General features: G+C 36.4%; 2 protein-coding genes across 2 annotated transcripts; one reads left to right on the top strand and one right to left on the bottom strand.

Annotated features, from left to right (window-relative positions):
* Nucleotides 1-108,536: 108,536 nt before the first annotated feature.
* Nucleotides 108,537-250,812, bottom strand: NBAS (NBAS subunit of NRZ tethering complex). Its single transcript, XM_072332376.1, has 52 exons — nucleotides 250,644-250,812; nucleotides 246,615-246,669; nucleotides 245,982-246,018; nucleotides 244,494-244,571; nucleotides 243,415-243,462; nucleotides 242,189-242,232; nucleotides 240,910-241,043; nucleotides 240,115-240,248; nucleotides 239,877-239,975; nucleotides 233,513-233,651; nucleotides 232,439-232,504; nucleotides 229,258-229,386; nucleotides 228,386-228,449; nucleotides 226,713-226,906; nucleotides 225,356-225,613; nucleotides 224,465-224,590; nucleotides 222,557-222,708; nucleotides 221,661-221,795; nucleotides 221,327-221,405; nucleotides 220,223-220,327; nucleotides 219,830-219,966; nucleotides 212,775-212,858; nucleotides 212,091-212,244; nucleotides 210,988-211,173; nucleotides 209,985-210,158; nucleotides 209,131-209,264; nucleotides 208,378-208,440; nucleotides 207,833-207,955; nucleotides 206,276-206,378; nucleotides 205,539-205,762; nucleotides 203,381-203,493; nucleotides 201,025-201,138; nucleotides 196,645-196,758; nucleotides 194,771-194,928; nucleotides 193,082-193,180; nucleotides 191,525-191,692; nucleotides 190,943-191,056; nucleotides 190,207-190,330; nucleotides 186,546-186,622; nucleotides 185,895-186,032; nucleotides 175,217-175,446; nucleotides 171,072-171,182; nucleotides 167,416-167,666; nucleotides 166,637-166,971; nucleotides 158,914-159,132; nucleotides 158,469-158,671; nucleotides 151,534-151,620; nucleotides 148,979-149,174; nucleotides 132,374-132,513; nucleotides 125,222-125,366; nucleotides 118,369-118,497; nucleotides 108,537-109,312 (listed from the first exon to the last, which is right to left on the bottom strand). Exons 1-52 carry the CDS (start codon nucleotides 250,776-250,778, stop codon nucleotides 109,037-109,039), a joined length of 7,134 nt encoding a protein of 2,377 aa, XP_072188477.1. The 5' UTR covers nucleotides 250,779-250,812; the 3' UTR covers nucleotides 108,537-109,036.
* Nucleotides 250,813-251,655: 843 nt separating this feature from the next.
* Nucleotides 251,656-272,656, top strand: DDX1 (DEAD-box helicase 1). The gene is made up of 26 exons (XM_072331921.1): nucleotides 251,656-251,747; nucleotides 254,927-254,978; nucleotides 255,337-255,400; nucleotides 255,999-256,028; nucleotides 256,283-256,379; nucleotides 257,565-257,612; nucleotides 257,767-257,850; nucleotides 258,748-258,831; nucleotides 259,254-259,330; nucleotides 260,625-260,697; nucleotides 260,811-260,887; nucleotides 261,717-261,831; nucleotides 262,316-262,454; nucleotides 262,893-262,953; nucleotides 263,969-264,067; nucleotides 264,760-264,849; nucleotides 265,415-265,603; nucleotides 267,367-267,418; nucleotides 267,868-268,014; nucleotides 268,687-268,778; nucleotides 269,319-269,391; nucleotides 269,848-269,920; nucleotides 270,026-270,068; nucleotides 270,296-270,391; nucleotides 271,120-271,240; nucleotides 271,483-272,656. The coding sequence occupies exons 1-26, from the start codon at nucleotides 251,732-251,734 to the stop codon at nucleotides 271,611-271,613; spliced, it is 2,223 nt and encodes a 740-aa protein (XP_072188022.1). The 5' UTR covers nucleotides 251,656-251,731; the 3' UTR covers nucleotides 271,614-272,656.
* Nucleotides 272,657-288,358: the final 15,702 nt, after the last annotated feature.

Raw genomic sequence — 288,358 nt, 5'->3', positions numbered from 1 at the left:
GAAATAATTATACTGACCCCTTGAGGTTATTCCTAACTCTTATTTAAGGAGGATATAATGCTATAAATCATTACTGATAGCTGAACAGTTTTTTGAAAGGTTCAGGAAATGCAAACAGGTTCCTGCCAAGTAATTTCCATTCCAGCCCCTACCAAGTTCATCATGGATTAAATAAGTAAGCCTGAGATTCTGATTTTTGATTCTTTGAAGATCAGTTTCCCTTGCACTTTCTTATTTTCCACTCATATTTATTTTGTTTGCAATAGTTTATGGTATTGTTGTGTTTTGTTTTGTTTTGTTTTCATCAGTTTTTTTCTAGGACTATATTTTCCTTTTCAGAAGGATATTTTAGTGGAATTATTTATTGAAATCTGTCTGGTTTGTTATTGTTGTTGTTGTGTGTGTTTTTTAAAGGAAGGGGCTGATACAAATTTTTTAGCTTTTATGGGTGGGAAGAACTTATTCTAAGAAGTAATTGTTTTGAAGGATTAGGATACTACTTATTGCTTTACTGTGATACTTGTTCAGTCAGTGTGTTCATAGTTGAAATCATTCATTATTACTGCTCTATTAGTTTTAATTATTTTAAATGTCTCACAACATTCTGTTCTCCATTTGCTCTGATTATGGGGTCAACATTACAAATCTATCACATTTTTTATGCACTTAAGGTTTAGTTCTACATGCCCATCTTTATTACCCACATTCTTTCTCCTAGGAATAGTTTACAACCAGATCAAAATGTACCATTGATTCTTTTCTTTCAGTTGTTTTCGTGACATGCATTCCACATGGCCAAGACCTCTCATTTGGGCAGCCTTCCTTTTAAAAGTTTCCTTTCAACATTTGCGCATGAAACACATGCTGCACTAAATTTGGCTCCTATTACTCAAGATTACCCACTTGACAGTTTAACTCTTTCATTGCCATCACATCCACATTTTAACTATAGTTTATTATGTTTTTTTCTCTGTTTGGGGAGTAAAATCAGATAATATACATCCCAATTAATCACTTGCAGAATTGAATTAATCAGTGTTAGAAACTACTTTGAAGTTCATTCCAAGGTAGAATCCCTATGGAATTCATGAGAGTATGATTCTTTTCATAGCAGCATTTTTGCTCTTTTGTGACTGTTTCCAGGTGTAAAAGGAATTTTTCAGGATGTCACAAAATTCTAAAAGTTGAACTTGAATTTCTAATTATTTCTGTGCAATACTTTACTTAACACCACCCCAAAATAATAATAATAATAATAATAATAATAATAATAATAATAATAATAATAATAATAATAATAAATCATAATTGCACAGAGTCTGATTTCATTTTTTCCCCCTATGTGCTGCTTACACATTTATTTCTGTTCATTTTCTATTTATTTAAAACTACAACCTATTATGACTTCTTAGTGTTCTCATCTCACTTTATAATTATGGTTTTATTCTGGGATCTGGCTTATTTTCTTCATTCCATTTCACCTCCTGTGAATGAAGTTTGCATGGTTTTAACTGCTCTAACAGAGCTCACCATTCAGTTTCTTTTATTTATCTCGCTCAGCAACACCTGCTACTTTTTATGATTTTTTAGTTCTCAGAAAGATGGCACATTGATAGCCTTGGAAATGGAAGACCCATTTCTATGTTTACAATATCTGAGCAAGCTGGAGCAGTAAAAGATTTTATGAAGGTACCTCAGCTTTCCTGGAAAGGCCACTGGTATGGTATTTAGTTTAAGTACTCTTTTCTAAATCTTCTCAGGATCTTGCAAGTTGCAAAGGGATTTTGTTTTTTTAATGGATCGCTGCCTACCAGACTTAGATGAATTGGCAATTTCTGCCTTAGGAACACAGAAGTTCCCTCATAGACCAGAAAACATCTATCAATTGCTTGGTTACAACTCTTGCATTCCATTATCAATTCATGGTAAGTGCTCACCCTCCACAGATATAATCAAGAACATCACATTATGTTTTCTCCAATACAGCTCTTGTGAGGTGGGAAAATACTTTCATTCCCATTTAGGTGACAAGAAAATAGGGCAAATAGTTTCAAAATGAGATTTTGTGTAGTATTTAAACAGATGATTATATACAGCTAAATACATTTATTTGATAATCTGGGTATAAATTAGTTGCTCAAGTCCACATAACTGAAGCTATCAGAAGCACAGAGCATTTAAGCCAGTTGTACACATCATTACACCAAGCCTCAAATGACTCAAACTTTTTTTCCTTAAGGTCCAAGCCACTAAGTACAGATTTTATACCTTTAAGTGAAGATATGCATATTGCTAGAAACAATGCATCTCTGGAATCATTTTGTCAAAATATTCCTGTCTTTGAATTAAAAGAAGTTGAAATATTTGTTCAAGTGCACCAAAGTTGCCATAACATATCTTCAATTACCTTAAAAATAACTATTAATAGCATTTTCTATCTTGTATACTTTAAAGATGGAATAGTTATGCAAATCTTAACACTAGCTCCATGGTACTCCACGTCTAGTAGCTTGACAGAGGGACTACATTTAAATAAAAAAAGATGCAGAACTCTGAAGTCCATTCAAAAAGAGAAGCTAAAAACATCCACTTAGCATTATATTGTCAAAGTGCTGCTTACTCAGCAACAAAGAAACTGTCAACTGTGAGGATGAACAATATCCCAGACTCTTTCAAATGACAGAAGTGATAAAATCAAGTGAATCTAGGTGACCTTTGAGATCTTTTTCAACCCTGAACATTCTATGATTCTATGATTCTAGAGTGTGACTTTAGAGTGATTACATCTTAGTGATCACTAGCTTTTCATAACACAGATCCATAAAAGGAAATCAAACACCAAGCAAAAAGTCATTGACACGTTTCAATCTCGAAACTCATCACAGATGTGCCTGCCTAAGAACAGCCCTATAACGGATTTAAAACTTCATTTTGCAAGAGAGCACTGAGAAAAGGAGAAATTCAAGACCTTGGCCAAAATACAATATTTCTCATCAGCTTACATGCCTCCAAGGGTTTATAAGACAAAATTGAAAGCAATGCAAACAAAAGCTAGGAATAATGCTTCTTATATTCACTTTTTCTTTGTGCTCCTACTAAAATAAGAGAAACTACTGATTATTCCCACACATGAATCAAGTTTCAACAGCAATACTACTTCAAAACTGGAAAATGCAATTGGTACCACACCACATGCCACTATAACATCTCCTGTCACTGTAGAACAGTCTCATTTTTTTAGTGTTCCTAAAAAAAGAAAATTCCCACTCATTGGAAGACTCACATTTGCCTACTCATATTCACAAGGAACACAAGAAACCACATTCAAATTGAGATAACTAATCCCATATGGCAATAAAAAAAAGCAAAAGGTGAATCCAAAGAAAATAAAGACTGTACCAAAAATTGTAGTGTTTAGTTAACTTTCACCAGTTAGCAGGAAATACAATGGTTTTCCAACAGATTATACTCAATAATATGCATTTCTTGATTAAGAGTCATTCCCATTTATAAGAACTATGAAAATTTTTACACTGTTCTTGTTAAAACTTAACATTTTGCATCATAAAAATAATCCTGAAGAATAATAATAACAAAGAATGACTGCATAGGGCTGCCTCACAAAACCCCTTTTGGGTGTTAAAAGACACAAGCTTTAATAATCACAGTTACAACTGTGGAATAAAGTTTTACTCTTCTTGATTATCTTGGTCTGGAACATTACATATGTCCCACAGGTGAAATTCTTCATTTTAAAAATTTAAAAATACATACTTAAAATTTGTTAATCTATTATTTTTTTATTATTTTTTTTTTTCCCCTTCTTCCTAGAAAAGACAAGAAGTGAAGTTCCTTAAATTCATTCAGTAGGAGTTATTTGTCCAGCTTATTCCAACAAATTAACTCTTAGTAGCCAAAGCATTCATATGTTTAGGTCACTTAAAGAATACACAGCTTTACTGGCAACAAATGTTGATATAAAACATAACAACAAACTTTAATATTTATTCTAAATCTTTCCATCATAATATGTAATTTCAGTCTTCCTTATTGAGAAGGCTTGCAGCTCAGAAGGCCAACAGTATCCTGGGCTGCATCAAAAGAGGACTGGCCAGCAGTGAGATGGAGGGGATTGTCCCCCTCTACATCTGTGAGAACCTATTTGGAGTACTGTGTCTGGACCCGGGGCCATTGGAACAACATGGGTCCATGGGACATGGAGCTGTTGAAGTGGGTCAGGAGGAGACAACGAAGATGACCAAAAGGACAGAGCATCTCTCCATTGAAGAAAGGTGGAGGGAATTGGACTTGTCTAGTTGAAGAAGAGAAGGCTCAAGGAAGACTTCTCTGAAGTCTTTTTTGTACTTGAAGGGAGCTTGTGAACAGGATTGGGACCAATGTTTTACTAGGTCTGATAGTGATAGGGCAAGGGGGAAGATCTTTAAACTGGAAGAGAGAAAATTCCAGTTAGAAGTTAGGAAGAAATCCTTTGTTCAGGAGGTGGTGAGGACCAGGCACAGGCTACCAAGAGAAGTCATAGTTGCTTCATCCCTAGAGGCGTTCAAGACCAGGTTGGATGCTAAATGCTCACAGCATTTCTGCCTATGTAACTCCAGCTCTGAGCAATGTGGGTGCAAATTGCTCATGAAGATACAGGGAAATTATCTTGGGATAACTTCTGAGAGCCTTTTGCTGTGGAGACTTTACCACCGAGTGATGAGTGATGTGGAAAGGGGATTTTAGATAGACAAGGACTTTTGTTTATGTTACAAATCTTGTTTTTATCAAGATATTCAGTCTACAGAACTACAGTGATGAAAGCATTCAACAAAACCCTGAGTGGATTTGGTGTATGTTATTTTTTGAGTGTATTGACTCCCTTTCCCCTCTGGCTACTGTTCCTTCTCCTTCAAAAAAGCAAATACTTGTGGTTCTTTATTCCCAGTAACTTCTAAAGGCTTGCAAGTAGGTAAGAACCACTTTAAACTAAGGATCTCTTATGTAGATATGCTGAGCTGGAAGGAGGAGACAGGCTATGAATTAGAGGAAGAAGCAGAAGGGGAGTCAAGCTGCAGCTTTATTCACTTCAGAGTTAGACTCCTTTTCTCTACTTGCTGGTGTCAGTAAGAGGCAGGAGACTGATGTGATTCTGAAGCACTCCTGCAAAAATTTTTTGCTTATATATTTTTGGTTTTGCTCAATAACTGTTCTATGTAACTTCAATGCAAGGGAATCTTGACTGCAATGCTAGGATTCAGGCTCTCAGTGAAATGCCCTTTAGATGTAAGCTAATCATGTTTTTTTTATTGGTTCTTCTTCACATGCATGACTTGCATGTTTTGGTACAAGGTGATGCAGATTCATTAGGCTGTAGTATAAGGCCTTACAGTTCTAACACCGTCCAGAGGAAAAAAAAAACCTCTGGAATCCATCTGCCTGAAAAACCTGCAGCTAAGCACTTCTTTGACTATTTCTCCACCAACCACGCTAAGTCTGAAAAGGTAGATAACACCTGCTGTCATGAAAAAGGGCATCAAATTTATTTGGTACTTATTCCCAGAAAAGATCTTTACTCTTTGGCTCCTGAGAGAATGGCACCATTAATTTTGCAGTGTTATTCATAACAGAGCCAGATCTGTCACAGATTCCTGCAAAGGTGATTGTTGGCTCCAACAACTCATGTACAGCAAGCTCACTTTCTAAATCACCTTCAGAAAGTTCATCTCTCACTACCAGCAAAGAACTTAGCCACCTACCTCAGGAGGTACAGATTGCCCTGACAAAGTGACATTTGCCCATCTGAACATGCAGCCTGAATTTCATCATAGAAATAAAAACATAAAGATTGTCCACATTAATTAAAACACTGTTCGAATACCAGGAAGAATTAACAAAGATCTAGCTTGAATGTTCATTAGGAAACTTTGCCAATGTTGTTCTCTTTTCCAGGGATCCGAGTACCTACGTTTGCCCAGGCTTAGTGTCAGCTAAAGTAATGAAGTTGTGCTGTATTGAATGAGAGCCATGTAGAAAGAGCTGTGAGAGAAAACGTTCTGACAAATAAGATCCTGTCCCCCCTCAGCAAGAGCTGCACTGAAATACAAGCTCTTTGCTCCTGCTATCACATCCATGACTGGCTCTGTACTTCACTGAACTGAACCAGATCCTGACCCATTGCCCTGACTTCTTGGCTTGACATCAGGCTAACACTGTCAGTATGCATGTGACAGATAATCTAGACCCCTGGGTGGCCTCACTAAGCTCACTCTGATTTTCTTGTTTGGGTGCTGTAAGGCTGTGTCTTCACTGTGTCTGAAAGGCCCCTGCTCCATTTGCCTCACCTCAGTTCCTTTCTTCTAACTGTCCTTCCCCTACAGTGTAAAAGATCAGACACCTCATTCTCTATTCATAGCAGTACAAGATGGGTCATGCTGTTAAAACTGCTGTCACCCACACGACTTCAGGAAGCACACTGTGCTGAAAGCTAATAGTGGAACTCAAGAAAAGTCTTTAGCACATTACCACCCCTTCTCAGCACAATGAGCCATAACACCGCTGGCCTCCCTAATATCCTTTAACCACCCGAATACTTTAGACTGAATACTTCTCAGTTTGTGTTTGGAAAGCCCAGATATTTCAGCAACTACATTTTCATCATTCTATGACACAAAGAAAAATGTTTCTTTGATACATACCAGATGCCCAAACACTGAACCAAAGAAATCAGGGAAGGAATTCAAACACATATAATTGGAAGCACATCTTCTGTCTCCAAAAGGACAAAAAGGACATGGTTCAGTTATGCATAAAGCTTAAGAAGATTTTTAATCATAAATAAAATAGGAATGATTTGATGTTTATGGTGTTATACTCAGGTTTTATCAGCTGTGGAATAAGCTGACAGAAGAGATTTGACAATCTAAAATATGACAGCTCTTGGAGTGCTCTACTACCTTGTTTTTAAGGTTCTGTTTTTTGTATCACTCAAATGACAATGGAAGAAGGATAAACTGTCAGAATCAGCGAAAGCAGAAGGACAAAAATCTCTTCAGTGGGTCTCGCTTTTAAATAGCTGCTGTAACAGCAACTGTAAAACAGAATATAGATAAATAATAATAGGAAAGAAAAATCTCTATTTACTGATGATGCTTTGAACTGCCAACAGTTTGTAGATACAGTGCGATTCACCCTGCATTTCATGAGGTTCCTGTAGGATGAGCTGGTGATCAGAATCACACCAAGAGGTCAGTGTCAGGTAAGAAGACTGCAAGAATGAAGTGAATAAAAACATGCCATGGAGATTCTAATTTCAATTTTTTTTTTGGTAATTTAAATATTTTCTGTCAAATCAAGAAGTAAATATTTCTCTTTTATTTTATAAATTAGCTTGTAGAAAACCAAACAAAATTACACCATATCACTTAGTTGAATTTGTGTTTGTTACAGTCTGTTAGAAATTTCATTAGTGCTACAAACATGTCAATAAATGGGAACAATAAAAAAATTGGTTACAGGCCATTGGAATTAAAACACTTTAGCTGCTATGTCTGCTGGACACTAAGACTTGTAGACAGCAAGCACAATGCTGCACTCTCACAGACAACCCAGACACTGTCCTAGGAACCTGCAACAATTTGAAAATGAATAGCATTGTCCCTCACTCCTTTCAGTCACTGCTGTTTTCTTTCTGAAGCATTAGAGTACTGTTTGCACATCTACACAGACTTTTCAAGTCTTTCATAAACAGAGCAAGCCTCAGTCAGCCGCTGTATCATTTTTCCTCAACCTGTAGGCCTGTACTGCAGCACTGAGCTATGACATCTCTTCCTTTTGTGATCCTGGAAGATCAGAGAGTGAGATTTCCCACATTGTGAGCAAGAAATCTGAGAGGTTTGCCTGTGAATCTAAGAACTATTTAAAAAAAAAAAAAAGATGAAAAACTATCAGTGAACCAAACACAGACTTTGGAAGACAGTGACCTTTTTGAATCAGCAAAAATTCTGGAATTAAACTGTTTAAGAAAAAATACAAGAATTGTGCTCATGGCAGGGAATATGGAACTAAATGATGTCTAAGGACTCTTTCAGACAAAGCTCTTCTGTATCCCTTGGTAAAAAAGGAGGACTACATACTGGTTTCAGCCAGGATATAAGTAATTTTTTTTCAAAGTAGCTGATACATTACTGCATTTTGGATCTAGGAGAAAAACATGTTAATGTTTTAGTTGTGACTGAGCAGTGCTGCACAGATCCATGGATGTTTTGGCTTCTCAAACTCCCTCACCACTGAGGGAGCTGAGATGCATAAGAAGCTGGGGGGAGCAGAACCAGAACAGTTGACCCAAACTGGCCAAGGGTATCTCCTTCCATACTACATGATGATATTCTCAGACATAAAACTGCGGTTGGAGAGGCAGCTGATGTTCAAGGTCTGAACTGACACTGGTCAGTTGGCAGAGAACAATTGTACACTGATACAGAAAAATATGAAAGCAGTTTCAAAATGTAGTATACATGCCAAAAAGGACCACAAAACTGAGAAAATTACAATGACATAAACTTTTGTCTATTATAGTTACTGTTATAGTAACTGTATAGCTGTAAAAGTTACTGTTGCTACTAAAAATATATTTGTATATATCAGCAAAGATTGCTTTTTATTACATAATTATTAATCACTAAGATATACTGAATAAAATTGTACCATTGCCACATATGTAATCTTTTGGGTTTAATTTAGGTCCTCATTTCAGTTAAATCTACCCAATACAAGAAAAAATACCCAATACAAGAAAACTTCAACTTGAGTAGATTGATGTAAAATATTTCTAAGATAATAAAAAGACTACAAAGAAATTATATGGAATAGATTCAGACCATGTCAGAGAGCAGTGTTCTAAGATATATTATTACTACTTGAAAATTTGTACAAGTGAAAGTTGAAAAATAGGCCTCCATGGTTAAGCAAATCAGTAAATGGAATCAGGACCAATTTGATGTATATTAAAAATTGAAACAAAAATCAATCACCAAACAAAACAAATCACATAAACAAACAAGAACAACAACAACAAAACAGTACAATCACTACAAAGTAGTATATATCTTCTAGTAAAACATAACTGGATCCAGAAAAATGAAGCAGAAGCTGAGGCTTCCTCATAAATATTCATAGTAACATCAAAAGGGACAGAAACACAGTCCCTGTTCAGCTGTAATCAGTATAGTCACAAGAAGACTTAGTAAAAATTTCTATTTGTAAAACACAGGGAAATATAAAGATTAAGGATCAAGAGCAAAGCAAATCAAGATTGTAACGATGACAGCATGTCCAAACACAAGCTAGTTATATATATTCTTCTGATTTAGAGTGTTGCTTTAGTAAAAAGTCAGCTTTCCTACTCAGACTCTTGAGTAAAGATTCCTTTCATACAAGATTCAAATATTACCCTGATTACTCAGCAAACCACAACAAAAATATGGTGCCAAGACTCCAAACTGAGAAGAACTGGGAAGCTAACTATATAGCTTCTATAATGTGTGTACATTCTTGACTCAGTAGTTTATTATCATATCATATGTCTATATCGCGATGCACAGCATTATGTTAGAAAAACCTTACACACTAGAACAGCAGTAGTCTTCATGTAGAAAGAAGAGAGATATGAAGTCAGACTATAGAGTAATCCTAACTAAGGAATCAACAAAGATCTTCCAGCTGCATCATTTCAAAGCAGTTACCCCCATTAAGTCTGGATTTCTCAGTGCCTTTGGGTCATCTGGCTTTTTAGGTTCGTATAAACTCCTGGAAACTTTCACTGCTTTCCTAGGAATTCTCTGTATATGAGTGATTTCTATGCTTTACTCTAGCTCTGCTTCTTGATGCCAGCCCTTTACTCCAGGGAGGTATCTATGATCTTCTTGCATTGTTGACAGCTTGGTCTTTCCTGTCCCTCTACTATCTCCTGTCTATATTCCCAACCTTTCTCTGTCCAGTTACTTGTCAGGAAGGCACAGTTTCTTTCTCCCCCAATATGGCTCTGCCCAATCCTCATCACAGCAGGCATTACAGACATATCAGCAGCCTTCCTTCCTATCGGGTGCAAGATATAGTATTTACACAGTCTCCTGTGAAATCAAATCATATGGTTCCACCATTCACTACAGTTTGCCAAAGGCAGGAAGGCATCACAGACACAGCAGACTTGTAGAAAATCTCAACAGCAGTGACTGAAGAGGGCAAGCTCTGTTAAATATGTTGTTCAGCACTATGTGGTCATCCTACGGGAACAGTTGCAACACCATTACAGTGGAAAATAACTAAACAGAGTCTGAACACACGTGAAAGAATCTTAATTAAAACTAATATGATCAAAATTCTATGATAGGAGTTAGGGTAAGCTTCACCTACAGCACTATTATCATTCAGATTCCTGGAATAAGTGGATCAGATTATTACAGCCACTTGTTCTAATGCAACTATATTATCCTAGTTGTAATTTCTATGTTGTCTTCTCACAGAATAAATATATATATTTTTCTGACTACATCAAAATCCTCTTGATAAGTAATAAATTATATATATATTTTTTATATATATATATATATATATATATATATATATATATATATAGTTTATAATGAAATGGAGAAAATGGTGGTCAAACATGAAGGTTTATTCTACAGTAGCCCTTTAATACATTCATTATATCAAGTTTTCCATTAGCTTAATGAGCAGCGGCCTTGATCAAAAGTAGATAATTCATTTTGAAAACTGAGGATTTAAATAAAACATCATTTTTTTCCTTTCATTTTTTAAAATAAAGCAAACAAAAAATAATGATTATTATAACATTTGGTTTACTGAAACCTACTGTTTAGTTTTCTCACTGAGAAGACATATCGCTGCAGTAAAAACAATTAGTTACACATACTTAATTTATTTCTTCCATATAAGTCATTCTTCAGAACTCTGAACTCGTTGGCAGTGCTGGACCTTCAATAACTGATTCCTTTAAGTAATATTATTTACAAGAGAAAATTATTTTAATTAATGAATGAAATTATGCAAATAATTGATTTATTATTTCAAAAAAAATATATTGAAATTTAACAAAAGAGTAATTTGGAAAAATAATCTTTTTGTTGTTGTAGCAGTGAATGCAAGGCTCCAAGGAATAGTCATGTAGCTTATTCATCTCTTAGTAAGCTTCTTATCTTTTATGTCAAGAAGCCATTTTTATATCTTATAATTTGATGGCATTTTTTTGCTCTCAAAGATATTAATGTAGATTCAAGTTTATGGATACTTCCTGTATAAGATTAACTGGAAGATAGTGTTAGATTAACTTCTTTTCACTTCCAGAGTATTCGTTAGTAAGAAATTTCAAAATAAAAGACAAAAAGTCAAATGTATACTTTCAGGCCATAAATATTTTGAATTCAAATCTGATAGTATAAATGATATAAGAAGTTTTAGAAACACAATCAAGGCCCATCTTGCTATCTTTGCAATTTTGCACTACAGTTCTAGGTTACAAATACTACTACTAATAATAATTTTCTTAAGGTATTTCTCTCAATATAGATTGTCTGAAATGACCTAATAACAGCTTCCCTTTGAATTCTTAATGAGAGTCGTTTCAATCTCCACCCACATTTTACTTCAGTTAACAGAATATGTTAGTGTGGTGGACAGGCAGCTCAGCTCCATGAAGCTGCTTTATCACGTTCCCTCTTCAAAAGATCAGTGAAGACAACATGATAAAAAGAAGCTCATGGGTTGAGATAAGGACAAGGAGATCACTCACCAATTTTCGTCATGGACCAAAAAACCAATTTAGTGTAAGGGAGATTAATATATTTTCAACTACTAACAAATTTAAACAATGAGAAACTAAAAGCAAAACAAACAAACAAACAAAAAAAACAAAAAAAAACCACCATCATCCTCATTCACATTCTATTATCTCCTCCATCCAATTGGCACAGGTGAATGAGGTAAGAATTTAAGAAGTGTCTTATTCTTTCAGGAGCAGACTATCAAAATGCCTTAGTCAGTTTTTGTCTCACCAAAGACTCCTTACCTTCCCTCCTCCTTCCACACCATGAGAGTACTGACAGCTTTAGGGTATGTGTAAGTCTTCAGATACCAAATCAGTATAAGATCTGCAGTATGCAATTGTACTAGAAAACTTGTGGGTTAACCTAAAATCTACCTGCACCCATGACAGGGGAATAGATGGCCTGCAGCGCCACTATTCCAAAAAGAAAAGGGAAAAAGGAAAAAGGAAAATAAAGACAGCGACAACGATCTAAGGAGGCACACTTATTTACTAGATACTATATTGGAATACAGAATAACACAATATAATACAATATAATTGGAATTAAGGCTAACGAATCAAGTAAAATAGGAGAGAGTGAGTCCCGAAACCGAGAGGCCTACTGTAACTCTAGGCGAAACGGCTGGAACGCTCCCACTCAGCTCCCCCCCTGGCTGGCAGGATCCGAGAGAACGAGTCCAGCACTGAAGTGAGATTATATAGTCCTGGTCATATGACTGACTGTCGTGTTCTCTGGGACATTCAGTCTTCTTTCTGTGAGCAGCAGATTCGTCAAAATTATCTATGCTTAACATGGTGTTATGATGTGGAATACTGATAGCAAAATTGCAAAATTGCAAAACCATGACAAAAACCCTTCTCCACAAGTGAAATCTGAACAAAGTCTATTGTTAGCATTTTATCAGTACTCACTTTGCTCTTCAAGGATTCAATTTTTCTAGGTATCTTGGGATTTTCTTACTAAAGTGGAAACACTTTTTTTCATTTTACAAAAAGCATTCAATTACTGAAGGAATAGTTATTCTTAATTCATCAGCAAAACAACCTTAAGAGATTTCCACCACTCTTCACTTTCCTATCTTATAATCCCTGAGCTACACAAGTGATTTACCACCTTTTCAGTTGTACTAATACAGCAGTTTGTCTGGCTGCAGTAGTGAGCTAGAAGACTGAAACAATCTGGATTAAAAGCAGTTCTTTGAAACAAAGGACCATTTTTAATTCAGGCAGAGAACTGCAGGCCTAACTAACAGGCTCTATATCTTTAAAACCAAGTTTCTTGAATAAAGTGATGTAATGGTACAAGGAGCCACTCAGCAATTGGATGAGGAAGAGAAAGATGCATACACAGCAGAAATGTAAGCCATTATTGGACCAGAAAAAAAAAACACACCATTTTTCTGCATACTTACCAAATCAAACCAAAATAACAGAATATCCTGAGAACCTTTTAGTGAATCTTGGAACTCTTACTACTCTCTAAGCAGTTAAGCGTGGGGTTTGATGGCTCTTGCAGATATTCAGTAAGATGCTCAATGCGGTAATGCTCTCATGAATAAAGCTTGTGAGTATATCACAAATGAAAGCCTACCACTATAATTAGAATTCCTTTTTTTGGCCTTTGTTAGAGAATATGCTAAGTAATATTTTATTATTTGAGGATATACATGGAGAACATGGAGGAAATACAATGGAGAACAAAATGGTGAACTTTAAGATAATAAATGTGATTCACCAATAGAAGGGCATTGGAGAGTTTCTTTCAGATGCCAGGATTGATCAAGCTATTACTTATGGGAAATGTACTTATGGGAAATGTAAATTTAGTAGAGAGGGGAAAAAAAAAAAAAAAAAAAAAAAAAAAAAAAAAAAAAAACAGAAAAAATAAGTTAAAAAATGAAAGAAATAAAAAGCTTATTCAGTGCTTTTGTGCAGCTAGGAAGGTAGTTACAATCAACAGATCAACAGACTTGTTAAAACCTTTCTCCACACAGCACAGATGCATGACAGTGCACTGGCCCACATCCTGTGAGGCACCCCTTCTGTATGAGTTTTCTGCAGAATGTCTTCAGCACACTCAAGCCAGGCCAAATCCCCACAGGTGGATGGGCTATCAGTCTTCAGGACAGCTGAGTGTGAACAACCTGGACCTTATCTTATGACCTGTTGTCATGGGTTAACTGAAAATCTACCTGCACCTGTGACAGGGGGGCAGCTGGCCCACAGGGCCGCTGGCCCAAAAAGGGAAGGGAAAAAGGGAAAGGGAAAAGAAAACAGTGGCAACGATCTAAGGAGGCACACTTATTTACTAAATACTATCTCTGATATATATATATATAACTGAATGTGAATCTGGTGTTGGTGAAGAGCTCCTGCTCCACTTAGGCTACAGACCACACCTAGCACCTGATTTTTCAACACTTGAATTCTTTTCTACCTGCTATTTCTGTTTGCATAAGTCTGGAGATTCATGACAGGGGAGGAGAACTCAACATTTGTCATGTGGGACTTTGCTCATACAGTACAGTGACTGAAGTTGTGCTATATACAGGAATTCTTTAAGGGCATCCCAAAAACAACTCAGCTCCTTGATGGGCTCTGTCATCCCAAATTCTGCTCTTGTCCATGTAGTGCTTGTCACATGTTCATTGCATTTGGGATAAGCAGTAAGAAGACTCATTTGGATGAATGACAGCATAAATAACCAACATCTGGACTTGACACTTTAACATTCTCTTGACAGCCAGTGATGAATAATGGCCATTACCAGAACACAATCCATTGCATTGTAAAGTAGGTATTTCAGATGTCTACTACAATTCAGATAAATTGCATCTCAAAATTCTAAGAGTTAATGATATATTAGACTTGGCTTTGGTTACAATGAAAGAAATTTCAGAAGAACTAGTTAGAAAAAAAAAACCCTCAGAAGGAGTAATCACAATTTTAAATTAAACAGTCTGTAATTAAGGCATTCAGTTACAAGAGAGATGACTTTGTGCTATTTGGAAAGCCAGTTATTAAATTCAGTGTGACATAATAATAAAGGATTAGAACACAGCAAAATTTTGTAATTTCCATTATGTTCTGTGATACATCTAAAATTATAAGGGGAAACATTACATAAAAGGACTTCAATCTGTCCACCCAGTATTTCAGAAAGACTATGGGAAATAAACAGAAAACAAAGAAATTAAAGAACTAGGCATTCAGCTGGGAAATATATATATATATATATATATATATATATATATATATAAAGTCAAAAAAATAAAAAATGGGTGCCAGAACTCAAATTTATTCAGCTTTTAAAAACTCAATCAAAACAAACAGTGAAATGTTATCCACTGAAAATTGCAAAAGAGAATAAGGCAATTAAAAGCAGATATTAAGAAGCAAGAATGGAGTCATGATTTAAGGATTAATGTAGACGTGATTTACAAGTGACTGATATGTGTTCCTTTTCATATTGACTAATAATATTGGCTAAGGAGAAGATAGAATAACTTATGATGAAAAATGGTACCTTAAACTAGAGTAATGTGAAATTTGATATGAAAAATAAAAGCACTGTGGAATTTTTATCGGGACTGAATCATAGATGCTCAGATTTTCCTACTGTATAGGTGAGACAGGGATAAAAGTACAAAGGAAAAGTAAACTGTATACAAAGAGGGAAGATCTATTTTAAAAGAGAGCTTTCAAAGCACCATGGATCAATTAATATTTGTCGGGATAAAAATGAATGTGAGGGAGAAAACAATAACTGATCAGACTTCAGAAAGTCTAGATTTCTGTAATATAAATAAAAGATAAACCTTATCTTCAATTATAGCAAACCATACCTTTGAGGGAATTAGCAGGTAAATTGTGGAAGGAATATAACTGTAAGCAACAATCTCAACAAGCTATGCAATTTGGTGCCCAGATTTGGGCAATTTGCCAAGACTGAATACCCACTCCCATGTTTCATCTCTGCTTTTCCACCTTGTCTGTTTCCCTTAATCCTTCCCATTCACTCTTTCTCTCTTCAGCTACATCAAGAGATAAGCTTTTAAGTACTACTTATTTGCATGTGCTATTGGTCTGATGATAGCTAATAAATAAAACCAAACAAAAAATATGGTGAATTGGACTTTATCTTTTCATGCTTTGTCTGAAAAAGTTTCTATCCCTGTTTTCCATTGTGGAACATTATTGAAAACCATCTGCAGTACCGAGCTGTTCAGCCACCAAGTTCTGCCTAACTTGACCTTAACTGTTTATACCTGTCATGTGTACTTAGCTCAGCATTAAACATGTGCTTAAATCTTGTTAATATCAACACCTTTGCTACTGCAGGTGTTTAACCTTCAACTAAGTTGCTTCTCCGAAGTGTAGTGTTAATATAGAGCCTTGCAATCCTCTTGGTACAAAGTGCTGATTATCCTCTGTTCCTTTATTTTCCAAAGAAACTCTCATGAAATGAGTACTTGTTCCATTCCTGTTCCTATTAAAGTCAGTAACGAAGAAACTATTGTCTTGGTTTCAAAAAACTTTTGTCAAATCATCCCCAAATCTGCAATCAGCTATTATTTATAAATAGGTTTATTTAGTTGGAAGAAATTGCTTATGATCATGAAGGAGGCAGAACTGAGGACTACTCCCTCAAAACTGTTAAAAGTTACAATTATTTATCTGTCACATGCTTCTAAAAGTATTGTTTGCATATTAACCACTAAATTTATACAGGGGAGGTTTTTATTTTAATGTGAAATCAAGTAGTCAAAAGAAGTAAGTTAGTAGGTGCACAGTTGAAATCTGCCAGTTAATTTAAGAAATCTTTTAATACACCAAGTCATTCCTTTCAGGAGGAGTCAGGGCATTATTATTAGTCAGCTACAGATAGTAGCTGACTAATAGCATCATAGAGACAAAACAGTATAGAGACAAGAACTAGAAGTGTGTGCTCAAACTGGTAAGGTCATTTACAGTGACCAGTAAACATCTTAAGGTTATTTCAACCTAATCTCTCCATGAATGTTCTGGAAAATGACTTTATACTGGTCATGATATATTCGTTATTTTCTTAGATATTTCTCTGAGTCAGAAGAACAGATTAAACTTACCTTACCTGTGACATGAGATCATTAATTCCAGAAAGTAGCAAATGCTATCTTTCTTGAGCAGGACTCTTTAAAATGCTGTTCCTAACAATCTATTGGTCTCAGAAAGTTCACTACTTTTGTCATATCTACCACTTGTATCATATTAAAGTCATTTACCCAAGTCCTTACAGAGTCAGATGAATGGCTACATATGGTATTGTAAAGATAGGAGAAATCCATGCAGAGAGCATTGTAAACTGCATTTTTACTTGATGAACTAATATTTAATGAATGTCTTACTTCCACTTTACACTGATTTTTTGACACTATTGCAACTAGTGAGGCAACAGTGTCTGTAAAGAATGGATCACAACCTATATTTTTATCCACCAAGTACTCCACTGTGTTGAAAAAGGTGAACTTAAGGAATAGAGGAGTTAGTTATCCTTTCACAAGCAAGATATTTTCTTGAATACTGCATTCATTTAAAGCACAAAATAGCTAGACATTCAAAATAGTTTTATTGATTTTCCTGGGCAGGTATTAGATTTGTTCAGCTCTTAAGGAAGAATTTGAGCCATGGACCTACTGAGACTTTGTCAGACTGATAAATCAGACCAACAGGTGACTGATGTGCAATTGATAAAGTAAGGTATTGTTCCAGAAATAGTGTTCTTGGTGATAATCAGCACTTAATAAGTAAGTTCTGTGACCTATAGGGACTCTTATCAATTATTGCAGTGCAGTAAATATTGACTTGTCAAGTCAGTCAATGGGACTCGGCTCCTTCAGTTCTAGTAGCCTGAAAGTTCACCTCCAAACAAATTCACTGGGTTACATATGCAGTCAATTAAGAGAGCAAGAGAATGCTTATAAATGCTTTTTAAACAATGTACTTTAAACATATATTTTAAAATAGGACATGTTTCCTTGGAGTACCTGAGCGTCCCTCTTTCTTTTCTGACAGTAAAGCCTAAGCCTAGAAAGGAGATTCACCTTATTTAACTTCTGTGTAAAACACTGGGCTTATTTTTCTCTACTGACCATACACCTAGGGTGACTAGCTTTGTTTGAGACACCTGCAATGAAGTTGAGTTTAGCACAGATCCTTCCATCCTGGTCCTGAAAAATTTCACAACTTTGAAGTCATCTGCTGATATTCATCTTATTATAGTCAAGCAAGGGTCTACTTTACCTATAGGTGTTTTGTGACTCCACATTAAGCACATAACAAAACAAGGGTGTCATTTGTGGATGACTACAAAGATGATAAAGAGCCTAGGACATCTCCCTCCTAGGAGCTATGTTGAAGCATGTATAAAACAAAGAGGTGATTTGAAACAGCCAGCATGGCTTCACCAAGGGCAGATCATGTCTGACCAGTCTGGTGGACTTCAATGATGGAGTGACAGCACTGGTGAATAGAGGAAAGGCAACAAAAGTCATCTCCCTGGAATTCTGCAAGGACTTTGACATGGTCCTTCACCACATTCTTCTCTACAAATTGGCAAGGCGTGGGTAAGGTGGGGTAGAAATTGGTTGGTTGGACACAGCCAAAGGTTTGTGATCAATGGTTCTGTCAGGCTTGAGGTAGGTCACAAGCTGTGTCCCCCAGGGATAGATCTTGGGACCCATGCTTTTGAACATTTTTATCAGTGAAATAGACAATGGCATAAAGTGCATCCTCAGCAAGTTTGTAGACGACACCAAGCTGAGCAGTGCAGTAGATGCACTGGAGGGAAAGGAAGCCATCCAGAGTAACCTGGCCAGGCTGGAGAAGTGGGCCCACGTGAACCTAGTAAGGTTCAACAAGGCCAAGTGCAAGGTGTTGCACTTGGGACAAGGCAATCCCAGGCATTTATACAGAATGGGAGAAGAACCTCTTGAGAGAAGCCCTGTGGAGGAAGACTTGGGGATCTTGTTATACAAGATATGTTATACGTGAGCCAGCAGTGTGCACTTGCAGCCTGGAAGGCCAACTGTGTTCTGGACTGCATTAAAAATGGGGCAGCCAGCAGGGAGAATGACGTGATTGTCCCCCTCTACTTGGCTCTTGTGAGGCCCCATCTGGAGTACTGCACCTAGGCCTGGGACCCTCAGTACAAGAAAGATGCAGACCTCTTGGAACGAGTGCAGTGTGCCACTAAAATGATCAGAGAACTGAAGCATCTCTCCTATGAGGAAAGGTTGAGGGAACAGGACTTGTTTTGCTTAGAGAAATCTCTGTGAAGACCTGTGTGGCCTTCTAGTACTTGAAGGGAGTGTATAAACTGGAGGGAAAACAACTGCTTACATGGGTGGATAGTGATAGGACAAAGGGGAATGGTTTAAAACTGAGACAGGGGAGGCTTTGTTCAGATATTAGGAGGAAGTTTTTCACCCAGAGGGTGTGTGAAACCTGGAACAGGTTGCCCAAGGCACTTGTGGATGCTGAATCCCTAGAGGCTTTTTAGGGCAGTCTGGTCTGGTAGTTGGTAACCCCACATATAGCAGGGGGGTTGAAACTGGATGATATTTGAGGTCCTTTTCAAGCCAGGTTATTATCTGATTCCATGATATACTTCCATGATGTGAGCTAGATGACATGAAGAAGTTTTGAGCTACACTCAGTTTTTATTTCATGGATCAAGATAGTCATGCTCAGAAAATTCTACTTTAAAACATTTTATTTAAGGAAGGAAAAAATGATGAGAAAAGAGAATCATGGATTCATACAGCAAAATTATCCCAAGGAAATAACCTTGGTATATGATGTATTATATTGTTTGTTTGAATCTAACACTGTCAGAAGAATAGGATGAAAATTTACTTTACTGCCTTGAAGTCCTACTTTGCAAATAGCTCCTTTGCAATTTCCTTCACTATTTAAAAACAATAAGCATTTCCTTTTTGGAGGTCTCCAAGAAGGAGATTCCACAAATTCTTTGGGCAACCTTTTTTCAGAGGGGACCTCCTGTGTGCCACTTTGTGTGCACTTTGTCTTGCTCTGGCACTGCACACAACTGAAAACAGGCTGGGTCTGAGAGTGTTTTATATATTCCTTAAGCTAAGATAATACAAACGGTCTCCAGTACAAAAGCACAGCACAGACAAAGCAGAAACTTTCTAGCCGGAAGAGAGATTTTCACAGATGCTTTGTATTATGTGATGTATCATCTGAGAAGAAAAATGCATGTCGTTATAGCAGTGCTTCAGGCCATGTCAAAGTAGAATGGGGGTGGAACCATTCTTCTGTTAACTACAGAATAAAGTGGCTGTTATCAAGAGTCATGGAGGCTTTATCCTTTGTTAAATGAGCTTGAAATAAAGTACTAGAAATGAAAAAGAATACAGAAATAACAGTCTAATTACAACAGAACAAAATGCAACACCAGATCTATACCAATATAATTCTCCCCTTTGATTCACTAGGATGACTCATTGTGAAAATCGAGAGAATTATTTTAGGGCCTGAAATATCATTCCCATATACCTACATGTGCAGCTCAAGCTTAGATTATTCATTAGTCACTATTGTAATATTTGAGATCTTTCCTTTATATCTGCCTGAATGATTGTTAACTGCAAAGGCAATGAGATGCTGTGAACACCTGCACATACAACATGGACAAAACCCAGTTTATTTCTCAAAGATCATCATCAAGACAATCTATTAATAATACTTTACAGTCTCATAACAATGGCACAGTAAAACGAAGACATAAAAAAGTAGGATTAAAAAGTAATATTTGAAATGTTAACATTTCTCACCACACAGAAAAAAAGACAGCTGATATGCAATAGAACACTTACATTCTTTTCTTTATTTGTCATGGTTGGGTATGGTTTGAAGATAAAATTTGTGTTGTTTGTCATATTTACATCCCATATGCACTAATTTACATAGAATTTCAAAGAGCAAATATGACGTTGCAGATGAATATGATGAATATGATTTACTGTCTCTTAGCTTCTTTTTTTTTTTTTTTTTTTTTTCCTTTAGCAGCAGTAAAATATTTGAGTTTCAAATTTTACCATAGTTTGGACTATTTAGGAGTATTGGAGCATTGTCAGAGGAGGTAATGATGTGCAGTTCCCACCAAAGACTTATATTTTTTACATCTCAGCACTGTGAAGGAGAGCCATTGTATAACTATTATGAACACAGACATGATAGCACCAAAAAAGCTTATGAGCTTTCATTTGCTAATGATGGATAAAAACTACATCAATCTGCAAACTACAAAGAGTATCACAGTCACTCAGGATGAATTGAGTTTTCTTTCACAAGTATTTATTTTTCAGATCTATTGTGATATTAAAATGCATCCTTCATCTGAATGGTCTCATATAAAATAAAATGCATATGATCTATCATGGGAATAAACAAGTTAAATGTAAGTTGAAAGGCCAGGGAGATATAAATGCAAGTACTGGAAAATTATACTCTGATCAACTGACAGCTTATTGATAATCCTTTTCTCTTATTCTTACTGACAGCAAAAGGAGACTTAACGGAACTTCTTCGCTTTAGCACCCATTTTTGTTTAATAGGACTTAGTTCTACTAGAGAATTTTTTATTGAAGTCCAGCATGTGTCATCCTGAAAAAAATAATTTTGAAGTTTTTAAAGCAAGAGCAAATGTATCTTTAAATTTTCTGCTCAATGATAGTGTTGAAGCTGGGGTTTTCTACTGATAAAGTCATGAAAGTAATAGGCCCAGAAGCAGCAATAGACTTAATACCTAGCTTGCTTGTTAAATTCTATGACCCATGCAATTCAGGTCAGACTACATGTTTTCAAAAGTGTACCAAATCAAAGTTAGAAACTAAATCCAGGGCATTTGTTACTGTCTAGACAGCGCAGAAACTTTATGCTCTTAACAATAGCTTAGAAAAAAGGAAAACTAGGATATTTTCTTGACCGTTTGCCAGAAAAGAAATTAGAATTAAATATTTATAACCTAGGGACTGAAATAGCAACTGTCTTTTGAAGGTTTTTGGTTTAAACACACACAGATACAACAGGAAGAAGAGTTATATGTGTTGATTCAACACTGCATTACTTAAACTTGGAAGTAATTGGAATTCCACAAAACCTCACTTGCACCATGAATATTCCTATAGAAAAGTGCAAAACATATCCCATCAAATCTTAGAAAAGAAAAGGAAAGAAAAGGAAAGAAAAGGAAAGAAAAGAGAAGAGAGAGAAGAGAAGAGAAGAGAAGAGAAGAGAAGAGAAGAGAAGAGAAGAGAAGAGAAGAGAAGAGAAGAGAAGAGAAGAGAAGAGAAGAGAAGAGAAGAGAAGAGAAGAGAAGAGAAGAAAGAAAAGAAAAGAAAAGAAAAGAAAAGAAAAGAAAAGAAAAGAAAAGAAAAGAAAAGAAAAGAAAAGAAAAGAAAAGAAAAGAAAAGAAAAGAAAAGAAAAGAAAAGAAAAGAAAAGAAAAGAAAAGAAAAATGTGAGATAAAGTAATATCTGCTTTCTATATACCCTGTTTAATCAACTTTTTTTTTTTTTTTTTTTCCCCCTTGAATGCTTTTAGGATGATTGTTGCAGTGTTTTGGTTTAATTGGGTGATCTGTTTATAAGCTTGATGTCTGAAATTCTCTTATCCAGGAAAAAAATAAACAAAACTTAAAAGGATGAGCATTCCTCAAGGAAGCAGCAAAACCTATGCAGATTTTTCTGTTAAGAGACATTATGCAAGTCTTTTTTAAGACCTCCTTGCTGCATTGACAAGTTTATATAATTTTCTTTTGCCTAATATTCAATTAATATTACCTGAACTCAGGCAGGAAGGAGATCTCCAGTTAGATTTAATATAAAGTATTTTAAACTGATTAAATTTGGATTAAGTGAAATGAAACTTGCTAGCCTCGATATCTAATTTGCTTTACATCTCTGCATTTATAGGCACATTGGTAAAGTGAGAGCAATACGAATATGAAATACGATCAGATGGTACGGTGTTGAAGTCTGATTTGGAAGTGAAATCTACTGGTATTATAAATGATAATAGGAATTTGTGGAGGTGACATATTCAGCACAAGTCCACAAAGCACGCCATTAGAACATTGCCAATTTCTGATGTGCAGTGTAGCTACAAACCTCTCAATTGCAAACCAACATCCTTCTTTTTTGTCTCACCTCTTAAAAGGCCTCTTTTGATGCTACATAAAGGTATTTTTTTAATTTTTGGAATGTAATTTTACTTATCCTTACTTGACCTTCTGAGAAAGCATAATGCAGTTTCAAATTATTAGCTGAAGAATATCTGATTCCCAATTGAGAGTTTGAAGAAAAGAGTAAAAGACATTAATAGTTCTGTCTTTCTATCTGCCTAATAGACCTTCATTTTCATTTCTCCTTCATTTTAGAGAAGATGAAATTTGTCTGATCATGCAAGGCCTTAAAAAAAACTGTCTAATTTGAAGTCAGGGATAACATAAAGCAAATAACTTTTACAGTTTTGAGTAATTGGCTTTAAAACTTAGAGTGAATTCTTTGCCAGAAGTTTACACACAAAAGTCATTATAGGAAATGCATAAAAAAGACAAAAGACTTATAATGAACATATAGAACCATAAGCTATATATAAACAAATAAAACATATAAAACAATATTTAGCAACATGTCAGATTAAACTAAGATGAGAATGACTTCTCTCTCAAGTTACCATTTGTGACAGACATTTCCAAAGGTTGTTCCATCCAATATGTATTAAGTACTTATGTTACAAAGCTTATGAACCCAATTTATTTTTATCTGTTCAGGAAAGATTGATGAAGACTGCATTTCTGTCCTTCCAAGGAGTAGAAACACATGCTAAATGTGTCAAGTGTGTTAGACTAACTTTTACATTTTAGATACCAAGAATGGTGAAATAGGAAAACAAATTTAAGAAAGATTGGTGACTGATAGAAGGCCTTTTAAAATAATAATAACAATTCACAAGCCACTGATTATCTGATTTTCTTCCATACAAAAACCTATTTGTAATTTCTAAAATTATAAAAATTGTTGCAAATGAGTACAGATTTAATTAAAATTCACTCTTATCAACTATATTCAGTTACATTTTATTGTTCATACAGAACTATCAGAATTTTCCTATGGTTTAGCCATAGGAGTACACACAGGAAACTGCATCAAGTTCACATGCTATATAAAGTGAGTTGACTAGTAATGTCAACCTAAATCAGGCCAAATCTTAAGATGCGAGTCCACTTTCTTTTCAGCAAGGCAGTCATTCTTAACACCACTTCAGCACCTCTGCTTGCAGTTCCAGATTCTTGGGAAATGTTAATCATTAGATATTTCCCAAATCTCAATTTTGAATGTAACACAATACTAACAGAGCAGGGAACCAGCAGAGAAGGAAAAACTTGGAAAGATGTTTCCTATTGCTAGGGTGTTTTATTTTTCTTTCATCTCCAGTGAACTGGGGGAAGAAAAAAAAAAAAAAAAGAAAAATCTATTATTTTTCATTCTGCAACTATGGAAGAACAGTTTGAAAACTGTAATGTAAATTTTCTGATCATCAATTTTGTTCTGCTAACATTGCAATTAATCTGTCAAATTAAACAATAGAGCATCAAGAAAAGAGTAAATTCTGTACAACTAAAACTTTCCTAGGAAAAGAATGTCTCCCTTCACACACTATTTTTGAAATAAGATTAAAAAAAACTATGTTCTGAAGTTCAAAGGGAGTGAAGTGCAACAGTCATAGAGAATAAAGAATCAGACATAAGAGTATAAAAACGAAAAACTGGGAGGAGGTGCAGAAGATTATGCACCCAGTTTATCTGCTTTGAAGCAAGACTGCTTCTAGCTAGAGCATTTCTTCATTTAGACAGACTGTTGGTCACCTAGTAGTAAGAATTTCTAGTGATTGCAAGACCTACTCTTGTAGTGTTTCACTAACTGCTCAATTAGGAAGCTATTCATAGTACTCAGACACTCTTCTCTGAGGCAAATTAAACTATCTTAATTTCTGTGTTGCAAGAGAGAAGGCATACAATTCTCTATGTAAGATCTTATTTTTCTTTATCATAGGCTAGGCTCTTCATTGCTTTCTCATGATTTTCCATTATTTTTTACCCTTGAATATTTTTAAAAATACGTTGTGCAAAAACAGCTTCTGTTGATACTGCTGGAAAATAATTTTCAAGGATGTTAATTCTAACTAATTTTTGCAGAAACTGATTGAAAAGTGAATGAAGAATTGATAAGTCCTAGTTATGTTCCAGGACTAGTTGTGGTTATTTCCTGAATGAGGAAATAGAAAAAAAAAATAATTCTTTAACAGAACTATAATTGTGCAAAAAAGACTGTTATTTCATTAACAGTATAATGAGTTACAAACAAAAGCAAGTAACCTTTTACTATGAAGAATGAGTATTTATTGATAACATACTCTTATCAAATAAAGTGGTCCATTCAATTCAACTTTCAAGACACACTTGTTTACTTTTTAAAGATGTTGGGCATCAGTTTTGTTATAATCCCTTCTGCAGTATATAAATACCTAACATTCTTAGTAAAAATGGTATGATCATGAAAGCCTTCCTTTCAGAGTTCCTTTTTTTTCATGGGCACATTATTAGTACATTTTATGGCAATGAAATGGCTAATAGGGCACTTAGGAATTCTTATTGTTAATTCCCAAAACAAAACAAACTGCAATAAGCAGCAACAACAACAAGAAAACTATGAGTGTAACTATGATATTCATTCATCTTGAGGGGACAGTGAAGTTGTCATTAATCTTTTTAATTCAATGAAATTATACTGAATCACCTTGGTTATAACTCATTCCTCTTACTGGCTGTTGACAAGGACTGTCATGAGGCTGCCATGATCATCCACAAGCATGGTGGTCTGCTTACCAATCTGTCTTCTGCCATCATGCTTTTTCCCCAGACTCCAATTGTAATTGTTGAACCTATTAGACGCTTACAATCAAAACAGAATGACTTCTAAAGGCCTCAGAGTTAACAACTGTCTGGAAAAGGTCAAACAATCAGAAAAAAAAAAAAAAAAAAAAAAAAAAAAGTAGGGGGAAAAAAGAGAGAGAGAGAGAGAGAAATTTAAATAATTTAAATTATCATTCTCAGTCTTCCCTGTGGCTAATACTGAAAAGTGAAAGCACTCATCTGATTACGCACAGGAAAAATCAAATGGAAGCAAACTGCAGGAAACTAAACTGTAACTGGTGGGGCATGTGAAAACACAGCTCTCCGTCTGGTTAGAGGAATATTTTGAAATCACTAGGCTAAAAAAGCAAATTTCTGATACAGTCATTTTTGAGATAAGGCTCATAAAAAGGGCATGCTGAACTTCTATGACTGAATCCTCTAAGTATGCAAAAGCTTTTATGGCTCTGTTGCTTTTTTCCTTCTTTTTTCAGGTAACTGTCATTTCCAGCACTTGCCTCTTTACTGAAGCAAAGTCAAAGTGAAGGACTCACAAATCTGTATCAAAAAATGCTATTTGGCACAGTAGGACCATTGTGTTAATCTCATCATTGGCATTTAAGCACTGTTTAAACTGTACTTACTGGCTTGAAGAAAAATCATTACACTGAGTCGAGCCAAGACATCAAAAGCTGGAGAATGAAGTTCACATTGAGTTCATATTAGTAAGTGGCTCAAATGTTGCAAGCACCAAAGACAGGTAGTGCTAGCACAGTGTGAGGAGAGGGAGTGATGGTAAGACATTCATCTTTTTCTTTGAAATTTGGCCAGTTTCAGATATCCAGTAGCTACGGAAACATTCAGATTTCTCTGAACTCTGTCAAATTTCTTCTGAACCTGATTAGAAACGTCTCTTGATGTACACACAAAATTACACACATCTGAGGCCTACACATGGTCATTGAAGGGAGTCATCTGTCTCTGAAAACTCATGAAATTGTAACACTCCCTTACTGCAATATAGAGAACAAACAAGTTATCATGTCTGGCAACTTAGCAGGGAGCATTGCAAATTGATCCTGTATATGCCAAGTGATCACTCAGTGATTCACAGTAGTCACCTCCTACAACTTGCAATTTAAAATGTGTGCTCATTTTGGCTTTGCCACTCCATCACCTTTAATTGTAGCATCCACCTATGCTCAGACATCTTATCCCCATCATGAGCTTCCAGGGAACATCATCACTCTGCAGTAGGCTTTAGGTTTTGCTCAGTCATGAATAGAACATAAGATAAAAAATTATACATTAACTACTACTGTCCTTTGGGGTGCCTTCCAAAGTAAGATTTATGTACATGAGAATCTCAATTTAGGAGACCTGACTTTTCCCATAAAAGTCTCCTGTTGATCATTTCTGGGTCTGATAAGCCTTGAGAAAAGAAGACTTGGGAGGGGACTTGATCCAGGTCTATAAATACCTGAGGTGTGGGGAGCAAAGTGGCGAGGTCAGACTCTTTTCAGCAGTGTGTGGAGACAGGACAAGGGGAAACAGCCAGAAACTGGAGCATAGGAGGTTCCACATGAATGTGTAAAAGAACTTCTTTACGGTGAGTGTGATGGAGCACTGGAACAGGCTGCACAGAGGGGTTGTGGAGTCTCCTCTGGAGATATTCAAGACCTGCCTGGACGCTGAGATGTGTGACCTGGTATAGGGAACATGCTTTGGCAGGGGGGTTGAACTTGACAATCTCTGGAGGTTCCTTCCAACCCCTACCATTCTGTGATTCTGTGATTTCTAAGATCTTATTCAGAGTATGTGTTATAATAATACATCCATCCCTCTGTACTCAGCTCTGGTGAGACCGCATCTTGAGTACTATGTTAAGTTTTGGGCTCCTCACTACAAGAAAGACATTGAGGCCCTGGAACGTGTCCAGAGAATGGCAACAAAACTGCTGAGGGGTCTGGAGCACAAGTCTTATGAGGAATAGCTCAGGGAGCTGGGTTTGTTTAGCCTGGAGAAGAGGAGGCTCAGGGGAGACCTCATTGCACTTTACAACTTCCTGAAGGGAGGTTGTGATGAGGAGGAGCTTTGCCTCTTCTGCCAGGCAACAAACAGGACTGGAGGAAATCATCACAAGTTGTATCAGATGAGGTTTAGACTCAACATACAAAGGAACTTTTTTTTCTCAGAGAGTGGTCAGGCACTGGAATAGCTTGCCCAGGGAGGTGGTGGAATCGCCATCACTGGCAGTGTTCAGGAAGCGTCTGGATAGGGAGCAAGGAAATCTGGTTTAGGGGTTTTCTGTAGGTAAAGGGAGGACGGTTGGACTAGATTATCTTATAGGCCCTTTCCAACCATGTGATTCTATGATTCTATGATTCAGATTGAGAAATCCAAAATAAAAAAATCAGAATATTGAGCTTATTTATTTATTTATTTATTTATTTATTTATTATTTTCCCCCAGTTTTTTGAGGAGGAATGTTGTGCAAACCCACAGGAAATTGTACATAGTGTCTGATGACTAGAGATTTCTTCAGGAAATAAATCTGTGCAAAAGAGCATGCTTTTTGTTGTTGTTTTTGAGCCTGTTGAATATGACCACTGAAATAGACTTTAGAAGAACACTGAGTCTGAGAATAAAAAGAAATTGTTATAATCTATTCATTTAGCTTTGAGTTCTGTAATTATCTTTTCCCGAAGGTCTCATTTTATAACTTTCTCAACCATCCTGGTAGAACTGAAGGAAAAAAACACACTTAATTCACCTGTTGCAAACAGCAGAGTGCAGTGCAACATGTGCGTGTATGCACACATATTTGAATACATATGCTGATAGTAACTGGTATCACACCCTAGTTCTGTCATAACTTGCAATAATGTGATTCTCGGTTAAAGAGAGTTAGCTGTAAATACAATTATGAATAGGTATCCAAATATCTGCAAACCTCAAACCCTCAGGCTGCACAAACCCTCAGCTGGCACAAAAACTAAGGTGAATATTTTTAAAAGCCAAGAAGGATGATATGGGGGGATAAATAAATAAAAATAAAACCTCCTTCCAGGTGGATAAATAGCTCAGTGACTGAGGAAGCTGGAAGGCATACATTTTATTCCCTTATCTTTGTGATCCAGACTGGAAAAGTAAATCTCATACAAGAGTTGTCAAGTTTAAACTGACTTTTCTCTCTCTGTTTTTTCTCAAACTTAACACTGGAACTGAGAAGTGCAGTTCCCCAGAGAAAGTCTCAGTAGAACTAGTGTGTTTCCATGGAATGCTTTCATATTTTTTGAGAAATCAACACAAGTATTTAACAAAAAAGTGAGTTTTTAACGATGGAAATTACAAGAAGCTTCCTTTCATTTATGTCAACTAGCTTTAGAAAATTTGTTGCACCATTCCCTGCTGTTCACACTATTAAAAACCATTAAGCTACTTCATTTCTCTGTTCTGCAGCCAACATAACAAATCTTGGAGGAAACTGTAGGTTACTGTGCTTCCAACCTTTTGGTCTCTTTCTTTTCCTACTTGCCTTTTTATTTCATTATGTTGATTGATGGCTAAAAATATGCCTCTTATCCAACAAACATAAGCATTGCTGAAAAAGAAGTATCACAAGATGAATTCCCGAAGGAAGCAGCAGGATATCATCTATATCTTATGGCAAAGTATATATTATTATTTCTCTATCCAATAGAACTACTTCTGCTTTCCAGAAATACAATGTAAAAGAGAACCTTTAATTTATACCCACACAAGTCGGCATACAAACTCATTACCACCTATCACAGCTTATTACCACTTTTAGAACTGAAAATTTACCTGTATCAAGTTACAACAAAATGACTCCAAATATTATTCCCAATTTGCAGTTATGATCAAACATCTTTGCAAAGCTGGTGGTTAAAAAATCAACAGCCAATTAGTAGGTTGTCAGAGACAAGACAACATAAATTTTCTGTCACAAGTTATAAAAGATCATCCAGGTATGGTAAAAGATATATTGGGCTTAGGTAAATGAGACAGATGATTTCCAAGGTTTATTAGAAAGCTCATGAAGGAGAAGATATGAGGATCTACTGGATGTAAGCTGTATGATTTTAGCATATTAATGGAGAATAAGACTCCTTATTTAGAAATTAGTTCATTTCTAATAGTTTTTTTCAATGGGTTGTGCTCAGTGCCTAAACTTCATTTATATTTATGAATAAGGAATTCAAGCTACCCAAATTAAATGGATTACTTTTCAGTGTAAAAAGTCAACAAAGCTGAACTTCATCAGTTTAATACAAACATTCTCATGTGTTGCTTTTTTCATCCCTTTGCTAAAATCCTGTAGGAGCAATTTTTATACAAGGATTTTTTTCATTTAGTTCAGATAATGTTTTTTCTTAATTCTAAGAGGGAAGTGATAATCCAGTTATACAAGTCAACTGTAGAGGAAGGGATCAGGAACTATATCATTTTTGTATTACAGGCCCATAAAAGTTTAACTTCTTCAGCTTTTAACTGTTAGCGCAAACCACTGTCTTTAAATGGGTACACCACATAGAGATGTACTCTGAGCAAATCCTTGAGAATTTTAAGAATTTGAAAGTCTTTTTTACTCTTTTTCTATTCATAAAGAAAACATGCACAGGAGTAGATGGAAGGGTGAAGGACACTTCTACTGGTGTTTCTCTACAGCCAGCTTTGAAGTCCATTGCCATTATTCATCCACTCCTGCATTCTGAACCTGTAAGTATTTGTATTATTTTATGGTTTCTCTCAAAAATGTTTGCAGTACTCAAAATGGATATTCCTTAGCTTCAAGCAGTCTTCTAAATTTTATTCTGATCAGGCATTAAACAGTATCAGTCAGAACCCTGAACAGTTACTCCCACAACCTGATTAGTGTGGATGTGATTTATCTGTGGTAAAACACTGCTTTTACAACAAACAAAAAATAAATACTGGGGATATCAATAATCTAATCTGGACAGCAGTGTCTCAGTTATTTATTTTTTAAGCCTCTCAAGCTAATGCATATTGGAATTCTAGAACAAATACTTCCTGTTCCTAACAAAAGTGACATAGATGCACTGTCCACATGCTTGCAGACACAGAACTGTAGAAACAGAGAATCATAAAATTGTTGGAGTGAATCTCAAGGATCATCAAGTTCCAGCTCCCCTGCCACAAGCAGGATTACCAACTGCTAGATCAAGTACTAGATCAGACTGCCCAGGGCTCCACCCAACCTAGCTTTAAATAACTCCAGGGACCGGGCATCCACAGTCTCTCTGGGCTGCCTGTTCCAGCATCTCACCCATCTCTCAGTAAAAAAAACTTCCCCCTGACATCTAATCTAAATCTCCCTTCCTTTAGTTTAAAACCATTTCCCCTTGTCCTGTCACTATCTACCCTGTGTAAAAAGTTGATTTCCCTCTTGTTTATAAAGACCCTGAAAAAACTGGAATGCCACAATGAGGTCTTCCCCCAGCCTTCTGTTTTCCAGGCTAAGCAAGCCCGGGTCCTTCTTAGGAGAGGTGCTCCAGTCCTTGGATCACCTTAGTGGCTCTCCTGTATACCCTCTCCCAAAGCTCCACCACTTTCCTGAGCTGGGGGCCTCAGACTTGGATGCAGTACTCCAGCTGGGGCCTCACTAGTAGAGTGCCTCACAAGCAGCCTCTTGCTGCTGGCCACCCTTCTTATGATGGAGCACCTTTGGCCTTCTGAGGTGCAAGCTCATGCCAACTCATGTTTTTCATCAAACAGGACCCCTAAACTGCCTGGATGAAGATCTCCAGATTATTATTTTTTTCTGTGTTTATTTAAGCATTTACACTCTTTCTTATTTCCTGATTAATGTTTTTTAAAGACATTCTTCAGTACTCATTCTAGGAATTCTTCATGACATAAGGATTGTCAGTCAGTCACGTAGATAATAAGGGATATTTTTATGTTATCTCAATTAGCTGAAGTTCATTCTGCACCTAGAAAAATAAATTTTCACAAAATTATAATGATTTCAGTATTAAATAAAATCACAACTAAATTATTTTAGAAGTAATTTATGGGAATTTGCAGTTAGATTGGAAGCTGCAATAAATTGCTCAGTAATGGTTTAAAAAAAACCAAACACTATAAAACTGAACTTGTTTCAATATACTACATAGACACTATCATTCAATAATCAAACTACTTTTTGTTTAGAAAAATTAATCAATGTTTTGTATGCAAATAAAGGAAAATTTAGTTTCTTTTATGATTTAACAATAATTATATATGAAATAGATAATTATAATCTAATTTGTGGAAGTATCATTAAAATGTTGGACTCTGCAAATGCTAATCCACAAAAGTTCTATGAGTCTCTAAACTTATTATGAATCATTTATTAGAATAAAACTGCTTCAAACACATGATTGTAGCATTATGTAACAGGACATTTAAAGGCCAGAGGCAAGGTCAATATCACGGGCTTTTTTTCCATCCGCAATGAATACAAAGACCAAAGGTTTGGTATATGAAAAATATATCTACTAGCACCTTTTATAAGATTATTAACAGTTCTCCAGGAGTAATAAAAATGCATGCTTTTAAAAATAAACTGACCTAGTACTACTTTGTTCAGATTAAAGAAACTAATTGTGCTTCCATGGTGCTGAAATGTCTCGACAGCTATTCATTGGCTACTAGATTTCTTTATACAAGATTACCAATGGGAACTTACTATAGCCAGATAACTTGTTTTCATTTACAGAATTAATGCAGAATTATTTGAAAATATTTCTATGGAAGCCCTTCTTTAATAGAAGAATTATTGCTTTTTCTTTTTCAAGAAATAGAATAATTGAGGCTGATTAAATACCTACAGTCTTCTAATATCTTTCTTCCAAAAGTTGATGTAAAAGTTTATATGCTTGGCCTTTTTTTTTTTTTTCTTAGCCTGGTCTACATATGAAAAAATATGCTTTAATTAAGACAAGACTTCATGTTATGTTTTCATATATTAATATTAATTTTTGCAGGTACCAAAGATTCAGAAGTTTTTTTGCATTGTTAATTCAGTGCAAAACAACATTAAGTCTAAATGCAGTAGTTTTCATTAAGGTGGAGTTGTGTGAAAGATGGCTGAGAATGGATTATCTTGGATAAGTTACATTACTCTAGAGAGCAAAAGAATACTGAAATCTTCCTACCATTTGACTATGTATACTGTGATTTCTGGAGGATGACCTACCTCAGGGGAGATTTTCTAACACAATGGCTCTCTAAGTTTTCCTTATCCCTTTCCTTTCCCTTTTCTTCTCCCGTTTCCTTCTTCTTCCTCTTTTCCTTTATTTATTTTTTCCCCTTTTTCTTTTTCTTGTTCTTATAAAAATCTCTGTAAATGCAACTATAAGATAGCCAAAAGGGATTTTTATTAGAATCAAAACATTTAAAGAACTCTGCTGTGAGCACTGTTGTTGAAAAATGTGAAAAATGAGCAGTGAATTACAGAACTGGTGCTCTCTGTGTCTTGTTAACCTACATTCCAATTTCACCAGGACATTGAAGGATGGATTTGGGCAGCATCTGAAGAAGATACTTTCCCACTTCATCACTAGAGAATCCTGTTATAGGAGGTAGTCAGCAAAAGAGTCCTGAGCATCATAAAAATGCTACACAGAGCTTCAGTTGCTGATGTACACTGTGGATTTTTAGTGCACCTGTCACAAGACAATTATAATCATAGAATCATAAAATAATCTGAGTTGGAAGGGGCCATAGCAGGGACACCAGAGCCCCACCCAGCTTGACCTTGAATGTCTCCTAGGACCACCTCTCTGGACAACGTGCACAGTACCTCATCACCCCCACTGTAAAAAACTTATTCCTGATATCCAATTCCCTCTTTTAGTTTGAAACCATTTCCCCCTGTCCTATTACAATAGACCTTGCAGTCTGCCCCTTCTTTCTGACAGCCTCCTTCTAGATACTGAAAGATGGCTATCAGGTGTCTCCAGAGCCTTCTCTTCTCCAAGCTGAACAGCCCCAGTTCTCTCGTCCTGTACCTTATTTATTGGAAGTGGGTAAACTCATCCAGCCATGATAACACATATCTGCACCTGCTGATGCCTACTCTGTTGTCCCCTTTGGTAATATCCAAGAATGGATGGTAAGCCAATGGGTAACTAGCAAGCAAAAAGAAATATTTCCTCAGTATGTACTCACAGACACCAGAGAACTGAGGAGAAATCACTTCTTGAATTGAAGGTAGAGAGTTCATGTCTGATGGATATTTCTTTTTCTGTATTTCTTTGGGTGTTAAAAAGTGTTAAAAAGTCTAGGCACTTCAAAAAACATAAATAATTTAGGTCATTTGAAAGACTACTTTTTTAACACAGATAAGGCTTTGGCTTGCAGCTTCTTTTATGTCTCTTGGAGGAAATTTCTCTAATGTATTTTCTTAATTAATTTAAAAGTCTTTCAGTGTCTTTGATAAGTGTTTGTTACTTGTGCCTTTTCCCAGGAGACTTTATTCTGAAAGGGAAACCTTCTAGTTCAAGAACAGAGAGAGAAACAGTAAGAAAAAGAATGAAAAGGGTTTTTTAAATCTTTTGATCTTATTCATGAATAGCTGTCATTAAATGTCATAGGGAGTTATTCTCTATATCTGTGAACTTGCACTGTATGAATCATTTTTGTTGTCATCAAACACATCATGGTGCATAAAAAGAGAATCAAGTGATTATACCCAGGACAAACAAGTCAACCTAAGGCAGACTTCATTAGCATCATTTGTAAACTGCATCCACACAGCACTGACTTTAAAAAGGGAGGCTTTACTGAATGCTAAGCCTGAAAAGAGTATGAACACCATGTAGTCATGATGGGTCATGTGCTTTTTGGAGCACTGTTCTTGCATCACAGTACACAGCACATTTTTTCACTCTTCTTCCTAAGTAAATAGGGAATTAAAAAAGAATATCAAACTATCAACCCTACCCTACTACCTGTTGTAGTAGGAGCAGTGCTAGCTGCCAATCTTCTGTATTAATTGTTTTTCACTTGTCAGTATCTTTTCCAAAGGAAAAAATTTATATTTTAAAGGTGGACCTGTTATATAAACAGAAGGGCTGACTCCAGTGAAATTAACTACATCTCAGCTGTCTCTAATTTATCTAGCTCACATACTAATCACAGTGCAACAATACAATACAGAGGTGAGATTTCACAGCCCTTGAATCAATATTGAGACTGTTATTGACATGGGATTCTTAGTATAGATATGCCTGCATGAACTGAAGTGTTGCCGTGTGCAGTCATGGTTCAAACCCCCCCTTGCCCAGGTTCTAGTGAAACCCCCGCTAGGGCCAAGAAGACCACCGTGACTCAGCAAGGAAGGTGGCAAAATGGCATTTATTAGGAGTAATCAACACCTTATATACCTTAATTACTTCGTCTACGCCCCCTAGGGTGCACGTTTGAAATGCGTGCCCAAGGTACATCACAGGGCATGGGATGGAAGAGGGTGGCTACTACCACCGTAACATCCGCGAAAAGCCCCGCTACCGCCTACATGCCTACAACACTGAAGTAATTCAGATTACACTGTTGAGGACAAATGTGAGAGATCAATTAAGATTAATCAGTTTAATCTATATATATTTTATCAGCTGCAATTTTTCCTATGCATAATATTATGAGATGTGTTTTTTTAAGCTTCTTACATTCATTTTTACTCCTACATATCTTAATCACAGTTTCACAGAATTGTGGAGGTTTGAAAGGGACCTCTGGAGACCAGCTAGTTCAACCAACTGCTAAAGCAGATTCCCTACAGGGTGTTGCACAGGAAAGAGTCCCGATGGCTCTTAAGTATCCCCAGAGAAGGGGACTCCACAACCACTCTGGGCAACCTGTTCTAGTGCTCTTTTACCTCACAGTAAATCAGTTCTTCTGCATGCTTGCATGGAATATCCCATGTTTCAGTTTTTGGCTGCTGCCCTGCTTAATGCTGAAAAGAGCCTGGCTCCATTCACTTGACACCCATCCATTATATATTTATAAGCATTGATCAGATTTCCTCTGAGTCTTCTTCAGGGTGAACTGTCCCAGGTCTCACAGCCTTTCCTCATAAGGACGATGCTCCTGGTCCCTCATCAGCATTGTAGCCCTTGGAGTCATCTGTTTTTAAAACAAAGGTAGCCCCAAACCACAAGAGCATCACGAGATCTTACTCTCCTCTTTGAAGTGTAAGGAACAAGTGCTCTTGAGTTTTTTTGTCAGCTCAGAAAGCCCAATATGGATGCTAATGCTAAACAAGTGCATACAGATGGAGGTGGGCACTAAAAAAAAAAAAAAAATCACACAAAAAAGAAAAAGCAAACAAATGATGTCTGAACATCACGAAACACTTATTCACTGTGATACTGATGGATAGAACAGTGGCACAGGTTGTTCAGGGAAGCTGTGAACTCTCCTCCTCAGCAAAAAGCCACTTGAATGCATGCCACAAATATGTACAAACTCACAGTGATTTATTCAGGCACACTAGATTTAAGAGGAAATGGAGATATAAATATTCTGAGTCTAGATAAGCAAGCTATGTAGCTGTGAATTGGTATGTGCTATGTAGGATCTCCTTTCCTAAGCAAAATACATGGTATGAGCCCAGCATTCATAAACTTGAATATTTTTTTTTTCCATTGTCTAGGTACATGAGTGTAAATGGTGAGCAAATTAAATGACAATTTTAATACCATGAAAGTGGGGATGCATGCATTGATGTCAATGATATTCACAGTATTGGTTCATCCTATCTTCTTTTTGAAACACAGATGTGAGAACTCGACCAGTTTTGTGCTTCTCAGTGCAGCACTACATGTCTCATTCACTGCATACCAGAGGGATCCACTGGTTTGTTCTTGGGAAGTAAGTCATTTTAGCTAATCCAGATCTACGCCGTAACATGGAATGGAAGCTATCAAATTTTAGTTCATGTATATCCCGTAAATTCTCTTCAGAAATCTGATGTCAAGATAAACATTGCCAATTGCATGTGAATTTTCCTTAAGGATAATAATAACAAATTTCTCACTAAAAGAACTCTCTACATGCTTACTAACATTTATATGAGGTGAATATTTTTATCTCCAACTCACTACTTAAATGCAGCTGTCAGAAATTGTTCAAGTCAATAAGGATCTCTCTCCCACTTAAAAAATCCTCAGCAGAAATTCAAAAATTTCACCTGCAACATCTGGAAAGGTGCTCCAAGTAAGCACAGATATTCATTTCTGTTTCACTCTCTTCGGCTGCACTGGGAACAGAGAACTGTGGACTGCAAGATACAGAAACACTGACTCTCTGGGGCTTGTTAGCATGCCTGAAATGATATGGTTTTTCTGCAATAAAAAGCAGCAAAATCAGGATATCTTTCAAAAATAAAAGCTTAAATACCAAGCATTAGTGGAGGGAAATAGTAAAGGTCAACTTAAAAAGCTGAATGCAGTCACTGACAAGATATTAATCAGAGTACATGGCTGACTCTGCAGCAAGAGATTATCAGAACTCGGAGTGTTTTGTGCAAGCATTCTTGGGAAAAAAAAAAAAAAAAAAAAAAAGAAAAAGAAAAAAGAGTACAGAGTACAGAACCTCTAAAGTAGTATTTGCCTGTTTTATTATAATGATGACAGATTTATGCATCATTGTAATGTTCTTCCTTTCCTTTCATCTCAATTAAAGAAGCCACACAAAACACTTAAGAGACTCACTAACACTTTTAGAGCCCATAAGAAGCCAAGTGAGGTGCCCCAAGCCATACAGTCAGTGTGAGCTACTAAATCTGTTGTACATCCTTAGGAATGTAAATATAAATATCGGCAATCACTTTTACTCCTCACTCGTGCATAAATTTTATCTTGCTAAAATGAACATAATCATGTGATGCAATGTAGGATTAGCAGCATTTTTCCTTCTCTTTTGGTTTTAAATATCAACTTTTTCTTTTTATTCCAGTTTCTGTCTGAATTAATTGACTTGCAGAACAAAGCAGTCAGAACAAACCTGTCAGCTATGGGAAAGGTAGATTCATTATTAAATCTTATCTACCTAGAATACCAAGAAAGAAAGAAGATAAAACATTTCAGCATGATGTATCTGTCATGATCATGAATGTGTAATTATGGTGCTTTGGTACTGAAAAAAAACGAGTCATTTTGCTGTACACATCTTTGCCCTGTGACATTTCCCAAGTGCATAAAATTTATTGCTTTATATAATGTTCACATTGAGGCTTCTGTCTGAGAGACTTGTGTTGACATAATACATATGGGAAGGGTAGTTGAGCAATTACACTGCTCTAGCTTGGATTTCTGAAGACTAGTTTAATTTGCTGTCTAACATAGTTATTCTGTGTTCTTCAGTTCACCATAAACCTACTTTCTTCCACTGCTAGCTATCTCAGCATGCCAGTCTGGCTTTTACATACAGATGATATCAACTGAGATTCACCTAATCTGTGCTAAAAATCTAAAATTAAAGTGAGTGCTTAGATACAAAGTACTTGCAAAGCAGCATTCCAGCTGGGTTTTGAGTATGTATATATAGAGATATACTCTAAAGGGTGCCCTGTGTCAGGATTTGATCACATTAAATTAACAAAAAATGTATTTGTCTTGTTTTGTCTTACCTGCTCTTGAAATGAGCCACTTGAAATCAGTTTTCAGGTCCTTTAAACAGGAGGACCATAAATAAGCACATAGAAATTAGTTGCTTAAATTTAAAATCCATAAAGCTAAAGGTGAAACCTGAACAAAGTTGCCAGCTGCAGTCAGATGAATATTCTCCCAAGGGCCTAAACGATATAACACAGGACTTTACTCTGGATAAAGAATTTGATCTTGCATATTAACATTATTAGCAGGTTCACATTTAAAGAAAGAGAAAGTAGTAAGTGTTCTAGGTTAGGCCCCTCTCTCTATACCCCACCAAACTGTTCCCAGATTATTCCTTTCTGGATGGCTAGGTTAGCTCTCATCAAAGGTCTTACTGAAAGGACACATCTGTAGTGATTCCTTTTCCCTCTATGCATTGTAGGAGAATTGGGCATCTATTAAGGCTTCTGTAGCTTCATGGAGAAATATGGCTCATAAGAAGTGATTCTAAACCTGCAAGCATACTGAACACAGTGTTGTGACAGTAAATACACCAAATGTTAGTTGAAGCTGTGCTAGGAATGATAGGTAATCTATATTATCACATACATCCATGCCTGACACTTGCATTTTTAATTAAAAACGGAACAGCTTCAATATTGACTTGTCTACTACATTAAAACAATGTGTTTAATCTCTGATATGCATAACTCACTTCTCCTCATATCATCTTCCCAGTGGGCAATTGACTGCATTATGTGATCTTTTGGTTTCTTTAGCTTGCTATTTTTTATAGTGTATATGTGCATACTCCTTTATCACTGTATTAGAAATGAAAAAATGAAAGAACTGTGTGACATACTTGAAGAAGTAATGAGGTATGACATGTTCTCAATCCCAATGGGTACTCACAGCTTTGGAGTGGAATCCCCCCAACACAGTTCCCCACCTCCATTTCCCTTTTCTCTTGTTCAGTATCATCCTGCATAAAGGCAGTTGCATAGTTAAAGATTTTTCCAAATCTGCCCATATCCATGAGGCATGAGCCACTTACTGACACACAAAGCAAAGTCACTGTTTAATTAGCTAGAGATAAAGAGTTTTAGAGGACTACAAAGCTTTTTTTGTGTATCCAGTGGTGTAAACATAGAATCCCCTTTAGAGCTATTAGAATGGACATGTTGTTTCTGCTCTGGGAATTATTAGAGATGCTGAAAGTTGAAGTAATTAATGTGATCCATTTATAAAATGCAGGGAACCTTTTTCATTACTGTTGAGACCTCTATTGAATCCTCTCTTAATTACGCTATACAGTGGTCAGTATTAAGAAGCCAATATGGGCTAAAATTTGTTATGGATAAATATTTGAATATAATGATGTTATTTCCTCTGCTGAACAGTGGTCCGGTTTAAGAGGATGTTTATCCATTCACTTAACATGAAAGTACATGATTAAATCAACAGCTTCTGGCCATTATTGAAGTTACTGATGTAGCTTCTTTGCTAGACTGCTACGTTTTTCAAATAAGATTCTTTTTTAATGGAAGCACCTGTTTCAGTGAGGAAGTTTATAGGCATTTTTTATTTAATTAACACAATATGATACTCCAACTTGTTACTTGCTCATTGGCCAGCTAGCAAACCTTAAGTATAAACATGTCTTACTGTTCCCAGAATCGAGGGGGAAAAAAGACAATAGCTAAAAATTCAGGCTGAATTCAGGCTGAGTCCTCTCTAAATTCAAGGGCTCTACAGCAAAAAGACTGAACTCCATTATGGATTCTCATTAAATCAATAATAAGAGAAAGCAAAAGATGTTGCGGCTAAATTAAATGCAACAGACCATTTCAATAATTCTTAGTGTTTTAAGATTCTGTTCTTCATCATAGGGAAAGAAAATAAACCACTATTATAAGGCATTAAAAACTGCAGAAAGAACCCCACTGAAATAGAAATATAACAAGCATAAGCAGTAAGAAGTCCAGATACTTAGGAACTCTTTGATAGATCAACAGCTTGAGCTAGATGATTCATAGTCCTATATACAGAATCACTCTGGGTATCTTTCTCAGCTTTTTCAGGTAGTATTTCTTTTTCCTTTTTTTTTTTTTTTTTTTTTCCCTTCTTTCTTTTTTTATTCTTTTTTTTTTTTTTTTTCAGAAACATTCCCTGAAAGGAGACATTTTATGTATGTGTTCAAAGGCTGAAATAGAAGAGAGGGTTGGGGGCAAGGGAGAAACCAGCTAAAAGATTTTCTAAGCAATTCTCATCTACAAATTATTTGGTCTGGCCCAAGTTCTCAGCCATCTATTTTCATGCAGAAAGCAGCTCATCTTCAGTGCTAGTGGCAAAACTGTTACAAAGAGGAATTTGCTTAGTGTGCCTGATGTTGAGAACACCTAATGTTCTGAAAAATGAGTTTGGAAAACTTCCCAGATTACACATCTGCCCCTAAAACCTGTAAATAATGGACTGAATGAGAGAGGGGAGGCTTAAGAGAACACTTGCTCTACTCTGCCTTCCCTCACATAAAACTGTGTGATAGCTCTTTGGTGACCTTTATCTTGAACACTCTTTTATAGTAGCCTGGGCACCAGCTTACAAAAGTAAAACACCTATCTGACATGTAGACGTATGGATGTTTTATTGCAAATTAACTGGTTTTATAAGCACCATATGTCAGTGGTTGGAAAGAAGGTGCCATTGGAAGAAAAATCATATGATGATTAATTAGTAGCAGGAGAAGTTTTTTTCTTACTGCTGTTCATTTTTTCCCTTTGTGTTAGTGTCTGTCATCCTGCTTGGACAGTGCAGAAACTACTACATGAAGCACTACACACTATGTTAAATTAAAATGAATCACAAAATCGCAGCATTTATAGATTAACATGACCCTCAGATCACTTTCCCCAGTTCCTGCTTTACAGGGATGATTCACAGAATTTTCTTGACCTCCATCTGCTTACCATCATGACCAAGAAGTTAAGCCTCTGCTATTTGCCTTCTGGGACAATCCATCAGCGTAACACATTTTAATGTCAGAATACTTTCCTGATAATCAATTTAAACATTCCAGGTTCTATATTTCTCTCAGTACTTACAGCAGATGAAATTACTTATTTAATCTTTTGAGTTTGAATCTAGGCAATGAAAAATAAAATGAATTTAAAGCATATCTCTAGAGGACAAGTATATGCAATATCTGTCCTGGCTCTACCCAGCTGCCAAAGATATTGAAACTATAACCAGTTACCATCCACTTCCAAAGGTGAGGCAATGTTTCCATTTGCTGATCCCCTTTGCAAACCATGACACCAATGAAGGTGGAAGTTTGCATTCATGTCTGCCTCAAGCACTTACTCACTAATTCATCTTACATTTCAGCTAGAACTATTAGATAAGGGGATAAAGAAGAGTTTTTAAAGAAATGCTTGTACCTTGCTTGTACCTATGACTTATAAAGCTGAAAATTTCTGACTAAATTGAAGGATGTCTGAAACAATTCTTTTTAGCTACAGAGTAAATAAATAAATAAATACATTAAAAGCCCACATTTGGGCTCAAAAGAAATTTTATTGGCAACATTGTAAATTGCAGCATTCACTTTGCAAACCCTGTCCAATAAAGATGGTATCTTCCATCAGCCATTCATTAACTCCTTATTGGATTGATAGTTCGGTGATTTAAAGTACAGCATAATAATTTCATACACAACAAGCCAGGTGTGTGCATACAGACTGCATGGCAACTTTGGGGCAAACACTCCTTTCACCAGCCATTGGAAAGGACCCGTCTATAACCCAGGGCAGTAACATTAGCTATTTATTTAGATCTAGAATGGGACTTCTACATGTTTTGCAGATTTTTCCTGGAGCTTAGGGACTAGAGTTTCAGAGTTTCATGCTTTGAACTGAGTTTCCCCTATAGCTTTGGGAGCTCTACAGTATATAGAGATCTAAATATATATAGATAGATATAGATAGATATGTAGATATATCTAGATATAAATATAGGTATAGAGAGAGAGCTCCATATATCTATATATAATGCAAAGCAAAGTATTTGTGACCAAGATACATGTGGGCAAGCTAGTATGACAGCAAGTGACCTGAGAAGTTGGGACACAGGGTACATAACTAGTAGTAGTTGTAGTTATATAACTAGTTATAGTAGTACTAGTTAGTACTAGTAGTAGTGCATAGGCATGGGATGATAAGAAAATGGGGACAGGCTTATGAAAGAGAACCCACAGCTTTAAAATGAACTTCAGGTCAGCTTAAGAAATGCAGAGTTGGACAAAACAGTTTCATCAGTAAAAAGAGAAACAAAGAGCAAGTGTCAAAAGTATGTAAAAAGTATAATACACAGTAAATATGGAAGTGACGTGGACCTATATTTGAGCAGAGAGGCATTAGAATTGGTTGGTTGAGGCTTTTTGGAAACATTGGTCTACAGGCAAAAAGAGAGAGAATGGAGATGCGGACACACTGGAGGGACTGACTGTAATGGTAGACTGTACTTACTGGAAATATTTCCTACTGAAATATGCAAAGAAAATTGAGGTGGCAATTTTATGCAGTTTGGCAGAGCCTCATTCTGTTTGTATTACATTCTTTAATGTACTGGTTCAGTGGTAAATTGACAATGATAATACATATTTTCATGGAAGACATGAAGTAAATTGATGTTTTTCATTTCTACCCTGGACAAAGTTAAAAACAGCCTATAAAAAACAAGGCATACTGCAGTCTGATCAGAAAACCTAATTACTACATGAATGTTGATGTTATTTTTTTACATACCTGAAACCATGAGGATACGCAACAAAATTTTAAGACCTTCATCATTAATACAATAAAATAAATGTTCAAGTATTTGAGTAAAATAAAAAACTACTTGCAAAGGAAATGAGGATCTAACTGATGTGTGTATTTTATACAGATTCTACCTGAACAGTTAACATGTTGTCTACATTTTTCCACCTGCCTTCTCTATTCAGTATCATACAGGTGGATGGCCACATTTTTGTTTGTATATGCTAAAGTGGATGCCATAGTTTTACTGATATTCTTTCCCAGAAAAAAAAATGGTTGAAGTACTCTATCCAGCCATGAAGTACAGTTAATGGCATGAGTCATCTTCTGTTACATGGAAGTTAAATACAGCAGAAGTAAATAATGCACTGAAGGGAGAGGTAAAATGGATTTTAGATGCTAGTTTGAACTCCATTAAAGAGTCTGCAGTAGCTAAAGGTCTCCAGCCTCTGATAAGAAACTACAACTATTCTTTCTTTTTTTTCTATTTTTCTTTTTTTCTTTTTTTTTTTTTTTTTAAGTAAGAAAAATACTCATTATCTGATGTAAATGCAGTTTATGTTTTTAAAGGGAATCACTATTCATAGTCCTAGTACACTGGAAGTTAACAGACAAAAAATATTGGAAAGTACTAGTATACTTTTCCTCTTAGTAGAAAATATTAAGAAAATAAGCAGAATAAAATCTTTTTTGAGGTAAGCAGAACTGAATTCTGAAATATTATTTCACTTCAAGCAAACCTACTGGCAGAAAAAGTCATGGTAAGATGAATAAATAAAGATGTTTTTCTCCTGCCTTCTAATTTTCTCCCAGGCCAGTTTGCTCTTATGGGATTTTTGATGGTTCTGTTCTTAGAGATACATGTCATACCTGAAGGACAAAAACATAGCCAGATGTTTGCCTGTAGACTTTGCAAATACTTGGAATCAGTTGTTGTCTTAAACTTTTTCCACTAGTTCAGCTGTGTAATTTAATTCAGTGCCTGACATTGAATTCTTTCTCTTCATGCAGCAGCCTGCAGGTTGATGCTCTTTTCTCTGTTTATAAAAGAGGAGGTGTTGACTGTTCTCAGATAAGATACTAAAACAGAATTCAGTTTATATTTGCTAAACGCAGGGTTGTTAAAAGGGAATCGTATGCCCGATTGTTCTTATAAAACAAAGCATCTATTATAATAACTATAATAACTGCTGCTACTTTGAATTTAGAGATATACGTTGCTAATCTAAGACAGAAGCTGCTATGACTAAGTAGTTATTTTGCACAGAGTAATTTTCCCAAAGAGTAATCTCTAGTGTATTAAATATTTTTTTATTTATTTTTTTTTTGTGCAGCATTGAGAAATGAGAATGTAAAAAAAAGCAGAACTGAGAACTTTCTATTAAAATGAGATCTACCTATATAAATATAAATATCCACTGAAAAAGCTTAAGTAAATGAAATATTTCATAGATGTAACAGAATATGGAATATTTTGGATGCATTTCCTGGGAGTGAGGCACGTTCGTCTATAATATTAAGAAATGAGCAACAGGATTGCAGTCATACTTGGAGATTTGTGTACTGGGCTACCATGTCCAAATGCGTGAACGTCTATAGTTACATGTATATGTGCATATGTACAAATCATAGACATTTATACATTCAACACATTCACATTCATTATGTGTTTTCACATCAGCTGTTCTGTGAGCCATGCATTGTTTGTCAGATACAGTTTGACCTTCTCATGAATGTTTTTGGCAGGCCAAATTTGACTGGCTGATAGCTGCCCACCAATCCATTCTCTATCATCTCCCCACCCCTAGTATGACTGGAAACAAAATACAATGGAACAGCTCATGGGTCAAGATAAGGGCAGGGAGACTGCTCACCAGTTACTGCTGCAGTCAGATCAGACTCATTTGGAGAAGATCAGTAATTCATTGCTATTCAATAATGCTGTAGAATAATGAGAAGTAAAAGAAAACTACAAGCACATTCCTTCATCTGGCTTTGCCAAAACAGATCCTGCATTCTAAATAACTGTCACCATTATCCAGCCTTCTGACAAAGTTCTCTATCAAAACATTACTTGCATTTCTACTTTTGGTCCACTCCCTGCTTTTGTTTTCCTTCCCATCCATTGGTCATTTTGATTCATTTAATTACTTTCAAAAAAAATCCTACAATGTTCCATAAAAACTTTGAAATGAAGAATAAAAGACTTCCATTCAAATATAAGTTATTTTTTTTCTAGAATTTTGAAGAAGCTTGTCCAACTGGAACAATGTAATTTATAAACTTGCTCACCTTCTGGCACTCTTTATTCTCTGGACTTATGTTTCATGATGTATTGGCATGCTCAAATATATCTCTGCTACATGTAGTGTTATCCTTCTCACATGCTTCCAATCTCAGATTTGTTGATGAGACTTAACTGTTAGATAATAAGTTTGGCTCTTAAAACTAGCTTGTATTCAGTCCAACAGTGAAGCAAGGCCATCATTCTGTCCATCAGTAACAGCCTTTTAATCTAACAGACAAAGCATAGGGTTGGGTCACGCACTAACACCTATAATCAGCACTTTTCTGTGCCAAAGCCTTTTAGTTTGACAGGAGTTTCAAATACATTTTACAACTAATATCAGCAGGAATTCTCTTAAGAAAGAGCTCTTGTTTTCATTATTGAGTCAGTAACTGGCTCTAGCAGACTGTCTTATTTGTGTGTCTTCAAAATCGCTCTTCATTTTTCTGCTCATCTTGAAGTCTTCACTACTCTTATATCTTATAAGAAAAATACATTCAGTGTTAATATTCATAGTGCAGGTTCAGTGCTAACCTTACCTCTTCCCAAAGCCATTTCAAAGCCTTAAACATGTCTTCATGCCAATTATATGAGTGCAGAATACTGATTTCCTTTTAAAGGCATAGTATCCATTATATCCCTCAGGGTACAACTAGTTCAAGAGCAAAGGATGAGTCAGACATTCTGCCCTAAAACTTCCTGTCGTAAATAGAATCTAGAGATGATTAAAGCAAAATACAGTCCACTGATTAAAAACCAAATGCAAAAAAATAGATTAATATGTGTTATTAATAAGCAACATTAGATGTGTTTGTGTGCTGAAATATTTACCTGAAAAATACTGATACGTAATGTTCATATTGTTTCTTGTTCAGCAGCCAACATACCCAATGCATTTCATGTGCAATTACCATGAAATAATGCACAAAAATTGACCACCTGTTTGAAATATTCTCAGACACAGATTTACAACTGAAGATAATTCATTAAAGATCTTCATAGGTTGATTTCTAAACCATAGCTTCATGATTAGTTCATAATTATTGATAGTGAATTCATTAGAACAAAGTATGTTTCTTAATTATTATTTTTTTTTAATTTACATTTCCTCTCTCTGGACATATTTATGTCCAATTTCCACTTCTGGAACCAATCCTGCTGTGAAATTGCAGCCTTCTGAAGCATTTGGCAATTCAGAAATCTAGCTATGAAATTTTGCTCATCATTACATTTTCCTCTTTTCCAATTTTACACTTAATTATAGAGCATTAAATCAGCCCCCAGTAAACGCATAAGACTGTCAGTCTTGCACAGAGCAGTTCTTTATTTACCATCAGTGACAGAATGTTGGAACACTCAGAATGAATCTCTTTATACATTTATTTGTCATACCACTTACTGTAGAAAACGCAGAAATCCCTAAAATAGCTTTACAGTCACAATACTTGGCAGTAACACTTAATCCAAATTTGCCAAGTCATCCGTATTTGATGCAGGTTTTCTTCAGTCCTGCATAAAGCACATTTCTTCTCTCTTCTTCAATCCCTGTCACCCTTCCCCTGCTCCCCATCTTTTCAACATTAAAAGGTCTCTGGATTCATTTTAATATGTCATTCTTTTTCATTTTATTATTTACTTTTTTTTTCAGAAATCTCTCATATCATTGCTCTTGGGAGCTAGAACTACTACTCTTTCTGTGGTTTCAATTACGATGAAAAATAAATGGATGGAAAACTGAAACATAAGATCAAGACAGGAAAATAAGTCCCCTTTTCTCTCTTTATTAAAAGACAGGAGACTTTAAGACTGTTGTCTTATGTTCTAATAATTCCTAAGCAAATATTTTATACACTCCCCCTTCTTCTAAACTTCTTTGTCACCCACAGACAATACAGAGCTTAGCTTGGCAAGCATACTGGGAGCATATTAAATGGCACATGAAGCACTGAATCCGTCAGAAAGCACAGCACCTTGCCATTAGCATTCAGAAAGAATACAAAGAGGTACTTATTTTTGTGGGTAATCCATTCATCAGCATGAGGGAATTCAGCTTCCTATCTCCCAGGGGAAAATATGTCTAGACCAGTGAGCCAAGCAGTACTCTAAAAAGAAGCACCTTTCCTCATAGTATTTAAGCAATACCATGGCCCCAATAACACGTGAACTATGATATCAGCATAATTCTTTAAATTCAATGATTAGGCTATTCAAGAGCAGAGAAAGAACTAGATGTTTGAACTGCTACATCTTTTCTTTTATACTTTTGAAATAAATACTGATTGGATCCAGCACAGAAATAATAGCAAAATTTAAAAAAAAAAAAAAAAAAAAAAATCTAGGTCTGCAACAGCAAAAAGAATCCAGATTTTCTTATTTTCTTTGAAATGAGATAAACTCTCTCAGTATCTCAGTCAAAATAATTTTATTTCTGCAGGAATATATAGGCAAGACCAAAGATGTGAACCCATGTTCAAGACTGATTTTGAATATCGATTTTGAACAGTACTACTGGGAATTATAGCAGTTAACACATACAAAAGTGTTGTCATCACAACATTTTTTTTTTTTTTTTTTTTTTTTGCTTTGGGAATCAGGTTCCCTGATATTAAGAAAACATAATAGACCTGTCCATTGTAGTGCACAACAATGGCAGTAAAGTGTATTTTCTTTCACTTTGTTTATGACCAGAAGAACAGGTCACTACTCTATTTGTCATTACATGCAATACTACTAATAACGCAGAACATGTGGAGAGTCAGCTGAATATGAGCCAGCAGTGTGCCCAGGTGGCCAAGAAGGCCAATGGCATCCTGGCTTGTATCAGGAATGGTGTGGTGAGCAGGACTAGGGAAGTCATCCTGCCCCGTACGTGGCACTGGTGAGGCCTCACCTTGAGTACTGTGTCCAGTTTTGGGCACCTTAGTACAAAAAGGACATGGAGGCGCGAGAGCAGGTCCAGAGAATGAGACTTGAGAAGGGATTGGAAAATCAGCCCTATGAGGAGAGACTAAGGAAGCTGGGGTTTTTTAGCCTGGGGAAAAGGAGGCTGAGGGGAGACCTTATCACTCTCTTCCAGTATCTGAAGGGTGCTTACAGTAAGAGCAGGGCAAGTCTCTTCTCACTGGTAACAGGTGACAGGATGAGGGGAAATGGTCTGAAGTTGTGCCAAGGTAAGTTTAGGTGGGATGTTAGGAAACACTTCTTTATGGAAAGGGTAGTTAAACACTGGGATAGGCTCCCCAGGACAGTGGTTGAGACACCGTCCCTGGATGCATTTAAAAGCCATTTGGATGTGGCGATCAGAGATATGATTTAGTAGAGTGTTGTTAGAGTTAGAGTTAGAGTTAGGGTACTATGGACTTGATGATCTTTAATTTCTTTTCCAACCTGAGTAATTCTATGATTCTATGATTCTATGACATAGAAAATAGCGTATTACATAGAGGTGATGGGATTACGTATGATTCACCAGAAATATTGTAGTTACAGAGATTTGTTATTTACTAATGAGCAAAGACAAAAGACCATGTTTAATTCCAGCTGCAACTTCAAATTTTTTTAAATGGTCCAGGAGAGAGGGAAAAACAGATTTATTTATTGTTATAATTTTATTAATTGACCATAAAAGCCTCCAAAATAACTTCTTCCAAAGTCTTTTATAGATTAAGTAATTCAGTTAATTATGTAGAATTCATGAAGAAAATCATTATGCATTGTCGTGGAATTGTAATGGACTCACACCATAATGTGACAAAATCTTTGTGGATCAGGATGGGTTCAGTCAGCTCCCTGAGTCATACCATTCCTCCCTTCCACTGTGCTGAGAAAGCATAGTAATAGTAATGGATCAGGTATCTATGTGGTCGGATAACTAAAGGAAAAAAAAAAAAAAACAAACACAAAATAAATACAGAAAAAGAGACAGAAAATACGAAAATACAGTGGTTGAGATTTTTTTTTGTGTGTGTGTTTCACAGTTACCAAACTACTGAACTAGAAAGTAGATCCTACAGTACTGACAGTCACACTGCTGCTTAGGAGATGTGCTGCCCATAGTGACTCAAAGTCAAAATTCCCATAAAGCATATCCCAACCAGCTGAGAATGGTAGAGTTTCCATAACTCTCTTCTCTAAATGCTGAGTGGTGCTTCAAAAAACTGCTCGGGTAGCATACCTGGCTCTATTATTTTGTAATAATTAAGATTCTTTATAAAACAGATGGTGCCAAATGACAACATGTCTTTTTTTCCTTTTTTTTTTTTTCACAAATTTGTGCTTTTTAAAATTCATTTATTTTATTATTATTTTTTTTAATATATTGCTTTGTCATATAGGAAATATTTTGTCTGTATGTTAAATAACTTCACAAGAGGACATTCAAGAGGAGACTGCTTAATTGGTTACTGCTGCTGTTTTTTCCTTTCTTCTCTCTTGATTCTCACTTTCATAGTCTGCAGCAGAATTAACTGCTCAACATTTCTGATTAGTTACTCAAAAAAAAATCAATGTTCATAAAAATATCAGACCAAGCTGTTTAGCCTTCTTCAGTGCTGTTTTAATTCTTATTATATTTATAAGAAATGCAATCCTATTTTGCATGTTCTAAATGAAAAATAATGAAGTCATTAAATTAAAAAATATTTCTTCCATAACTATTCACTCTCTTAATGTTACACAATGTAACATAAATCAATACACTTCAAGGCACAGTATTGGACATTTGAAGAAAAATATGAATCTAAAGATTTCATTCTGATGATTTCGTTTCTAGTACTTTGTTTATTTATGAGAAAACCTGATGCTCAACCCTTTATTTTCCGATAAAACATTGGAATAGTCTTTAATGATTATCAAAGAAACATATAGTATAGCTTTGAAAGTGCAGGGACTGATAACCTTGTAGCTAAGGGAGCAGACTGAAAGATTCTATTGTCAGATGTGCAAAGTACATTTCCTGTGATATTGAGCAAAGTTTTGTACCTTCATATTTCATATGCAAGGCATGAAATTCTATTTTTTTCATTTCCACTTGCCTAACATAGCCATTTAGATGCTGTAATAAAAACAATAACTCTGTTCACTTTTTGAAGAAGTTTCTGTCCATGATCAAAGAGATAAGTACCATGGTAAATAATGAGAAGAAATACGATGTTTATTCAAAGTATTTTAATAATTTAAAGGTAAGTAATAAGTACCTGACAGAATGTGCTCTGTGGATGTAATTTTTTTATATAATGTCTCAGTTTTATGAAAAAGAACTTTCATCCCTCAAAGAGGAATGTTTTAAACCCAAGCAGCAATTCAGTGCTTTAACTTCTTTGTAAACCCTAAAAAGATAATAATCTGAACAAACTCCAAATTTCAAGATTTTCAAGGAATAGAGATATAGTACCAGAAAGTTCTTGTGAAGGTCGTGATAGCTCATAGCTGTCAAAACCAGAGCCAGTATTTTAATTTAAAGAGGACCAGTTTCAAAACTAAGGGAATATAGCCGATCTGTGAATTACATCTTCCGGAGTAACAGGAGCATTCATTAAATTAATCATTAAATGTAGAAAGATTTCTAAATGAACATAGTGTAAGAGGCACAACCAGGCTGGTTTCTAAAATGAAAAATCTCTCTCTAATAAATCACAATTTTTGTAGGTATCAAAAGAAGGTACATGGGGAATTGCTTGAATTTTCGCATATTACTTCTTTGAACTTCCAGTTAGTCACTGGCAAAATTCCTCATTGTTAAAGATGATGAATATGTTATGAATTCTTGTGTGTAACAAATTGTTTCCAGGACTGAAAAAAATAAAATAAAAATAAAAAAATAATAAAAAAAAAATAAAAAGTATCATTAAAAGCTACCCAAATGTTAACAGTGAGGGAAGGAGAAAACAAGGTTCTGTATCAGCACTGACACGTTTAACACTTACCTGACAACTGTAACCTGTCCTCTTTCTTCTCTCCTCAGATTATGAGTACTGATCAAATGTCCCATCTTCTGAAAAATAGCTAGGTTGCTCGTACTTTATTTGAGGAAGAGAATGTATCCATAAATTAACTGAATAATTTTAAAAAAAATCTTTAAACATTTAATTATATTCTAATTTTGGATATACAAGATTATTTTCCCTAAGATGAGTACAAGGAAATACCATTTCAGATTTAAAGTTCTAAATCAAAGATCTATTTTTTTTTATTTGAAATAAATATAATTCTCTTCATTAGTTTTTCTTTTTTCAAGAAAGACTCTGTCCCCTTTCATACCCTACCCACCTCACCCAAAAGAAGAATTAAGTACTGAAGCACACAACTGATCAGCAAAAAATAGAGTAAAATACCTGAGCATTTCTAAGAGAAATACTCTTCATTGTAAAGAAAACAGCAATTGTTCCACAAAATAAAAATCACAATTATAATGCTACAACTATCAGAAAAGCTGGATACTTATTCCCATACATTACAGATGCAACTAGTCCAGGTGTTAAGACAAACAGATAAATACATAAATAAAAGTCTGCGGAGAAGGAGCTAATGAATGAAAAATAAGACATTCATTTTTGAACCAGGCTGATGGCATATGAAAATACGAAGACTTAATGTCTTCAGAAAATAAATAAATAAATAAATAAAAAATCCTTCAAATAAGTTTCTGCCTAGCATGAGATAACTACATCTCACAAATTTGGCTGTAGAGATATCATGGGAGATCATGCCAAAAGCAGCACTAGGCTGTCAGTTCATCACAAAACAGATTAGTCATGTAAATTTCCCCATGGTGAAGACATGCTGGACATTCTCTAACATTCTCTTGGTCATCAGAGACTTTCTCTGATCATTATAGAATTAAACTGAAAATAAATTAAATTAAATGTATTAAAATGGTAAAATAGTCAGTGCAACTAGTGAGGGAAAGAAAATGCAAATTACAGTGTCTGAATGGGTAGAAATGCTATGTCAGAAAGATCTTTGTAGAAATGTATGGAAATCTCACAAAGGAAATTGAAAGGTTAAATGGGAAATGAGAATGGCCTCATTCTAGACACACAAAAAAAAAAGTTATCCTTTTTTTTTTTTTTTTTTTTTTTCAATACAGGTCACTCATTAGCATTTTTCTTGAAAGCACTTAATAGGAAAGTCACTGACAATAAAACTCCATTGTTAATGGTATATAAAGACATCCTTTGTAATGCTGGCATTCTAGTGACAGTGGATTCTACATAACTTTATCAAGCTACTAATGAGTACCAGAAACAGCATACATGTGACTGAAACCAGTTCACTGGGTCTGTGGAGCTGTAGTTAAAAACTGGGTTGAAAGAAACTCAATAAAAAAACTGAGGCACTGTTCTAGGTCAGAATACTTGCACCAGAGTGGATTTATAGATGTCCAAAGCAACTAAGCAGCTAGTATAAGTGAGGAATATGAGGTCAGTACAAACAGACAGAGAACTGCACAAAATAAGATGCATGAAAACATGTAGGGTACATGGTAGAAGCTGATAGAATCCAAGTGATAAAATACTGATTGATGTGAAGAGGGATGAATTCCTGTCAGGTTGGGGAAAAGTCAGAAAAAAGCAAGGCAACCCAGCACCATTTATCAGCACATTCCAAGGAGCAGCACAAGGAGGTATTGTTACCTGTGTTAGCAAACAAATAAATGTTTTGTATTCCTGCACATGTTCTGCTTCCAGTGTGCCTTTGAACATGATAATAGACAGCCAAACAGCAGTAATGTAGTGAGGGAATTACCAGTATAGCAGGCACTTAAATGTCCTGTGCACGTAGGCCCCTAAGCAAGACTGAGTTGATCAGCACGATCATCTGTTTTCACTGTAAGAGTTGTATGTTACAGGTGGGGCCTCCAGCTGTTAGTCCAGAAGGATACTGACAGAAGTACTGAATTCAGGCTTCAGTGTGGTGGGACTTACCTGTCTGTCCTGTAACCTTCAGTTCCAACTCTCAAGCCAGCAACTCTAGAAGTAGGATGTTAACATTTGATAAAGTAACAAAATGCTAAAACTGTTTAAAAAGCCTTTTTTCTTTTTCAGCTTCCTATTTTATGTATTTCATATTTCTCCTCCGTGGCTCCTCTTTCTCAAGCTAAAATAAACCTTTTCATATCACTGTCAGGTAAATTTGTTACTGTGCTGTGATTTTGCCTTCCTCCAACGGAAAGGAGAGCACACAATATTATGACCCTCCCTCCATGTCTTTGTAAACCAAAAAGATGACTTCCTCTTTCTCGTTTTTCCCTAGTAAAAATATGTTTTCTCATTCCCTGTTCTTGTGCATTGTAATATGATATAGTTTAGCAGAAGACAATCCAGAAATTATTCTTTGTCTTTACTAGCACCACTACTGGCTTCTGCCAGCTTAATGTAGCCTGCTCAAGATGCAACAGGAAAAACTGATTTTGAGAGTGCATACTTGTGCATACTTAAATTAATTACTTTATTTATAGATTTTTTTTCTGTGAATGTCCATATACTGACTGTATCTGATGCCACATGAAATAATATTATCTATTATGGGCCAGAGGATCCTGCTGTGCATATTTCCTAGCATGCCACATTTCTCACAGACACTGATTGTAAGTTCTTGACACTACCACCAACTTGCACTTATGTTTGTAGACTTCTTAGACTTTCAGGATATCACACTATTGTTGCCTGGGAGATGACAGAAAAATTGAATTACTTTCTGTGCTGAACTCATCTTCACATTCAGATTTTTATAAATAATTAGGGTTGAAATATTACACACGTAAATTATGCACGCATTCTCTTTAAAACAAACATATTTCTATCTACTGCTTCAATATAAAATTAGAAACACTGTTAAGTACGAGCAGGCATTTTGGACCAAGTTACCAAATAATCTTGTTAAACATTCTGGAGTTTCTGATATTTTCTGGGAAGTGTAGACAAAGATCAGGAACTGAAATTGCATTTCTGCTGCTCATATCTAAGCCAAATATGCACAGTACTTTTCTAGGTTTTATTAAGCTTCCAGTGACAACAGAAATATTCCTGACAACCAAAAATAAATGATGGTTTCCTTTAAACTATCTGACCCTAAAGTAGACAAAATTCTTATGACAAAAAGAAAATTAAACTACCAATCAATTAAAGAAATTTGGCTCATAATTACTTGAGCTAAGTAATTCCAAATTGGCATTTATAGAAATATATCAGTAAATTGATTTGCTTGAGAGGCAAGCAGGAAAATGAGTTGTAAGGATAACAATATATAAAATAACTGATGGAAGTTCCTAATGCGAAGAAAAGTCAGAACTAGGACGAACAAGTTTATATTATTCATTGCCAGCATCTAAGACTGATCTAACTGCATTTGAGATAAAGTTTAGGTCAATGGAAAAGTAGACAGAGAAAGAAGACTTTCTGATACAGAACTTTTTGAAGTAACTAGACCTTAAAAAAACAGATGTGAAAGAGCACATAGAAGGCTGAATATACATTTGAAGAGAAATTTAGATGGATATTTAACAGTTCTTCTTGATTATATGCCTTGAAGAAATAAACCAGCTTATAAAAATAAATAAAAATGTAAAAGGTTTTGTTTTTTTTTTAAATCTCCTCGACACTGTATTTTGTAACAATAAATAAGTAACATATTAAACAGTTAAATTAGATGAAAAACAGCAAGACTCCAGACAAAATACTACATCTATTCAACTCATTGTTTTATCTATGGCAAAAAGAGAAGTAAAGTGAACCTCATAAGGTTCTTCAAAAGCATCTTTAAACATTTTTTAGCTTCCCACATATCTATAGATTTCACTAAATTCAGTGTGGCTTAATCATGTGCTTAAGAGCCTCAATAGGGATTCACTTAAATATGTGCTGTGTTTGGCTAAATTGGACGGTAAATATATCTGTTGCTTTCCCTGGTGAGAAATAGAGAACTTGGCAAGGTTGTTAATTAAAGCCTAATTAAACTAGTCATCTACATTTCTTCATCAGTGAGGAGATTATTGCTCTCTAGAGGTATTTTCTTTCCTCTCCAAAGTACAGCAGAGTACAGATGACAAGTTTAGACAGATACATAGCATTTGATAGGTCCTGCAAAGGCAGCACAATGCCAAGCATGCTATAAATGGGCTACCTCGAGTTCCAGTAAGAATGGCAATCATTCCTGGCAATCACATCATGGATAATATTCCTGCTTATCATGACATTATGCTCCTCCAAACATAGAAATAAATATATTCCTTCTCCTTGTGCACATAAATAAACAAGCAGAACACTATTATCATGCCATCCAAAAATATATATATTCATAATTGCTTTTCTTATTTACGCATTATTTTAGCATTTTTGATAAGTTGCCTGAAATAATTTTTTAAAGAGATGATGTCAGGAAGCATTTAATTACTAGAAAGAAGCTGCCAGTAGTAATTACCAAAGTATCACTTAGGGTTAGGCATGGGTTTTGCTCAGGAGCCCTCAGCAGGCTGTTGCTTATTCTGTCATTTTTTGTGGAACCCATGCTGAAACAAATTTTTTTCCCAACATTTTAATCCAACCAACATTTCAGTCCAGGTGTAGATTACTCTGCAGGCAGAAGCAACCTAAAATTTGGCCACGTTGACTATAAATTCACTAGCAAATACAATTCGTGAGGATCTGTATTTCTATCCCGAGACCAAGCATTACAGTTTATTTTATCCTAAACAACACTCTTACTCCTAAAGTAAGGTGACCTTACACATATTGTCTTTTAAGAATAGTCGGGAGAATCAATACACACACTTTGAGTGGATGAGTCAAAAGGTGGGGGCTAGGGGAGCAATGCCCTTCCTGCTCTAAGTAAAGGCCAGGATTGTGGCCACCTGAGGAACCTAAACATCCATAAGTCTATCAGTCCTGATGTATACATCCCAGAGCCCTGAGGGAACTGGTTGATGTAGTCGCCAAGCCACTCTCAAATATATTTGAGAAGTCGTGGTGATCAGGTGAAATTCTTGGTGACTGGAAAAAAGGCAACATCATACCCATTTTTAAGAAAGGTAGAAAGGATGACCCAGGGAACTACTGATGTCAGCCTCACCTCTGTGCCAGGGAATATCATGGAGCAGGTCCACCTGGAAGCTATGTTAAGGTGCATGGAAGTCAGGGAGTTTATGTGAGATAACCAACACTGCTACACCAATGGCAGGTCCTGCCTGACCAACCTCGTGGCCTTTTACAGTGGTGTAACTGCATCAATGGACACCAGAAGAATCACTGATTTCATCCATCTGGACTTCAGTAAAGCTTTTGACATGGTCCCTCACAATATCCTTTTCTCTAAATTGGAAAGATATGGATCAGACAGGTCCAATGGACAAGGAAATTGTTGTGAGATCATACAAGAGAGTGGTGGTCAATGGCTCAGTGTTCAATGAAGATCAGTGACAAGTGGTGTCCATCAGGGGTCAGTACTGGAATCAATGCTCTTCAATATTTTCATCAATTACATCAACAGTGGGATTGAATGCACACTCAGCAAGTTTGTGGATGACACCAAGCTGTGTGCTGCAGTTGGAGTGCCCAATAGAAGAATGCCATCCAGAAAGACATATGCAGGCTCAAGTAGTGGGTACAGGAAAACCTCATGGGTTTCAATAAATCCAAGTGCAAGGTCTTGCTCCTGTGTAGCAGCAACCCCCAGTAAGTTTGGCCACTGTCCTATTCTTGTTCAACTTAATATTATAAATGTAGCTAATATATTTATAATAAAATAAAGAAATACATAAAATAGGGTTTAAAATTCAATGCATTAATACTTAGCATTAATCTCCTCAGTAAAACCATTCTTCAACTCTGAAGCCTCCAATGATGACCTGGGTTTGACCCCTATCCAATATTTCTGTTCATTTCATAAGATTACTGTCTTCCTACACTATTTTTGATGTTAGAAGTCTCCAATGATACAATGACACTATCTCCAAGGATAGTTAGAAAAATAAATGGGTTTTGTCATTGAGTCAACAGATTCACATTCTTAATAGCAAGGTAGATACCTCCTAAGTTTTACATTATTTTTATTGATTTTTTTTTTTCATACATTAAATTTAAGTATTTTAAAGCTTTCATTGTGCCTTGAAGTCTACTGATATAAATCAAAAATACTATTAAAAAATTAATAACAGTTTTTGCTTCACTTCTATATAACTTCTTATCATCAAAACCTGAATAGTATATTTTACAGGGAGATGATTTGTATATATTTTAATAAGAATGCCTGAAAAACACAATTATGAGCATGAGAAAATAAATTATGCATCACTGATTATTGAGAAATGTGCAGTATAATTAGTTATAAGCAATATCAGAAATGTTGGGCAAAGAACAAAGGAAGAAAACTTCATATAGTTCAAGGCAGAGATTTGTAATTCCCACATTCATAAAAGGAAATTCAGTCTGTTCAGCTCCATGTTTTGGTCTGTAAATGCATTCCAATTATTTGCTTTCCTTATGATTACACTCCAAATGAAGTTTTAAACATTCCTGTTCTAAAGATATTAGACGTGTTTTCAACACATCTTTTTGTAGCTCAATACATGAATAACTATAACTTCTTAAAATATAAATTTGTATGTGCTAAATTTTTTATAGTCTTGTTTTGCAGAATGAACAATTTAGAATACAAAACTATATGCCAAAAATATTTTTATTATATTTCAATTTCAGATATTCTTTTAGGGTGACTGATGACTCATTCCAAAAAATGTCTCTGTTTTTCTGGACTAATGTATGCAAGATTTTTGTCAGATGTAGTAAATTATCCTTCGGGACAATAATAATGGCAATGTGGAAGGACACCTTTACTTCAACCATGAAGTATTTAATTGTGGTGGGTTATTTTGTTTGTCTGTTTTTGTTTTCTTGGTGTTGGCATTGCATCATAACTGATTTATTTCAGTTTGATGTTAAGCAAAGAGTTATGGTTTGACTTTTGCATTATCACAATTTATATACAAAGATATACTGGGTAGCTACAAAGTGCTCTTTTGAACAGTTGCATATTCTCTTTAACAGGTTTTGGACCCTAAATCAGGATATAAACTCAAATTACAATTAAAAGAATTTACCCTGCCATTTTTGTTCAAGTCCAACCTTTGCTTCCATCCCTTCTTCCTCGGCCTTCATCTGTTTCAATGGAAACATTGAATTTGCAAGGAATATAACTTTTTATCTCATTTGTAGTCTACATGCCTTTGAAATGAAAGACCCATAGACCAGGGTACAGAGCACTGGAGTAGAAAGCTGGGTTCTCCTCCCAGCATTGTCTTGACAGTTTGTGAAATCTGTGTAGGATTCACTGCAGCTTATTTTCTGCAGGTGTAAAAAGAAGAAGAATAACACCCATTATTTTCCCAAGTTCATTTGTGATTTAAAAAATGTGAAAATGAAACGTTATATTGTGATATACACTAAAATATCCTTGATGTTTCCATAATCTCTGTAGATACACTTAATATGAAGTTACTTGTTACCAAGTGTCAACAGAACAGAAACACCTTATACTACACACACATAATACTTTTTTCATACTGATAAATATTGAAGCCATTAGAGTTATTTTTAAATTCAGACCTTTCCAGTAACCAGTCTATTTGAAGCTGTTTATTCACTAACTGAAATGAAATATATATATATATATGCAATCATGTGTGATGTTTTATTTCTGGCATAGACTTTGGGGTTACAAGCTAGACTACTACAGGTTGGTATTCATGTCATAAATCACCTTGTTTATTACAGTGTGTTCACAACACAGATAATTATCTCACATGTTCATGTCACATCCCAGGCCAGACACATAAAAAAAGAAAGGTAGAATGTTAGCAAAATTCACTCCCCAGTCTGGGCTGTGTAGCTCAAACAGTCCACCTGAATCTGCTAAATTGTCGCAGCTGCATCTAGGCAATGTTTCCATAAGAATATTTCAGAATTCTCTGTTGGCACTCAGTCGAGTTAGAGAGCTCTCTTAGTTTCTTGTAGCATCAGAATAGTGTCTTTATTGTCTTCAACATACATCTTATATACCATTCACTTACAAGCAAGACATTCCTGTTCCTCTAACGGTTCCTCTAATACGTTAATTGGTCCCAGCTTCTCACAAACAACAGTGATAAAGGATGAAAGGTTTCTTAACAGTAACAGGATTAACAATGTATATCAAAAGAACCAAAGAATCTGATAAGCTCTTTGGTGACTTGCTCACAGTTACATCTTTCCCCACAGTTCTCAAAGTAGGAGGCGATTCTTCTCCAAATTCTGGGAAAAACTCCAAGAAAAAATCATCCAATCTCTGCTCTTTTCTGAGCCATCTGTCTCAGTTGTTACTCCATTCACTGGAAGTTTTTTCTTTTTTTTTAATCCTGTGACTGATTCAAGAGACCTATATTTACCCAGGGAAGGCAATAGGGACGATGAATGCAATTAGAATCATAGAATCATAGAAAAGACCTTGAAGATCATCAAGTCCAACCGCAACCTAACCATAGTACCCTAACTCTAACAACCCTCTGCTAAATCATATCCCTGAGCACCACATCCAAACGGCTCTTAAACACATCCAGAGATGGTGATTCAACCACCTCCCTGGGGAACATATTCCAGTACTTAACTACCCTTTCTGTAAAGAAGTGCTTCCTAATATCCAACCTAAACTTGCCCTGGTGCAACTTGAGGCCATTTCCCCTCGTCCTGTCACTTGTCACCAGTGAGAAGAGATCATGAATGAACTTAGGCAATAGGTTGAGGAAAAGTTGGTTCCATCTGAATATGGATTAGATGCATCATGGAAGAAGCTGGGGTGGCAGAGAAATATTAACTCTATTGGTGGGAAAGTACAAGGAAATAGTGAATGTAATGAGTAATGAGTAAGGGGAAAGTACTTTGCTGTGTCAAGTGCCCTCATTGCTGGAGCACAGACCTGGCTGTGCATTCCACAAGAGACTGGATAAAAAAGTAAACATAGTTCAATTTTGAGAGAGATAAATACATCAAAAAAGTATTGTTTTAATCCTCATTCAAATGGTTTGTGAATATAAGTTCTTGAACTTCCTGCCTAAATTTTCTTAGGTACTAAATGGCACACTCAGAATGTAAAACTTCCTCTTTACGTCATATCATGTATTCTGTACCTTCTCCTCCTGGCTCATAATGGGAAGTCATAACAACCTGTTTATGGTATCATAAAGGCAGTTACATGACAAAAATTGTGTCCACTCATAATGATACTGTTTGCTAGGAAACTGTAAAACATTCAAATGTATGTTGAATTGACTTTAATTAAATCTTGTCAAAAGGATAAATTTTCTATGCACAGAGCTCAGAGCATCCAGGACAAAGCAATTGTGTTCTTCTAAACAAAGGCACTTCATGTCAAATTAATTTCCTCTTAAATAGATTAATAACACCCTCTGCTGTACCTCATTATATTTTTCAAACCAAGCCAAAGAGAAAGAAAAAAAAAATAAAATAAAAATGAACAAGGCTAACCATCTACTTTCATAAAAATTAACGATTATAAAAACTCGATGAATTCCTATTGTGCCTCAGAATGGATATAATGTAAAGAGATTAATGGGACATGAACTCTCTCTGATATCACTGTCACAGAGCACAAGATTAACTAAAGATCTTTAATAAAGACATCCAGTTGGTTATGTGAATAGAGCTAGAGTCTTGGTTCATTCTCTAATGGACATGTAACTCATAAAATGGAGAAAATACATGAAAAATTAGCTGGAATTCTCTCTCAGCTTAAAGTGTTTCATCTTCTAAACTTGCTGTATAAACAAATCCTTTCCTTCCATCGGCAGCTTACTGTGTTCAGCTTAATTCTTTCAAATAATTATAACACTATAGATCATTTATTAAACTCATAAACAAGAGGGTTGCTCCAAAAGTAATGCCTTCTATTTAATTATGTTAGCCTGTTATGCCAGAAGCAAATGTTGGTAGAGTGACAGTAGAGGATGAACCATCCCACCAATATCACTCTATATTTAGCTGCCATATGGAGAATGGAAGCAGAGGGTCAGTCTGACACAAAGGTTTCTGACATGGATGTGTGTCAAGCAAAGGTGTATGGAATTCCTTCATGTGGAAAAAATGACACCCGTTGACATTCACTTGCTGAACATTTATGGAGACCAAACAGTGGATGTGAGCACAGTGAGGTGATAGGTGGTTGCAATTCAGCAATGGGGACAACAGTTGGGCACTTATCAGGTGTACATTGTTATCAAAGTGCATAGCTAATGGTGTTGACTATGTTTAAAAATAGTATTTTGTAGCTGAGAATTTGTTCTATCAAATAGTTTTATTGTGCCCTTTTTATCTGTTGTGATTTCCATGAAAATATATAGGGGGCATTACTTTTGGAGTGATCTACATATTTATCTTATGATTCACACAGTGTCCCCAGCTGCTTCTTTATGCTGTTCTGTTACACTGTACATGAGCTCAAAAAAAAATCAATCTCCAGAGCCATGAAAGGTAAAGACAACACAAGACTTTCTGAATCCCATGAAGGCTTCTTTGCTGGGAATAGAATAAATAAACAAAAGAGCAGGAAAGAAAAATGTCTTTCAGTTTCGGGAACACCTACGCAAGTAGTCTCAGAGAAGTCTGAAACCTCTGTCAAAGGAAACCAGTGAATCCTGTGTATCTAATACATCTTCTATACAGATTTCTTACCATATACAATTTCTGCCTTGCTTATGAGTGTAGGCTTGTTTACAGACCTAAAATAAATGTTACTGAAAGTCAATATTATATGGATTCTGAAACCAGTAAAAAGCAAATCTTTCTCTTCATTCAGTGACAGGAATTTTATGGAAAATAATAATAATAATAATGGGGTTTTTTAATCATAAGAATACATATGTATTCAGAGCCAACAACATGGTATGTCTCTTCCATCTGTGGCAAGGAGGTTACTAACCAAAGGAGAGGAGTTGGCTCTGGTTCACAGTTTAATTGGTCTAGTAATTTTTGCGGTAATTTTTGCTACTACTGCATTTTTGGTTGTGATTTTCAAGCTTTAAAATGTTTTCTTCGCTTCACTGTTGTCTCATTAATCAGCTAAAACATTCCTGGGAAATGCAACTCAGGATGGAAGCACCAATTTTTAAGTGCATAACTAAGTGCAGTGCAAAAATATATGAGAAAAGGTATTTCTCAAGCTTGAGAGCTTTCTACTTTCCAAATGTCAAAAGATCAAATAATTATTAACAGATGAAAAGTTCTTGTAAGTCACCAAAATAGATATAGAAAATAAAAATGCATAGAAAATTGATCTAAATTGTTAAATAAAAGGAAAAGAAAAACAAGTGGAGATAAGTACTAAATTTTCTTGTTTCTGCTCTGAAGATTCAAATTAGGTTAAACTTCAAAACACAATCCAATTTCATTATGAAAATCAGTTTGTATGCCTTGCATAATGACTTGATTGCATTGCCTGTGGTGAGGTGCTGAGCAGCTGTATCTTCCACAGATAGCTAATAAATAAACAAATCTGATCCCCATCTAGAAAAGTTTTACGGACAATTTAAGGACATGTAAAGGTATGGAAAAGAAACGGGACCAAGGTCCTTAAATAAGGCCCCATGAAAAATGTAATACGTACCGAAAATATCCATGTTCTTTTTAACAACAACAACAAGAATATTTATTTAACACAAATAGGCAGAAAAGGAGGAAGCATTTCACACAAAGAGTGGTGATGCACTGGAACAGGTTGCCCAAGGAGGCTGTGGATGCCTCAACATTGGAGGTATTCAGAGTCAGGCTGGATGCGGCTCTGGGAAGCCTGGTCTGGTCATTGGCAACCCTGCACATAGCAGGGAGGTTGAAATGGGACAATCATTATGTTCCTTTTCAACACAGGCCATTCTATGATTCTATGCAAAATGTCTGTTCTTGGCTGTCCCAGTTTCAGTAGACAGCACCATTAAAGTACTGCTGGAGCAAGGAATTGTGGCTGTGCTGAGGTTCAGCATAAAGGATGAGGATATCTCAGTGAACACACGAACACAGGCACACTGTACTCTGAAAAAAATGTACCATAAGTCTTTTAACACAGAGATCTATTAAATGTCTGACGTATAACTTATTTTATTAATTTTAAGCTGCATTTCCTCCATCCTGCATTCTTCATATTTCATTTTATTTAATCCCTGCACTAGCGAAGCAATAAAATCTTTCCTAAGTTAAAAAATAAAAAAAATAAAAATAAAAATAAAAAATACTGAGTAATGGAAACATTTACTCTCTCTGATGATAACATTAAGCCACAGGTTATTTCCATTCTACAAGGAGCTGATAAATATATATATATATATATATATATATACTTTATTAGGGATGATAGCAGGATATGAGGAATGATTCTGGAATTTAGAGTGATAGAAGAGACTAGTTCAACCATCCCAACAATACATGCTATTCAACCAGTGTAAGTCACTAAGTCACTGGTTTGGAATAAGAAAAATATGGGCTTAACTGCAACTATCAATCATGATGTTATAACTGCTGCATAATTATTTTTTTAAACAATAAATTACCTTAAAAAATTAAAAATCCCCATTTTCTTTTTGACCTCCTCGAAGATGAACACCATTTTTGCCTGTTTGTACCTTTTTTGGTATTTCATGTACCATTCCCAACTTGCCAATGGGTAATGTGAATGTTAAATTGCCTCAGATAATGCATTACAAATTCTAAAATGCAGAATTTCTAAAGTAATAGCTATATAATTATTATTATTATATAATCATTATTATTAAGTAATAGCTATATAATTATGGACAATGTGACAAATATTATTTTTTTTTTTTTTAAAAAAAAAGAAAGAAAGAAAGAATGGCCTAGTCATGTATCAATACATGCCAATACAAATTCACTGAATTTCTGCTTTGTGATAGCATAAGTTACTGACGATAGCAGCAATCTGGGACATCAGACTGACTTAGGAATATCCACATGCAAATTAACTACACAGATATATGATGGGAGATGGGAAAAATTCAGGGGAAAAATGTTGTTATATGAAATGTTATATTTGTAAAATTGTATCCCAATCTACTCTAAACCTGATCACAGAATAACCACATTTTTAAACCAGTTTGTTTAATGTGGAACCTTTCTCCTTTTGATAATTTGAACCTCAGATTTTGCCATAAAAACAAAAACAAATTGTTCCACACTTACAGGAGCTGGTGATTCCAAGGTTTTCTGGCTAGAGGTCCTTAGTAGGGAATACTTAAAAGGGTCATCTCACATCTGAATTACTGCTTCCTATCACAGCCCATCCCGCAGCCTCTGCATCAGACATGATTCTCATGATTCTTTGGCACTTTTTCCTCTTCCTGACCACAGTTTCACTAGTAGTTTTATGACTTCAGGAATTCTTTTCCTGCTAAAAATCCAAACCAAATAATCTTGCTTTCATTAATAAAATGAGAACTCAGAGAAAATGCATCCTACAATAAAGTATCTTAAGTCAGGTGAGACCCTATTACTAGAATATGTTTACAATGGACTGGGATACTCCATAGAGTACTTTTATAGAATCTTTTCAACACAAAATTTGAAGACTCCTAAAAAGCAAAAACAATCTCACAGCCTACCGTAGATATTTTCTTCTTGCCCTAGCTTTCACCTTCAGTGTCAGGAAACAGAGAGGAAGAAAAGATGTGGGCGCCTAAGGACTTGTCAGCTCAAAATCCTCAGACTAAATTTGATCAGTTCCTTCTGTGAGTTAATAACATGAACTGTGGGAAAGACCAAGAACAAAGTTTTTCAGACAGAGGTAGAGCTGGAATAACATAGCAGTGCATTAACACAGCAAGACAGAGGATAACACAGCAGTGAGCTAACACAACATGACAAGGCATTCAGCACATTTTGATACTGAGCACAAGATTCAGAAATGCAAGAGAGGGTGTTAGAATATCAGCCCACAGCTCCCAAACTTTTGCGAGCCATCAGCAGAAAGGCACATGAAAACGGAGAAATGATATGATATGGAATCCACTTTTCATTGAGATTCAAAAACTAAAAATAGAGAGAAAACTCTCAATTAAGTGGTGAAACACGTAATTTGTGCTGCCTATAAAACCAAAGTCTAATGGTCATGCACAATCACTGATGATTGGACCTTCTCATTAAAACGTCCAAATTAAGTACAATATTATGTTCTTTTTAACTGACTGCTAAAATAGCCATTTTACATTTAAGAAGATGATTTTTGGCTTTTACCTGTTAAGGTCTTGCTTTCACCTAAAAATTCATTTGCAGCAATTTGGAATGTTATTACAGCTACTACGCTGCAGCGGTTCCTCCTGTGAACAGTCCTAACACTTCAGAGTCTCATTTTGTGAAATACGTTGGCTTACTTTAAAGTGGAGGAGGCTAGCTTGGAATTAGTGTGGAATGACAGGGTACATTCATGCAAGGAATTTTTATAAAGCAAGCATTCTTCTGCTACATGGATTGGAAGGTAGAGGAAAACTTGCTCCCACCTAAATGGTGAGATCACACAAGATGCATGTATGGGAATTGCCCTTCACCCCTTCAAATTGCTAAATTCTTAACAAATATTGAGATGTTTTCTACTAGTCAGACAAAAATACGTATGCTAGGGACCACAATAACTGTTTACAGTTGTGATCACACACCTGTACTCAAGGCCTGTTTGGTTTACTTCTATGGAGTCACACAGAGCCCAGTGGGGAATTAAAGCAGGGCAGCTGAGTACTGTGTTTTCATAGCCTCCTTTATTGTGCACTGATTCTCTTTGTAAACAAGCTTCAGCCAGGGAGTGAGGACTAAAATTTGTTTTACTGGAGATAAGTAGCACCTGTGAATTTTCTGACAGAGAATCTATGATAAAATTGACTAATGACACAGAACAAAACCTGAGTGTTGCATTCAAATCTGACAATGCTTAAAATCAAAAACTTACTTTGGCGTGTCTTTATTTTCACCAGGTCTGAAAGCTTTAATAATTTACATATGTAAAATGGATTCATTAATATTTAAGCTTGAAGATGGGTAAGCATGTAGAAAATAACATTACAGCCATAGTTGTTCTTTTGTTGTTATTTTTTTTTTCATTTCCTCTTTAATCGTGTTTTACTTCTGTAAATATGGATAAAGACATATTATATCTTATATTCATAGCCTTGCTGGCATACTGAAGAAAACCTAAATGACTTCATCTACATGCTACATCATATAAACCGCTGCCTAGGCAGTTACTCTCAAAATGTGATTCCTCAAATACTTGTCCTTGCATACAGGCACAGACACGATTGATATTTCCCTATCAGAGAGATATTAACCTTCTCTGTAAGCACTATCAAAAAATTTCCCAACATCTGAAATGAGATGTGTTTATTCTTGAGCTTAATTATAATCTAGGGAGAGATATATTTTTCTTTTTCTCAAGTGGTAATTTAAAAACAAAAACATTCATAATAGCTAATTAGCGTTTCTTTCAGTGCTTTCCATCTCTTTGTTCTGACACACGTATGCTTGTCAGACAGAGGCACTCTCTTTGCATCAGCCTCTGCAGGACTGCCTCTCAATCACACAGACAACGAGGCAACAGAGCTAGAGATTGTTTTTTCAGTGTCTAATTCAGGAACATACATATCTGTCCTTTTCCCTGAGAGTATGAAGAAGGCAGTCACTCTGAAATTAAATGCACCTGTTGACTGAAGTGGACTATTTGGCAGAGATGACTGTTAAGCAGTGCTAGACATTTGTTCTCTCTACAGATTAACCAGTAATGGTTTGGGGAGGGGGGTGGGGGGGAATTGTTTGTGTGATGTTGTTTGTAGGGAGAAAGATAAATTATGCTGAAATAAAAAATTAAATTACTAAAGCCTTTATGTATTTAGTCCTTGGCCTAGGGCTGAAGCAGTATAGCTTTTATTATATTACACCTTAAATTAAAAGGGAGCACTTGGGGAGATGGGTGTGATAATCCAAATTAGCTACATCTATCTCAGGAAATAAGAAGGTAAAGGCAGAAGCACAAGTGTTGGTGTGTCACTGTCCGTATTGTTTGATATTTTGTGAGCTCCACATCAAAACATGAGCACATGCTTCCCCCCATGCCCACACATAGTTTGGGGTCAGTGCGGTGCCAAAAGACACTTTTTATACAGATGTCCTTTTTTGAGGCTATGAGAAGGTACAGCTGTGCCATGCCAGTTGCCCTAAGACCAGCTCCTCTCTCTATTTCTTTATCTGCCTGGCTACAACCATTACCTTTTAAAGCAAAACACATAAGAAAATGTGATGGATAGCAAGATTTGTCCACATTTCCTTATTGGGACATAGAAAACGCCTGATTTCCTCCATAGAGGAGACACCTCATCTAGATAGCCTCAACCAGAAGTAAGAGGAGCTTTTCTGTGACAGTCAGAATAGAAGCAGGGCCTTGAAGCTGTATGCTTTGTATGTAAGACTGTGCATTTGCAATTTGCTGTATTCTACAAAAGATTAAAAGACACTATCACAGAAGTAGTACTGTGAGAATACTCATAAGAAATAAGCAAAGAAAGAATGAGGTATTAAAACAATTTTCACATTTGTGAAGACCAAAACTGATATTTGAAGGCAAAAATTCCTCTAAATGTAAGAGCTCTGCAGCACACTTGGGATGGCAGGATCAGCCCCTAGGCCCTGCAAGCCACACAGAGCTGCCCTGCTGCCACCTGCAGATGAGCAGACAGCATGACACAGTCTGCAAGCACTGCAGGAGGCACCCAGAGCTCTGGGACATGCATGGGAGCTGTGTGTGAGACTGGGAGTCGCTAGAAGGCAATGAACCATCTGTTCCCAGCAGAGGGAAAGCACAGGTGATTGAGGAGCAGAAGTGTCAAGAATCAGCTTACTCTCGAGATTCATGTTCAGGCCCAGAGTTTCTTACCTTGAAGTCCACAACTCAAAAGCAACTTGCTGGTCATCATCATATTGAGGCTCTTGGTAGGTATGATAGGGGATACTGCACAGTCCTGAGCGGTGAAATACCCACTGCTGATATTCTACTCTGAAGGATACTTTGCCATCTTCATGTAGCAGGGCTCCAGCCTTATGATCATCCTTGTGGCCCCTCTCCAAAAGTTTCCTGAGTTGGGGCTTCTGGTCTGATTGCAGTACTCCAGATGGGGCCTCATGAGGGCAGAGCAGAGGGAGACAATCATCTCCTCCATCGCCCTGCTGGCCACCCTATTAGATGCAGACCAAGGTACTGTTGGCCTTCAGGGCTGCAAGAACACACTGCTGGCTCATGTTATATTTTTTATCTACCAGGACCCCCGAGTCATTTTTCACACATACCTATCTGGGAATGCTCTGAACAGTGTGCAACACTTTGCACTTGAGTTTGTTGAATCTTGTTAGGTTTACACAGGCCCATTTTTCAAGTTTTTCAAGGTCCCTTTGGATGGCATTCCTTCCTTCTGCTGTATCAACAGCACCACTCAATTTGGTAGACCTTCACCCCAAACTTGCTGAAGATGCACTCAACACCAAAATCGTGTTCATGGAGAAAAATATAGGAGTACCATTTTCCATGGCTGACAGAGGTTTTATCTTATTCCTTTTTAGAAAACCAAAAATGTTAAGTCAAGCCCATGCTGGGTGGTACTAACATCAAGCTGATGTGGGGCAGCTTAAACTGTGATAGCAGAAGTTTGGGACTGAAGACCACAAGGAAATGGGAGAAATTCAAACAAAGTGTTGTCTGCACTGTTGCAGGAGAACTGTAAGACCTCACGTGAAATTGTTCCTGGTCTGTGAAAGAACCCTTTTATTAATTTCCACATTGAAATTTAATAATGTTTGGTTTTGTGTTTTTTTGTTTGTTTGTTTTTGTTTTTTTCCCCAAAAAACACTTATAGATCGATATGCCAGGGTAAGTCAAACCTTACAGGTGGGTAATGTATATGCAATGTAACTAAATCTATATATAGTAAATAAGAAGGATGCAGAATATCACAGAATGAAACACTTTAATCTTTAGAGCAAAGACTGTGTTGGTGATTTGTTTTTAGCCTGGTTTGCTTAATGAAGTATATTATTTTGATGTTGTATGAATTTTTAACTTTTATATGGCAAAAAAGTTAGTGACCCATTAAAAAAAAAAAAAAAAAAAAAAAAAGACCAAAAAACAACAACACAAAGCAACAACAGAACAAATACCCATGATTTACATAGAGAATCAATATTATGGTATTTCATCTGAAAAATAATGCAAATTCCATTTTCTTTTTCCTGTTTTTTTCCTTTAACACTGAAAATATCCTATCCAACACATAAGATTCTATGACTCTGTAATATGATTCTATTACTTTCATAGCAGCCCTCATAATTTCTATCTTGGCATCACTGGCAGATTTCTATATCCAAATTATCATGAATAAATGAATAAAGTCTATATTTTATTTTTCTTCCAAGCTGCACAGAGGTGCTTGGCAATACAAATTTAAAGTAAATTCCTTAGAGGAAATTCAACACGTGGTGCTTCACTTCTGGTGAAAACAGCAACAGAGACCAGCCAAGAAGAAAGTCAAATAAATTCTATCATCTTACACCTTCTGTAGCACATTTACTTAGCACTGCTGCAGGAGGAAGGAGGCACACATCCCATTTAAGTCAAAATATTTGGATTATAATATAGCATACTGCATGAAGATTTATGTTTCTCAGATTTGGCAGAATCACAGTTTCAAAGTCATATGTATAGGGAATGCCAGTGCTTCACTCTGTATTTGTATTTAAAATATAGCTGACTGTATTTGCAAGTACTTCTCATTTATTATAAATGGCGCTACAAAAAGTGAAGCCATCTACTTATGAAATCAAGTATACATCTATTTTATGATTCTACATTTTGAGACCAAACCACTGGTTTATTTTTCTCCATTTACTCTTCTTCTTGACATTTCTGCACCCATCTCACTTTTTCCTTCTCACATTTTCTCATCTTCAGCTTTTATATCTTCGGTTTTCCAGACAGGATGTACACTGTCTGGTTAGCCACCCACCTCTTCACCTTTTATCAACTCATGTGGTTAAGAATATTGTGATTGAACCTCCACATGCCCAAGTAAGGGACAGCCTGCTCACTTTTTTTAGTGATGAGGCTTCATCTCTTCCATTCCATATTGTGTTCTTCCATCAGAGAATGGGACCTGGAGGGAACACTTAATTCAACAGAGGTAATGTCAAAGAAGCAATCAGTATGTATAAGTGGACTGGAAGCCACAAAATAGACAATCATTGACAGATGCAGTCAAAATATACATGGGTTGCTTAGAAAGTAATGCCTCCTATTTGTTTCCATGGAAACTACAACAGGTACAAAGAGCATAACACTACTGGATAAAGCAAATTATTAGTAATAAATCACTTTTTCTCAACACATTCATCAGCATTAACTATGCACTTTTGCCAACCATAAACAAGAGCCTGCATGCTGCACTCGTAAAAATCTGCTACAGTGGAGGTGACCCACTTTTCTGCAGCTTCTTTGACAGCATCATTGCTGAAATGCACCACACATCACCTCACTGTGCTCACATCCACTGTTTGGTCTTCATAAACACTCCGCAAATGTTGATGAATGCCAATAAGTTCATTCTTTTTTAGATAGAGGAACTTCCACATCCGTGTTTATGCACACCTCCATGTTGAATGCCATCGTGTCACGCTGACCCTCTGCTGCCATTTGTCACATGACAATAAAATGTAATGCGATACTGAAGGGGAGATTCAATCTCTAATGCCTTCCCACCAACATCCACCTTGAACATCATGGGCCAGCATCATAAAATAGAAGTCATTAGTTTCAGTGCAGCCCCTATATATCAGAATAGTTTATAGTCTCCTCCAGAGGTAAATTTAGAGTCCAGTAACTTTTTAAAACCCTACCACTGGGCGACAGTTTCTCATAGCCTCATAACCCTAAACCAGAGATCAAAATATATCTTAAATAAAGTACATAGATTCATATATATGTAATATGTATCTTAAATTTAAGGCCATGTATTTCACATTGAGAGTGATGGCAGACTCAGTATTCCTGGAAGTTTTCAGTCCTCATCTGGAGTAGGCCCCAAACAAGCTGGTGTGATTTTGAATTTGATTCTGCTTTGAGCAGTGGGTTGAGCTGGATGACCTCTGAAGGTTTTCTCCACCTTAAATTAGTTTATAATCGTTTTATCCCTGAGAATGGTTAGGATCCTGAATGTAGGCATATTTTTAATCTTACCTGCTTCTGTGTAGAGACAGAGCAAGGAAGACTGAATTAATATTGTGAGGTTGTAGATTCTAAAGATGCAGCTTCTAAAACAGCTTAAGGACTAGTTTTATTTCATCTGTCCACAGGCAGGAAAACATGTAACAGGAGATACTGAATCCTGGAAGTTTCTTCTTGCTGCAAACCTAAAACATAAACCCCAAACTTGATTAATTTTAGCAAGGACTGGTTAAGCCTCAACAGAGCATATGAATTTGGCAGCCTACAAACACCTTGAAGAGACCACATCAAGCAAAATGCAAAACCTAATAAATAAATGAATAAACAAATTAACAAAGGCCTAGTTACATTATAGGTAAAGGCCACATTCAACAAAAGTGAATGTGATGAGATTCAGCAACTGAAGCTGTCTGAGAAGTTGAAGCCATCTGAGCATCTGTAGTTGCTGAAGCCAGCCTGTGACAACATGGTGACAACTGTTGCTATTTGTTTACTTGAAAGTGTGTTTCAGATAGTCAATCATAAAAGAGAAAAATAACTTCTTCTTCACAGTTTTTCTGTTATAAAGTTTCACTTGTAGATCTTGAAGAAGATATTCAAATATACCTTGAAAAAAAAAAAAAAAAAGGAAAGTGAAATTAGGTATAACAACTCTGTCACTTAGAAATTAGATTATCAGAGTTGCTTATTCAGATATCTTTTATCGTTATGTTTTATGTTTAAACCAATTTCAAATGAGAGAATATTATTTATTGAAATGTGTTGATTCAATTTATAAATACAGATTTCAGAAGATAAATGGATTATTTCAGGACCAAAATGCATTTGATTCTACTTAATCATAAGAATACATAAAGTGAATGTGGGGAAAAAAACTTCCATTGTACCATAAAATGTAAACCCTGTTGTTTATGTGATCAGTGTTTAAAACAAGAAATGAACAGTTCAGAGTATGTTTCATTATTCCATAGAATTCTTCCTATATGTAAAATTCTTTGAAATTAGATTGAGAATGAAATGCCCATTTTTAACTCCTTGAGCAGTAGGATAAAAAAAAAAAAAAAAAAAAAAAAAAAAAAAAAAAAAAAAAAAAAAAGGCAAAGTACTGCAAAGTACTGTACATGACAAGGGCACAAATTACTTAGGCAAACATTAATCCTTCTGGGCAAAACTAGCCTACAGGATTACTTCCCCACAAGTAACAAAAATCACACAGATGAAAGAAATATTAGGTCCTCTTAAATAGAAGTGAATGACATTATTTATGGGATGATTGCCTACTTCACTGACATTAGTCTCCGAGAGGAGAGAACCCAGACATTTTAAACTAACAAATCGGGCTGTATATGCAGAAGATGTAAAAGATTTACATCCTCTGTGATAGTGAGAGGAAGGACATATTTCATACATATATACTTACTTCCTAATTACACTCAGTCCCTGCTAAGACTGATGTAATAGGTTTAGCCTCTTTCAACATGTCTGTGACCAGAAGGATGTCTACGTATGTTAATAGAAATAAAACAGATGTTGGCTAGAAACAGCAGATTATGTTCTAGAAGCAACATTAAGTTAGACCATAACGTACTTTCAATTTCTTTCACTGAAGCCTGAATAGAGGAATATTATTAAATCAAGTTTAGTTCTTTAAAGTCTTGAGGGTTTGGGAATTGAATTGTCTTTAAGCCAACTTCTTTCACTGTTGAAGGTTTTTAGAAGCACACGTTTCATTTCAGTTCAAACAACAACACAAATACAAATAATAATAATAATGAGAATGTCCTTTCATGAAGAAAATTCTTCAATGAATTGTGGAGAGGAAAAAAAAAAAAAAAAAAAAAAAAGCAGTACTGAACGAAGTCTTGTTTCACTGAGAGGGGAAGGGGAAGGTGTTTTGGTTTTGGAAACATTTACTTTCCTTTTCTGTTGTCTGAATTCATTCCTGGAAATTTTCAACAGTGGCATATTTATTACATCCGATTAGTCAAATGGGTTTGCTTTAATAGCGTTTAGCAAAGATGAGTTTGAAAGTTAAAAAACTGAAGATGTATACAATTCAGCTGTTCTTTCCAGAGCTTTTCACTATCAATTTTTTTTTTTTTGGAATTTTTCTGACACACTGCAAGTTCATTTAGCATCTCTGGCATCTTCTGAAAAGAAGTGGGAAGTGGATCTAACTATCTCGTAAGATGAAAATACGGTTCTGACATGCATTTAGTAGAACGCAAACATTGCCACTGAGTTTTTAGGCTAACTGCATACACTTAATATATATATAAAACTTACCAAATGAAAGATCACTCTGCACAAGAGACAAATCTTAATGGTATTGACTGAGCTTCTCCTCCACATGCAGAACACAAGGATCTACATGGCAAGTATGAAGGGACAGCTATAATTTCACTATGGGTGTGGTGATCAGCAAAGCTTGCACAGTTATGTTCTAAAGTGTTTTTTAGGGAACTTGCCCACTAATGCAGCAGCTATTCAGACCTCAAGTTGCATAAGTTGCTGTATAAGTCTGTGCCTCCAACCCAGAGAAGGGAGAGTTTCTAGAATAAGTGGTATGTTGCTGTAAATATTAAAGAAAATTTCCCCAGAGAAGCTGAATTCTGTCTTGGAATTCATTCTTTGAACAGGAATAAGAAATGATAATGACCCCGAACTGCCATAATCAGGTTTCACTATTTCAAGCCATTGCACCTGGAAGCAAGGAACAAAAAGTCACATTCATTGGCATGGTTCACTTCTCTCTGATGCTGCTAGAGCCAAGGTTCCAAAGTGAGTAAATAAAATAATTAATTAACTAACTGTCTATGATTTGTGGGCTAGGTGTCTGGGATAGTCTTGAATTCAATAGGCCCAATAAGCATTAGCCAGGCCCCAAATCATTTGTGCCTCCTCAGATCTGCCTGAGCAACAGCATTCTTGTCTTAAGTTACTGTCTAAGCTCGCAGGGTCTTTCAGGTGTTCAGGAGTAAAGTTCCATGACACCGAGGATGTCCATCTCTCTAAAGTCTCTCCCAAGCCTATCCACAGTCCTTGCCACTCAGTATTCTCTGGGTTGAGGGACGACTTCTGAGTGAAATGATGAATAATGTATTCAGGGAAATTAACAACATGATCAGATGAGCATTCAAAAAATGCATAAAGGATTCAAGGGAGAGACTGGGAGCCTGCTTAAAAATCCCACATTCTGTAAAATTAGTATCTCCCTCTCCAAACAGGTGTAAAAGAGTAAATGGGATCATATTTTTTTCAGTCTTTACAGAAGTAAGATAGCAGTGCTCAAAGTTTACAAATATCACCAGAATATTGGACTTTCAAGGTCAAGTTTTCAGTGAGCACTTGTGAAAGAGATAAACTTTCCCAACAAAGCTAATGAAGCTTTCTGAGAGCAGAGAGGGATTCTTTCTAAAAAGCTAAAAAGCAGCTTTTGCCTGCATTCTTTGCAATGGTAACGATGTCTTGCTCATCTCATACTCTTTCAGGACTTCTTGTTACCCTCATGGGAGTTGGTGACCGCAATCTTATTGAGGGCCCCTCCCCTGGACTCAGGGGCGCTTCCCCTGGATCTCAGAGCTGCTCCTCTGGACCTCTCTCCTCCTCTACTCTTACAGTGACTGCTTCCTCTACTTTCCCCTCCACCTCTTCCCTCTGTTCTATCTGAGTCATGATTCATTTCATTTTCTGTCCTCTAACAGGGGCAAATTGACATTGATTCTGGTGACCTCCTTGGCTGATCAGTTGGTCAGTTCCGATGTTTTCACTCTTCAGCTTGGCTTGAAATCTGTCTTGTTCAGTTATGAGAATATTTAGTTCAGATTCAAGCATGGTTTGATGAGACTGAATTCTATATAGTTCATTTTGGAGATGAAATTTGTCATGTTGGAAGGCATCTCGCTCAGTTTGGAGTATATCCTGCTTGGATGTGAGGATGTCCGTCTCGGACTGGGGCTTTCTTGTTCAGACTGGCAGGCATCTTGCTCAGATTGGAGGGAGTGTCTCCCAGAAAGGGAGGGAGTTTCTGAAAATGAGAGAGTCTCCATGCTGAAAGAGGGGGGTTTCAGAGCTGAAAGGGAGAGTCTCAGTGAGACAGTACAAAATGAGTGAGAGAGACTCCAAGCCAAAAAGGAAAGTTACCAGGAGAGTCTCCAAGCTAAGAGGGAGAATCTCTAGGCTGAGTGAGAGGGTCTCCTAGTCGAGAGAGACTGCCTTCCATCTGAGTGAGATGCCTGCCAGTCTGAGCGAGACACCCTCCAACTAACTAACTAACTAAATAAATAAACAAAAAGTAGGCTCTGGAAATACTCAGCTCTTTCTACCAGAGTTCATAATGAACATCATCCTTTTATTGGCATTACCAATGGCTTTATGTGCTCTTCGGAAACAGTGCTTGAGATTTGATCATAGAAGTTTGGGGCCAAAGGCACCTGAAAGTCTACAGCCAATGAAACAATAAAATATAGCTGTTCTCTGGCATTTCTGAGTTACCTTCAGCTGTTCTTTTCATTGTCATTTTCTGTTGAAAGCAATAGAGAAGATGAATATCCTCTTGTGTGCAAAAATACCTTGTGGATGCAAGGAAGCAACTTGCAATTGAAGACCACAGCTTCTCAAATCACATAGGAGCTAAGATATAAAGTGATGCTGCCTTCAAATAAAATGGCATGCAATTATTACAGCTACTAAATAATTGCTAAAGGTAGATGATAACCATGAGAATAAGAAAGCATTTTCATTATCCAAGCTTGTCATAGGATTAATAACTATCTCAGAAATTATATAGAATATGCTACATGAAAAAAAAAAAAAAAAAAAAAAAAAATTATTCCTGCCATTATTATCAAGAATTTGCAAGGAGTGGAGCATTTCCCAACAGCCACTGTTATGAGTAAGCTAAATTAGAGTTCACACTTTCTCCCACCACCTTAAAGAAAACACATAACATGATTTCCAGCGCAAGTGGTAAAGATGTTCTTTGTATATCAGGGGTGCTGGGAGAGATCTTGAGGAGTTGCCAGAATGTGTAGAGCAAGAGTAAGTTAATTTTGCCAATGTAGGGATTTCACAATGTGTATATAAAGGTCCTAAATATATACTCTTATAAGCATACATTTCAAAAATGCACCTGCTTTTGAAATTATCAATGCTCTAAAGCACTCTAGCAGCAGACCAGACCTAGCCTGTATTAGTGTCTGAATGAAATAAGCATTTTAAATGGAGCCCAGGAGATACACTGAGATGAAAGTTATACTGTAGAAGGTAGGGCTCATGGCTTCAGAAGGATGAAGAGTGCAGCATCCCAGGATTTTTCAATGTTTCTCTAGGAGACTGGGGTTTGCTTGCAGTGCAAAACTGTTTTACACTCACAGTGTAAAACACTCATGCTTCTCGCACACAGCTGTTACATAAACAAATATTTGTAGTTTGCTCCAAAATAATGCCTTTTATTTATTTCCATGGAAAATACAACAGATGCAAAGAGCACAATAACACTATTTAATAGAGCAAATTCTCAGCTGCAAAACGCTAATTTCCAACACAATCACCACCATTAGCTATGCTTTTTTGCCAGCTATGAGCAAGAGCCTGAACATCACCCTCATAAAAATCTGCTCTAGAGGAGATGCCCCAAGGTTGCTGTCTCTACTGCTGAAAATGCCACCCGCAGGTGACTGTGCTCACATCCACTGTTTGGTCTCCATAAACATTCAGCAAGCATCAGAGTATGTCAGCGGGCATCATTTTTTTTCACATGAAGGAATTCAGATCCACACTTTCGCATCATGTTCACTTCCATGTCAGATGAAATTTTATTAGACTGCCTCTCTCCTGCCAGCTGTTACAGGGCAACATGTAATTGAATATGGGTGAGAAGGTTCAGCTTCTCCTGCCATATAACCAATATTTCCCTCTAATGTTCTAGGCTAGTATAATAAATTAGGAGGCATTACTTTTGGTGCATCCATCCTATTTATCAGCATTTCCACTGATCACAGGTAACTGCCATTTCATGCTGTGTAGCCATCCTCTGCCAGTTTGAGTTCAACTAGCAAAATTTACAGTTTTGCGTTGGAAGATAAAAGCTTACTCTGAGATCACCAAAGCACAAAGCCAAGAATAAAGAACTTCCATTTTCAAACCATTTTGGCAGCTGTGAACCATTAGTTCTGCCCAAAGATGACAAGAAAAGAAAAAAGAAAAAAAAATTAAGAAAAATGGGGGAAAAATATTACTTGCCTGAATGAAATGGCAGTCATAGATTGTTCTAACCCCTACAGTTTTGTGATTCTGTGTACCCCATTGCAAGATTGTTTCCTGCTCCTCTGCAAGGGAAATCCTGATGTACTGACAGAGGGAGAACAAATCTGAGCACCTGGGAAAGTTCAACAACACTGCTCTGAATTGTGTTTTTACAGCATTTACAGACTTCTCCAGTGGCGATCATCTGTCCCATTTTATTTGTTTTATGTCCTTCTATTTAACATTAAAAGACAGAAATAAACATACCAAATTATCTCTAAAACAAGTAAGCTTACAAAATAGCTTCCATTCTTTAGCGTATCCTTGAATTATTAGTGAGTTTGTTTTATTCTTTGACATTTTTCTTACTGCAACAGAAACTGGGTGGAAAAAGAAAAAAGTAAATATTGCATTGGAAACACAAGAGAAGATGATATTCACTATTCTGTCTCATACTGATCTCTGCAGAATGAAATCTCTGATGATATGTGTATAAGCTATAATAAAAAAAACATTTTATGCAACATTACCTGGTACAACACAGGTTCCATTTTGTAAAAGTCCTACTGTCATAGAAAGCTGTCATTATTTGCAGTATAAATGTTTTACTTCTGAAATATTCAGCATGAAATATTTAAGATTAAGATAGTTAATATTTTGGGAAGACATCTGCTAATATTTTCTAGTCCTGCTGGCAAACTTTCTTTGCATGAGGAATTTATTTCAGTATTCAAGGTTTAGGATTTTTCCCTTTTCTTCTCCAATTGTTTCAGCTTTTAGAGGGGATTTAACCCAGCAGGCAGCTCAGCACCACACAGCTGTTCGCTCACTCACCTCTGGTGGGATGGGGTAGAGAATTGGGAAAAAAAAAGAAAAAAAATGTAGAAGTGGTGGTTTGAGATAAAGAAAATTTAATAAGACAGAAAAGGAAGGGAAAATAAAGAATACACTCATGTTATTATTATATATTTGATTAATTTAGAGAGAGAGACTACGTGTGTATATACACACAAAAAGAGCGATGCACAGTGGAATTGCTCGCCACTTGCCAAGTGATGCCCAGCTAGTCTCCAAGAAACAGCAGCATTCCCTCAGCCAGCTCCCCCAGTGTTATTGTTCATCATGTTACCATATGGTATGGAATACCCCTCTGGCAAGTTTAGGTCAGCTGTTTTGTTCCCTCCCAGCCCCTTGCTGGCAGAGCAATATGAGAGCTGAGAAACTGGAACATCCTTAGCTCTGTGCAGCATTGGCATGGTATCACTATTTCCACCCTGAATTCACAAAACAGCACCATACCAACCACTCTATCTATCTCAGCCAAAACCAGGTCACCTATTTTACAGATGAAGTGGAACCCATGCCATTCTAAAACAAAATACAAAACCTGTTTCCAGCACTTACAGAGAAATGCATTCTAATAATAAAATTGCACAACAGTATCAAGATCTGTGCATAACAGATAAAAATTCAGTTCAGGCAAGAAGGAAAATGCAAACTCCTTAATAGCATTCTCTTTGAATGCTGTCTCCAATTAAAAAAATAAATGAATAGCAAATTATTAGCTTAATTTTTGTAGTGCAGCATCATTGGTATCGATTTGATATGATAACCTTGCTAATATCTGTAGCACAAGCAAGTTTGTTGGAAAGGAAGAGTAGAGAAAACAAATGTGTTTGGGATAATAAATATATACATATATTTATAACATATATTTATATATATATTATAACATATAATTTATATTTATATATTTATAATATTTATACATATATATATAACGGAAATTTGCAGTGAGATTCAAAATATTAAACACATTAAAACTAAAATGGCTCAACTCTGACTGCAGAAATCCTAAGAGCAGTTTTTAAGAAACATTCCATTAAGAACTATTAACAAAAATTATAAAATAGTTAGCTATATTACCTTGTATTTTTTCCAGTCCACTCTAAAATCAGTTTAGGTTTTAGAGTTCTTCTCATTCGTGGTTCTTAAAAGCATTTGAAAAGATCACAGAATCACAGAATGTCTTGGGTTGGAAGGGACCTCAAGGATCATGAAGCTCCAAGTCCCCGCCACAGGCAGGGCCACCAACCTCCACATTTAATGCTAGACCAAGCTGCCCAGGGCCCCATCCAGCCTGGCCTTGAACACCTCCAGGGGAATCCACAGCCCCTCTGAGCAGCTGTTCCAGCACCTCACCACTCTCATAGTAAAGAACGTCTCCCTGATATCCAACCTAAACCTTCCCTACTTCAAATTAAAACCATTTCTCCTTGTCTTGGTGTTACCTACCCTTTCAAAGAGTTGACTCTCCTCCTGTTTGTAGGCTCCCTTTACATATTGATAGGCTGCCATTAGGTCAGCCTGCAGCCTTCTTTTCCCAGGCTGAACAAGCCCAGCTCCCTCAGCCTGTCTTTGTAGGGGAGGTGCTCCAGCCCTTTGATTATCTCTGTGGCCCTCCTCTGGACCCTCTCCAACAGGTTCCTGTCTTTCTTGTATTCAGGGGTGCTTCTTAACAGCTACAGTTTGCCAAGTGACTTGCTAGAACAAAGACCTTGAATTTAACTCATTTAAGTATAAATAATGCTTACACAGATATGCAATCACACCTTTAAAATATACCATTTTGTTTATTATTGATCCACAGAATTAAATACAGTCAGTTTACCAAGGAAAGAATATTATTGTTGTTAATTATATGGAACCCAATAGCATTAGATGAGCAAAGGGATTCAGGAGACCAACTACTATTTCTTCCGAACTCTTGTTCCAAGTCCACTCTTGTGATACTGCATTTAAAACACTGTCATTTTTCAAAGACTGCCAAAAATAATTTCTTTAGCATGAAAAGAAATATTTTAGAATCTCAATAAAATCATAACTGTGACCCTATCTGGCTTTATTGATGTGCTTTTCATAAAGATAATAAATATTTTTATAAAATATTTGTAATATATATCTTATAATGTATATGATATGTATGATGTATAGCATAATATATATAAAAATGTAAAATATATTTATAAATATTTTCAGGAGGCTCATAAAGATTTGGTTAAACACATGTATAGTGGGTAACTTCTGCTACAAAACAAATAATTTTCCCATGTAAAATCCTCATATTTTATTTCTTATTTTTCTTTATACTTCTTTTTTTTTTTTAAATATCATGATCCTAGTTTTGTAGGTCTGACAACTCAGAAATAAATGAATTCCACAAGCAAGTATCAACGATCCATTATACATTTGGTTACCACTGGAAATTAAAGCAGAGACCAAGAGGTCTGACAGCTTTTTACTGTGGTAAATCCATAGCCTTCCTCTTTCTGAACTCCAACCATATGGCAGATCAAAACGAAGTGAGAGGTTGATACAGTACTGAAGGAACTGCACCATGCAGGAATGATCCTGGCACACCAAATCATGGAGTTGTTGGAGCAGGTCCACAAAAAGGCCATGAAAATAGTCTGAAGGCTGGAGCACATCCCCTACAACAGGTTGAGAGAGCTGGGGCTCTTCAGCTTGGAGAAGAGAAGGCTCTGGGGGGGACCTAACAGTGACATTCCAATACCTGAAGGGAAGCTGGGGAGATATTTTTATAAGGGCATGTAGTGACAGGGTGAGGAGAAATGGTTTTAAACTGGAATAGGGTAGATTTAGACTAGATATTAGGAATAAATTCTTTACTGTGAGGGTGGTGAGACATTGGAACAGGCTGCCCAGAGAGACTGTGAATGCCCCTCCCTGAAAGCATTCAAGTTCAGGCTGGATGGGGCATTGAGCAATCTGGTCTGGTGAGAGGTGTCCCTGTCTACTGCAGGGGGCTGGAACTGGATGATCTTAAAGGTCCCTTTCAACCCAAACGATTCTATGATTCTGATCTTCAAGGAAGCCTATCCAGCTCTTTAAGAGAGCATAAGATTACCTCCAACATTCACACAGTGCATGCTACTGAAATATATATATATATATATCTTTCTAGATAGACTATGCCTTTCTTGTAAAACAACTTTTATCTTTCTTACTTGTGTGCTCTTCCCTCCAAGGCTCCTGCCTTGTTGATCAGGCAAGTTCAAGCAAACCAGCTGTGTTATAAAAGCTTTTTCCAATATGGTTATAATTATTTTAGCTCATTCACCTTTACATCCCAGCTACCTTTAATGGAAATACACACAAATGAGATGAAACAGATGTGCAAATCAAACTGGGTATATCTTTTCCATCCCACTGAATTTCCAGTGCAGTGTTTCTGACCTCTAGAAGTCCTGGGAGCAGGGAAGAGGCAACACTCCTCCTCCATCAGGTGTCAGAGCAGGTGAATCATTTGATCTCATCTTTCTTCTTATTTCTTTTGTCTATTTAACCTCTGGATCAATGATTTCTTTTTGTGACTTACAAGACACACATTACACATGTTTCTGCACCTCTGGTATATGAAAGGAAAGGAGCCAGGGCTTTCATTATTCCTCCCTGCTCAGTTTCTCAGAGATGAATTATGATGCTTACAGCTCTGCTCCCCTGCTACAGAGTTTTTCCTCCAGGACAGTCTTATTGGGTGACTGCAGGGTCACAGCTGTGAAGAACAAAACAGAAATCAGCATCGAGGGACAGAAAAGCCTTTCCTAAATAGCCCTGCAATATGGAGGGGTCCCCATGGCCAGCTGTAACAGCATTAGTCTGACACCATGGGACTGCTGCTGTGTGTCAAATCAAGGTGCTATTTCTACTAAACATTAACAAACATATTTTTGAGGTTATTCTGACAATAATATTTTTTTCTGAGCCTTAGCTCACATCCCAAAGTAAAACTTATAGTCTGGATCTCTCTCAGTTATAAAACTACAATAACACAGATTGATTTTAGTGAGCAATGAAACCTCTAAATGGAAAAGAGTATGTAAATATATTGCATGAACACAGGTAATATAACCTAAAAGTGTCACGATTTTTATTTCAGCAGATAAAAAACACACCAAGCAGACAAAAAGAAGAAAGAAATCAAAAATTTCTATGAAATTGTCCATGTAAATTGAATTAGAAGTGATACAATGCTTGAACAGTGAACATATTTTTCCTGATTTTACGCATGGTTAAAAATACAGGGTATAGAAAAAATAGAATGGTTTGAGTTAGAAAGGACTATATAAATCATGCAGTTCCAGCTGTCTGCTGTGGGCTGGTTGCCACCCAGCAGCTCAGGCTTTCAAGGGCCTCATCCAACCAAGCCTTGAACACCTCCAGAGATGGGACATCCATAGTTTCTCTGACCAGCCTGTGTCACTGCCTTATCACCCTCTGAGAGAAGAATTTCTTCTAAATTTCTCATCTAAATCCACCCTCTGTTACTTTAAACCTATTATCCTTTGTCCCATCTCTACAGCCCCTGATAAAATATCCCTCTTCAGCTTTTGTAGATCCCCTTCAGGCACTAGAAAGCCACACTGAGGCCTATCTGGAGTCTTCTCTAAGCTGAACAAGCCCAACTACTTCAGCCTTCCTTCAAAGGATAAGCATACTCAAATACTTTTGTGTCAGAAATTGGATATTTTCCCAAAATTCTCTCCAAACAATTTTTGCGATTCTCCCACACCTTTTTGAAGAGAATTTTCAAACATATTTGTGGTAAAATGTTTTACACAGCCTAGAAAGAAAAAGGCATCAACCCACCTCTCTTCCAGTCAAAGTACTGCACCACTGCGCTGTTGGAACAAACTGGGAAGAAGTTCTGTTTTGTGAATCAAGGCCTTCATTTCAGTTGTTGCTCTGAGAAGTGCCTGAGGAGGAAACACTTCATCTAGTCAAAAAATGAACATTCAATGTGACAGAACATGATGTTATAAACTTTTAAAATGAAGACTTCTAAATATATTTCAGAGTTGTCATATTCATAGTAAATATGTACCCCAAACATGGTGAAGAAAACACCGTTGCCTTGCATAACTTGATATTGCATGTTGTCAGCTCCTGAGCCTTGAAAACAAGAACTTCAGACAGATGACTCTTGGTTCAACTTATTTATGGAAGACTAAGTTTGTCTAACACATTGTCTACCTTCATACTGCTATTTTAAGCTGCTTGTGGCCATCCAGGATAGTTGCTGGATGATAGGATTAGTCCCCTCAAGGGAAGATGAACAATTCCATTTTACAACCACTTTTGGCTGAAGTAGCAGACAAGGGCATTGCTTTCTTCAGAAACAAGACTTTTAGTTTCAAATTATTTGTGGAGCCACTGGCTTGGCTCCAAGGCTTTCTTCTCTTCCTTTTCTTTGATTTCTGGGAAAGAACAGATCACCAAGGGATCCCTTGGATGTTCCTCTTGCAGACCCCTGAGGTTAGACAATTAGTTCCAGCGCAAGAGTTTTCTCTCAGTTCAGATGGAAACTTCACCTTTCAGAGGTCCCTTGGAAGATTTTAATCACACTACTCTTAAAACAAATGTGCAATACAATGGTGAAAGAGATTCAAGCCACATTTTCTTCTATTGGGTTCTTTTTATAATGTATACACTTTCTCATCTCACTCATCCATGAAAATCTTCAGTTAGATATGTCAATGCCTGGTCTCCCTTACAGAAATATGACAGATGCTGTTTTAGTCACACATGGCAGTGATTTGGAATGGTGACAGAGAGATTTTCTATTATGCATGTACTGAGCACTGAAAATATGGAAAGTGCACAGTTTAGTATCTTGTATAACATTTGTTGTGAAGTAACACACCTTTATTGAAGAGCAATGCCCTTAGTGACAATCAAATCAATTTTAAGTCTTGAGGCCTTGATTAATTCACTAGACATTGTTGAACATAAAGTAGGCCCTTCTGTGTGTTGTCAAAGCATCCCTGCTCCTTCTGGCATCATTCAGCAGCCAAACACACTGGGGGCTATCACTAATAAAAACACACAGGAAGTAAATGGTACTTGTGCAACATACACCTCTGACTGCATTCTGATTTCTCCTGGAAGAAGATCCTTGGGACTGACTTTGCCTCTCTGTCTATCCTGCCTTGAATTAATTCCTCATGGCACACACAGCAGTAGACAACATCTTTGTATATAAAGCCAGTATTAACAGACCTGCAAGCTCAGCAGGAACATCCTGCCACAGCCACAGTCACGTCATTAATAAATATTCCTTGCAAGCCTTTCTTTTGCAGTAGAATGAAAGGGGAGCTTTGGGGCAGCACAGACTCATTTACATGTAGCTTCATTTTAAAAGAAGAAACCAGATTCTCAGAAACTTTTCTGAAGTGGTAAATTTAAACTCCTGCTGACAGCAAAAGTAATTGCTGTATGCAGATTAAATGCAACTGTTTGGAAAGTTCAACTCCATTTCCCTGTTCCATTTTCTACAACGTAAGCATTCCTGGAGATCTACATTCCATTGCACAGATGGTCCTTGCAAAATCCATAACAACGACTACTCATTGTTATATGTTTCTTGTGCCAAAACATACAGAAGGTTTATATGCCACTACAGGAAGGTAAGACTGAAGTAAGGCTGTTTCTCAGGTAATAAGATCACGTTTTTATTTCAATTTCTATTTCACAATGGTAGTTGTTGCCCTGAATTTCACTAGATATTCAATGGACAATAAAAATGAACTTTTTTTTTTTTTTTTTTTTTTTTTTTCTTTCCTTCCAGAAGCATCATCACTATTAACTACTTTGTTAACACATTTCTCAGAACCCTTCTTGACTTCCCTAATGAGCTGTCCCAAGTAATGTAAATCAAGGCCACCATAATGTGATGAGAAACTTAGCTGCTAAGGTTACGTTCTGAAAAGCTGAGACAGGTAATTCCCCTGCATGGGACACAGACCTGAGCATGAGGACATGCAGGTTCTAGCCTCAGATTTTAAAAGGTCTTTAAAAGCTCTTGTTTTAGAAGCCCTCCTGTCAAGGTATCACATACTCAAACATACATAACGCTCATCCACATCTGAAATCAATGTAAGTATCTTTTGCTTAATACAACACTCCTGTCTACTGGGACAGAGGAGTTGTCCCAGTACCTCTGACAGGTTTTCTTGAACATGCACAAAGTTTTGCTATAACCAAGAATGGGAGAGGTTTCACAAAGCACATACTGTGTTGTCATAGCTAAGTTAGGCAAAACTCTTGTTTCTATCAAGAAAACCTCTGACTATAAAAACTCATTACACAGCCATTCTGTCCATTAGTAGTCTCACTCTGGCTGAAATTTTTTTATGTACTTAGTGTCAAAGAGGTGCAAAATTGAACTGGTTGTTGTGGTGAGGTGTCCAGCTGACTGGGCAGAAGAGATAGAGAGCATCACATCAAGGTGACAGATAGCTACAAAGCTGAAGTCATTGCCTCCCTTCCCCAGATGTGCACACATTGCTACCAGCCACTCAGCACAATCAGCCATGCTACTCAGCATTTCCATCCTACTCCACCAAACCAATTAAGTAGAAACTGCTTTTGTTCCTCTCGTATCATACATATGGTCCTACAACTATTCTGCAATGCTCAGTGAGTCCCTGGGGCTTTCTTTTCTGTTTATTTTTTTAAATTTATGTTGGTTGGAAGGCTCTGTCACAGCCTGCCTGTGTAAGACCCAGCAGCACATCAGCCACACGCTCTCCATATTGTGCAAAGTATGTGGGGTGCATACAGAGTATCCTTCCCTCCCCAGTGCTCTGTACACGTGGCAGGCAGCATTTATTTCAGCAAAATATATTAAAAAAAAAAAAAAAAAAAAGTAGCCACAGAAAACTTGGGTTCATTAGATGAGTTCAGAGTGCAGGTAGAGATGTGTATGTATCCAATAGCCACAAAATTCCCCAAAGATGCCTGAGGCCTTTTATAGCTGCTTTCATCTCTAATACTGTCAGGAGCAAAGTCTTTCTTGCAACATTTTTGTTCCCATTCATATTAAATAAAAATAAAAAGAAATCTGTAGAAACATGTACACATAAGAAAGAAGTGTAAAGAAGTGTGACTATTTCAGAGCCTAATTTGTCAGCTTAAAAACATCATTTCTGTTTTCAAGCAGAAGGCTTGGTTTCTGCAAGCACTGCCAATAGGATCCTTTTCCAACTAACAGTTAAAATTCATCAGTAAGAAGCCAAGTGCTGAACTGTGACTTCTTGACCACACAAATTCTAATTGCTCCTTCCTGGAAGATGCAACTCATTCATCAACAGCAGGCTGAGGTTGGGAGGGACCAGGAGGGAACGTGGTATTTATAGAGGGTTGACCCACACCAATCTCTTCTGCCTTCTGTGGCTCTTTCTAATCTTTTGACAGACAAAATAATTCAAAAGCATTCTCCCCTGCAATACCTGCTTATCTGATGTTTATGGATCTTCAAGATGGAAAAGGAGAGACTGAATAGATGCACTGCTTCTTCTTGCAAGTGCTGATCTTTTGAATCCTCTGCTGAATGAAGTTACAGATAATAAGCCATCATACTCCACATATGAATACATACACAAATCATGATGCTCCATAATTAGTAAGAGCTTCAGTGGCTTCACAATTCTACGCTTCAATTAACTAAATGTTTTTCAGTACACTCCAGCTGTACTAATCAATGCTGGGGCAGAAATAGAGTCAATATGCAAAAAAAATCTGCAGACCTCGTCATAAGTAGAACAAGAATTAGTATTAAAGAAGCCCATATCCAGCTCCTACACCTCTCTAGTGAACAGTCTCTTTAAGAAAAAAAGAGGATGTTGCAGAAGCAGAGAAGCTCTAGTGGATTCAAGTTGGCCATGGTAAGCTACTACTTGAAGGGCAGTAAATCAAACACATCCTTCTGAAAATAATTTCAGTGAATAAACACTGACTGAAAAGCAACCAGATCTACTCCACCAGAATAGCACACCAACTTTCTACACCTGAGGATTCACTCAGGGAAGCTACGACTACACAGGTGTATATGAGAAACACACTCTCAAACCCATGAAAACATAGAGCACGGTACAACTGAGGTGCTGAATCTTTTCACAGGTCACCAGTCAATATGAGAGGAGAATTAAATCTGATTTGCAGATACTAACTCTTTTTGTTTGTTTGTTCCTTAGAAGAAAGCAGAAACTTCTTTTTTTTTTTTTCCTATGTCTACTGAAAATTTCTGAGTTGGAAACTGGAGAGATGTTTACCCTAACACGTTTTTATAGCATCTGGAAAAATTGAGTGATGCTAAAGCTGTTATCATCACCTACACCTCAGCTATTCCCAGCTTTTTGTTTCAGTGTTTTTAGGAATATAGGAACACATTTTACTATAAATAGAAACATACTGAAAGTTCAGAAATGCCAGGCTTATCTCCACAGATGGAAGGGAAAATACAGGGGTTTTCAATTGAAAGGCCAAGGCATGATGAATATACAACAAAATGTATGGAAAATATCAAAGACCAATTTTTAATGATCTTATCTAACTTAATAAAAAACAATTTCATGAATTAAAGGTCATCAGGAATCTCAGTAAATGTGGAGGGAAAAAACCCTAAATTCAAAATCACTTTCTCACTCCAGCAGTTGGGAAAAGCAAACTGGAAAACACCAAAAACTTTACTAAATCACAGAATCATTAAAAAAAAAAAATAAAAATAAAAATAAAAATAAAAATAAAAATAAAAATAAAAATAAAAATAAAAATAAAAATAAAAATAAAAATAAAAATAAAAATAAAAATAAAAAGATCATTCAGTCCAACCATCCACCCATCACCAATAGTTCTCACTAAACCATGTCCCTCAACACAACATCCAAACATTCCTTGAACACCTCCAGGGGCGGTGACTCCACCACCTCCCTGGGCAGCCCATTTCAGTGCCTGACCACTCTTTCAGAGAAGTAGTGTTTCCTAACGTCCAGCCTGAACCTCCCCTGGCACAGCTTGAAGCCATTCCCTCTAGTTCTATCACCAGTTACACGAGAGAAGAGGCCAACACCCAGCTCACAACAACTTTTCCTTCAGGTAGTTATAGAGAGCAATAAGGTCTCCCCTGAGCCTTCTCTCTTCCAGACTGAACAATCCCAACTCCTTCAGCTGCTCCTCATAAAGTCTGTGCTCCAGACCCCTCACCAGCTATCTTTATATTATGAATTATGAAAATTGATCATTCAGTATCACTTACTTTCTTTTAAATTAGACAGAATCCTATTTCTATAAGTAAAATACAAGTAAAATCAGTACATTCTCAGTTTCTAGGGAAAAAATCCACAAAATTATTAACATATCCAAAACTGGACACAAATTCTGCTCTGTGTCAAATAATTTTGTAGAATTTAGCAGGAGACATATTTCAAACTAAACAAAATTCTTAATAAATCTGTTCATATCAATGATAAAATTTCCTTTGTAGAATTCTTATAATTTAATGTTGATGTAAATACAATTAACATAACTTATCTTGAAAAGTAACTTTAAGTAAAGCTTATATTCATTATTAAAATATTTTAAAAATTCAATTTTGATTAATAAGTGTTTCATGGTAATGTGAAAATGTGGCTCAGCTTGCCTTATCTGGCCTCTATCTGGATTTCAAAATACACCTATTAAACAATCTTAAAATTCCCATTTTCTCTTCCCTATAGCTTTCTCTTATGACTTGATTCTTCAAAGTCTGACACCGGGATTTGTGGAGTTTTCTTGTTTGTTTGTTTGCTTTTGTTGCTGTTATTTGTTTGGTTGGGTTTTTTTGGTTGGTTTGTTACTCTGTTTTCCTTATTGTTTGATTGACAGAATCATTCCCCATAGCTAAAACCACCAGTGATGTTCTTGGAACTACAAGTTGTGCATTTATATTTCTTTAGCCACATAATTTTACATATCTTGTCTTTTCTGAGATGACTTAGTTAAATTATTTATATTTCTGAAAGTGTCAGATTTTATTTTGTATTTTGTTCTATGACAATAAGAAAGAAATAAGCACAGCCCTATTAATGCCACAGTCATCACTGTCTCCATAATGCCGTGGTTTTATTGGCAACAACTTAATGCGTAATTCCTCTTAATCCAGAAGACTTTTATCACCAGAAACCGGGAAGGTCCTAAATAGAAGATCTATTTTTTCCTTGAGTTCTCACTGATCATTTCTTTTCATTAGACATTCCGATTCCTTTGTGATGAGGAGCATAAAACAGAAAGAGCAGATGGAAAGATTATGGTATAATTCAATACAATCTCTGCTCAGAACCCCATCTCATAGTAATAAGGATTTTACTTTCAGGAAAATGATGGAAATATTGTAATGAAGGTACTTAAGAGATTTAAAAGTCCACCTTCTATTTGTCTACAGTAAGTTGTTTAAACCTGCAGTTATTTATCAAGTTTTGTGATAGGTAGAGGAGGAACCAGAGAAATGTGAATGTGTTTAGATCGTGAGAAATAATTGGATTGCATATGAGCTATCAACTTAAGCAGGTAATTGCAAAGATAACAGAAAAGCAAAAGTAATGAGATGAGATTACTAAATAGTTGTAGTTGACTTCTCATCCCGGGCAAAGAGAACAGATTTGCAACCAGACACACACTTTCAAAGCAATTAAATGCTTGTGATATCAGCTGCAAGGTCACCTCACCAAACCAGCAGTGCTTTTACCAGCATCCAGCAAACTGCTAATAAGAATCAGGAATGAAACAGCTGGGGGCTGCAGAATCATGTTGCCATGGAAACCACTGCAGGTGTGTGGTCCAAGGAATAATAAACCCCAGATTTTTTGAGTTTGTAAAAAGAAAAAAAGAAAAAAGAAAAAAAAAAAAATGAGGAAGAAAGGGAAAGGGAACAGACTGAAATAAATATCACAAACCAAAGGCATTGCAAGCACTCTTGAAAGAAGGACACAGTAGCACTGTTAAATGTGACCTGTCAGGCAGAACACTGCAGAGGACAAAGGAATTTAGCTAAAAAATACCCTGGTGACTGCCCAAAAACAAAACAAAACAAAACAAAACAAACTAACTAACACACAAACAAAAACCCACAAACACTAGAGGGCACTGAAACTGAAACAAAATCTATTACAGGTTACCGAGTTCATGAGAAATAACAAAATAACAAAAGAAAAAAGGCTACTTCATGGAAATCTTGAACTTCCCAATATAGTTTTAGTTCTCTTATCCAAAAAAACCATCAAGAGAGAGGTCATCACATCTCTCATGGAGAGAAACATAGTGCAGCCTTTCCTGGAGTAAAAGCTTGTTCATCTCTGTACAGACCAGTGATGCGCTGATGGATCCAACTTTCAAAGGTACACAGAGTCCTGAAACTGTAGCTCACTGAGTTTGATCAGCTTCTGATCAGTCTAAGTTCTCACTTCACATTCACATCAGTGGATCTGAGGTACCTCATGTCCACCTTACCTGCCCAGGGAATACTGGCCTACTTAATTTTCTGTAGTGAAGGAGGGAGGTTTCTACTTCTAAGACTGACTGTGCCAACCAAGATTTGAAAAGCTTTCTGTCTCTCAAGTCTTTATAGGATGTAATATTATTGTGATTTTTATTGATTGTATTTATACATTATACATTTATACATTAAGTTTCCTATTTGCAGAGTTTATGAATAAAAGGAAAAATGCTGTCCATAGATGTTGTAGAGCACTCCCACCCCATAATCACAATACTTTTGTAAAGCGGAGTTAAATTCTGAGGTTGTGGCAAAGGAGGACTAACCACATATATGATGACAGCTTTTCCACATGATGCCCACACACTGCCTTGCCCTTCAAACAGCACTTGAAAAATGGAGAAACTGGATCACATACATACATACAAATATATAGATTAAACAACCAGAAAAAATAAGTCAGAATCATTAGCCAGAATGTTTTTATACATGTACTCAATCTAAGAGTCCTAACAAGGCCAAGTGCAAAACCTTGCACTAAGACAATCCTAGATACAGAGACTGGGAGAACTCATTGAGAACAGCCCTGCAGCAAAGGACTTGGGGGTCACAATGGATGAAATGCTGAATGTGAACCAGCAGTGTGCTCTTGCAGCTCAAAAGTATCCCTGGGCTGCATTAACAGATGGGTGACCAGCAGGGAGAAAGAAGGGGGTTGTCCCCTTCTGCTCTGCCTTCATGAGGCACCATCTGGAGTGCTGTGTCCAAGACTGGGGCTACCAGTACAGGATGGATACAAAACTTTTGGAGAGGGTCCAGAGGAGGGCCATGAAGATGAACAGAGGGCTGGACCACCTGCTTTATGAATAAAGACTGAGAGAGTTGGCCTTATTTAGCAGAAAGGTAAACAATAAGGCTCCAGAGAAGACCTCATTGCAGCCTTCCAGTACTTAGAGGGAATTTACAAGCAGAAGGGGGACAAACTTTTTACATGGTCTGATAGTGACAGGACAAGGGGAATGGCTTTAAGCTAAAAAAAATGAGAGATTTAGGTTACATATTGGGAATAAATTCTTTACCCAGAGGGTGGTGAGGTGCATTAAAAAAAATGAAGCTTCCTCTCCTCTAAATCAATTATTCATTTCTAAGGGAACACTGCATTAAAAAAATGTATGCTTAATATTGGGTTACAAATTAAAACAAAAAGATTAGAACTTTGCAAGTAAAAACAGATTGCTTAAACACATCGTCTTAGAGACTGAGAAAATAGTTAAGCTTTTCTCATAGAAAGCTAAGAGCAGAGTGCTGAGGGATGAAACACAAGGTTATGTTGTTGGTTATGTGAGGCTGCTAGAAATTAAATGATATTCTGAGTAATGTCAAAGTAAGGAATTAAAAAAGAACAAAGTCTTGAAGAAAAAAATAAGACAAGGAATAAAATGAGGTAAACAGTACTTAAGCTTTAAAGAACATACAGTAATTATTCTTTGAAACATATTGTATATTTTAGTGAGAACTACTGGTGATAGGTGGATGGTTGACTGGATGACTGGTAGGTCCTTTCCTACCTTGGCGATTTTGTGATTCTGTGATCAGAATCATAGAATCATAGAATTACCCAGGTTGGAAAAGACCTTGAAAATCAAGTCCAACCGCAGCCTAACCAGTACCCTAACTCTAAAAACCCTCTGCTAAATCCTGTCCCTGAGGACAACATCCGAATGGCTCTTAAACACATCCAGGGATGGCGATTCAACCACCTCCCTGGGGAGCATATTCCAGTACCTAACTACCCTTTCTGTAAAGAAGTTCTTCCTAATATCCAAACTAAACTTGCCCTGGTGCAACTTGAGGCCATTTCCCCTCGTCCTGTCACTTGTCACTTGTCACCAGTGAGAGGAGACTTGCCCCATTCTCACTGTAAGAACCTTTCAGGAACTGGAAGAGGGTGATAAGATCCCCCCTCAGCCTCCTTTTCCCCAGACTAAACAGCCCCAGCTTCCTTAGCCTCTCCTCGTAGGGCTGATTCTTCAAGCCCTTCACGAGCCTCGTTGCCCTTATTTGGACCTGAAGTAGAAGTAGAAAGCATGTCAGAGCAGAACATCCAAACTAATTATTTATAGCTGTTCATCATGAACATGGTGGAACAAAAGAAATCAGAGAGGGAGAATGAGGTTTCAGTGAGTAACAGACCGGTAAGATTAATGTTTGTATCATAGGTTGTGCTGAAACTTAAAAATAATTCATAGACATGAGAGATAAATATCAAGTTTAGGCAAAGATTACAGCAGCTAAAACCAGACATTTACTTATGTTGTTGAACTGAATTAAACCCCCAAATGTTTATTATTCTCAATAGCAGGTCAAGATTACTTTTTCATATGTAAACTTCTACAAAGCAGATGTCTAAATTTGGCTGTGCTGAGTAAGCCTGGACAAGGAGTAGCGCCTCTCAAATCCATTAACAGTGTTTGTAAGAGTCAAAAATTGTACGAGCAGTTCTTAAAGAGAAAAGAGAAAGAAAAAAGAAGGTTGCAGTCTGGAAACTTGTGCTAGGATGTTTATTTTTCCTGAAATGATCTAATCAAGATAACAATGACTATAATTCCAAGAATTATAATCAAATAATCTGATTCAAAATAATCAGTAATAATGTATGAATGATACGTGTTGCATAAAAATCCTATAATACTGAGCAATTGCGTAATGGCAAATAAAAGTAAGCTTTGGGAAATATAAAACCATGTATCCATTCATAGTAATGGACTTTGAGTTAGCTATTACTACATAGGAAGACAATTCCATTTGGAAGGAAAAAAAATGCAACATACTTCAACTGAGCGAACAAGAAAAGGGAAATGGAAAGAAACAACACAACTGAAGAGATGTGGATGCAAAAAGAAGATTCTTAAAGAAGTAGAAAGGAAAGGAGGAAGCAAACATAAGCAAGAGACGTAAGAGATGAGTAATTGCGTTTGAAAACCATAAAGAAATAAAAGAAAGATAGCATTCATTAGCAAAGAACAGGAAACAGCAGATAAAGAAATGAACTGAAATACTTAAGTTTTTTTGCTCCTATTTTCCTAAGATTAAATGTGAATAGATATTCAACATAATTAGCATTTGTAACTGGCAACAGTAAAACAGGCTGTAAAATGAAAGACTTCATTAAAGATAAGTGAGATACAGTCAAGACAGCTAAACCTCATGTAAATTTACAATAGGTATTAAAGAAAGAAGCAAAATAACCTCCAAATCTACATTATACAAGTTTAAGGAAAGTAAGAGATGTTCCAGAGAAAAAAATTTACCACAAGACATATCTTTAAACATTAATAAATAAATAAACAAAAAACCTCCGAAAATTTTCACTGGGGAAATGGAGGTTAAGCTCTGATAGCTGAAAGAGGAAAAAAAATGTATAAAGCAATTATTTTGTAAGCTACTTGATAATATTATCATGGCAAGGAATAAAAAAAATGGATTTCCTAAGTCACACGGTATCCCACTAGGGCTATGGGACTAGTGGGAAGTAGTTCAATATACATTTCTTGCCTTTAGTAATGCTTCTGGCAGTTGACATTTATGTAGGAAAACTAGAGAAATATCATTTATATGAAGTTAACATCAGGTTCTGGTGCAGCCAGTTAAAAATTTAAAAAAAAAAAAAAAAAAAAAAAAAAAAAAAAAGCCAACGTTTTCAGAGAATTGTTATTAACAGTTACTTTTATCATGGAAAGGCAGGAGACAAAATGGAATATCTGTCATAGGTTTTGAATTATACTCTGACTTTTCAGCAGTGATACGGTTGATAGACCAGAAACAATTTCTGGATGCTACAGAATGCCTTAAAGATCTCAAGGACATTCTCCTAAAGCCTCTTATTGAATAAATGCCATGAAATGTAACAAAAAATTGGCACAATCAAAGAAAGAAAAAAGGTGTAAACACAAAAATGAAAATAACTGTTTACACAACACCAATACAGAAATGGATCTGGGGTTACAGTAAAACACAAACAAAAGAACATGAAATGGTTGTCAAAAGAATAACAAGAAAGTAAAGGAACGCTGCATGAAGACCCTGAAAAGTTATTATTCCATTCTGCTAAGTACTGACAAGGCCATTATCTGTTGTACAATATTTCAAATAAAAATTGACAATTCAAGGAGAATCCAGAGGAGTTCTAAAATGTTAGAAGGGAAAAGAAGCATAAGAGCTCAAGACCAAAATAAATAAATAAATAAATACATACATACATAGATTTGTAAGCTGGAGAAGATCTTTTTAAATGGTTTTCAAAATATAAAAGGTTATAATAAAGGAAAAAACACTGAGATATTCTCCAAGACCCTAAGAGTTAATTTGAGTAAGGGATATTTTCTTCTATTACATTTTTAGTAAAATTGAGTAAAAGAAAGGTTTTCTGTAAGATGACAGTGAATTGGTAGGATAGATTATCTGTGGAAAGTGTAGAATATCATTACAGGACATATCTAAAAACAGACTAAAAACTCTAAGAGATATCCTTGAAAGGTGTTCTATGTATAAATGCTTCTACTTCAACCTTGGGGATAACAAAATGATTGTATTTGTGTGTATTTTGTGCTTTACCTATTCTCTGAATACGTAGAGAACCCCATGGATGCTCAGCCGCTGAGAACATGTACAAAATAAATAGGAATTATGTGATCAATAGCATGACTCTGCAACATCTCCACATGTTATAAGACATCCCCTGAAACACCTTCCTTCATTCGGTGCAAGCTAATCACGTTTTCCATTGCTGGCACTACTGGAAAGTGGTTAAACTGAACTCTAAAGAAAACACTACTGTTAGCCCAAAGATATTCGCTTGCTTTTGGCATTAACTTACAGAAGGCTTCATCTTGGAACTCGTTAATATATATAAAGTTCCTTTTATATTGGTAACAGATAAAGTGAGATTAATGCATTCCTTCTCTGACTAAAAGTCTGGACATGAGTAATAGAATCTCTAGCTCACTACTGCCATTCCTAATAACAGCCCACATGTTTTGGACTGGCATTTCAGGGCTTTGGGACTGAGCCTTTTTTCATTTCCTTTAAAATCCCTTCATCTGCATGAAGCTTAGTTTTTGCTTTATTAGCTACAAAAGCATGTTTCCATTAAACAGCAAAATGATATCGAATTCAGCTCATTATATCTGAATGGTATAAACATAGCTTTAAATAGATAGAAGTAACAGTTTAGGACTAAGACCAGGACATGGAGGAATACAAGGCTGGTATGAAAGCAGAGGCCTTGAAAAGCCTTTGAAAACTCCCTGGAGTCCTGCTATAAACAACTCCAGGCTTTGCTTCTCTCCTAACTGCACTCTTGACCACCAGCGTACCCAAGGGCTGGCATGAGCCTCAGCCATGGATCCTGAAGTGGTCCAAATGGAGAAGTTCTCCATGAATGTTTGATAACCAACTCCATGATGTTTGTTAACCAACATTCTTCTCTGGGACTATCCCTCCTTGTTTTCTCCCCAACTCCAGCTCTGTATCAGAGGTGAGTGAAATGGAAATGGGACACTTCAGAACTGCACTGCCATGCTACACAAACCTGGGGAGTAGAACCCCACTCTTGCACAGGCTCCGCTTGGTGCATAGGACCGTTCAGACTTTTGAAAGAGAAAACTTGAAGAAATCACCAGGTCTAGGTGGGGAAAAGCAAGACAGGACAGTGTTTTGTCAACCTCACCCCACCTTTTTGAGAGAATGAGTTTTACCTCATCTGTCAGCCTCTGTACACAAGGTTGGCAAGGCCTGCCACTTCAAACAGGTTAAGGAAAAGCACCATATGGAGTTAGTTCTAGGCCAGAAAGAAATCATTATCAAATCAAAACGCAGACCTAATGCATCTGTGTAACATCATCTAATTATTGGCAGATAGATTATTTCACAGCATTCTCCCAGGCTGAGTCATAATGGAATCACAAACACCCCTTAGAATAAAAGCCAGGAATTCATGGCAGTGGGGTGTGAGGCTCTTTTCAGTCATTCTATTCTGAACATCTGTACAAGGCTTTTCTGCTACTATTCACAGCGATGTCTACAGAATTTACATATCCCAGATTCTGACACACTTATATTGCAGTCTCATCTTCCTCTTACAAAAAATTGAAAGAGCTCTAGTTAGGGAATAAGAAGCAAAATAATAGTATGTATTTGGCTTTAAAATCCTGTTAACCAAATGAATAGATTAATTAAAAATCCCAGAAGCCTAAAAATGCATTTCTGTCACTGTATTGTCCATCTCTTTAAACATTTAAAAGAGCTTTATTTAGGTAACCCATGAGCAAAACAAAAGCATGCAATTGGCCTTAAAATTCTATTAGCCAAAATCTATTAGATTGATTAAAAATATAAGATGCCTAAAAATGCAATGGGTTTTGGTAAGCAGTCTGAAAGAAAGAGAATAAAAAATCATGTGTAAAAGTAATCACTAATATGTTCAAAATCAGAAAAATGAGTAAAAATCCTAGCATGTCTGGATGTAATTCAAATGGGGACAACATTCATCCATTTAATTTTGTCTTCAAAAATGGCTGTGGTAGCCATTTTTTTTTTCTGGAATAGCTCCAGAGAAAACCAATTTATTATTATTATTTTTTTAATTTTTATTTTTTTATATTACAATATGTGATTGTCCAGACAATCTACATGGTTGTTGTAGCTAACAGACAAAGCAGAACAAATGGAGTAGGCAAACAAAAAGCAAAATGACCACACAACTACTCAGAAATTAAGGAAATATCTTACCATTCTCCAATTTGTCTTCTTTTCACTTTATGTGCAATTTTCTTTAAAAGATCTAGAAAGACCAGACAAAGGGGCTGCTCTTCTGGCACATCTCTGAGAAAGACAGCCACAGCCTGGTTGAAGTCTCTGGACAGCTGCCTTTGTGTTACTCATAAACTCTACAAACAGCAAGCTGCATGCATAAATAATGTATTAGCAAAAATGGTACTGATACTGCATCTTATGGAGCCATTGGAAAAAGAGAATTATTCAAAACTTGGTTGGTTCAGGTATATATGCTAAATATGCATACCTCCTTTATAAGATGGTAGGAATGTTCTTTCTCAGAGGATGTTTCAAAAACTGATGAACAGATACATCAATGGTCTTACATTTTGAGACAAAAGTAAGCTTCTACCAAAACTTAACCAATCTGAAATGTCAGAAGTTGTGACTGTATATCACTGGGGCTGGATGAGTGGTAATGTGTGTTATTTTCTATCCCAGAAAGGAGAAATCTGGGCAGACTGCAAGAAGACGAGCAACCATGAAGCCCTCCTTTGTTTGCCCCATGGTTTGCTTCTTACAGTTCATCGCACAATCCACTAACTGCAAAGAGCAGGCAAGTGAAATTTCATCCCCTAAGGTCAACATCTCAAAGTTACAAATGCATTAAGCAATGCAAACTGATCTGCAGCTCTTAAGAGCCAGACAAGCTGCCAGCTCCAAGTACGCTTGACATCAAACAGCCCCAAAACGCTATTTTCCACACCACCACTAAATGCTAGTTTCTGATAGAGGGAAGGGATCTCAGGTCTAGGGTTAAGCCAATCTCATCAGTAAAACAGGACTTTGAGATGTTGGCTGTCCACTACCATCTCCCATGCATGGCTGCACAGCTCTTCTCAGTAATCTTCAGTGGCAGCTCTGTAAACACTGGAGGATGTGTTTTTCAAACTTACCCTGAGGACGCCAGGAGTTACAGTACTCTTTTCCCCACAGTTACGTTGCTGCTTTATCAAGAGATGTTCTTCAGGTTAAGCCTTTGTAGATCTGAAATTGTGTGCAGCTAGAGCAACTGCACAGAGGCGTTTCAGTATTACAAAATACAGCTTGCTGATTTTTATTCTCCTGCAGATTTAATCCTTAATGATTGAATTGTGATTAAAACCAGAAGCTGAAACTAGCCACTGCAAAAAATATAGCGGAAGCCTTCCCAAATAAATTAGATGTTGGTTTTCTCTGTCATCCTTAGGACAATAGATCAAACTGGTATGGCAAGCCAGGAAGAATATTTTCTCCATGCTGTCAAAGGCCACTCTCCCAAGTGTCAAGAACAGTCTTTAAACCTTTGTTTAAAAGTTCATATGCCAAAAACTGCCAGGAAAAAAGAACAACAAGAAAGATAAAGAACATTGCCATTGCCTCAGATCAGCAATAATAGGGAATTTACCACTGTGAGTTGATTCTGTGTCCTGTTTCATTCCTCTATTAACAGTCCTCGGGACCATGAGACTTTTTCGAAAGATGGTGGGTACAGTGAAATCAGTAAGCATCTGAGTGAGCAAGGAAACACTTTAGAACGTCATCTCTGCATTCCAGGTCTGCAACTTAACAGCTTGAGATACTGCTACTTTTTATTTTCTGGGTATGTAAGAGTCCATCAGTCTTCAGGGGCACCACTCTACAACAAAGCCAAAACTATGACAAGCAAAATTCGCACAAGCAAGTTCTGACTCTTTCCTTACATTTCTGGCATTTTCTCTTAAAGGTGGAAAAAAAACCCTCCACCTTTCTAAGTAAATATCGTTTGCCACATTTAAAGCAGGGTCTTGCAGTACAGAGAAGTTATCAAAAAAGAGCAGCTATTTTTAGAGGCCTCGTGGGAAACTGTAAAGTACTTTATTGGCCTTTCAAGGAATTGGATGTAAACATGTTGTGTTAAAAAGCTCCTGCAGTTAGAAGAGAGTCAAGTGCAAAAGTTATTTTTCCTTTATCCTTATTTTTATTCAGTACTGCTGGTTTTATACAGAAATGTGATTATAGAATTGTGAGAAAAAGGAGCTATTCTTTCTGGCTTCAGACAGGATGGATGACTCCAACAGTACTTCTGCAAACTACTCTCATGACCCCAAAATAAGTCCTTCCCTTTTTTATTTTTTATTTTTTTATTTTTTGCCAGTTCTTTCAGCCAGGAGAAATACAGATCACAATGAAATACCAAAGGTAAAAACCAGTGTCAGATAAAACATTGACTGACATTTACTAAAGTCTCAAGGAACATCCTATTTTCCGCATCTTCTCCAGAAAGCCACTGAGAAAATAAGTTCTTTTAGAAGTTCATTTCCAAACATTCATTTATAAATAGATATATCCTTAAACTAGCACAGAGAAGACTTCATTTTCTTTGAATGAAAGAATCAGATTGCCCAGATCCAGGCACAAGCAGAGCACTGACATTTAATCATATGTGGTCTATCCTCCCTGCAGTAATTTCCCCTGCCAACTGAAACATAATAGCAAACTTTTGTTTGAGCTTTGAATCATTAGTTGAAGGTGGGGAAAGAAATAAACCCAAACTGACAAAGTGGCCAGGAAGATTTGAGCAGAATCTGTGCATTTGTTACTGTGATCATAGAATCATAGAACTGCTCAGGTTGAAAAAGACCATAAAGAATATCGAACCCAACCACAACCTAACCATAGTACCATAACTCCAACAACCCCCTGCTAAATCCTGTCCCTGAGCACCACATCCAAATGGTTTTTAAACACATAGGGACGGTGACTCAACCACCTCCCTGGGGAGCCTATTCCAGTGCTTAACAACCCTTTCTGTAAAGAAGTTTTTCCTGATATCCAACCTAAACTTACCCTGGCACAACTTGAGGCCATTTCCCCTTGTCCTGTCCCTTGTCACCAGTGAGAAGAGACGAGCCCCACTCTCGCTGTAAGCACCTTTCAGATATCGGAAGAGATCAATAAGGTCTCCCTTCAGCCTTCTTTTCCCCAGACTAACCAGCTCTAGTTCCTTCAGTGGCTCCTTGTAGGGCATATTCTCCAAGCCCTTCACAAGCCTTGAATGTTCTCTCTTAGATTCTGTCTTATAGTGTTTATTGCTTACTCTCTATGAATGTTGTCTTTGACACAGACAAAAACTTCTGTTGCAGGGTCATACAGGTATGGTGCCTTCTCAGTATGAGTCTTTACTGGGGCATCCAAAGGTTACCACTGTAATAAATACTGCCCTCTAAATGCCAAATAATCTGAGGGAACCAACAGCTTACTTATAAATATAGAGCTCTAATTACAAACAGTTGGCAACTTACAGCCCCTTCCATTCATGTACCTGAATCGTTCGTATCTGTAAGCAGGACACTACTTGCACTCCTTTCCAGTCCAAACTGTACAAAGCTCCAGAACTGCGTGTAATAAATGAAATATTTTAGAAAATACCGCAGTTAGAGTCTGATCTGTTTGGTGCAGTCATGCCATTTATTCTTCCATTATGAACAAGAAAGAACAAACCCTACCATTTAAATGCTTTCCTACGAGTTTCCTTCCATGGAAGATCTATCAGGTTATCGAAGAGATTTAGATCATGCCTGGATATGAAGCTAACAACAACCCAACACTTAAATTTTCAAACACTTCAAATCTTGAACTGCCTCAAACTGGACTTTACTTCATATAGGAAGTATAGTTTATACACCTAATCTCTCATAATCACACTGCATTTATTCTTATGCCCAACAGCTTAAGAAACTGCCCAAGACTGACAAAATACATCCTAAATAGGAATGCTTTGTTTTATGGAGCAGCTCCAGCAATTATAGCACAAAAGGATGCTCCATCCCTGGAGGCTTTCAAGGCCAGACTGGACCAGGCTCTGGACAACATGACCTAGCTGTGCACATCTCTGTTCATTGCAGAGGAGTTGGAATAGGTTACCTTTAAAGGTTCCTTCCACCTCAAAGGATTCTATGAAAGTCCAAATTGGCCTAAGTTAGTTTTTGTTCTACTTTCCTCTACAGTGTCTTTACTGGAAATAAGATTTAAACTGTGCTATGACAAACATTCATTAAGCACTTAAATGGATGGAACTCATCACAAAATCATGGGAATTAAATTGCACCTGAAGTCCTTTTTGAAGATTATAAAAGATAGTGCCTATGTGTCACATAAATACTGCTGAAAGCTGCATTCAGCCACTGTTATGCCTTTTTCCCTCTTCTGCCAGAACCAGCGCAGATGGCACTACCAGATTAATCAAAATCACCCCCCAGTTTCACGTGCTGTTTCTGTTCTGCATTGTTCTACCATTTAGACTAAACTCCTTCTGCTTATTTGTTTTCAAGCAGTACTTTATATTTTTTAAGCAGCATACATCTGCTTTGCTCATTAGAATAAATATTTTACATGCACATTATGCAGATAAAGACACTTGCAAAAAGAGACTGCCATGCAGCTTTCTGTATCTGGGTTGCAAAGGAAATTGGGCTGTAAATCAGAGCTCAGGCAAAGCTGGTTTTGCTGTCCCTGTGCATTGAAAGCAAGGCAAGCCTAGGAATGTTGTGCTAGGACATTCAGAGCCATAGCATCAGCACAGATTGCTCAAAGACACTGATCTCAGGGGGAGAGGAGTACAAGTTAAGTGGACAATGCATTTAACTGCAGTCACATTTTTGTTAAGGTTTATACATGCCAACTTTCACCAGAGATTGACACTAACTAATCATTTCCTTCTTTTTCCTTATAAATCTGTGCCCTGAGAAAAGAGGTTGGCTTGCCCTACCTGCTGCCAGAGAACAGTATTTCAGTAATTCTACCTTTTCAGAAGGATGAATCTGTTCTCAGTTTTTACAGAATTTATACTCACTTTTGCTGGAGCTACGCATGCTGCTCAATGACTGAATTACATATTTCCATTTCTAAGGCTATTTCAATAACAACCACATATAAATAGATTGAAGGTAAATTAAAAAGAAAAAAAAAACAAAAAACAACAAAAAAAAAACCTGTCACATATCTGCTATTGATGGGTGATACTACAAGAAGGGGGTGGTGAAGCGGCTGTGCAACAGGGAAGCTGTTAAGAGTCTCTGCCATTCTCTCCCAGGCAGCGTCAGAAAGTAGTCTCTGTTCAGGTAGAAACACTGAGCAGTTTTTCTAGCTGTGACTGAGCTGGATATAACCTCAGAGTTTATCTTCTGTTTGCACAGCTCAGTGTATCCTGTGAAGGTTCAATCAATAAGGAAAAATAGCCCAGCCATTAGCATGAGGACCAAGCCATTCTCTTTGTTAGCCAATCCCAAAGCAAGTCCAGAAAAAAGACAGATAAAATTTATCACTGTATGAAGAAATCAAAGTAAATAAGATTTTCGCACTTCTGAAGGTCACAGTAGTCAGACAGACTTAGAAAGAGTATATATATATTTTTCTTTCCTTCTTTCTATGAGTTCTTTGCTGCTATAATTACCTGTTGAAGATACCAGATGTAGTTAAAAATAGTAGGTTCTAAAGAAACATGAGGCTCATTGCTACAAGCTTCCTGCTCTGCCCTGGGAAACTCAGTCTCTGGAAATGCAGCACTGCATCTCCACCTCACATAACAAAACATTGCTAGGGACATGTATGTGAAAGTTTAAGGCAGCGAACACTTGTGGAGAATGGAGCCATTTAACCAACCTAAAAGAGCCTGTTTCTGGCCATCTGTGGGATCCTAATATACACTTCTCCTTTTATATTCCTAATCTTCAGCAAAATGAGCTAGATACTTTCAAGTGCAGGCAGTTGCACTCAAATCGGGCTTACCACTTTGTGTCTACAAAAGAGGACTAATAATAAAGGTGTCAAAGCACGCTGATAAAGACATTCTTTTTGGAGTAAAAATGACAGATGCATGAAAACCTCTTGGAAGTCTTAATGAAACTTTCTGGTTGAGTGATAAACTGGTAAATAGAATCCAATTTGTAAGTGCGGGATGATGTAACATAAGGAAAAAAAATCTTAACTTTTTAAGCTGCACAAGCATAGAAAGCAATGTAATCCTGGATGACTCCTGACAATGTAGAGTGAGAGCTCAGGGTCATAATGAATAACACTATGCTAAAACTACTTTTAGATGTTCAGTAATGGTCAAATAATCAACTTGAAATATTTGTAAGGTGCCATAAAAACGTTTGTTGTGTGTCTGCAACATTCAGTACAGAAATATACCGAATGTGAACATTATACAGAGGAAAAAAAGAGGAGGACCAAAGAGCATGTAGAAATGATGAAGTACAGGGGGACTCAATAGCCTACAAAAGACACAACTGAATATGTTACTGGTGTATAAAAACAGTGAGGGTGAACAACCCTTAAATTATTATTATTATTATTGTTGTCACTTATTTTTCCTTTTTCTGAAAGAAAAACATGGGGCAATATTTGAAACAAGTGGAATATGAAAACATATCAAGGCAGGGTGGATCCTCAACTGTGTACATGCGGGAACCTGCAAATTTTTAAGCAGCAACACATTTGGCTGCATATGTTACAATAAATCATTTTTGAAATATGAAGCAGTTGTAGCTTTGTGTTTGTTCCCTTCCTCCAGAATCTCCTGTCTGTCACCATCAGTCAGTACAATAAACCTGCAAGGTGGTAAACACTTTGTGTTTTGCAATGAAATATAACCTTAGCAAAACCTTTGCCCTGGCTCCTTTCCTATGTCGTGGTTGTTGCTGTGATCTCAATGTGCTTTCCAACTGGAGCTTCCTTGCTCAGTACTCACCTGCTGACAGATGAAAGCAGGTAGTATATTCAGCTCCCAGATGGTTTATTGTCATCCTATCTTTTTGCATAAGCGCATCCTTTGGAAGAAGAGATGGCTGGGCATTTTCATTCCCATAAGCAAATGGCCCAAGTTATCACCTCACACCCTGTTTTCTGCAAAGAAATGCATACTTACTCTCTGTGGGCCACTCTGTGCAATTTGGTCTTGTAGAGAATACTGAAGAAGATTGCTGTTTTGAAGGGAAAGTAGAGTTAACTAAAACAAGCATGAAAAATGATGTGTTTCTCAAGTGTAGAAGTTTTTACCCTTATGATGAAGTTATCCATATTCTGTGGCCTTCCTGGCCTTCCTCTAAGTGGCTCTTCACAGAGCAGAACAGCAGAAACAATAAAATACAGCAGGAATTGCTACACAAGGAAACTGAAACAAACATAGCTACTCCAAGCACTGAACTGCACTGTTTATAGATACAAAAGTAAGCACTCTGCTGTGACAGTAATATTGTCTTCACTTACGACGTCCAACAGAGAAAGACACTGTGAGTTATGATCTTTCTTCCCAAATCTCTGGTTCTACTCATCCACAAGAACTGTGACATATTTTGCTACCTTGATGCATCTATGATGCTCCTTGAAGATACAAACATTACCAGTGTTTTTCTAGGGGGGGTGGGAAGAAGAAGATTAAAAACAGAAAAAGCAGCCGGGTGTGCCAGTTCCTTTCCCTTTCCCTTCCCTTTCCCTTCCCTTCCCTTTCCTTCCCTTCCCTTCCCTTCCCTTCCCTTCCCTTCCCTTCCCTTCCCTTCCCTCCCCTTTCCTTTCCTCCTTCCTTCCTTCCCTTCCTTTCCCTTTCCTTCCTTTCCTTTCTTCCTCCATCCCTCCCCCTTTTTGAAAGATATCCTAATACAGGCTAATTATTTTTGGGTGTATACACTAAAATGTTCATTATTGGTGCAAGTTTTGTATACAGGATAAATCAAGAGTAGAGGTGGCTAGAGGGAAAACATTTCTCATGGATTTGTAACCCCAGCAAACCAGAACACAGAAGATCAATAAAGCTCATTAGAACTTTAACTACAGCTCAGCTCTGCAGTGACACTAAACACTAACTTTTTGTGATCATGAAAGAGCACAGTCAGAAAACTCAGCTATGAACTTACCTACTAACCTGTGAACACCACAAACAGACCAAAAGAGAAAACATCGTTAAGTACAGAAACATCTATGGAAGAATCCAAAGTTTTCTTTCTGGAGATACATGATCCAGTTTGTCTACATCTCTGATTTGCAGTTACATTTCATTTTTGAAACTAACTTTTTGAAAGGGCAGATAGTAGCAGGACAAGGGGAGATAGTTTTAAGTTGAAGGAGGGAAGATTCAAGGGAAGTTCTTTATGGAGAGAGTGGTGAGGTGCTGGAAAAGGCTGCCCAGCAGGGCTGTAGATGCCTCATCCCTGGAGGTGTTCAAGGCCAGGCTGGATGGGGCCCTGGGCAGCCTGGTCTAGTATTAAACGTGAACATATGCAGGGGGGCTTGGAGCTTTTATGATCCTTGAGGTCCCTTCCCACCCAAAACATTCTATGATTCCCTTCCCTTTTCTCTGCAGTTCCAGTACACTTTGCTGCACCAGACTTAGGTCTCTTGAGACTGTTTGTGTAAGAATGCAAAATTAAAGCAATATAACTGCATAATATACATCTGAATTTGGTATGTAGTACATCAGATACATGGATGTGATAATCTTCCTTAAAACACTGAAAGACAGCTGTGACCAGCTAGTGCAAAAAAAAAAGCTAATAATCTTAACAGTTAAAGTACTTGTAAAAATCTCATTATGAATGCAAAAGGAAGGTGGGAAAGTAAACACCTGAACAATTTTCACAGTGCATATGAGTGGATACAGCAAAACATGCCAAGTCAAAGACAATGCTAACAAGAATCAGTTGTGGTTCTACAAATATTTCATCACCCACTGCTAAACCCTGAAGCCTAGGAAAGAACTTAGTAATACAGATGTGTTATGAAACAGCTATTCAAGCTCTTGATCCACTCCTCTCACTTTATGATTCAAGCTGGCATTAGGAAAAAAGAAAGATTTAGAAACAGTCTCAATATAGTCAGCTTATTAATATGCTACATAATGAAGGGCCTGCCTAACCCAAAAAACAGAAAGTGCAGAAACAAATGTTTTTGCTGAAGCACAGCACAACAACAGCTAACCCTTCTATCACCATGAGGATCTGCTCAAACCGTTAAATCATATTCTGGGGTTACAGAGAGCTTATTTATTAGCAGAGTGACAGCCCGACCCTGAGCACCCACTGAAGATTCCTACTGCACTGTTCGCCAGGATTTCAATCTTTCCACAGCTCTCAGTATGAAGACACCCAACTCAGGTCACTAGCTCAAGCTCAGCCCTAGTCAGCACTGGAGGTGATTAACTCAGACCTACTCAAGACCCACAGAGGAGCCAGGCAGTGGCTATGATGATTGAAATTTATTTCTGAAATCCCTCTGGCTTGAACTCACATCACTTATCTCCATGTCATACGAAGGCTTGGAAACAGTAAAATATACTGGCAGTGCTGCATCCACACTGAATTCTGACTGTTAGCAGTGTTAACTGAATCTATCACCAGTGTCTGTACTGTAGGCATGATACATCCATCATTCACCTGTGAACTGCAATCACTGCATGAGAACGTGTTTGTTGTTGGTGGGTTATTTTTCTTTGTTTTTATTTAAAGAGACCAGAACAGTCTATGAAGGACTCCATATGGCATTCCAGTACCTACAAGAAGGTTATCCACATAGTGAAGCCAGGTTCTTCACAGCATGCATAGTGAGAAAATAAGAGAAATGGCAGAAACTGCAACAAAATTGCTTTGCAAATCTTTATATATATATATAACTCCTCTTGTTTAACATGGGGAAATCCTGCCTGACAGGGTTGCACAGACTCCACCTTTGGCAGGTTTCAAGATTTGATTGAATAAAGCCCTGAACAACCCATTCTGACATTAAAGGAGCCCTGTTTGAGAAGGAGGTCAAACATCACTCCTAGATGTCACTTCCAACCTGTATGATCCTATGCTGTCTAAAGTTTCCATGCATTATAGCATAAAAACTGTATCTGAACACAAAATTAGGCCAAAGGTTTACAGATCCATTTTAACAACAAATTCATATCAACATATGGAACATCAAAACCTTCTGGTAGTACAGAGAAGCGAACAATTCACTTGTTAAAAAACTTAGAAAATAAATCAGCAATCCTTTGATTACTAAAATAAAAAGGTGTTTTGGAAATAAACACATCTTTGTAATTTTTCAGAAATCAAGTAAAATACTTTGAAAGTGCCTTCACACAAAAAGTAAGATTAAGCATCATGGATCTGAGATGGGGTTTCCCAAAATGCAGAGAAAAATGCTTCTAAGATCAAAGCAGTATGCAAGAATAGAAAAGTCCAGCTTGTCCTTACAAATAAGCATCACTAAGGAGAAATGGGAATTTAAGTAAAAGAGGCAAAAGAGAGAAAAGAAGGAGATAAAAAGAGATACTACAACAAATGTAAAATATTTTACTTACTGCAAACAACACTGCACAGTACCAAACTTCAAGGGTTTGAAATTCTCAGGAATTACTTTCCATAGTGATATTTTTTGCTCCATTTATCTTTATATTTTTACATTAATTTTACATTATGACAAGAGTAAATTACATACAGAGATTAAGACAAACTGTATATAACCCGTCAGATTACTAACATTCCATTTACATGTCAGAGTGCAATCATTTAACATTCCTCTCTGGTAAGAAAACTTTTATCAGGTGCACTGTTGTGCTTGTTTTATTACAGAATTACACTGTCTACACCAATATATTTTTTAAAGCCATTAGAGGTATATGGAACTGCACTGTAAGTGTAGTATTTGCATTTTCTGCAAACCATAGGTAACGATAGCTAACCTGGTTACTTTGTTACTAGAACAACAGTTTCTCCCTTTTATAGAAGGCCTCCAGAGTAAAGCCAGACAAATCAATAAAACCAACATTATTAAATCCAATGCTGAATAGTCTGGAGGGCAGAAGTAAAAGTCCTGAGTGCAGGATGAGTTCCTCGATAAGACAGCAAGAGGGATCCTGCCTCTGCGTTGAACCCTGCTTCTTTAAGTTGTTTTGCTATTTCCTCTACATCCCAGCCTCCTTCTGCCTGGTTAGCCAGCAAGTGGTCAATAAGGCGAGGATAGAAGGCTGTTGATATGCACTTTACCACTAACTTGGCATTGAGGAGCAAGGAAAGTATTTCAGCATCACAGTTGGAATCGTCCACCTACAAAGAATGAAAAATCCATAGTAATTATAAATGAATCACCAGATACATCTATCAACCAGAAAATGCCATGACTGTTCTAACTGCACAGCGTGACCTTGAAAGCTGAATGGATTAATAACAATTATACATACTTCGCATACTTCTGAACACATAGAGATGTATTTTTTAAGTAGGCTGATAGCAGGGCCTGTTTGGCACCTGAAGCGCACAAGCGTTGGGTTAGATGATCCCAAGTGGTCCCTTCGAACCTCAACCATTCTGTGATTCAATGATCTTTAACAGTTTCATTTCATTGGGATAGATATTTGTCCTGTATGAAGTTAAGGAATAAGATAGCTTAATAACCTGGATAGGATTATACGAAAAGGTTTACATCAAGTTCTCAGTGCCCAGAGTGCAGAATGGACCACATCACTTACCTCCATATTAATGCAGGCACGATGAGGAAGGTCAGAGCAGAATACATCATATTTTAGTCACTTTTATTAATACAATACATTACATTTTACATACTGACAGAACTTTCAAACTCACACAGATTTTCCAGAAGAATATATTCTATTTAAAAAATATATATATTTGGAGCACAACATTGTTATCTCTGTGAGATACCCCAGAAAAAGGCAGCTATTTGATACATTAGATTATGTACTCTCTTGAAAATCTCACCTATCACTTTACAAACAACAGAGTACATTAAACTCCACTTCAGCTAATTTTGATCGAAGTTTTTCTAGGTTCCACAAAGTGCACTGTTATTTTAATCAGTTTAGGTGTCATGACACTCAAAGAAATGCAATAAAATAATACAAGTAATGCAAAAAGGACCAAAAAAACAGCAGTAGGCAATTCTGAATTTAATGACTGCATCCTATCAACTTACAAATATAGTAGATAAATGCCTGCATTTACAAAACAAAACAAAATCTGTATTAAAACTGCCTGTTTAGCTTTTGTTTCATTTTCTATAATAATGATGCCTTATATGCCTCATACCTGCATACCAGCAAATAATAAAAATTCAATAATCCAGTGATTTGGCACCACTTGAAGACCAATTCAGCTACATCTACTGTATACTGAGACATTTGCCAATGACACTTGAGAATTTAAACAATTTTTAATCTAATTATCATCAAAAAACATTTAACCCTGAATCTTCTCAGACATTTAACATTTCTCTGTCTCTGTTTTAGTCAAACAGTACAGAGTTTTGCTTCCTCTTGTTCATATGTAATGGGCAGCACTCATTCTCTGCCACTAGCTTTACCAAGAGCACGCTGTAAGAGGCACTTCTGACTTATAAACCCATTCTCTATTCCATGTAGCTTTCACCACCATTACTCTGTTAGAGCAACAGTTTGTAGGGAACATATTTATGTGCTTTTTACATAAAGATCAAATATAACTACAATCTATCAATCAAGAAAACCAAACTTACTGGTGAGAGTCTTTCTTACACACATACAGGGACATGTGAGAGATGATGCATACCAGTTAACATGGACATGTGGGAGATGACTCTCTCCAGTTTCCCATAGGGGAAGTCAAAGAAACAGGATCCTCAATACATAAATCACATCAGGTGTGTGACCTTCCCTTGAACGCATGGCAATACAAGACTCAAGTTTCATTACTCTGTTTGACAGCATTGTTATTTGTATGCAGAGGAACTGGGTTCATATGGGACCATCAGGAGCTCATAATATTGAAGCGAACTTGCCACCAACTTCAGAAGAACGAACTTCCTTTGAAGCAATGACAAATTCTTTTAGAAGAAAGGTCTTTACTGAATCTAAACAATTTTAGACTGATTAATATGTTTATCTTCTGTGAGAGGAAAAGACAGTATAAAATCAAAACCATGTACATGCTAAGAATATTTGTAATAATTTGTTGCCCTAATTTGGAAAAGATGCACACTACACAACCCTACATACAATTTAAAAGGGAAAAATTGAACCCATTAAATATGAAAGCATGAAAAGATGCTATATTTCATCAATCACAAAGCCCAGATAACTGCTGCTAGGTGTGGCTAATCTCCAGACAGCTGTTTATCATGTTTAATTTACTATTAACAACACATGATTATTCTTTTCAGTTTATAAGTTTTCCTGAAAGAGAGAATGAGTTTATCATATTAATCAAGAAGATGGTTTGCTGTTTCCCCCTCACACTACTTTTTCCATTACTCCATTTTAAGTAAATGTTTTTCTTTCCACTGAAATCTCAATTTCCTCCAAGTCTTCAGTATTTTTCTAAACTGAGAGGTTGGAGGAATATTCTGCTGCACCTCTGAGCTCCATATGCTCTATTATTGACCAGTACACAGGACACAGCTTTACTAAGCACTTCGCTGTTTGATTTTATGGACATAAACCACAAACAATAATTACACTAATGAGAATAACAACAGATGGGAAGTCTAATTTAAATTAAGTTTCTCAGGCTACTATTCTGTTAATGAAAAGTCCCACAGATTAGTGTAATTTAATGTGCCAAAAATCTATAAACTGGAGAGAGATGAGTATGAAAGTAGTACATCTTTTTTTCAACATAAAAACATTAAAACACTGGAGCTATACTATGGACATGAAGATGTCCACAGATGTAACACAGAAGTGGAGCAATCTGCCTGTACTCATGCATGATAAAGACTGCTGTGTTTTTATACACAACAAAAAAGCAGACAAAATGCTCTTGGTTGTGTCTGACAGCCCACACATAAGATCGAATTGCCCGGTAGGTTGAGACTGATAACTAAATTCAAGGCTGTCTGAAAATATGGTCAGAAAGGGGAAATCTTTGCAAGATATTTAGCTGCAGGTGACTGGATGGAGACATAAAATAGCAACATCCCAGAGAGCCAATTGTATCCAGTGCTACTCCTAAAGCAGCATAATCAGCAGGTTGAGGGAGATGATTCTCCCCCTCTGCTCTGCTGTCAGGAGACTCCATCTGGAGTACTGTATTCAGCTCTGGGGCCCATAACATGAGAAGAACATGGCACGGTTGGAATGGGTTCAGAGGAGGCCACAGGGATTATCAAGAGGGCTGGAGCACCTTTCCTACAAAGAAAGGTTGAGAGAGTTGGAGTAGTTCAGCCTGAAGTAGAGAGGGATCTCAGAAGGGACCTTATATAGTAGAATTCTAGTACCTAAAGGAGGTCTAAAGAAATCTGGAGATGGATTCTTTATCGGACTGTGCAGGGAAATGACAGGGAAAGAGGTTTTAAACTAAGAGGAGAAACTTAGATTAAATATAAGGAAACAATCACTTCTTTACTCAGAGAATGGTGAGGCACTGGAATGGGCTGCCCAGAGAAGCTGTGGATGCCCCATCCCTGGAGGTGTTCAAGGATAGGCTGGATGAGTCCCTGGGCAGCTTCTTCTAGTAGAAGGTATCACCGCCCATGGCAGGGGAATTGAAACTAAATGACCTCTAAGGTCCCTTCAAGCCCAAACCATAATATGGTTCTGTGATCCTATAACTAGCTCCTTTTAATACATTTCCTGGGACCAAGGCCACTCCCTTTCTCTACTACTTTGGTATATCTAAGTGGAAACACCAAATTAACAGGATAAGATCGAGAATAAATAGAACAGTTTTAAAACAAAACAAAAGAACATGAAACACTGGCTCCAGTAGGATACATCTGACCCCCCAAAACATTACTCCATTCATATGGAATAAAGCTGTCTGCAGTTTAAGCAAATCTGCCAAATAAATGCATAACCACCTTCCATCTTGTGTGAACATGTGAGTAAACAACTACATTTAAGTAAAACTTACCATATATATAACAGAGAAAAATCACTGTATCTACAAACACTACCATGCTGAGTGAGCTACATTTTTCATTAGCGTAAAGCCCTGTTACTTTTGAAAGGCTTAAATGGGAGAAGCTTCACTGTTTCACACCCATTTCCCCTTCAGTAAGTTTTGACAGTACAAATTTAGCATAATGCTCACACACACAGTGTGCACAGGTACAAGCAGAAGAATTTATGCTAAGGAAAAGAAATCCTGTTTTTTTTCCTTGTCTTACATACCTACTTGGGTACTGGCTGAAATCTGCACTAATGATACAGGCATTCAAGTTTTATGTCTGATGACTGCCTCGTTTCTATAGACTATCAATAATTTTTCCTGCTAAAAGTGTGAACTGATCTAAAATTCCAGAGGTCACACAAAAACAAAACTGCAATAGATGCACTCATCATTTCCATCACTGCATTGCTAAAGCATTCTGCTTAAAACAAGGTTCGTACATCTTATCCAAATCTCTCTTTGATGCAAAATTTATGAAAGGGTCTACATCTGCTGATGATAAATCATGCCTCAGCAGGGCTTCCCTTCACAAGCTCAGAACCGAAGACCACTTTCTCTACTCAAGTCTCAGTCTCTTCCTGCTTATCCTCAGCAGGACAGGGAGGAGCCTCATCCCAAAGTCTTAGGGAGGACACTTACAAGCTGTTTCTGAAACACCCTTGGCAAATGATCTGAACAAGAAGCAGCTGTACAACCACTATGCAGACAGCTGTATTTCTGAATCAGAATGACGTTTGGTGTCTTATGTTCAGCTTGGTGTTGTGGGTGTATAATTAGTAACGTTTAAGCATGCCTGCCTGGGGCTTTGCCACAAGCACACTGATGTTATCAACTGCAAATGGGCTAAGGCTTGAGGCACTCAGCTCTGCCAAGACAGCAGCTCCCCTAGGCGAGCACAGGCAGAGAATATGCAAGTTTTATACAGCTTTCTATGCTAAACAGCTAGGTGAAAACCAACCTTGCCAAAGGTGGCAGCTTTTCTGACCTACTGGGAAGAGTAACTAGAGGCATCTTGGAAGTTTTACTGGTAACCACTGAGGCCTCTGAAAATTCAAATGACCATAAATGAAAGAAAAAAAAAAAAAAAAAGAAAACAAAGAAGGAAGGAAGGAAGGAAGGAAGGAAGGAAGGAAGGGAGGAAGGGAGGAAGGGAGGAAGGGAGGAAGGGAGGAAGGGAGGAAGGGAGGAAGGGAGGAAGGAAGGAAGGAAAAAAAAAAGAGTGTTTCTACTCTCCAGGACTAATGCTGTATCTCATATCAGTAACTTGTATTTTTACTGTTTGTTGTTACAGCCTACCCAGATATTATACTCATGGCTGTATGATAAAAATCTCACTGTAGCAAGAACTTCAGATAAGCAAGAGCTGGTCAGAAGGTTTCCTTTACCTAACACAGAAAGGGCCAGATCTAAGTCTAGGCAACTCCCAGTCAACTGCTTTTTATGTAGGTATCCAGAGTGTCCGGTAATAGCAATAGGCAACGTTTTGTCCACAGCTTATGCACTGGAAAGCCCATGCATTATGAGATATGGATACTGATGGAAAAAATGACAGCTACTGATGACAGTAATAGCTAAAAAGATCTGAATCTGTTACTTCCTTGAGCATTAGCTCTACACCACAAGTGGAGGCAAAAATGATATATGTTTTATTTCTGAATGAAGTCAGCTTAGTTACAATACAAAGTACATAGGGGGGTAAGAAAATAAAGCAATCTAAAAAAAAATAACACAAGATGGTGGGAAAATAACTGAAAATTCTATTAATCTCCTACATTCTTCATAACCACTTTTAAACTTCTTTGAGCAAACTTTTTACATTTTCAATTATTATTTTCTTAAATTATTTGCATACAACACAGAGGAAGACTGGTCATTTCTGTTATGGAAAATAGGCAATTGGCAGTTTATAAAAAGATGCACAATAAAAAGTGAAGTCTGCAATTTCAAAAGAGCTTACACCAAATCTTGGTTGTTTTATTACAGGCAAAAGCTACACAATTCTTAGTATCAGCACTTCAGCATCATCCCTTTAACTGTAAACATCCATAAAGCTGTCAGCAACATAAAACAAATGGCTAACTAATACATCGTATCAGCAAGTGCTGTATTTTTCTCACAGTCATGTTTGTGAGCTGTTATAACACTATGTCAGGGAATCAATAGCTATGATTTCCCTTTGCCAGATGTTATTTGTCCTTTTCCTGTTTAATGGAAGCAGAAATGGGCTCCCTATAAAAATAAAAAAATTACCAAAAAAAAATTCACAGAAAGCATTAACAGTTCTATTACTGTTGCTAAAAAGTAAAGAATTATACATATAAAATTATACTGAATAAACACCGACATAGCCAAATGGCATATGTATGTACACTTACATAGCTTACTCCAAAAATAATGCCTCCGATTTATTACCATGGAAACTACAACAGATACAAAGAACAATGACACTATTTAAAAGAGAAAATTCTCAGCTACAATACACTATTTTTCAGCATGGTCACCACCATCAGCTATGCATTTTTGCCAGTGATGAACAAAAGCCTGTATGCCACAATTATAACAATCTGCATCAGCCAATACAATCCACTGTTGCTGTCACCACTGCTGAAATGTACCACCCACTGCCACAGTGTGCTTACACCTACTGTTTGGTCTCTATAAATGTTCAGCAAGAGTTGATGAATGCCAATAAGTGCATTTTTTTCCACACAGAGTAATTCAGTTACACACCTTTTCTTCATACACACTTCCATGTCAGACCTTGTTTTGTCAGAGCGCCCCTCTGCTACCATCTGTCCCACGGCAACAACATGTAATGGGATATTGGCAGGAAGGTTCAACTTCTGCTGTCACAAAACCAACATCCACTTCTGGCGTTGTGAGCCATAATAATAAAATAGGAGGCATTATTTCCAAGCAGCCCTTTTAGTTGGTAACATATCAATTTTCGTAACAAAATGTGATTCATATATAACAAGGAGTGAGTGATACTTCCTACACCATACCAGAAGAGTGTGTGCTAGTTGTTTTTCCTCACTGCCCACGTTCAAACACTGAGTAAACTATATCTCACAGACTGAAGTCAATAACTACATTTTAATTGAATTACGATGAAATATTAGACCAAAGCTAAATGCTTTGAAAATTCTAGGCTATATATCATTGTTATGGAAGTACATGCTCATGTTAATATTGAATTGTGAAGAAAAATTAGAAACAGCTTATCAAACTTCCTTCTCCTAATAAAAAAGAACCTAATTTCAGGAATGCATAGGTGTAGGTACTAAGTTTTATATTACTAAGAAGATAATATGGTTCCTACCCCTAAAACTTCAATAAAACCTAATCAGACTAGAACATAAAAAATTGAATGCTGCAGAACATTGGAAAGAAAAGGCCAGTTAATAGAGCAATACAATTAGCAGCCATTCAGAAAGTGTTACTGCACAGCACCGGGTTTGAAAAGTAGTTAAATAAAATGTACTTAGACATAAAGCCCTGCTGGGAAGCTAGTCACTAACTCAGCAGCTTTCATCTGTTAACAAGAAAGTCAATTTTAAAAGGTTAACAGAACATATAGATGAAAAAGTGGATGCATCAGATCGACAGATGCTTTTCTATAAGATCACCTTGTTTCTTAAAAACAATTAGAAATCAAAATCTACAGCTGTAGGTGTTCAAACAAACAAACAAAAGAAACCACACTACAAATAATCCATTGCTTTGATGGTCAATATTCAGAAATTTACATTTTGTGGGGAAAAAAACAAACAAACAAACAAACCCCAGAATTTCTGTATTTAATTTGCATAAGGAACAGGGAATACGAACATCTTCACAAAATCCTGTGGTTCTCTCCCTAGAACAACAATTTCAACTGAGAAATACTCTGAATTCATGCTAGATGTTAACTATAATGAGATTTTGATATAAGTAGGCACATCCTGCATGTAGCTTGCCCTTTTACCTTTCCTACAACTGTTTTAAATGTCCAGTTACTTTCCACGAAGCTGGTACTTCACACATTTCAGTAGCACTTCTTTTTCTGAAGGCAAATTAGGAACATCTAGGTGAAGCAGATAAAACCTCAACCAATTGAGAATAAAACAGGAGAGAGACTTAGAGCAGAATCCTTGGAAGAGCAAGGTGCAGAATATCCTCCCTAGGAAACAGAGGATGGTGTGAAAGCAGGGGATCACACTGCATTGATTGCTGGAACTAGGGAATCTTAAAAACTTGCCGCAATGCATATAACTGGAGTGATCTGGACCCTCAATTATTATTTTACAGAGTAATATGCAACCAAGAGCCCCCTAAGAGGTAATATACATTTCAGAAACATTGTTTTTCTTAAATAAATATTATTCTTCTGGGGATCTTCAATGCAGTTATCCATCCAAAACAAGAAGCCATTCCTTCTCTTTTGCCACAGACAGCTAGATTGCAGGCTACAGCTAACAAAATCGAAGCAAGTCTCTCAGGTTGTACATGCACGTTCATTCAAAAGTTTGAAGAAGTTTCAAACTTCAAGAGGAGGGAAAAAAAAGATAATACAATACTTCTGTCTAGGAAACTCGCTTCCACAATTTTAGATTGTGTTTCTTAACTGAAAAGGAAACATACAAGGAAAAAAAAACAACAAAAAAACTGTGTAACTTCATACAACAACTGAGAAATACACAGTGATGTATTTCAGTTCTTGTCCAAGGAAGAGGCACTGTTTAGCTATTTTCACCAGAAACTCTGCTGCAGTATCAAATGGAGAATGGGTTTAGAATTACACAAAATTTCCAAGCATATATTCCTGTATCTATCTGTTCTACAAAACAAAAGAGCTGGGTCTGCTCACTGCAAGACAAGTCTGTCAGAAACCTGCTAATTTATCTCTTGTACTTTTATCCCTTTAAAAAATAATAAAGTGCAAGAATAGCCTCATAGAGATAACAATCTACTTTATACAACACAATATATGTTCCTTCATACTGACTTGCAGTAGCATACTAGATAATTTAAAGAAAGTGTTGTCAGCGTTAATTACCTCAAGTATATGTAAGAGATCTTATGAGCACTGCTTTACTGCTCTATGAACACAATAGCTGTGGAAAACCTTAATAATGATAAGGGCCTCAAGAGTCTCTGCTTATCAGGATAGTAGGTAAGATAAGAGAACTAATTTATTATCATAAACTCTGAAGTGTGGTTAATTGAACTGCTCATACCTTAGTGACAGCTGTTATCTGCTTCAGTGCCATAGTATGAAGATCTTGATCCATGCTTTCCACCAGCAGTTTCAGGGATGGCAGCAAGAGGGAATGGTTAAGCAGCAACAAGCATAATTCTTTTATACACTGAAAATAAAAGTAAACTCATTCAGCAAGATCTCTGGAGATATTAGCATCATCATTCATACTAAAATTTATGAAAATTTTGTGCCAAATGCACTATGAAAACCAACATTCGAAACAAATGAACTCCCTGATGGTAGTAACTCTTTGGAAAGCTGAACAGACAAATTAAAAAAGTACAATACAGGGTTATAAGTGGAGTGTTTGGTACATTAAGGCAAGGCAGGCACTGAACCTACATTACATTCTGGAGTTTCTTGAACAGCAATAGAGGAATCACAGCCCTCTCTGGGATTAATACATTTGCGTTCAGTGAAATAGTGCAAAGCATTGGAAGAAATTTAACAGACACCTTTGATACTTCTGTAAGTCAATTATGCAAATAGAAAAATGGAACAAATCAAAGAGAAAATAACAGTATATACCACAGTGCAACAGCATAAAGCTCTGCTGCAAAACTATTTCAAACCTGATACAAAGTTCTATGTGTGATGAAAGCACAGCAATGTAACCTTTCTCTCATTCATATAGTTTCTCAGATTTTATAAAACAGCACGAATTTAGGATTCCAAAGCTGAAGCAATGAAGAACTGATAACCTTTTTAAATGCAGTGTTTCCAAATCTGCACCTTGGACTGTAGCTTAGCAAGAAAGCAAACCAACCAATCAACCAACAAAAAACTCTTATATGTAAATTTCTACTTTTGTTTTCTCTCAACAGGGCAATGATTTCTCCACTTACACTTCAAACAGTGCTTAGATTCAGAATTTACTCAATAAATCAGACTACAATTTCCTTTTTTTTTTTTTCCAACATGTTGTTCATTTGCTACAACCGTTATGCACAGAGACCCAGCAGAGATGTCCTGTATTCCAGGGAACTCACACTGAGTGTTCTGAGTATTGCACAACACCATCCCCTTGAATATGGCAGCCAAATCATCCAGGGGCTCCCTGTTTCACTACAACGTTCAGGAAAACCAAAACTGTTGAATGTTTATTAAACTTCTGATAATTTCACATTGCACCGCATTTCTTTTGAGCAGCACGCTTGATATAACAAGAAATCCACTAAATGCAATCTTACGAGAGTCACTCTACAAAGTCTCCTTTCCTTGACAAGATGTATCCATGGCAATAAATGGAACTTATGCTCAAATACTTCAAAAATAACTTATGAATTGTAAGATGCACAAAGTGAACACAACAGCAGTTTTACCGCACTTGGTAACTTTTTCTACCTGAAAGCCTCTCAAAACTAAAAAGAGAAGCAGCATCATAAGAAATTACCCATAAAAAGGCTCTCTAAAAGAACTTCAAATCATATTTTATAGCGGTGTGAGGAAGAAAAGGAAACTAAGCAGATTTTCCAATGTAACTAGGTACAGTACATACATAAAGCAGCAGGTCAAGGAGACCAATGCTGCAAATGTTGACTGTGTTTGCTGTCTCTGCACTGCTTTAAGACAAGGAGAAATGTATCATTTGGCAAGCAAATGCAATAATAATATTAACTCCCTTATTTTCAAAGCAACTACATTTAACTCAGATGACCTGCCAAAGTTTAGTCTGCACCTTAGATGTTTCAGGATTATGTTCTAGTACTGGTGATACATTCTAATGTGACATTTTCTGAAGCAATCTGCTTTGTTCAGCACAGAGACATAAAGGCCTCCACAGAAGAAAACACACGCTTAGCTATCCAATTAATTTAGCAAATTTGAACTGAGATGTTTTTAGATTTCAGGTAGCTACCAGACATATTACTTGAGTATCCTTGTGCCTTATTTTGATGTGCCTAGAAGACAGCAGATATTCAGAAACAATGTTCAAATGTAGAGAATCCATAATTTCCCTTAAAGCAGAAATATATTCCATTGATTGTCATGCTTCTTGTAATACACTTCTTTATAAACTAAGAGCCTTTTATTAGCTTCTTTTCCCTCAAAAAACATCCACAGGCTACAATCAAGTCACTTCTCGGTCTCTCACAGGGTAATATACTGCACTCTTTCATTCCTCAGCTTTCAGGCATTTTAATCTGTGCACTTTTGCAGGCTCTCTGTTCTGTCCCTCACTTTTAAACATCATTTCAAAATGCAGCTGTAATAATAAAGCATCATATTCTCATCAGTGTTTTACACTGCTTCCATTTTCCTGGTACTTTTGTGACATGGCATCATGATTAATGAAACACTGCCATGAAAAATTTAGTAATAAAATGTAAAATAGTAATAGTAATACTAATAATAAATCTTTCTTGCTTTAATTTTTATTAAAAGATCTTAACCAAATAAACAATAACAATGAGTGAGAATTCAGCACTGAAAATTTATTTGATAAATAAATAAACATGTTTCTAGGACTGAAAAATTCACCTGAAGCACCCACAGAATCACTAAATCAAGAGACATCATCCGTGATAAGAAGACGGGCTACATAAGACTGATAAAGAAAAGTACAGTCTGTCCTTAAGAAATACAAGAAAAAAAGACATGCAGGAGGAAAAGCAATTGCTGACTTATCAGATACTAAAGTCTGTGAGAACTATCAAAACATATAATGAAAAATCCAGCAAAAAATCATACAGAAAAATGTTTCATAGTTAGGAATAAGGCTGTCACTGTGGTGTATTTTCAGTTTTGCATCATTTTGAAAATGTCAGTGAAACACTGTCAGAGACACAAGGGAAATAACACACAGAACAGCATGGTCCAACTTGCAAGCCCTTGCAGCAGCCTCTATCCCTTTTTCCACCAAAGTGATGGGACAATTTGCCAAGCACAGAAGACTGTCCAAATAATAAAGCCATCTCCTTGTACATCTGTTACAAATGACTGCACTGCTGCTTTGGGCAGGAACTAGAAATCCAACCATCTGTAGTAAGCCAACACCTGCAACACTTCTCAAGACCCAGACAAGCATCTTTTTATCTGCAGTGACAGTGGAAAGTGCTTTGTGCTGTGGTGTAAGGCTGCGTGTACAGTGGATAGGACTGTATCTGTGACAGGGTAAGGACTTTCCTTCTGTCATTGCAGTGATGTAGCAGAAACTTTTGTAATGGATTTACAAAACAGATTTCACAAGAATCTGCTTTTGCTCCAGTATTGTTCAAAGTTCTGATGGGGAGCTTCAGTAGCTGGATTCAGAACATAAGCAGTATCATGACAGGAGACCAAAAGAGAGTATTTAAATTGAGTGTAAGCTTGCAGATGACACAAGGCTGCATGGTGCACTTGGCACAACTAGGGGACAGGATACCATAAAGAGACCAGGATCAAGCTGTCTTGTATTTGGGTTGTGTAAACCCCTGTTATCAGTAACAGCTGAGAGATATAAGGATAGTGCACAGTCCTTACAAAAAGAACTTGGAGGAACTAGTTGCTGGCAAGCTGGGCATGAGCCAGTAATGTGACCTCGCAGATCAGAAAGCTAACTGTATCCTGGGCTGCATTAAAAGAAGCACGGCCAGCAGGTTGAAAATGGTGATTCTTCCCCTCTGAATTGGTGAGACCTCACCTGGAGTACTGCATCCAAATGTGGAGTCCTCGGTACAGGAGAGACTTAGACCTGTTGGAGTGAGCCCAGAGGAGGGCCACAAAACTGATACAAGGAATGGAACACGGCCACAGCAAGGACAGGATGAGAGAGCTGGGGCTGCTCAGCCTGGAGAAGAGAGCTCAAGAGAGATGTGGGAGCAGCCTTACAGTGTCTAAAGGGGGCTACAAGAAAGAAGGGAATGGACTCTTTAGCAGCATCTGTTGTGATAGGATAAAGGGAAATGGCTTTCAACTAAAAAAGGGGAGATTCAGACTAGATATAAGGAAGAAGTTTTTTATGATAAGGGCAGTGAAGCACTGGCACAGGTTGCCCAGAGAGGTAGGGGATGTCCCAACCCTACAGACATGAAACATCAGGCCGGACGGGGCTCTGAGCAAATCAATCTAGCTGTAGATATCCATGTTCATTGCTTGGAAGTTGGACTAGATGACCTTTAAAGGTCATTGCCAACTCAAATGATTCTATGATTTTATGAAATTCAAAAACCTCATGGGAAAAAAAAAAAAAAAAGTTGGGAATCAACTGTGAGTGAAGAAAAACATACAAATTCATATATAAAAAGTAGAAATCTGCTAATAGAAAAAAAAGAAAACCAACTGACTAAAATGTTATTCTAGGAGATAAGCACCTTATGGCCATTAGAACCTCTGCAGATTACAAAGAAGAGGCTAGATGCATTTTCCCATTTAAGTGTTTATGTTACCTGATACATGACCATGACCTACACGTTAATAGAAAAACATGAAATATTCAGAGGAATCAAGCTTTAACACTCAGTTGGGGTAAGAAGATTTGCCCTTTTTTAAAAAGAGATTAACCAAGAAATGCAGAAGTTAGACAGTACAAATGTGCATTTCAAGCAAGGAAAACAATGAAAAAACAATGATGAAAAACATATCCACTAAATAATGCAAATTATACCAACAAAGAGCCCACATACGCAGATACAAAGATTAAAGCTATGCGATTCCCCAGAAGACATTAAAAAATTTTGGCTGTAAAAAAAGCTAGAAAGACGAGCAGGAGGAAGAATAAGGGGGGAAAACAAAACAAAACAAAAAAAGCTTTCTGATTAAATTTGCATCTAAAGAAATGTTTTTTTCTAACTTCTAGATCATAATGACTTAAGTCTTTTTTTCCGTCACACATATGGACTTCAGAATGGAAATGTTATTCACACTGGTGAAATGACCTCTCAGTTTTTACAGTTCTCTCATTCTAGGTTTCTCCTCTTAATCGTTCTAGTATTCATAGGAAAAGTTTGGTAAATTGGTTCTCAAACATGAGATGAGTTTTACTAGTAATAAGTTTCATGTGACATCTGTATATGTATACCCATATGTAGGGTTCTTCCATATCCAGTACCTTTAAAAAACATCTCCAACTAAAGCTGCCAAACAACATCAAAATGGTGAATAAATAGGTAATGGACTATCCTAGAATCACAGAATAGCCTGTGTTGGAAAAGGACCACAATGATCATCTAGTTTCAACTCCACTGCCACAGGCAGGGTCTCCAACCACCAGACCAGGCTGCCCAGAAACACATCCAGCCTGGCCTTGAATGCCTCCAGGGATGGTGCATCCACAACCTCTTTGGGCAACCTGTTCCAGTACATCACCACCCTCTGGGTGAAAAACTTCCTCCTAATATCTAACCTAAACCTCTCCGGTCTCAGTTTAAGACCATTCTCCCTTGTCCTATCACTATCCACCCCTGTAGCTGTTCCCCCTCCTGTTTAAACGCTCCCTTCAAGTACAAGAAGGATGTAATGAGGTCTCCCTGGAGCCTTCTCTTCTCCAAGCTAAACAAGCTCAGTTCCCTCAACCTTTTCTCATAGGAGAAGTGCTCCAGCCCTCTGATCATCTTAGTGGCCCTCCTCCAGACCCTGCTCTAAGAGCTCCACGTCCTTCCTGTACTGAGGGACTCAGGCCTGGATGCAGTACTGCAGATGAGGCCACAGTACTCCAGATGGGGCCTAGTTACAGAAAGAAAAAATAACTTCAGAAATCACAACTCATTCTAGGTAAACTGACTGCAGTAAGATAATATCCTTAACTGAGATTAGCATTCCTGGTTTGCTACAGTGAGTTACAAACTACTTCAGCAAAGATTGACTATTCTCATGCAAAAGATGATGAGCTTAGGGGCGTTGATGAACCACTCAGCACCACAAAGAACAGCTACATGCGCTCACACCAGTCCCAAGGATACAGAAACCAGCCTCACACCAAAATTTGTATCGGAATGAGTAAATTAATAAATGTATGCATCATCTGAGTTTACTGACACCTTCAGAAGTTGTGTTTTACATGAAATTTGAACTTAACTGCAATCAGTCTGACTATTCAAAACAAGAAAGCAACCCCCCAGTGGGTCTATTTTAAACAGAACGTGTTGTTTCTGTTTCTGTTCTGCTTATAATCTTAACATCAGCTATCTTTTTTCCTATCATGAAGTCTATGATTGTGTAAAGATAATTATAAGGGATTAATCAACCCAGTAAAATATTCACAGAACTACTCTAAAGCTGCATGAAGTTTATTAATCATTTCTCAAACATATCTTTGTTAGTATACACTGTTTATGTACAAAACACTTCAATAATTTTATCCTTCAGAGATTCTTGAAGTATGCATACAGAGTTAAGAAAGACAGAATATTATCAAAAAGTAATTGCTTGCACATAAATTTTTATCACCAACGCATTTTAAAGGATTTCTCACTCAACTTTTGTACAGTTATGAGAAAATTACTGACTCTTTAACAGCGCTTGCCATGCTGATTTCTACAGTAATGCATAAATTAAATACATTAAAGAATGGGTGCATTCCTGTGTGACATAATGTAGGCATTCCTGCTCCAGCAGGGGGACTGGACTAGATGATTTTTTGAGGTCCCTTCCAATTCCTGACATTCTGTGACTCCATGAGACCTGTAATGGTCTGTAAATGTATTTAAAAACAGTGATATTATCTCCCTCAGCCATATCTTCTCAAGATGGGATGATTCCAATTTTCTCAGCCTCACTGCATGTACTGTGTATCAGCCACCTAATTATGTTATCAGCTCTCCACTGGACTTGATCCAGTATGGCAACATCATTCTCATACTTGGGACCTCAAAACAGGACTTGTGTCCAGGATAATCAGCACTAAAACTTACCTCAACAGGGAGCTTGTACTTTGTGTCATACAAAGAACGGCAGATTTTCAAAACTTCATTTCCCATGCTGTCCTTTTCCTCCGGTGGGTATCTCTGCAGCATAATGGTAACCAGTTTCACCCATGGATTATCACCTGCACATGATCTGCCCAGAAAACACAGATTTTTAATAATGTATGTACAAGTACATATACTTACATGTATGCACACAAAGCCCTTCAAGATCAGCAAGTACAACCATCAGCCTGACCTACTGAGTCTCTCAACTGAACCATGTCCCTCAGTGACATGGATCCACAGATCTGCTGAGTCCCTTTGGGGATGGGGACACTACTTTCCTGGGTAGCTTGTTCCAACACTTGGTTACCCTGTCTGTGAGAAATTCTTCCTCATTTCCAATCTAAATCTCCCCTGGCACAAATTGAAAACATTTCCTATTATCTGTTATATGAGAATTGAGATCAGCACCGTCTTTGCTGCAATCTTTCTCAGCCTCCTCTTCTCCAAAGCAATCTCATTGCTCTTTGCACTTGCTCAAGCAATGTGATATTCTTTAATTTCCTACTGAGGGACCCAAAACCAAACACAAACTCATTCAGTACTACTGCTACACAGTCAGCCTTAAACCAAAGGCAGAAATTGGACACCTAAATTTTATCATGCATGCTGGCAAACACAACATTTACTATAAAGTTTAATTGCTGGAGCATTTTGTGGCCTACAGCTGCTATTTGCCAGGTCACAGAGATGTTTGGCTACTTTTAGTAGTGACAGGTGTACCTGCTAGGACTGGATGTACTGGCAGAAAAGAGTAGCAGACTGACGCTTTCAAATGAGAGCATGAAGGAACGCACCCACACTGCCATTTTGCTAACATGAATTAATTTTGTCAATCCATTTTAAGGCACCTCTAAAACAGACTAAATCCATGCACAGCAGTGTAGACTGAGACTGTATACAGCCACAGTAACAAAGTCGCCATGTTCATTTGTGCATAAAATTCAGAAGGTACAAAAGGTGGTTTAAAAATCACTTGTCAATCTCTGGCCGTTAATCATTTAACCAAGAAATTGAGATTTAAAAAAAAGTTTGTTTTGAAGAGAAAAAGAAAATCATAGAAGGAACAAATCTGGCAGGTTAGTCTTACAACTCACAGTAAATTAAGATACTTGTCCAGCACAAGTGGGAAGCAGCAGTGAAGTGCTTTGAAAGTGCTCCTTTTCAATGGTATTATTTAGCAGCAATTGTTGAAAGTAACATAATAAATATAGCAGCAAATTGAGTCTCTTAAAAGAACTGGTTGCTGACACATACCAAGGAACAGGTCTGACAATTCAAGAGAGGACAGCTGTCGATATCTACTATTTGATATATATTTTAAAAAAAAAAAAAATCCACATGAAACTGTCATTATATTCTAACACAAAACCCACACAGAGATGCTAGAAGCAGTTAACTTTGAATGCAAACTAAATGGAAGCCATTATTTTTATTCTTTTTGACAACTTAATTGAGATTTTCCATCAGTCACAGTCACTGAACAAACTGCTGCCATGAGCCTGGCTGGAAGCGGCACGGCGCTTCTTCTCCCTTCCAACCTGAAGGGCTGAACCCAAAGAAGCCAACTTATTTGACAAGCAGAACATGATGCACTTGATCTATGAACCCCCAATAAGGTCAGGAGGAAAAAAAAAAAAAGCACAATTCCATCTTTGCCACTGGCTAAATTAATAACTCTTGCTATGTGATCCATCTCTTGCTTAAAGGCATGGAGAGTCATCATGAATTTCCATTTTTATAGCTGCTGCCTCCAGAGTACATTAAGAAAGAATTTTCCATTAGAAACAGAAAACAGAAATCACACTTGAAAGCACAGTTAGAAATAGTTAGAAAGAAACAGAACACTTAGAAAAGTTAGAAATAGCAAGAAAGATGTAACCTATAAATAAACCTATATATGACAAGCCTTAAGTCAAGTGTCAGACATAAATATATATTTACACAGAATTTATACAAATATAAAAGCTGACATATAAGTATACTTTCTGAAAAACTTACTTTTCCTTATAATTATTTTGAATACTAGTAATAAACAGCCATTATCTGCCATTTCTACATAAAAGAATGATTCAGTCAACAAAAACCTGACTCATACAGTTAGAATTCAGTTTTCTTTTCAAAGTGTGTCACCTTTGTTCAACCATAGTTTCTTAAAAAAATAGAAGTCAATTACTATTTCCATGCTGAGATTTATTTCCCAAACTTGAAATGAAGGCATTTTTTTTGTACCAAACGAAAAAGTCTTTAGAGGGAAATTTTCCATTAAGTAAAAAAAAAAAAAAGAGCGCACTCAGCTACTGATCCTCCTAAAATTAGGCTTTTTTTTTTTTCTTTGTTTGTTTCTTATTAATATTTAAAAGAAATGTAGGCATTCCAAAGACCCAGGCAGAGCTTTAATTACTGTTATACTTTATTTTTTTAAATTCTTTATTATTTTTTCTTTTTCCAAGACTCTATGAAGCACTCAAAATGACTTCTGAATATGAGATGCTGAGGCAGTAAAGCACGTATACATAACATGAATGCAAATACAAACATTTTTTAAAGTGCTGACTGAACAACCGAGCCATCTCTGCTGCTTCCTAAGTTAACATGGCACAATGTGACATGACAAGAACTATATATGTAGGTGAAGAGTATTCTTTTGTCAGAGTGACTGATCCTTCTTACAGAAGACATTTTCTTTAGAAAAAGTGAAAATGCTACTAAAAATACCAAACCTTGAGTTCTTTTACATCTTTATCTTTCTGAGCCTTTATAAAACCTAAGGTTCATCTTTCAATTCTGCACTCAATTATAAGATACCTCCCATTAGCTGAAAGGCAAAATTTTAAGAATTCTGATGACTCAGACTTAAAATAGCCCAGTTCCTACACATATCAGTACATCTACAATAAACAAATAGTTGGCAACAATGGCCCTCTTCTGATGAAGAAAAAAAACAAGACCTAAAAAGATTCTAATACACAGGGCTAAACAACTGGCATAATTGCTTTCACTTCTCTATTTAACAATTTCTTAATACAGCTTGATTTTAAAAATGGGATTGCTGAAAAACCCATTTACTCATTTAAAAGATTCTGTTTTACTCCAACTGAGCAACCAAGGCTGGTTTTTCAGAAACCCAGGTGCAGAAACATTAAGAGGATAAAATAAAACCTATGCTGGTAAAGATACTTGAATGCTATTGACATGAAATATGCAACAGAGACAAAAGAGAGAAGTACGAGTAACACATGATGAAGGACTCAAGAGAAGTGCAGAAATTACTGGCAGTCTTGCCAAAGATGTAGACATAAGAAAATGATAATAACTGTCACTGACAACAGAGTGAGAGAAGGTTCAGACAAAGAAGAAGGAAAGTAGCAAAGGTTCTGTTGTTGCTATTGTCACTGCTCTGTTTTGCTTCTTCTGTTTCTTGATCACTGGTGGGCCTCATAACTACAACACAGTCTCTGATTCATGATCTCATGAGTTATCCCAGCATTTTCAAAGTAAAATAATTAAAATTAATAAAATTCAAAATAATTAAACTGAAATGTAAGTTATTCCCAGCAGAGTATAACAAGAGGCAGTTACAAAGATCCGTCTACTTGACAAGAGCTTATAAAATGATTACTCTCTCATACCCAAGGATACTTAAGAGAGTTGAGTCTGACTTCTTAAAACCAATCAAACGTGAGGTGGTAGGACTGAAGGTAGAATGGGAACAGAACATCATTTCTGGAGCATTATTAACTGGTAAAGTTTTGAGTTCTCTCAAATTTGTTTTACAGAAGACAAAGATCCACCCAATACTGTTTCTGCACACCAAATATATTATTACTGTAGGAAAAAAACCACATTCTATACTAAAGAAAATATATTTTGCAACTTAAATTCAAATGTAGGTTAAATCCAAATAATGTGTTTAATGTTTATCCATTAGACATGATAAATACACATACCTAAGCAAACAAAATTTGAAACATACCTAAGAGGCCTATAGAATTAAGTGGAAGAAAAAAGATCATAGAATCATAGAATGGTCAGGGTTGAAAGGGACCACAATGATCTTCCAGTTTCAACCCCCTGCTATGTTCAGGGTCACCCACCACCAGACCAGGCTGCCCAGAGCCACATCCATCCTGGCCTTGAATGAATCCCTCTAGGGATGGGGCATCCACAACCTCTCTGGGTCTCAAGATATTTACTTGTAGCTATGATTATGCTGATTGCTATTATAACATCATTAATGTTCTTTTTAAAGCACCAATACAGAGCTAGAAAGAAGGACTTTCAAGTCACAGTACATATTCCTGCTGATACAGGATTTATAAAGCACAGCCTTATTGGTAGAAACAAGAGAGAGATTATAAGAGGAAAGCAATCAGAATATAAGAATGGAGACCCTATGGGAGAGCAAAATGTTCCACCTTTGACACATTTTTTTTATTGGGACAAGTCCTAGAGGAAAAGAGAAAGCTGAACAATCACTGAATTATCAGAAAACAATAAAATAAAGAATAAAGAAACTAGAGATGTAACATTCCTACTGAGAAAAGAACAACATTGAAAACGATGAGTGGACAAGAGAACTAAATCAGTCTCTTTTTAAACATGCAGTCTCAATTTTCTTCCCAAGCAAAATACAGCTAAGGAAATGAAGAGAACGGATTGCAAGGTCCATCCAATTTCGCAAGCAAGCAGAAAGAACCAACAGTAATAAGCAAATTCTGAACAAAACATCTTGAAAAAACAAAGAAACAACAACTACAACAAAAACAAAAAATTTGTTTCCCATAGTATTAACGCAACTGCTTCCTCTCTAATCAAATTTGTTTTCATTTTTGGTAGTCTGGAGTTTCAGGCAAACTCAAGGAAATCTGGAAAATCTGAGCTAGTCTTTCCTTTCAAGTAAGGAATGTGAATTTAGTGCTGAGCCCAGGAAAACTTATAACTTCTGCATGTAAATCACATTATGGAATCATGAGTCAAGGATTCTCCATGAAATGGCTACGAGTGGCTACTGCTAGTGAAAGAGAAGGGGACAATTTCTCCTGAAAGGTTTGCTCCTGGCAAAGTCAGAGCAGTTAAGACACTGAAGTTTTAGTGATAATAAATTACGTCAAAGGTAAAAATAAAAATCTCATTGCAGCACAAACTTTGTAGTTTGTACCTTAATACTGCAGAGACACAGGCTGATCAGTCTCTGGAAAGGAGATGAAATATGTCTTCCTAGAAGTATTTCCAATTCTATCAAGGGCAAAAAGATGACTGAGCTTAGTCAGCATTAACTTAAAAAGGGGCAATCATGCCTGAAAAACCTGATAGCCTTCTACAATTAAACGACTGGTTTGGTGGATGACAGCTGACATTACACACCTACATTTATCAGGATTTCAATGCTGTCTCCCATATCTTCATGGACAAACTGATGAAGCATGGCCTTAATAAGCAGATGGTGAAGTAGACTCAAAACCTGGTTGTTAACACTGGCACAAGTCCTTTTCTGGAGCCTAGTGACCAGCAGTGCACCCCAGAGCTTAGTACTGGGTTCAGTACTCAAACTTCTTAATGGAAGGTCAGGATGGCAATGGAACAGAGCGCACTCTTGTCAAGTTCATTTTAGAGATTTTCAAGACTCTAACAAAGCAGTGGCCTTAGGCAGCCTGCTCTAGATGACCTTGCTTTGAGCAGAGGAGTGGAGGAAGAACTTCCAGGGATCCCTTCTGACCTCAACTGTTGTTAAAGGCGTGACAATCACAGAATCACACATATCTGTTAATGAGTTCATTTTCCCTCTTCTCTTGTATCCTACCTTAACTACATTGATTTTCTTTTATGTCAAAACTGTGGCTAAGAGCTATACTTACTACTTAAAACCCTAGATACTTTATAATATAGTTGTTCTTAGTACTTTGTCATTGTTCAGACTTCACAGGTCTTGAAACTAAGATGCATCCCATCTCTAAAACTTGATAATCCACTGTTAGCTGTGAATACAAATAATATTTAATCATTAGTCTGTTTTTCTTCACTTGAGGAAGAGAGCCTAAAGGAACAGTACAACAACTGGGAGATAAAAGTAAATAATTCTTAATTTCTTCTGCTACAGAACAGTAGGCAACAACATCTATTTATAAAAGTTCTCTTTAATCTTCCTGTTCGCTACTGAACAAAGTTTGGCCGATCCAGTATACTGGAAGGCATCACATTTTTCAATTACAATTAAAACAAAACTAAGAAGGAAAGCTGGGATATGAATTTGTGACAGACATGCAGTAGTCCTAATAATTTTCTAATGCAATGAAGAAAAGTTTTAGCTTATAAAACTGTCATAAATGATATATCAGAAGTATCATCCAGAAATTGCAAACAAAACACAGGCTTGAAGGTGAGTAACCTTTCCAGATTAGTTTCTAACAGACTAGTTCTCTCCAAGTACACAAAAGAATTATCATTCATGAACAGCTCAGACTGAACTTTTCTGACAAATCAATTCATATAAAAGCTTTGAGGAGTGTGGTGCCCACACTGAAACAGGATGCAATTGATGCCTCAAAGTTATCAAAAGCATCATTTAATGCCTCTAGCCTAACTATGGCCAGATGAAACATGGCACATCATGTTGACTAGGCAGAAAGTATTCTACTGTTACTGCTCTCATTGAAGGATATATGTGACTGTTGTCTCTACATTTTAACACAGGATCGTAAAAATCATTGCATCTTAGAAGTCAGCATCACTTTTAAAAATGTGCAGCAAAAATTACAGCCTAGATGTTTCAAATGAATTATTTTAATAAATTATCCATATAACAGATAACAAATAAAGAAAAGAGAGATGCTACCACACTGCTTGGTATCATTGTCCTCATAGAAATTCTACAGCCTGTCACATCTGAACATCAGCTTTCTGAACTTTTCTGTAGAGCATAACCTTTAAAACTTTATTTAAAGTGGAACTGAATTGCTTTCTAGTAGAAGGTGTATACCTGTTATTTCATAGGGTCATACTCCTCTTAACCATTTTTTAATTCATTGACTGAAAGATATATAGTATTACCAAGCAACAAAATTTAGGGCTTCTTTTGTTTGAAGAAATTCTCACCTGCTGCTCATTTCCATAGGTGGCCAAGCCTGAAGGAGTAAAACCAAGTGCTGAAACTCAGACGGTTTGTGACTAGATTCCAGAAGTCTCAGGAAGAGTTCGCTCCTTTTTTCTTCACTTTCAATATCTGTTATCTCTACCTGAAAAACATTTTAAAATTAAGAATTTAAAAGCAATAAGCTGTCTGTGAAGGACATCAGTGTTGTAAAATATTCAGGAACACAGGCAAAGTCTTCACAATTTTCTTACCTCTCATGTTCAGTTACATGCAAGTAAAACAGTAAGGCAAATAAACAATGGGAAATGACTTAGACACACGTTCTTAGAATAACAAACCTCTAAAGTAGATTCACTGATTAGTTCTCAAGAGTCCTACATCTCTGTAAAAGAAATCCTTAAATTTCCTTTACTCTTTCTATATATATACACATAGTTTTATGTAATGTGCACATGCAGTACTTCTGTAATATATTACTCTCATTCATCTATGAGAATTCAATGGCTTTATTTCAGTTTGCATCATCTAATCTTTAGTCTCAAAAGAAGGAGTATTGGAAGTCTACTTTAAGTTCATTTTCTCGATGAAGAACTTCTGCTGACAAGCACTGACAAGCACTGCAGAATTTATCTGTACAGGTATTTAAACTTAAGAAAGACAAAAATCCCAACCTCCAGACAACTCTGTCTCAGGAAAAGTGTCCATCTGTGTTCAAAATATGCAACTGCTGTCAAAATTTGAATAGTCTTCAGCTGATAACAGGTTCTATTACAGATAATTACTGACTGCAGATGGCATGGTGTAAAAAATAAAAAATAAAAAAAAATAAAAGCAAGGTAAAAGGTGTGAATGTTGAAGAAAGGTTACTGTAAATGAGAACCAACTTGATACTAAACGAGAAGCAGCTTATATTTCAAAGTTTGAGTGTTACACCTTTTGGCTTTCAAAAATGGAATACATTGTCTGCCTGACACATGTAAGTTCTTATAGTTAAAAAATAATTTGTTACAATAACAGGGTTGCTTTCTTTCTGCTATGAATGCATCCTAACACCGATTTTTTCCTCCAAACTTTGAAAGCTTTCAGAATATATAAACCACCTTGGTATTAACTTACAATTCAGCTGAAGATACATACCATTAAATGTTAAATTTTTTGTTTTAGCCCAAGTATTTCTAAGAGTTCAAACATGGGTGAAGTTTCCCTTAGTTCTACAGCTACTTTAAAAGACTGAAGTTTTTATCCCCATCTTCTCAAAGTGACTCTGATATATCAAGGATGAGTTTTTCAAAAGAGGTTGGAAAACAAAGATTACTGATGCATTTATTGAGTTGCCTGCATAAACTTATGACTTTAAAATATTTAGTGCTGAAAACTTTACTTCTTTCTCCAGGGTATGTCTGAAAGTACTGCATACTAAAATGTTTTAGACAGCAGACATATGTCACCCAATTATAATAGCCCTCAATTCCACCTATACTTCCCCAGGTGAAACATAACATACATACATAACTATACTCAATATTTAAATTACAAGGCTGAAAAGAGAAGGGAGAACAGGAAAGGGTAAAAGGGATGTAAGACATCCTGATTTCTAAGGATCAAAAATATTTAGCAACTTAGCAAATTACTTACTAATTAGACAACAGAATCTCTCACATGGATTCATCTGTCCTCAAGTTCCTTTTTCAGAGCTTTTAGATCAAATAGATGGCACTACAGATGATCCACTGAGTACATTTTAGGATACTGAAGCAAGTAGCATGTTACTTCAGAACGCAGACTGACTGTTAAATCTCGACAATGATAGATATAAGAACAAAAATGGACAGAAAGTATCAGTATGAAAATATGAGATGAGCTGTCTCAGAAATGGAGCCATTGGCAACAGAGAGCGGATCACAGCACTGTGAGGGGCACTCTGACAAAATGGCACCTGACACCTAAGTGTGGATGAAACAAAGCTGTGTCACAGAATTTCTCCATGCAGAAATAAATGACACTCATTAACCTTCATCAATGCTTGCTGAGCTTTTATGGAGACAAAACAGTGGATGTGAGCACAGTGAGGTGGTGGGTGGTGAGTTACAGCAGTGGTGACAGTGACAGTGGTCATCTCTTCTGGTGCTGATTCTCACAAGCGCAGCATGCAGGCTCTTGCTCATTGCTGGCAAAAATGCATAGCTACTGTTGGCGACCATGCTGAAAACAGCGTTTTGTAGCTGAGAATTTCTTCTATTAAATACTGCCACTTTGCTCTTTGTATCTGTTTTAGTTTCCACATAAATAAATAGGAAGAATTATTTTGGAGCAAGCTACACATATACAGAGACACAACAGAGGAACAGAGGAAGCAGACACTTCACACAACTCAAGAGAGCATGCTCTGCATTAAAAGGCAGAAAATTCATCTTAAAAGAGCAAAACCTAGCTGAAATAAAGTTGCCAAGGTTACAGTTAAGCCTGTCACCTTGTAATAGCACAGCAAAACAGTAGAGACATTAAAAATTCCATTTAAACCGAACATTCTCTTTTCAGTGACTCTGAATGAGGAATTCAGATGACTATAAAGCCTGTAACACAACAACGCACTGCATTTCTAGCGGTATAGTAATTTTCAAAACCATGGTAATAGTACACTATAAATGCTATCCCTCGACTTTTCAATTAAAAAACCTAAAACATTCAAAGCTTACATACAGATAACCTGCCATGAAAGGCTCAGAACCCCTTGTAGTACAAAGGCCCGGAAAGAAGAATCTGTCACTAAACAGATTAATGACACTTACAGCAAGGTAGCAAAGGGTACACTTGAAATTCAGATAATCCATAAAGAATATAAAAGAGAAATGAGTGGAAAACCAAAGCAGGGTTTTAAGTTTCAGTCACAGATTTTTCCATTACTGCCTAGAATTCCCTCAGTTTTGTGCCTTCTCTTTGGCAGTGTAACACAGCTGGCATTATGTTTCTCCACAAAGGGAAAGTCAATTAGGGGAATTAATTTTAGAAACAATGCTCATGATACCTTATGAAAACAAATACAAATTAAATAAAATTGAGCCGCATGTTAAACGATTAACATAAAGAATTTCACTATTAACATACAGAATTTCACTATTAACAAGGGACTACACATGCCTGAAATCAAGAAAAAAAACCAAACATCTGCATAATGCTAATGTTTCTTTTAAAAATATTCAGGAATTTAACAAAGGAAAATACAGGCTATACAAAGAACACAAAATACACAACCATGTCAACTTTTTTACAAGATAATACTGGACAAGAGGGAACGATTTTAAACTAAAAGAAAGATTTAGGTTAGATGTTAGGGGGAAATTATTTACCCAGAAAGTGGTGAGGCTACCCAAAGAATTTGATAATGATCCATAGCAGGAAGCATACAAGACCTGGTTGGATGGGCCCTGGGCAGCCTGATCCAGTGGCTGGCAACCATGCCCACGCAGGGGGATGTTGGCATCGGATGCTCTTTAAGATCCTTTCCAACTCAAATAATTCTATGATTCTATTATTTTTTTGCTTCTCTAAGTGTGTTCACACAGCACAGCACATAGAATTATGCAGCTTTAGCCATTGAAACCACTGTTTTTCCTCAGGTGATTATGGTCTTACTATTAGCAGCAGATTCATGAGATTTGAGATAGTGTACATACAATCAGTCATTCTCCCACAGGGAAAGTCTTCAACTTACTCTAACCTGCAAACCATAGGAAAGCACTTCACAATGATTATATACATATGAATTATTTATTTATTTTTGCTGGACTTCTGTTATTTATCAATCAGCTGGCCACAATATCTTAGTTCTGAAATCACCTTGCTAGTAGAACATATTATAAAAGAAGATTCCTACCAGCTTTTAAAACACTTTCTTTTATACATAAAATGTGAAGTATATGGGTATGAGTGCTTTCACTGCTTTCTTTTAAAAAAAAACAAAAAAAGGATTTTGATGGTTGGGATACTTGTAGTCTATTCTACAGAAGATAACCTCAGCAAAAGCTTTATCTGACTGCAGGCATACTGAGTAACCCTGGAATGCACATCTCTTATATCCAGTATTGGGAAAAAAATAATCATTCACTTAAAATACAACCTCTAAAAACATCGAAGTTTTCCGCTTGAGAAAAAGTCTTCCGAAGACTTATCTAGCTTTCCTCCCTTATAGCTTCAATGTATCAAGTGCCCAACACGTTGAAACTTTTGCTCCTCTCAATACACCAAGTTTTGCTTCATTTGTCCATATATTTATCACTGCTTTGTAGAGATTCATTATGCATGACATACACAAAAGCATGCAAATATGAAAAGCTGCCTCAATGGTTTCTCCTACCAGCTTTAAGGAACTTCTGATAACACAACGAAGAAAGATAAGGTTAAATAAAGCCGTGGGACAACACACATCACTGATAATTTCTAGCAGGGCAGTCCACAGGTTCAGCTGTTTAGTTCAGTACATTATCTTGCTTTTGAAACTGAAGTTAGTTTAAATGAGTATTTACAGCAATAGTGCCGTGTTGCTGTATCTAAATTGCGTCCCAGAGGCATAAGTATCCACTAAATATTGTTCTCCTAATCCTAAAGGACAGACATCTGATAGAGTTGTAAAATGCTTTATTGCTTAAACTGTATGATTTGAACTGACACCAACCAAACTGAATGGTGACCTAGAGACTGTTTTGTTTAAGAAAATGGATGTGCTAATAAAAAAATCCACCAAACAATCACTCAATCCAATCCTCTCCTTCCACAAGTTAAAACAAAAATAAGCTGCTTGTTTACATATTAGAATGTTGAATAGGAAAATGGAAGCAGACATACCTCCGCTTCATTCTTTGCAACAAATTCTGCTTAGCATATTACTTTTTTCCCCCCTTAAGCATGACAAAGCTACGGTTTTCATCAATAGGTTTTATCCAGTACTAACGTTCAAAGGAAATAATTGATAAGGATGTCTGTAAACAAAGAACTGAGCTGTAAAAATCAGAAAAATATTTTCCTTCACAGTATTTGTACATTGAGAAAACCTTCATTCGTGCTTAAAATCAACTTCCTGTACTAAAAGCAAAGATATTCATGGTTTCCAAGAGCCACAACTAAAAACCTACTGATTTACATGACTATAAAGTTCATTTTATTATATCCACCAGATTGTAAATATCTCAAAATATGTTCCTGTTCATCACAGTAGTCTAAGTTTGAATTAATATGTGATTAAAAACAGAAACATTAAATATACATTTGAGTAGTCCCTTTCTGCTACACTATATTCTCAATTTGTTTAGACTCCCTTGTAAAGTGCATTAAGTTTTTATTTATGCCCTCCACTACAGGCTATAGTGGTAGAGACTTGATCTATACTGCATTTTAAGAAAATAAGCAGATCTGACATTGAAGATTTTACTTGGATTCAAGATCAGGAAAGCTGATGCTATAACTTGCTTACAATCATTAGGAAGTACACTGACTGATAACAATCTGATAGAATTCTGTAATAATGATTAGCATCTATATACTGTTGACCTATTCCTGGAGATGTTCAAAGCCAGGCTGGATAGGGTCCTGGGTAACCTGATGTAGAGTTAGGCAACCCTGCCCCATGACAGGGAGGTTCTAAAGGGATGCTGTTTAAGGTCCCTTCCAACCTAAATCATTCTATGATCCTATGGCATGAGGTTACCAACTATGTTAAACAGACATGTAAAAGTGTGTGCAAACACACGGACACATGCCATATGAAAAAATACATATATGTTATATGCATATGCATGTATAGATTATATAAGAACATGAATATGAAAACAAATGGCTTGCATCAAAAACAGTGTTACTAGCAGGAACAGGGAGGTAATTGTCCCCCTGTACTCGGCATTGGTGCGGCCGCACCTTGAGTACTGTGTTCAGTTTTGGGCCCCTCACTGCAAGAAAGACATTGAGGCCCTGGAACGTGTTCAGAGGAGGGCTACGAAGCTGGTGAGGGGTCTGGAGCACAGGCCTTATGAGGAGCGGCTGAGGGAACTGGGATTGTTCAGCCTGGAGAAGAGGAGGCTCAGGGGAGACCTTATAGCTCTCTATAACTTCCTGAAGGGAGGTTGTGGTGAGCTAGGGGTCGGCCTTTTCTCTCGTGTAGACAGTGATAGAACTAGAGGGAATGGTTTCAAGCTGCGACAGGGGAGGTTCAGGCTGGACATTAGGAAGTATTTCTTCTCAGAAAGGGTAGTCAGGCATTGGAATGCACTGCCCAGGGAGGTGGTAGAGTCACCGACCCAGGGAGTGTTCAAGAAACGTTTGGATGTTGCGTTGAGGAATATGGTTTAGTTGGGAAGTATTGGTAATGGTTGGACTAGATGATCTTCTAGGTCTTTTCCAACCTGAAAAAATTCTGTGATTCTGTGATTCTGTGAAATGTTAAAAATTGCCAGTAAAAAGCAGGCAAAAGTGTACAACACTTCCTGAAATCAGAAAACTACTTTCCCTGCAAGGGTATGATGAAGAGCATTTAAAGGCTGTTCTTTATTTCACTTGCTTCATAGCGAAGATGAGAGACATCCGCTATCAACCAGCATACCAGACACTTTAAAAAGAAAACAAGAACATATCGAAACATCTTATTCTAAACCTTTGTATGCCAAAGCAACAGTCAATGCTTTTAAAGGCAAAACTGTAAGTGATGCTGGCCCCAGCACACTATCAGCATTTCATTATTTCTAAGCCAGGTTGTCTTTAGAAAGAAAACTTTTAGGCTGTGATTGAGAGTAAAATCTTCAGAGACAACAGAATCAAGCTAAGAAAAGTAGCACGCGGTGAAGAATCATCCACCATGATATTCATCCTTCCTGCCTACTAGTGTGCAAGAGCAATCAAGAAAACAAATCTGAAAGCATGAGAATAAACAGTTTACGCTAGCTGATTAAAGGCAGGTTAGAAGACATGGCATATGGTCAGATAGAAGAGGCTAAAAGGTTGAAAAAGAATAAACTAGCCATCTTTTTTGCATGTCAATGGAATTCAGGGATTCCTCAGAGGAGGAAAAGCAGGAAGTACTTTCGACTATTTCGCCTCAATCTGGATGCAACAATTTAATGAACAATACACTAACCTATATGCATAATTTTATCCAATAATTTTGCACTAAAATCATCTGTTTAAGCAAGAATGCTTTCTAAAACACATAGTTTTTGTTTTGCTTTAATTTCGGTAAACAAGTTTAATTTGTAAACAAGACAACAGCTTTCAGTTAAATAATTTTGTGGTAAATCATTTCCACCTTCCTGTGGGAAATATTTTATGTAGTGCTTGTCAATACACAGAGCTGCTGCTTCTTCTTATTACTAATTAACTTCCCCTGACTACCCAGAGATGAGAAGAGTACTGGGTTAAGTTTCAAATGTATGCTTCTTTTTTTATTTCATGTCAGTTTTTCGGCCCTTGTGGTATTTAGAATAGGCTAGATTGGACCCTGATCTGAACCTGCACTGACCTGTTTATGTACTGGCACACTGTGACAGCCTGCTCGCCCTGCAGTCACCTCCTCAGTCTTTCAGTATGACCATCTCATCCAAAGCCTGTGCTCAGCAGCTGAGGGTCAACTGCAAGGCTCCGCAATCACAACACTGGTTATAGTCTGCCTCAAAGCAGACACTGGGGAACTAATGGGAGACTATGTGCAAATACCTTGCTCAACAGCCAAGGGCTAATTTGAGCAATATGCCCACTGAGATCAGCTAGCAAACAGTATGACTGAGCCAAACATTTTACCCCATACAAATTGAACAGCCCAGGAGCTCCTTGTTTGTTTCTCTTTAAAGTATTTTGGACATTTAATCCACTCTCTGGTTCTATTGACTTCTCTCATATATAACCAAATTCAATGCTATTGAACTCTAATTAGTAAGTCGGCACCAAAATGGCCACAATTTCAAATGCTTTTAGTAACGATTGTCAACTGAGGGAAAGAAAAATCAGGCCTTTGAATTCTCTTTCCTTGAACTGAGAAACAAAATGGAGTTGAAATTAGATACCTTATAATCTGCATCTGCTTTGTGTTTCTGTAAGGACTGCTCCAAATGTAACATCTCCTATTTAATTATTAGGTCCGCAATGTCAGAAGCAGATTTGGTGTAATGGCAGCAGAAGCTGAACCTTCCCACCAACACCCCACTACATTTTCTTGCCATGTGGCAAATGGCAGGAGTAAGGTAGTCTGACAAAATGGCATCTCACATTCAGCAAATAACGCATCTCAACAGGTGCAGTTTTTTATGCATGGAGGATTTCACATCTTTGCTTCACCCACATTTTCCTGTCAGGCATCAGAAACATCCAGGAACTTTTTTTCTGACAAACTGATTTATATACTGTTTAATTCCTTATCTGTTTGATATGTATTGCTATGAAATGCACACAAATTCAGTAAACACAAGTGCACTGCCTAACGCATAAAAATGTATAACTTGTGTAGTAAATAAAATTCATTCATTTATATTCCGCAGGAGATTGTGTCATGATCTGCAAATACATTTCAGCAGAAAGTAAACCTCTGAAACTTACACATAAATATTGAGAAAAAGGAGAGAGAGAAAGAAAGGTACCAATGAACAATGAAAAAGAATATGAAAAGAAGTATACAGCTAGCTAGCCAACATGGAACAAGACATGATTAACATACATGGGTTTTAAAATATGCACTGACTAGGTGTCAGTTAATATGTAAAAACTGGAGTCTATAAAGCACGGCTAAAACTATGTTACACAAGGGAGTTAAAAAGATGCAAGTCATTTTAGTTGTAAGCACCAGTTATCAATCACTGTTTCATCTTCATAACCTAGGTATAAAGATACTCTTCATTTAAAACATAAAAGGTGATAGATAGGAGATGCAAAATTTTAAACAAGACTTTAATCTTCAAATATTACTTTTACATTTAAGCTGTTAAATTAGCATCAGCAATTTCTCTCCATTATGCCAAGTGTCTCTTCAGTTTACATTTTCTGATTATCACTAACATTAAGAAGCAGTGCATGCACAAGTTCCCAGTTTTCGACTGTGTGTATAACTTCCAACTCAATAAATCAGTCTGCAATTCTTGCTAATAGAGGAAAAATTATGTTAAGACTGTTTTCATGTAAACAAAAACTTGTCAAAATTAACACTTCCAAAATACTCTCCTGCATGTAGGCTAAATTGACAAGTTAAAACAGGCATTTTTAAGGAGAATAACTCACATTAAATTAAAACACCCGCCTCTAGGAATAGCGGGTTGTTGACACTGAAACATGACATTAAGTTGGAGTCAGTATGTATTTAAAAAAATAAAACAGTAATGCAAGATTCCTCTACCATTTACCCATATTTACGACTTGGACCAAGAGCACTTAATGTAACAAGTGGACAGATACCACAAAATTATTTAAGCTGTACAAATTTAAATAAACGAGTAAGTCTTTTATAGACATAGGAGTAATTTGAAACACTAGATAGCACCATAAAACTGTCATACAAGATGAAGTTATGTAAGTGCTGCATTTGGTGCTTTTCAATTTGATGTACACATTGTCACAGCAGTCACTGTAGTTATAGGCAACCTCTTGTGTAGGAACAGAAACAATATATTTAGATTTATAATGCTACATAAAGGGGAAAAAAAAACAAACAATAAACATAAAAATGGCATATTAATATGGAATGTTGTGGTGATACCTACCCAAAACATGAATTTTTAGAAAAAAAAAAAGCCCTAATAGCTACACACATCAGACAAATTCACATTTTAAATATCAAAAAGTATTAGTGCTTACATACATAATGTATCAAATAAGACAAACATGAAGTAGTTACTTAAATAAAAAAAGTCTCACGCTTCTAATGAATATGAATTACTAGAAATGCCTACCAAGCACTATTCAATGAATTGTTGACAGGGCCTCCTCAGATAATAGTTCACAGACCTAAATAATCATAGAATTACCCAGGTTGGAAAAGACCTTGAAGATCATCAAGTCCAACCGCAGCCTAACCATAGTACCCTAACTCTAACAACCCTCTGCTAAATCATATCCCTGAGCACCACATCCAAACGGCTCTTAAACACATCCAGGGATGGTGATTCAACTACCTCCCTGGGAAGCCTATTCCAGTACTTAACTACCCTTTCTGTAAAGAAGTGTTTCCTAATATCCAACCTAAACTTGCCCTGGCGCAACTTGAGGCCATAATAAAGTCAACCATAAGGATGTTTGACCAAATGAGGCCCCTTGAAAAAAGTATGACTTAAACAGTTATTAATATATCAATATCAAATATTGATAAAATAAGGCCTAAAGAGAAACAGTTTTACAGTTCATACCTCAGAGACTTTTAACATCTCTGAATGTAAACCAATGAAGAAATTGAAGATCTGCTAGCAGGAAAAACAAAGTTTAGGATCAAATGGTGAAGGGTAGATTTTCTGATAATTTTATGACTGCTTCTTTGCTTGCATAAATTAATTGATGCTTTCAGGGGCGTGCGTCATCAAAACAGGAACATGAGAAATTCCATGACTTTTGGATAATGTACAGATGAATTCAAAATGGCAATTACAATGCCTAGATTCATAAGCATGTACCATTAATTTCCACAAGGATATCACATTTCTTTTCAAACTATTTCATTTCAGGATGTATACTACATATCACAGTGGGACTGGATGGAGAGAACAGTCACAAGATAACATTACATTATATATCTCAAAGAGGCAAAAATCCTTCCACTGTGCCAGAATTTTCTGCCTTCAATGCCACAACTTTAGCAAGTGACAACATAAGGCTGCAGTACAGTTCACCCACATATTTCTTGGCCACAAAATAAGAACTAAGAATATGTCACTAATGAGCTCTTAATTTTTGTGAAATAAAGATAAAAGCACACTATGCTTCTTTTTAAAAACCATTTTCCACTTATACCCTCATTACTAAAGAACTATCACAGAACGTGAATTATCTTACATGAACCAACTCCAGGGCTGTTTATCCTCCTCTAAAGCAACCGCAGCAGCCACAGAATCATTCTGTTCAGGTCTTGCATAGGAAGCCATCACATTCACTCAAGTAATGCTGTTTGTCTCTTCCATTTGTCTTAGCCATTTTATTTGTGCAGTTAATGGAAAATGATTCATTTGCATTCTAAAGTATTTAATCAATCATATACACCATAGTTTATGTTCCCCATAAACATTTTACATGTTGTCATATGGAAAAATTGCATCTTCAAGAAATGGAAATTAGTGTTTTAAAATATCGATTAAAACTTGAAGTTAATTTATTAAACCTAATTTTAATGCATTTTTAATAGAGAAACAATGTCTCTAGAATTATAAACATCTTAATAAATTTACTCAAAGATGATCGGATTATAAATTCTTCCTCTAATTAAGCATGTTTTACAAATAAACGATGGCTACGGATTAAACAGATACTGTTTTTTCTCTTGTACTTTGCCAGCTCAAGCTAACTGAGGGTCACAGTTATCTGAAAGTTGATAAATGCCTTCAGCAAAATGACTCAGGAGTTCTTACATCTCAGGCTGCTTTCCATATACTCATGCTCAAATGAAATTGAAACAAGTACATGCAATGGGTAAACGCTGAAAATATGCTATTTCTATTGACTTTCTTCTCTTTGAAGTCATGGAGTTCTATGCAGACAGATACATATTTCTGATAAACTAGGGAAGAGAGACAGAAAAAAAAAAAAGAAAAAAAAAGGAAGTTTGACAGCCATATACAAGTTCTCAGGAAGTCATTATGTTAATGTATACGTTAGAAAGGTTGCTGAGACACAGAAGAACTGCATCTAACAGACATAAACTGCCTACATCAGTAAATAGCAAAGGTAGGATTGGGAACGTACACATGGTTAATCCAGTAATTTTCCAAAGCCATATTTAAAAAATAAGAGATAAGGAGTCCTAAAATTACCGTCTCAAATTTGTATTAGAAATTTTTTCCAATTTTTAATAATACCCAGCCCTCAGCACCTCTCCAAGCCCACAAGATCATGGAAAAAATGCCAGTAACAATATGAAGGGTAAGAGATTACCTTCTCTAAATGACAAAGCTATTTGCATTTAAGTAGCATGCAAACAGTAATTACATTTTCCATTTGCATAATAATTAAACAATCCTTTAAAGACAAGGTGTGTCTTACAGAAGCTTCCCAATTGTTAACTTCTTGTCTTAAACTAACACTTGCTTCACCTATGGAACCTTTGTTAATGCCTTCAACTTCCCGGGGAAAAGCTCTATCTCTTGTTACTGTAACTTATTCTCCCTAACTGGACACTGCAGAGAACACAAAGTACACACAGTGCTTGTTGGTATTTTACCTTGCTGCAAGTCATTACAGACTAGATTTTTTTTAACATTATATGAAAACAAATAACTTCTCATCTTAGATAGATGAAGCTAAACTTCGAAGTAAACATCTTAACTTACATTTTTCTCCCTCACCCCCCCCCCCAACATTTTTTTGTAATGTACAAAAAAGTCAGCATTTTAACCCATATTTTTCATGCGTCATTTAACTAGAAAATTACAGAACCTGAAGAGCTCAGATAAAATTCATCAAGGGGATTAAAACAACGCATGCCTCCTCCCTCCAGGAGGGTCGGTTGCTACTGGAATGTGAATTAAAGACTCTCAAGCCTTTGAAAAATGAGGACCACTGAATTTTTAATTTTGTTAACTTATCATTAGAGAACTGGAAATTGCTGCGTTTCTGACTGTTTGATAGGTAGCTGCTTCCATGAAGTACATTTTTAATTTTGTAAGAGCTGGCCTGTTTCCCAGAAGCACATTGATTTGTGGCACCACTACTTAGAGCACCTAGAGCATAATTAAATATTAAGGCCCTCTTTGATGTATGCGAAGCCTGACTAAGAGGATTAGCAGACACTCTGAGGGTGGCTTTCACACATTTTCTGGTAATTGAACACTGCAATATCATTTTACTTATCTTTACTCAATAGGAATCCACATTCATCCTTTACAATACTTAGTATCCCTATTTGTACCAGGGAATGGGGAAGGAAAAGAGGATTGTCTAGAAACAGGGAAGAAATGCCAAGCAAGTATGGGTAGAACAGTCTGGAAGAAAGACCATAAGTACCATTTTGAAACATTACAAATTTAACTCCATTAACAAAACCATTAGATGCATTTCTCTACTAGCTAAAATTAACATCCACACATTTTCCCCACCTTTTCCCTTTTCTAATGAATGTGATTGAGTGTTTCTCTACTTTGATGGATGAGAAAAGGTGACTAAACAAACAAAGGTGGAGTGAAATTAAAGAAACAGATACCTACACACAGACACACACAAAAATGAACTGACATAGCAGCACACTTCTGAAAGATGTAATTCCTCATGTCTACGTTTGACTGGGTTATCAAGAATAACCCAGAAATTTAACAGAGTTCCACAAGGGTGCTTCTTGAGGTCACCTAACCACCTGTGTAATAATGAAAAGCTGTCTGGATAACTATCTCTCTTGATTTTTCAGCATTCATTTAATTACTGAATTCTGGAGTTTTACTAACATATCACAAAGGAACGTGAAATGTATCTAGCAAAGACACAGAGAAAACAATATCCTACCTTCAGTTTGTTAATTCGCAGAATTAACAAATCAAATTAACACAAATAATGTCATATTTGCTTCTAACACCAACCTGAGGGCTAGTGTTTGACATCAGCTGAACAGATGAGACAAAAAATTAAGTAGTGAATCATTCACTTGTTTTCTTGGACATAAACGAAAAGTTCTGAACTTCGGTTACCAGTATTTAACAGATGAAGCAATTTGCCTAAATAGCAGGCTAGCTACCTATCACAAAATATTCATTCAAAGCAAAGAAATCGCACCCATGACATTTAGCTTGAGCTGACAAAAAAATCAGAATTATTTTTAAATGTGTTACAACAGGACCTTCTTAATTGTAATCTGCAGCAGGAATTGAGGTGAAAAAACAATTATTTTGATGTATGTACCCATAAGCACAGCTTTCACTACTGCAAAGCAGAGAAACTATTTTTGAACTTAGCTATGTACCATACACATAGAATTTCATATTACAGTATCACAGGCACATTTGTATATAATTAGCTCTAAAAGGTTTGAGATTAACTAGCATAGTACTTATGTTTTTTACTACACAGCTTCTTGCAATATCTTCTTATTCATCAGCAAAAGGGTAGAGCACTGAAGTGATTAACTTCTCTGTGCCATGACATAACAGAATGTTGCTTATAAACAGCACAGATTCCTTCCCTCAACAAAACCATGTGTGTTTTGCTGCTGAGAATTATCATTCTGAGAATCAACCATTTAGAAAACAGAAGTTACTAACATATTACACAGGGAGGCCTAAGTTGTCTGGAAGACAAGAGTCTACAAGAACTGCACAGGGTTTAGTAAAGATACACATGTCTTGCACCTGGGAAAGCACAGTCCCAAGTCATAGCACAAGCAGGGACCATCAGGCAGGGGAGCATCTCTGCTGAGAGAGCCTTAGTGGTCATGGCGGGCAGAATTAGCCAGTGGCATATGCAGTGCATTTGATTAATTCCTAGCATGGAATGAGACAAAATTAATGCAAGTTTTGTGTTGCAAAGTTATAGACGCTTTGACATATCAGATTATGGGAGAAAATAAAAGCGATCTGGTATCTTACATGATTCTTAAGTGTAATGAATCTCACAAGGTTTCTGTCAAATACAGGTTCCTTTTTTCTCTTTTTCTACAGCCACGGTTGAAAGCTACTATGTGCCTGTTTTTATTTTTTAAAACATATTTTAGTTTAACATTTTAGACTTGAAATGTTTTTGAATTGGAAAATGGGTCATAGGCAAAAAAATGTTGACACAGGGACACTGCATACTAACAACAGAAGCAAACTGAAGATAAAGAATCCAATCAGACATACACATGCAGTGTTGTTGAAGAGTTAAGTGCTGGTATTTTTCAATGCAAGAGAAAAAGTAATTTCTAAAGGAGTCAAGAGATAAGCATTTTCTCAGAGATTATGATGATGATTATTCCTTTGGAAGGTCTTCGCAGAGCAAGTCAAAACTGAGATAATACTTTTGTTTAAAATTAATACAAAATGCTTTTGAGCACAGATTTTATTTTATCTTTCTAAGTATTATAAATGTTCTATTTTAGCTCCATAAGGCTTCAGCACTGGAGGTGGAAGAAGAAAGGCATTCAGGAAATGGAGGAAGATTAACTCTGCCTCTGAATAATTCTAAATGCATCAACTGATACTCCTATGATTTCAAAATAACACAAGCCTCAAAGACAAGAATATTTCTTCCCATTAAGCATTTACTAGATTTTCACAGTACCTGGAAGACTAAATGTAGAACACTCTAACACTACACACTTCCATAATAAGCACTTTACCAAAATGAGTAGTGAAATGTAGCAGTTCAAAAAGAATCATGCATTAAAAAAAAAAAATAAATAAAAAAAATACAAAAACATATTATTTTGTTATTTTGAATAATAATCAATTTTTCAGTGTTCTGCTTCACACACTGGAGCAGGCTGCCAAGCTGTGGAATCTCCTTCTATAGAGATACTCAACACCCATCTGGATGCGACCTATTATAGGGAATCTACTTCAGCAGGGAGGTTGAACTCCATCTCTTGAGATCCTTTTCAATCCTTGCAATTTTGTGATTCTGTAATTTTAACTCCTGAAAACTTTAATTCTAAGATCTTCAGTACCTCAGATTAAGTTTTACATATGCTAAAAAAACAAATAAAAGTCAAAAAACCAAAACTCAGAATTTTCTAATCTGTTAATTCAGAGGAAAATCAGTCTGCCTTAAACTTGAAAGACTGGGCTAGAGGTGCTATGTCTCTTTGTGAAGAACAAATAATAACCAGATTATAACAAGTTCTTTCAGCAATAATTTCACATTGTTTTCCCTTACTTTGCTCTGAAAAAGACTTTAAAAATCACACTTGGGACAGTTTAAGGTATGAGCTGTTCTAAGAAAAAAAACTGCCTTAGGTGCTGCCTCTTCAAAGAGACAACAGCTATTCCAAATATGATCAAAGGCATTCCCTATCAATCAGCTCCTACCATTTGAGAATGTCCTTGATGTTCCAACTACAGATTCATGGTATAAAATTTTGAGTGTTCAGAAAAAAAGAAATTCTGACAGTAATGTCACACCAAGTAAATGATGAAGAGGAAAGTAAAAATGACAAGCAGATGTCTGAAAAGAAAGAATGTTTAAAAAAAAAATTAAAATAAAAGAGAGGAAGTTAAATGCATGCTGTACAAAAAAATCATTAATCAAGTTTACTACTACTCACCCCTGATTACCCCGATCCTAAACAAAAGCTGAGGATTCTCTTAACTATTTTGTTTCTCAATGAATCACAATTTACTATAATCTTGACTCAAAAGGAAAATGGGATTAGTGCCCATAGTGACAACCACAGACCACACACACAAGTTTCACCATATAATCCCTGTATCACTAAGTCTATAGTGATAACTGCTATCATCTGTAGCAGTTAATTTTAATACCTTTGTTTCAGGCCAGCAAGCTCTGAGAACAGCTTGTGTCCTGAAGTACACAAGCAGCTTGCTGTCTTCATCACTGAGGTGGAAGTCTTGTTCCAAAATTTGCAGAACTTTGATGCGAGGCTTCACTGGTAAAGAGTCATCACCACAGAAAGGTCTCAGCCACTCCAACAGATCCTCTGAAGAAACTAGTTTCTCCCTATAATCAAACAATCCTATGTTAAACAACCTGATCAAAATATTACCTACAAGTATTTTCGAAGTTCTTAACAGCTTTGTTCAATACATTTCAAACTTCATCCGAGGTGTCATCTTTGTGTTACACAAAAGCAGAACCCAGGTGAACTAGTGTGAAAGTGGGATTCCTCAGAACTGCTATATGAAGTACAGAGAATACCATGAGTAGTAAGATTACTTTTAGATGTCTACTCATAAGGAGTATGCCTCTGAAAAGCTCACCCCTGAGAGACTGCAGACAAATCAGACTTCATATCAGGTTCCTGCAGTTAAGTGTTAGAAGATATTCTTATTTTTTTTGAAATTCAAATAACCTTGTAAACATCACAAAACTCATCTATCCAGCTTTGCATCATCCCCACACTGCCTTGACTGCCAATTTCATCACAATGGTCCTGATTTTCAGCACCTAAGAATCACGTAATGCAAATGGTCCTGATTGATGTCTGTACTTTATGTAGCCTGACCACATTTTTTTATTACTTTGTTTTTGGAGTATGACATATTTTTTTCCTTTCAACATTCTCTAATATTGACCTATGTTGTTTACTTTCCTTACAGGTCCCTTCTTTATTTTTCTACATACACAAATTAGCATCATAAGTGGCTCTAGCAAATTGTTGGTTGTTTTTTCTTTTCTATAATCTCTAGATGGACCACTGCATGACCTAATACGGTAATGAAAAATGTTCACAATCCTTATAAAAAAAAACAGTCATAAATCAATATATTTTGTATATCACTTCGATAATTAACAAATAGATCTTAATAATGTAATTTATTTAATGTTTATTATACTGAATACATTCTAAATTTTCAAGTACATTTTATAGTACACTGACTGCCACCAACTCAACCAACCTGCTAGCAACTGCAGACATGGTAACCTATTCTGTTCCTTATTGGCTCTAAACTACCATGTAACTAATCAGTAAAAGTCTATTCTGCTATTTTTCAGTAGAATTTTGAACTAAAGCTTATTTATTTAACTTAAATCAAGAAAATGGCTCCAGGTAGAATGTGATTTATAACTAATGCTCTCTTATTTCTCTTAACAAGGCAGACGGGAAAGTAACATCAGACAGAAAAATACGAATTGATCATGTATTGCAGCTCTGACATAAACACTGGAAGCTTAGATATTCAGACTGCAAAGATCTCAATTTTACTTAGTTTTTGTATTGCCTAAATGATGCTGCTAAATGCAGAACTTCAGTAAAATTAGATATGCCTCTGCCAAATGAGTGTCATTCAAACTGTACATGAAAAGTCTGGAAATTGAGAGGGAGTATCTGAATGTTTCCAGTGTTTTGCAGAGCTCACACTTGTTTGTTTACATACGCTTTCCTGAGGGGAATATTTATATTTTGGAAATTGAATAGCTAAGCTTCAGGAAGATAAATAAGAACAAGGACTTAAAAGAATGTAAATAACCTCCTGTAATTACACTGACTTTCACTTCAGGTTATTGTTTCGACAGTTAAATTTTGAAGCATATATCTAAGGACTCTGGAATGTGCATCTCAGAATATAACTAGAACTGATTCTCTCATTTTACATTATAATACTGTAAACTAGATTTATTGCAGATTTTGTCAAGAGCCTTCTTCAGTATCCAATATTTACACAATTTAACATCAGGAGAGGAGCCTCTGAACAATGTAATGGTTTTTGTTGGCCACTGAAGAGCATGGGGCTTTATTACTTTTTAATTATTTTTATTAGACATAAGTTCTTAAGTTTATAAAACTGAAAAGACAACTGACTTTTTCTTTCTTGTCTTCAAGAAAAATACAATGGAACGAGACAGACAAATCATTATGTAAGCTGGCATACGAACATTCCTCACAGAAGAGGAGAATACACAAAGAGAAGCATTACACAGCATTTGTGTAATTGTTTTTTGCATTATACCCTATATACCTTGACATCTTATGAAATCTAAATTCAGGTATCTAAAAGTGACTTTTTTCCGTGTAGCCTATCTAATAAACTGAAACAACAGCAGGGTTCTACTTCTAGATGGACTTAGGGCAGAGATACCTCAATTTCCTCAAATCATCGTTATTGCATTAATATGTAAATCTTACGTTCAGTGACTTCTTTCTTCCAAATGGTCAAGTAAACAGTTCTGTCAGGCTTCAGATTTTGAGCTTTGTAAGTGATAGCACGTTAAAAATAAAATCCTAGGAAACTGAATGCAAACTTATTATATACATCCCTGAAGAAAAATAATCCATACTCAATATCGTACCTTGAAGGCATCCCTACAAGGTACCTCTCAAAGCCTTAAAAAAGGACTCCACATAATAAGCTCTTACCCTTTTTCAACACTGGCATGTACTGCAGAAACAACGCCTTCTAGGATTCCAAGTGGATCTTTGACTGATGTAGAACCATCATTTCCACTGTTAAAGGAAGACACAAAAGTCACTGTAAAACGGTCCTTAATGGTGTACTTAAATCTACCCAAGTCTATAGTATACGTGAATTACTTAACATTTATGGCAGCTTTCCACTTTTCCTGCTTAACTAGTAACCTGTTTTCATATCTTCTTGGACTCAAATAGAAAACAGCAATTTTTCCAATCTCAGAGGTTGTGAATGCTGCACAGAAGAAAGACAGGCAAGCATTCCCCTAGTTAGTTTACTGAGGATGACTCAAAAACCCACAGATAAAGTGCATTTTCCCTACTGTTCATCAGCCTATCAAAGCTATTCTGCTATTAAATATGTTAAATATATAAATATATATATATAAGTAGATATTTATGCTCAGTGTCTCCTGATTGTTGTCTAAAGCAGCTGAAAGAGAACGAAAAAAAGGTTAATTTTACTAGTAAATTACAATTATCTATAATATGAACATATTTGAAAAAAAAAGAAAAAAAAAAAAAAGAACAAAGCTGCTATTTATTAAAAGCTTAGAGTTCCATTTATTGACCAAAATGGTTAAATAAAATAAAAAATATCCTATGGCTCATTAAGCAAATACTTGTGTCAAGATTCCACAAAGACCACTGCCTTGTTATTTTCCTAATCAAAATGGGCAGCTACTAACAGAAACAAATATAATTAATGATTAGTTTTACTAATAGATTATATGCTACTTTATGCATGTATTAAACAATACAGAATTCAGTGTTCACCTCAAAAATCCCACATACGAGCCTCGAGTCATTACACTGATAAAGAATTATTTTGATCTTGGTTCAGCTTCAGAAAAGTGATGCATATTTAATCAAGTTCCTCAAATACAATAAAGCACAAAAAATGCTTGAAAAGGGAATAAATTAAACCAATCTAAGTACTTTAACCTCGTTAAACCGTTCATTGAAAATACATGATATTCTTTTATTATTCCAGACCTATTTACCTCTTTCTATTTTGCACTCCTTCTAAATATCAGGAAAGTAATCTAACCATATACTGTTGGTGTTACCAATTCAAGCTGGAGAAAGTCACAATGACAGACAGTTATTTCCATCAGAAGTATCATGGAATCACAGAATATCTGAGTTGCAAAATTACCCTGAACAACACCTGCTCAAATGACATGAGATGGTGAAGAATCTGTTTTTTGTTTTTTTTTTTTCCTGTTCGGTGCTCAGTCTGATAAGATTTTTTACCTCATTCAAAAATAAAATAAAATAAAAAAATAAAATAAAATAAAAAAGTCTTGCTATTAAATACCAATTCAAAATTTCAACAAACTTGTCCTGATCATTGCATGGCTAAAACTTCCAAAACTTTAAGAAACACAAAACCCAGCTGAACACCTAAGCTGAAAGATTTAGGAGCTGCAAATGAAGGAAGTCCTAATGTCTTTCTAGGATAACCTGTCTTCCCTGATTACCTGGACTCCTCCTAAGCAGAAGATCCTCACACAAGAAACAAAATTTTTCTTCATCATTCACGATCATGAAATGTTCCCAATATATTGCATAAGTGATTTGGTAACAGAATAATCTGAATCTTAGCTAAATCTAATCAGATTACCATTGATTACCAAAATCTTTTTCATATTATCACTTCTTTGTATTAAGAAACAAACAGATTTATATCAACAGCTGCTGTTTCCAATGGCAAACAAGAAAGTGTCAAAAACAGTTCCCGTATAATGTTTTCAGACGTCTTCTCTTGGAGAGGTTTTATACCTACTAATGCAAGATATTCTACTTTAAACTTTGTGCACCAGAATTGTGCACCAGAATAAAGTTAAGGAAGACAAAAACAATTGACAAAACTGAACTATATTTTTCTTGAAATTATAGTGTTTGACAACAATTTTTTAGGAGAAGTGCTTCTGCAAAGGTGTAAGAGGTATTAAGCCCGTGATATCACATGTTACTTAAAAATGAGTAGAATACAATAGCTCCACTGGAAGGAATTTGGTGATATTTGAACATTCAAGCATGATCACTTCAGGGGTAACCAAAAGTTAAAACATTACTGAGGGCATTATCCAAATGCCTCTTGAACAATAACAGGCATAGGGCATCAGACACATCTCTGGGAAGCTTTGCGCCAGTGTCTGATCAGCCACAAGGCAAATAAAATTTTCTCTTTGAACCTCCTCTGTTGCAGCTCTGTGCCATTCACATTCTGTTATCAGTACTCAGACACAGAGCCCAGTATGTCACCTCTGCTTCCCCTCCCTCAGGAGCTGCAGGGAACACTAAGGTTGCTTCTCAGCCTCATCCAGACAAGACAATCCAAGTGTCATCAGCCTCTCCACACAGGACATGCCTACCAGTCCTGTTACCCACTTTTTGTTGCCCTGGACATTTTCAAATATATTAACATTCTTGTTATATTGTGGAGCCCAGAAATGCTCTTCCAGTACTGTGAAATTCTGTGAAGTTATAGTGGGAGAATCATTTCTTTTGTATGGCTGGCTATGCTGTGTTCAATGCACCCCAAAACAGTTTGCTTCTTGGATGCTAGGGCACACTGCTGGGGCACACTGAGCCTGTTGTCACATCAGCATGGCCTAGATCCCCTCTCCACCCACTCATCTCCCAGTCCAGCACTGTTGTGTTTCACTGTAAAGGCAGCAGGACACCAAAAACTAATTTATTTTTACAGAAACTCAATACTTTGTAAAAGATTCTTCTATAACAGACAGGAAACATTTCAATAAGTGAAGATACTTAATGTGTTTCAAGGGAGGTTGCAGTTACAAAACTAAAAGGAAGGGTGCATATTTTCAATCACAGAAGTAGTGCATTTCTGTTTTGCTTTCATGTATATCACAGATATAACCATAATTTTTTCACATCCACATTCACTGGTTTCATTTATAGTTACAGTACCTTAATTACATTCCATGTCACCATAGTTACAGAAAATCCAGGGAAACTTGAGTTCAGAGTTATGACCCTACAAGCATTACTTTGAATGTTAAATGCCAAAGAAGAAATTTGTCTCCTGCAAAACTATTATATAAAACAGTCCTGTATCAAAGCTTATATATATATTTATATATATATATATATATATATATATATATATATATATATATATATATCAGCATTTTCCCTTGAAAGGTTGCAATTATTGGAATTATTAAAGAAAACTTAGCTTCCCAGGTTCATGGGAAAGACTTCTTTTAAGCACGGTTTTTTGCCCATGAACCCTGAAATGAAAATGCCATATAAAATGCTGCGGTTAATATGCTTTGATTTGTGTTATGCTCTCGCTTTCAAGCTAGTATTTGAGCTTAGAAAAGAGATGAAACCACTTTCATTCACAGAAATTGCATCAATGCCAGTAGGCTTAAGAGATGGCAAGACACAACGTTTCTTTTAAATGCTTGCTATATTTAGAGTGATGCTATCTTATAATATCGTCTTTCTGAATTTCATAAGAGGGAGGATATTACTTCAAGGATTTTCTATTCTCTGATGGATTTTTACTTCATGCTTCTTAACACTGTAGTAGTCAAACTTTCCACTTTTTGTTATGCGACTACTACCACCCAGTGACTCTCATCCTCTTGGCAAACAGACGGTAAATTAACTAGAGCATCTTGTTTTATAACATTTTGAGGTTTTTTTTTAGCATTAGTTTGCATTCGTAAAGAAGAATTGTGGTTAAAATAATGCTCATCATACACCAGTTGAAAAGCTGGGAATTTCTGAGTTTATCTGAGGTGTCAAACTAAGGCCCCAATTCCCTCTCTCTCCTGTTTTGTCCACAGGAAGGATATACTTTCCAATCTTTAATGGAAAGTGCTGTTTAGGAGTTACTGGTCATGGTACAGAACTTTTAACCAACTTTCAGACACTCCTGCTTTGCAATGGCTATATAAGGAACACATAATTCAATTTGCAGAAAAAAGAAGTAGAAAGGAGAATTTAGAGAAGTTTGCCGTAGACTGCATATTAATGAGATTCACAGAAGCTGAATTAAGACATAAACTTTATATCCAGATACATCACACTGCTGCATTCCAGCTAGGCACATTAGGACAGTGGTCATGTAACACCAAATTATTATTTACCAACTGGACAAACCCTAGCAAGACAGACAATGGTACTGACATTGCTATGTTCACCGCAGCACTGAGGATGCTATGAACACCAAAACTGAGTGACTTCAGGGGACACATTTTCTGACAAAGAAGGCTGCAAATGCTTTGACAGGCTGCCTTCTTTTTATCTTCTTTTTAAAGAGCCTAGAAGCAATTTAACAGCAGAATACTTTCACGTGTGTTCCATGTATCTGTTTAGAACAGAAATACCTTGAAAGACAGTTCTGGAAAAAAATTAAAATGAGAAATGTCTGTCCATTTATAATAAGTAATATAAAGTGCTTTTCTCCCCTGCACTCCCATTCCTACTCGTCAAAATAAAGTTTTCTGCTGGTTACACGAGGTCATTGATAAAGTGGTCTTTCATATGGAATACTTAGCACATCAAAGACCCAGCAGGCAGCATTCCCCTACATCAAATCCAAGAGAGCGTCCCTGATGAATTAATTTAATCAGACTATAGAAAAAGAAAAAAAACAGCCAAAGTGAGTATTTTCATGATGCTCTGGAGGAGGAAGAGCATCACTAAAAGAAGGATTTTTAAGATCTCATTGATATTCTGTTAACAATGATCACAAAACATATTGGATTCTATTTTCCCTGGGAACACAAATTATGGTAGGGGTACAGGTGTCAAATCCCGGAACTTCTTCCCCTGCTTAATTCCTTCAGAATTTCACATTTCAGCTCCAGATCAACAACAATGGAAACTATTATCATATTATTGTCTATATTATATTATTGTCTTATCATTATTAGTTAAATTATATCAGAGAGGCATGTGTCAGAACATTGCTATCTCCTTGACAGGAAGAGGACAGGTTGCTCTTAATGAGATGCAAACATTCATAGACTTCAACATTCACAACATAAATCCTTGCTAAAGAGGATCTTCACAGGCTTATTTAATTCTAACGCAATGTTTTCCATGTACACTCCCTTTATTGGATTATCATTCAAGCCCCTAAGCCAAATTCTCTATTATTTCACTGCTCTAATAAATATTTTCAAGTTTCACTGTGGCAGGAAAAAGGTTGAACCTCAAAGAATATACCATAGTTCAACATTACTTACCAGAAGAATTTTATAGTCACCATCACTACGAAAGCTGTCAATTTATTTATTTATTTACTTACTACTTCTTAGGAGGAGGTATTACGAATGGCAAGCTCAGCTAGGAATAAGCACTAAAAATAATGTACAAAATGTACATTATTTCACTGAAGGGCTTTTCAAAAAGCTTGCTTTTATTCCCCTCACCTGTGTCCATTTCCTCATTAAGTCCATTCACATGAATTTTTAACAGCTCTATATTTCCAATGGAATATTCTCCTAAATGCCAGCGGAATTAAAATTACTTTAACCTCAAACTTATGAATGAAAGATATGCCTATTCTGGGCTAAAATACAGTAAATACAGACATCATTGCTAACTCAACAGGCAGTAGTACATTCTTCAATGCAAAAATCTTTCTTCCTTTGTCATCGAAGACACAACAGGTACTTAAGGAAGCACACAATAACTACAGCAGTTTTCTAAGACTCCTTACATGTGTTATATTTGTTATTTAGAAACAAGAGTATAAAGAATATATGCATGTAAAATACCAATTAATTGAAGTTAATGCAAACACTAAACTCACTGTTAACCAAGGCTAAGAAAACCAGCACCAGCTGATTTAATTTCCTCTAGCATCATCCAGGACTCACCCCATATCAACAGAATTATTCAAGGACATGTAAGTATAAAGTGTGGAACCTAGTTATTTTACATTTTTCTCTATATTTTTCACATAAGAGATTATTCATTTTGCTATGGTGGTATGAACAGACTGGCTTGGTTTGTGTAAAGCCACTACAGAGGTTCTGGAGCTGTGAATTCTAGAAAAAGATAGGGATGAAGACTTGCTTCTGGCAGGGCACGTTTGTATGATGGCACCGTCAGCAGCAAGAAACAGTGTCAACACTGAAAGAGTTGGTCAAATAAACGCTCTTCCTCAAATCAAAATTTCTCCCCAAAAAGTCAGCTTGTTGTGTCATTTATTTTTAATCACTGTTACTTTTAATTGCTGTAGGAAGCATAGAATAATCACAGTTGCAGTTTAACTTGGGGATTGGATGTGACACAAAGGGAGACAGAGTTTTCTTTACGAGAACAAAAAACAAAGATGACAAACTTATGGACTATGAATTCATAATTTTAAATTAACACATAAATCTGAATAGCTTGCAAATGAGAAAAAGATCCAAAACACTCCCCCAAAAAACCCAGCAAGTTACTCAAAAGATGGAAATCATACTTCATTTTGTAGCATTAAACGCTGTGGCAACAGCTGTTGTTAGGCTTCTACTGCACAAATACCTGCATGAAAATGCACACATTATTTCCCTCTCCTGAAGAGGGAAGAAATACGTGCAATCATAAAATTGCCAAAAATTTCTGAATTGCATGCACACATAATGGAATTACAAACCTCAAAGTTTTAAACTGAAAAGGACTCGTCAGTAGACAGAATAAGTTCTGTTGTTTGTTTGTTCAGATAACTCAGGCTTCCTAAACTCAGAATAACTGTCTTATCTGAATATGAAGTTATCTATGTGTGAAAAAATAAGAAGTCATTTCCTCTCATTACCAAATCTATAAAATGCACACATTCAAAGTGAACAAGCACTCAATTTAAAACAAACCAACAAACAAAAAAGTGCTGACAGTAGACTTACCTTAGCATACAGATAATTTTTTTAATAGCACATTGGACAATATCTTTGGTAGAAAGACAAAGGTCTCCAACAGCCACTTCTATCAATTGTTGTATCATGTCCAGAGGCTGACCATCTATACACATGGTTACTGCTTGCTCACGGATTTGGTCTCTCTCTGACCTTGACAGATCATATAAATAGCCATACTTCTGTAGCACGTCCTGTGAACAGATAAATTTTGAACACAAATCAGTATACTCCTTATTTATGGGTATGTGTCATCTTTACTTCTGCCAAGATAAAACATCTACTACAAAATAGAAAAGAGCGGTAGAAGTGAATTTTCAAACACCAAGTAAACAAAAACAAAGCTACAAAACACAAAAAATATGACAGCAGTTTGATGTGTATCACTGTTGGTTATGGCAACACTCAAAACATGTATCAGACTGGTAACCATTACCTGTTCACTGTTTTTCAAATAAGTGATAAAACTATGAGTGAGTGTTTCCAGATGAGCAAGGGATTGTTGTAAGTGATTCAGAGTTTTTTCATATGCAGCAGCTGGATTTTTAGCATCTTCCATGTCATTCTCAGAAGGCTTTTTTCTTGATTTCTCAGAAAGATGTTTGACTGCGTTAACAGCCTTCTTGGTCACTTCTATCCTGACTTCAACAGGCAGCTGAAAGAGAATGTTCAAGATTAAATCATAATTATTATTGTCTATATGCTACATTTGTATTAAAAGAATGCCTAGAGGTCCACTGTTCTACAGTTGTGCATTAAAAAAAAAGGAATGTTTTAGGAGAAACAAACTTATTTACTCATTTATTTTTAAAAAGATCAGTATTCCATTTACTTTCTTCTGTCATCCCTTCTTTTACTGATCTTGAATATGGCTCACAACAGAAAGTACTATATTTCTGAAGAAGTTTTCATTATTTTTGCAGATTGTCTTTTTTTTAACTGTTTAACTTTGCATTAAGAGATGTCTGGGGATCATCCTACAACACAAACTGAAAAAATCAAATCCAAAAAATTAACCTAAGCTTAGTTTTGTTAGATCTAGATAATTGCTTGAAATAGATCTCTAAGACTAAAATCATAAACAAAAAGCACATAGAAGTCTCCTTCAATCATTTATCTTGAACCATGTATGTTTTGATCTGCTTGAGCATTTTCTGAAATTACTTCACAGGTGGGTTACCACTATATTATGCTACTAACTGCAATGAAGAAGCTATCAAGTTTTTATCAGACTCTCATAGAAGTATATTGGGAGTTCTACATAATTTTAATAAAATGTAGGCTGCAACAGATTGGCTTTAAGAGAGATACAAAATCCTTTCAAATCTACATATTTAAAGTGTGAGTTATACAGAATAACAACTTGCTGTTTTGAAAGACCTTTACAACCAGATGTATCTAGGCATTAAAGCAAGACGGAGATGATTTTCCAGATATATTCATGCATACACCAAATGAAGTCTCCTTCTATGCTACCATCTGGCACGATGGGGTTATTCCAGTGCATCAGAATGGAACTGAGTACTTCAGAATAGAAGCCAGGCAACAACTACTGATTTCCAAGCTTCCAGATTCCAGGAGTACTTTGGGAGCAGATAAAGATGGAAATACTTTTTATACAGGCAGCATTTGCAGCAAACTGCTGTTTTCTTAACAGCAGCATCAGCTGGAAATCTAAAACAAAGTCTGAAATATTATTTTAAAATTATGTGTCATGTATAAATTGTTAAATTATAATTTCAAGTCCTGTTTTAAGATGCTTGTAATAAACCTTCTGACAGACGAAGATCTCCTCTGCCTACACCCACAGCATTACGTGCTTTAACATCAGTTGTTTTAACTTTCGGTTTACTACACAAAGATGTGCTAAGAATGTTATCTTCAAAGGAGAGTTACACAAGAAATAGAAAGCAAAGCTTGGATCTGTGTGACATATTGAACAGGAAAAAGGTGGATTTACCACAGAAAGAGGAAAACTAAGCTGTTATAATAAAAGCAGGAAAAAGGTGATACACTTCATATCATGTTACAATTTAATGACTGTGGATGGATTTATGTATCCATTTTGTAAACCTCATAAAAGATGAAAACAGCTATATTTTTCATTTTCTCCCTTCAACTGTATATTTTCTAATGTTCCAAATGCAATTAAGAGAGATGCAAAAAGGCAAACAATTTAAGTATTCCATCTAACTGTTATATCCTAGAGAACTATGTGAATATTCTGCATGCATAAAGTCACGATGCCATCAGCATACATAGAAGAGCATTAAAAACAAGAATCTTATTCCAAGACCATTTTAATTTTGCATTCTTATTTGCATACTACTAAAATGCAGCACTACTAACATATCTTCTCTATGATTATTTTATTCCCAAACATAAATGGCTATCCTCCATATTTCTAGTCAGCTCAGTAATGAGATTTGGTGTCAGACTCTGTGAAAAAAAATAGCTTAGGGGCTACTTCAATCTTTGTTTGAATGTGAAGTTTTCTTTTTTCTAAAAGGTTTTAAAGTTCAAAAGGATCTTTATTTCTATAGGCTTCAATGCGTGATTAAAAAAAAAAAACTAAAAATAATTTTTCTTTCATTTTCAAATAAAGGAACATCACACAATTTCAGCACAACAGATTTCACTCCTTAGGATAAAAGTCGACCCTAGAAGCCCAGTTCCTTCAGAATATTTAAGTACTTCTTAAAGTATTGCACAAGTAACATTCATTTGCTCATGAACTTTCTGATCCTGACTCTTATTGACAATGATTAACATATGATTAACATTCAGCTTTGAGATGATAAAAACAGTTTCACTTTTGATGAAAATCCGGGACCCCAGCAACATTATCAGAGACTGGATGAGGTTGAAAGGGTTGTCTGGGTTTTTGTGGCCTAACACCAGCAGGGACACAAGCAGAAAAATCAACAGAAGGTTTCTCAGGACTAGGTCCAGGCAGATTTTGAAGATCTTCAAGGAGACTTGACAACCTCTTCGGGCAACCAACAAATACACACCACCCAATGCTCAAAGTAAACAGTTTGATTCAGTTCCTGTCTCTGCTATCAAATTCCAGCTTCACATACTTAAACAACCAAATGTCATCTAGGCATATCTCAATAAGAAATAGTAGAAGGAAAACCAAACATTAATTACAGGATAATGAAAGATGGTTCCCAATTGTTACAAGTTGGAGGTGACAACTGGAATAGCAAAGGCCAAAAAGCTTTTGAATGAAGACAAAGATAGTTTAAAACATGGAGTGAGTAACTCACCACCTATCATAAATAGAACAATGCTAAGAAAATCTCTGATTGCCTTTGGAAGACACCCAAATACCCCCATTTGTTACTGCTGAGCATGATGTTATATGGTATATAATTCCTTTTGCCAGACTTAATCACCTGTCCAGGCTGTGACCCTTTCTACCCTTTTTGCCTACATTCAACTTTCTAACATGAAGGAGAGAAAGTCCTGAAGCTGTGCAAGTCAAAACACTGGTGTGTTATCAATGTTGGTTTAGTCACTAATCGGCAGGTGCTGTACTTTGCGGCAAATGATAAACAAAAAATCCATGGCATGTAAGCTATTACAAAGAAAATAAACACCTGTAGTACAATTAAACTGAAGAACAGTGTAGAAGTACTAACAAACATAAGGGATCGGTTAAAGGAAAGACACTAGTCCTTATGTTTCCTCTTGAAGCAGACTTATTAATATATACTAATGGTAGGATACAATGAAGTATCTAAAATGTATTATGTCAGAAAAAGAGGTACTGTTAATGAATATGAAGGAAGATGTCATGCAAGACAGACTGATTGAACTAGAGCACAGTGATCAAAAGTGATAAAAAGATGACAATTCAGAATCTGACATGAATGCAGCTGTGCTTTGTAAGAACATTATTAACATGTCTTGTACATCTTCAAGTAAAGCTAAACTCATTTCCCTTAAAACTATGTAAAATGCTAAAAAGTCAATCAGTCAACCAAAAGGTACTGAATATTACAATGAACTTTTATAAGCTGAGCTTTTCCTACAACTAATTAAAATGGCATTTGAAGTCATTCAAATTGAAAGATAAAACCATGCATTAGTTGAGTTGTCCACTCTCCATCCATTTGGAATTTAGTCAGAACATGCAGATCATATTCCTGCTTAAGTAAGATGAAAATTGTCAAAAAGACATTACAAACTCAAAAGGAATGAGGGTCAACCTTTCAATTAAAACCCTTACACTATTAGTGAAGTCCTTCCTTTGCATCAGAAGAAAAAAAAAAAAAAAAAAAAAAAAGAATGGAGCAGAAAACAAACAAAAAAAAAACCCATAAGCCATAGGTCAAACAAATGTGGGAGTCTGTGGACGCTGTGAAGTAAAACCTTAATTATCTTGCTATTAAAAAGACCTAATTGATTTACCACTGCTTTTTGTTCTCTTTTCCAGTCTTAAGCTGTAATCTTTTCTTCCTATTGAACATACTACACCCATCCCCATCTGCAATATTATCCTGAATATCGAAAACATGGTGATATAAAAGCTAATTGATTTCAGTTGTGGTTTTGTGGTTGGTTTTCAGGCATGTTTCAATGAATTTCTGAGTAATGACATATGAACTGAAGCAGGTGGTTCTCTGAAGATGTAAATGACCATCTAGCACAACCAAAAAAACGTCAGCAACAATAGAATTTTTAAAAAAATGCTTCACACAGGTCACAAAGAAGACAAAGTTGCAATGATCACAGCTGTAATTAAGTATTTGCAAAGTCAGCATTATTTAAAATAAAGGAGAACTCTCCTTTATTTTAAAACTGGAAGAAAAAGAAAATAAAAATGCATTCAAGAATGTAAGTGTTAATGCCACTGAACATTTGGAGTATCTAACAAAACAGGAAATCTCATACATGGAATATCTAAAAGGTGGTAAATATCACAGAACCAATAGAATCACCATGGTTAGAAAGGAGCTACAAGATCATCTAGTCCAACTGTCCACCTACCACCAGTATCTTCCATTAAACCAGGTCTATCATTTAAAAGAATAACTAGCCACTTGAACAATCAAGTATTACTGTAGCTTCAAAAGTCACCCTTAATTTCCCCCTGGAAAACATAGACCATATTCCAGAGATATGCTGGCATAAAAAATATAAATCAAAAAAATATTTGGGAACTAGTCTGATCTGTCTTGCACAGAATATCCAGTACAATAACAGCATTACTTTGGGCTTAATGATTTATCAGAGTCCTACTGTGATACATCTCTGCCTACACGGTTCCCACCACCCAGAGTCACCCTTTACTTTGATTCTTTAAGACTGGGGAACTGAATCTCATCTTCCAGGTGGTATCTGATTTCTGTTGACTGCAAGAAATATGGAAGAATACATCTGAGCTCTTATATGAGCACACAGTCACCAAAAACCTCATTATACCACAAATCACTAGATGTGAATTGAAAACTAACACAGTTATGCAAAAGGCTACTGACAAGTATAAAAAGCTCATTCATTTCTCCAACTGAGATTTTCTCAGTTTCTTTGCCAGCTAAGCACCGCTCATTCATCTCCCTGTAAACCCATTTACTGCCGGCCTAACTAATCTGAGAAGTTATCCTTCTACCTTTCAGATGTCCATTTATTCGTAGCACAGAAGGAGCAACAATGAAAGTAGTTGCTATGGCATTTTCACATACAAAAAATGCAAACAACTTCTGCATGTCACCATAAGGAAAGTTCTGTAATAAATCAGACCTATGGCCGCTCACTCTTCTTTCCCAACCCATACTCCATGCTGTAATTATTGTGACATTATACACAAATGTCTCTTAACAAAACATAATAATTTAAAAATGACATAGAAAAGCAAGTACAAAGTAAAGGAGAGGAAGGGATCCCGTTATCAAACCCCACCAAGTTACCATCTTTCTCACTAACAATTACAAGTTGCAGATGTCAGCAAAAGAAATCCCTATGCTTTAATTCGCCTTTTACAGTTAAGCATCATTTCCACATTCTGTTTTATCAAGTGACACACAAGTAGAAGATGATTTCAATTGCTTTGCTGACCTGTTACCTGCCCCTCCTTACTTCTGCTAATACACTAAAATAGTGAGGGATATTCTAGTATCAGCTTCCTAAATTCCCAGTCAGTTAAAATACCAGTGGTACCCTGGATTCAACTTACATAGCTTTCCATGCTGCCTTACTCCTCCAGAGTAACTGTCCCATCCTACCTACTTGGCCTTCCTTCCATAACTCCTTATCACTTGAGAATTTCTTGATTGTTCCTTGATTAATTCATGTGCAAGCATCAAGGTTTTTGCAGATCTCTATTTATTCTAAACATCAATATCTCTATGGAATATAGAAATGTAACAGGAACTAAAATTCTAAGTAAAAGGTATAGTGTTAATCTGAAAAATACTTCATGCATAAAAGTTGTAGGAAAGAGATCTCTGAATCAAATACTGTCTCAGCAACTGTTACGTTAATTTTTCATTGCACGCTCTCCATTTGAAAATTATTAAAGACAAGTATAGTTGCAAGCCGGTTAAACAGCTGTTTCATTCCCAGACCCAGTGCACAGTAGATGCCATCGACTGCTTCAAAGAATTCTTGAGTTCATTTTATGACTTTGGGCTGCAGACCAAAAAGGTTTCTGCTAAGTTCTGCTTACAGAGCAACTACAATAACCTTCAAAGAGCCACCGGCAGTTCTTCTCTTTACACCTACTCACCCTTAAGAGAGTACAGAAACTATTTTAGAATCCTAAACAGAAACAAACAAAACATTTCAAAATACGTACACAGGGGATGATACCCTTTACATCATTCATCTGGAATAAATGAGAAATAGCTTCTGAAATGCTCAAGGCACGATAAGAGAGTTTCAAGAAATTACTAAAAGCAGTCATACATGAAGACAATATTTCCTTCTCATTTGAATATGGTCATCCCCTGGCCACCTCAGTGCAGGGTCACGTCTAGCAATTGAGTACCAATATCTCCCAGTAGGCATGAAACTCTCTCTAAATCATGGAATAAACCTAGCTGGAAGAGAGACAAAAGAATCATCACATCCAACTCCTGACTCAACAAGACCTCTCAAAAACCAAATCATATTTCTGAGAGCAACGTTCAAACATTTCTTCAACCACAGCCTGCTTCAGGGCCCAAGCACTCTCTGGTGTAGAGCCTTTCCCTTAACCTCCACCTGCCCCTCGCCTGATGTAGCTTCATGCTGTTCACGTGGGCCATGTTGTTGTCACCAGAGACATGACTCAATGAATAACAAAAAGTTTTCACTAAGGTCTGGCACTTTAAAACAATATCCAGAGAGAGAGGAAAAAAATGACACTTATAATAAACAGTTCTGTTTATTATTTATTACTATTAAATGAGCATGATGCAGAGCAGGGAAGATTAAAAAGCAAAACAACAACAAAACAAAACAACAACAAAACTCCATCATCTTTCCATTTCAGATTAAGTTAGTGAAGACAGTATCTCAGGCTCTTAAGGAAATACCTAAGAAACCTCTTATTGCTCTTCTGTGCTTGGTAGTAAAGATACATGACAAAGCATAGGTAAAATTTTATGTTAGAAATATCTTTATAACCAAGTTTCACTGGGCAAAAATAAAATGCAGATCTGATACCTTATGCTACAGACATGAGAGTACATTCTTTCAATGCTAGGCTTTCAGCCAGATGGAAATTACGACTCAGTTTATCATTTAAATTATTACAGCGCCTGGAAACCATATGCAGTGGCCCAGAACACTTCTCTGTGGAGCATCATATTCAGTATGCAAAAGACTGCTAGTAAATAGAACCTTGCAGCACAATGAATTTCAGGATTAGCACGAGTAAAATAAACACATGAGAAGAATATCTTATTCTCTTCTGAGCCAGAATACTTGGATTTAAAGTTGAAAATCTCTCTTATCCCCAGAGCCAACTCCTGTATCCAAACAATTATTTTTCTTTGTATACTGACAGGAGAATAAAAGAGAAAGGTGTACAGGAATGTATATGCTCATGAAATTATCTTCAAGAACTGTAAAATTAAAAATACCAAACTTTGCCATGAATTTCTCCCTAACAGTACATCAATGGTGCTTCACCTGAAGTTTGAAATTCTTCAAATAGATTCACTTACCTTTGTGACAGCTTTTGAAGAAAAAGTAATTTCATCAATAAAAGTGATGATATCATCTGGATCAAGTCTATCAAAGTACTTTGAACACACGTCATATGAATGCAGCCATTCATCCATGGTTTCTGGTATTTTTTTAATGAGATGGCGATCACCATTCCAAAAAAGGTTTTGTAACCAGACAGCATAAAGAGAGCTTGGTGATAGCATACTGCCATCTTTTTTAGGGATTTTGGGAGCCAGTTTGGAAATAGATAAAATATTTTGACTTGTAAGGATAGGCTCCAACGTTTCCAAAGGGTTTTCATTTTCATCCATTAGCTTTTTGTAATTAAGACCTATTGGCAAAGAGAAAAAGGCAAACAAAATAGAAGTTATTCAAAATTACACCTTCACATTTCTGCATAAAACTAGAAAAACTCTCATTCCTCTTTTATTTACAGTCATGCATACAGACTAGGGAGGAAGAAGGGGAGGAATAACATAAGGGGATAAATAATGGTTTTATGCAAAAGCAGGAGGTAACATCAAAGCAAAAGGACAAAATAAAATAACCCTCTTTACAAAAATCCTTAACAGTTTTTGACATATTATATAATGTTGACTTTTGAAGGATGAAATAATGTTCTCAAAATTGCTGAAGACAATTCACATCAAACTTTCAGGTTCATGCTCCAGGATGTCTGCATTTCTTCTTAAAAAGTAATATTAATAAGCATACTTGTGTCAGCAAAACAGAATATTAAGTACCGCTAGGAAAGCAAATAGGCAGTAGCTCATACCTGGTGCAACTGCTTTGAACTTTTTCAGGAGTCTGATGTGAGTTTCAGGCTTCACAGCATGTTTCACAACTTCTGAACAACCACAATTTTCCAGGAGCGTGAAATAATAAAGCAACCGTTGGTGATCTCTACCTTCAATACTTGGGTAAACATATTTAACCATGTGTTCATATAAGGTTTCGGGACTTGTTTTCAGAGTCTCAAAAAGACCAAGACTTTGTGCTCTTTCTTCTATTTCCAGTGTGGACAACCTGCATTTAGACAGAATTCTGCTTCAAAGACTTGGAAGTGTCATGAATGTGTCTTCAGATGAACATTCCTGAAGACAGAACACTTATTTGTTTATAGAGTGAAGTCAGTAAAGTTCAACTTTTCAAGAGATTATGGAAGTGTAAATACTTATTCTTAAAAGTTTTGACAGTTTCAATTCATCATAAATAAAAGTTAAGATGTTCTTCAATCTCCTGATCATGTTATCTGTTTACCTGGTCATATAGATTACGGGAGACGCATACTGAAATGGGATTAAAAGAAGCATTGCAAATCACTAATTATAACTAAATGTAAAAGCAGACATCAGTAGATGCATATAGGAAGCCCTTAAAAACAACAGACAGATAAACCACACGGCACCTGTAGCTGAAAGATGCTAGAGAATCTTAAGCTTGATCAGTTCTCCCAATCTAGTACATGGTATTTTCTGTAGCAGATGAAAATCTGTGCATGCTTTGACAGAGATTATCATTGAAAATTGATTCTTGCCCTATTTGACACTGTCACTCATGCTTAGCGTATTTAATTTGACAGTTTTATTACAGTAACTTTCAAACTGTCATCCATGGAAAGTTACGAGAATGCTACCAAATCTCAGGTTGACCTCAGCCAGTCTCACATTTTCCCCTCAACTAGGATAAAAAAGAATGCATATCACTGAAGTTTCATCTTGAATTTATACATCTATGATCAGAAAGGTAACTGAAATCCAAGGAAAGAAGTAACCTACTGATGACTATCACCTTGACTCTCTCCTGCATCCAGCCACGGGCCATATTAGGTAGTATGTTTCAGTATGAGACTGAAAGTCTTTTAACTACATTTTAGAATCAGTACCTTTGGAATTGATTACATTAGAATTCTTATTTCATTTATTTCCTCATTTTGTATGCCATATATGACACACGTTTCTGCTTGGCGTCCAAGGAAAATACATCTAAGCTTCACTCCTAAAAATGAGTTTCACACAATAAATACTACAGTTGCAATCTTCTCTCAGTTTAAAATGAATCTCTAATTTTTAAGGGAGAAGTTTTGGGTGCTTTGGGTTGTTGTTTTTTTTTGTTGTTGTTGTTGTTGTTTTTATGTCTAGAACTTAGGTTAGTTAGGTTACTAAGCTTGTAAGCATTAATTTAAGTCTCTAAATTCTTATTGATTAAATGTAATAGCTCTAGCACATTAAGGGAAAAATGGACAACATTAATGTAAATGAAGTGCTGTTCACTCTTAATGACAGACAAAACTGGCACTCAGAACAGGTTTATTTCAGGAGAGTGATCTATACAAGTTCTTCTCTCCATACCCCAAAATGAAACTATAGGCTGAAGGGATATTAAGCTTTAATTGGCAGAGTGTTACTGTAAGGTTTTCTTTCTTTTGTGTCATTTGTTGGCAGACGAAGGCAAAGGGTTCATTATACCATTCAGAAAGATTCCAGAACTGAATTCATAAGGACAAACATAGTTGACAAAATCATGAAAAGTATTTTAAGAGTTTGGAAATCAAATTTGACCAGATCCTTCCAAAGAGACAATTATTAGTTTTCACTGAATTATATATCTGTTTTCAAATTCAAAGCACAACAGAAAAACATGTTTATTTCTCATCAACTAATCAAATAAATGCTTAATACAAATGATTTAGGTCCTTCATTTGAGTTTCTGTCCATAAAGGCTGGCTTATAGCAACACTGCGTATTTGGGAGAAGAGATTATGTCTTAGAATAAACTTCATTTCAGAATGAATGCATAATGACTCATACATTATTAATGCCATAATCCCAAGACTAAAATATACTTTAATGGCCATATGCTGTCAATCAACTTTAAAACAAGATTATGATACAACAAAACATACTCAGCAGCACATTATGCTATTATGTATCAATTTTCAAGACTTTTTTTTGAATCTCATTAGGGAAACAGTTGTTACTTTGTACTTCAATGATTTCAGAATTCCATGAATACTAACAGAAGACAGAACAAAAAGTGCTAGAAAACTGACTCAAAACACCTTTGATACTTTAGACTCAGATAAATCAGCTGGTTCTTTCACACTCATCCCAGCGCTGCCAAATTTACACCCTGGCTCTACATTTAGTTTAAAACACTACATCATGAAGCAGCACCAACATTTTGACAATACAATTTCTCTGTTTTCAAGAGGAAGCAAAGAAAATCCCAGAATGGTATTTCAACTTCTCACAACTTGGACCAAAACTTATTAGGTTTTAGATTTATTGCCTCATATTCTATAAAGCATTTTAATACTTTTTAATTAATAGTTAATGTTAAGAGAGGTAGAAATAATACTGCAAGCTAGTGCTGCTGTCACAGTTTAAAATTTGAAACCAACTAATTTCATTATGTCTGTCAGAACAACAGATAACAGCTGCTGTATTGCACAGGGGGCTCTAAATCACAGTGCACTCAGATGACAGTTTCAGCAAGTAGCTTGGTCTTTCACTGAACAGGTTTATTTCTCTTTGAACATGCTAAAGTACTTGTAAGACTGACAAGATACCAAAGTCTGAAAAGGAAAAGACAAGAACTGAATGTAGAATGGAAAAGAGGAGAATCTCACTAATATCAGCGCCAGGTATGGCTGGCTGCAGTCTAGTAGTCTGGAAAATAATGGCCAAAAACTCTTGTAGAAAACCATTTTCACTAAAAAGAAGGGGAAAAAACAGAACTTGGATACATGAAGAGCACGACTGAGAAGACCAAACTTATTTTACATGTGATTACTTAGGAGAGTTCAACAAATATAGAAGGAGCTTATAATTATGAGGGAGATTTTTGTATGGTCTGATAGTGACAGGACAAGGGGATATGGCTTTAAACTAAAAAAGGGGGAGATTTAGACCAGATATTAGAGAAAAATGTTTCTTTCAGAGAGTGGTGAGGCACTAGAACAAGATGCTCAGAGAAGCCGTGGATACCCCAACCAAGGAGACTTTCAGGGCAAGGCAGGATATGACCCTAGGCAGCCTGATCTAGCAAGCTGGCAACTCTGCCCACAGCGAGGGGATTGGAACTAGATTATATTTAAGGTCCCTTCTAATCCAACCCATTCTGTGATTCTATGAAATATTATCATGCCTCCAAACATTTTTCAAGGAACTGCAAAAATATAGATTTGCTATCACAGATGATACTTACAAGAACAAGAAAATGCTCATGGACTCATTTATAACAGATTTTCATGGCAGACTACAAAAGCATCACAGGGAAAAGACAAAACAGAAATCCATAATCTGTCATAATGCAAGAAATACAAAAACACAAACCTATGTTTGCCTCCAACATACGGCAACCCATTTTCTCTTGGATTAGGATGCATTTCTGTGTAACAAACTTCTACGTGCAGGAAAGAAAACTTACCCGCTGTCTGTGAATAAAAACTCCAGGTGGATCATATAAACTTCCCAAAGAGGAACATTGTATCGTTGAGCCAAAGAAACAGCAATCTTGTACACGTTTTCTTCAAGTGTTCTTATAGAAAACAGACAAGAAATAGACCAAGGGAAAGTTACACAAAGCTTCTAGAGACATGACAATAAATCATTATCTACATTACAAAAGTAATGATTTTTGTTAACCTTTTTCCTCAAAAGCCAATAAATTTGTTTTAATCATAGCTGTATAAAATTGCATAAAGTGTGTTTTCTTGTTTTATTCACTGTTCTATTTGGGTAAAAATTAAAATACAACAAGAAAGTGTTTGGAAGGTGAGCACTGTTCCATACACGCCTTGGTTCTCAGTCACAGCTGGGTTTCTGCTTAACATTTATGCTACAGCAAAAAGAACTCAGTTTTGCTTTCATTTTGATTACAAAATCAAAAGTGAAGAAATGTACCACAGCTCCTACTTGACTTGGTCACAACACATTAAGTGTTTTAGCACGACTGGTATGTAGACATTTAAAAGTTCACAACCAGAAGCATTTCTAATAGTTGTAGATGTAAAGTGTGAAGGCGTCCAGTTACACTCTGATTGTCCTAAAAATACTAACAATTAATTTTGATTATTGCACACCCCTTCAACAGAACAACCTGTTACAAGATGAAAGCCTGAAGTTCACTTTGTATTTTTACCAATCCACTGAAGCCAGTCTCATTCAAATAAATACACACGGTTCTTGTTTTTATGTTGGTACAGAAGCAAAACCAAACAATTAAGGCAAAACGTAATTTTGTTCCACCTCAAGACAATTCCAAGGGAAACACTGCTTACAGTTACATGATAGATCTATTATTTAATCTGCTGACCACGCCATTTTAAATTCTTGTTTAAGAAATCATGGCAGACAAAAGGAGGTAAAACAGAACAATCTAGCACAAACTATAACTGCAACTGTCAGTAAACTGGTCTGCAAATTGATATTAGCACCACGTTTCTACAGATTCATGTTAAAAATAATTTTCTACATAAACCTGGCTTTTACACCTATGTGGATTCATTACATCCTATGAGGGAACAATTTTCGGCACAATACTTTCTGTACCATCACTGCAGACCATTTACAACAACAAAAGGAAAGCAAGAAAAAATTATTAGCACATCCACCCCATTTTTGTTTTGTCATTCAGAAACGTAGATCTATAACACAATTTGAAGTATGCTAAACAAGGCATGATCTTCTCTGCATCCTGAATGATCAAACACATTCATACAGTTTAGTTCTGATTTTTACATGCTTAATTCAATGTAACATTATGTTCTACTGTAAGAGTTGCTGCAAATCATGCTGAATAGGACAAAAAATGCCAGGAAAGTATACAATGCCAAAGATAAAAAACACAAACCAACCAAAACAAAATGAAAAAGAAACAAAGAGAACAAAACTTTTTCAAACGTCATGACAATCCTTGGAAAATATCAGGCAGGATCATTACACTAAATAATGGATAAGAAAAATATGAAAAGGAAACATATATATTTAATATAAATATTTACTGAAATACCTTTAAGAACTAAAATAACTACAGCAAAAGAAAACACACAAAACCAAAACAGTTCTCCTGTCTCCTCTGCTTTAACAGCATCAACACTTTCTCTCCGATTTTCCACCACAGTTGAGCTTCATTCCCAGCCCTAAATGCCCGTCATTATAAGCTTGAAACTTGCCAGAGAAGTTCCCACTGAAGGGTACTGTTATGATTTACTTCCTGGTGCAATGCTGCACCAGGAGCGCTACAATAACAGAAAGGAGAAGCTCTTGTGGATGATTCCTATCTGTCCTCTCTGTGTGACAGCATGCACTGCACACACAAAGCATCTGAAAATATGTCTGCACATTACTATTCAGCTGGGATTTTTTATGACCGTCTTCAAGCTCCCAGAAGTATGTATTTGGAAGCTCAGAGTACTTTCCCACCACCATGTTGTTCTGTTAAATCTCTGTTGTACTATATACATGTGCATGGGTGCATGCACAATTATTGTACGCATCAGTCAGCATTACAACCAGTACTGAATTCAGTCATAATGAGATGAGATTGATGTTTCCAGTCACCTGCCCTCAGATTGAGAAAGCAAAAACAACATTATCAACTAAGCTGGAGAAGTGAAATGAAGATTTAAGCCAAGAGCCTTTGTTATCATCACATGTTTGAAGCAGGAGAATAAAATGGAAGGTTACTGCTATTTAACTTCTGCAGCATCAAAGCATGGGGGGAAAAAAAAAAAACAACTATGTCTACACTGGTAACAGAGAAGTACATCAAAATTATACAGAATGGTTTGGAAACTAACATCACTGTTAAAAGCCATAGTAAGAGGATAGGACCTTCTGGTTCAGTCTTCTGGAATGGGACCTGTTTTGTACTCACCAAAATCATCCACAAAACTGGCCAAGAATAAGTCAGACAAATGACAGAAATTCTGATCATGTTCTAAGTGCACCAGCTGTCTAATCCAAAACACTCAAGCATAAAAAATCAAGTTCTGATTAAAGCATTTAAGCAGAAGTAGAAGCAGTGATGGATTGGGAAAAAACAAACAAACAAACAAAAATCACAACAAAAAAGCCAGGCCTCAAGTAAAAAAACATAACAAAACAACATTAGAAAGTTTATACACCATGGTTGGCCTAAAACTACTGAAGACTTCAGATGATTACTCCAGAATTTCCATTCAGCATTGCTCTAGTTTCTCTTACTCTTTCTCTAGTATATTCTTGCTATGTTTTGCTCCCTTCTCTCCCCCGAAATTGTAAACTGCTTAAAAACTTTGATTAAGCTTGTGAGGCACCCAGATTTTAAATGCTTAAAAAATAATGTGTAAAGTTCTAACGAGAATACATCAAATCATGGAAAATAATACTGACATTATTTAAGTAGTTTTAGCAAACAAATTGTTCTCGTATAAATCTGTATTCTAAATATGGTACCATTCCTTCCAGGTGCTTCTGCAAACAGCATTACATGTAAGATTCAAAACATGAACCACTTAATGATAACTCAAAAAATAAGCAAGAAAAAAAAAAAAAAAAAGCTTTATTAAATCTGCACAACATTTTCACCTGAAAATGCAGATTAGGAGTCAACAGAGAAGATTCAGGCAAGCAAGCTGTAAGTTGAAAAAGTAATTAATTAGATGTTTGCAAATGTCTACTGAAGTACCACTTGACTACATGCTTCAAAGTCTCCTTTTTACTAACCCTCAGTCAGTCCAGCAGCCATTCAAATGAGATTGCCTTCAGAACATACAGATTTCAATAAATTTAGTGACTGACAACCCTGCCACAGCAGGGTGGATGGAACTAAATGATCTTTGGGGTCCTTTCCATCCCAAGGCATTCTAAGATTCTATGAAATTTATATCATATTCACAGCTTGAAGAAGTTGCATGCAGAGGTTAATAGAAGGCATTTTTAAAACAAGAAAGAGAAAATTACTAAAGAGAAATTACTATTATACAGCTTTATTTTTTTTCCAATTCTGGATAACAAAGATGAAACAAAAGCTTTCTAGAAAATCAGAAGAACATGCACAGGGAAAGTTTCAGTGATCCCAAATGAATAATACCAAATGACTAAAAATATGATAAAGTTTATATATAATTTTAAATTAATTTAATTAATAGCAACTTCAATAAGAAGCTGAAGTTTGGGGGTATTCTAGTTTCTTTTGTTACAGTGACCATAAACTGAATCTTAAGCACATGCTCATGGTTTTCAAAGAAATGTTTACAGAATATCAAAGGAAGAGAACAGACTTCTACCGATGCCCTGATTACATACATCCTTGATTTTCTTTTTGTCTACTGATTGCTAAAAATGAAGTCAGAGTTTTATCTCTCATTAAAACTCACAGATCCAATTGTTTGAATAATGTTTCATTTAAGTGGAACAGTTTTTTCAGATCCCAGTTTGGAGACATGTTACACTGTAAATATCTGGAGGAACTGGTAACTTATCATCCCATCTAAAGGTCAGCACCATTTTCAATTTGCTTTCTTGCTTCGAGGCTCAAAGTAACTCAATTTAAAAACAAATAATTAAAACTTAATAGACTTTACTTACTCTGCCAATCCTAGTATTGTTTCTCTCTTGTACTGTCCGTCTGCTGTAAACCTCTGCACATCTACTCCTTTGCCAAGTCCTTGCAGAATCTGAGCCTGAGTGAAATCCAGTAATCGTTCATTGTAGTAGTGCAACTGATTAATCAAAGTTGCAATTTCTTCAGGCCAGTCTGTGTAGGAATACTGAGTCACATGCTGTGTTACCATCTTAATCAATTCTTCTGGATCAGCCTGTGAAAATATATGAAAACAAATTCTGAATCAAACAAAAAAACACCTGCGCATTTCTTCAAACCACCACACATATGCTTATTTGAATAAGCTAAGACTCACAGGAATGTCACTGTAACTGAATTTGTTTTTTAAAACCTTCATTTTTACTAACGTTAAACCAGACAACTTATTTACAAAACACTTCAACAAGACAAGAAAACTTTGCAATCTCTCAGTTATAAACACCGCATATAATTTTACTCATAGTAACAGATGCTACCTCAAAAGAAAAATGGAAACAATACTCTAAAGTAGCTTGTTTTCTTTTTCACTGATTTTCCTATCTTTAATTTTGTAGAACTGATAAAAGGAATAGGAATGTTTTAACTATAGAGCACCACTACTGTCAAAGAACAAGTGCTGCAGGATCTGCAAATTATAGACAAGACGTATTGCTTAATTTCATTTACTTTGTACATAAAAAAAAAAGTGAAAGCTAAAAGTGATTAAGTATTGATCATCATGGTTAGGACTGCCTTTGTTTACAGAAAAATAGAATATCAGAAGTAAAACTTAATTTTCTGCCTTAGAAATCTAAAGCCCACACAGCAAATCAGAACACGAGCCAAATACAGTATACATGTTTGAAATGGAAAACTAACACACAGAATTTTGGATTACCTCAAAATCTGAGCAATGGTTACACCTAGGAACTCTCACCAGTGCAAAGCTGTGTGACACATCACTCAGAACCCTCAACTCCTTCTCTCTCCCGTAAGGCTGCCAGCAGCAGAGCTTATCGGTGTTCATTATAAACTGAGCTACTACACACCACTTCTATACTCCACCCACCCATTCAGTGTTAGGTCTCCAGACCTAACACTGAATAGTGATGCTTCATAGCCATCAGCAAACAAGCAATATTTCAGAATGCTAACTGCAGTTGCAACATTTTCTAAAGGAAAACAAACAAACAAACAAAACAAAAACAACAACAACAACAAAATGATTCCACTGCTGTGATCTTAAAAACTGTGAATGTATGGAACAAATACACTTTGGATTTATTATTATAGAATGATTCTGTTATTAAACCTATGAGCATACAGAACACAGCAGGATGCATGAAACATTTGAACCTTGAGGAATGCCTGAACTCTTGTGTGGATTCCTTGTCATTCTAAATTGATTTTATATATATACTTTTTCCTTTCCAAGTCTTAGCTGACAGGCTGCTCACCAAGTCATATTAAATGCTACAGGGCATCCTTCTTCCTCTTCAGATGACATTTTTCTGAACCCACAAAACATTGCAAACTCATTGATTTTATAAACAACATCAATATTCCTTTCAAGGTACTTTAGGATACTGGTAACAAAATAATAACCCCTCAGAAAAAAGACAGGCAAGCAGAGAAAAGCCTCTAGAATACAATTATATTGGTTGAAAACCAATACATTGCTTATTATATACCCTGGTATCTAATTTTAGGTGGTAAGCTACAAAACAGAGCATTGGAGAGAAGCAAAAATCAGAGCAATACGAGGAAACCTGTTTAATATAAGTGCCCAAATTCCATGTACAAATTCCATGCTAAGAAAGGCAGGCGTCTCTGACAACAACTGCAAGTAAGTTTGGTTCCATTTAGCTAGGTTTCCTCTCTCTCTCCATTATAAAAAGTAGAACCCAGTGTCAGCAGCCTTCTTCCAGTCTTCCAGTGCACAGCATAATGTATTATTCATGAAGAACACAAAGACTATCCTGAATAATATTTTCAAACAAGTTACCACCAAACAATTCCCTCAGAAATTGCTTCTGAAGAAAATGATTTTTTTTTTTTTATTAAGTTTCATGTACTGTGAAGTTTCTCACAGTGACACAGAATTTCACTTAAGTTAGTATTCACAATAGTAACTCAGAAATAGCAATAAGGCAGATCCAAACCAATTTACTTTTGGTCCACCTTCATCATACTGGCCACTCCCAGGCTTTAAATTTGAAATTCCTTTTTTTTAGAAACAAATTCTATCACTTGACTTCCAAACATAATATTCTGACCTAGTTCCCACTCTCTCATCTGATGTCTATCATTGATGCCAAGATTCATTCTTTATTTGTTACTTCATCCTAAAAGCATCTCCATCCTCTCTTTCACATTTTCTACTTATGCTTCAAAGGAACATTGAAAGGTTATTTAATCAACTATTTGCATGCTGATACTTTCACCAAATAGTACCTACGAAAAGGTAATAAGCCTGTCAAGACTGTTTGTTTTTTTTTTTAAATCAAAGCGAACTCTGTCTTTTCACATTTTTTCTTATTAAACATCTTTCAGATCATTTCAACATCAAGTTGCAACAAAAATAAAAACACTGAATCAAAGAGCACTCTGTGATACAGTAGCACACAAACAAATAACAGTTCTCACTCCATATGTACAGCCTTGCACATTTGTGTATGTGTAAAGCAAAACAGCGCAACACACTCCTCAAACTAAGAGATGAAAGTGCAAAATCTAAAAGCTGTTAACTTATATACATTCAAACTAAAGAAAACACAGAAGTTTTTGTTGTTCTTTTATTGCAGTCCTTTACTAAGTATTGTGTTGAACTCTTCTCCACCAGAAATCTTTCAATCAAGCGTTGTCCCCCTTCCACCTTTTACAGACCTATAGCTCAACTTTCAGAGTATGTGTAAACATATCAAGAGAAATTTCACAGCCTGTTACTTCACATAACTGAGATCTGCTGTGAAGTTCTCTTCTGCTTTTTTTAATTCCATGAAAACGAACTTTCCCAAGTTGCAGTTTCATTCAACTTACTCGAGTCGTGCTGTTTTTCTTCTCTCAAATATGTCATCTCTTACAGTTTTAAAATGCTTTGTTACATAATGTTGCTTGTACAGCAATTATTAGGCATTCAACACAACCTCACAGAGAAAACAAAGAGGGAGAATGCTCAGCAGTATCAAACTGCATAGGAACTTGCAATTTTAAGTATTCATTCTTGACCATTCTTACATTTTTTTAAACATATTTTTAAAGCAATGAGCAAGAATACTTCTATATTTATTAGATACCGAATTCAATTAGATATGATGCTGTATTGGGCTTATGTGGCAAGGTTTTGGTAGCAGGGGGGCTGCAGTTGTGGCCTCTGTGGGCAGAGCCCAGCACTGCCGCACTACAGATCAGAGCCAGCTCCAGCTGCTCCAACACGGACCAGCCCTCCTGAGAACTGAGCCACGAGCAATGCTGGTTATGCTCTGAGAGAACAGATTTAAGAAAGGAAAAAAAACCTGCTGTGAAACAGCAGCTGAGAGAGAAGAGCACAAACATTTAAGAGAAACAGTTCTATAGATACCACAGTTGTTTTGGAGTAGTGCTTGGAGAGCTGCACCCTGTGGCAAGCCCACATGGGATCAGACTGGGAAGGACAGAATCCATGGGAAGGACCCATGTACAGCAGAGGCAGAGACAAAGCATTATGGACTGACTCAGCATTCAGAGGATGCATAGTGAGAGAACAACATAGCAGTGCTTGGCTATCTACTGGTGTTAAAACACCAGAAATGTTTGTTCTAACAAACACTAACACAGAAAGATCATCACAGCTGTGATTCCAACATTCAAAGAAACCTTGGCAGTTTTTAAATGAAAAGGTGCCATAGTAACCAGCTACTAACAGTAGCTGGCCAGAAACAAAATCAGCAAAACTGGCAAAAGCAGTTATTGCAGTATTCATGGGGTTCACAAAGTGTCCTTCTTAAATTTTTACAGGTATGTCTTAAAAAGCAAACATCAAAAAAATACATGCACTACAGCAGTTTACATACATGCAAATGAACTTTAACAGGCAAGACAGGTAAGAAGCCTTACTTGACTTTTCTCTAATGACAACTATTAAAAAATTCTCTGCTACGATGTTCTCTGTTGGCTTTCCATATTCTCTGGATACTTCACAATTGTACCTAGATGTCCAAACCCCTGATCTCCTCCAGTACAGCCATATACCTGAATAGAGCTCAATCAGGATAGGTATTTTACATATGAATACAGAAGCAAATACACAGTTTTCAGTGAAGCCCCTAGAGCTGAGCTGGACATATTACATCCTTAACTTGTGAGGCTTCAGTGGAGTTGCCAGAAGAAATTTCCAGCATGAAGGATCTACCAGTACATTCTACTCATCAGTTGGACTTGTGCTATGATAGGTGCTGTAATGATGCAAACCTATCCAGCATAAACTTTACTTAGGAACTAAACATAGAAAGAAAAAAAGAAAAGGTTAAAAAAAGCACCCATCCGTTCAGCATAGACCTATTTTAATACCAAGATGTTAGATGTTTTTTACTCAGCACAGACCAGAAGACACTGCACTAGCTGTTACCAGTGAGCCTCAACTAGGCAACAGGGGGGCACCAGATGTTTTAAAGCAGCATTATTTTGTCATATGCTGAGAGTCGCATCTGCATGCCATCATGGTGTTACAAAATAAACACCGTGTCCTTTTTTTGTAAAAAGGATTAAATAAACAAGGATTAAATATTTTGATCTTGGAATTTCTTCACAGTGATCCCTAAAATAATCTTCAACTATCCCGTGGTTTTGGGTTTGGTTTTTTTCCCCTTTCACAGTATCACAGTATTGTGCGAGTTGGAAGGGACCTTAGAGATCATCGAGTCCAACTCCTGGGATTCAAGCCTTCTGTGTAGCAGAGCGGCACTTCTACCACTTGAGCCAAAGGGGGGATTCGAACCCGGGCCTCTGGTGTTGCAAGTGAATAATGTGAATGTGTGAAAATTGTGGGGAAAAAAATGATAATAGAAAGACAGTTTTAGCATAAGTGCATCATTAGTATAATTAGATCATTATACTTCGTCTGTTTACTTATTTTGAAAGTGGCAATCTTTCAAACTGCTTTAAAAAGAAGTATTATCCTTTTGGTTTTGTTTTTAATGTAAATGATCTACAGATTGTTATACAAAAATGACAGGAACACTGATGAAAAAAGATGCCAAGATCACCTAGGCTAATCTGCTCATAATCACCACAAATATGTAACCGTCCTGGACCTTTCTGGATTAATGCAATGATCAAAAGGTAATGATCAAAAGCAGCATCCACAGTGAGCCACGGGACTCCAAAAGGAAAGACAGAATGTGTCAGTTGTGCTGAACCCTTTTAGTACTAGATTTGTTTCAAAACATTTTACATTATCTGAAGAAAAAGATCATGCTACAGAGGAATACACACACCAAGCAAAACTTGGAGATGATGTACTGAAGCAAGAGACACCAGAGGGAAAGGTGCAAAACTCCTGCTACACATGAAGATGCATTCTGATCAGCATCCTGCCTCTAGTTATTGCCAATCTGCTATTTTGCAATGGCAAAACCATGACAGTTTCTAAGAAAACTGCACCACAACGCACTGCTAATTTAAGGAGAGGAAAATCCTCCCTAATCTTCCAAGCAATTGCCACCAATACTTGTAGCAAGAAAGACACTGAACGTGCTATAAATCTGATGAAAACAAATTAAAAAGAAAAAAAAAAGGTAAAAGTCACATTTTTTTTCTTTTTTTTTCCCCTAAACAGTGAAGCTCAAAGAAAAAATAAAGGCACACAGGAAAGAAATAGTTGATATTTGCCTTCTTGCTCAAGAAGTAAAAAACATCCCTCCATAGGATGTCTTTTCATTAATTAAATCAGTGATATTTGTCCTCAACCAAGCCTGCCACCCTGTGAATCAAGACCAGATTTTCATGTTACATATTAACCAGAATTTCATATTACTAACTAGCTAGAATCATAGAATGGCCTGGGTTGAAAAGGATCACAATGATCATCTAGTTCCAATCCCACTGCTGTGGGCAGGGTCGCCAACCAGCAGACCAGGCTGCCCAGAGCCACATCCAGGGATGGGGCATCCACAACCCCTTTGGACAACCTGTTCCAGTGCGTCCCTACCCTCTGTGTGAAAAACTTCCTCCTGATATCTAACATAAACCTCCCTTGTCTCAGTTTAAAACCTTTCCCACTTGTCCTATCACTGTCACGCCTTGTAAACAGCCATTCCCCCTCTTGTTCAAATGCTCCCTTCAAGTACTGGAAAGTACTTAAGTACAATGAGGTCTCCCTGGAGCCTTCTCTTTTCCAAGCTAAATAAGCCCAGTCCCCTCAATTCCCTCAACCTCTTTTTTTATTTTTTATTTATTTATTTATTTATTTTATTTTTTATTTTTTTTTAAATATGGCATGGCCTGTTTTTCATATCATGGCTGAATATTAGAATACCTTCTATAAGCCACAAGAAGCCTCCGAATAAAGTAGCATAAATTAACATAAAATAACATAGAGAAAAGCAATTAAACCTCAGTTACCAAAGATACAAGTAAGCCTATGTATAAAATGCAGATAATATTAAAACAAAGGTTATAGTTTTAAATGATCCATTAAACAGTTTTGGAATGTACTCACAAACATGCTTTGTCACGTTATGAATAGCAATAACATCTAGAAGAGGAAAATTGCAGTATTTCAAAACTGGACTCTAAAAAAGAAGCTTGTTTTGTTTCTTACTGGTTTACATAACCAGAAGGAATGTTTTGTGTTTTCAAAAAGCAATGCTGAACTGTCAGGTTTAAAAGCTAAAACACTTGAAATAGGAAGGGAAGCAGCATATTCTGCATCTGCTTCAACACACTACGTGGGGAAATTCTCAGGATCTTACAAAGACTAAAGGTTCTCCAGGATGCTGGTATGAGTAAAGATGTAAGGGAAGTGGAAACCCAGGAAACTTTTCTGCAAGCAATTCCTTGAAAAGAGATTGAATAGAAAGAATTGAGTTAAGCTATTGCCTCTGAATTATGAAAAAGATGTTGCTAGCACATAATCTGTTGTATTTATTTCTTTTTTCAAAAGCTACACTGAAAATGGTTTTACAGTTGGACTAAGCAGTACACAAAACCTATCAAAAGAAACCATATTCTCCAAATTATTTTTGACTCAATCTTCAAAGGTAGCATAACCACAGGTTAGAATTATCAGGGGAAAAAAATAGAATTAAAATGCAGTTAGAAATTTTATTTCATGTATATACTTTTTCAAAGGTCAAAACAGCTATCTATGTCAAAATGAGCTCATACAGACAACCGAGATAACTGCAGAACTGGTAGGCAACATAATATAAATACCTCCACATCACTGTAATTATTGTCTTCTATTTCCACTGGACGCACGTTATGGTAAAATCCTAGCAGATGAAATCAGACCACAGAAGTACCGCAAGATCTTATAAGAGCCGGCAGCAGGCAAAGCAATGATAACAAACTGGTTTTCAAGTTCAAACACAATCCCTAGGTTAAATCAACAGTTTCTTATACAAAAGCTAGTACAGCTGCAGATGGAAAAGAAAAAAAATCAAGATGCTGTGATTGGTAATTAAATATAAAAATAATGTTTAAAGTTGTCAAGTCAGTTGTCTTCACAGTTATGTTAAATCACTTGTGTCTGTGGAGTTCAACAAATTGCTCTAGTGCTGTTTTAAATGCTTTTTTTGCTTTGTTTTCAATCAGCTCTTCCAGCAAGAGAGAGGAATAATCTGTCCCAAGAGAAAACGTTTTGATAGTTTCTTTTCTCTCACGTTCTCTTGCAAACTCCTTTTTATTGGGTAGGATATTGACAAGTCAAGCTCAAGTAGAAAAACCTCATCTTGTCATTTCATCTGAACACTGCTTTAGTGGAACTAACACATGATAAATGCAAGGTTAAAATGTCAGATGATAGAATATCCATAAAAATGGAAAATTACTATGTAGTTTTGAGTGAAGTGCCTACTAAATTCACATTGCATAATCAATTTCCCATTTGCAGGCAGCTTTATTCTTACTAAATAACATCTCAATTTTGGCAATTATATCAATCTTTTGTCCATCTCTCTTTTCTCTAAAAAAAATCATTGTGTTTAGTTTCAGAATAAAATACATTATGGATGTTCTTTTTGAACATGTCTTACCTCTTACTGTATAAGGCAGCTGCGTTAGCAATATACACACCATAGGATAACAATACATTCCTGGGGTAAAACTTCATTACAACATGACACTGTTTTAGTTTCTTACATATAACACGATATTCTTTTAATTTGAAGATTCTTGATTACATACATGCAAATATTTCCATTTTACTAATTTAAAGGTAAGAGGCAGAACAAAGCACTCATTTTTCTCAATTAATTTCTCAGCAGTCACCTTCTTTTACTGTGATATTTTCCTGAAATGCTTCTTAGGCTAAAAATATCCCAGCCAAACCAACATTTATCCTCAGCTCTCAAAGATGAGAAAACAAAAAAGAACCAAGACAGAAAAGCTAACTTAATCAAGAATTCAACCCTGTTTGTAACTCCAGCCAAGTTACTTACACAGATAACATCTACGAATTATATTTTGGTTAATTATTTTGTGTTCTAAAACAAAAAGTCATAGAAAATTTCAATCAGACTGCTTGCAAAGATTGTTCACAGCTCTACATTAACTTGCAAATAATGAAGTACTACCACATTGGAAGTAGAAAATGGATGACTCCATTAGTTCACTCAAACACCTTTTTAGCTGTGTTCAGCTGTTTGTCATAATTCTTCAAAGACTCTTTAAAAAAAAAATCAAATAAATTTTGAAAAAGCTGGGTTTTTTTAATGCAAACTGGAAAACCTATAACATCACCTGAAGAAGAAAAGAACACAGAAGATAAAGCCAACCAACTATTCAAAGACCGTTTCAATATGCTATTGGTCACCTTTATACTCTTTCTCAGAGAGAAACAAAACCATTTGTAAGAAATAAAACAACAGTTAACCCAACTAACTCTTTTGCATGAAAATCTATAAATAGGCCTCCAGAGAAACAAGCAAGACCTCAAACCTCTGCCAGAATGAAGGCAGAAGGGAATAAAATAGTGAAAGGTAAGGGAATAAAATAAATATTTTAAAAATTTCTGCTAAGCTTATCTTTCCCCATCTTCTATTGCACAATTCTCCTTCCTGTCTGAGATGTAGCAGTACTTGTCAGAACTGTTGCTTGCTGCTCCAAGGAAAAACCTAGCCTCCCACCTAAATCAGTAAAATACTCTTCGCCCAAACCACTGAAACAGTTCAGTATTAAATTATTAGCAGGGAGACAAGAATATAGTAAATCAGTTAACCTTAGGGTAATTAATATTTTTTCACTACATTTTAGAGAAAACAGATCTCCATACATGTGTATTCTGGTTACTTATTACCAGGAAAGGACAACTGAGAAGATAAACTGTTAACAGAAATTAAATTATCCAGTGAATTTCATTCTCAGCTCTACAACTTTCCATCATAAGTGGGATGGAGTGAACAGACAATCAGAAGAGTAGGTTGGAAGGAATGCTAAACAGAACTTCATATGCAGTCTATGACATCATGAGGTTACAGACACACTGGGACAGCTCAAATGACCAGAATGCTACAATGGGCAGAAACAGCATCTTCACAAAAGGCAGAGAATAAAGCTATATTTAATAAAGCTGCTTAAATGCATGAAGCCTTTCTGTGGAAAGATCGATAGGGAAACATATATGGGTCATGATTAGAGAGAATCTAGAAAAAGAAAGCAACGTAGTAGATTAAGTGTTACAGACCACTTGAAAGAGAAAAGATTAACAAAATCCTTCAGAGACCTGTCAAATCAAGAATCTTGGCTCCTATGGAAAGCTCTCCCTAAAGTCTGCTGGAAAGGTAACAAGGCAGAATAAAACAATCCTGGTTTCTGAAGTGTCAGGTACAGATGAAGAAAAATCACTGCAGAACGTGACATTAAATATCAGACTTTGATGCTAGGACCAAAACACAGGAATTTTGAAGGAATAAAGGAATGCTAACAGCAAGATAAAGATGCTCGACTTTAGGATGTTAGACATTGCCTTTAAAGGCAGCCTTCCTCTCATACAATCCCACCTGTCAGCTTTCTAAAATCTCTGTAGAGAGGAAGGTGAGCTGGATCATCTTAAAATTACAGAATAATTCAGAGACATCTCTCAAAATGCACATGCAGAAAGTAGGTGCAGAAGCAGCTTTACTCAGACATGGTGACTTGTTACTAACTGTTTACTAAGCTCAAAAAAGAAAAAGAGATACAAAAAAAGGAAGGATATGTGCATTACTGTTCAGTCTTCATAAGCAACAATGAAGGTGGATAGTGGTGCTACCTATAAATGGCATGTGAAACGGTGATTCAGGAACAGAAAATATACTCTTCCAGAATTTTTTGAGTGCTTGCTTCTTCCAGCACTGTGTAAGAAACATTATGCATAACTTAGCAAGCTGCTCACAGTGCAAGTCAGATCAGTTCCTTAACAGGCTTAACTCATGTAACTGGCTATTTAAATAGCTTTAATGCTGCACATAAATGAATACGGTTTTAAGGAGGAAAAGTACTAACCCTGTAGAGAGGGTGGCACTCGTCCTTGAAGCATGGTGCCAAACGAGCATAGATCTGCAGGCTATAGTAATAACTTGCCAGCTGGAGAGATATCGCAGAATGCAATTGCTTTTCAAAGCATTTGTTGGCATCAACCACCTAGAAGAAAGAAAGCATTAATTTAGATGAAAGAATTAGCAAGTGTACAATGTTAAATGCCCAAACTTTCTAAAAGCTCCTTGTTGTGATTTAGAAAAAACTCTGACTATGTTTTTCTGGCACAGAAATAAATCAACAGCTTTCCCATGCTACACAAAGATAATTCTATATTACTATGTTTTTCTCTCCTTGCACAAACACCTAACCAAAATGCCAAACTATGGCTTTGCTTATTCTACACCAGAAAGTTATATTTCTTAACTACGTTGCAACTGTCAGTCAGGTGGCCTACTGACAAACACGTCACTTCATTGGTGCCATGCTCACAACCTGGTCCAACAGCATTTGTGTTTGTGCATGCAGAGTTACCTTTAAATGCACCCATCCAAAACATTTTATTTTTTTTTTAATTTGAACTCAAAGACAAATTTTAAAGCTCAAAGGAAATTACATTTTCTTGAGAAATTATGAAGTCCTTTGAAAAACATACACTTAAAATCAGTATCAACATACCTGTGGCAGTGCAAGTAGATAGGCAAGAGCCAGGGCCATATCATTTGGTAAAGCATCATTTGCCAATTGTAACAGAACTACAGTATAAATAGAAGGAAAATAATGCTTGGATTAGTGACCCATCCAGCCTTGACAGTTATCCAGCAGATAAAATGGTTTTAGCTTAACTTTATTTTCTTAGATACTAGCTTGAAGCACTTTATATGTACTTAATTAAATACTAATCAACGCAATTCAGAAACAGATAATATGTAATTAAACTGCAGCACAGGTTTACCTTGACTTCCCAACAAAGTGTTCCATGCATTAAACAAAAAAAAAAAAATGAGACAGCCAGGTAATAGATGTTAAACATAGTTACTGAAAGATCATCTGTACTATCTGTATATTTACTATAAGTACATCTGTATATTTACTATAAGTAAATGTTCCTTGTAAAGTCAAGGCACAAACACAATGTTGCAAATATTACAAGATACCAACTAGGGGAATAGCACAAAATGTCTTCTACTCAAGCATGAGTTCAAATTCACTTACAACTGAACACAATACGACACATCAAAAACTTTCATCTTAAAATAAAAAATAATAAACAACAAGTGGCATCATTTTTTAAATAAGAAATAATAAAACAAAAAGAATATCTGAGGAATTTCCCCGAACCTTTATAGTGAGAAACAAGTTGATCTGGATTAAGCACATTATAAAGAGTTGCTAAAAAATCACTTAATTAAATCACAGACAACGATACCTAAAACACATTATTCAACTAAGAAGTTACCAATAAGCTACAGTTAAGCCTAAGCATTAAACAATCATGCCAATGGAAAGGTATCACTGACTACAATTAGGTCTATTAGTAAACAGCATACAGATAATTAAAAGAGAAATTTCCTTGATTAAATACTAGTGTTTATTTTTAACAAATCCTAATGCTAAGCTTAGGAGGTAGCTAAGAAAAATTAACAGACTAAGAAAACTGGAAATATGGGAAAACTAAGATCTTAAGTAGACACCATAATTCTTACATCTGCTCTTCCTTTCTGCTTTTCTGCCATTAGGGAAAAAGCAAAAACAAACCAAACCAAAAACTCCTACATCTAAAACAAATTTAGAGTACAGAAAAAAGACACACCTCTCAGAACCTCTCTCACACAAATACGAAACCCCCTGAACAATAACCTGCTTGGCTCCTGCCACATATTGGAAACAGAAGTTTAAGCACAAAGACATCATAGAAATGAATACAAATAGTAATACTTTTTCTAATTGCAGTGATTCTGATCATAATAAAACTGACAAGAAATTATCTGCTATATCCTGTTATATCCCACATTATAAATCCCCAGCTTCCTTTTTGTTTAAAAATAGAAACTGTTATATTTTCCTTTATACAAAGGAACAAAGGTGGCATAGATACAGTGAAAGTGCCCTAGATTTGATTATTAATAACAGGTTTGCTCCTCTATGCATATTTTCTTTTGTACCAAAGTGAAGTGTCACTGTGGTTACTACAAAAGATTCAGCAATTGCAAAATAACGATGTTGATGATACACTTAATATTCTCTACTCCCAAAACTGCATATAAGCTATTAATTCCAGAAGGAACTTCAAAAACCTAAGGAAACATGAGTATACTAGGGAAAAAATATTTGTTTATTTATTTTTGGTTATTCCAGTCAGGAGAACCTCTCTTTCAGCAACTCAGCTCTTTGCTTATTTAAGAATGTCTCAAATATCTATATTCCCATACTGCGTAAACTACTCTTAATGCTCGCTGGCGGGAAGCGCTGTTATTTTATGCACACAGTTTCCCCTGAAAGAATTCTCTATTCCAACGAATACAAATGTTTGAATCATCAACTGTAATTTTCAGATTATCACTAACTTGCCATTAGACTGAAGTGGATCTACATGCTGGCCCCCAGCCAGATGCAACAAGCAGATTTCTATGTGACAGGTATTCACTGCGGTTGTCTTGATGGTAACATATCAGCTACTGCAAATACAAAGCTGTTCATCAAATTCTATGCTTCCAATAGCTTTTACCATTAGTTCCTTGCTGCTGACAGCTTGTTTCTACTACATTCAAAATAACCTGGATACTGTTCAAGCAAACATAGTAGAACTCAGGCAAAATCTAATGACAAAATCCTTATAAATTAGTTTGCAACACAGATATTTTGTACTGTAAGCTAAAGCTAAGTTACTTTTATGCAAGCTTAGAAACATTTCTACTTAAGCAAAAAAAAACCTGCAAGCAGGAAAAAAAAAGAAAAACAAAAAACAAACAAACTAACAAAAAACAAAAACAAAAAAAGAAACCACCTTGGCTCTGACCTCTTTTCCCTTTCTCAGGAGAATTCATGACCAAAAGGCTTCACGGGTACACAATAAACACTGCATTCTCTTCCAACTTTATATTCACAACAAGACAACTGCCCAGCTAGCAAATATTTATCATCACTCTCCAGACAACAATCACAACGTAGCACCGTACCAACAGCACCATAGCCAGTATACGATTTCATTCACACTCTAGCATGAGGCTCAACACAAAGGTTCCCAGTTACTGAAATGTACTTAAAAGCAGAAACTACTACTGTTGTCATCACTTCTGAGAAAGAACACAGTCTGTAGTGAATAAATATATACATACACATTTCTGGGGAGGCTCATGATACATGAGCAAGTATGTGCTGATATATCTATGTATACATACATATATCTATGTATGTCCTTATATTGATGTAAACACACAAAAAAACACATATACATGAAGACTTCAGTTTTATGTCTCCCAGTATAGTGCTATGGAAATTCTCTAACAAGTAAAATCACTGAGTTTAAATTGGAGACTATGGATAACAGCAGGATGACTTGTGAAGAATTAAAATCATTCAGACCACTGCCAAATTTGAAGTTCGCCAAAGGGATTAAACATAGGAGGACATAGCAAAATAGGCAGGACAAGGAGCGATAAACAAAGTGCCAACAAACATATAAAAATATTTTCATTTTACGAATTCTTTTTTCTCCCTCTTCCCAGTTATGAAGCAAGTCTCACTTTAAACTTCTCTCATCCTGTTAGTGATCTAATACACTCGCTTCTCATGGCAGAACTTCCCATGGTGTAAAATGTAACAGAGATTCCTTCCTTCAAAAGACACTAACAGTAAATATTTAAACATTTCATTTCTTAAACTAGCAGGAGATTGCCAAAAGGAATATCAAACAGCTGAAAAAGTTTTGTTTTGCTTTTAAAAAGTGGAACTGTTTCAGCTAACAAGTTACTGAGTGCGACCTATGAAATTCAGAAATTCCCAAGACAACAAGTTCTACTGCTTTCAGAAACCAAAAGTGCACAGTTACATACCAAATAAAATACTGCAACGATCCTGCAATAAGAACTGCTGTTTAAACAACGGCATGAGAGCTGAACAAATAGAGATATTAACAATGTGTTGTAAATTTCCTTTTAAATATATGTAGTTTGTAGTATTACAAACTATCTATTAATATATCTATTTATAACAAATTATCTATTAAGACTATTTACCAACCCAAGAAGTTAAACTAGAATAATCTTTACAAATTATCAAGACAGCTCTGAAAGAATTATGTATTATAACAAGAGTGAATACACACAGACACTCATACCTTCTGTAGTTGGAAGTAGGTCTTTTGCTTCACTCCTCGTTTCTGTGAGTTTCTCTGTTCTCAACAATACTTCCGCAAAACTTTCCAAAGAATTGTTCTGATACGTGCCATAGCTGATTTCAGACTAGAAGTAAAACATGGTAATTGATGTATGCACACTACACTCTGCAGTTACAATTATTGATCTCAGTACTTTCTTTTGCTTATTTCTATTTAGTTCTGGAATTCATCCACAGAATCACAGATAACAGTTAAGAATGGAAGGGACCATTTGGGATCATCTACTCCCAATACCTCTGCTTCAGACAGGGTCATCTAACACACTTCACAGTACCACATCGAGGCAGGTTTTGACTATCTCTAGAGAACCAGACTCCACACTCCCTCTGGGCAACCTGTTTCTGTGCTCAGTCAACCCCCCGCCTCCAACCCCCACCCCCCCCCATGGTGATGTTTATTTTCTCGTATAAAGATTAAACTTCCCATGTTTGAGTTTGAGCCCTAGAATCTTGTTCTGCTGTCATGTAATGAAGACTAGCCCCATTCTCTTTATATCCACCCTTAAAGTATTTGTACACATTAATAAGATCCTCTCTCAGTCTTCTATTTTTCCTACTTCCACACAAAACTTTAGATTCTTACAAATGAAACAAATAATCAAAAATCCATATAATTTCTTAATTATAAGATCTAGACTAGTATAAAAAAGATTCAGAATTCCGTAACTAAAACTTACTTCTGCAACGTATGGGTCAGCAATTAGAGACTCATAAAATGGATGACAGCCTTGCTTTTCCACAGTGACATTTTCTCCCAGCCCACTTTTTAATACATCTCCAAGTTCTTGCCCCTGAGGGGAAAAAAAAAAATGATACAGCTTAGTCGTAAACAAAACCTCATTGAAAAAACTGTAACTGCTTTTCAGGAGGGGAAGAATCTGAAAATGTAAATATTCTGGAATTCAATGGGGAATAAGACAAACAACATCCTTCACAAAGCTTTTTTTGTTTGTTTTTTAAATCACACTCAAAAGTGACACTGCAGAAACTGGTATCGAGAATATTACAGAAAATCCACTCAAATAAGCAACACAAAAGCTGAAAAATAAACAGCTCTGAAGATAACTAGCAAAAAACTAGGAAAAGGAAACACTTTCAAGCACATTGTTTCATTGGGATTTCCTTGCCAACAGTCCCTTGATGTCAGTAGTTAATTTTATTAGTTTGAGGTCTTCAGCTGTCAGGTATCTACAAAGGAGCCCTCCTATACTAATGTATCGGTGAATATAACCACTCAAGACACATCAGCAATCCCTTACATGTAATGGCCGAAGGTAAGTTAGTGATCTCTTCCACCACTGACCATCACTGACAGCATGCAGCATGGCTTTTGTAGTCATAGTCGTGTTAGACAACACCTTCATGGTTTTTGTTGTTGTCCAGTATAACAAATCAGCAGACTGGCTAGTGGAGATGTTGGTATCATCCTGTGAGCACATCCAACACACAATGATAAGTGTTAGACCCATGCTTTAGTTACAGTAACGACCTAATGCCAAAACACATTAGAATTTACACACAGTACATTAATATGCTGTATTAATAACTTATTTTAACATTCATTAATTTAGGCAACAGCTGTTGTAAGAAAAAAAAAAAAGTTAAGAGTTTAAATCTGAATTCAAGTAGCACAATCTGTAATATGTTTTGCCTCTTACTCAGTTGTAATCCCAAGTGCCCGGATACCAACTGTGCACAGTTCCAAAGTTTACCATGGCAGTGTTTTAATTCATGTACTCAGCAATTTTTCTGTAATTGAGTACCCCAAACATGCTGAAGTTACTCTTCAATAAGTCAAGCAATCTGATAGTATAGACAATCTTATATTAGTAAAGGTAGTATTTATTGAGTTCTCAGTAAAGTGTAAACACTCATCTCTGGAGAATGCAAAGAAGTATCAAGACTTCTGTATTCTGCACTCAACACATACAAGGTAGATAGAAATTCAGTAAATCTAATAGTATGCAATGAAGAATATCTAATCCTAGCCTATTCTCAATCCTAAGACATTTTTTGCAATATGCACACATTCAAAGAATCTTAGAATAGATTAGGTTGGAAGGGACCTTAAAGATCATCTAGTTCCAACCCCGCTGACATGGGCAACCATTAGATCAGGCTGCCCAGCATCCCACCAAACCTGGCCATGAACGCTTTGAGGGATGAGGCATTCACAGCTTCTTGGGGCAACCTGTGCCAGGCCTCACAACCCTCTGAGCAAACAATTTATTCCTAATGTCTAGCCTAACCTAAATTTCCCCTATTTTATTTTAAAGCAAATCCCCCTTGTCCTATCACTATGTAAAAAGTTGCTCTCCCTCCTGCTTATATGCTTCCTTAAGAGCTAGAAAGCCGCAAAGAGGTCTCCTTATGGTTGCCTGCAAAAACTCTCCACTCAGTTTCAGTAGACTAGCATTAAAATCAGCTCTTAAAGTTGAACTTGATATTTATGAGTTAAATACATAGTACAGCCTTATTTTCAAGTGTTTTGCTTTGTAAGAGGGACAAAAAAACCCCACTAACTTTAATGTACTTTTTGTTTAGTTTTCTTACACTTTCCTCTTGTCCTGCCTCTAGATTTATATATTTTTTTTCTCTATGCTGCTAAGACTGCTGAGGAAGAAACAAGGCAAAACAAATAAACAAACACATCAGAACTCTTAAACTCATAATAATCAAAGAATAGAAATTAGCAGCCTCAAACATTGCACATTTGATATAATAGACATGCAGATGTTGCTCACACTCGAACTCAGTTCTTCAGCATAATACAAAGCAAAATTGTTATTACTTTAAGAATTCTCTATAAAGATTACCTCTGTATCCTTACTCATCAGTGAAGAAGGTCCTGAGGTATTCACATCCTCATCTCCTTCTGAAGGAAGCAACCGGTAATTTACAGCCTGATAGAGAATCTAAGGAGACAGAATAATCTCTTACCAAACAAATAATTGAAATATAATATTTAAACACAAATACCACAGGAAAGATAAGAAATTCTAATGCAAAAGCTTCCAGGACAGATAAACAAGGAAGGAGGCAAAACAGGTAGGGAGAAAAAGAAAATAGATGTATTTGACATCTTCTTACTCATGTAGTCACAGAAAAAATGACTTTCCCCTCCCTCTGAACTTTGTGCAATGCTTTTTTCCATATGATGTAAGAATTGTTGGATTTGTTTAGACTACGTGCACCCTTCTCCACAACATAAACTAAAGGACTTCATAAAAAAGTACTCAATATAGAAATTCTTCCACTAAGGTGCTAGGTAGGGCTGTCATATTAGCAAGCCATAGAACTAACAAAGTTCTATGAAAGAAACTCAGTCACAGCATTTACCTACGTATATAAAAAGAGCATATTTGGACAGAACACATTAAGTTTAAGGAAGATCATTATGTGTAGCTTTTGTAGGAAGTAATTGCAGAAGATACTGATTAACCATTCTTTGTTAGGAATCTCAATTTGGACTTTGCGTCCTGGGGCATCATCACTGTATGCTCAAAACCAGATCATACTGCACTAACAAAGAAACCCAAGAAAACAATTCAGTACTAAATTTTACGAATGAAGAAGAGAATCTTGTCCCTCAAAAAAGGGATGCAAAAGGCTAATATTCACTGGCACTACATTACAACTAATAGAAAAAGAGGACAAATACACTAATAAATGGGCAACTAACTGACAGAATGCATATCACATTTTGCTTTATACAGCATGATATATTTTATTTGTGCAAATAGGCACATAAGATAGCGAAATATGCTTTTATTTTTATATTGCACAGGTATCAATTCTGCCAAAATTCCATTTATGTTTAAGCTTATAACTGTAGTAGATACCTGCCCAAATATGAGTGCATACAAAAGCAAGACTTCAGTTCAAACACTCTGTGAGATTTCATTCTCCTATTACCCTGTTTCCAAAGTTGTAGAGACTGCCTTCATGTTTCCTATATTTTTCACACACACAGCTATACAAACAATTTTATCATGAAAAAGGATATGCACTTTCAATTGCCTTAATTAGTTTGCACATGTAATGTATCTACTACTCCCCTCTCCCCCTTGTGTCTTCAGACAGAACATACAACTTTTAAGATGGTTGTATTATACAGAAACAAATCTATGAAAAAAGTGTTTAATTAACTTTTATGTGGACATTTAATTAAGTTACATTACAATGTATAAACAGGTGACAGATCCAGGATAACATTAGAAAAAGGATCTGGATGTACTTGCAGACAGAATGTTTAATCAGGCAATAAATTAAAACGTTAGATGAACTGAATAAGAACTTCTACCTGAGCAGGCACAATATAAACAGCTTAAAGAAAAACGCTGAAATACAACAGTGAAATTAGAAAAAATGGAGTAGAACAGGTATAAACTTACTGTATTGGGGGTGGCAGACAGACAGACTGCAGCAAACATAGCTGAGCAGAAGTTCCCTTTCATACCTTAATGCACATTTAACTGTATGAAAGAAGTTTCAGAAAGACGTACCTGGGTTTGCAATGAACTGCTCACTCCCAACAATGCCTCTATAACACTTGGGGGACAGTGTGTCAAAGCAAAAGCCATGAGTTCCTGACGCATGCTCAAGTCATGGTAGCCTTCTGATTGCCCAAGTTGACTGCATACTTCCCAGCTTTTAGCATAACCTACAGGGGAGCACAAAACTTACTTTTGAGCAAGCTTCTCAAGTGGCACTATTCTCACTGGATGAGATAAAGGAGGGTATGTAGTACTCCTGTCTACACAGCCTCTGAGAAAGGTACTGTAAAGGCTCCATCAGGTTGATATAATTCAGCTTCAGACTGACCAAATACACTGAAGACTCACTGCTACCATGCTGTAGATATCTTTACAATGGGAATCTGTAAGCCTACACACTACATTTTTACACTGGCGGTAAGAAAAGAAGAATGTACTTCAGAGCATAATATTAAGTATAATACAAGAATAGCACTCCTAATCGAGCAGCCATTATGTAACAATGCTTAGAAGAGACCTCATGTGCTGACAAGCAGCAGTGAAAGTAGAGAGAGGAGAACAAGAATAAACTTACTGGGATGGAGGACAGTGAATGGATAGATTTAAGGAAATAAAAAGAGGAGAAGCTCTCTTTAATACCTTGGTAAGAACTATTAACTGAAAAATGAGAATAACCTCAATTCATCTGTTTCCTCACCCTCTCTCAAACTTGTGGCCAAAAAAAGAGCCAGAGGAACAAAATCTGAATTCCTTACATATATATCCTTTACTTCCATTCATATCCTCACATATAAGAATTACATAAATAGCACATATGTATTAATTGCCTTGATAGAAAGTCATCTGAGAGACTTGCACACAAGCCCACTTTAAATTTTAATTTTAATCTACATTAAGGGCTCACTGGAGGACAAATTTATAAGCCTTTGGATAACTCAGAGCTGACAGCATGCCCCTATCACAGTGAAGATACTTTCAAATGCCTTCCCTATCAGGTTTCTACAGTACTGCTTGTGCATATATGCTTGTGACTATATGCAGCAGAGAATCAAGGCCCTGTAATATTTGGTAAGAAACAAAAGTCAGCTCTCCCTACCAAGTAAGCTTATACTATAAGCATATTTCATACAGAAAACTAAATGAAATATTCCTACCCAATCGTCAAACAAAAATTTTTCTTAATTATTTCAAGCAATGCATAAGTAGGATAGTAATTGCAGAGAACCTTTGCAGCTGTAACAGCTTAAAAGGTAATTGAAATATGTTTCGTAAATAATTTCACAGATAAGTATAACTGTGTATCAGCAATACTGCATGCATATGGACAAATACACATTAAACAGCAATATTGTTTCACATGGTGCCCCTGCCTATAGTGTGGAGTTTGGAACTAGATGATCTTAAAGGTCTCTTCCAACCTAAATCGTTATATGTTTCCATGATTCCATAACACCAAAGTACAGCATTTGGAGTATTTAAACAACTTGACAAGAAAATAGGACTACTTTTTTTTTTCTTTTCTTGTTAAAATAACATTGAAAATTCCATTATAAATGGAATCCCTAATGGGATATACTTTTGAGCTTCAGACCCTGAAAGAAAAGGATTATCTGAATTACAGTATACATTTTCATTTCAGAGACCTCAGCAGACCAAATTCTAAAAAGACAATGTTGCACCAGAAGACACTGTGACTTATTTTGTAGATCTGTGACATAAATGGAAGTTGTTACATTTCACGCCACACACCATGCACAGCTGACATGCTGACTTGCACAAAGTAGCTGATTTTTTGAATGAAATGGATCAGTCTGAAGTAAAACACTTCAGAGCAAGCTTTCCAACCACCATCACCCCATGACACCCTTGTTATTTTACTTCACCTGCAGTCATGAGTTCTTGGCAATGCATGCTAGCTGCTTTGTAGTCCTGAAAACTGAGAGCTTGTTCCACTAAAAGGATTAAAACTTGACCCTTTCTTTCCATCTGATCATCACCTGTAAGAAAAAATGAATATTTTCATCAGTTAGTTGGAAACAACAATCAATATAAGCTTCCCACTTTATTTCTTAAAGACAGCTGTAAGCCACAACACGAGAAGGGCACCTTTTGGAATTATCTGTTTTCTTCTTGAAAACAAAACAAAAGATTAATATTATTTCTTCAAAAAGTTGTCTTCATAGTTGGTAAAGAAACTACGCAACACATTAAGTCAAGGTTAAGAAAATGTTTGGAAGAAAAGTATATGCTGCCTTACTTATATGGTGGCCAAAACTGACAGACTAAAATTGATTAAGGAGAAACACAAATCCAAACATGAACTTCGTGTTTCAATTGTGATAGAAAAATTATTTTTATATTTCCAACTACATTTTGTTTCATTAAACACAGCTCCTAATTTAAACTCCCACTTCATGTTGCTAAGGATTCATAAGATGTGGAAGACGTAGATAATTAAAATTCCTGCCCTGCTAAATGTGAAGTACTTTCTCACATCGCATATTCACCTTGGTCACTAGATCGTCTGAGCAATGTTACGTCACCCAAAGGATGAGTCAAAAGTAACACTTCAGATATTACTGATATCTGACTGAAGTTTCATTAAGAATTTCTGCAGACAAACGTCTTGACCTCAATTTTAAAACATTGGCACTTACAAATTAAAATTTAATCAGACAACTAATCTCCCTTTCAAACTTAGATATAGGAAAAGATGCTATTTGTATTGACTACCACACTTAACCACCTTTTTATTATTATTAAAGCTTTTTCTGTCTCATCTGGAGGAAACACAAGAGAATTTAAGAATCACTTATTCTCCTGATGCCAATTGTTATGGTCTCAAGCAAGCTCCCACATTCATGCGCCACATGAAAAGGTAATTAAATACACACAGGAAAAAAATATTCCCGTACTATTCATTTTAATTTAGGACAGAGGAATATCAAGAAACTGGTTAAATGAGTGGATTTTTCAAAGCAAACTTCTTGGTCGCATACACATCTCTCCCTTATTAAAAGTGATTTTAGGAAGTCAATACTGACAGTCACTTGAAAAGGGCATTGGCTTATGAAACTGTATTACTGCAACTTGTGAAATGCAAATATTTTAGAAGGTTAAACAAAGACAGTTCCAAAACCATTTAAAGAGAACATGTTCTTAGATTACATAGCTGTTATTTTTAATTCTAATTTGCAGAATCATCAACAAAGGAAAAGCAAATTTGTTTTAAAGCTTTCTTGAAAGATAGGATGTGCATGAATGACATTCAGGGAAGCAAAGTTACCCTAATTATTGCACTCAATCAAGATTCCCCTGCTCCCAGCACGTTGCAACTAACACAGCTGGGAGAACACTTTTGCTTTCCATCATTCTCATCTTTTGGCCTCTTGCCCCGTATACTGTCAATGAACAGTGTTGCCAATTAATCACTCCAAGGCTTTTTTATGTTGCAAAATTTTGCACTGTGGACCCTAGGAAATACAAAATCTAGATGTGAACTTTCATTCTGAAAGCAAGGAATTGTAGTTGCCAGTCGCCTTCTGATTCCCACTACTTCACCTGGACAGCATTACTAATTATGAAGAGATGTATAGCAACAGAAAAAAGGGCAATAGAAATAATCGAACTACCATTATTCAGATTTCAGCTAAATAAAATAATCCTCACTATTTATTACTACTTAAAAATCAGGGGGTTTGGAGGAAAGAATGGAGGAACACTGAGCAAGGAACTGCCTTTTTCTCAACTCTGCTTGACTAGTCATACACTGACAAATTCCTTCTCCCCACCAATTTAGCTAACTCATGTTAATGCACGTTTTACAAAAGCATAAGTATAAAATACACAGACTGTTTTCCTTCCAGTCTATAGCTATACCAGTCTATAGCTATATCTTTTCATAGGATCTCCATTTTTCTCTCATTTAATCTTCCATTACCTTGATACACACAGTTGTTCTGTGGAATAACTGTGGGCTCCAACACAAATGGTGAAGCCCCTGCAATACACAGCTCAAACCCTTTTTTTTATATGGCTTTCATTGTCTCAGCAGCGCAGTCACTTCAAACATGACCCACTGCAGATTAGCAGCACAGTTTCGTTCTTCTATTCAGACATGAGGAAAAAAAAAAATCACTAGTTCAGCTTCACGGCTCCTCATTTGGAGAAATACTTAGTAATACTTAATAATAGATCTTTATAAAAAGTGAAAGTCCACAAATCAGAGTTGTTCCTCTTGCCATTTTGATAGAAATGCAAGATTTTTAATACGTTCCAAAGACCACTAAAATGGCAGCATTACTTTGTTACAGTAATTCTGCATTAAGTCAACATTACTGTGTACATCTAGACTCAAACAAAAGTTTTGAAACTGGAAAAAATATGCCACATTATTTCCCCTTTACTACTTGTGGACGGGTGTGTGCATAGCTTCAGTTTCTTAGGGCTAATGCTTCCTTATGTCATAAAAATACACATTTATATTCTAGGGGTTAGTCTGCTCAGTGAGATTTAGGCATCTTTCAGATACAGAGTTTCTTCCATATTCTTTTGTTACAGCATTTCACCTTCAGATAGCAGATGTTGATAATAGCAGAGATGGAAATATGGAGAATTTTTTTTTGTGTGTTGGAAATTAAAGATGTTCAGAAGGTTGAATGTGATCCAGATCATTAAAAAAGAAGAAGAAAAAAAGAAAACAAAAACACCCAACAGACTTTTTGGGTGAGATGACTGATGCATTCGTGACCAGAATAAAGAAGAATACACTATCTTGAGTTAAACCACATTATAACCTTAAAAGCCAAACAGAATCATTTGTGAGGCCATGAACCATCCTGCATGGTTCTTTCAACTTACATCAAGAGAAAAAAACTGTGTTGAGAAAAACAGATTTCAAAAATACAGTTTTAGTTAACTCAGGGATAGGAACAAAGCTAAAAATTGCTAGAATTAGCACACAGTTATAAATCAAATTATCATAATAAAATTTTGAGGAAAGAGCAAGATTAACAGACAATATATATGGACAATTTGAATCAGAAATTGTCGCAATAAAGAGCAATGTTTACTAGATCTTCTGATATCTGACACATAAGGTTTTTTGTTTTTTTTTCTAACTATGGATTAAGACTGGACCAAGAGACTTAGAACAGCTCCAGTTCCCTAACTGTGCACAGCTTTGCTGGCAGTCATGCTGAGCACATTCGCCCTCCCTCACTTTGCCCATCTGTAAAATTCAGATAACACTTCTGTGTCTAATTTAGAGGAGGTAGTAACGTGAGGCTTAAGTAGAGTTTACTGTCATTAATCAAATAACTTAAAGCAATTAAGAAACTAGCTGATATATCATTACCTAAGCAGCATTTTGGAATTTATTTTCATACTTATCAAAGCTCTTACTTTCTTTCAGTGTTGCCCTCTAAAATAAACTATACTCAGAACACACCTTCCTAAATCTCCTTCACGATGACAACTAAATGCACTTTACCCTTGCCTGTATAGGAGATGCACTCTTTTTGAATTGGAATTAAAATATTGAGTTGAATATTGAGTTTTGAGTTGAAATTTAATTCACAGTATCATGGTATATTACACCAGATAAAACACATAGCCTCTCAGATACTGTGAATTAAATATAGAATCATAGGATAGTTTGGGTTTGAACGGATGTTTTGTAGTTCCAACCCCCTGCTATAGGCAGGCATACCCCCCTCTAGACCAGGTTGCTCATAGTCCTATCCAGCCTGGCCTTGAATGCTTCCAAGGAGGGATACCCACAGCCCATAGTTAGTTTTATGCACAAACAAGGCACATACAGCATAAAGTAAAAACTTCAGCTGTTAGACAGACATCATGGATGACTTTTTTCCTCCAACTTAAACATGACTATTATTAAATTGAGCTACCTTGTTTGGCATACAGAGTAAGATTTACTGGAAACGTAGTACTATCAAATGACTATTAAAAAATTACATTCTCATCCACAACTCCTCCAGTCTGAAATAAGCTTTCACTCAAAATCAAGATTAGACAAGGCTGTTCTTATTTAAGGTATTAATGGAAGGTCAGAAAAGCTGAAGATCAGCTTGCATGTAAAATATTTCATTTAAATGAATTATTTTTTTCTGACCCACTGACTGCTTTTCCAGATGACATTTTACAGACATCCTTGAACACACAATCCAACAATCAGCTCAGATGTCCTAGAGCATAACACAAATCTGCGTTTTATTGCAGTTCAGTGTCTTATAACAGCTTACCTGCAACCCTCAGCAAATTTGCAAGCCCCAGGAGCTTAGCAGACTGCTTATAGTTTGTTGGCAGCTGAGAAAGACAGTCCTTGATGAGACCGAGCCGATCTGAACACAAACGCACTGTTGAAAGAAGAATGGGTGTTAGGAGACTGTTGTAAATGAACCCCAGTGATACATTTTTTTTGTTAAGCACTATAGACAGTATAAGAATAACAACATCACCTGAAAAACAGCCCAAAGACTGTTGAAGAAATGTATGCAAGTAAAGGTATGACTTTTTTAACACTAAAACATATGCAGCCACATTCACTAGCTCCTCAGGCTGGGATGGGAGGAAGACGGATACTTAAATGAAAACTCTTTTTCGCTTCCACCTTTCAGACTATGTTTTTAAACCTACATGAGTAATCATTAAAAACATATATAGATATAGATAGATAGGTATGCCATATATATATATATATATATATATATATATATATATATATATATATATATATACACATTTTCACAACTATCTCAAAAGGTCTGCAACAATAAACATGAGCTTTCTTTCAGAATGTTGCAAATAATTAGGATTTCACTCCCTTTTTTATTTCAGAATAGAAATGATACATCATACACCAAAAGAACTTACACAGGCAAAATCTTCAAACTACTGTTTGGAAAAATTTTCTGAGGAAGCTAAGGAATAGTCAGCATACCAACAGCTTGAATTCAACATATCCCAAGAAGTTTACAGTCAGTACTGCTTAAAAAAGACATTAACATAAATTTGAAAATTACCTTAATTACCTTAACTATAGAATTTAATATCATGAACAGGGAGAAAATCTGAAAGGCAAATGCCCAGCTTGAACTCAACTTGCCAATTGGGATAAAACAGGACGAAAAACTTTTTTTTACAAATATATTAATAGTAAGATGAGAGCTAAGGAGAATCTCCATAATTACTGGATGCAGAGGGGAATGTGACTACTGAGAATAAGAAAAAGGCTGAGGTTCTCAATGTCTTCTTCAAACTGGTCTTAAAAGTCACATGTCTTAAAAGTCACTGGTCTTAAAAGTTATCATCGGGGTACTCTACATCTTGACCTGGAAGTATCAGACAAGAAGCAGAATAAAAAACCCCTAAATTCAGGTGGAAACAGTTAAAGACCTGCTATTCCACCAGTAATGCAACAAGTCCATAGGGCCAATGGGATCCACCCAAGGGTGCTGAGGGAGGTGGCGTAGATGATAGCCAAGTCATTTTCCATCATCTATGATCTATCACCTATCTGTGTTCCTGGTCAATTAGAAAGGTCCCCAAGAATTGCAGGTTTCCAAGTGTGACTCCCATCTACAAGAAAGGTTGAAAGGAGAATCCAGGGAATTACAGGCTTGTCAGTCTGGCCACAATGCCAGGACTGGTTATGGAGCAGATCTTGAAGGGGATCACACAACCAGATGAATAAAAAGAAAACAGAGAGAACTAAAGTAACAACAGCCACTAAGAACATTCATTTTGTTTTCCACAGACCTAAAGTGCCTCACATAATTTCCAATACTTCTCTACACAATGACAGAAGTAAAACTCTATGACTAACAAATTTCATTGGTGCTTAGTGCTCATTTCAGCTCTGTTAATGTGTTTTCAAGAACAATGATGATACACTTTCATACTGTTGCTCACACACCACACATCCAAACTTTACTGAAAGACAAGTATTTTTTTGTCAGTTAGAAAAGTGGCTTTCTTGTTAAAAGAGCAATGAATTATACTAGTCTGGTAAAATAAATAATAAAACATACAGCACTATATTCCATTTGCTCTTTCAACTTCAAATTGTCTGTAATCATCCCTTCTTTCAAACTTTTGTCCAACAGCTTTCCATACTGAAATCTTAGTTAAAAACAGAGATTTAAAGTTTTTAAACATCTTAAAAAGCAACAGCTCACAAAAATTCACTTTTGTTGTCATTCTGTATTATACACTTAAAAATGAAACAACCCAGTTGAGACAAGAAAACTGCCTACAGTTCTCTCCTACTCACTATTTTATAATTCATTGGAACAAGTGTGCACGGATTATTTTGCAAGCAGGAAGTCAGCTGTACTGAGGTCACCAAGAGCTTCCAAAGTTCTATAATTAGTAACCTAGTTATTAAAAAGTTCTGAAAAAGCTGTATTTAAGAACACAGATACCATGTACAGGGATTTTGCCTCACATCACCTGAAAAAAGCATTTAAAAGATGTTTGGAGATGGGGAGGTACTCTGTACTTTAGTCACGAAACACTTATGAAACAGTAAATTATTTGCCATCCATGTTTTATGCACATGATTAAAAAAAATGTATGAAAAATAAAAATATGTAGTACCTTGTAATGGTAATATTTTCACACCAAATTCTTCAAGGTAGCCAAGAGCACGAATGAGATCTAACTCTTCCTGAATAGCACTTGGACAGTCCACAATAAGTTGCAGACAGCATCTAAATAGGATGGAAACAAGCATTTGTGAAAACAGAATCACAGAATCACAGAATTGTAGGGGTTGGAAGGGACCTCTAGAGATCATCGAGTCCAACCCCCCTGCCAAAGCAGGCTCCCTACACCATGTCGCACAGGTAGGTGTCCAGGCGGGTTCTGAATATCTCCAGAGAAGGAGACTCCACCACCTCCCTGGGCAGCCTGTTCCAGTGCTCCGTCACCCTCACTGTAAAGAAGTTCTTGCACACATTCGTGAGGAACTTCCTATGCTGAAGTTTCAGCTCATTTCCCCTAGTCCTGTCCCCACACACTACTGAAAACAGACCAGCCTCGCCACTATGGCTCCCACACTTCAGGTATTTATAAACCTGGATCAAGTCCCCTCTCAGCCTTCTTTTCTCAAGGCTAAACAGACCCAGTTCCCTAAGTCTCTCTTCGTAGGGGTGTCATGGAGATGTTCCAGGCCCTTCACCATCTTTGTGGCCCTCCGCTGGACTCTTTCCAAGAGAACCCTGTCTTTTTTGTACTGGGGAGCCCAGAACTGGACACAGTATTCCAGATGAGGCCTCACCAGGGCAGAGTAGAGGGGGAGGATCACCTCCCTTGACCTGCTGGCTACGCTCTTTTTAATGGACCCCAGAATGCCATTGGCCTTTTTGGCTACAAGGGCACACTGCTGGCTCATGGCCAACCTGTCGTCCACCAGGATGCCCAGGTCCCTCTCAGCAGAGCTCCTCTCCAACAGGTCTTCCCCCAGCCTGTTCCAAAACCATTGGATAAATCAATGTGTAAATTTATGGATGAAAACGTTAGCGCTCTTCAGAACTTAAAAAAAAAAAAATCCAGCAATGTTCTGTTCAAAATACATAGTTTTTAAACATGTAATTACTTAGGAAATTTTTGTGCTTCGGTTTTGCCATACGCTATGAGATAAAAGCAAAATGCTGATTGAAAAGAAAATGCAAAGGCCTTTGTCACAAATTCTGTTTCCTCAATTAAGTTCAGAAAATGAAAACAAGGGTGATAAAAATACTGGTAAAACATTGCTTTGAAGATAAATTATACAATAATAAACACTTCGCTGCTTCAAAACTTTACATAAAATATGCATATATTTATTAATATTCTATGGATATAATCAGCTTTTAAATAACACTTTCACTGGAAAACTATGTTCATATGTATCACCAGGAATACTTACTTTTAATTCAGAAGAAGATATAAACACAACAAACAGTACATAGCAGATACTGTAAAAGTGAATGGCTTACAACTTTGACCTAAGGCAATAATGCCTTTAATAATATAAACATGTGCACCTACATGTTCCTGTGTGCTCACATGGGATGAGAGAAGAATATAATTTAAGCCATTAGGGAAAAAGTCACACATTTTCTGTCATTTTTGAGATAAGCTATGAAAAAGTTGACCCCTCTACTCAAGGTGAAGTGTGAAATATTCTTTTAAAACTAAAGGGAAAATACATGAGTTGTCAATCTATAAAGTTCTAAAGTTGCAAAGTTTTACCGAGAAAAAATTCCCTATTTGAAAAAGCAATCGTAACACATTTAACTATTACTTTACTCAGTTAAAAGCTAATTTGATGCAGATTTCCTAAAAGAGAGCTACAACACATACAACACTCCTGAATGTCAGGATGAATCTGTACCTTGTGAGAAAGAAAAATAGTTTAGTATTTCTTCTAATTAGTAGCTAAATGTACACTTCTAAGTGAAAGTAGTAATTGAAAGACATGTCTTCTTTTCTAATTGAGTGTAAGTACTTTTGTTCGGTTATGTTTTTGGTGTTATTAGATAAGTGCCCCAAGGAGAAATGAAAATTCATTTGGTTTAACACATGACTAGAAGAAGATAAATCAAACACTAAATTCCAATAATAAAAGGAAAAAGACGTCAATATTAAGACGTTGTATTTCTCATCCTTGTTAAAAGACTTGCATGTAATTTTAAACATATCTTTATCTTATCAAATTGCCATTTATCATCTTATCACACTATCTTTACATACAAAATAGCTGTAAATATACCTGGCCAAATCCATACAGCTATCAGTCAGACTGGTTGATGAATTGAAATATTCTCTGCTAGCAGCCAGAACTAGTTCGATACTTCTTGTGTAGCTGACTTTGTACTGTGGCTTCCCTTTAGATGAAACTGGTTGATCCACTGACCAGATACTGCAATGCATCATTTGTCCAGCTAAGTGGATATTGTCTATACTGCTTGAGCACAAAAGACTTTCTGTGAAAATCTAAAAGGAAGAATGATAATTTAATAATATGAGACAACAGTTTCAATAAGTCGATCTGTATTGTATAGAAACAATTTGTTTGAATAAAAGGATCTTCATAAGAATTTCCCCAAATTTTTGTTTATAAAGTAAAGCAAAAAGTAACTAGGAACAAGTATCTAGTTATTTCTGCTTCCAGAATAAATATTTACAGTATGAATTCAGAAAACAGGAGATAAGAAATTTACATCTATGTTCTGAGGTGTTAACAAGATGTAATAGTTTTAAAATGCAGTTAACAGTCCAAAACAGTTGACACATTTTAGAAAATATGTTCAATTCCAGTAAAAGACATACAGGATACATATTAGAGAGGCTTTTGATAAAATGAATTAACACAGAAAGTTTGTGGCCATCGAAAATGCCATAAAACTGTCCACAGATACCCAAAAAATAACACTTGAAATGTATTTACATTTGTAAGCAACAACAAAGAATTAAGAGTTTGTAGATTACTGGGGAAATAAAACTCACCTCATAGCAAGCATCTGATTCTAAGCATGTATATACTTTCTGCTGCATGTCTAACATATCTTGAAGCAATTCTTTCCATTGCATCTCACTGACAGATGGTTGCCTGCAAACATTTTTAAAATTAAATATTCTGTTCCTCAATAAATTTAAAGAAGTAGATAACTTACTCACCTAAAATACTCTTTCTTAATTGCTATTTCAGACTTTAATCAATTTTTTTTTAATCAAAAATGACTTTAATATTAAAGACTCAACCTTTCTAATATTAATCAACATTTAATTTAAATAGTGCCTGTAGGTTAAAATTGTTTGACAACAACACAGTACCCAAACTGGTTTTCCATTTGTTTTCTGTGGAATAAGGTAAAGATTTTAAGAAATTCTCATCAAGATCCTCAGGTTGGTTCTGATACCTTCCAACAGAACACCAGAAAGCTGGCAGCATTATCTTCCTGCTGATCCAAAAACAATGGGATAAAAACAATTTTCTAACTGCAAATGAAGATCACTGAAAAGCTGTTTCCTGAAGGAAATGGCAAACAACTAATAGGTTGCTCCCTTCCAACCCAAACCATTCTACCATTCTATGACTATGTGCAACTGTAGGAGGATATGGCTGGAAGCTTATTTCATCTCTGAAATTTGAATGGTATTCAGTTTCTTGACCTTCTTGATCCATGGATCTGTGTTGAACCATGTTTCCTATAAGATTTCCTGTGTACTATCAAAATTCATACCAATGAAATCACTATGAAGGTTTCTAGATAATGCCTTAGCATTGAAAAAGTCACTGTTTCAAGATACACAAACTGTTTCAGCTAACAGTTATTTCCTCAAGTGGTATCTTTCACTTTTGCAAAGCAAAATATCTCAACAAGAATGTAGAAAAATTAATAATCTACTATTTTTCATGCTCCTAGCATGCACCAGTTGCATACTACCCTATCATCATAAACTGCTGTACTTGTTGCAAAAAAATATAATAATAATAAAATAGCAGCCGTGACTGTTTTAACCAAGTTTCAATCTTTTTATCTGCTACTGCTATGTAGTAATTGATCATATTGGACCATCTAAAAATAGTTCTTAAACAGAAAAAAAATGGAAAAATTATATTAAAAATAAGAGGCAGAAACAATGCATAGATGCAGTATGTTACCCTGCTTCAACAGCTTCTATGAAAACAAAAAAAAGTTGTTGTTCCACAAATTCTACATTTTCCATAAAATTAAACAGGTCTTTAAAAACTTCATTTACAACATTTGAACTTCACTGTTTATCATTTTGTAGCCAGTATGCTTTTTAGGCTAGCTGTACACAAATGCACTGAAAGAAGTTTGAAGTGAGAATGAGTTTTTTGTATGTGGAAAATGCAGCCAAAACACTAATCATGTTAATAACCAGTTTAACAAATGTGTTTTATGCACTCCGCGTTCAGTTTAAATACCAGTTCTCTATCATAATAAAAATGTGAGGTGCACTCTGTAAGGTTAAGTACTGTTCTGTTCCCTTACTGTCATTTCCCCCTTTATCTCCAATTCCTCTTTGAATACTAACTTGCGACCTGTGTGCCTTGTCAGCCTAATCATCAGCTTCCGTGCCTCCTCAGCATTGTCCTTTGTGTCTTTCACAAATGAAACAGGTTTCTGAAGCCCATGTTTCTCCAACAGCTCTGACACACTGCAAATAAATGGTAAACACTTTTAAATTCAGCACAGCTGCTGCAGCAGTCTTAAAGCTTTATCAAATCACGCTCTGCAAATCCAGACCTGTAAAGTCTGTAACAGTATGGATTAACCACAGTAATATTTTTTACTCAAAAAAACAAATAACCTTCCCATCACAACAGAAAACTTTCCAAAACATTTTTAAAAATATTCAAAGCCAAACATTTATGAAGTTTTACAATATTTAAATAGCTAAAATACATATATATTTTTAGTTCAGAACATAAAATCTTAAAAATAATCATTATGATATCCCTGAAAACACGATGAATATTCTTGCTGCTTTTTTTTTTTTGTTTGTTTTTTGTCATAGCAAAGTTCCTGATTATGCCCAAAATTTATGTAAGAAAACATTATTCTGGGAAAATCAAATACCTCAGAATTCGCTCCAGTTCATCTACTGCATCATGAAGACTGCTAGTTTTATCTGTTTCAGGCCTGCAAAGATACACAATCATTATATTTGTTAGAAGTCTTTTCCAACCTTAATGATTCTATGATTCTACAACATGCTTATGTTTGAAGCATTCCTTGATTAGAATCAAATAAATAGCTCTGCTTGAAAAAAAAATTAACATTCTGCTTCTTGCTGGAAAGATAATAAAAACTGATATAGCTTCCTCAGTCTACAAAAAGTTTATCCTTAGACTATTCTCCTTCCTATGTGTTGGAGACACTGAGAAAATAGTTTATATCTCCTATTTGCAACTTTCATTTCCTTTACAATACCTGCCCTTCATACAAGTTTTCCATATGGAGACCACTCTCACATGCTAGTAAGCAGCAATATACTCTTATGTGCAAGACACCACCAACTGTAACTAGATCAGCAAGACAAATACAACAACACTTTTCTTTGGTCTCAATTCACCAGCATATAAAAGCCTAAAAAACAAGTACAGAAGAAGTGTTGTTCTCAACTGACTTAAACCATCTTTTGTCACATTATTTGGTAGAGGTTATACATGTATGCACTCCCTGTGTGAAAGCCACTAAAATAAAGATAGGAACAGAAAATTCCAGAAAAATACATACCCTTTAATGATGTAGTAACTATCTTTAAAATATTACTTTAGTACAATAGTAAACATCTAAGATAGTTACAAATAATTAGCCTATAAAGCTTACCCATAACCTCTTTGTGGAAGGCATTCCAAAATATCATAGCAGAGAGCAAGCTGGTCATCTCGTTCACAACTATAAATACATTCCAGTGCTGTAATCATAAGCTGGTCTTGTTCAGGAATAATTTTTTGCTGACACTAGTGGAAAAAGAAAGTGTTCCACTGTATTTTTCCTTTAGCTAGTTAAACAGTTTAGTTTCTTTTGAATTAAGTCAATTAAAATTAAAACATATTTACTCCAAGTAAATAATTGCCTCCTGATTGCAATTAGTGAGTCCCTTAGTAACAACACAGTGAAGTCCCTGCTGAAGTTACAAAACCTGAAACATAACTCAGCTACTTTCCTGCACTGACAACATTTGAAGAAATACTGGCATTTCATTATACTCTACCTGAATTTGAGAGGTGAAAAGAATGGAAAAGAAACGAACTGCTGCAAACATTTGTCAGATCTGTTTAACACATACAACAGTATCAATATACATAAAAAAGCTGTATTTTTTTCTTCTCTGATTTCTGTCCATACATTTACAACATTCAATAGTACATAAAAACATATAGCATGTGCAGTAAAAGAATTGTTCTAACTGTACAAGAAGCATGAAGTGATCACACAGAACATTCCTTCTACTTACAATCACTGAACTCATCTCCTATTACATAATCCAGTATATTCTTTGCATTCATAACAGAAAGGGAGAATTATGTTTTCTAAAACATAACAAATGCTGAGTCCAAGAGGAAAGGAAAAAACATGGTTTGTGTTCTAAAGCAGATCATCTCTAACCCTATATTTGAATTCCAGGACCAGAACTTTCCAAGAAACCAGCTGAACCATAAGGATGGTGGTATACTCACAGCAGGTTTTGAATTCTGAAAAATCTTCAGAGGCAGAGTCAGGTCGTCCTTTGCTAATGTCACTAAATATTCTTTAAAAAGTGAATTTGCCAGACCAGGAGACTGATTTTCACAGCGATGAAGAAAAGGGATCATCCACTGATAAACATTCTTCACGTATTTTTCATCAGAGGACTGGAAAGCACAGCAAGTTACAGAGTGGGTAACATTTTGGTCAACGTAAATGAAACAGTCTCTACACATATCAGAAAATCCAGCTGAAGGCTGACCTTCACTACTGCTGCACTGACCACAATATTATGAAGTACTGAAACTACAAATTATCTGTCTGCTGCCAATGACGTGAGGAGACAAAGTTGTACATGAGTAAAACCCTATACTTGATGAAAGTCAAGGTCTCATTGTCTTCCCACAACTAGAGGATGAGTGAGAGATTTGCTTGCATCCTTATCAGTGTATCATTACTTTCAGTATGCAAGAATAAGTGCACAAGTTCTTTCCTTTAGAATTTACATATTCTTTGAATATTTAACATTTGATTTTATCTGAAGGTATTTTCTAACCTTTCCATAAAAGATACAGTTCTTTCTGTTCTGAAATGCCATACACAGGCTAAAAGCAATGATGATAAACTCATAAATGCTACAGAGGTGAAACTTTTTTTGCTAACATTTAATGATCATCAATAGCTGCACTGAAGATCTTTTAGTATGGGCCATTAAAAAAGCAGTTCACAGCTTTTACAAGACTGGTTTTATTAGATTTACTGACACTCAGTTCCATGCCCAGAATACATAATCTTGTCTTCAATTTTTGTTTTAGGAACAAAACAAAGGAAAAAAAAAAAAAAAAAAAAAAAAAAACACTGAATGTTAGTGTCAAGTTGAATTACAAATGGAGGTTCCATAGAAAAAAAAATTCAGACATTAGCTCATCTTTATACACACGCAATCTACAGTAACCTTAACTACTGCAAATATACTTATCTCCTCAAAATACTTACATTCTTCATCAACAGTCTTAGCTTTTCAATGTCTTTCATCTCTACTAGTTCCTTCAAAGTTAAGGTTCTATCACCATCAGTCTCATACACTACTGTCTCAAGAGTTATCAGATTGTCACAGAGCACCTGCAGACCAGGGATATTTCTCTCCATGCCAAGACGAACAAGTGATAAAGCACAGTCCACCTGGAAAAGGATTAAAAATCCAGCTCAACAATCATTTGCCAAAAAATAACTTCAGGTCTAGTTTACACTCCCTTTGTGTGTGTACTTTCTTTCACCATTTTCTTTGTTTAATGGGCAATTCTAATTCCTAGAATATTTTGCTGCCTTTATATTCCAATATGGTTTGCTATTCTCAGATTTATAAAAAAACACAAAACTAAATTTATCTGTTAAATGACTGAAGTTACGCATACATCTCTAAACTGGAGGGACATGGATTTGAAGGGTGGACTACTCAGTGGATAAGGAGTTGGTTGGAAGGTCACAGCCAGAGGGTTGTGGTTAATGGCACTATATTCAAGTGGAGGCTGGTAACAAGCACTATGTCCCAGGGGTCCATGTTGTACGCTTTAGCATCTTTATCAATTACATTGATGATGGCACTGAGCGTACTCCCTGCAAGTTTGACGACAACACCAAGCTCAGTGGAGTAATTGATACAGCAGAAACAAGGGATGTTGTAGCTTGATAAATAAATTTAAATAAATTAGCTTTAGGGATGAACATGAGTGATGAACTCTACTTGCACTGCTCATCAGTGCCACATATCTATACTACATATGGCATAGTATCATGTGACATAATAAAACATGCTTCCTGATACACAGTGCACAACATTCCCTCCCTTTACTTAATTACAGACATAAAATGTAATGGAAACATATTTCTTTGACTAGAAAAGTGCTATTGTCTGCTATGGTAAATCAAGTCTATCTATTGGCTTTCTGTTCATTGCTATGAATTAATTATTTAGTTGACTAAATTTCATAGAAAGCATTGGGAAACTAATCCCATTAATACCCATTAAGATAGAATTCCACTGAAGAATACTGAACAGACTGACACAGCCATCATCATTTTTTCACTGCTATTCTCACCTGCATGGCATATTTTTCAATTTCCTGTGCCCTGCTTAAATACCAGTCAGTTACAAGCTCTACTGAAAGCTCAGTAGTCCTGTACTTCAGTAACTCAGGTTGTGATTCATACAGAAATTCGCTTTCATCTTCTAAAGTTGGTTCAACAATTGCCCTTAAAAAAAGTAAATACATGTTAAAATACATGTTTTCTTGCCTTCCCCCCCCACTCCCTCCTCCAAATTAGGTTTTCCTAAACGTTCTGATCATTCTGAAGACAAATACATCAATAATTTAAAAATCAAATGCCAACTACAGTGTTTATTTTTCTCACTGATGTAACTGATAGATTCCAAACATGAAAGGGATCATGAAAAAATCATCTCTACTAAAGACACAGACAAGCCAAACTTCTGCTTTCTATTTTTCACACAAAAGAAGTTATATTATCCATTAATGCTGCTATAATCATGTTATGGATTACAGCATTCTGTAAGATACTCATCAGAAAATCACAGTGAACTTAACGCTTTTAAGTTAATGCGTTCGGTTTTCCAGTCTCATTAAGAAAGTTCAAAACAGAAATAACTGAGTATGAAAATGAGAAGCAAGTCTCACTGGGTATTTAGCACATTTTAAGAAAATAAACATTATATTAAACATATATATCACAAAAAATTCTTCATTTTCTTTATTTAAACTTACCTGCAGTCTGCTTTTTCACACCAGTCTTCTTCACGATGTTTCTGTTCATTCCAAGGAATAATTTTCAGTGTTCCTTGCTCGTAACTAGTAAAACAAAAAATTGAATTCTCCTGTCAATATTGTTTACAAAAATTCTGATGAATTAAACTGAGTATACAAGTGTGATTTTGCCTGTAGGATCCTATCTGTACAAAAACATATCCTACCTAATTTACGATGCATACCTCAAATATTTTCTTAGTTCAATTCAACATGATCTCGGTTTACAAACATCTACAGTGAAACATTTCATAAATGCTGAAGGAAGAAGATGAGATTCAAATTAAGAACAACACGAGCTGTTACTAGAATGACTAGTTATGACTTGTGATTGTAGGTTAGTTGTTTAGGCCATGTGAAAATCAGGAAAACCATACCAGGATACACAGAACATAAATGAGGGAGAAAAAGAAGCACCTTTTAGGCTGTGCTACTTGTAGAGATAAAAAATAAACCACATAGTAACTGAAGATATTAAAGCTGCACAGCACTGGAATAATGAGATTTAAATCTCATTCATTTTCTCCTGACCCCACAAAAAGCAACAGTAATACAGCATGGACAACCACTATTCACAAGTTAACTGATTCTTATCCCTCAAAGTGCAGAACTGTAACACAGTATCTTAAAAAGAAATACTTTTCCAATAAACAAATCAATTTCACAGCGTTGGAGTCAAACGAAACTATAAATCAGTAACTATAGTCACTGAATGCATACATATACGCACAGGTACAAAACAAAACACAGAACTGTCCTCCCTTGTATACAGAAACATTTCTCCAGTGTCATCCATTCTTCTTTTTCTTACACTATACACTAACAATAATATCCTGTGCCTTATCTGTAATAATTCCAGCCATCCACAAGAAATATGAACAAGATATAGCAATAAATTGGTGTAAACAGGCCTGCAGGCTGCAAAAAGTGAACAGAGAGGAGTTAAGAAAATTGAAAAACAGCTAATTCTTATGTTTCAGGTATATTAACATCCACATTCAACACCCAAAATTGGACAAAACACAGAAAAGAGAAAACAGAGAGCAGAGGACAAAGAAATGTTGCATTTAGAAGTTGTTTCAAATATCTGCAAAACTCTACGGTCTACTATCAGCTACTCGTACAACCACTGACAATCTCAGAATTCAGATCTCAAACAGCACAACTACTCTTAGAAAACAAGATTAAAAAGATTTTGGAACTGTACCTCTGATTTCACGTTATAGACATTTTTTCCCATCTTTGCTGTACATACTAACGCGGTAATTAATACAGGAAATCATTAGGTAAAAGGACAGCAGAAGTATACATCACGAATTTTAAACCATGCAAACACTGAATCTGAATGACAAGAAACCAAGACTTCCCAATGATTTCACACTTTTTTGTTTTTTGAGGGCTAAGCATGCTGCTACCTTTCAATATGAGACATGAAGAAAGAATAAAATAGAATAAAAAAAGAATACATCAATCCAAGCCTGTACTGTATCACACCAAATGAGTTCTTAATTAAGCAGCTATTTTCTGTATATTTGCCATAGACATGGCAGAATTACATCCTGCAATTAAAACTCCAGTCTAGAAAATAATTTTTAACAGCATAATTAGTACAAGAGGTTTAGAAACAAAGTTTGCACAGCTTGAAAAGTTTCCTAACAGACCCAAATGTTAGTATGTTTCTTTCCTCCCATTATTCTTAACATACTTAAAATCCTGTAGTCTCAGCAGTTATATTTCCATACGTAAGCAATAATTACTTACCCAGCATGAAACAAGAACTTCTTTTGCTGGGCTGATGCAATCACCTACCCTTCTCATCAGCTCATTTCAGACAACATTCTGTAATTGCCTTTCCCCATCTAAAACTAGAAATTTCTTCCCCATTCCTCTAACAGAAAACACCTTGGGCTTACCGTTACATTTCAACTGTTCCAAACAAGTTTTTTTTAAATACATTTTCAAATAGAAACCTTTCTAAGTAACAAACAGTTTAAATACAGTCTTCCATCAAAATAATTTCTCCAAAGTCCAACAATAGCTTATAATTTCAACTAACTTTCATTGCTTTTGAAGGAAAAAAAAGAAAACGTAGCTTGCTGAGGAATATCTCACTTAGTTTCTACTCTCCTTGTTTGACAGTTCCTCCATTTCCCTTCCCCTCACCTCCAAAATCCACCAACTGAAGGAGTAATGAGACACTTAGCATGCTTCTGCCAACCCTACTGAAAATGATGTGAGAGAAAAAAATGCAGTAAAGTTTTTGTGAAAGCTTGAGCAGATTGACAAGTCCTGGATGAAAGGTTTTTATGAAGTTGTTCACTTTTTCATGCCACTTAAACTGAAGATGATATTTCACTGTTTTTACTCCCTATACAGATACTAGTTTTCATCATTTACGTGTAAACTGATAACAAACACAGAAAAAAAGCACCCGTGTTCAAAAATGGAAAAATCTTAGAAAGAAGCATCATAAAAGTCCTCTAAAAATATCTAGTTCAGGAATATTTGAGCTATATATTAGATTCTTTATAAACTTCAGGTATACATGATGAGGTGCTTACCTGCACCTACTGTTTTGTTTTTTTTTTCCCTTTCCTTTTTACATCTGCTGTTGGACTTTTGCCCTCTACTAAGAACACACTCCAGTTTCAGTAGAAGCTTCTGCATGAATGAAAGCTACAGATGCCCACAGACTTCAGTTTCTGAAGTGAAATTACTTAACTTCTTAGGTTTTTCATAAATGCTTATTAGCAGATCTCAACACAGATCTCCAAAGAGAAGAATTTTTGATTCATGTGACAGTGACTGCAGTGCAATCTTGAATGGAAGCCTTGTATCATATTTCTTTCCCTTCTCACAGTAGAAGAATAGTAATCATCATTAACTATATGTTCTAAATGCATAAGGAAACCAACATTTTAAAAGAAAACAACCTCCTACATAGCTACAAAATATCTCATCCCTGTAGAATTAAGTAGTTATTTCAGTTTTAACACAAACACATCTCTTTCCAAGTGGAGTTCACAATACACTGACCCACAAATGAACTGCTTATTTCAATCACTGCCTCAACAATGCCAGAAAATTCACTACTCCCTCCTGGCCCCTATCTAATTGTGCCCAACCATCCTTACTTTCTGTTATCATTCTAAAAGGTTTAGAAAATCTCTTTGTATTTCAGTTTAAACACAAGGATTGGAATAAAGCAGTCTTGACACTAATAAATGATAGGAGATCCCAGTAGTAATTGTCAAGAAACACTTAAAGAGCTATATTTATCACAACATTTATCAGAAGTTTGGTTTCTTTTCCCAAAACGGTAGTTAAATTTTAGCACAGGTCTGCTTTTCCCCCCTCAATTTTTTTGTATCAGTAACTGTAATGGCACCATCAGAAATATAGCTATGAAACTCAAAATAAATAAATAAATAAATAAATAAATAAAATAAAAATACAGCTGCTATCAATCACAGAAGTGTAAGCTGAGAAAGATTTCGGGAATCTAAATGCATCCTGAAAACTCAAAAGCATTCAGTGCAAATGAAACTGAGGAGGAAGAGCTGGGGAAGTGAACAAGCGCATGCTATGAGACAGGGTTTCCATTTTTTTACTGTTACTTTGTTTGCAACACATACACAGCAAATTCAGCACCACTGAGATGCGTCAGAACGACTGCACAGAATACATAAATCTGACAGGTTCGAAAGTGAATTCAGCATGCACAAGTAGTTTGCTGAATGTGGAACACAGAGCCTATTTTATCACATCCATCATCCAGTCTCTCTGCTTGTGCTAAGCAACTTCACACCTTTGCTCTAGAAACTGAAATTCCGGAGGTCAGAGACAGTACTTAATGTAGAGTGAAACAGCAGTGTGCACTCATCCAAAAATCCAGGTACTGGAATTGAACACTGTAGAAACTAAGGCAAGCATCCCTCTCTTCCAATTAAAAAGAAACCACCACATGTCCCATAACTAACTTCATTCAAAAATTATCTGAGATTCTGTTTGGTTGGTTTTGCGGATCATTGTTTTGGTTGTTTTTTCTCTTCTGAGTCACTGCTTCCCCTGTTCTTTCCCTTTCTCTACGTCCTTTTCAACAGTAGAATAAACATGATTAGAAGTCTGTAAACTGACAGATTACGGAGATATTCAACTCTATTTCCTCAAAAAGAGCTGACTTCTCCCTGTATTGCTCGTTCCACTCTATTGTTTGCTGGCTTGGCAATTCATTTCATTCTTTGCCTTGACAAAAGAGACCCATGCTATTGCATCCTGTATCCTATCAAATGCATTTATTCAAACCTACAGATTATTTTTCTCTCCAAAGACAGGTTTTTCAAAAGAGGAATGTCTAATTTAGTTTTTAAGGTCAGAGTCCAATTCTTTCTATTACCAATGGCAACTTTGAGTGGTTTTTTTTGTTGTTGTTGTTTTTTCCCCAAAGATTTAAATCAGCAGGCCTGTCCCAACAACTCATCTAGCTGAAGATTAGTAATTAAAAAACAAACAAACAAAAAAAAAAAAAACCAACTAAAATTTGTACAAACTAAATTTAGACTTGAAATCAAAAGGCAATTCACTCCAACATACTTGAGAAGAGTATCTTTTTACTGAAAAACACGTACTTTTTTTCTTAAAAATACTGGGGGACACAGGAGTAACCCCTTCCCTTGTCTGATGACAGTACTGGACCTGGTGCATGCCAAGGTGCAATGGGAAAAAATGCTCTATAGAAAGATCTGAGAAAATTGCTGCTGGTACCCCCAAAATCATCTCCTTGATGAAGACACCATGTCCCCTCAGGCTTTTAAAAGTGCTCAGATCTCTAAACATCTTGACATTCTTCTGCTAACTTCACTCCAGTTCACCAAAATATTTCCTGGTTATCCAGTATCCTAGATGCACCTGAATGAGTGCAGTAGTCTGCTCTACCTTCTGGGTATGCTCTCATTCACACAGGCCAGGTTGCTGTTGGCCTTAGCTTCCAGGACATGCTGCTGGCTCATGACTTGCTTGTGCTCACCAGGACCTCCTGGTCCTTTGCAGCAGAGCTTCTCTCCTGTCAGTCTACAGCTTTCACTGTTCCAAAGGTTTCTTCATTCACAGGAACAGAACTGTGCATTTCCTTCAGGTTGTTCAGGTCACTCTGAACATCAGCTCTGCTCATGTATAGCAGCTCCTCTTAAACTTCCCACCTTCCTTGTCAACAGTTCATGTGGCCGCCTCATAGCTTTGAGTTCCTACTTGCATGCTCAAAAATCCTTTAAGACTAATAATACACATATCTACTGATCCTAACATTGGGAAATTCTTTCCATTCTGCCAAAGAAACAAAGATTCAATCTACTTCCATTTTCCAGCAGTAGACAGAAGTATGCTCTTGAACCTTAACTTCATACCTTCGCTGCCAGATTAACAGTGAAATCTTGTAATATTTTAAATCTTTAGAATTCTGCCTCCCAGCAAACAAATTGGTTTCTTAAACAAGCCAACCAAACACAACAAGAAAAATTTAAAAAAAAATGAAGTGTTCTTTCAGAAATGAGGGGAAGTTGTTTGTGAACAACAGCAATTTTAGGACTAGAGGCAATGGTTTCAAGCTGCGGCAGGGGAGATTCAGGCCAGACATTAGGAAGTATTACTTCTCCAAAAGGGTGGTGAGGCACAGAATGGACTGCCCAGGGAGGTGGTGGAGTCAACAATCCTAGGGGTGTTCAAGGAGAGATTGGATGTTGTGTTGAGGGACATGGTTTAGTGGGAGCTATTGGTAATAGGTGAATGGTTGGACTGGATGATCTTTTAGGTCTTTTCCAGCCTTGGTATTTCTATGATAAACTATGACAATTCAGAAAAGCCTTCCTTCCTGCCTTCTCATATATCTTATTAAAACAACAGAGAAGATTCAGAATCCATTTTCTCTGTTTTATACACATCACAATAATTTCTCTTTATGATCCATTACTTAAAGAAAAGCATAAAACAAGGGCTTTTACACACTGAAAATGTTCCTAATATTAACAAAATGACTAAAAGGATGACAGCAAATATTAGGTATCAAGAAAACGACACTAATTTCCACTCAGAAAAAGTATTATAAACTGGGAAAGATATCAGAGGAGTGACTATGTGAATAAAACCTCTTCTACATAGCAAATTACCCGGAAAGCACTGTTTAAACTTTCAAATGAAAGATGCAACTATAATGCTGGAAGGCTCCAAAAACAACCTGTAATCTACTCAAAAGAACTATCCTTCTGAAGTATGAGTTCAAAATCCTATGGGAAAAAATCTAAAAAAAATGAAACCTCTCTAATTCTATGTGAGCACTGAGCAATATACTTCAAAACTAATTCTGTAATCAAAGCATTTGAAAGAAACAACCTAGAAGCAAAAATTCTTTTAAATAATATTGAGAACAGCAGAATGATGTTCAAGACTCTCCTGTGAAGGCTTAAGTTAATAGCCAACATGAAATTGACATTAAACTACATTTTATACTCAAAGGAAAGTCGGATTAAAGCCTTTTCCTAATTCTTCCTTTGTGAGAGTAAGAGCCCGTGACAAGAAAATTCATGATTTTGAAGTTGCCAACAACTTAAGGATTATACAGTGTTTAAAAACAAATTCAGAAGAATACAATATTTATATTCCGTCCAGGAAAACAAACAAACAAACAAAAAATCCACTTCCATTTTTAACTGCTAATTTTGTGTGTTCTTAGAAAACACAGACTTCTAATCTCATCAGAGAAAATTTGGATCTGATGCTGCAGTTTAAGAGTCTGTGCTTACAGGTAATGGAGATAAGAACACCTAAATTCCTTACTTCCTAGTAAATCACCCCCAAAGACAAAAAAGTTTCCACAAATGGCACAAAGTAAAACAGCTAATGAAGATTTGCACAGGAGACAAAGCTAATTCCTTGATTCCAGGCAATGACTTAGAGAAGATCATCATATATGGAAACCAATTTATGTGTAACACTTAAGTTAATATCCACTAATGTGTTCTTACCAAGCCTCAGGCAACAAGAAAGCATATTCATGTGGTGAAGTAGTCTCTGGAAAATTGGAGAGCATTGCTTGTCTGTGTGGAAGTAAAGCTGATCCATGGAAAGTAAACAAGATTTCCAGGGCTCTGACATTGCTTTCCTAAACATAAAAAACAATAAACTGCAGAAGATTGATACAGACTGAAACAGAGCAAGTCATATAATGAACACCTGACTTCAAAATTTTCTTCCTCAATAAAGAAAATTTGTTCAGGGTCCCTGCATTTACTTATTTACAATCAAACAAAAACATCTTCCACATAAATTTCCATTGAGATTCAACTACTTTAAATGGAACAAATAAACACCTAAACCACAGCAGCAATAATGAAAAAAAATTAACAAAATATTAATACCCGAGCATAAGTTCTTGCTGAAAGCACGATATTTTGATTTCTGAATTTCTTGAAGAATTCACCATCATAGTGCTGTTCAGCTGAATGGGGACCACCAAGGATTTCCTAACAAAAAAAAAAAAACAACAGTTATAAAATTACAGACCAGTTTTTATGCAAGATTTACAACAGCACCCAAAACTATATACATCATACCACAGATAAATATATCTATATCTGGAAAAAAACATAGTGGAGGCTTGCTTTCTTTTTGTTTGTTTTTGATTACTTTTATTTGTTGGTTTTAATTTATCTCAGTATGGAAAAAGATACGTTTCTGATTGATAAGCTAAGACAATTCTCTGCTCTAATCTAATTAAAGTTTCTACAACATTAGTTACAAGGGGATGCAGTAAAAATTAAGCTGGGTACTATCAACTGCAAAGTTAAATTTTAAAAAAAAAAAAAAAAAAAAAAGAGAAATACAGATTTCCATTCCAAAAAGTTTCATTTCTATAACTCAAGAAAATAAAAAGAGGAGATGATAGAGAATCTGAATTAGACTGACTTCTTACTTAGCCTGACTGATGCAGTTTCGCAGTTTCAAAGCAAGTGATCCTGCACCACATTCCACATCTCATGCTTTTGTATTTTATTTCCTATGCTCAAAATTATTTTATTATTCAAGATGCATCAGATCTTCCCTGACATTTTACTTTAATGACACTCTTGTGTAAATGTAAAGTCCTCTTAATACCAGTTAACATACACTTTTAACTAAACACAACTTTTGCTAAAAAAAAAAAAAGGGGGGGGGGGGGGGGGGGAAGATAGGCTGTTTTGCTGGCAAATGGACACAGTATGTTCAAAGCAGGCTTCTGCCCAACTATGCCTCTCAAAGTTAAAAGCTAGCCATCTGCAACCTTGAAGCAGGAAAAATACAGTAGCTTGAACAGCAAACAGCTCACATTTCTCAAGTGAGAGACTGCTATATTTCAAGGAGACTATAAACATTAATACTACAACATATAACAAAAAAATATGATGATGTGACAAAAAAAAGTTACAGGACTATCTGTGTAATAGGAACTCGAAAAGAGCTTAAGCCATTACCAAGTTTCTCACCTCATAAGTTTCAAGGCGATCAAGGTAAGTTAACAACTTCAGCCTGCTCCTGCACAGTTCTTTTTGTTCCAGGGTCAGCCTGTTTCCAAAACAGATGCTTTCACATTTATAATCAACACCACATCATACGCAAATGAAGACAATAATTACATATTTGAACTAAAATATACCAAGAAATTAATAAGCTAAGAACTTGGACACAATACAACCAATTTAAAATCTCCACCGCTTTTCTACAAGGAATAATGTACATGAACGTAACTACGTTCTTATAACTACGTAGTTATAATAATCTTGTAATTCTGAGTAAAACATAGCTTAACATTGCATTTACTTTGAGAAGTTTAATGATAATAGCAGTTCTTGATTCTTCCTGGCCTCTTTTTCCTTTTTAGTGTCTGTTTCTTCATCTGACGACAACAAGTTTTCATAGTGAATGCCAATGTCTGCCTCCCCTGGTAAGATAAATCTGGAGGACAAAAACAACAACCAACACAATGCTGATAAAAACAACAAAAAGATGTAGGAAATAGCTATTACATATGTCTATCAACAGAGTTTTCTATTTAAGTCTTAAATAAAAATCTCAACTTCAATATAAAATTATAATACTGAAATTTGCTACAGTAAGGAGCAGACATGCAGCACAAGCCAACAAAAGGCATCACCTCTTCCCTACCCTCCTTAAAAATAATAAACACAACAATGATTACTGTTAAATATTGCTAAATGTCACAGGAAGCAGTGGAATTAGCAGCATTTCTACAGTGTACAATTGTAATAGGTGACTGGATAAAGAAAGAACATCCTACTCCACCTACCAGGAACTGAATGGCAATAATCTCTGCAAGCATTTCTGACCCCCTGCATTTTGCTCTGCTCCCCTCCTCAAATGAGTAACAAAGCATCATTACAACTAAGATACACAATAAAATATCCTTGTAGGAGCAGCTACCAGGAAAGCAGAGGAAACAGAACCTCACTGAAAAATCATGACACTGGAAGTTCTCCAGGATGCAAAAAATGATATCCAGAGAAAGCAAAAAGATCAGTAAAAAAGTACTTTGTGAAAAGTAAACAGTCTGCTTGCGGGCATCTTTAAGTACTTTGATTCACAGCACTGTAATTCTTCTTATTGATATGCTGATGCAGTGCATATTTTAACTATTACTTATTAGTTGATTTAAACAGAAATAAATAAGGAAAAAAAAAAAAAAACTTTTCCCAAACCTGCCACCATCTTCTCCTTTTCCTATGGCCACAAGAGCCTCCAGGTCTGTGCCTTTCAAGCCATACTGAAGCAACTTCTTAGCAGCATCCACGTTCTCTGGAACTCTTTCCAAACACTCATGAAGAACCCATGCACGCTTCTTAATTTTGCTCTGCACAAGAACAAGAGCATAGACCCATTGTTACACATTTCATGGAATCTTAAAATCATTAGGATTGGAAGAGACACCTAGGATCATCTAGTCCAACCAACTACCCAAAACCACCACAAGCACTAAACCACGTCCCTCAGTGCCACATCTACCCTTTCCACAAACACTTCCAAGGACGGTGACTCCAACACTTTCCTAGGCAGTTAATACAGTGCTTGAGATGCAGCCTCACCAGTGGCAAGTCGATAGGAACTACCATCTCCCTAGTCCTGCTGAATATACTATTTCTTATGTAAAGCCAAAATGCCACTGGTCTTCTAGTCCAGTTGGGCACACTGATGGCTCATATTAAGCTGGCTGTTAACTAATAACCCTATATACTTTTCCTCCACATAGCCTTCCAGCCACAATCCAAAGCAATAAAACCAGAGATGTTAAAGCCTCTTAATTTGTTTCTATCACTTAGAAAATGTCAAGTTAATCGGATGACTGTCAGTTTTCTCTCAAATAGTGGTCAGGCACTAGAATGGCCTTCCCAGGGAGGTGGTGGAGTCGCCTTTCCTGGCAGTATTCAAGAGGCGTCTGGATAGGGAGCTAGGAGATGTGGTTTAGTGGTTTTCTGTAGGTATTGCCATACCTACAGAAGACAGTTGGACTAGATGATCTTGTAGGTCCTTTCCAACCTTGTGATTCTATGATTTGAACCAAAAAAAAAGATGAAGAAAATACTCCACAAATGGTCATCTACAGTTTTGCTTATCAGTACATGAATTTTACTTTGTTCTGTTAATGTAATGAAGCTTTGCAAAGCTAATGAACAAATGCCAGATGACTTAGCAGCAATAAGAACAGAAATTACTACTTCTGTTCTCTGATTAGTATCTCTGCTGATTATACTATCAGAAATATAATGTTTCAGAGCTAAAGATATAGATATTATACATTCAACATATTCCAGAACAGCACTGGAGTCATTTTCAGTATTGATCTCTCCATATGCCTATGAAATTCTGTAACAGAAAGGAGATCACAAAATATTATTGGATTTATTGGCTGATCTTTGGTTGAGATTACATACCACATAGAGTCGATTATTTTTATGTTCCACGTAACATATGACTTGAGAAAAAAAAAATTAAAATCAGCATATATTTCTCTTGATATCCTGAAGACTTTACACCACCGCACCAGTAGGTTGCGCAGTTAACAATGCTCATCTGCTGGATTATTTTCTCTCACACCAAAACAATCAAACAAAAAAACTACGTTTGATTCTACAGAAGAGCTCCAGTTACAGGCTGGATTTGATGCAAGTTTCATTATTCAGCCTTTGCTATGGATACAAACCTAACCTTTCCACATAACTCTACAATACCTAGAAATTTCTTAAGAGCAATATATTTGCAGTTATGATTTATTTGCCAGGAAACAATCTAATGCTGCATGTGGAGACGAGATTACACCAGAGAAAGCACATTGATGGAAATTTCTCCTTGGAGATATTTTCTAATTTCAGATAAAAGCAAATTCTAAGTCCTCCAGATCAGGCCTTCAGTTAAATTAACAAAATGACTCTCTCTCACATGACAGACAACAGACACTAACAGGACAGCTCTCTGAACTGCCACTAATTTATGCTGCATAAATTAGAACACAATGGAGATTTCTGCAAAGGTTACACAGCCACTCTAAAAATAATAAATAAGTAAAATAATAAAAATCTAAAAAAAAGCTAAAGTCACTAAAACAAACCCACCAAATAGTCTTGAATTGAAGCAACATTAACAGCTGACTTCCTCCACTGCCTTTGATACACAAGATCAGAATCAAGGCCATATGCCTGAGCCAAAGACAGAGCTTCCTCATATTCTTCATTATCAATCTAAAAAGCAAACACGTGAAAATGAAAGTCTATATTAAACAATCAGTAATTAATTCTCTATGTTAAAACAGGTAGAGGGATAATTACTAAGGGTGTGCTTACGCAGGTAGGAAAGCAAACATAATGTAAGATAAGAATATGCAGAACTCCTAACTCAGGCCTCACAGTAACCTCTAGAAAAACCACAAACTTCTCAGTGAAAAAAAAGAAGCTGTTTAGGCAATCACGACGACATTAGCACCCCCTGAAAACTCTAATAGCTATAGTTTTAGCTTACCATTAGAATAACTGAAGTGTCCTAAATGAAGTACTGCCTTCAAAATAAAGATGCATCTCTTATGCGATAAAAGTGAGTCACAAGACTACTTCGTATGCATGGCATGTCTCAAAAAACATTCATATAATAGCAATATCAAGGTATAAATTAACCCATTCCCTGGATAATAACAAGCTAAATTAATTTAATTCAGTATATCCACCCATTCTTCCATTGTTTGTAAACATGTTAGCACAATGAGTCTGAAAACACTAATGAAACATGATGACCAGCAAACATCCTGTTACTTCAATTACAATGCTGGTTTTACCTAACTTATGTTAGGTAACATGATACACTGCTGTCTATGAGGCCTTTAAAAATATGCGCCAAGTGTTAAAATAGCAACTCCTAAAAAATAAATAAAAAAATAAATAAATAATAAGAAGAAAAAGACCTGTTCAATTAAAGCTCATTACCAGAGATGGAATCTTTCCTTTTATACTCACTTTTCTCTGGTAAAGTTCCTCTGGAGTCGTGGACCTCAAGCTAACAAGGCGGAAATTCTTTGTAATCGTACGTGGACGCTTCCGTGGAGGAGCAAATCGTTCCATTTCTGTCACAAAATACAGGCCTTGCTTCAGGTAGCTGAAGTATCTATCCTTAGCAGAATTTTCATCATCTGAGTCAGAGTCATCTTCTCCCTCATCTTCATCACCAGGTCTGCTCTCCAAGCGTAATCTTTTTGGAACTAGTTTTATTTCACACTGCACAGAAGACAATTCTTAAGGGTAAAATAGAAAGTTTCCACACAGTATATCTTTGTGACAATGAGGTACATGTCCACTTCCAGTACTTCAAATTTCAAAATCAACATTTTTTCCCTTTTAAACCCTTTACTTCTCAACTTGAGTAATACTCTCCACAAGCCCTGACTGGGTCTGTCTTCTAGATTCGAGATTTCATCACTTTCTTACTAAAGCAAGGGCAAAGGCTTTCTAACAGTAGTCCGTTATTATACTAGATACGCTCGGTCCTATACCGTCCGTACACAGTACAGATCTACTGTTTACAGACCTATATTTAATCTCAATAAAATTATGCAGCTTAATTCAGAGTGTAACAATGTTTTCAACTATTAGCAGAGCAAATTATGGATTTCTGTTCAATGCAGATCTATTTTCAAACTGTTCTTCCATAGGCTGTAACATGCCAGTCACTGGCTCTATTTCATTTCTTAAATAACAAAACATGCCAGAAATGTGCACAAAAAGCTTGGTATGTACTCAGCTATTTTTATAAATATTTAAGATGCTTAAGATCTATTCTAGTGTAAGTCTTCTTATTTTCCAAGAAAATTCCTGGTCTACTTCATTACCAAGGTTATGCTCTACTCCTGTCTAGAACCCTATTAAGGATGAATAAAAAACAGATCCCTTCCAAGGCTTGGTCAATTATAATTTGTTCCTTGCTTCTCTTAAACATACTCCCTCTGCAAGAAGCATCTGTTACAAAACAAGAGGGATGCTTGAAGTATTCTTCAAATGCACTAACAAAGCAGCTCTTTGTTTTGTTTTTTTTAAAGTGAGCTGACACAAACTGTTTCCTGCAGCAAGACTTTTTAATTCAGATGCAGGCTTCCAGAAGTTTTCCATCTATACTTGGCAATTACTTGTGAAGTGCAATTGCCACATTACTTGGCAATTAAGTTTTTTATAGACATCTGAATTGCAGGAGGTTCAGAATTGCCTGCCTAGAGATAAAGAATCACTTTTCTTATTAATAAGCACATATATGCATGCAACATACACAACAGAAAACTACTTCTACTGCATTTTTTTATATTTGCTTATGTGCATTCCTCACCTCCAGACTCAGAAATCCTCCATCGTGAGCTGAAGTGACCTGAGGAGAACTCTCAAACCACTCACATGACTTTCCCAGCAAGTTTCTTAATGTCTTGGCTGATGACACAGTCAATGCACCAGAGCAACGAGCCAGGATCACAGAACTATCTGCCCACCAATTTACATCTATCAATGGGTAATAGGATTCTTTATCTGAAATAAAGAAATAAGAAAGCACCATATAAGGAAAGGCAATTTTAAACACCAGATAAGAACTGAAGTGGCTTCAACTATTAAGAGTTAACATCTGATGATCTAAATTTAACAAGCATTTATTATTTTACACACATCCTTGGTTCACTGAATTTGTATTTTATATCTGCTAGTTTAGTGAAACCGTTCTTGTATTAACTAAAGCTGATGGATGGGCAAGGGAGGGGGGGAAATGGGGGAGAGAAGCAACACTATTTTTTATTTAATCTGATTACTTTTCAATATAATCTGGAAAAAGAATTCACAATAAACTGATTCACTTGCATAAAATTTGACAAATCTTGGATAGCTGATAAACACCTCCTTAATATTTCCCAGGACATCCTTGGTCAAGTCTCTCTAACCAACAACATTATATTGATGAAACAAAAAAGGTTTCACTGCTTTTGAGGAAGACTGACAACTGTGAACAAGGCTCCTGCACAGCCCGCAGGATGACATTATTAAGAATATTGAAGTGCCAACAAGATTAAAAAAAAATAGCATAATGAGGAGGGAAACTGTGTCACCTGCACAGTAACTGGATGCTGGGACAAAATGTTCACCACTAAGAGCTAGCTTAATTTGTTTAATATATTATCACTTTCCATATCTCTGAAAAAAGGCCACCTTTTCCCAAACAGCAGCTAGAAACAAATCAGCTTAACACCCTTCTGCTACCTCAGTGCTTAGTCAGCTGGTTAGCCATGAAGATCTTAAACCCAAAAATTGAGTCACCAAGAAAACAGCACAAAGAAGTGGGTAGCTTTTAATAACAAAAACAAATTCAAGCATCAGTAAACGGATCTTGAACAAGTAACAGTCTGCACTCATGGAAGAGCCATGAAGTACCCAGGAGATAAATGGCTGCATGTGATGGATTGAATTTTGGGAAAAGAAGGCTGACATAAGGTAAAACCAGACAAAGAACGTAAAAGTCAAAATTCTGAAAGGAAGCAAGCTCTTCAAATTAAATTAGTATTTGGGATGCATTAGGTATACAGAATATATATAGATAGACAGAAAAGGTAGAGGTAAGCTTCTGTTTTAGGCGGTGGTCTCTAAAAATACGTTATCTATTGTATTACGGAGTAGTGGCTTCTGACACAAGCTGAGACTTCTGCTGAGCATTCAGTATTCCATAGAAGTAACAATTACTAATAAATGAAGCTCTATATTAGCTGAAATATTCTTTTATTTATAGCTACATCTACGAGAATATTCCCAGGAGAGGATTTTTAAAAACCACATCGTGACATTCATTCAGCTATACCATGCTACAAATTCAAATCATACACACCATCTTGTCAACTACTCTAAGTGTAGTTAAATTAAGCTATTTCAAATATTTTTATATTACTATAAATGCCTCTTAACAACAGTGATTTAAAATAATAATTAATAATTCATAATAATTCATAATAAAACCCTATCACCTACCTTTTATTTTCTTTCTTTTTTCACTAGACAATTTCCAGTCTGGGTTGACTTCATCATAACCCGGCTAAAGAAATAAACACGAGGGAAAAGAAAGGATTAATGTACAAGCAAATCTTGATATCACTCACAATCTGCATATCTACTCCATCACTGACCCACTCAACTTTCAGTGAAAACGCTCTGCCTTCATTTCATAGAACCATATGAGTTGGAAGGGACCTTTAAAGGTAATCTAGTCCAAGATGCATCACACTCCCCCACAACAAACAGCGACACCTACAGTTAGACCAGATTGATCTCTTTTGAAAAGTATTTCAAGAAAAATATGTCTACTTGCAAAAAACGTGGTTCTTAGGGATTTTCTCTGAAAACAATTTCATTTCTAATTCTCCATGCTTAAATACCATACCAGTCATGCACAAGTTTTCAAGTGCCTGGCGCTTCCTAACATAAGGTCCCAAACGTAGCTTTGCAAACAATTTCTGTAACATGTGACTTACTGACACCATCCTGGCAGTTAAATTATTCTAAAGTGTTATCTTGCAGAAGAAAGGAAAAAAACGAACACAGGAAGACTTCTAGCAAAATTTAGTTTCATTCAATCCAAGTTCACCATGTTGGCCTCCATTCATATTTAAAAACAGCAATTCAGTCCACCTGTACCAGTTACCCACCTGCTAACAATGTATCTCACTGAACTTTAAGAACCAGCTATATTGTTATGATTTCAAGTTTAAGTTATCAAGTTTCAATAGAAAAACTATTGCAAAATAATATTTACAGCACAGTTCAATGAAATTCTCTTATATCCTCCACAAGCAAATCTATAGAGGATTATCCTGTTAGCTTCTAAACACCTATGTCCCTCTTACCTGGTCAGATTGGTCCCATTCTCCTTGTTGTCTGAGAGATGGAATAGACCAGATTGTTAGTTTCCCTGAGAAATGAATCGCTGCCAGAAGAGTTCCATCAGGGGAAAGACTCATCTTGAAAATTCCATCCTGCCAAATATCATCAGGAAAAATAAATAAATAAATAAATAAAAATGGCGGGGTCGGAATACAGGTAAAATGACAACTGACAACTGTGGCATAAAGGAAGAACATTACAATACAGCTAGCAGAGTATTTGAATTTATTTGTAAATAAATATTCATTTATAAATGAAAACTGAAAGGCTGTTCTTAATAATCTGTCTTGAGAAGGCATTTAGCAACCTCAGTTCTCTCAGGCAAGACAGCTATCTAGCATACAGCTTATCATGAAGCCCTCCCTCCCTGGTAGCAAACCTTTATCATGATATCCATCCAAAAAGTAAAATAAATGCAATAAAATAGGAGAATGAGATACGTAGGTAATGTAGATAATGTAGATTAGTTCCTGAAGGAAAACAATACAACTGCATATTATCAACCAATTCCACAAGGCGAAATACATACCAAACTTCCAAATTTTAAAGCCAAGCTGACGGCCCTAGCAGGTTCTGAAAACAGGATTTAGATATGTATTTTTTTTTCCCTGTGTTGCAAAATATGGGGGGGATATAACTTCTGTGCTTTCACAAAGATTATCAGGTTTTCAGAGTCTAGTTTTCACTCAAAGATTTTCGGTGAAAGACAAAAAAACTTTCAAAACTTCCAAAATAGGTTGGATTTACAGTCATCCTAGTCTCCAACTAATCAATGTTTAAGCAACATCCTCCTCACCTCTTGGAAAACACCCGAACATAACAAGCAGAAGAGAAGTCCATAGACTTCCATATGACTAAGAAGCTTTAATACTTTTTTCTTCTTAAACATAGCATATTTGGAATGCATATTTTTGAGTTGGGGTTTTTTATGTGCTTTTGAGATTTTATTTTTGCTTTTTAATAAAGACAACAAATAAAAAGAAATAATATTTTTATTTCTGTGGCTATTTTATCTTTTATTATTTTATCTTCTAGCTATGCCATAGAAATAACAATGATCAAGTAATCTGCTCACTGCACTCACACTGTATAGTGTTTTGCAACTATAGAGAGCTCTGCTTAAAGCCAAGCTTAAAGTATGTCATTACTCAAAAAGGAAGGCATAATTGAGATTTTGTTAACCAAATCATTATTATTTTCCTAACAGAAATAATTCTTAAGTGTTCTCCAATTATGAGCTTAAGTACCTAGAATGCTATAATCTGTGCTCTACTTCCTCAAGGAATAGCACATACTTACTGAAGGCAATTCTCCCTCCACAAATCAACTTGCATGCACAGAGTGCTAAGAAATAAGAACTGTTGAAGAACTCAGAAGCTTAAAACATGCCTAAAATATATAACCCATTCAGATAAGCAACCAGTGCTACAAATCACAGATTTCTGCAAGGGTTAAACATCTACTTAGTCATCAGTAACAACCCTACTGCTGTTTGAATTTAGATGCTGGGTGGTTGCTAATACTTTCATATTTAAAACCCAAGCATTGATATCTACAGAGATTAATCTATCCTTTGACAAAGCAGGCAATGCCACCTCAGTAAACAGCTTGTCAGCTTGATGGAACTGCAGAAAGAGATACTGAGAGTCTCAATAGATTGCCACTTCACATTTTAAAACTGTCATTTAAGTTACCAACACTAAGAATCAAATTTCAAATACAGGCAGTCCTCTAGCTGCTGCGCCTGTCACATCTTAATACTGTTGCCAATTCCCTACTAAGAATATAGAATACATCTCCCACATTTAAACTATAATCCCAGCAATTTGACTAAAACATTCAGTAATAACTCTCTCTGCTTTTGTTTATAAATTCAGTATTAGCAGACACAGTGAAAATGAAGTTTAGCACAGCACTAGTCTTACAGTAAACCTCAAGGTTAGTTCAGCCTTGTCTTTTTTGTTTTCAGTGAAGGAAATAAAATCTCTCCCCATTCTACACCTGAGAAAGATTCAGAAAGACCTGTTTTCGCCAACCAAGCAAGTATCCAGTTCCTTTTTTAAACCACACACCTAAAAATCTCAAAAATCTACAAAGTTATTTCTAAAGACACAATACAAACCATTTTTCTTTCGAGAAAACACAGTGAAGAGTAGGAGATAGATTCTGCTTTGCAAACAAATCATGGGGGGAAAGCTTATTTCTGTTAGGAAAGGGGAGTGAATCAAAAAAAAGCTACAAATAAACTATGAACAAGGGGCAGGAGAAGGTGCTGCAGATACTGAGTAGATAGCCCTGAAGGTATGCAGAAGAAAGCCAAAACTACTGTGTATGAAGCTTTAGAAGCATAGAAAGCACACACCAGCACTTCACTGTGATGGGACTTGAACATTCACTCCCTCAAGGGAAGGGGGAATCCAAGACACATATGCAGGGTTGGTTTGTTAAGAACAAATGTTTTTTTAACAGCAGTTTTGCTGTTTTCACATGTATTCTCATACTATAACCTTGACTCATCTTAAACACTTGGAGCTGTTTAGGAAAACCCTTCCATAGTATCTCTTAGCATCCAGTAAAAAAAAGTCTGCTTTCCCTAAATTTAAATTAATTATTCATAATTTAATGTATGAAATTAATCACCTGTAAATTAAGTGGATTTTTGTTAATACAGGAGTGCAATAGTGCAGGAGGTTCGGTTTTCTTTTTTTTTTTCCCTCTCCTTGAGATATGCCATTGGAAAAAAAAAAAAAACAGCACAACCAAATCTCTTCTTTTGGATCATCTACCTTACATGCTATGGTTATTATATTCATTAATAAGCACTTGGGTGGCTCTTTGTAACTTCCCATTTGAAGGAAAGCTTGTGTTTAAAATGGAGCTCTACATCACTGACTTTGTTCCTGCTAGTATGCTGGAAACCCCAAAATTGAAGCTTCAGTAGATGAACTAATAGGATTTTCAAGAAATCCAGAGAAGCTACTCCATTTAAAACTAAAAGCTTATTATTTTTGATAAGCTTCATAGAAACGTTAATTCTTTTGCTGTATAAATTAAAAACTCCTTTCAGATCCGTCTCTCAGGCAGTTATTAACAGACAACCATGTTAGTAGAATACATTTCTGGGGTAGATCTAGACCTTAATACCTGTTCTGTTCCCCGTCTGCTGTAAAATCTTAAATTCATAATCCTTAATAATCCTCTTCTCTGTGCCTGTAAGAACAGAAACACACCAAGAAAAGAATCTCATACATTGTTTTATGCACCAAAAAAAATAAGTCAAACCTAAAGCAGTAAAACATCTCTGCAGAATTCTTTAAACTTTTTTAAACTGTCTATTCTAAAATAATGCAAGGATAGCTTTGTCTGTTTCACTGTTTATGTATCACACCACAGAAAAGCACCACCTGTTTGCAAATAAATGATTCATTAATTCCATACCAACTAATACTTATACAAGAATAAATATTGGAATTTGCCCTAGTGTAATGTAAATTCATTTCAGTATATCTTCATTATTTATAGAATAGTTCAGCTAGAAGACCATTAAATCCAAATGGCTGACCACTTCAGGGCTATCTGAAAGTTAGAGCATGCCATAAAGGGCATTATCCAAACGCCTTCTGAACAGTGACAGACATGGGTCATCAACCATCTCCCTAGAAAACCTGTTCTAGTGTTCAGCCACTCTCAAAGAAAAATTTCCTAACATTCAGTCCGAACCTACTTGAATATAGCTTTGTGCCGCTGCCTCACAAACTTCCAAATGATAGTGGTTACCTAATCAAACATTTGATGCTACTAGAAGTAAATGAAGTCAGGAATCAGACAAACTGAAGCATTCACCTCAGATGTACTGTCTTTTGTTAGGAAGTAATTAAAAAAAATAATAATAATAATAAAAAAAAAAAAAAAGATAAAAATAAATTGACTTTTTCTTTTTCTTTTTTTTTTTTTTTATTTTTAAATTGGCAGTGGACATTTGCTGTAATTTGTGTTTTTGTTTTGTTCAAATTTCTTGAAAACCACAAAAAAGAGACCATCAAAAACTTGAAGTTCATAGAAAAAAAGCTATACATACTAGAGAGAAAGAGATAAATTATTAGAAGTTCACACCATAACTTTAAAACAGTAGAAAGAGACAGATACTGAACTTCCCATTAGATAACTCCATTCATAACAATAATCATCCCTCCCAAAAATTAGAGGAAATATACTTACTGTTCTAATATCATCTTCATAACTAGTGACATGTTTATAATGAGGAGATCCTGACAGAACTCTCCAAGCAGATATCCCACAAGCAGTTGCTTTAGATACTCCATCTTCATCTGTTTCACAACCCCCTACAAGCAGAAGCCTGCAAAATATACGAAAGTGTATTATTGGTTTCATATACTGCCACATAAATGTTGTGCCTTTGTTTCTATTTGTTTGGTTTTTAACTTCAAGTTAGCACTGCAGCAGTTTGCTTGTAGTAATAAGAAATCTTCAGTGTAACAACAATCCCAGCAAGCTTTAAACACAAGGCTGTTCATTCACAGACAGTTTTTTTTTAAATTAATTCCTGTTATTTGTAGTATTTATCTCCATCCATTACTGGTCTTATTTTTCCCAAATGAAGAACAACTCCCACCATTTGAAACAAAATATATGGTTATACATTGCAGTTCCTTGCTACACTAAAAGAAGGACAACAGTAAGAACTTAAGCTTACAAAATATTCCAGTCGTTCAGTATAAGCATGAACAAATGGAAATTAATAAGTGGTACAAGAGCTATTTCTCCTTTAATTAAAGAATCACCAGGAACAGCTATTTTAACCTTGTTTTCCAAAGCCACACTACCAGTTATATAAGTCACTCTGAAAGAAATGCCTTCTACTTATTTCCATGAAAACCATGACTAAGAGCGCAATAATACTATCTGATAGAGGAAATTCTCAGCTACAAAACACTATTTTCAACAGTCACCACTATTTTCATCAGTGATGAGCAAGAGCTTGTATGCCATGATCATAAGAATCTGCACCATTGAAGGTGACTTGCTGTCATCGCTCCTGAAATGCGCCACCCATCCCCTCACTGTGCGATCTCCATAAATGTTCAGCAAGAGTTAATGAATGTTCACAGGAACAATATTTTCCACACTTCATTTCCAATTAATTCCACATGGAGAAATTCAGCGACACATCTTTGGTTCATATGCACTTCCATGTCAAAATGTCATTTTTTCAGCCTGCCCCTCTGCTGCCATCTCTCACACAGCAACAAAACATTAATGGAATACTGGTGGAAGGACTCAACCCCTACTGCCATACCAACAACATCTGCCTCTGATGTCACAGGCCAACATAACAAAATAAGAGGTATTACTTTTAGACCATCTCTTGTAAATGTATTTCTTTCAGCTAATGTAGAATACTTAAAATTCTTCAACTTCAGTGTACAGGAGGTGCTATAAAGGTCCACTGCAAAACATTTCCAAATGTTACATCTAAAGCATATCAAAGTATTTTTCCTTTAAGCCCTTTGACTTTATTAACACGCAGTTTTAGATTTAACTGATGATTACTTTGACAAAGAAATTAAGAACAGAGCTTTACATCTGTTTGAAAACATCAATTTATTGAACAAGCCGTCAAAAAGCAAAGTATCTGCAAAAAAAGGCATGGATTGAAAAAGCCAGAAGTTGAAGCTGGAGAACACTATCAGTCTTCAAAGTCTGAGTTACTCTTGAAATATTCTACCACCTAGTGGCTGAAACTCATATAGCAATCATCCACTGTTCCGATCAATTTCAAAATAAACTTAAGAAATAAAAAGTGATGTTGCATCTCACCAACAAAGAACTCTGCTACAGCCCTGCTAAATAACAAACAGTAATTTAATATTATTGTACAAAAACATCTAATCTAATTTTAGCTGCCTAGACAACTGAATATTGTCTGGTACAAAACTGAAGAAGCTCTCTGTGTGTTTCATGACAAAACACCCAATTTAAATAAATCTCTTCATAACTTACTCTTCAGGGCACTAGAATGAGTATTGATTTAATGGACATGTACAATATGAGATGATTATTTCTGGTAGACTAAAACTGATTACTGAAGAAAAGTGCCCTTTGAAAAGAGAACAATTCACAGACTAAATGTCATACGCTTAATCCGTTCATTTCTCTCCTGTACATCTTTGTTTCCCCTCTCTCCTGCATTTCCCTTCTGCAACTATCCCATGTTTCCCACACATTTTACCACTGCAGAATGACATGCTGCCTCTCATCAAGGAGGGTAAGAACTGCCCCCAACTCATACAAAAACATGGCCTTGATTTTTCTCTGAAGAACTCCAGTTAAAAACAAGGAAGAAAAACAAAAAAAAAAAAACCATGATACACTACCTGAAATTCCTGAATTCCTTCTAACAGCTCTAATAAGCTTTAGGACAAAATGTTCAATCTACGCTATTGTGCATGATATAGGTCATGCCCATTTACGCTGGCCAAGAATAAACACACTGGCATACTCACATTTGAATGCACAGCCTAGCATCAGTGAACACAAAGTTGTATTTTACAACTCTAAAAGAACTAATATTGAATTTTGCCAGCATAGATCATTACATATAAAATGATTCCTTAAAAGTTTCCCACTCTCCTCAACCCCCTTCTTTCTTGATAAATCATGGAAGAAAGTTTCACTTGCATCTGCATCCCTTTCACAAGGTCATCACGACTGAGCTGTCAGTTCCTTAATAACCAAAAGACAGCAGGCATAATCCTCTAGAAAATTAATTTATCTGTAGTTTTGCCCATCCACAGACATCTACATTCTTCCATAAGCACCAGCTCCACTGCAACATGCCACTCAGTCAAAAACTTCAGCAACAGCAGTAACTAAAATTCAATTACAATTGACTGCACAGTGCCAGAGGTGACTCAGAAACAAACAGCAGCAGAAAGACCAAGAGAAGAGTTGTCAATAACAGTGACAGCACTGGCTTCAAAACTGCCTGAACGAGCTCTCAAAAACTCCATCAAGATAAATCTTTTCAAAGAAATTTTGGAAAAACTGTCACATACAGTGCAACATATTTATAATTCAAAAGTATCTTTTAGGATAAACGAAACTCAATGACAGCTGGAATTAAGATGTCATATCAGTTTAGACACACACAAAACACACAACCTCAAGACAAAAAGCCTTCTCCCAGGACTGCAGAGAAATTCATCATCACAGCAGGTACTTAAAATTTTAAAAAGCTTTTCAGAGAGCAAAATGCAGCAGCGGGGGCAGAAACTATTAAGATGAATAACACAACTGGCATCTAAAGAAAATGAAAAGTACTCCTGAGAGGCTCAAAGATCTGGCCTTGTTTACCAATTATTTTTTCCAAGACTAGACAGGAGACGACTCCAAAATAACAAGAGCTGACATGTAGGCTGGGAATCACAACAGGAGAGGGGGTGGCTTTCCTGGGTCATTCTTTTTCATTTGTTTTTTGGGGGAGAGGGGGCTTTCTTTTTTAAGATAGCCCTAATCTGAAGAAAATACTATGCCAACAATTCCCTCACCCCAAAAAAATCTGAAGTACTACTTTTTCCTCACCAAATACTTGGTTTCCTATACAAGCTAAAGGCTTAGGCCACTCCTGATGGGCCACAAAGCAACGTTAATTTAATAACTGACACTTATTCCCTTTGGGGGCCTTAAGGAGTATGTTGTCTATCATGCTGTTATTGACAGAACTGGGTAAGGGGTTGATACACCAGATGACTGTGCTATGCTCAGAGTGAATTCAAGAGGTTGGAGGGACAGGCCAGAAGAAATCTCAGGAAGTTCAAAAAAGGCAAGCCCAAAGACTGCACCACGGGAAGAATAGCCACATATGCCTAAGTTAACTGGACAGAACAGAACAGATGGAAGATGGCTTTCCAAAAGAGTATCTGGGGAATCCTGATGAACAACAGGATGACCACAAACCATCAACATGCCCTCACAGCAAAGGAGGCCTAATCCATCTTAGACTGCATGAGGAAAATCGTATGCCGGGAGGAATGATCCTTCCCATCTGACTTGCACATTAGATAAAATCTGAATTGCTGGATCCAACTCTTAACATTTTTGGTCCAGCAAAGGGCCTTTCAGTCTCAAAAAGCTGTCTGCCCTTACATATCTCAACTGTACACTCTTTTCAAGGATTTTATAAAGTTAGGCTAAAGATAACTAGCATACTACTGGTCTCAAGAATAGCAAGTTTCAATTAAGGCATTCAAGAAAAACTTGAGACTTCTCCACAACTCTTCACTCATCAATTTTAATACAATAAAAAGTAGAAGTTTCAACTGAATCTAAAACATTAGTCCTCCATAACTATCACACATTTTAGGCTCTACCAACAGACATCTCCTGTAGAAACTGCATATTCGGCTCAAAATTAAGATTCATAAAACAAGCACGGTGATGAAACTCCTATTAGAACCTACAGAGAGCTCACACTGAAGCAGACACATATGTTTTACCAACCAAAGAGCACTGCAAATTTTATCATAGATGAAGGCTAGTCTATAGGAGAATGCAAACATTCAAGCATCTAAAAAGCACCTAACATTTTTTAACAGCAGTAAAACTTCAGATCATACTATCTTCTCAAGGGCTTCTGTTTCAGGTTTTCCTAGAGATTCAAATGTAATTCCTACTGAAACATTCTCTACATGTTAGGAACCACTAAGCTTGGTCTGAACAAGAAAAGAATGAATTGGATCTGTTGTCTGGTCAGAGTGCTAAGAAATCTCCATAACCTAAAACACCAAACTCTCGATTTAGTATACTGAGTATCAACTATGTGGAATTATTAGATAACAGGTGGAAAGAGGTAACTATATTCAAAATTAATCTCTTAAAGTAATAAGGTAGAAGAACATTAGTTCTTGTCAATAACCAGTTTTTCCTTAAAGGTAGGTTAGACAGCTAATTTAACACTGAATAATGAGTTTCTAAAACAGCAAGGTTTCTCCTAGCATTGTATAGCCAAGGCCAATTTCAGTTTAAAACAATGCAGAGATGTAACACTGTGCCAGTAAATTCAATTGTAATAGTTCTAGTACAAGAAAAATATCTAGAAAAGTTCATACAATTGAAAAGATAAGTTGCTGAATTTATCTTGACACTTAACAATGAGATATAAAAATGGTAGATGTATTTTCAACCAAAGCAATTGGCTAACCAGGCTCTATTCCAACTACATGTGGTTGAAAAGCAGAGGTAGACGGAATGGCAGCCTAAGATGCAGTATCCGTGCTCAATATGTTACTAGCAGAAAAAAAGCATCACAAAACAACTCCAAAAACCAAAGTCAGAAAGGGAAAAAAGGCTGTCCAAGCGCAGATTCAGACTCTGAGAGAAAAGAACAAAAACCTATATTCCAGCTCTTAACCACATGGAATTCAGAAGCATCTTCTGAAGCTATTTCTGATACTCTAAAAATACTGCTAGCACAAGGGAGATAAACAGTAAAGGACACAGCTTGATTTCTCTCTCCTGAAACCCAGGTGCTATATTTGATGAATGAAATCAATTGTTCTTGAAGAATGAAAATGCACGGATGAACCGACTCAGGTTACGAAGGAAAATACCTCAGTCATGTTCCCCCTGCAGTTTTCTCTACACCTAAACCGTAGTTTCACCAAAGAAGCCATACTGCAAGCCTTTCAGAGAGTACTCTAGGATACGTGCTAAGAACATATCTGCCAAAAACTGGAAATAATAGAAACTAAGGGCTTCATAGCCTCACACTCTCCTACTGGTATTATAATTAACTGCAAATTAACAGAAAAAGTTCACTTCAAAGAAACTGATTCTGAGGTCAAGCCTTGTTTTCTTTCTTTTGGTGTTGGTTTAGTGGGAGTTTTCTTAGTTGGCTGGTTTTGATTTTGTTGTTGGGTTTTTTGGGTTGTCTTTTTGTTTGGTTGGTTTTGGTTTTCTTGAAGGAAAGTTAGTTCTTAATTCTGAGAAAACTTGACAAGTCAATAAAAAAAAGCATTCAAACTCTCAAATAAACAGGAGTCAATTAGTCAATAAATATCATAGCTTCAGAGAAGAAAAAAAAAAAACAATCCTCACTTGTTAAGGACAAAAAATGCTTTAAAAAAGCATGCAAAAAGAAAGCCTCTCTTTAAATTACATTCCTAGAGATAACAAAATCTATTTAGACCTTAATCCCAGTGAAGACTCTTTAATACTTAAGACATGATAACATAAACATGAAATATACATTTCTATAAAGGATTCTTCTGGAGTTCCCAAGCATGCTAGACGTCGCTTGTTCTAATGCCTCAGTGCTACTATCATTCAAGAAAGTGTATCTCCCTTAATATTTGTACACACTACATTTATTTATTATATAAACACCTACTAGGGCTTCTTTCATAGATACAGCAATCCTAATGAACAACTTGTTACTGCCAATTCATCAAACACCAATATTAAAATACACACCCCCCTCTCTCCTTTTTAAATACATGGCAAGTATGCTGCATTTTTGTCCATCGTTTTTCTGTTACTGGAAGGTAACAAACAGAAAGCTTACCTGTGACCAGGATGGTAAATGACAGTAGTTATTCCATGGGCGTAATGGCTACTAAAGCTGAAACTATGACTTTCTTGGAAGCTCTGATTTGTTCCAACACTGAATACAGGGAGGAAAATAAATAAATAAATAAATAAATAAATAAATATATACATACATATAAGTGCAGATTTATGTTCTTTACAGAGTGGAAAGAATTATTTTAAAGTTATCAAAGTAAGACAAAACTTATGCTTACCTTACAAGGTAGCTTCTCAATTCTCCACGATAATTAATGACAAGTAGTTCAGCTGACCACTGAGCACTTGCTTTATATTCTAGAAAGATCAGTCCAGCAATAGCATAACTCAGATCTCCTGAAAAACTTGCTGTCTTTACACAAAAATGTAAACAGACAGAGTGAGAAAGATAGAGAAGGGAAAAAAAAGAAAACAACACACCTTTGTGGGAACAAAATTTACTACTTCTATGAAAACATATCCACAAAGCTAAAGTTTAATCATTTCTATTAGCAACAAAATACACTTTTTTAAATCTTGATTTCAAAGTATGTTATTAACAATGTCCAGAAATATAACACACTAAGGAAACAAACTTGAAATATCCTTCTTTTGTATACATAAAATGCAAAATATATTCTTCCAGCCAAGCCAACTGCAATTTTATGTTCTCATCTGAAGGTGGAAAAAAGTCTCATATTGCTCTAACGGCAATATTTTCTTGATTTATAACCCAATCTGCGTATAAACTGCCAATTTCCAATCTACTACTACAAACCTTAGTCATTTGCTATCTATACTTCCAGAATTCACTGTAACTAGAGATCTACCACAATTCTGGAAAAAAGAATGAACATTCTGACTAAGTACAACAGCACAAAGAACACACTTAGCACATCCTACACAGGACTTAACCTTAGTTAACTACAATATAACCATCATATGATAAACATCATGTAGTGTATCTATGCACGGTAATCATATTTTACATTTCAGTTCTCCTAAATGAAAATTTAACCAAAGACAGTACTTACCGGTGAAATGACCAAAAGCTCACTACCCATTAGGTCAAACACTCTCACTGTTCCAGTGCTTTCAGCATAAGCAAGTAATGTACAGTCATGACTCCATGCAACTCTCCTCCACTGAGGGTTAGGATCTTTTGGCACTATGAAAAAAAAAAAAAAGATAAAACATTCTTAAAACTTTAAATAATGTCTTGTCAGCACTGTCATCTATACTCAACTGATCTTTACTAGTCAATGGCCACACTGTGAACCACAATAAAAATGTCCGCAGCGGACCATCTAATGTCCTTTAACTCATCCACTGCCTGCCACTGCTGTCTTTATCTTGTTCATGTATTTATTTGCATAAGCCAAGGCTTATAGAGATTTTATAGTTATTAGTTTTCTTCCCTCCCTACAAGCAACAAAAAGACATAAGAGAAACAGACCAAAAAAAATTGTTTAATTATGTTTACAGTTACCAAAAAAACTGTATTAGTACCACAACACAAGGATTCAGTCTGGTCAACCAGCAAAAAGGTGGCAATTTACATAGCATATATAGCAGCCTATTCCACTCTACATATCAGGATTCAAAATCCTTTTGGATTGGAAGGAGACCTTTCCATTCCCCACTCATTGCAGGGGAGCTGAACTAAATGACCTTTAAAGGTCTCTTCCAACTCCAAAGGTTCTATGATTCTATGATCCTTCAGACCAACTGAATCCCACTACACTTTTTCATGTGGCAGAAAAATTCATATTTGAGTAGAAATAATTAGAAAGAGCAATTTAAGTGAACTTTAAAAAGTTCTAAGGAGTAACTTCTATGGTTTGGAGCCTCTAGCCTAAAGACAGTCATTTCCTGACAGATCATCACTCATGTTCTTTCTTTGGAAAATAGTATCTGCTATGCCAGGAGGCTGAGATCAAAAAGAAAAAGCAAACTGAAATCACTTAAATAAAAAACAACCCCATCTATATTAAAAAAATGGCAGGATACCCATCATCATTACAAACTTACCTTGTAGGAAGAAAACAAAAACAAACAAACAAGCAAGCCTCCAACATCCACTATGCCTCCAAAATGCATTAATTTAACTACCATTTCATCTCAGGTACTGTATGTTAACTATAATGAAGAGAACCAGAGCAGAGAGAAACAGAGCTAATAAAAAAGTAAAAATATTAAGGGATTCCACTGAATTTTTTTTAAGAAGCTAGTAGAGCAAGACAACCAATTAGCAATGCATGAATAAACAATGACGGCGTCAAGTGATGGTACAGAGTTTGCTGTATTTTATACCTTGGCATATTCCAACTGTGGATCCAAAATCATCTTTTGCAGACCTGCAAAATAAATCTTATGATTGATATTATATATAAAATTTAAAATTAAAAAAAAAAGACAAAAAAAAACTGAACAAACAAAAAACCCCTACTTACTCCATTTTCCAGCGTATACAAAAAGCTATAAAAATACCACAAGTGTACAATTCAATGGCCTGCATGTACTTAACTACTTGTTCAAAAGACAGTAGTGTTCAAAACTTAGGCAGCTAGTCTGTTACAACACTGTTTCAGAAACCTCACTTTCAGACTATAAGAAATAATATTCCCATTTAGTAGTAATGCCGTTCAAAACAAATGCTGAGGTCCTGAAATGCTGCAGGAAGTTTTTTTCTTTAACTAGTCAGTATTCTCTAGGTGAGAATTAAGAATAAAAAAAAAGCAAGAATATAGTTACAATAATACAGTTGAAACACAAGATTTATTCCATAGTTTATAAGTTGACATTTATGGTGTTCACTCCACTCCTGATTGAACAATTTTCATACACTTGCTTCTTTTACATATAAATGGAAGCTCTGACCTTCTAGCAAATGGATTTTTGTGAAGCAAGTAAACACACTCGATCAAGATCTGTACTACAGCTAAATGTGTTCTTGAACTGGCAAAAGAAAGCTTGTTGTTAGGGAACTGAAGGAAAAAGGAAAGCATGAGTCTTTATGGCAATTCATATTATTTGTTACATAAGGTAAAGCCAGCTATTCTACAGAGAACTAGAACAATATCTCCCTGTCACACTTTTTATGAGAGAACTTCTCACATAATGACTTGACAGGGGAACTGACAGGCAAAGGCTAGGAGACCACAAGTTGGGCTTAGTAGTCTGAAACACCTGAACAGTTTTCTTATACATCTTGAAAAAAAAAAAAAATCAAAATTCAAAAACACATCCTACAAAAGGAAATACAAATAGCTTTTATCTATAACTTTTGTAACCGCCGAGGAGGGGCAGGGCATGTGAACTGTTCTTTAGTCTTGGCCACTCGTGATTTTAAAAACAAAAGGTTTTTTTGCTTTCTAAGCAATAACATATTTTAAGAATATCTCACTAATTAATTTCAGAACTTATACAGCAATCTGAAAGAACAAAAAGGTCTTTAAAACTCTGCTTAGGAAGTCAACCTGAGTCACTGTCTCAGAACTCCACAACTGTTGTTATGAAACAACACAGCCTAAAATTACCTGATTTCTACACGCTGGTCTTGCACAACAGCCAACAGCTTACCATTGCTGAAAGAGAAAGATAAAGGCATGAAAGTTATTTAAAACCCAGTTCTTGCAGAATGTTGATGAGAGCTTTAGCTGCTTTTCTTCACAGACAGATACAGATTTCCCAAACTTTTAAACAAAGAAGTATCTTAATAAAATTCCCTTCATGTCTGAAATATTTCTGTCACAGAACAAGCAGCTCTAAGAAAACAGTAAAAAAATGGCTATAATCTTGTTGCAAGGAAGGTCAAAATCAAATGTTCCTTATCACTTATAACAGCAATACCTAAAACTATGCATTGCTTTATCTGGAATAAACAGCCATCATAGTTCAGTAAGCCAGTTTATCTCCTTAGGAGCAAGCCTTTCTACCTAACATACATCATTGGAACACATCAAAAGGAGCTCCGCTTCCCTCAGAGTCAGCATCACCTTCTGTTTTGTATTGTTTACAGAACTCTTGTTCAACCATTGATCATATTTAGTGATAATAAATAAGTTAAAATACTCCATACTATTTTCATGTTATCAAACCATGATTTTTTTTTTTTTTTGATTTTTTTTTTGATTTTTTTTTTAAGCTAGTGATTTCTCTGTTGTTTCTAAAATTGCTTTAGAACCACTGTACCTTGGAACTCTCGCTTCGTTCCTGGTATTCAATAGCAGATGGTTCTTGAAAGTATGCATTCCCTTTCCCATAATTTTAAAATAAGCAATTTCTATTACATAACCTGCAAGTCTCTAACTGATAAAACTCAAGTTGTAATCCTTCTGCTGGGAGCACATTCACACTGAAAGCTACTTCAGTACAGAAGCTAAAAGTATATTCAGATGTGAGTAGGAGATGCATTAAAAGCCCCTGGATAGTAGACTGACCTTTCTTTTCCCAGAGCTGCCTGTGAAAGCCCCTGGTATTTCTCTCAACCAAAGACAGTAGCATTACTTTAATAAGTCATTAACTCAGCACTATTGCCATGTGGGCAGGGTGGAAAGCATCAGTATGTTCACTTCTGCCCAAAACAGAATAGAATACAAGTACACAAGTTGGTTACCTTGCAAGCACTAAGTGCCAGTTGATCTGCTTATTAACTAGACGAACCAGACCAGATGGTAGAGAAAACTTAGCAGGGCTGAAAAAAGAAAAGTATTGCCTTATTCAGAACATACTCCTAACAGTACTTGAGATACACATGCCAGATGACTTAGTTTTAAGGCAACCATCAACTATCTGGGACACTTCAGCAGATAGGCATGAATAACAAACATTATACTACCAGGGACAGAGGTTAACAGTATCATCAGCTGAATTAACAGAATCACAGCCACATCTTCAGACTTTGGTCAGTAGCCAGTTTTGAGGACACCACTTAACTAACAATCAAGGGACTGAAGTACTTGCTCCATAAGGAGAGGCAGAAGGAATTGTATTTGTTTAGCCTGGAGAGGAAAAGACTTCAGAGAGGACTTACCAAAGCCCTCTAATACCTATAAGGTTGCCAAGGAAAGTCATTCAGACGCATAGCACAATATCAATCAGTAAAAACAGAGAAGGTCTGAAGCTGATATAGGGGAAAAAAAAAAGATCACCATGAAGTAAAGCACTGGAACAGCCTGTGCAGAGAGAAAGAGTCTTAAGGAACCTGATCTGAGATGAATGTTTGCCCGCTTTTTTCAATTCTTCCTTTCCAATTAAATATATTAAATGTAAGAAAAAGGCAACTAGAACCAGTTTTGAAGACTGAAAATCAGACTTTCAACACTACTGGTGTTGAGAAAATCCTTTATAACTAGGCTTGTGTGATGGCATGGAGCCCATAAATACAAACATAAAAGACAAAATAAACTAGAACACCAGAAACACGGCAAGTCACATTGTCTGCTAACTTAAAACTACATGACTGTTTCACAGGGAGCAAAAATGAATGTCCCTTTCTTGAAAACAATAGGATGCCACTAAAAAGAGAGAACTGGTATCTTCAAACATTCAAAGGGCATCAGGAGAGTGGTATAACCATAGAGCTGCAGTTCTCCAGGGATGCTGTATTTATTACAATACATTTTATCTGGGATCATTTAAGTGCTTTTTAATCAGAAGATAAATTGTTAAAGGGCACGAGTATTGCTCACATAGTTAGAAATCATTCTGAATTTAAAAAAAAAAAAGAAAAAAAAAGAAAAAAAAAAAAAAGAAATTTGTATTATAACCTCAATAGATGTAAAGCCTACCATACCATTGTAATTGTCACTGAGACATATAAAGAAAAAACAACTCCACTTGCAGTGTCTTGGTTGGGAGTGGGGAGGATAAATACTTTTAGAAGATGATCCAACTGCAAGTTTAAGACTTCTGATAAAATAAATAAGTCAAACTAGCACACACTTCATTTTCTAGAGAGCATCAGATGAAAACACAGGTGTTTTCAACTTCAGTTTATGAAGACAATATTCTAAGTAGCGTTCAGTTTTACTGTCATTAAAAGTAATTTTCCATCAAAATCAAGATGATGTTAAATTGCCAAATAAGAAGGCTATAAACCTACCTGTACCAGATATATCGAAGCAAAAGCAATGCAGGACCTACAGGAAAAGAAAAGAAGGGAAGGAATTGCATCTCTGGGTGCGTTAGGACATTCTTCAGCTTACTGTACATAGAATTTGTCGCTGGTGAAAAAGTCTCTATTCTTAGTTAATGAATATTTAAGTGAATGCATAAAAAAAAAAAAAAAGAAAAAAAAAAGAAAAAAAGAAAGCAACAGCAAAAAAAAAAAAAACACCCAACATATTTCTGTTAATTCTAAGCGAACTGCCTAAAGATGAAAGTGCAACTTAATTATCACATAAATCAAGAGCTGAATTAGCATTGAAGACAACATAAATTTTCCTCTTAATTCCATGAACAAGCCAAAGCTGATTGAGGGAAAGAACATTTTTTGCAAAACATAATAGAACTTCTTAACTTTCTGACCCACTAAGCTAATAGACGCAAAAAAGTTCACAAAAATAATGGGTAAACAACACAGCAATACTGCTAAACAGTAAACATCTTTCTGAAAAGAAATCCTCCACTCTATTTTCATTATACTAGCTACTCTAAGGAGCAGAAATTGCAAATTTTACAAGCAATTCACATACCATTCTCATGAGTCATAAACATAAAAGCAAACCATATTTACCTGTAATTGCTCTAGTGATGATAAATGATGCACCATGTTTTCTGTTGCCTCTCGGCTGCAATTACAAGAATAATGGTCAAACTCGGATACACTTCATCACTTAAATACAGCATTCAAGCATTCCTTCTGTGGTTGAACATAAGCTGCCTACTAGCCTACAGGTTCCTTATGTATCTCAATTACATGCAACTTCATACAGCAATTCAGCTCTATAAGCTAAAACAGACTATAGAATCAAATATTTTCACTGTCACGCTGTAATAAACAAAATTTACTACAAATTATCTATTGATTCAGCTTTGCTGTGGTCTTAAGGTAGCAACAAAAGAAACTGACTTCTGACTACATTCTCCTGTATTACATTACAAAATATTCTTTCTATACCATATGAATGCCATATTGCACTGTAATTCTCAGAAAAAGCAATTGGTGTTCAACAACCTGTCTTCAAATGCCACTGCTAAATGACATAAAAACTGCTTATCAAAGTTTCAGAAATGCATTTAAAAAAAGAGCAACTTAAGTAAAACTTTAAGCATCAATTTGTACAAGGCAATGCAGCCATACAGTTCACCCTAATACTCAATAGTCTCACACAGTCCTTCCAGCACTTCTGCTCTATTTTTGTAGATGGGAGGACCAAACTTCACCTGCACAGCACTCTCCAAACACAGAAAAATCAAACATGGAACAATATAGGATATATATTCATAGCTATAAAAAGAGGTACAGCTATTTGCTAATAAGAAAGTAGGAAAAACAGATTAAGACAATCAGTAAGAAAGGCATCAAATACAGACTTCCAAAATAAATAACTTCATGCTTGTATTTTCCTACATAAAATATTAGAACATCACAAACTGAGCATGATAGCAGATAATGAATGAATAAATTACTTCAGTATACAGGATATACTTGTTAACTCAGCCCATTTATTCCAAGTTACAGGGCAGCAAAACACTGAAGGACACATAAACGAAAAGTCAGGAATATTTGCAAGTTTAAAAACATACCTAGCCTCAAAAAATTAAACTATTAAAATAAAGATTAGTAGTTCCCTGTGCAAAGCCTGCAATCCAGAAACAGTCTTTGAAATAATCAGGCTGCTTTCTTACAGTACATTAGAAGTTAACACAGCTGCACTAATAGATAACCTCCCAGATTCAGGCTGATTGATCAGGAGGTTACAAGGTATTACATACAGTAAAGAAGTGAGACTAAAATTACTTCTTAAAGCTATCTTAGTACCTTGGGGAGAGTAGCAATTGTTTCCAGGGAAATGAAAATGCTTTTTCTTAGTCCAAAAACTTTAACAAGCTCAAAAAACTTTTCCAAATATTTCTTAAACATGGTTTAGTGGGAGCTATTGGTAATAGGTGAACGGTTGGACTGGATGACCTTTTAGGTCTTCTCCAACCTTGGTGATTCTATGATTCTACATACTGTACTATATACTACTATAGTCCTTAGAACTATTTTTATATATTTTTTTTAATACTTAAAATTTTCACTTATGAAATAGGTTACACAGTGCATATGAATACAAGAATTCACTGCACTGAATACAGGTTGCTTTGATTTTCCTAACAGTCTCTTCACTGGTACAGTCCAGTTCATAGAATGGCTTAAATTGCAAGGAACCTTACAGACCATAAAATTCCAACTCCCTGCCATAGGCAGAGCTGCCACCCACCAGATCAGGCTGCCCAGGGCCCCATCCAACCTGGCCAAAAATGCCTCCAGGTCTGTGCCAGTGCCTCACTATTCTCTGAGTAGTGAATCTTCCACTAACATCTAATCTAAATCTTCCTTTTAGTTTAAAGCCAGCTCCCCCCCCCTCCACACACACACATCACTATCAGACCATGTAAAAAGTCAGTCTCCCTCCTGTCTAGAAGCTGCTTTTAAGTACTGGAAGACCACAACAAGGTCTCCCTGGACCATTCTTTTCGCCAGGCTGAACAAGCTCAGCTCGTACCCTTTCTTTGTAAGAGAGGTACTCCAGCTTCCGAATCATCTTTGTAGCCCTCATCTGGACTGACTCCAACAGTTCTGTATCCTTCATCTGCACTGGGCTGTACTGTTTATTGGACACAGTACTCCAGATGAAGCTTCATGAGGGCAGAGTAGAGGGGGACAATCCCCTCCCTCTACCTACTGGCCACCCCCATTTTGATGCAGCCCAGGGTACTGCTGGTCTTTCAGGCACTGATGGCTTACGCCCAACTTTTCATCCATTAGGTCCCCCATGTCCTTCTCTGCAGGGCTGTTCTTAACAAGTTCTTCATGCAGATGATTGCATGGAGGAAGCATTCAGCTTCCTTTCCTTTCCCACTTTCCCTCACTTTACTCATTTCTAACCAAACAGTTCTATCAGAAACACAGCAAGAATTCTTTTGTGACTTTTATTTTTCTAAACAGTGTGAGTAAGCCAGGATAAAATAAACAGGTGAAAGCCACAGTCAGCTAAATAACAAGGTGTTAAGCCCATCTTTGCCCATAGGTATGTATATGGAAAAATGCACCTTCTAAAAACATCACAGGTGAAAGAATAACACCTTCCCCTCTGTTCAGAGGGAGGCTCCCATTAAGTATCAAGTCTTGATAAAGTATTTCAATAAATGCACTATCAACTGCAGTAGATTTGAAGGTTCAGCACAATAAATAAATGAAACCACACTGTTTGCATCTTCTGTGTCCAAATCATACAACAGAAGAGATGAAAAATGCTACCTTAGCACGTTTACATTAAGCTTACGTGGCAAGGTATTGGTAGCAGGGAGCTGCAGTTGTGGCCTCTAGCAGTTTGGCCTCCACGAGCAAAGCCAGCACTGTCCCATGTCAGATCAGAGCCAGCTCCAGCTGCTCCAAGAGGGACCCATTGCTGAGCAATGATGGTTGTGATCTGTGACAGCAGATAAAAGAAGTGGAAAAACTGCTGCACAACAGCAGCTGGAGAGAATATATCCCTTCACTAGTTCAGGAAAAGAACCCGAGAAGGAAGGAGCAGACAAAGTGGTATGAACTGAGCACACTGTTGCTCAAGGCCTGTGGAAGAGGTAGGAGAGCTCAGATCGAAACTGATCCTGAGAAGAGGGAGAGATGAAGATGTTTTTTAGTAATCAGTGCCCTACTCTGTTATCATTTTTCAATAAATTAAACTAATCTTACCCAAACCTAAGTTGTTTGGCTCACTCAAGTAACTGGTGAGTAATTTCACTGTCCTTACCTCAACCTATGAGATCATCATTGCACTTACTGCCCCATGTCTCATAAGGGAGGGGGAACAAGAGCATGGCAGACACCTGACAACCAGCCCTGGCCAACCACAACCACACCTCAGGGAAAACAATGAAAAGGATGAAAGTCTGCCTCAGCAATTGCACTGACCCATTGAGAAGAACAGGCAGAATGCAAACAAAAAGTTACAATACAAATTAATTTCTTCCATTTTTCAGGCTTGGCCATCTACTCGCATGCCTAATAGGCGCAAGGTGACATATTTCTCCCTTTTATCTCACCACTGAAATTCCAGATACAAACATCCTGATCTGCAGGTCTGGAGAGGGAGCTGGGCTGCCTCACACATATGGCAAGCTATAAAGCTCTCTTTCGCAATGGCTCAGTTCGCACTGCTCTCAGCTCAGCTGTTGATGGAGATGAGGCCTGAAGTTTATCACGCCTTTCGTCACTAATAAAACCTGGTACGTGTTGTTCACATAAGAACAGCGAGAAGGGCTTCAAGGAACCCCAGGTAACACATGACATCGCAGAAACGAAGGGACATGAAAGACAAGACACAGCACCGCAACAGGAGCAGGAATGCCCCAAGGGCGTGCTGTGATCTCACCCTTGTTGCCGCCCTTTCCCCTCCAGGCCCGATGCTCACCGCCAGCAGCACCCCGTGCCGCACTGCCCACCCCCGGCACAGCGGGACGTCACCCGCCTCCCTCCGTGCCGCCGACGTGGCCACTCCGCTCTGCTCCTCTCCCCTCCCCCGCGCCGCAGCCCCGCCACGCCGCCACTCACCTGCAGCTCAGTTTCCGGAGGCCACTCGGCGTTGACCAGCAGGTCGTACAAAATGTTTTCTTCCCCATCCTCTTCTTCGCTGACAGTCGCCATCCCATCCACCCTCGGAGCCCCTTCCCCGCCGGCAGTAGCCATGCTGGCCCGGACCCTCCCACTACCGCAGCGACGACGGTGCCCGGCGGAGGCCAAACCAGCAGCGCCAGCGGCTCTGCGCGGTGAGCGGCCTTTAACCCCTTCAGCGCCGCGCTGCGTGAGCCGCTGCGGGGCTCCGAAGGGGCACCTGTTGCTGTTGGGCAGCTGAACGATAAGAATGGGAGAGTGAGGCCTAGGAGCTCTTTCCACCTCAGAGGCTGTTCTGATGGACAGCTTCAAGTGGTGGCAACTGTGGTGGGTCTTCGTGAAGCCAGAACGGCCCAGGAGGTGAACAGGAAAGCAGCTGACTAATGTAAAGAGGCCCTTTTGCAACAGGAGCCACCAGGGAAATCTATAGAATTATAGAATATCCCAAGTTGGAAGGGATATATAAGGATCATCATGTCCAGCTCCTGCCTCCACACAGAACCAGGCAAAAAAATACATGTAGCTGCAGCCTGGTCTTGCAGGTGGCACTGAGAGAGCAGCCTGGCATGGAAAGGAGTTGGAACAGATATGGTTCTATGAGGAAACACTGAATGCAGTCAAGGCCTGAGAGCACTAAAAGAGCCCTTACTGAATATTAGAGAAAACAAGCCTTTCGTTTGGAATCTAATTGCATTCTTATAGCAACGACCTCAAAATTCTTGCCTTTAACTTCTCTCAACGTTATCCCAACTATAAATAAATAAATAAATAAAGGTACTTTTATTCACACAGCGCTTTGTACCAAAGATGCGTTATACCAAAAACCAGACACACGTGAATGACGAGGACACAACACCGCAGCGCTGCACACAAACGCAAACCTGACTCCCATCCCAAACCCACGCGGAACGTTTAAACCCGGCCGTACAGGCGGCTCTCCCCGCTTCCCGGCCGGAGCCATACAGCGTCGGACATGCTTCGCACTTGCGCACTGCGGATAGGCAGGAGCGGCTGGAGGCGGCGTGAAGATGGCGGCGTTCTCGGGTACGTGGAGCTGAGGCAGGAGGGGGTGGGTTGGTTGATTGCGCCGTTGATGCGAAGTGTTGGGGCATCTCTCATAGCTTTGGGCTGCCGGCGTCCTGTGGGAGTGGAGGCGTTTGCCGTCTTCTCACGACGGGCGGCTGGCTGGCGCTGTCAGGGTGGTGCAGGCCCGCTGCAGTGTGTGGTTGTCGTAGGTCGAGAGGCCTTGCGGGGGTATAGGTGCCTCTTCCTGGTCTTTTGCAGGCCTTCAGGCACATTTGTCGGAGTTAATTCGCACGTTTTAGCGGGAAGGTAGTACTCAGGCCTCTGGCTAATTAGGACTACTTAAAATCTAGGCTTATTTCTCAGGCTGACAGGCTTCAACAACAGAGGGCTTGTAATAACTGATCTGTGTATTACAGTGGTCACTTAATGTTTTTAATAGGAGAAATCTGCTTCTGTGTTAGGGATTAAAATACATATGCAAACCATGATATAAGAAGTTATTCATGGATACCAGATTGAGTGCCTGGTTTCGTGATTGGCACCACTGCCTGTAGCAGGGGTAGGAACTAGATGATCTTGAAGGACCCTTCCAAGACATCCTATGATTATTCCTGAAGGAGGGAGAATAATTCACTGGTCGTGTTTTTTCCCTTCCCTTCCTCCCCCCTACTCCACACATATATAGATAAGGACAGTACAGCAGGGAAAATAAATAGCAAGCAAGGTGTTACACAATAAAATTCCGTGAGAAGACTCAAGGAGCTCCTTAAGTAGGGAATAAATTGACATCATGACAGTTATCTAACTACCAGAACACCCTGTGTTAACACAGTCTGGTCAGATCTGCTGTTCTTTTATCCCTTCAGGCCTGACATGCGGCAGTAAAATAACTGTTGTAATTTAACCTGGCAGATTGCTAAACACCACAATGTCATTTGCTTGCTGCCCATTGCCCCCCATCCCACTGGGAATGGGGAGAGAATCAAAAGGCAAAAAACAAGAACTCATGGGTTGTGATAAAACTATTTCCTAAGATGGAGAAAAAGAAAAGAATAATAATTATGACATGTGTATCTATATATATTTATATAAATAGGTACGTAAGAATGTATATAACAAGTGATGCACAAGCAGTTACTTACCATACCCTGACCAATGCCCAACTAACTCACCTAGCAGTGAAAGACAGCAAGATGAACTCCCACCCCCTTCAGAACTTCTGCATGATGTCATATGGTACTGATATCCCCTTGGTTAGTCTAAGCTAGCTGTCTTGATTCTGTCCTCTCCTGGTTCCTCTACTGGGAAACTAGGATGACCTTGGCTCTGTACAACACTGTTTAGTAGCAGTTATAAACATCATTGTGTTAATATTATTTTTCTCCTATAACCAAAACATACCAGACAGTCTGAAGAAGAAAACAATAATGTCTCAGCTGAAATGAAGATACTAATGAACATCATCATCATCAAGAAAATACTGTAACTCCTTAGATCAAAAGATGAATTTAGATGGCAGACGGGATTGTATAGTTGAGGAAAATTTGTCTAATTTTGTAGATAGTTATTTTAATTAAATGTAATGTAGTTATTTCAGTTGGAACGGACCATTAAAGGTCACCTAGTAAACCACCATGCAATGAACAGGAACATCTGCAGCTAGATTAGGTTGCTCAGAGCTGCATCCAGTCTGACCCTTAATGTCTTTATGAACAGGGCATCCGCCACATCAACTTGCTTCAGTGCCTTGCCAACCTTATGGGGGAAAATAAAACAAAAACAAAAAAACACCACCTTTTTTCTTATATCCAGTCTAAACCTCCACTCTTTCAGTTTGAAACCATTTCTCCTTGTCCTATCACAGCAGACTCTGGTAAAGAGTCTGTCCTTTCTTATTGCCCCACTTTTGTGTACATATGTACATATATAAGCATGTGTGTATGTTTGTATATACAACTGGCAATGCAGATGAGAAAGAATGGTCTCAATTTGCACCAGAAGAGGTTCAGGTTGGATATTAGGAAAAATTTATTCTCCAGAGGAGTGATGAGGTGCTAGAGCAGGCTGCCCAGTGAGGTGGCTGAATCACTGTCACTGATGGTGTTCAAGAAATGTTCAGATGTTCTACTGAGGGTTATGGTTTAGTGGAGAAATATTGGTGTTAGGTGGATGGTTGGACTAGATCTTGGAGGTCTTTGTATTATATATGTATTTGTATATATACATATATAGAATCACAGAATCATCATGGTTAGAGAAAAAAATATATGGTCACACAGAAACCCAACATGGGACAGTGTGAAGATTAGTATGTAAAAACCTTCTTTAAGAACATGTATATTGATATTTAAGGGAGTTAGCATGACTTTATGGACCTGGAAAGATAACCATCGGTTTTCTTGATGGTGGAATATTGTCATTAAATAAGTACTGGCCTTTTTATTATTAGTGTCAATTTGAGAGAGAGAATTTGTGTATGGACTTAACAACCTTTTCTATATGACTTCATATTTTTAACCTGTGAAGGCATGAGCATCAGGCTTTGATGGATTTACTAGAAACTGTAACAAAGCAAATAAAGCATTCGAAGCTGGATGTGATTACTGACTGTATCAAAATTGAAGCATTCTCTTGTTAATATGCTTGCTATAGCTATGTATTGAAAGTTCTGGTGAGAAGAAACTTATGCATCCAAGTCCCTTTTTCGAACATACTCCCTTTTTTGTTTGTATTTTAACTGTAGAAAGTTCTCAGTTAAAAATAAAGTCTGTCCTGCTGTTTGTTTAGCCTGTTCTCTTAGATTTGCAAACATGAAAATTATGCACTCTTGAAGTAGTACCTAGCTCCAAGGTTGTTTCATTTATTTATTATGTTAGTTGCTTTTCCCAGAGGAAAAGGATCCAGAATTCTCTGGTTCTTTGCTTTACTACTAAAGCTGGGGAGAACAACCAGAGGTAGACTGGAGAATGGAGAGTGTTTCTTATCAATCACTCAAGTTCTGTAGAGGAAGTTGCATATACTGTTGCCAAAAATTGCGCCTTATTACATTTGTCTGTGGTTGAATATCTCCAAGTGTCAATGATTCATTTTGGGCCTTGTTGAGGTAACTAACACTGCTTGTTATTTGTATATGTATTTATGTGTATTTTCCTTACTTTCTAATTATTTTTTTTATTATTTTTTTTTCCCCCTTACAGAAATGGGTGTTATGCCTGAAATAGCTCAAGCAGTGGAGGAGATGGATTGGCTGTAAGTGGGCATACCTTTGGGCCTGGCAAAATCTATCTAAGGAAAGGAAATCGGAGAATAAACTTCTCTTTTTCTTGTAATGTACTGATGTATGATATAGCCATCTCATCAGGGTACAGCTGAATTCATTGCTTCGAATTGTCCCTGCTTGTTAAAGTACATGACCTGTTCTAAACCCTCCTTGGAAGTCTTGGCATTTTCATTTCTTTAGCTGCAAGCCAGGAAAAATAACTCTTACCTGCTATTTCAAATCTTGCCGATGTGGTATATGCTAAAGTGGGTTTTGTGAGTTCTTGTACATGTAAAAATTGTTTTCAAATAACTTCTGCTTATGTTAATGTTGGATTTTTTCACATAGTCTTCCTACAGATATTCAAGCAGAATCTATCCCATTGATTCTGGGAGGTGGTGATGTACTCATGGTAAGTATGTAGGACAGTCCTTGAAAATTCTTTCTGCATTATTTCCATCCTTCCAGAAGTGATGGAACCAGTGTAGTTACACTAGATCTTCAGCCCTTCTATCAAAAGTACGTCCTTAGATAAAAAATGCTTCGAGTTCCTACTGTGGTTCCAGCTGTTCCTTCAAACAGAATTCATTCTTCTTATGCTTCACTGTTTGACAGTTTGACAGGCACTGCTACATGAATGAAATCCATCTGATTTTATCTGCTCTTTGTTGTAAACATGTGATACAGATCTGCGTGGAAAATGACTGATAGTGTCTCAATAACTCCTTCATTGCCAGTAACCTTGAAGATACCTGATTATTATGCTTTCTGCATATCTGTGTCTCTGATTCATGTATAGATAGCTCTTTTGGTAAGCTCTGCAGGCTTTCATGTTCCAAGTTTATTGAAAAGATTTTGTGTATTTGTATTTGAATCTGATTTATATGAAGCTGTGGTATTACTCCAAGATTTTCTATATTATGCAGAGGTAAAAGTATGAATAGAATTATTGAATAATCCTTACTGTGAATGTTGAAACTGAGAAAACTCTTAAATTTTTCTTCCTATAGGCTGCAGAAACAGGGAGTGGAAAAACTGGTGTAAGTAATCAAATTTAAATCTAATACAAAAAGTAGTAGAATAAAAGTATTTATGCCACAGGAGGCATTGTGCTTAGTGGTATATACTTAACATGCCAAGAGAATATGCATACATTTATATAAGTATTTAAACATATGCTTATGCTTGTTTTAAAATGTTTCTAACGCATGGCTGCTGCAACTGAAAACTAGGCTGACTGTATATCTGAGAATGTCTGTATAGATTGTGGAAGCAAACTAAATTCATATTTTAGGCTTTCAGCATTCCAGTTATCCAAATTGTGTATGAAACACTAAAGGACCAAATGGAAGGGAAGAAAGGGAAAGCAACTATTAAAACTGGTGGGGCAGGTAAGTTCTCTTCCATACCACTTCTAAGGTTTAGAATACTGTTGATTCCATAATACCCTAAAGTAAAAGAAAATCTACTTGCAATTAAAATGGATCTTCTCTTTTTATTTGGGACAATGTGAGTAGAATGTAATTATTCTAGATGACATAAAATTACAAGTACAAATGTTGTGATATTTATGGAAGAAACTGGTATGCATTGGACTGCACGGTCTTGGTTGCCTTTAACTTAAGGTTAACAAATCCACCGTGCTTCATATTCAGTGTTCATTTGAAGTCATGCTAGTTTAATCCCTTAGAATATGTGAAATGGTTGTAATGACCAGTTTCAAATGAGGGTTTTGGTTGTTTTTTTGTTTGTTTGTTTTTTAAGTCTTCTTGTTGCTAGCACAAGTGAGACATCAGCAGTGGCATCTCATACTCAGTTTGGGCCTCTTATGTAAGCTTGAGTTAAAAGCCTTTTCAGGTGTAGACTGACTTATCTGGCTGGGCAACAGTGTAGTAACTTCAAGTATGCTGTGCTGAGTAAATCTTGTATTTCTTCTGTATTTTGCTAGATTTGGAAACTGTATAACAGCACCTTGGGTGACTACAAATTTGAATTAGGAAATGTCTGCTGCCAGTTCAATTTAACAGGACCAAAACTTGTTGATACAGCATAGATTGTAAGCATGGTGCTATTCTTACAATATGGGAGTTTCTAATATTTAAATAGACTAGCAGCTTGGAAGCAGGTAGCTGTGTCCAGTCTTTAGTAGTTGGAGACTGAGATTTACCATTGACTGTAGTTGTACAAAGGACAAAGAAAGACCTTAAGCAAGTTGTCAACTTAGAGGTTAGTTATAGCTACTGTTACAGTGATGACAGTGCAGTCAACTAAAGAAAGAAAGAAAGAAAGAAAATCTCTACCTCTGGCTTTAGTGTCTTCAATGAAATTTTTAAGCAGTTTAATCTGTGCTGTCTTTAATGGAATAATCTGAATTTACATAGAATACCTTTGTGTTGGACATCTGTGTCAAAGATGGAGGTGTTCACTTTGACCTAGGTATTTGAATTGATTTGGAATAAGGCTGTCTTCCCAAAATATTAAGCTTGACTGCAGAACTAATGTGAATTTTGAGTTTGAGTTCTCCAGGCTTACCTTGTTGCCTGAATGCATTTTCTGTTGTTGTCTTTCAAACTTAGTGCTCAATAAATGGCAGATGAACCCGTATGACAGAGGATCAGCTTTTGGTGAGTTGTTTTAATACTATTTTAATTGTGCTTTATGTTTAAATGTTGACAATGTGAAGCAGAATAAAACCAGAATATACCCAAAGATTTTTTTATTTTTTTTAAGCTATTGAAGAAGTGTTTTCTTAAACTAAAGCTTTCTTGTCATCTTCAGCAATTGGATCAGATGGTCTGTGTTGTCAAAGCAGAGAAGTAAAAGAATGGCATGGATGCAGAGCAACTAGAGGTGTGACTAAAGGTAAGGACAAAATGTATCTCAGAGGCTCTCTGTAAATTTCAGCTGAAATGCTCACTTGTCACCCATTCTTAATGTAGAGAATTGCATTTCAAATTTACTGTCTATCTAAGCAAATGTTCAATTATTCAATTTACTGCTAGCTAAAGACTTTGGAAAGAGAAGTACTTCAGTCTGTTTTGAACTTCTCTGTTAGGATGTGGAGTCAGAGGAGATGCCTTTATAACCAATCTTCATTTGAACGTATTTTGTTCAGATGTTATTAATAGGAAGTAGCTAACTGCACTGTATGTTGGAATTATTTCCTTACATGTTCCCCATACAGATGCATACACAAATTTTGTGGTTACCTTGGTAAGAGCAGCATTTGGATGGCTGGTCCCAGCTGTTACTTGGAAGCAGAGAGGCATACTGATGCTACAGTGATTCTAGTTGAGTGTTCATAAAGACCCTTGAACAGTCTTATTTCATCAGATGTGCACACAATCCTATAATGCATCTGTACATAATAACCACATTCATGTGGTTAAAATCATGCAGTTAGTTGTCAGTGCTAGCACATGCTGATCATCTTGGACTAATTTGTCAGATCCCCGTTGGTTTGATTTTGAAAAGATGCTGTGAATTCTGTAGAAACACTGATCTCTTGCTTATTGGTTGTGTAGAGACTTTTATACACTACTTCTGAGCACACACTTTACCTTTCTTAGGACTGCTGTTCTCTGATATGTTTCTCCATGCATGTCCATAAGTATACATGGAACCCTTTCACCATAACACAGTAGAGTGGAGTCTTTATGACTCTTACGGTAGAGGAAGGAAGGATATACGTTACCTTGGTCCACTCAATGAAATTGAAAATTTAGTGTTTGTTTTGAATGTTTTTCTTTTCTTTTAAAGGAAAATACTACTACGAAGTGTCTTGTCATGACCAAGGCTTGTGCAGAGTTGGTTGGTCAACTATGCAGGCTTCACTAGATTTGGGTGAGTTTCCTCATGTATACATAGACAGTTCTCACAGTCACCTTTATGAAATGTCTGTAATCCCTTTCTCTTCTTGTAAAGAAGGGTGACTGGGGAAGGGTAGCAGTATCAGGGAGTCCAAGATGTGTACAAATCTTCCACTTAAAGGAGAAAATCTGTATATGGTGCTAGTGTTTCTAATGTCCTTTTTCCCTTTATTTCAGTATTTTAATGAAGATGGCCAGTGACTAGTGAAATAAATCAGTATACTTGTACAAAGATTATGTTTTAGAATATGTCAAAACTAGAAGTCTTCACTTAGCATTAGATAGTATTTTTTTACATTAGAAGTTGAAATTGCCAGTATAAACGATAGCAAAGTGTGGTGAAAACTGTAACCTGGCAACCAAATAGTAAAAAGCTTTACTCTTTGTTCTCTTCAGGTACTGATAAATTTGGCTTTGGATTTGGTGGAACTGGTAAGAAGTCTCACAACAAGCAATTTGACAGCTACGGTGAGGTAGGCTTAAACTGTTTATTGATAGTAATGTTGCTATTCATTTCTAAATTCATTACCTTTTAGTAGAGATTTTGTGTCTTGGTTCCTAGCTGTATCAATCAGTTGTCTTTCCCAGCCATGCTAACTTTTTAAGGTAAAATCACTATGCAGAAATACCAAGAAAACCTCAAACTGTTTTGGACTAAAGCATATTAATGAATTTAACAGAAGCAGTTAGCATATTGGGATTTAAGATAATGGGTAGATAGCAATGATAATGACTTTTTAGAAGATGAAGCTTTTCTGTGTGTTATAGTTTAGTGTTTAACTGATCTCTTGGATTTATATCTTTACTTATTTCACTGTTAGCTTGTTGAACACCCATCTGCAAACCGTAGTGTATGGAAAGTGAGGCCATTGAAACCCATATACCAGTGATTGCTGATAATCAAAAAAAACTCTAAAAACTCAAAATACGTACTTCTCTGCCAAAAAAGCCATAGTAATCATCCATGGGTGGATCAGTTGGACCAGTGGAACCACTAAAACTGTTATCTGTATATATATTTAGTATGTATTTTTGAAAGTAACTGTGGTGGTTTTTGTGCAGCGTGCGAGTCAGGAGTTCACAGATGTTTGAGCATAACAAGTAACTATGAATAAATACAACAGAAATGTTTGTGCTATTGGTGAATTGTCAGTATTGTAAAACTTGCAGGTTTGAGTATTGTTTTGTTTTGTAGGTTTTTTTATGATAGTGACATCTGATCTCTCAAACTTGGAGCAGTTCATAGTGCAGATAGGTTTTTATTAAATACTCCTGCAATCAAAAGATGTCAAGCTATCTGTTCCAAGTATATAAGTATATATAGCACACATTTCATAATTTTTAGAACAGTTACTCTTCACATAGTGTCATGAAATAGGTTTCTATTATAGTGTTCAGTGCTTGAAGCTTAGATTTAAATTGATTAATAAATGTACAATTTATGCACTTCTTCATAATGCAGAAGTCTTCCATGTGAAAGACTTGAATTTATCATTGTCAGTGTTCAAGTAAATTTAAGGCAGCAGTGAAGCTGTGAGTATTGAAGATAAATTTGGCAGTTTATTCAAGATCAAATCAAAAATATGAATGCTGTTTATTTTGGTAGTATTGAAATAAAGGTAGAACATGTGTGTCTTGAAAGTAAGTATTTAGTGGGGAGAAGTGTGAAGACTGTAAAAATGGGCAAAAGTGTAAGCACAAAGTTCTCCTAATACAGTAATTACTCTAAACCTTGTTAGTTTCACAAATGTCTTCTCATCATTATAGGAATTCACCATGCATGATACAATTGGATGTTATCTAGACATAGATAAAGGACAAATTAAATTTTCCAAAAATGGTAAGTTTTATTCACTATTTTTTTTTTTTTTCTTAACTTTATTTGTGTGCTTGAAGGTTATGGAAAAAGGGATGTTTACGCATGATGTCTGACTGTACAATTCCTGCTTTCAGGGAAAGACCTTGGCCTTGCATTTGAATTTCCACCACATATAAGGAACCAGCCACTCTTTGCAGCTTGTGTGCTGAAGGTAACTTAGGAATGTCACAGATTTGTGTGCAAGATGGTGGAATTTGCTTCCAGTAACTAAGTAGTTATGAATAAAATCCTCATACTTGCCTGCAATTACTGTAGTTGCACGTTTATGCTGTTTCCTTCAGCCTACTAGTAATTCACTACTGAATTTGTCACAAGTCTGTTAGCGTTGACAGGCACTGCTCAAGCTATATACCAGGTATCTAAATTCAAGCTGAAAAACTGAAATTGGAATTTGAGGGTAGAATAGTGTGGAGCGAGTATTGTCATCCACTATTAATAATAATTTTGGTATAGTGTGATTCTGTAGAGATAAACAGTTAACTTAATGGTGTCAAGTTTTGTGGTCTACCTGAACTACGTTTCCTATTTCATTTACTCTCAATTTCAACATTCTGTTAGTGGAGCAGTATGTCTTTATTCTTACAGTCTCTCTGAGATGATGTCTTACTGAGCAAAGGCTTTAGTAGAACATTCTAGTGTTCAGAGAAATGTAAAAGTCAAAACTTGATTTTTCTTCTCATTTAGTTGAGGTTAGTCCTTGAATATCAACTGAATATAAATTTTGTTTTGCAATTTCAATGTCTCTATAAATGTTTGAATACTTTGATATAGAATTTAAGAGCTAGAATTGAGTACAAAATCCCTGGACAGGTTTTAGACTTCTTGGGAAAGAACGATATGAAAGAGGTTAGGGGGGGAGAATAATATACTGTCTCCACAGAATATGTAACTGATTTCTCAAGGGAGTAGTTTCCTGTGGAATTGTTGCTTGTTTTACGTGGACTCTTGAAGCTATATGACACAGTTCTGTTGAAATCTAGAATGCTGAATTGAAATTCAATTTTGGTGAAGAAGACTTCAAATTTCCACCAAAAGATGGATATATTGGTCTTTGCAAAGCTCCTGATGGCAATGTTGTAAAATCACAACATACAGGTAGGTTTGACCTTTAATTTTCTCTTAGTTGTGTATTCAGATTTTGTTTTGGAATGCATTTGGTTTAGTTTCATTTCTACAGTACTGCAGTACTCATTTTAGATTTCAAGCATCTTCTTAGTGACAGCAAAATCAATGCTTTTTTGAAGTTCTTCGGTCATCTTCAGCTTAAACTGAAGTAGTATTAATGCTTTGAGTCCAGAATTAAGTAGCAGAACTTCTCTTAAATAATTCAAGCTGTTCCAGGATGTTCTCTTAACAAACACTTTTTTTATTTCATATACTCCACAATAAAAATTATGCTGTATGGCCAGTGTACCATTATCACTGCAAGATTTACTTATAATCTGAACATTAATCTAAAGCAGTAACATCACCCTTTAATGAACTATTTAGATTTATGTTTGTTTACTGTAATACATCGCAGAATGGATACATAATTTGTCTTAATGGCTTTTCTATTTATTTTTTCTCTAAATCTTAGGAAATGCACAGGTGGTTCAAACACAGAACCTTCCAAATGCTCCAAAAGCGTTGATTGTAGAACCATCGAGAGAGCTGGCAGAACAAACTTTGAACAATGTGAAGCAGTTTAAAAAATACATTGATAATCCCAAGTTAAGGTAACAATACCTCTGTTACCTAGATTGTATTTACAGTGTTGTCCATGGACATGACTTGTTCTACTGGGTTGCTGAATGAACCTTAATCTGCAGTGATAATCCTCTCAGTAATATCTGTTGCCATCCAACCTTCTGATTTTTTTGAGCTACTCAGACTCCAGCAGGTTGCTGTATACAAGGCCATCTCAGTTTAGATCAGTGTACTTGTAGTACAAATGTTGCACTGATTACATGAACTTCCAGCTTCTCAAATTGAAGTACTATATACTGCATAAGAAGGAAAGATCTTTTTATCATCTTTTTTACTATTTTGTTCCCAATTACTATTCAGAAATGTTAAACACAACTATTAATAGTAGAATCAATCTTCAACACGATGTTTAGTTTTTCTCCTGAATAGAAAAATAATCAAATATGTTGATGTAACTTTTGTTGCAGGGAGCTGTTGATTATTGGTGGAGTTGCTGCAAGAGATCAACTTTCTGTGCTGGAACAAGGAGTAAGATGCATTCCTTTTGTTCATATAAGTTAAAAGTTTAGTTTCTAAATAGCTCATAATGTACTTAGAGAATAGTATTAAGGTTTCCTGTAACTGCTGTGTACCTGTGAAAAAGAGATCATGCATTCCATAGTGTGGTAGTGTTGCTCTATTCTAGCACTTGTCTTTTTATTTCTGTGACAGAAGTAAATACTGAATTCTAAACACAAATACTTGTAGTACTTCATCAAATTCTATTTTAAATTTTTCAGCAGTACTTAGACATAACAGAAATGTTACTTTAGATATTTGTTGTTAATTACCAAGATAAAAACAGATTTCTTACTTTTTCACATATATGCAAGTAAAACTCGTCTGTGATTGTCAGGTTCAAACGTTATCCCAAACAAGTCTTACACAGAAGGAGCCAGTCTGGTTTCCGCAGCATAAAATGTATAGTTGATTCAATTGTCTCTTAGGTAGTAGCAAAGTATTTTTGTTGTTTAACTTCTGGAAGTGATACCTTGTCAGTATTGAGGGAATTTTTTTTTACAATGACTCTAACTGCTGAAATCAGAAGTTTCTTCTAAAAAGGCTTGAACTGGAAGATTGCTGGATTTCCGTATGAATCATAAGTTTATAATGGTGCACCCTTCTATCTGGCAAAATCTTAAGTTCCTTTCTATCATTGGTAGATTTAACAGATGTCTAACTGTAGAGGTATGCCTAATTTTTCTTAAATGGGAATGAAATAAATTTGTTGCCTGCAGACTTTGTGGGATTTTCTTTTCCTGAGGATGCTGAAAATTTTATCAGGTGTGGTTCTAGCAAATCTAAATTGGAAGGTAACCTTTGCTTGTGATAGCGGATGTAGGGGACAGATGACCACAAGACATCCATCCAATACAAAGTACTCTAGAATTTTTTTGTTATAATTGATAGAAAATAGAGCATCACACTGCTGATTGTCACACAAATAGAAGTGTAAGCAAAAGAGGTATTAGCTATGTGACAAATGCTGTTCTGTATTTTATAGGTGGATATTGTTGTTGGAACTCCTGGAAGACTGGATGACTTGGTCTCAACAGGAAAACTTAATTTATCTCAAGTTAGATTCCTCGTTCTGGATGAGGCTGTATGTAGAGAACTAAATGATATTTAATTTCTATTCTTAAATGCAGTATAGCATTTTATGAAAGATGTAATGCAACTAATAGCTTTGTAGCATTTGGCACTTAACATTTAGCTGCCTCTAAGGCAGTCTAGATTAATGTACTTCTATATTTTTTATTTCTAAGCATAGTAATCTACATAACTTCTTTTTTTATAGCTTCTCCAGTAAAGCTGTTTTATTTTTCTTTGATAGAGAAATATGTTTCAGACTGCATTCTTAAGATTAATGAATTCAATCCTTGTTTCTGTACAGCATGGTATTCAGGAAGCTTGAAAAAATAAACGCTAAGAAAGCATTTTTGTTTACCCAGCAGGTCTTCAAGTCAACCTATTTCCTAGTCTGTATGCTGTGAAATGTGTGCATTTTTCTGATGAGTTGTAGTACCACCAATTGTTGACAAAGATAAAATGGCTCACAGTATTAGCTAGTCGAAGCAGCTGAAACAAATATTTAATTTCTTGTGAAGCACTGCAGCTGTACTTGCAAATACTTCATGTTTTTCTTTTCTTTTTTTCTCCTTAGTAATAATATTCCAGCTAGGCATTGGCTTGTTCAGCTAATTAAATGAGTGAACCTCTAAGTCTAAAGCGTATAGCTTATTTGACTGACTGACAAATAAGAACTGCAGCCTTTTACATGTTATTCCCTTGTAGGATGGCCTTCTTCTTCAAGGTTATTCAGATTTCATAAACAGGATCCACAGCCAAATTCCACAGATAACTTCAGATGGCAAGAGACTTCAGGTATAATGTCTGTCCTTGATTTCTCTAGTCAGCTGCTTTCAGTTAATTATTGCATGGTGCAGAATGCTGCTTCTTTGAAATAATTTATGCTTTATTACAGCTCTTGCTCACAAGCAACACGTGATTATTGGGTTCAGTAATTGCCTGGGAACGTGTATTTTTAGGATCCTAGATCTGGAGCTCAGTGTCTTACCAGTATTTGAGTTATATGATAAAAATGAATCTGAAAAATGATTGACTACTTCATTGACTAGCTATGCTCTTGTTTCTGATGCTATAATAATCATCTTAGTAGAAATATTTTTGTTACTCTCCAGTGATTTAAGTTTCTCTAGGAGAGTTAGTTGAGTAAGCCTTCCCTTTTGTCCTGGCTTATGAGCTGAGTAGATGCTATGATGAAGAAAGCTGGTTTTGAAGACTCTGTGCTGAAGTGTGCTACCACATACCATTCCTCTGGGGTTTTTTGTTTTGTGATGTGATGTGTGTTGTTTTGCTTTGTTTGCTTTTGGATTTTTGCTAGGATCTGATCTCCATTGGCATTCATATGACTTTTCTTTCTTCTTAGGTGATTGTGTGCTCTGCAACACTACATTCTTTTGATGTGAAAAAACTATCTGAAAAGATCATGCATTTTCCTACCTGGGTTGATTTGAAAGGAGAAGATTCTGTCCCTGAAACTGTACACCATGTAGTTGTGATTGTAAATCCGAAAACAGACAAACTCTGGGAAAGGCTTGGCAAGAATCATATCAGAGTAAGTAGCTTACAAGTAGAACTTAGATTACTTGTTTGCCAGTATTTACTTTATCATGCAGAACTGAGGCCTAGTGTTATGGGATCTTTGCCAGCTATTGAAAGTTTAGTGTGTATGAAGCAGATTGTTCCATTTACTCAGCAGCATGATATTGGTAATGTCATAACACTGTATTTGAAAAGCTCAGCCTTAACTTAGGAAAATCCTAGAGGAATAGTGGTTTGTAGTAAGGAACTTGACAATTTATTCAGTCATTTCAAAGCTAACTGTAGCCTGGCTGTAGTTAGTTCAGAAAAGACATTCAGAAGGGACAGGTAAATGCCACTATATGGATCATTCTGTAGAGAACTTTTTGCCTCTAACCTATGAGATGAGCAATTTTTAGATGAACAGATTTCATTTTGGACTACATTTGAGACTAGGGTTTAAATTCTGCATTAGCTTTCCATATTCGGGTGGGAAATTTGATACTTAAGTCTTTATTTTGGAAGTTCTGAATAATTTGGAACTGTGTTTCATTTTTAGCAACTCTTAAACACTTGGGGTCAGTAGGTTCTCTTAACACCTCATTGTCTGTGGAACTCTCCTTTGTCAGGGCTGATAGAGCTTTTCGGTTAAGTGTTAATTTGAATTTATTTTTTGCATTGTAGTTTATATGACTCCAGTATAGGGAAAAACATAGTAGTAATGTACTTGTTATTAAGCAGTGGTTGTAGTACATTGCTTCCAGATCTATGTGAAGAGTTGCTTGGGTTGTTTTTTTTTTATGAATCTGCTTTGTGTGCTTTCAGTCAGAACTTTTCTTTAGTTCAAGGAGGATTAAATTGTCTGTTAGTGGAACAAAAATTACCTTACTCCTCAACTTTATTCGTACTAATTTGTATGGTAGTTTTTAAAGAGAAATTCTTATGGAGTTTTGTCAGCTACAGGAGGTACATATGCATTCATCCTTGCTGCCTCCTCTGAGGTTATTTAAAGATGAGACAGAATTCTAGGGCTTTTCTGGGGTTTTGATTCTTCAAGATGCTCTTCTTTCACAAATGTAAAACTCTTGGTCAATTAAGTGGAGTTTAGCATGAGAACAAATATCTTAAGAAAGTGACTTTAACTTTATTTAAGTACCAGAAGGGTTCTAAGTAACTGAAACTTCCACGTGACTTAAGAAATTATCTATTTGCATATAACACTTAGATCACTGGACAAGTAGTTTTTCTCACCTGAACGCATCCTAAAAGACTAGGGATTTTTTTACTGAATGCATAGATTATAGTGGAAGATTAGCGAGAACTTTGGAATCTGAATGTTTTGTTATGTAATTAATCCAGTCTTGTCTCAAACAATTTAGATTATTATGGAAAACAAACAAAAACTTTTTTTTTTTTTTTTTTAATGTAGAGCATTAAACCTAATTTTAAAAATTATTTCTTAAGCAGAAGCACTTACAATACTTGAAATCTCAGGATTGCATGTGAAGACAACTGGTACCATTGAAAAAGATGGACAGATTATAGCTGACCTTCTCTGGAATTCTGTTCTTACAGCCTGTAGATGAGAATAGAATGTGGTTTTTCAGTAGGTTGCCTGAGGACAGAATCTTTGATTGCAGTGTTGAGACCAATGCAGGTTTTTACAGAAGTATTGAGTTAAACTAATACCAACTACTTAGCATTTTTCTTCCCCCCGGTTCTTGTTATTGTGTGTGGTTTAGCCACAGCTACAGTCAAGTGACTAAAGATTTGTTCTTATTTTTGTTTTTTTTCTAGACTGATGAAGTACATGCAAAGGACAATACACGACCTGGTGCAAACACTCCAGGTAATCAGCACTCCATGTTAAATAGTAATCATTTGTAAAATGATCTTCTGAGTGTTGTTAAGTAAAGCTAAATTATAGTAGATAGTTGTCTTGAGGTGTGTTCCTCAGTATTCATTTATAGATTTCCGTAGTAGTGAAGTGAGCTATTTCCATAATTAGATGGGAGAGAAAAAGACCTGCATGTATCTAGCAGATGTCTAAATAACAAGTGGGTTTTTTGTGCGTATAAATAGCCTGAAACAGAGTAGTCTTGTTCTTACTGTATTGCATTACCCTGGAGCAGGGATACATGGGTAAGAGAGGAAAAAACTGAAGGTCTAGCACACTTGCTCTTCTAGTAAATGTTTAATTGTCTACCAGAAGGCTAGAGAATTTTAAACGCATGTTCAAAAGACTTTTCATATTTTAAAATGATTGATTTGACATGGCTTTTCTTACTTTTAACTTAGAAATGTGGTCTGAAGCTATCAAAATCCTAAAAGGAGAGTACACTGTTCGGGCAATCAAGGAACACAAGATGGACCAGGCCATTATTTTCTGCAGGACAAAAATAGATTGTGATAATATGGAGCAATACTTCATCCAACAGGGCGGAGGTAATGTTTTTCATCATAACCTTATTCTGTTCCCTTCCTTGCTCATTTTAAAGACAACATTTTATGATGAAGTAAGTGATACTCAGATATCACACAAATAAATTATAGTTGAGGGTTGTTTTGACATTGATCAGGCATAAGAGTCGGGGTTTTGTGGAAGGGAGGTCCAGAGATTGCATGTGGAAGGAGGCCATGAACTGCTTCATGCCAGTGACTGGCAGCTCTAAACTGGCTGGAAACGACCCATTGTGCACAAAAATTAGAACCAGTAAGAAGCATATATAGTACCTGATTAAACTTATGTAAAAAGGAGCAGCAGTTGCTCTAGACACAGGAGAAAACGTGAGGGCATGCAGAAGTACACACATGAGGAAACATGGAAGGGAAATGTGGCAAAATACATGACACTACAGAGGGACATGTGAGGAGCAAGGTAAGTTTTGACTAGGAAGAAATAAGAGGATGTCTGCAGAGAACCTTTTTAGTAAAGTAGAGAGGAAAGATGTCTTGTTTTTTTCTATTGCCTGCATCATTCATAAGTTTGTTAATTGAAAATAAATTAAAGGATGAAATTCCCTCAAGTTGAGGCTTTTGCCCTCATGTACCTCTTTCACTGCTGTATGATGCTGTGTTATACCTTATGTATGATGTTATTAATGCATACTATTTCAGGCCCTGATAGGAAAGGACATCAGTTCTCATGTGTCTGTCTGCATGGTGACAGAAAGCCTCAAGAAAGAAAGCAGAACCTGGAAAGATTTAAGGTGATGCAGCAAGACTCTTACAGACTTTTCCTTCATGTCCCAATATCTGAAATCATACCTTCTGTTTTAATCTGTGCTGCTAGTCCTCAATTTAATTTAAATTTAGTTTGGATGTTTTATGACTGGCTCCTAAAATTCTGTGAGATGCAGGTTCTTTTGGTGGAAATACATGCTTAGTTAACGTGATCTGTATAGATTTTCATTGATAGAGTAGAGGGTTCTAAATAAAGCTAAACTTAAGTTCCGTAACTTTTATAAAATTACTGTATCTCAAATATCAAAAATCAAAACAACGTGATTGTTTAAATATGTAAGCCATTTATTGATTTATAGTTGTCTTATGTTGATAGGGAAAAAGTATCAGTGTAAACTGGTGAAGCTTTTCATAATCAAAAATCACTGTTGTACTACAAAAGAGCTGTATTTGTAGGATTAATGTAACATACAGACATACCATCAAGGCAAAGTAAATGGAAAGGACTACTGTTGGTTGTTGGTTTGGTTTATTTAGCTCACCACTTCTTCTGACTGTTTCCACAGAGAGGAGATGTCCGTTTCTTGATCTGCACAGATGTTGCAGCTAGAGGAATTGATATTCATGGTGTTCCCTATGGTAAGACATAACTTTTAAACTAAGCTATTGAATTTGCATATGACTTCAGTATATTTGCAGTCCTTAATAACTCTTTAAACAGGTATGTGACTTACAGCTTTAACTTAAGGAAACAGTTATGTATGTGAAACGCTTTGTCTGGGTGGATTTTTGATTGTCCAGTGTATCTTCTCAAATGTCTGATGTTCTATGTTTGCTGGGGATTTTTTGCTTTTTTTCACACTAGTCAAAAAAAGAAGTTATCATAGGGAAGTTATAATGGAAGCTTTAAGTGTAGGTAATGCAGGTAATAGTGTAACTGCTGTAGTAGAACGTAAGTTCACACTTGATAAATGGGCTAAGGAGAAATATTGCACCAATCAAAATCATATTTATTTTAATGGTGCGGTCTGTGACATTAGCTTATATTTAATGCTTGTATATACACGCATATATTTTGGATTGTGTCTTGTACAGTTATAAACGTTACACTCCCTGATGAAAAACAGAACTATGTTCATCGAATTGGAAGAGTAGGCAGAGCTGAAAGGTATGTGTGCATTCAGAGAAGCCACCATAATTTCTTGGAGTTTCTTTTCTTGATTTTTAATAAATTGACAATAGTTGTTGAAAAACCTCTTCTCTTCCATTTCAGGATGGGTCTGGCAATTTCCCTTGTGGCAAAAGAGAAAGAAAAGGTAGTTATAACTCAAAAGCAAAATCGAATGGATGCTATTTATTTAAGTTCCATCTGCTGCTGATGCTCAGATTTAACAGCCTGTAATGGAAAATTGCTGCTTCTTCCTGCCTTAACTGAAAGGGACTCTGAAAAGATAATTGAATTCACTTTCATGACAGAATTGATTAAAAATTTGGGTACTAAGCTATTTCTGAAAGTTTAAAAGTTGTTTTCTTTTATGTCTAGGTTTGGTATCATGTATGCAGTAGTCGTGGAAAGGGGTGTTATAATACCAGACTCAAGGAAGAGGGAGGTTGTACCATATGGTACAATGAAATGCAGGTAAAGCTTTCCACTGACCATTATGTTCTAATAGCTCTGAAAAGACTGTGGTGTGTAGCCACTGTCTTAAATGACTGTTTAGTTTATAAATCAAATTTTGAAGTGTAATTCCATTTGAAGAAGAATTTTAACCGTAAGTTGTACTTTCTATAACTTATTTGTTCAATTATAAAGCCTGTCTTGGTATTCTTAGCCAATTCTATGGGTCTTATGTTCAACTTCTCTATCATCATCTTAATGAAATACTGTCAAGAGTTACAGAGTGTTAATTGCATTTTGTCTAGATAGTATGTCTTCAAATTACAAAGCTAAAGATTCGCTATTCTTCTAATCTGGAAACTGTAAATTCTCGTTTGGTTATGTATACTAACTATGAATGCTTCTTAAATTAACAGTGCTTCCTTTTTTTATTATTAGAGTGAATGACACGTAAAGTAGCTCCATTCACATAAATAGTGTAGTCTATGAAATGAAAGTTTCTCTTTAAGTAGAGGAAAGACATAGTGAGATTGGAAATGGAATTGTATAGTAATTTGAGCAAAAAAAAAGTATTAACCTTCGGTCCTTAAGACAAAACTGTTCTCTATATACAGTTTTTATTGAATCTTATTTGAATAGTTTGGGTGTGGTGGTTTTTGTGGGTTTAGATTTATTATAAGTATTTTGTTTAATGTTAGTCTAACTGGAGTCTTGGAACATATAAGTGATTCAATTTATACTTTCTTCAGTTGCTGGGAGAAATTGAAGAACACTTAAACTGCACTATTTCCCAAGTAGAACCAGACATAAAAGTACCAGTAGATGACTTTGATGGGAAAGTTACATATGGACAGAAAAGAGCCCTTGGTGGTAAGCAATGAACTACTCTTGAATTAGTCTATTATGTAGTGGCTGTCTGCTACATAATGACACTGTTAGGACTTTGCTGTCTTTTGCATTTCTTACATCCAACCTATGGGTTGCAAATAGTCGGAGTGTGTGTATGCCTATGTTTCATTTTGTTAACTTAGTGAATGACTGAGATTGAATGTTACTAGCTGTGGTGACAAATAGCTTTGAATGCATCATTTACATTGGATATCTTTTGGCAGGTGGACTTTATAAAGGCCATGTGGATATTCTGGCACCTACGGTTCAAGAGTTGGCTGCCCTTGAAAAGGAGGCTCAGACATCTTTCTTGCATCTTGGCTATCTTCCTAACCAGCTGTTCAGAACATTCTGATTGTGCCACACTTGAGACGACTTCACTTAATAAATGCTCTCTCCTACAAATACAAAATTCCTTTGCTGTCTCTTCAGTAGCAATAGTTAGAAAAGAAGAAAAGGATTACAACTCAATACATTTCTTGCATGATAAACAGTGTGTGCAGCTTTGCGAACTCTGTATTAGCTCTTGATAAATAAAAAGTCAAAGATGGAACAGCTTCTTTTGTTCTTTTTTTGTTCTTGCCTGGAGAGTTAATTTACAGAATCATTATTTGCATCAAAAGATTTATTGATAGTACAAATACAGATAAGCAAATCGTAAGAATTTTCCAATGAAGAATTGAATTCTTTGTGGAACATAGGTAAAAATGGCTTCTCTAATCATGTGATGTCATTTTTAATTCTATGGCTTCTAAAGATGCATCAGTTTTCAGACAGCTTGCCCTCGTGACTGTCTCTTAGGAAAAGTATTTAGATGTGATGTCACAGTAAGCTACTTGGAATGATGGGATAGATTGCTCTTTGTATTATTTTCAATGGCTGCTATGTTAAAAGACTAAAAGAAAACATGAACTTTCTGGACTGCATAATTTCCTCTGCAAACAAGATTTTTCTTAAAAAAAAATAAAAAATTAGAAAGCCAAAGAGAACTCTACTAAATTACTTTCAGAAAGTTGTCCCTGTCATAAAGTCTCTTGGTTATTTTTACTTCAGAATATGTGTGCCTTTTCACCTAATAACAGTAAGTGATAAGCCATTTGTAGCTGGAGTAGTTAGCATATAGTTACCATTTACTTGATTGTTGGAACTGAGTCTCTAATTGTGTGTTTTTGTATAGGCATGCATATATAAATGTAGACTGTTCTAAATCTGTGGGAAGAAATTGCAGGGGAGGGAGAGAGGAAGTTGTTTCCAATGTGCTTTTTGTTAACTTTATTGATGACTAACCATTATCTGCCTCTTGGTGGAGCTGATGTTTCGTGTATGGCTAGAGTCTTCTGCTTCCAATTGGGTCAATTATATTCTTCCTATTCTATTTTCCTTAGAAACAAACTCCTGAAAAAATACAAAAAAGAAAAAAAAAAAAAATGAAGTTATTAAGATTGTTTGTGTGAAGTAGAAACTTGCAGTAAAGGGCTTTTCCTTCATGACTGACTTCTTGTTTCAGCTTGAATAAGCATTCATTTTAAGCTGCTAAGATGGTTAATCCACTAACTTCTGGTTTAAATAGCTTGTTCCTTGTCTGAATACGACGCTAATTTTTGCTACTGTATATGTCAAAACTGTGTTTATTTTTTTGTTCTCAGTGTTGATTTCTGGGGCTGACTAAATGAGAACAGCATGAAAAGATAGGCTTTCATAAGTGCCCAATAGAAGTATTCATCACAATAGACTGGGTTTGGAACTCTGTAAGACAACCCAGTGTAGGTACACATGCTGTGCTCTACCATTTCTACCCAAAAGGGGAAAATAAAGGACATTCAAGATTATCCTAAACAAAATAAGCAAGGTCCTACTGTTTTTAAGGTTTTTGTTCTTCCTAAACATGCTTTAATAAAAGCATCTGGGAATTTGGAATAGTATAGGCTTTTTTAACTCCTTTAGTTTATCAGTTATTGGAGCACCCTTGTTCAATAGCTGTGTGTGTTTTGACTGATTGGTTTCAGTACAGTGTCTTGAGAGAATCTACATTCTTACTGGGTGATTAACTGTTTGAGTATTTATAACTACTTGTAGTAATCTTTCTTTGTTTTCCTTTACACTCCTATAAAGGTTCCTTTTATGGAAGGGAAAAGGATACAGATGGTGTTTGCCACTCAGTGTTCAAACTGCTGAGCTGGGGCCCCCTTCTTAGTATACTCCTTTTTTGCTACTGTGAAAGCAGGCAGAATTGCTTCTGGCTATACAAACCTATACTCAAGTGTTCTCATGTTTATGGAATCAGACATAGAAATAAATGTGCCTAGCCTATCTGAAGAGGTAATAGGCCTGTGGTCACTTCCATATGTGAATATCCATATAATGCAATACGCTGGGTTCCTACTTAAGCCATTTAGTAAAACAAATGCTTTTCAAGTAGGCTGATAAACGAAAGGTGAGAAAATGGGTTCCTGAGTTCAGTGGATGAACATCAAGGAGTGCATGAGTGCATATCCCTCTGCACTGCATTTCTGTTGTAGATAAAGTGTAATAAAGCCAGGGACACCTGAAACTTTTTGTAACCCTTCTTATGCCATCACCAGCCATTAATTAAAAAACTCTATCATGTATGGTATTATTTTCACGCTTCATAAGCAGTCTTGCTGCTGCAGTAGCGCTTTGTTTGCAATCTTCTAACCAAGTAAAGGGCCTGAAGTACTGAAGAATCCTCCAGAGTCAAACTTTATTTACTGTTGCTTGTTGCAATATATAAAGCTTGAAATGAATACTTTGAAAGTATCGGTCATCCCATATTTGGGAACAAACATCGTTTTAACCAGATGAGTGATTTTGTTAATTAAGTCACTGTTTGAGTTGTGTGAAGGACAATGTGAGAGGAAAAAAAATAAAACAGAAATTACATCCAATTTGCTTTTGCTGGTGTGTTATCAGCATTACGTTATAGCTATCTGCTATGTAGATTTTAAGTAATATGTTTGCAGTAGTTTTTGAACTTGCATTTCAGCCAGCGATGAACAAAAGCCTGCATGCTACCCCCATAAAATCTGCACTGCTATGAACAGGGACACTGCAGCTAGATTAGGTTGCCCATGGCCTGATCCAGCCTTACCTTGAAAGTCTCCAAGGACAGAGCATCAACCATAACATTAAGCAACCTGTTCCAGTACCTCACCACTCTTACTGTAAAACATTTTTTCATTATATCTAACCTAAATCTCCCCTCTTCAGGCTTGAAACCATTTCCTCTTTTTCTGTCACTGCAGACCCTGCTGAAGAGTCTGTCTCCTCCTTTCTTGTAGCTTCCCTTTAAGCACTAAAAAGCCACCACCAGGTCACCTCACTGCCTTACCCAGGCTGAAGATCCCCAGCTGTCTCACCCTGTTCTCATAGGAGAGATGCTCTATTTCATGGATCATGTTTGTGTCCCTCATCTGGACATGGTACAACAGGTCCATGTCTCTCCTGTATTGAGAACTCCACATCTGGACACTGGACTCCAGGTGAAGTGTCACCGGTGCAAAGTAGAGTTGCAGGATCATCTCCCTTGCCCTGCTGGCCATTCATCTTTTGATACAGCCCAGGATATGGTTGGCCTTCTGGGATGCAAGGGCACATTGCTGGCTTTTTTTTAGCAAGGTTTCATCCTTCAGCTTACATTGTAGTAATAGGGGTTGTTTCAGTCCAGGTACAAGACCTAGCAGTTGGATTTGTTGAACCTCATGAGGTTCACCTGGGTCCACAGCTCAATCCTGTCTAGGTCCCTCTGGATGGCATCCCATCCCTCTCGTATGTTGACCACACCCCACAGCTTGGTATCATCAGCAAACTTGCTGAGGGTGCCCTTGACCCCATTGTCAACGTCACTGATGAAGGTATTTAAGAACACTGGCCCCAGCACTGACCCCTTGGGGACACCACTTGTCACCGATCTCCATCCAGACATGAAACCATTGACCACCACTCTGGACCTTTCACATTCAGCCTCATACTGGTTCAGTAGGTCCTGATGAACTTGCTTACAGTGCTCCTTCTGGTCCTGTGTGACTATTTTTGGGACCCATCTGGTACAAACTTTCTGATACTCCAGTGTTGCCACCATTGTTTCCAATGCACCGAAGCTGATACTCAGCTCCGTACACAGTTTCCTTGTTATTAATCCACCACACAGATGAGCTGATTGTGTGCTCATCATTTTGTGGTGTGGCAGCTGTGTGTGGCTGTCTGGAACAGGGCTTGTCTTTCACACCGCTGTTCCCACTCCTGAAATTCACCAGCCACTGGCACATGGTGCTTACATCTCCTGTTTGGGCTCCAGAAACATTGAGCGAGTGTTGACAAATGTCAGTGGGTGTGATTTTTTCTGCATGGAGGAATTCAGTGGCACACCTTTGCTTCGCAAGCACTTCCACTGCAGACGCCGTTTGTCAGACTGCCCCTCTGCTGCCATCTGTCACACAGCGACAAAATGAAACAGAATGTTGGCAGGAGCACACAGCCTCTACTGCCACACCACCATGTGCCTCTGACATGGGCCAACACAGCCAGATAGGAGGCATTACTTTTGGATCAGCCCTTGTACAATTTTTTTTCCTAATGACTTTAAATTAATCTTTATAGCTAAGGATGGAAATAAGGTTGCTGTTCATCTTTCCCTGTTAAACTTATATTTTTCAGTGTAATACCTATTGCATCGGAAGCTTCCTCCATGTATTTTACTGTACTTACTTACACACTTAAATGAGTTATGTAAATGCTACACTCTAGGATGTGATGTCTTTAATAAAGCAGGAAATCCCTGGGCAACTGTCCAAATAAACACTGCACAGAGGCTAACAAAACAACCAGAAGTATGAGTTTGTGTATGAAATGTTTTTATCAAGCCTGTATAATGACCCTTTAAAAGATTATGATGTCTTCTTTTCTGATAAAGCATTCAGTGAAGTGACCTTTCTAAGTCTTAGACCACGTGTGTACTCAGCTGCCTATCCTGTTGCTCTGCTGTCGAGTTAGCTTTTATTCCTGTATTACCAAAGCAGTTTCATGGTTCCTTTCATTTTACAACTATTGAAATATCAACAAGAGGCTGGGAAGAAAAGGCAGCAGTAAGATGGGTAAGAAATGTGATCTTTCCAGTGTTAAAAAGGAGCACAGACCAATTCCTGACTGAGAACTAAATTGCCAGCTTGAAACAGAAAAGTGCTTCCAGAAGTGATCTGAGTTGGGGCAGCTATTGATGCCCAGCTAAGTGGTGGTGGTTTTAAGGTAACGGGAGCCTCAGAGATGTGTTAAGCACTGCCTGTGGGGTTGAGAGATGAGGTAGAGAAATTCTGCTCTTGTTATTTCTTTATCATCTCTGCATTAAAATCTTAAATTTGTGTGCAGCATTCTTTACATAAGTTAGTATGCAAAAAAGTACAAATTCTCTTTACTTGCTTGCGTATTGCTGTTGTCTAGAACAAATCAAGGTAATGCAAGATATAAGGCTGCAGCTCAGTCAGAAATCCTAAATTCAGCTATGTTCTGTTTCAGATAAAGTTTGTAGTGAGCATAACAATCCACCTCCCTCCCTCAAAATGAAGCCATTCTAGTATTTGTAAGTATTTAAGACGACATTTAAAATTGCTTACTTGGGTAGAGCCCATGGAGTGTTCTCTCTCCCATAACGCAGTGATGCTCTGTTGTACAGTCTTGCATCCAGCAGCCACACTGTCTCAGATGACATTTAGCAAATTCAGGTCTCCAATTCATTTGAAGGAGAAATCCCATACTCCAGTAAACTATTTCCTGCATTTAACTAATTAATCTTCACACAGAAATTAGGTCTTGCAAAGGTGTATCCTATGAAAGCAGCTCCAGCAGTCTCAGTAACTGATGCAAAGAGAGTTTTGAAGTATGAGTTAGTTTCCAAAGATGCTACTGACATGAGAAACTTTTTCCAGTACTATGAGTGCTTCTTGCTTCTCCTTGCTATATGGTGGATTGCTGCTTTTTATATCAGTAGCAATTACTCATCACAGTATCACAGTATCGTGCGAGTTGGAAGGGACCTTAGAGATCATCGAGTCCAACTTCCGGGATTCGAGCCCTGTGTGTAGCAGAGCAGCATTTCTGCCACTTACGCCACAGGGGGGATTCGAACCCCAGGCCTCCGGTGTTGCAAGCAGCAACTTATACCACTGCGCCACCAGAGGCACACATGTTATGACTTTAAGATTTCCTAATAATGGGTAAAATCGGGTGCAACTGCTGGCTGCTGAAAGTCATTCTGGACTTGACATTGTCAGAAAAGTCAGGGAATCACATGGCAGTGTTTGATGGATCCTCATAACTGCTCCTAAATTTCTGAAGTGTGGGAATCAAGCCAATGGGGTCGGACTTTTTGCAGTGGTGGGCAACAATAGAACAAGGGGCAGAAAGTGGAACATAGGAAGTTCCACACTAACACAATGAAGAACTTCTTTTCTTTTCTATGAAGGTGGCAGAGCACTGGAACAGGCTGCACAGAGAGGTTGTGGCGTCTCCTCTGGAGATATTCAAGTTCCATCTGGATGCTTTCCTGTGTGACCTGCTGTAGGTAACCTGCTACAGCAGCGTAGTAGTAGGTAGGTAGTAACCTGCTTCAGCAGGGAGTTGAACTGATGATCTCCAGAGGTCCCTCCCAGCAACGCTGTGATTCTGTGATAAAATTCTTGTGTTGTCACTGAGGTGTAGAAGTGATTTCCTGAAACAAAGGAGACTGACTTCCCTCACCTCATTCTCCACATATTCTCTCCGACGAGAGAATTATACAAGCTCTTAGGCTCAAAATTCTTATTTTTAAATGAACGAGCTGAAAGGCTGAGATAGACAAGTAGTGAGAGGAAGGAAGGAAGGAAGGAAGGAAGGAAGGAAGGAAGGAAGGAAGGAAGGAAGGAAGGAAGGAAGGAAGGAAGGAAGGAAGGAAGGAAGGAAGGAAGGAAGGAAGGAAGGAAGGAAGGAAGGAAGGAAGGAAGGAAGGAAGGAAGGAAGGAAGGAAGGAAGGAAGGAAGGGAGGAAGGGAGGAAGGGAGGAAGGGAGGAAGGGAGGAAGGGAGGAAGGGTGGAAGGGAGGAAGGGAGGAAGGGAGGAAGGGAGGAAGGGAGGAAGGGAGGAAGGGAGGAAGGGAGGAAGGGAGGAAGGGAGGGAGGGAGGGAGGGAGGGAGGGAGGGAGGGAGGAACTTAAGATCTACCTGAAAAGTCACTCTGTGCACCTCTAAATTATTTTGCATCTAGCAAGTCAGGAGAGAGATGTATTACTATCTATATGGAATAAACTGTCCTTCATGAAGCTTTTTTGGATTGTTTTTGTTTGTTTGTTTTTGAGAAACTAAGGAGTAGATCAAGATGCTGAATGTAACTACTCTTCTATGGTGTCCTTAATTTAAAGAATGAGGTTTTTATTTGACAATTTGCCTGTGGAGCTGAGCAAACTTCCTTAGCCTAGAATTTGTTGGAAGTGAGCATAAACAGATTTCATGCCCTGAGAGGTAATTCCTAAATGGTGGCAAGGATGTGTAATTATTGCTAAATTTACCAGTGTGATTGAAGTCCTGCAGTCAATTAGGGGTGATAACACAACTTGTGTGCACTGATGAGAACTTCTGGGAATACCGAAATTGCAGGGCGAGGTGGCAGCTGTGTGTACCAGTCTCAGCCAGGGGAGGTTGTGCTGTGCTTGAAAGACTCATTAAATTCACTATTGTGCTAAAAAGCAATCTGGCAACAGCCAAGGGCTAACCCAAGGACTGAGTTTTTGGTTTCTCTCTTACAGCAAAGGTCAGATTTGCAGTTTGTACATTGCAAGGGTCTAGGAAAAAAAAAAAAAAAAAGTTGCAATATTGATCTATTAATTCTATTTATTTTCTTATTTATTTTCTTCTCTAGAAGAACTTGTGTTTGGAAATACAGATGTCTGGGAGTAATCACATGAGTGGCACAAGAAGCTATTTTGAAATGTTTTCACAGCCAAATTTTTTTGAGACCTTAGGAATTCTGTTTTTGTAGATGCTAATGGTGCTGGTAAAAATGTGTTATTTTCTGTTCCTTTCCTCTTGGACAGGAGTATGAAGTGTCATGTAAAAAATAAAAAATAATAATAATTAAAAAAAAGGTGTGTATGAAAACCAAGGAAAATAACATTTTTCAAGCTCAAAATAATTTTTTTCAAGAGCAGTTTTGATTTCTAATGTGTTCTAACCCTGAAGGGAAGCTTGTTACAGTTTAAGTGCTGAAGCAGAAATCAAAACAAGAAGCAGAAATCAAAACACAGAACTGGATGGCTTTGACTCCTGCTCCTGATGGTGTTACCATTCTAGGAAATATTATCTCTGTCACTTACTGACAATTTTCCACACTTTCTTTTGTTCTGTGGTTCAAAAAAGAACAGCTGAGGGCAGAGCACGCAGAGGTGCTTTGTTTTATAACCACACCAATTGCTTGGGAACAAGAGATCGGCCTGCATTGGAGTGAACTAGAGGGATCATGCTTCATGCCAAGTAAAAATGCTTCCAGACAGGTGGGGTGGAATTGAAGGAATGCTGATTTTTATTAACTAAGTGCACACTGATATGTCCTTAAAGAAGAGTGGGAGGATGTCGCCTGTTTGCATTGCCACTGAGACTCCCAGATAGATTACACGCTTGACTGCTACCATATGTTAGCTGGGAATGACATTACAGCACTTCTGCGAGAGGGACCTGCATAAAGAATTATAGCCAGCGCTCTCTGAGCAACACTTTCTGCTGCTGTATTGCATCTGACTTTAATTAGAGACATATTTATTAGCAACAATTTTCAAAATGGCAAATTTCAAATACTGCCTTTGGAAATGTACAATTTAGTTGACCTTAACATTAAGTTGCTGTCATAGATAAGGAACTGTAGCACAAAACCCCGCTCTTGCTGTTGCACTGAAAGAGAGCAGCAAAGCAACTCAGCTATAGGAATGTAGTTGCTTTTCTTCCTATACACTTGAGAGAAAAATAGGAATAAACCTTCAATAATTCATTTCAAAGGATAAGAAACTGTCTAGATCACATTTTAAAAGTCTGTGTGTGTTACTTTGTACACAGGTGGCATTAGGACTAGAGGGATACCCTAGGAGGGGCTGTGAAATAACAGTGGATTATAATTTTCTTCTCTCTAAAAGTACCAAAGACGTTTTTAGAGGTATCTGTGACAAACAGTTTTAGAAATCTGTGTTTTTATCACTGCATTTTTTAATGGAAGAAGATCCAAAAGATAACATGCTGATGACCAAAAGTGGTCATTATTAAACTTTCCAAAATGGCACAGAAAAGATTCAATTCTCGAGTGCAAAAATTAAATACTAACATTAAAATAAATAAATAACTAAATAACTCCAGCAGGCAACATTCTCTAATGATCCCCATGTTGAAATCCAATTTGTAAAGGTGATATGAGGGATCACCCATACCTCATGTTTCTACGTTAAGTCCCTGTGAAGCTGAAGCTAGATGAGGGATTTTCTCTGTCTATACATTTGATCTCCCCATGAAACGTGAATTCATAGAATACAGAAATAATTCAGTTCATACGTATTAATCCTTTACTATGTCAAGAAGCTATTACTTTTGTATGCTTTTAGGCTTCTCACGGTGTAGGATAATGATACTGTATATATTAAAGCATAAATATTTTATAGGTACAATCAAAAATACATTTAAATAAAGTTAAGGTTCTGACTAAAATTTAAAAGCAAAGCAATTTATAACTTAGAGCTGAATCTATGTTATATTCTTATGGATTTTCAAGACCTGTTTTAAGCACTATGGAGGGGGCTGCTTTGCCTAAGAAGAACCAAACATAAGCTCCATTTATAAAGATTTCTTTTCTTTTTAAGATAAAAGTAGAAGTATAGATTTGAAATTACCAGATGTACATTCATCTAATGAGGCAAAATTACCTATTATCAAATTAAAATGTGGCTATTGTATTACATACATTCTGAGGGAGGAAACCATATGCCTATCAGAGAAGCCAATATTTAAATGTATATGAAAACATGAATGTTTTTATTTTATTGATTATTTATTTATTTATTTATTTGCTTCCAGGTGCACATTCAAATTGATTACAAGCTATGAATTGCTCATTGGTCATAGAGGATTCTGGACTAAGTCTAGTGAAGTGCATGAGATGAATTAGGTGCAGCCTATTTTTGAGATTAAGCTCTTGGTATCCTCAGTACCAAGAGGAGAGACATGGACCTGTTGAAATGTGTGGAGGAGGCCCACAGAAATGATCCATGGGATGGAATACCTCTCCTACAAGGACAGGGTGAGATACCTGGGGCTGTTCAGTGCAGAGAGGAGAAAGATTAGGGGAGATCTGAGAATGACCTTACAGTATCTACAGGGTGGCTGTAAGAAAGAAGGGGACAGACTCTTTAGCAGGGTCTGTTTTGATAGGAGAAGAGGGAATGGTTTCAAATTAGAAAAGAGGAGAGTGGGAGACTGGTTATTACAGAAAAGTTCTTTACAATAAGGGTGGTGAGGCAGTGGCACGGGTTGCCCAGAGAAGTGGCAGATGCCCCATTTCTGAAGGTCAGGCTTGATGGGGCTCTGAGTACCAGCTGCAGGGGAGTTAGACTAGATGGTCTTTAAACATCCTTCCAACTCAAATCATTCTGTGATTCTGTGTCCTGAGCAATATTTCCCAGGTGCTGAACAAGTCCAGAGTTGCCACAGATCAGAGAATAATTTCAGTACCAAACTGCAAGGTTTCCAAGTTTTCCACTCTCAGGTATCCAAAAGTGAATCAGTAGGACACAGGAGAGCTCAGACTGTCCAGTGCATTTTCAAGAGCTGCAAAATAGATATCTCCCCTTTCTCTGGCTAAATCACCTCCAGATAGTCTTTGAGAATTGCTGGTAGCAAGATTCTCACAGAACTACATTCCACATCAAAAGTAAGAATATGTTTTACTTTTTCTTCCAAAAGTGACAGCATCACCACTGACAGCTTTTGCTTTATACCTGAATGGCTGGAACATTAGCCAAGGTACTGGAAAGTGAAAAGCACATTCTCCTTTCTGTGTAGAAGTATTTTGTGTGTCCCATGACACAACACCATCTAATCAGCTTTGGATGCATCCCTGGAAGCATTCAAGCCCAGGTTGGATGGGACCCTTGGGCAGACTGGTACGTGGCAGCCAACCCCACAGCAAGGGGGTTGGAACTGGATGGGCTTTAAGATCCCTTCCAATCCAAATTATTTGGTAATTCTCTGACTCTATGATTCTCTGATTGTTCATCTAACCTTTCCTACTTAATTTCTTAGATATAGAAGCCTGTTGAATCTTCTACATCTAGACTGAAAAACTTTCTATTGTTCAATTTTGTTCCTTAAAGAAGTAAATAAATAATATGATATGGACATGTCTTTGTTTTCTTAGACATCAGCAATTTCCCTGAGATCTCAAGTCCTTCACTAAAAAGCCTATTTTTAATCCTTACATTGTTACTGTGGCTTCTACTAAAACTCCAGTGCCTCAGGATGGATATTTTTTTCCTTCTTAGTATGGAAAGTGGCTTTCCACATACACCAGCACCATTTCCAAGCACAGAGTTAATGTAGCCTCCTTACTCTATGTGAACATATTATTTTGGTATCCAGTGACTTATTTGCCATTTATAGCAGGGAATCATACTGGAAGCTGGAATTTTGCTGACAATTCATGAATATTTCTCTCCTTTTTTTTTTTTTTTTTAACTTATTTTTTAATTACTGAGAATGTTTGAAGTTGTGTGCTGGAAGTGGTGATTATTCTAGAAGATACTACAACCAATGTTCACATATTTAAGATCAAAGTTTATAGTTAGGTTATGAGGTGTCTTGTACCACTTTGTTTTCTTCATTAGTTACTTACTCTGATGGACTCAGAAATACATGTCAATATGTATGTGCAAATTACATGGAGGATGCAAAAATAAATTAAAAAAAACAAAATACCAAACAAAAACACAAAACCAACAAACAAATAAAAGCCCACTCCATATTCTTGAAGATGCACGTCTACTTACAAGTAAGTTTGTAGACTTATCAGTCAGATAGTTTTATTGATATGTCCTATGCTGTATTTACATCACCATCATTTCTTAGCTAATGAATAAATAAATCAGGGGCCATCAAATTAATGCTATTAAGAGGTCTAAATGTATGAATTCTCTGTTGTTCTCTTTTTAACTAAACTTATAATTTCATCATTAACAGATACCACTTTGGCTTGACACAAACCCATGCTGACTGGCATTAATTATATTAACATATTTTAGTTTATTAGTCCTGTATCAGCCAGCTGTTTTGCTTGGGATCAATACCATCGTAACAGGGTTATAATTACCCAGGTCATTGTATCTGCCCTTTTAAAATATAAGCACAAAATTAGCTGTCTTTCAGCTCCCTGCAGTGCTTTTAGTGTTCCACATAGGACTGGAAATCAACACTTATGGCCCAGAGAGTTATTTTGCAAGTTGTCTTTAAAAACTTTAAACGTGAGTTATTTGGACACACCAATTTTTAATGTCTGCTTTCGATAGACACTTTTTAATATCCTTCTGACTTACTACAAAAAAAATGTTCTGTCCTTACCAGCTGAACATGCTGGGAGGTTTTGATTATGAATGGATTTTGGAAATATTGGTGAAAATGTCTGTTACTACTGATGTCAAGACCACTGCTCTACCCATCTAATAGACCTGTTGTGGAATAATTAAGAAAGAAGTTTGTCTCTCTCTACTGCTGACAATTTATGGTGCTCTTTTGTCAAGGTTGACTCCAAAATCCAACATCTCACTGCAAAACCATCCTGAAAGTTCTTGGCATGTTTACATGCAGGCTGTGCATTCGTACTGGTCCCTCCTGGAGTAACATAACCCTTGCAATGCTGCAGCCACCATCACATTCTACTTCAGCATTTTTACTTTGAGCATTTTTGCTGCAAACCACTCAGTTTCACAAGCATCCTGCCTCTCGTGACCCTGCTGTAACACGGTTTGGACCAGATGGAAACAGAAGTCCCTGCCAACCCCAGCCATTTTGTGATTCTATGGTTATGTGTGCAGTTAGGCCAGATTTCAGGTTCTATTTGTGCATTATTGAATTAGACAAACTGAGTGTTCATTTGCAAGGATAGTTTTCAGACATGTGCAATATTTTATTTATTTATTTATTTATTTGCCCCTGAAAACAGAAAAAAGAGAATAACAAATAGTAATTCTTTCCTTTAGTTTTCAATAAACATTTGTTTGTATCAGGATGAAATGACTTCTAAAATATTCGCAGTATATTTTACCTGTAAAGGAAACTTCCTGATCCAGTCTGTAGATAGATCTTCTCAGACAAGAAGTCCGTATGTTTGCAGACTTAGATAATATGCAATCAAAGTATAAGGTAAGGGGATCTGGACAGAGCTTAAAATGGGAAACAGAATGACACAGGAGCTTTTGTTAGTGTAGAAAGGGGGGCAAATGTTTGTCAGTCTGTGGTGTAGCAGTTTATAAGCCTGTAGTAACGCCATTCTAACATCACCATTGAACTCTTGGACCCTCTGATGTCATTTGAACCTGATGTTATTTTTGCTGAGCAAGAAAAATATCAGAAAAGACAATATTTCGGTTAAATTCTCTAGGATAAAAAAGGGCCTCTTTAAAACCAAGTAATGAGCAATAAACATGATAGAGAGGATGGCTGATGGACTCACAGCCCCAGTGCAGTGAACAGCTCCATTGTCAATTGTGCCATTTCCTCCTCACAGCGCTTCTGGTGTGCTGGGGCAGCAGGTCTCCTCACCGGTGGGGTCCTGCAATACATAAACACCATCAGGCTGCTGCTCAGTAGTGGTAAAATCAGGAAACGCTTCCCACACGGCTCTGGTGGCTGATGGCCTGGAAAAGGAATGCCTTTGAAATCGGGTGCAGCATGAGCTGCTCCACTTGATTGTTTCCATCACAGCATCAATCCCCATTTCAACACAATTTGAGCTAGCTGCGGGTGAAGGTGGCTGTCAGTTTTAAAAGCAATGAAAAGAAAGCCTCATGACATCTTTTATACAGAATGAACAATGATTTTCAATATATACATGTATAAATTTTATTTTCCAAAGCAAAAGTGCAGGTCAAATGAAGCTAGCTTCAGAAATAAGGCTTAGCTGCACCCTTTATCACTCTCTGGCAATGGCTCTCTTTCTCCATTGGCTCCAGCTGGACTAACAGCTCCCTTTCAGTCCTTTCCGCAGCCTCTTTTTTTTGACTCTACAGTTGCATTCAGTTAAAGGTGAACCTAAAAAGTCACTGCATCCTATTGCTCAACTTCCAACAGTAACCCTGTATAAACCATCATAAAGCACTTGTTTAAAACAAAGTCATCAGGGGTTCAGTTTTACAAGAAAGACATGCCATGCAGTATCTGACTTCTGTAACTTCCCAACGAAAATAATCCCCATCGTTTTGTCCAGTGTACTTCCCTTTCATAAGGAGAGAGATCCAAATCTTGCTACACCCAAGAGGCATTTCTTGATCCGGCAATAAAACCTCCAAAGACAATACTCTCTTAGCTTTTGTTCACCTCAGTCATCATGGAAAGCTTAGTCATATAAAACAAACAGCATTTATATAATGCTCTTCATGAGTAAACGCATATTGTAAAGCATAGAAAAATATTATCATGGAAAGACACTGAGTGAGAAAATTCACTTGTTTTACAAAACTGTTAAAATTACTTTGTAAGATTTGTAACTCCCTGTGTTTCACACCTTCCAAAATCATGCTATCTGTGGAGGATGTATAAATTAAATCTAGAAGAATAGATCACTACTCTTTTCTTCACATGTCTTCCAACACGGGAATCGAATGACCTCCATTGAAAATGAGATAATGAATTTGCATCCTATCATATCTACCAATGGATATAACCCATTGTCCATGGCAGCATACAGATCCAAAGCAGTCATCCCCAGATACAGAGAGTTATGATTTAATTACAGTCACGTAGATAGATACAAGCAATTAGCTGTAGATAACAAAATTAAGACAAAAATCAGAGGAACAATGGCAGGGTGTTAGCAGTGCTAATCCTGGAGAGACATTCTAACTTTTGCTGCTAATACTAGGTAATATGATTCATCACCACAGAAATTTCAGGTTATCATATGGATATACACAATATTATCTGTGGACAATAAACACAGATACAGGGATGCGATTGTTAACAACAAACACATTGTGATGGATGGAACATTTTCTGCTTTCTGTTGAACTAGGAGGATCACTAATTTGATTGTATAAAGCAGTAACAGTGCTCATATCTGTGCCGTGGTGGAAAACAGACTGCTCATTTCGGGAAGCTCATGAAAAGAACAGAACTGAGCTGACAGGACTGTTGTGTGTTTCTTGCAAAGGCTTAAAAGGGAAAGGTAATGAAAGGTAAAGGAAACACAGGAAACAATTCAGCAGGAAAGGCATCTGACCACCAATAAAATTCTGTATACAGTTAAGGTTGCTGCTTTTTGTCCACGAAGCCCTAAATCTAGTTTTTCCCTCCAGCAGTCTCTTTCTCTCTTCTGCATTATCACCACATTAGCAAATGCCAGCAATACTTGAATTGTAACCATAATATGAAAGAGAGTAAATTCCCAAAACTTTGTACTGAATAGTCTGTTATCAGTTAAATATCAAGGCATGTGGAGGAACACATCTGTTTTTCTGGACATATGTGAGGTGGCGGATGAAAAAACATGGGGATGGATACAGTCTGAAATAGAGTATTTCTTAATAACAGATAAATATTTTCAAATTAAAGACTGTGACAGCTTGTAGAGAAGGTGACATCAGACCTTTTTTCTTTTTTCTTTTTATTTTTTAATTGAAATCATACAGTATTAGTAACCACTGCCATTTTTTTCCCATCTTGTAATTACAGTAGTTACAGTTAATAAGACCACACCATTCCTCTGCCAACTTTTCTCGTATACGTCCTCAAAAAAATATACACCTGTTTATTTCCTTCAGTTCAATAAGAAACTAGCAAGTTTCAAGAGCTTCTGTAAATTTATGAACTATAACTATGATTATGGTTATGGTTATGGTTATGGTTATGGTTAGCGCTTCACTGGTTTGAAACCAGCCATTTGGTTTCCAAGGATAACAAGAAGTACTATATTTAATCCTTTCATTAATAATATATCCCTGTTCTATAAACCAGAGAGACGCAGTGAACTGAACATGCATGGGGAGTCATTGTGGGAACTCTAGCTATTCTATTAGAAAAGAATTTCTCAAAATTTCCCATTGATAACAGTATTAGCCGTATTGTTAAGTGACTCCATCTTTGTTTTTTAACTTTGTTTTATAATACTAACAACTTAATTTCACTTGATCAGATATTCTCCTCTCTCCCCATAAAAATGAGAGCTATTAATCTCTTGGTGTATTTTTAAAAAGCAGCCACTTGGCATACATTCCCTGTCTCAGTAAACTGGATTGTAATGCTTAAGCGTTCATGGCTTATTGTTGGTTGTGGTTGCTTAATGCGCTCTTTGATTACTGATGTAGTTCATGCTGCCAGAATTCTCATATTGTGATCAACAATTTTGAATGGCTTAAATTATAACCCTGAATTCTGCTTTCTACACTATTTTATTTATTTATTTTTTTTCTGAAGACAAGGAAATAGGAAGCAAATTCTCCCTTGCAGCATGATTGGTGTTTCCTGAACTGGGAAATAATGATGCCAATTAACATCTTTTTTTTTCTTTTCTTTTCTTCCCACGTTAAAGTATCCAAATGCAGAAACAGGAGTCGTGCCAGGTTAACCAACTGGCTGTTAATGAAACCTCCGTGTGAAGACCCTCCCTAATCTGCTCAACCCTCCAGAGATCAAACAGAGAGTTAACAGAGCAGAGCAGGTTATATGTGATGGATGTGTGTGTATAAATCACTTCCTCAAAGCTAAATTGTTCCAATTCACTCACTGGCAACAAACTGCAAAGGTTCTCACAGACATGTAACACTCCCTCCTCCTCCTTCTCCTCCTCCTTCTCCTCATAAAGGATTATTCTCTTAGTG

Source organism: Excalfactoria chinensis, chromosome 3 (genome assembly GCF_039878825.1).
Source record: "Excalfactoria chinensis isolate bCotChi1 chromosome 3, bCotChi1.hap2, whole genome shotgun sequence".
Classification (NCBI taxonomy): Eukaryota; Metazoa; Chordata; class Aves; order Galliformes; family Phasianidae; genus Excalfactoria; species Excalfactoria chinensis.
This window is presented reverse-complemented; position numbering and strand designations above follow the sequence as displayed.

What these genes read in the sequence shown, in the direction of transcription:
- NBAS (XM_072332376.1), bottom strand. Translation starts at nt 250,778, where the DNA reads ATGGCTACTGCCGGCGGGGAAGGGGCTCCGAGGGTGGATGGGATGGCG. An exon ending in GCAGACGGGGAACAGAACAG is followed by an intron (nt 229,387 to 232,438) that starts GTATTAAGGTCT and finishes GATATTTGGCAG; the next exon opens with GATGGAATTTTCAAGATGAG. An exon ending in TAAGACTGTTGATGAAGAAT is followed by an intron (nt 210,159 to 210,987) that starts GTAAGTATTTTG and finishes TGTGCTTTCCAG; the next exon opens with TCCTCTGATGAAAAATACGT.
- DDX1 (XM_072331921.1), top strand. An exon ending in TGACAGAGGATCAGCTTTTG is followed by an intron (nt 257,613 to 257,766) that starts GTGAGTTGTTTT and finishes TGTCATCTTCAG; the next exon opens with CAATTGGATCAGATGGTCTG. An exon ending in ACCTGGTGCAAACACTCCAG is followed by an intron (nt 267,419 to 267,867) that starts GTAATCAGCACT and finishes CTTTTAACTTAG; the next exon opens with AAATGTGGTCTGAAGCTATC.